General features: G+C 41.2%; 2 long non-coding RNA genes and 1 pseudogene across 3 annotated transcripts; 1 reads left to right on the top strand and 2 right to left on the bottom strand.

Moving 5' to 3' along the window:
• Positions 1-33,457: 33,457 nt before the first annotated feature.
• Positions 33,458-158,231, bottom strand: LOC123332942. Of its 2 annotated transcripts, XR_006550125.2 has the most exons (3): positions 156,939-158,231; positions 45,511-45,625; positions 33,458-33,961 (listed from the first exon to the last, which is right to left on the bottom strand). It is a non-coding gene; the product is annotated as an uncharacterized LOC123332942 (long non-coding RNA). The 2 variants fall into 2 exon arrangements; XR_006550124.2 differs by lacking the exon at positions 45,511-45,625.
• Positions 158,232-272,850: 114,619 nt separating this feature from the next.
• On the top strand, positions 272,851-274,640 carry LOC102411618 (annotated as a pseudogene).
• A 1,347-nt stretch (positions 274,641-275,987) lies between these two features.
• Positions 275,988-283,217, bottom strand: LOC123332442. The gene is made up of 3 exons (XR_006549233.2): positions 283,079-283,217; positions 279,602-279,691; positions 275,988-277,693 (listed from the first exon to the last, which is right to left on the bottom strand). It is a non-coding gene; the product is annotated as an uncharacterized LOC123332442 (long non-coding RNA).
• Between the last annotated feature and the right edge of the window lie 5,141 nt (positions 283,218-288,358).

Consider the following 288,358-nt stretch of genomic DNA (forward strand, 5'->3'; position numbering starts at 1 on the left):
CACACACACACAGACACACACACACCTTGGCTGAGGTTAAACTGTTCTCCTCCTTTTCTTGTCATAATAACATAATGATAGTGCTATCATTATAAATATTTGGAGGCTTCTGCATCTTGATAATTGATGGATTCTGAATGTTGGAGAATCATTTTTAAATCAGCACGGGCATCATGTTCAAAGTGTTTCCTTGGATTTTCAGAATGAAAACCAGAACCATCTTCTGTTTCTTAGGAAATGACTGGGAAGCAGAAGAGAGGAAAATACACCCAGCTCTCTGTTATTTTCTAGGTCTTCCTCTGGTAAATTGAAAACGGTACCTCCCCTCTGTGAATCTACCACCCTCCACATGCTTGGCCCGGATGCCGTACACCTGCTCAGCGTCAGCCGGAACCCACCGGAGCATATGGCAGCTCGCATATTGCCTCATCCCGGGATGGGTTGGGAACGCTGGTCACCTGGGCTCTGTTTTCAAGTGGTATGACAGCAGCTGTGGGAAGCCCAGAGAATGACAGGCTCTCACTGCTCTTCTTACCAGTGGGAAAGAAGAGCGAAGAGAACAGAAGGGAGATGTTTTCAGATACCCAGCAGCTATGACTTGACTGCTCTGTAAAAGAACACACCACTCACTGGCTTTCCCCACTGTGAGCAGGTGCAATAGAAGGGAAACCCTGATTTTTTTTTTTAAACTGCTAGTCAATTGTAGTCAACAGAATTATGGCCACTAAAGAGATTTAATCTCTAATCCCCAGTACCTGTGACTATGTTATTTTATGTGGCAAAGCAGATTAGACAGCAGATAGACTTAAGGTTTCTGGTCATGTGCCTTTAAAATAGGAATATTCTTCAGATAACCTGGGTGGGATCATTGTAATCACAAGTGTCCTTAAACGGGGAAAAGAAGGCAGGAAATGTCAGAGTAATGCTATGTGAGGACTCGACCTGCTGTTGCTGGCTTTGAAGATGAAGGAAAGGGGCCACTAGACAAGTAATATGGGCAGCCTCTAAAACCTGGAAAGGGCAAGAAATAGATTCTCCCCTAGAACTTCCAGAAAGGTGCACATCCCAGCCCCATGCCTTGATTTTAACCCAATGTGACCCATGTTGGAACTGTGAACCCAGAAACTAATAGAATAATGTGTCTTGTTTGTAGCTGCTGGTGGTGCTTATTTGTCATAACAGCAATAAGAAACTGATAAGTGGAGTGCTGGCTTGAATGGTGGCTCTCAATTTTAGAGTGCATTAAAGTCAGCTGGGGAACTTCTAAAAGTCCTCAGGCAGGACCATACCCCAGAGCAGTCATATCAGACTCTCTTTAAGTGGGACCCCAAAATCAGAATTTTATAAACTGCCTGGTGATTTAAGGGCAGAAGCAAAGTTGATGATTTAGTGGATAGAACCCCACAAGTGTTTGGAGACAAGAAAGCTGAGTTCAAATTCCATTTCTATCATTTCAAGATTGAGCTCAGTTTATTTCACCTACACATGAAATGCGCATGTACACATATATTTGTATCTATAATATAGATAAATGTATATATTTAGATATATAATGTATAAATATATAGACAATGTATAAAATGAATCATGTATGTATCCATGTGCACACACAAATAGCCCTTCTGTGAAATGGGACCTTATTTGTGAGGTTTTACATGTAAAGAAAATTGTTCAGTCGCTCAGTCATGTCCAGCTCTTTGTGATCCTATAGACTGCAACATGCCAGGCCCCCCTGTCCATCACCAAAACTCAGAGCTTACTCAAACTCATGTCTATAGAGTTGGTAATGCCATCCAACCATCTCATCCTCTGTCATCCCCTTTTCCTCCCACCTTCGATCTTTCCCAGAATCAGGGTCTTTTCCAGTGAGTCAGTTCTTTGCATCAGGTGGTCAAAGTATTAGAGTTTCAGCTTCAGCATCAGTCCTTCCAATGATATTCAGGACTGATTTCCTTTAGGATGGACTGGTTGGCTCTCCTTGCTATCCAAGGGACTCTCAAGAGTCTCTTCCAACACCACAGTTCAAAAGCATCAACTCTTCAGCGCTCAGCTTTCTTTACAGTCCAAATTTCAAATCCATACATGACTACTGGAAAAATCATAGCTTTGACTAGACAAACATTTGTTGGCAAGCTAATATCTCAGCTTTTTAATATGCTGTCTAGATTGGTCATAGCTTTTCTTCCAAGGAATAAGCATGTTATAATTTCATGGCTGCAGTCACCAACTGCAGTGATTTTCGAGCCCCCCAAAATAAAGTCTCTCACTTTTTGCAATGTTTCCCCATCTGTTTGCCATGAAGTGATGGGTCTGGATGCCATGATCTTAGTTTTCTGAATATTAAGTTTTAAGCCACATTTTTCACTCTCTTCTTTCTCTTTCATCAAGAGGCTCTTTAGTTTTTCTTCTCTTTCTGCCATAAAGATGGTATCATCTGCATATCTGAGGTTATTGATATTTTTCCCGACAAGCTTGAATCCAGTGTGAGCTTCATCCAGCCCAGAATTTCAAATGATGTACTCTGCATATAAGTTAAATAAGTTAAATGAAACAATATACAGCCTTGACGTACTCCTTTCCTGATTTGGAACCAGTCTGTTGTTCAATGTCAACTTCGAACTGTTGCTTCTTGACCTGCATACAGATTCTCAGGAAGCAGGTAAGGTGGTCTGGTATTCCCATCTCTTTAGGAATTTTCCACAGTTTGTTGTGTTTCACAGTCAAAGCCTTGGCATAGTCAATAAAGCAGAAGTAGATGTATTTCTGGAATTCTCTTGCTTTTTTGATGATCCAACAGATGTTGGCAATTTGATGTCTGGTTCTTCTGCCTTTTCTAAATCCAGCTTGAACATCTGGAAGTTCACGGTTCATGCACACAGTTCAATGTACAACCTAGCTGTATATTGAAGCCTGGCTTGGAGGATTTTGAGCATTACTTTGCTAACCTGTGAGATGAGTGCAATTGTGCAGTGGTTTGAGCATTCCTTGCATTGCCTTTCTTTGAGATTAGAATGAAAACTGACCTTTTCCAGTCCTGTGACCTCTGCTGAGTTTTCCAAATTTACTGGCATATTGAGTGCAGCCCTCTCACAGCATCATCTTTTAGGATTTGAAATAGCTCAACTGGAATTCCATCACCTCCACCTGCTTTGTTCATAGTGATGCTTCCTCAGGCCCACTTGACTTCAGATTCCAGGATGTCTGGCTCTAGGTGAGTGATCACACCCTCATGATTATCTGGGTCATGAAGATCTTTTTTGTATATTCTTCTGTGTATTCTTGCCACCTCTTCTTAATATCTTCTGCTTCTGTTAGGTCCATTCCATTTCTGTACTTTATTGTGCCCATCTTTGCATGAAAATTTCCCTTGGTATCTCTAATTTTCTGGAAGAGATCTCTAGTCTTTCCCATTCCATTGTTTTCCTCTATTTCTTTGCATTGATCGCTGAGGAAGGCTTTCTTATCTCCCCTTGCTATTCTTTGGAACTCTGCATTCAAATGGGTATATCTTTCCTTTTCTCCTTTGCCTTTTGCTTCTCTTGTTTTCATAGCTATTTGTAAGACCTCCTCAGACAACCATTTTTCCTTTTTGCATTTCTTTTTCTTGGGGGTGGTCTTGATCACTGCCTCCTGTACATTGTCACGAACCTCCATCTATAGTTCTTCAGGCATTCTGTTTTTCAGATCTAACCCTTGAATCTATTTGTCACTTCGACTGTATAATTGTAAGGGATTTGATTTACATCATACCTGAATGGTCTTCATGGCAAATAGATGGGGAAACAGTGTAAACAAAGGCTGACTTTATTTTTCTGGGCTCCAAAATCACTGCAGATGGTGGTTGCAGCCATGAAATTAAAAGATGCTTACTCCTTGGAAGGAAAGTTATGACCAACCTAGCCAGCATATTAAAAAGCAAAGACATTACTTTGCCAACAAAGGTCTGTCTAGTCAAGGCTATGGTTTTTCCAGTGGTTATGTATGGATGTGAGAGTTGGACTATAAAGAAAGCTGAGCACTGAAGAATTGATGCTTTTGAACTGTGGTGTTGGAGAAGACTCTTGAGAGTCCCTTGGACTGCAAGGAGATCCAACCAGTCCATCCTAAAGGGAGATCAGTCCTGGGTGTTCATGTGAAGGACTAATGTTGAAGCTGAAACTCCAATACTTTGGCCACCTCATGCGAAGAACTGACTCATTTGAAAAGACCTTGATGCTGAGAAAGATTGAGGGCAGGAGGAGAAGGGGATGACAGAGGATAAGATGGTTGGATGGCATCTCTGACTCGATGGACCTAGGTTTGGGTAGACTCCAGGAGTTGGTGATGGACAGGGAGGCCTGGTGTGCTGAGGTTCATGGGGTCAAAAGAGTCGGACACGACTGAGCGACTGAACTAAACTGAATGGTCTAGTGGTTGTCCCTACTTTCCTCAATTTTAGTCTGAATTTTGCAATAAGGAGTTCATGATCTGAGCCACAATCAGCTGCAAGTCTTGTTTTTGCTGACGGTATAGAGCTTATCCATCTTTGGCTGCAAAGAATATAATCAGTCTGATTTCGATATTGACCATTTGGTGAAGGCCATGTGTAGAGTCTTCTCTTTTGTTGTTGGAAGAGGGTGTTTACTATGAACAGTGCATTCTCTTGGCAAAACTCTGTTAGCTTTTGCCCTGCTTCATTCTCTACTCCAAAGCCAAATTTGCCTATTACTCTAGGTATCTCTTGACTTCCTTTTTTTTTGCATTCCGCTCATCAGAACAAGACTCAGTTTCCCCCTCAGTCAGTCTCTTGTATCAGGAAGCTTCCATAAACCTCTGTCATTATCCATCAGAGCGCAGATAGAATGAAACTACAACCCCAGAAAACTATCAAACTGATCACATGGACCACAACCTTGTCTAATTCAGTGAAACCATGAGGCATGCCATCTAGGGCCACCCAAGATGGATGGGTCATGATGGAGAGTTCTGATAAAACGTAGTCCACTGGAGATGGGAATGGCAAACCACTTCAGTATTCTTGCCTTGAGAACCCCATGAAGAGTATGAAAAGGCAAAAAGATAGGACACTGAGAGATGAATTCCCCAGGTCAGTTAGGTGCCCAATATTCTACTGGAAACAGTGAAGAAATAACTTCAGAAAGAATGAAGAGATGGAGCCAAAGTAAAAACAATACCTAGTTGTAGATGTGACTGGTGATGGAAATAAAGTCCGATACTGTAAAGAGCAATATTGCATAGGAACCTGGAATGTTAGGTCCATGAATCAAGGCAAATTGAAAGTGACCAAACAGGAGATGGCAAGAGTGAACGTCAACATTTTAGGAATCAGCAAACTAAAATGGACTGGAATGGGTGAATTTAACTCAGATGACCATTATATCTACCACTGTGGGCAAGAATCCCTTAGAAGAAATGGAGTAGGCCTCATAGTCAACAACAGACTCCAGAACGCAATACTTGGGTGCAATCTCAAAAAACAACAGAATGATCTCTGTTCATTTCCAAGGCAAACCATTCAATATCACAGTGATCTGAGTCTATGCTCCAGCCAGTAATGCTGAAGAAGCTGAAGTTGAACAGTTCTATGAAGACCTTCAAGACCTTCTAGAACTAACACCCAAAAGAGATGTCCTTTTCATTATAGGTGACTGGAATGCAAAAGTAGGATAGGAAGTCAAGAAATACCTGGAGTAATAGGCAAATTTGGCCTTGGAATATGGAATGAAGCAGGGCAAAGGCTATTAGAGTTTTGCCAAGAGAACGCACTTGTCACAGCAAATACCCTCTTTCAACAAGACAAGAGAAGACTTTACACATGGACATCACCAGATGGTCAATACAGAAATAAGATTGATTATATATTCTTTGCAGCCAAAGATGGAAAAGCTCTATACCGTTGGCAAAAACAAGACTTGGAGCTGACTGTGGCTCAGATCATGAACTCCTTATTGCAAAATTCAGACTTAAAGTGAAGAAAGTAGGGAAAACCACTAGACCATTCAGGTATGATGTAAATCAAATCCCTTACAATTATACAGTTGAAGTGACAAATAGATTCAAGGGATTAGATCTGATAGACAGAATGCCTGAAGAACTATGGATGGAGGTTCGTGACAATGTACAGGAGGCAGTGATCAAGACCACCCCCAAGAAAAAGAAATGCAAAAAGGAGAAATGGTTGTCTGAGGAGGCCTTACAAATAGCTATGAAAACAAGAGAAGCAAAAGGCAAAGGAGAAAAGGAAAGATATACCCATTTGAATGCAGAGTTCCAAAGAATAGCAAGGGGAGATAAGAAAGCCTTCCTCAGCGATCAATGCAAAGAAATAGAGGAAAACAATGGAATGGGAAAGACTAGAGATCTCTTCCAGAAAATTAGAGATACCAAAGGAAATTTTCATGCAAAGATGGGCACAATAAAGTACAGAAATGGAATGGACCTAACAGAAGCAGAAGATATTAAGAAGAGGTGGCAAGAATACACAGAAGAATATACAAAAAAGATCTTCATGACCCAGATAATCATGAGGGTGTGATCACTCACCTAGAGCCAGACATCCTGGAATCTGAAGTCAAGTGGGCCTGAGGAAGCATCACTATGAACAAAGCAGGTGGAGGTGATGGAATTCCAGTTGAGCTATTTCAAATCCTAAAAGATGATGCTGTGAGAGGGCTGCACTCAATATGCCAGTAAATTTGGAAAACTCAGCAGAGGTCACAGGACTGGAAAAGGTCAGTTTTCATTCCAATCCCAAAGAAAGGCAATGCCAAAGAATGCTCAAACTACTGCACAATTGCACTCATCTCACAGGTTAGCAAAGTAATGCTCAAAATTCTCCAACATGTCTTCAACATACATGAACCATGAACTTCCAGATGTTCAAGCTGGATTTAGAAAAGGCAGAGGAACCAGACATCAAATTGCCAACAACTGTTGAATCATCAAAAAAGCAAGACAGGTCCAGAAAGAACATCTCCTTCTGCTTTATTGAATATTCCAAAGCCTTTGACTGTGTGGATCACAACAAACTGGAAAATTATTAAAGTGATGGGAATACCAGACCACCTTACCTGCCTCCTGAGAAATCTGTATGCAGTTCAAGAAGCAACAGTTCAAACTTGACATGCAATAACAGACTGGTTCCAAATAGGAAAAGGAGTATGTCAAGGTTCTATATTGTCACCCTGTTTATTTAACTTATATGCAGAGTACCTCATGAGAAATGAGGCAGAAGTTGGAATCAACATTGCCAGGAGAAATATCAATTACCTAGATATGCAGAAAATGCCACATTTATAGCAGAAAGCAAAGAACTAAAGAGCCTCTTAATGAAAACGAAAGAGGAGAGTGGAAAATGTGGCTTAAAACTTAATATTCAGAAAACTAAGATCATGGCATCCAGCCTCATCACTTCATGGCAAATAGATGGGGAAACATTTCAAACAGTGAGAGACTCTATTTTCAGGGTTCCAAAATCACTGCAGATGGTGACTGCAGCCATGAAATTAAAAGATACTTGCTCCTTGGAAGAAAAGTTATGCCCAACCTAGACAGAATATTAAAATGCAGAGACATGACTTTGCCAACAAATGTCCATCTAGTCAAGGCTATGGTTTTTCCAGTGGTCATGTATGGATGTGAGAGTTGGACCATAAACAAAGCTGAGCACCTAAGAATTGATGGGTTTGAACGGTGGTGTTGGAGAAGACTCTTGAGAGTCCCTTGGACAGCAAGGAAATCTAACTAGTCCATCCTAGAAGAAATCAGTCCTGAATATTCATTGGAAGGACTGATGCTAAAGCTGAAAGTCCAATAATTTGGCTACCTGATGCGAAGAACTGACTCATTGGAAAAGACCCTGATGCTGGGAAAGGTTGAAGTCAGGAGGAGAAGGGGATGACAGAAGATGAGATGGTTTTATGGCATCACTGACTCAGTGGACATGAGTTTGTATAAACTCTGGATGTTGGTGATAGACAGGGCGGCCTGGCGTGCTGCAATCCATGGGGTCCCAAAGAGTTGGACACGACTGAGTGACTGAACTATAGTGAATCTCCTTTTTCCCATAGTTGCTGTGGAAATTAGAGGGAACAAACATAAAGGATCTTCGTAGTTCCTGGCCTCCAATCATGACTTAGTAAATGAAAAATGATATAGTACTACAGGTCAAGTTCAAATCCAGTGAATGGAATGGAAGAATATAGTGGATATGCAGTGGGAGCAAGAATACAGGAGAGTGATTGACTAGGCAGAAAGTGAGCTAAGGGCCTCGGGGCTGTGGCTGGGCCAGATATCCGTCCCAGTAGGGATGGGCACAGCCTTGCGCAGGGGCTCTGGCCTGCTGAACACTGAACTCTGAACCAAGCCTAAAGAGAATATGGAGACCTAGGAAACCTGGTAAGCTTTACTGACACTTAAGAGTGCAATGGGCCAGCCCATGCACAAATAACACATGTGTTTTCAGCCACACTTCCCAGCTCCAACGTTCATCCCATCATTAATGCCTCAAGAGTGGGGGCTGTGCGGCTCAGGGTTCTCCATAATCTGACTCCCCAGCTGAGTTCTGGGCACACGGCAGATGTCCAGCACTGAGTATCTGCTGTTTAATTAGTCTGTAAAAGTAAAGTAAAAAGTGAAGTTGCTCAGTTGTGTCCGACTCTTTGCGACCCCATGGACTGTAGCCTACCAGGCTCTGAGGAGCCTCTCAGTCCATGGAATTTTCCAGGCAAGAGTACTGGAGTGGATTGCCATTTCCTTCTCCACGGGATCTTCCCACCCCAGGGATTGAACCCAGGTCTCCCTCACTGCAGGCAGACGCTTTACTGTCTGAGCCACCAGGGAAGCCTCATTAGTCCATAAGAGTCACACGAAAATGATTAAGAGAAATGTAGCACATTCTGTCCTGCTTTAAACTGCAGGAAGTGGAAAAGAGTGTGGTTCTTGAGACCAAGGTCCTGAAGCCAGAGTTTGGGCCACAGAACTAGTGCCTGTTGAGTTTGGGCTCACAGTTTGATCTGGATGGTTTACTGATCTTTCTTAGTTCAGTTCATCTGTTTAGCAGCATTGGAGTGAGAGGCAGTAGCTGCTGGGTCAGTCTCCTAGGATGAGTGCCCCAGTCAAGTACAATGAATGTGCAAGTTTTCCATGAATTTCAAATCAAATAATAATATGGGGCTCAAGAGAGGGGAAAAGATGTTTGCTCCTTGGAAGAAAATCTGTAACAAGCCTAGACAGCATATTAAAAAGCAGAGACATCACTTTGCCAACAAAGGTCCGTATAGTCAAAACTATGGTTTTTCCAGTAGTCATATTGTTGGATCATAAAGAAGTCTGAGCCCTGAAGAACTGACGCTTTCAAACTGTGGTACTGGAGAAGACTCCTCAGAGTCCCTTGGATAATAGCAAGGAGATCAAACCAGGAAATCAACTCTGAAGGACTGAATTTATTGGAAGGATTCCAATTCACTGAAAGGACTGATGCTGACGCTGACGCTCCAGTACTTTGGCTACCATATGCGCAGAGCCAACTCATTGGGAAAGATCGTGATGCTGGGAAAGATGGAAGGCAGGGGAAGCGGGCAACAGAGGGTGAGATGGTTGGATGGCATCACTGACTCTGGGAGATAGTAAAGAACAGGGAAGCTTGGTGTGTTGCAGTACATGGAGTCGCAAAGAGTCAGACACAACTTAGTGACTGGACAACAACAGCCAGGGAGGGAAATCTTACATCTGGTTGGGGAGAAAAGAGAAAAAAATTTGAAGAAGTTGTCTAAGTGTAGTAGCTAAGGAAAGTTTCTTGCCATTGTTCAGGATTCAGAATTTGCAACTGATACAAATGTGTTAATGGTGAGCACAGACTGCACAGAGTGTGGGTTGTGAGGTTACTTAGGTCTTGGCTCAGATCATAACCTGTTCACTCACTGCCTGTGGAACCTCATACAAGACACAACTTCTCTGACCCTCGGTGTCCTTTTCTACAAACAGGAGCGATGATCTGGATATAGCAGGGCTGCCTGTTAAGAACTTCCCTGCATGCTTCTAACAGTGCCTGCAGTGTGGAATGTGAAGACTTAGCACTCTCCCCGTTTCCTGGGGCTCTCTCGAGAAGCCCAGTTGTCTAGAGAGGGGGTCCCCAACCTCCGGGATCTAATGCCTGATGATCTGAGGTGGAACTGAGGTAATAATACTAGAAATGAGGTGCCCAATAAATGTAATGCACTTGGACCATCTTGAAACCATCCCCCTTCCCCCATCCATGGAAAAATCGTCTTCCACAAAACCAATCCCTGGTGCCAAAAAGGTTGGGGACTGCTGGTCTACAGGACAGGTTATAGAAGACTTGGAAGTCTTGGAAGTCTACAGAAGACTTAGAAGTCTTCTCCCCCTAAAAGCAAATAATTATTTATTTTGGTTGTAGTTTTTAGAGACTTCATATATATATACATATATATGTTAGATGTATATGTGTGTATGTACATATGCATATGTATGCATATATGCACACACACACACATATATACATTCTTACAGTAAAAAGCTAAAAACCAATAAAGCAAAAGCTCCATTAATCCCCTTTATAGAGCATAGTTTTCCTTAAAAAAAAAAAAAAAAGCAACTTGTTTTCACCAGTGAAACATGAAGCCAAACTATTGACCTGTCTGACTTCAAGGATCAGACAGCTGGAATTTGTTCCCTTGAGGCATAGTCAAATCTAAAACCATCCTCAGAAGGCTCTAGAGAAATGCACTTAGCAGCTCTAGTGATTTGTGGGTTGGCAGTCTCTTCCTGGGTTCTAATTGGGGCCAGATCAGCTGCCTCCAGCCACTCCTAATGTTCCCTTTTTATGCCACTCCACTGTGGTGTATGTAGAGTCTAAAAAAGAAAACATGGGCCAGGAATCGGAGGATGCGATGCTCACAGCCTAGTGCTTCCTGTGACTATCTGGTAGCTCAAGGCAGCTTATGGAAACTCTGCTTATCAACTTCCTCATCTGTGAAATGGGAATGGTATTAGTTATAACTATGTCACAAGATTGCTATGAATATTAAATGACATCGTGCTTTAAAATCTCAAAGTATTTCTGAAATATGAAACATTATGAGACATACATATAATAAAAAAATGGAAGATCATTTGGAAAACAAAAGAATGCAAAATAATAAATTTAATTGCATATTACTCCCTGCTAATCACGTTCCTAAAAGTGATTTCATAAAATGCTCTAGGTCTCATCTTTTGCTGTTGTACTGTATAGACTCACCTGCAGTTTATAACTCTGAATGGTCTGTAATGAAAGCCTTTCGTTCAACAAATATTTGTCAGGCACCTACTAAATGCCAGCCCTGAAACATACTAGTAAGCAAAACAGACCAAAAGATCTGCCCTCAAGGTGCTTTCCTGACTTTGGGAAATCCTAGGAATGGTGACTTGTGAACATCCTCTGATACAGTGAAGTCCCAGGCTCTTGTTTTACTCATCTTCTGCCCACTATAATCCTGGGGCCCAGATCTCTCAAAAAATCCACTATTCGGCTTTAGTCCCGGGACAGGCATTTGGTATTTAAGCCAGGCCAGTGTTTGATGCTCAGAAGTTGGACAGGAACCATGTGCTGAGTGCCATGCTCACATGTGCAATGCTGTTTGAGCACTGGTATCTGGGTTTAATTTCCACTGTCTGTCAGAGGGACGCTTTGATCAGACCTTGCATTTTTTCACTTCTCCTAAGTGACCAGAGGCTACTACCAGCCCATTACCACTGCCTCCGTGCGAGCCCTGAGCTGGCCGTGCCATCAGAGATTTATTTACATGAATTTCCCCCTAATCGCCCCGCGCATGCTTCTTTCTCTCCCCTCCAGTCATGGTACAGTGAGTGCTGGGAACTCAACATGGGAGTGGATATGTGTGCAGGTAGGTAAGAGACAGGGAACAGGGCAGGGGACCCACACTTTTGCAGAAGGAAGTGCAGCACGAGTAAGCGACTGCAGCTGGCTCTTAATGGCTTTTCTTCTCTGCCGTCATTTTCCTTTAAGCCCAAAAGAAACTCTTTGTAATACGTGTTAAAATTATGGTTCAGATTTCTGATGATCAAGTTACATAGATTAAAGTAATGGATACCAGACTCCGCATCAATTCAGGTATAAATATGGATGAAATGAATGTACATTATCCGCTGTTATAAATCTGTGTATTCAAGGAAAGACATAAATCTCCTAAACCTTTCCTACCTCAGGGTATGAAGTTTTGTTTTTTTTTTTTTTCCCAGTGTTTTCGATGAAATTATGATTTGGAATAATTTGCTGGTTTTGCAGAAACCTCTAGCTTTTTTTTTTTTTTTTAAACAAGAAAGGGTAGAGTATATTATTTATAATGGCAAGTCATTAAAATGCTCCAGGAAGTTATCATTGTGGAGAGGGGGAGGCTGGAGAGGGAAAGGGGTTATATGGCATTCCAGATGTGCACGTGGGGAGAAGGGCCATGCATTTAGGGAAATTTATAGCACCTGGCTCCCGTGGTAAAGGGTTCTTGGCCTGGAGGCATTTCTGTTTGTGCCCTACCCCCCTTGGCCCTATCAACACTGTACATGGAGGGGCTCCAAGGCGTCAGTGTGTGATGGACACATGGCCACAGGATGTTGTGGTCTGTACAGGAAGGTGGAGCTCTCACTCCTGCTAAGCCACAGGGCTGATAAAGTATCTGAGCTCCCGGTAGCCTGGGGCCCTCATAGGAGCAAGAAGAAACCTCATGATGAGAGAAAAAGAACAGAGCTGAGCACTCTGCAGACATGCGTGCCCCAGCATGTGGCTCAAGAGATGCATGTTTGGTCATCCCTGTTTGCCCCTCTTGAGTTTACAGTCTACAGAATAAAGATGATAATACATATTCCATAAGCCTGGGGTAAGGGCTGAATGAGATTGTGTGTGTGTGTGAAGAACCTAGCTCTTCTGCTGAAACTCCCAACCTGCAGCTTCAAGGACTCCTGAGCACCAAGGTCCCAAATGGAACTGCACTCTGGACCCACCCCACACCCATCCTCCAGCTCCCCTCTGCCAAGGCCTTGCTGACCCCACATGGATGTCCAGCTGTGGCTCAAGTCCTGGGTTAGCCTGTAAAGAACCTGCCTGCCAAAGCAAGAGATGCAAGAGATGTAAGTTTGATTCCTGGGTTGGGAAGATCCCCTAGAGTAGGAAATGGCAACCCACTCCAGTACTCTTGCCTGGGAAATTCCATGAAGAGAGGAGCCTGGTGGGCTACAGTCCACGGGGTCGCAAAGAGTTGGACACGATAGCATGCACACACATGAAGTCCTGGGTAGTGAATGAAGAACTTCACAAGGAGGGCAGGCTCTTTCTGTGCTATTGCTCCATGCTCCCTCCTGTGCAGCATCTAAATTAGCCAACCACCACTTGTCCTCCTTCCAGCCAGCAAAAGGGGAAACGGGAAAAACAGGCCACAGCCCTTCCCTTTAAGGACCAACCTAGAAATGACCCACATCCTTTCCTCCACATTCACCTGGTCAGAACTTTGTCAGGTAGCCCTACCTACTCACAAAGGGGCCAGGTTAAAGCATCCTTTAGCTGGGTAGACATGGGCCTTATTAAATTTTCTTACCATGGAGGAAAAGGATGTGGATATTAGGGAATAATTAGCAGTCCCTTCTAAAGGGGGAGAGGGGGTGGTCCACAGGGAGTTATGCCAGAAACTCAAACCATATGGTTGAAGAGAGATTTAGATTCTCTAGGGGTGGAGAAAGAAAGATTGTTACCCCATGGACCATGAAATGTGTTTATGCCCAATAATCAGATGAATTAGAATATAACTCTGTGGCTCACTTTGTCAATGTGCAGAGTCCAGGGGCCAAGGCTTCTGGGCCTGTCCTATTACAGGTCAGGTGAAGTTCATATTCCTCTGCAGCCTGTGCCTACCCAATGCCCAGGGTGGTTTTACCTTGGTATTTCCAGCTCATTTCCCATGACCTGCTATGTAGCCATTCGTTCACAATTGTTGAATGAATGGATGAGTGAATGAATACATGAGTAGAAACTAAACTATTGGATGGCAGTGGGCACTTGCCTACAAAATAGAAATAGAGTTACAGATGTAGAAAAGAAACGTACGGTTATCAGAGTGCAAGGATGGAAGGGATAAATTAGGAGATTAGGATTGACATAGACACACTAGATAACTAATTAGGACATACTGTATAGCATAGGAAGCTCTACTCAAAACTCTGTAATGGCCTATATGGGAAACAGTCTAAAAGAGAGTGGATGTATGTATAACTGATTCACTTTGCTGTACCCCTAAAACTAACACAACATTGTAAATCAACTATAAAAATTAAAAAAAAAAACTAAAAATAGAGCCACCATATTACCCAGCAAACCCATACCTGGACATATATCCAGAGAAAATGCTAATTTAAACACCCAAATGTTCATTGCAGCACTATTTACAATAGCCAAGACATGAAAGCAACCTAAATGTCCATTGATAAAGAAAATGTGGTATATATATACAATGGATTGTTACTCAGCCATAAAAAAGAATGAAATAATGACATTTACAGCAATATGGATGGATCTAGAAATTATCATACTGAGTAAAGTCAGAGAAAGACAAATATCATATGATATTACATATATGTGGAATCTAAAAAATAACAAAACTGAATTTTTTTTTTTTTTTTACAAAACAGAAATAGACCCACAAACATAGAAAATGTATAGTTACCAAAGGGGGAGGTGGAAGATAAACAAACTGGGATTAACCTATACACACCACTATATATAAAATAGATAATCAACAAGGACCTACTATATAGCAAAGGGAACTCCACTCAAGATTTTATAAAATTTTATAAGGAAAAAGAATCTAAATTATATATATGTGTGTGTACATAACTGAATCACTGTGCTATAAACCTGAAATTAACACAACACTGTAAATCAACTATACTTCAACAAGATAAATAAAACTTACTGAAGCTTAAGAAAAACAAAGAAACAAAGGCAAATCATCTCTATTCACCTGAGCCATCACCTCCCTTACTCTTAAGAGATGTCCTTCTCATTTATCCAGAAAGAAAAGAGCAAAAATTCTCTAGTACCTACAGCCGTCCAGCAGGCTTACCAGCCTGTGTGTCTCCCTTTTCCCAGGCCCTTTCTTCCTTGCTTGCTGTTAAACTGAGATATTCCACCACAGCCTACAGTTTCCCACTTCTCGTCCTTGGGCCCTTCAGTTCAGTTCAGTCGCTCAGTCGTGTCTGACTCTGCGACCCCATGAATTGCAGCACACCAGGCCTCCCTGTCCATCACCAACTCCCGGAGTTCACCCAAATTCATGTCCATCGAGTTGGTGATACCATCCAGCTATCTCATCCTCTGTCGTCCCCTTCTCCTCCTGCCCCTAATCACTCCCAGCATCAGTCTTTTCCAATGAGTCAACTGTTCGCATGAGGTGGCCAAAGTACTGGAGTTTCAGCTTTAGCATCAGTCCTTCCAATGAACACCCAGGGCTGATCTCCTTCAGAATGGACTGGTTGGATCTCCTTGCAGTCCAAGGGACTCTCAAGAGTCTTCTCCAACACCACAGTTCAAAAGTATCAATTCTTCGGCGCTCAGCCTTCTTCACAGTCCAACTCTTACATCCATACATGACCACTGGAAAAACCATAGCCTTGACTAGACGGACCTTTGTTGGCAAAGTAATGTCTCTGCTTTTGAATATGCTATCTAGGTTGGTCATAACTTTTCTTCCAAGGCATAAGCGTCTTTTAATATCATGGCTGCAATCACCATCTGCAGTGATTTTGGAGCCCCCCAAAATAAAGTCTGACACTGTTTCCACTGTTTCCCCATCTATTTCCCATGAGGTGATGGGACTAGATGCCACAATCTTAGTTTTCTGAATGTTGAGCTTTAAGCCATCTTTTTCACTCTCCTCTTTCACTTTCATCAAGAGGCTTTTTAGTTCCTCTTCACTTTCTCTCATAAGGGTGGTGTCATCTGCATACCTTAGGCCCTTGTTCCACCATTATGCCCTCTCCCAGGCATTTTCTCAACCCTCCTTCTCTTCTGGCTCCTTTAGATGTTCAGTTCAGTTCAGTCGCTCAGTCATGTCTGACTCTTTGCGACCCCATGAATCATAGCACGCCAGGCCTCCCTGTCCATCACCAACTCCCAGAGTTCACTCAGACTCACGTCCATCGAGTCAGTGATGCCATCCAGCCATCTCATCCTCTGTTGTCCCCTTCTCCTCCTGCCCTCAATCCCTCCCAGCATCAGAGTCTTTTCCAATGAGTCAACTCTTCACATGAGGTGGCCAAAGTACTGGAGTTTCAGCTTTAGCATCATTCCTTCCAAAGAAATCCCAGGGCTGATCTCCTTCAGAATGGACTGGTTGGATCTCCTTGCAGTCCAAGGGACTCTCAAGAGTCTTCTCCAACACCACAGTTCAGGAGTTCTTACTTCCCCCATCTTTACAAAACTAAATATCCATTCAACCCTCATCCTCAGTTGTACTGTCTCCTCTGCACCTTTCACGGCCACGCTTGTTAAAGGAGTTGGCTATTCCTCCTTCTCAAATGCCCTCTGCCTTCCCATCCATCCCACTGATATTTGACTTCCTTCCCTCCTGCTATCCTGACACTGCTGGACAAAGTCACTGATGATCTTCCTGCTGCAACTGCCAAGGGCATCCTGCAGTTCTTATCTCCCTTGGCCTCTTGAAAGCATGACCCTGTTGATCACTCCAGTTTTGAGAAGCTTTTTCCCATGGTTCCTATAAACCACCACCTATGCCAGTTTTCCTCCTTCCTCCTGGCTGCTTCTTCTATGTCTCCTATGGACTCAGTTCCCCTTCCTCCTATTTAACTCATCATCAAATGTTAAGTGTTTCTCAGACTTGAGATCTATTGACTCTTTTCACTCTGCATACAGACACCGGGACATCTCACCCACTGCCATTGTTTGTACGCATATATAATATATATGTATGTGATGTCCAAACATGTCTCTGGAATATTTTCCTTGTGCCTTGCTTGTGTCTCATTTGTAAAGTGAGGGTAATAATAATTCAGGACTATACTGGGTTCAAATGAATTGATATATAAGAATGTTATATGTATACTGTGAACTTCTGTATGCATGTAAAAGCTGACAGTTACTTTATACCAACCAAGAAGGCTTCATTGTGTACCTATAGTGGGTCCAGCCTAGTTCTGGTGATTACAGAATAGAATAACCCATGGCTCTTGTCCTGAGGACTTTACAGATTGACTGGGAAAGGGGAAATGAAATAATGAAGTGCTCAACTGTGATTTAGCCAACAGAGCTTCCAAGAATGGAGAGGCCAGTGGCATCACCAGTGGAGTTTGTAGAGGAGCCCTTTATTTCCTTCTAGCCCCACTCATCCTCTTCTTAAAGATGCTACTTGTCCATCTGCAAGATATAGCCTTGGTGATCACATGACTTCTCACCTAGAGCCACAGTCTTTGGGACTGGTGGCCATCTGACCTGGGCTGAGCAGATCAGAATGTCCATCCCAAGTACATGTCACTTGGATGGTGTTGAGGAGTGGTGGTGTAGAGAAGATTTCAGATTGCATACTATGGGGACTTGTGAGTAAAGGTTACGGGTATCACCACTGAAAAACCTGGGAGTGAAAGCCTGCCCACTGAAGGGAGAATGGAGGAGCTAGGCAGGGAGAGGAGAAGACAGGAAATCAGGTGGTCCTAGGGAGAGCAATGGAGAACAGAAAACGTGAGTGGCTTTCCAGTTCTTGTGAGACCTGGGGTTTCCTGAAATCATGTTGACTTGCAACTCTTAAGTCCTGTGCTCCTTCTAGTATCACAGGGTGTCATATCGCATGTATGGTTGTTTTTAAAATTATAAGATATTTCAATATTATGGTCCCTAGTTATTTACCAATGTAGATTTAAATTACAGCTTGATTCAAGTTGACCAGAATATGTGGGGACTTGATCTTTTTCTACCTCTAGTTTCTGATGAAAATTCCTTCATGCATATATTACACATTAATTACTTTAATAATAACAGTCCTAGTATTTGGCTTTTATAATATTTGACAAAGGGATTTCACAGACATGATCCCATTTGAGTATCACAAGAACTCTATGTGGCTCAGAGAGGGTAAGTGAATTATCTAGAGTTACACAGCACAGATTGGACATAAATTGAGGTCCCCTGACTCAATTCAGTTCCAAGGCAAATTAAAAGTACAAAAAGTCAATCAGTTCATTCTCCAGCCTAGGCCTGAAATAAATGTATGTCAGATACCTCTTGGAATATTGCAAAGGCTTTTAAGTCACTCTTGTTTGCCTTTTGTATTCAAATCCCCAAAGTCCTAACAGAAGAAAGGACCCAAATTCAGCTCTGCTGCTGCTGCTAAGTTGCTTCAGTCATGTCCGACCCTGTGCGACCCCAAAGACGGCAGCCCACCAGGCTCCCCCGTCCCTGGGATTCTTCAGGCAAGAACGCTGGAGTGGGTTGCCATTTCCTTCTCCAATGCATGAAAGTGAAAAGTGAAAGTGAAGTTGCTCAATCGTGTCTGACTCTTCACGACCCCATGGACTACAGCCCACCAGGCTCCTCCATCCAAGGGATTTTCCAGGCAAGAGTACTGGAGTGGGGTGCCATTGCCTTCTCAGTTCACTAAAATTTTCTCATTTCTTATTCTGTGTGACCTTTGAGCTGAGCCCAAATTTGTGAATGGATTCACTGAGTCTACAACATCTGGATTAGAGCAGGTAGACAATCAAGCCTGACCTGTTAAAACATCAAGTATAACTTACAGGAGGTCTTTACAGTGATAGGGGTTGTGTTGCCCACAGAGAATAGTTGTTTCGTGGAAACTTTCCATCTATTCAGCTCTGACATCTGGCTCCCAGAACACCTGATGATAGAGGATGCTGAAAGCAAAGTAGCGTGGTAACTCAAGGCTTCTGCTACTCAGAGCAAGCGCTTTCATGTCATCTCATAAAACTTAAAAAAGCGGCTAGCTCATTCCCAAGACAGCCATCTTCCCTCCCTTCTACTAGAATAGGAGGAAGAAATCCAGTGTTGATCACCGCTTGTGAAAAGTGAGCCAAGAATATGCTCCCAAATATCTCCCAGGCTCAGGAGAGCAGAGACCTTCCTGGGCGGGAGAATGGGAAGGGGGGACTCCTCACAGTGTGCTCTGAGGGCAGGCTTTGGCTAATGGGATGCCCAGCAGCCAGTCCAGTCCCCACTCTCCACATGCTCTCCTCTCACATCAGTTCCCCTGTGAAAGTGAAAGTCACTCAGTCGTGTCTGACTCTTTGTGACCCCATGGACTATACAGTTCATGGAATTCTCCAGGCCAGAATACTGGAGTGGGTAGCCTTTCCCTTCTCCAGGGGATCTTCCTGACCCAGGAATCGAACCAGGGTCTCCTACATGGCAGGCAGATTCTTTATGAACTGAACTATCAGGGAAGCCCTCAGTTCCCCTGATCCTTTTCCAGTGCAGAGATTCAGGGCGGGCTACACAGAAGAATAGGGGTTTGACTAGAAAGAAGTGAGCCTAACGGACAAAAGGACCCAATACTAACAATGTCACCCCTGCCAGCATTTCTGCATTGGAAAAGACCCTGATGCTGGGAAAGATTGAAGGCAAAAGGAGAAGTGGGAGGCAGAGAATGGATGATTAGATGGCACCACTGATTCAATGGACATGAATCTGAGTAAACTCAGAGAGATAGTGGAGGACAGGGGAGCCTGGCGTTCTGCAGTCTACGGGGTTGCAAAGAGTAAAACGTGATTTAGGGACCGAACAACAACAACCAAGTTCCCCATGGAAAGAAAAACCTTAGACACCAAGTCCTTGATGAAATGAGTATAAAACATGGCCACCAATGTGTAGGTTCTAGTCTAATCCCTTGACTGATCATTGGTTACCTTTAAGAAATAAGTTGCTCCTGGATACAATAACTGAGACCTCTTGACTTTAAAGAAATGGAAAGAGGAACTATTTTTTAAGCATGGAATCGCCCTTCAAGCCTCCCTTGTGTGTGGGAAGCACAGAGCAGACCTCCAGATCCTGGAGAGGCCCAACATGGGGACTGCTTCCTCTCAGGGGAACTCCGAGCTCCCTTTTCCCAGGCCCTTCAGCAGAGGCTGAGCTTCTCAGAAGTACCTGCTCATGTGAGTCTGAGGCCTCGACAAAGGGTGTCCCTCCGGAAGCTGGGTGCTTGCTACTGTACCACATATTTAGTTAGAACAGAGGTCAGCCTTGCCTGGCAGTTTTTCAAATCCTACCCCTTCCTGAGTCAGGCTTCTTGGGAGATATCTTATACAGCTGCACACTGTTTATAATCCAAGGTGGGCTATAATCTAATCTGTCTGCCTCTCAGAGGCTCCATCCTTTCTTCTTAGAGATCCAAAACACCAACAGCACCTCCTTAGCCCAAAGAACCAGAAGCCCACAACCCCTCTGCTAGTAGGAACTGCCGGCCTCAAGAATATGGCACTATCCAGAGGAGGTGTAATGTGTCAGCCAACCCCAGGGGATGACTAAGGTCATAGAAGAAGACAAGTGTGAACAATTCTCCAGCGGACACTGGATGGGTGTGGGTGAGTTTGGTGTGGTCAAGGCCTACAAGTCAAGGAAGAGAAAATGAATCTTCCAGAGGATCCATCAGTTTGACCCATTATCTATTCCCACGGTAACCTTGAAAATCCATCTTTCATCTGGTGTTATCTAAAAGGAATACTGTTTTCTTTTGGGACTTCCTTCACTGTTCCTAAGATGCATTAGGGGCTTCCCTGATGGCTCAGTGGTAAAGAATCTGCCTGCCAATGAGGAGTTGTGGGTTCTGCCACTGGGTGGGGAAGATACCCTGGAGAAGTAAATGGCTACCCACTCTTGTATTCTTCCCTGGAAAATCCCATGGACAGAGGAGCCTGGTGGGCTACATTCCGTGGGGTCACAAAAAGAGTCAGAAATGACATAGTGACTAAACAAGATGCATTAACCCAGAAAAAGAAATGCAACAAGGCAAAGTGGTTGTCTGAGAAATACAAAGCTGAGAAAAGGAGAGAAGCAAAAGGCAAAGAACAGGAAAGATACACCCATCTGAATGCAGAGTTCCAAAGAATAGCAGGAGAGATAAGAAAGCCTTCTTAAGTGAACAGTGCAAAGAAATAGAGGAAAACAATAGAATGGGAAAGACTAGAGATCTATTCAAGAAAATTAGAAATACCAAGAGAACATTTCATGCAAAAATGGGCACAATAAAGAACAAAAATGGTATGACCTAACAGAAGCAGAATATATTAAGAAGAGGTGGCAAGAATACACAGAAGAACTGTACAAAAAGGATCTTAGTGACATGGATAACCACAGTGGTGTGATCACTGACTTAGAGCCAGATATCCTGGAGTGTGAAGTCAAGTGGACCTTAGGAAGCATTACTACAAACAAATCTAGTGGGAGGTGATGGCATTCCAGCTGAGGTATTTCAAATCCCGAAAGATGATGCTGTTAAAGTGCTGTACTCAATATGCCAGCAAATTTGGAAAACTCAGCAGTGATCACAGGACTGGAAAAGATCAGTGTTCATTCCAATCACAAAGAAGAGCTATACCAAAGAATGTTCAAACTATCACACAATTGCCCTCATTTCACATGCTAGCAAGGTAATGCTCCAAATCCTTTAAGCTAGGTTTCAACAGTACATGAACTGAGAACTTCCAGATGTTCAAGCTAGATTTAGAAAAGGCAGAGGAACTAGGGATCAAATTGCTAATATCCGTTGGATCACAGAAAAAGGGAATTCCAGAAAAACTTCTGCTTCGCTGACTATGCTAAAGCTTTTACTGTATGGATCACAAGAAACTGTGGAAAAATTTTAAAGAGATGAGACTAGAAGACCACTTTCCCTGTCTGAGAAACCTGTATGCAGGTCAAGAAGCAACAGAACCAGACATGGAACAATGGACTGGTTCCAAATTGAAAAAGGAGTATGTCAAGGCTATATATTGTCACCCTGCTTATTTAACTTATATGCAGAATACATCATGTGAAATGCTGGACTGGATGAAGCTCAAGCTGGAATCAAGACTGCTCGGAGAAATATCAATATGCTTTTGCTACTCAGATATGCAGATGCTGCTACTGCTGCTAAGTCGCTTCAGTCGTGTCCGACTCTGTGTGACCCCATAGACAGCAGCCCACCAGGCTCCCCCATCCCTGGGATTCTCCAGGCAAGAACACTGGAGTGGGTTGCCATTTCCTTCTCCAATGCATGAAAGTGAAAAGTCAAAGTGAAGTCGCTCAGTCGTGTCCGACTCTTCGCAACCCCATGGACTGCAGCCTACCAGGCTCCTCTGTCCATGGGATTTTCCAGGCAAGAGTACTGGAGTGGGGTGCCATCGCCTTCTCCAGATATGCAGATGATACCACCCTAATGGCAGCAAGTGAAGGTGAAAGAGGAGAGTGAAAAAGCAGATTTAAAACTCAACATTCAAACAACTAAGATCATGGCATCCGGTCCCATCACTTCATGGCAAAATAGAAGGGAAAAAAATGGAAAGAGTGACAGTCTAGTTTCTTGGGCTCTGAAATCACTGAGGTTGGTGACTGCAGCCATGAAATTAACAAATGTTAGCTCCTTAGAAGGCAAGCTATGACAAACCTAGACAGCATGTTAAAAAGCAGAAACATCATTTTGCCAACAAAGGTCTGTATAGTCAAACTATGATTTTATAAGTAGTCATGTATGTATGTGAGAATTGGACCATAAAGAAGGCTGAGTGGCTAAGAATTGATGCTTTCAAACTCTGATGCTGGAGAAGACTCTTGAGAGTCCCGTGGATAGCAAGGAGATCAAACAAGTCAATCCTAAAGGAAATCAGTCCTGAATATTCATTGGAAGGACTGATGCTAAAGCTCCAATACTTTGGTCACCTGATGCCAAAAGTGGACTCATTGGAAAAGACCCTGATGCTGAGAAAGAAAGGAGAAGGGGGCAACAGAGGATGAGATGGTTGGATGGTATCACTGACTCAATGGACATGAGTTTGACCAAACTCCGGGTGTTAGTGAAAGACAGGGAAGTTTGGTGTGCTGCAGTCCATAGGGTCGCAAAGAGTGGGACATGACTGAGTGAATAAACAGCAACAACAACTATCATTTCATGAGTTGATGGAACATGCAGGTCTCTGGGCTATGCCCTGGAAAGGCAAGGGTAAACAAGACTCCATATGATATTGCATCGCCCTTACTCTGCTCAGGAGACAAATCGACAGACAGTTACAATTCAGAGTGATCAGGAAAACACAGGGGACCCCGTTCCCATTGACCTGGTAAGCAAGGTGTGAGAAGCACCTTCCTGGGGTCCAGTGCCACACAGGAATCCCAGAAGAGTCACAGCCAAGGACAATGGTTTGGGGAAGAAATGTCATTTAGATCACTAGGGGAATTAACACCTGACCCTCTCATAGTCTTTTTAAGAAGGGACTGTTCCAAGCACTTAGGATATACTAACTCATTTTATTCTCATACTAATCCTATGAGGTATGTAATTATTATCTTCACATTATAGCTAAAGAAACCAAGGCTCAGAAATTTAAGGAGTTTGTTCAAGACCATGAGAACGGCATGCCTCAGATTCTCACCCAAATGGTCTGGTTCTGCAGACCATGCTCTTAGCCCGCTCCCTCTGTGGCCTCTACTACAATAATAAAAATCTCAAATCTGGATCCAGAAAGCAGAGAATGAACAATGAAGTATGAAAGGAGGATCAGGGACTTTGTATAGTGTACTGAGACTTTATTTCTCAAACTGTGGTGCAGATATTACCAAGGCTATATGATGATGTCTCAGGGGACATTTGGAGAAGGCAATGGCACCCCACTCCAGTACTCTTGCCTGGAAAATCCCATGGACGGAGGAGCCTGGTAGGCTATTTAGTCCATGGGGTCGCTGGGAGTCGGACACGACTGAAGCAACTTAGCAGCAGCAGCAGGGGACATGACAACCCATCATCCATTACCTTGGAAGTAAAAATGTATATAAACTTCAGCTTGTACTCTAAAAATTTTTGTTGGCACATCATATAAAAGCAACAACAAGTAGCTGTTTGATCCTACAAGTTGTATTCAATTGAATGTTTTGTTGATCACACAGGATTTACAAAACAAAATACACTTACTTCTGTTTCTCACCATTGAATTCCCTGATAATGCAAAAGCACAGAAAATTGTTCTCTGCATATGTGTGTGTGATTTGGCACTTATTATTTTCATTTATTTAAAAGCATCATGATCTTAAATTTGAGAATATTTGTCAGCGATTAAAAACTGGAAGTTTTAAACACTAATTCGAAAGTGGTAAAGACTGCAAAATTAGCCAAACCAAGAAATAACCTGAAATCACTGACCAAGAAAGCCGTGACCTTACTTTACTATACACTTGATAGGAGGAAAGTGCTGTACTCAGTCGCTCAGTCGTGTCCAAGTCTTTGAAACCCCATGGACTGTAGCCAAACAGGCTCCTCTGTCCGTGGGATTTCCCAGGCAAGAACACTTGAGTGGGCTGTCATTTGCTTCTCCAGGGAGTCTTCCCTACCCAGGGATCAAACCTGTGTCTCTTGCATTGCAGGAAGATTCTTTTACTGCTGAGACACCAGGGAAGCCCATGTGCTAACCAACCATAATTAGTGAACAGAGTTTATTTCAGAAGATAGCTTTAAAAGTCTGAATGTAAATCTTTCTTAAAATATGTACTTTGTTACTGTGTGATTTTTTTTTTTCACCGCAAGGGTCTTAAACTTTGATGTATCTTGTGTAAGAAGACTGAACCATAAAGATATAACTTTCATATGTATTTAGTTAGTGTTGGTCGCTCAGTCATGTCCAATTCTGCAATCCCATGGACTGTAGCTCACCAGGCTCCTCTGTCCATGGAATTTTCCAGGCAAGAATACTGGAATGGATAGCCATACCTTTCTCCAGGGTATCTTCCTGACCCAGGGATAGAATCCAGGTCTCTCACATTGCAGGCAGATTCTTCACTGTCTGACCACCAAAGAAGCCAAAACTACATATATATTTGACATTAGTTATTTATTCTTGCAAATTTTTTAGAGTATTTATCTGAACTTCTTGAACCCAAAAGCCAATTTTAGATGGGACCAATATGATGAAAAAAATCAAACAAACAAAATACACTTATTTTTTTTTTGAATCACTATAAAAAATCAGCTTGAAAGGTGAAACGCAAGTAATGAGTAATGAGAGGCAGGAGGGAGAAGATATGGCCAAATCAAAGAAAGGTCAACAAGAGGCAACTATGCTGAAAAGATGGGCTCGATAAAGGACAGAAATGGTATAGACCTAACAGAAACAGAGGATATTAAGAAGGGGTGGCAAGAATACACAGAAGAACTGTACAAAAAAGATCTTCACGACCCAGATAATCACGATGGTGTTTTCACTCACCTAGAGCCAGACATCCTGGAATGTGAAGTCAGTTCAGTCACTCAGTCATGTCTAACTCTTTGCAACCCCATGAATTGCAGCATGCCAGGCTTCCCTGTCCATCACCAACTCCCGGAGTTCACTCAGACTCATATCCATCGAGTCACTGATGCCATCCAGCCATCTCATCCTCCGTTGTCCCCTTCTTCTCCTGCCCCCTATCCCTCACAGCATCAGAGTCTTTTCCAATGAGTTAACTCTTCGCATGAGGTGGCCAAAATACTAGAGTTTCAGCTTTAGCATCATTCCTTCCAAAGAAATCCCAGGGCTGATCTCTTTCAGAATGGACTGGTTGGATCTCCTTGCAGTCAAAGAGACTCTCAAGAGTCTTCTCCAACACCACAGTTCAAAAGCATCAATTCTTCGGCGCTCAGCTTTCTTCACAGTCCAACTCTCACATCCATACATGACCACTGGAAAAACCATAGCCTTGACTAGACGGACCTTTGTTGGCAAAGAAGCTGAAGTTGAACGGTTCTATGAAGACCTACAAGACCTTTTAGAACTAACACCCAAAAAAGATGTCTTTTCATTATAGGGGACTGGAATGCAAAAGTAGGAAGTCAAGAAACACCTGGAGTAACAGGCAAATTTGGCCTTGGAATACAGAATGAAGCAGGGCAAAGACTAATAGAGTTTTTCCAAGAAAATGCACTGGTCATTGCAAACACCCTCTTCCAAAAACACAAGAAAAGACTCTACACATGGACATCACCAGATGGTCAACACTGAAAACAGATTGATTATATTCTTGCAGCCAAAGATGGAGAAGCTCTATACAGTCAATAAAAACAAGACCAGGAGCTGACTGTGGCTCAGATCATGAACTCCTTATTGCCAAATTCAGACTGAAATTGAAAAAAGTAGGGAAAACCACTAGACCATTCAGGAATGTGAAGTCAAGTGGGCCTTAGGAAGCATCACTACGAACAAAGCTAGTGGAGGTGATGGAATTCCAGTTGAGCTATTTCAAATCCTGGAAGATGATGCTGTGAAAGTGCTACACTCAATATGCCAACAAATTTGGAATACTCAGCAGTGGCCACAGGACTGGAAAAGATCAGTTTTCATTCCAATCCCAAAGAAAGGCAATGCCAAAGAATGCTCAAACTACTGCACAATTGCACTCATCTGACACGCTAGTAAAGTAATGCTCAAAATTCTCCAAGCCAGGCTTCAGCAATACGTGAACCGTGAACTTCCAGATGTTCAAGCTGGTTTTAGAAAAGGCAGAGGAACCAGAGATCAAATTGCCAACATCCACTGGATCATGGAAAAAGCAAGAGAGTTTCAGAAAAACATCTACTTCTGCTTTATTGACTATGCCAAAGCCTTTGACTGTGTGGATCACAATAAACTGTGTAAAATTCTGAAAGAGATTGGAATACCAGACCACTTGACCTGCCTCTTGAGAATTTTATATGCAGGTCAGGAAGCAACAGTTAGAACTGGACATGGAACAACAGACTGGTTCCAAATAGGAAAAGGAGTACATCAAGGCTGTATATTGTCACCCTGCTTATTTAACCTCTATGCAGAGTACATCATGAGAAACACTGGGCTGGAAGAAGCACAAGCTGGAATCAAGATTGCCAGGAGAAATATCAATAACCTCAGATATGCAGATGACACCACCCTTATGGCAGAAAGTGAAGAGGAACTAAAAAGCATCTTGATGAAGGTGAAAGAGGAGAGTGAAAAAGTTGGCTTAAAGCTCAACATTCAGGAAACGAAGATCATGGCATCCGGTCCCATCACTTCATCGGAAATAGATGGGGTGAGAGTGGAAACAATGTCAGACTTTATTTTTTTGGGCTCCATAATCACTGCACATGGTGACTGAAGCCATGAAATTAAAAGACGCTTACTCCTTGGAAGAAAAGTTATGACCAACGTAGATAGCATATTAAAAAGCAGAGACATTACTTTGCCAACAAAGGTCCGTCTAGTCAAGGCTATGGTTTTTCCAGTGGTCATGTATGGATGTGAGAGTTGGACTGTGAAGAAAGCTGAGCACTGAAGAATTGATGCTTTTGAACTGTGGTGTTGGAGAAGACTCTTGAGAGTCCCTTGGACTGACTGCAAGGAGATCCAACCAGTCCATTCTGAAAGAGATCAGCCCTGGGATTTCTTTGGAAGGAATGATGCTAAAGCTGAAACTCCAGTATTTTGGCCACCTCATGTGAAGAGTTGACTCATTGGAAAAGACTCTGATGCTGGGAGGGATTGGGGGCAGGAGGAGAAGGGGACGACAGAAGATGAGATGGCTGGATGGTATCACTGACTCGATGGACGTGAGTCTGAGTGAACTCCAGGAGTTGGTGATGGACAGGGAGGCCTGGCATGCTGTGATTCATAGGGTCACAAAGAGTCGGACATGACTGAGTAACTGAACTGAAAACTGAACTGATGCTGAAAAGTGTCACTACTGAATAATAACATCACAGACTGCTTTTTATTGTGCTCAGAAATATATTCTTGAACAACTGGTTGAAGAACTGAAATCAATTTGATTGTTTAAATATATAAGTATATAGAACAGTGGTGCTGTTTTGTGGTCATTTTACTTGCTTTTCCTATATTATTTTTACATTAAAAATATTTGGATTAAAATGTTAGTTTCCAATGAGTGACATGATGTAAACATTTTCAAAATAAATTTTTAAATGTTTGTATACATGTAAAATAATATGCATGCACATGTATACACATATAATTTGTGTGCTAGATGGGAATGGGCCTTCCCTGGTGACTCAGATGATAAAGAATCTGGCTGCAGTGCCAGAGACCCAGGTTCGATCTCTGAGTTGGGAAGATGCCCTGGAAAAGGGAATGGCTACCTACTGCAGTATTCTTGACTGGAGAATTCCATGGACAGAGGAGCCTGATGGGCTACAGTCCATGGGGTCACAAAGAGTCAGTCACAGTCAATCCTAAAGGAAATCAATCCTGAATATTCACTGGAAGGACTGAAGCTGAAGCTCCAATACTTTGGCCACCTGATGCAAACAATGGACTCATTGGAAAAGTCCCTGATACTGGGAAAAATTGAAGGCAGAAGGAGAAGGTGACAACAGAGGACGAGATCATTGAACGGCATCACTGACTCAACGGACATGAGTTTGAGCAAACTCCAGGAGATGGTGAAGGACAGGGAAGCCTGGCAGTCGATGGGGTTGCAAAGAGTCGGCAAGACTGAGCTACTGAACAGCAACAACAGATGGAAATATGGCTCATACCAAAACCACAGTGCATCCTTGAATACATTAGTCACCTTTATATTATTCTCTGAAAAAGCATCACCCAAAAAATACATCTCTTGAATTTTTCAGTATGTTCAGTGCAGTAGAAAACAGATAAATCTTAATAAAGAAAGTGTTGTGAATATTCATCTCTTAAAGCCAAAATGAAATGAGATGTGGCTTTGAAAACTTACTCTACTCTGCAATGTGTATATTTGTTTAACCCAAGAAATAATTGAGGTGTGATTTTCTAATAAGGACTAAACAGCTCTTTTTATCATAGATGGGATGAGACACAACAGAGACTGGGATCCTGAAGAAAGTGAGGGATTTCATTGCTTTCCACCATGATTAAACAGTGGTCCAGAAATTTTGGTTCTCTGGATGTATTTCAAATGTTCTATGAACAAATGAAAAACAAAACTGAATATTTATTGATGTTTGGCAATTGAATGATGAGGATTAATTTGGGAATTTTGTTTTTGAGGCTCTTATTCCATTCACATGTTGTGAAAGTTACAGAACAGGAAAATGAACACTGCTGGTCATGCTTCTCTAGATAGACCAGATACTTTATCATCCAAAGCAGTAATCGAAGTATGTCCTTTTACTTGAGAATGAAAGTTGGCCCTATTTAGTAATATGCCAGGATAATGTTATAAACCAGGATTGTCCAAGTGCTCCAATAAATTCTGCCACTATATATGTTGCCATATACCCCCAGACCTCTCACCTCCTCCCTAAAAAAAAGAATAAAAATGAAAAGCAAAAGAAAATATAATGTGGCATCATTTCCCTGGTGATGGTGAATTTTCTGTCAACTTGACCAGGACATGGGTGTCTAGATATTTGGCTAAACATTCTTTATGGGTGTGTCTGAGACAGTGTTTCTGGATGAGATTAGCATTTGAATTGGTAGACTGAGTACAGGAAGTTGTCCTTCTCAATGTGAGTGGACCTCATCCAAGTTGTGGAGGGTCTGAATAGAACAAAAAGGTGGGGGAAGGAAAAACTGGCTCTCTGTCTGACTGAGCTGGCTCATCAGTCTTCTCCTTCACTTGGGCTAGAAATTATCCCTTTGACCCCCTGGTTCTCAGGCCTAGGGGCTTGGACTGAAAATACATCACTGACTTTCCTGGGCCTCCAGGTTAGAGGTGGCAGATTATAGAACTTCTCATATAATCAATTACTATTTTTCTCTCTCCCCTACTCTCTATATATTCTGTTTCTCTGGAGAATCTTAATACACCCTGAGATAGTGAAAGAAATTGACAAGTGGACTATTCAGATGGGTCCCTTCCCTCCATCCCTTCCATCTCTGATCTTGTACCACATGGTTGTATTTTATCTGCTTCAATCCTTGTGAGTATCTCTCTGGAAAAGTTGAAAAGAATGCCATAGACTCACTCCAATGTCCATCGCAGCACTCACTATTTACAATAGCCAGGACATGGAAGCAATCTAAATTGCTCAACAGATGAATGGATGAAGAAGATGTGGTACATATACACAATGGAATATTAATCAGCCATAACAAAGAATGAAATAATGCCATTTATAGCAAGATGGATGGGCCTCAGTTCAGTTCAGTTGCTCAGTCATGTCAGACTCTTTGCGACCCCATGGACTGCAGCATGCCAGGCAATCCTGTTCATCACCAACTCCTGGAGCTTGCTCAGACTCATGTCCCATCGAGTCAGTCATGCCATTGAACCATCTCATCCTCTGTCATCTCCTTCTTCTCCTGACTTCAATCTTTCCCAGCATCAGGGTCTTTTCCAGTGAGTCAGTTCTTCACATCAGGTGGCCAAAGTATTGGAGCTTCAGCTTCAGCATCAGTCCTTCCAATGAATATTCAGGACTGATTTCCTTTAGGATGGACTGGTTTGATCTGCTTTCAGTCCAAGGGACTCTCAAGAGTCTTTTCCAATACGACAGTTCAAAAGCATCAATTCTTTGGTGCTCAGCCTTCTTTATAGTCCAAGTCTCACATCCATACATGACTACTGGAAAAACCATAGCTTTGACTAGACAGACCTTTGTGGGCAAAGTAATGTCTCTGCTTTTTAATATGCTTTCTAACTTGTCATAGCTTTTCTTCCAAGGAGCAAGCGTCTTTTAATTTCATGGCTGCAGTCACCATCTGCAGTGATTTTGGAGCCGAAGGAAATAAAGTCTTTTTTTGCCATTGTTTCCTCATCTATTTTCCATGAAGTGATCAAGAAAGCTGAGCATCGAAGAATTGATGCTTTTGAACTGTGGTGTTGGAGAAAACTCTTGGGAGTCCCTTGGACAGCAAGATCTAACCAATCCATCCTAAAGGAAATCAGTCCTGAATATTCATTGGAAGGACTGATGATGAAGCTGAAACTCCAATACTTTGACCACCTGATGTGAAGAACTGACTCATTTGAAAAGACCCTGATGCTGGGAAAGATTGAAGGCGAGAAGAGAAGGGGACAACAAAAGATGAGATGGCTGGATGGCATTACCCACTCAATGGACATAAGTTTGAGTAAACTCCAGGAGTTGGTGATGGACAGGGAGGCCTGCGTGCTGCAGTCCATATGGTCGCAAAGGGTTGGACATGACTGAGCAACTGAACTAATGGGACTGGATGCCATGAGCTTAGTTTTCTGAATGTTGAGTTTTAAGCCAACCAACTTTTTCACTCTCCTCTTTCACTTTCATCAAAAGGCTCTTTAGTTCTTCACTTTCTGCCATAATGGTGGTGTCATCTGCATATCTGAGGTAATTGATATTTCTCCTGGCAATCTTGATTCCAGCTTGTGCTTCATCCAGCCCAGCATTTCACATGATGTACTCAGCATACAGGTTAAATAAGCATGGTGACAGTATACAGCCTTGACGTACTCCTTTCCTGATTTGGAACCAGTCTGTTGTTCCATGTCCAGTTCTAACTGTTGCTTCTTGACCTGCCTACAGATTTCTCAGGAGGCAGGTATTTCTAGAATGCCCTAGAGATTATCATAGTGAGTGAAGTAAGTCTGACAGAGAAAGACAAATATCATGTGGTATTGCTTATTTGTGGGATCTAAAAAAATGGTACAAGTGAACTTAGTTACAAAATAGAGTAACAGATGTCGAAAACAAGTTTCTGGTTACCAAGGAAGAAGGGCGTGGAGGGATAAATTGGGAGATTGAGATTGACATGTACACACCACTATGTATATAATACATAACTAATAAGAACCTACTACATAACACAGGGAATTCTATTCAGTACTCTTGAATGAACTATATGGGGAAAGAATCTAAGAAAGAGTGGATATATGTATAACTGATTCACTTTGCTGTACAACAGAACTAACACAACATTGTAAATCAACTATATGCCAATAAAAATTAATTTTTTAAAAAAAGAATGTCATAGCAAATTAGACTCACTGAAGGAGTACAGATCAGAGAGAAGTCTTACAAGATTTGATTTGAGAACGCTCACTCACTGGTGCTGCACAAAAGCTGACGGAGAGAGGCAGGGTAAAAACTGAGACACGTATTCAACTGATGTGGTCAGTTGTCCAGGTGAGAACTCATGAGAGCTGGAGCTCAGAATCTGAATATGAGATATATGAAGGGGACAAAGGAGCTGTAACAGTTCAGATCATAAGTGGCTCTGGTCAACCACAAAATCTCTTTCTAACCTGACTCCATGTAATTGGATGGAGTCCAAGCTACTCCTAGTCAATTGACTCAGTGTTTCCAGGCTCCAGTTCCAAATTTCTATTGGCAAGAAACTGAAATGGCAAAGAATTCCCACTTTCTATAGTTGAGGCCAGAGATGGATTCACCAGGTACGAACATGGCAACCCAGACCCATTTCCAGGTAATGGAGAATTCAGGAAATGGAAGTATAACATGCTTTCTTTAGTCAACACCTGCATCTGAAATAGGAATTGGGTTCTAAGCATAGCAGAGGAGGAAGAAGAAAAGTGAAATAGAAGGAAATTAATATTTGTTTAAAAGGTGGCAATATGGTGGTCATTGTGCAAGGCATTTTGCACATCTGCTTGTGATCTTTCTTCTGAGGTAGAAACAATTCTTCCTGCTTAATAGATGGAGTGAGGTAAATTTCCCATGGCTATGTGGTTGTTAACATAGAATTCAAGATTCTAGGCAGACACATCTTATCCTAACCTCTGCAAGTTGCTATTTGACCTCACATGCAGGGATGCTTAGCTTTGGGACCACCCCTTGTAGCTCAGACAATAGAGAATCTGCCTGCAATGCAGGAGACCTGGATTCAATCCCTGGAGAAGGGAGGCAACCCACTCCAGTACTCTTGCTTGGAGAATCCCAAGGACAGAAGAGCCTGGCGGGCTACAGTCCGTGGGGTTGCAGAGTCGGATACGACTGCACAACTAACGCTAACCCTTTCTTGGAACCACATTTTGCTTCCTGGCAAGAAAGCAAGAAGTCCCCAATATAGTCTCTAGCTAGCCTCTTTCTGGAAAGAGTAGATCTTCCTCAAGTTCTTTTCATGATTAAATTTTATCCCTAAAGGCCCCAAATTAGGTCACTTATATCTATGAGTTCCAGTTCTGCTTCATCTTTGTAATTAACAAACGTTTATCCAGTGCCTTCCATATGCCAAGCCCCAGGGCATGCTACAGGCTGTATAAAGGCTGACCCTGCCCTCAAGGAGCTCTCAGTGTAGAAGAGACCAGACAAGAGTATAAAAATAAATAAATTTATATTAAAAAAAAAACAATACAAGGCAAACACAGTACCATGTTAAAGATACATTTAGAGTGATAGGGAAATTTTAGAAGAGATCATCCAAGGAAACCTTCATAGATAAAAAGAAATTTGGGCTGGGCTGGAAGGATACACTGAAATTCAATGTGTGGCATTGGTATAAAGTGTCCCAGGTGGGGAAAAGCATCAACAGAGGCCCAGAGGCTGGTAATTTAGGAGCATGGGCGGGCTGGGAACAGCAAGCAGCAGTTTAGTGATGATGAAGCCCCACTGAAAGGCAGTGAGGAGCGAGTGCCAGATGTTTTCCCCATTCTGACACGGAGTGTGATTGGGTTCCCAGCTATTCTCAGGAGTGGCATGGCAATCTTCAAGGTTGATGCAAGGCTGAGTCTTTCTATCTCTGTGCAGACTTTTTTCCTTTTGATGAGATCCTGGCCATGTGAAATCCACCTCTTCTCCTGCTACTGTTATCAAACCTCATACTTGCATTCAAAATAGGGTCAGGAAAGAAGAGAAGAAAAGGGCAATTGATTTGTATGTTTCAGTCATTTCCTTGGGAACACGCTGAGCTTTCACTCTGGGGTGACTGTGAAAGAGACCCTGCCTGTGATTAGATCTGTCAGGCAGGGGCTGCGTTACGCCTGGTACCTGGGGAAATGAAACCACGGGCAATTGCCAGTGTCTGCATGCCCGGGGAGCTGTCTGTGTGCAGCACAATAATGGGCCAGTCTGTGTACATGTGCACAGGAACCTTGGAGCAGGGTGATTGTAGATTTGAATCAGAGTTGGAAAATACTCTCTAAGGCCCCTTCTTACATCACAGAGTATATGATTCTGTATATATGAGCAGATGCACACTAGAAATGATGGCTACGGGTAGGTGGAGTCAAGAGCAGGGTCCTCATCTTCCCCTTTGTCTTGACCATATGCGTTCCAGATACCATGCAGCTACCAAAGTGGCATTTCCAAAACATAAGTCTGACCACATCACCTTCCCTTTCTCACCTTCAGTGTCCCCCAGTCATCTAGAGGATGAAGCCCAAGCTGCCCAAGACGTGCTGTGACCTGGCCTCAGCTCCTTTCTCCAGCTTTAGTCTCCTTCCTCACATCACCCTTCCTGGTCCAGTCACAGCCGGCTGTTTGCAGTTCCCGCACACATCCTCCTGCTCACATTGCCTCCCTCCACCCTGCCCCTCCCTCCACCCTGCCCCTCCCTGAACCCCTCCCCCTCCCTCCCACAAGTCTATATTGTATTTCTCAGTCTTCCCACCCAGGTAACATCCACCCTTCCATCTTTTTAAGACTCGGCTCAGTTCTTATTTCCTTCAGAAACCCTCTCTGACTACACTAGTCTCAGAGTGGTACCCATACGTCTGCCTCCTCCTTAGACCACTGAATTCTTTTTTTTATTATTTTACCGTTAAATTTTTTACTTCAAAATCTTTATTTCTTTATTTTTAGTTAATAGCTTTTTTTTTTATTTTATTTTGTTTAACTTTACAATATTGTATTGGTTTTGCCATATATCAAAATGAATCAGCGACAGGTATACATGTGTTCCCCATCCTGAACCCTCCTCCCTCCTCCCTCCCCACACCATCCCTCTGGGTCATCCCAGTGTACCAGCCCCAAGCATCCAGTATCCTGCATCGAACCTGGACTGGCGACTCGTTACATATATGATATTATACTTATTTCAATGCCATTCTCCCAATTCATGCCACCCTCTCCCTCTCCCACAGAGTCCATAAGACTGTTCTATACATCAATGTCTCTTTTGCTGTCTCGTATACAGGGTTATTGTTACCATCTTTCTAAATTCCATATACATGCATTAGTATACTGTATTGGTGTTTTTCTTTCTGGCTTACTTCACTCTGTATAATAGGCTCCAGTTTCATCCACCTCATTAGAACTGATTCTAATGTATTCTTTTTAATGGCTGAATAATACTCCATTGTGTATATGTACCACGGCTTTCTTATCCATTCATCTGCTGATGGACATCTAGGTTGCTTCCATGTCCTGGCTATTATAAACAGTGCTGCGATGAACATTGGGGTACACGTGTCTCTTTCCCTTCTGGTTTCCTCAGTGTGTACGCCCAGCAGGGGGATTGCTGGATCATAAGGCAGTTCTATTTCCAGTTTTTTAAGGAATCTCCACACTGTTCTCCATAGTGGCTGTACTAGTTTGCATTCCCACCAACAGTGTAAGAGGGTTCCCTTTTCTCCACACCCTCTCCAGCATTTATTGCTTGTAGACTTTTGGATCGCAGCCATTCTGACTGACGTGAAATGGTACCTCATAGTGGTTTTGATTTGCATTTCTCTGATAATGAGTGATGTTGAGCATCTTTTCATGTGTTTGTTAGCCATCTGTATGTCTTCTTTGGAGAAATTAGACCACTGAATTCTAAGCTACCTGTTCGAACAAATCCTTCTATAAACTGCAAGCTCCTCAAAGTCAGTACCTGACTGTATGTATCTGTGACTCCCATACTAAGCACACTTTCTGGCACAGTGCTGCACGTGGTGACTGTTAGTTGCAAAAATATCAGGTGAAAAGGATGGATGGATGGATGGGAGATGGAAATGTGTCTACAAATGAGATACAGTCCAGGATTCTATTTACAACCTTGATGGGATGATTAATTTTATGTATCAACTTGACTAGGTCAGTGGCTAGAGAGAGGGCTGGCTAAGCATGATTTCTGGGGATGTCTGCGAGAGCATTTGTGGAAGATATGAGCATCTGAATTGGTGGCCTGGGAAAAGCAGATGACCCTCTCCCATGTAGGCAGGCATCATCCAAACCACTGAGGGGCTCAACAGAACAAAGAGGTGGAGGAAGGTTGAGTTCTTTTTCTGCACAGCTGCGTGAGCTGGGTCAAAGGTCTTCTCTTGTCTTCAGCACTTCTGCCTCTCAGGTCTTCAGATTCACCAGTGTCTTTCCAGCTCTCTGCTTTTGAAATGGATCAATACCTCTCCTGAGTCTTTAGCTTGTAGACAAGAGAGTCTTTGCCTCCATAATCACAAGGAACCAATGCCTTCTAATGACTCTAGTATAAATAAGTAGGATATCCTATTGGTTCTGTTTCTCTGGAGAACCCTGACTAATACACTTGGCAAGGTGTTATTTTAATTTTACAGAAGGAGCTACTGTGACAGAGAAAGGCAGATATCATACAGCTAACACTAACCTTTAACACTGCAGTCCGAATCCCCTTTTCCCACCCAAGTGCTCATTCCTCTGTCCTTTGGCACCTCTCAGTGACTAAATACCCATTGCTTCTCAAATCCTGAATTGCCTAGACTTAGAAGTCTATAGCCCAAACAAACGTAAAACAAGATTCATCCTCCCTCTTCTTCCTATTTTCTCTTCTCAGTAGATAATTAAGAGCTAGAAGTGGTCAAATGACTTGACACCTCATTCATCCTTCAGCATCTTCCTCAGTCATAACCACGACTGTCATCCTAAGTAAATGTAGAATTATGGCCGTGATCAATGCTGCAGAGAAGAAGGCAGGCGCAACAAGAGTCGACAATGCAATAAACGAGACTAACCGAATCAGCACTCTGATGATTAGCTAATTAATCATTAAATAAATATTCATTGACTAAATAATATGTGCTGGTGACTCTCCTAAATGCTGAATACATAACAGTAAGTAAACAATCTGAGTCCCTGCTGCGTGGACCTTACATATTAGTGGGAGGGAAGAGACAATAAATACATGAGGAATTGGACGTTATCTTGGATAATAGACATTAACTGGCAAAGAAAAGGGAGTAGTCCAAGAATTACAAAGAGCACAGACAAGAGCAAAGGAGGAGCGTAGAATGTTTGAGGACCTAAAAGATTTCTTTGATTGGAACATGGAGATAAGAGTGTCCCCAAAAGAGATCAGAGCTAGTCAGATCATGCTGGGCCTGGAAGGTCATGTTGAATTTAGATTAGATCCTCAGGGCAAGAAAAATCACTGATGAGTTTTAAATAGGAACTGGCATGATTAGAGGTGTGTATGTGTGTGTGTGTTTTAAATATCTGGTTGCTATGAAGAAAATTGTTTGGAAGTGAATAGTCATAACTCTGGAGAGATAAATTAGGTACTTCTCCCAATAGTTCAGGAGAAAGACAAGGGTGGCCTCGACTTGGATGCAGCAAGGAAAAATGAAGAGGAGAAAAAGGAGATGTCAAGGGTTGATACCTGTGTTTCTTTTTGCAATTGGGTTATGCCATTCAATGAGAGTAATAACACCAGGAGAGGACCTTATTCGGGACCAGAAGAGTCAGCAGTCCAAGAATAAAGATTTGGACATATCTTGTTGATATGCTCATGAGGCATCGAGTGGAGGTATTAGGTGATCAATTAGGTTATATGAATCTGCAGTTCACAAGAGATTGGAAATATAAGTCTAGAAATCTTAAAATTTGGAGCAAATATTGGAATGAATGAATTCACCATAGGGAAAGATAGGAGAAGATGAGAAAAGTTCTAAAGAACTCCAAGATGAAGAGTTCAGCAGAGGAGACAGAAACAAAAACAAGAGGATAAAAGAGGAGATTATAATGTTCCAGAGACTAAGGACAGTTTCAGCGAGGTAGGAGCATAGACTACTGCTGAGATTTCAAATGAGGTGCTGGATGAAGACTGTTGGATTTGCAACAAGGTGGTTATTAATCACCTTCTCAAAGGCAATTCAAAAGGAGAAAGCCAGACAGAATGGATTGAAGAGTGGTTGGGAGATGAGTATGTCTAAATACCACGTTACCATTATTTTGGAAGAGTTGGCTGTAAGAGAAAGTAGTTTCTATCATAAGTGTACTTAAATGATGAATTTTGTTTTTTTACTCAATATCTACCCACACTGCTGGGCTGTAAACTTAAGATTAGGCAATAACATCTTTCTTGTTTATGTCTGCATATCCAAGAACACACTTCTCAGTTCATGGTTAATCTTTGTAACATTTAATAAGTGAACTAAAATGAGAAAAGATTTAGAGAATATCTTGAACAACTATTTTCTGGAAAATGATAAAGTTGCATTTAGAATATATTCATGACACTGGAAGTTAATTTGATTAACTTAATATTGCCATGCTCTGTCACTTTCAGTGAGAGACTTTGGGCTGAAAGAAACCATAGTCCCTACTCTGCCCATTTTGGGAAAAGAATTCCACTCTGTCTGCTGTTGCCTTGAAACTTTCCCTTTTTCTTTGTCTCTCATGCTATTGCCTTGACTTCAGCCTTTATTATTTCTCACCTATTCTAATGCAATTTTTAAGGGCTCTGTGCACCATAATCCCTTTGCTGCTATCTGTAAATCAAAAACAATAACACCAAACAGTAAAACCAAATCTTGTGCATATGCTGATATTAAAAGAGCTTGTCTCTGTATTTCACTGCTTGCAAGATTCTGGATAAATCATGTAGCAAACACAGGCTCATTCACCCCTGCATTATTAGCACCCTAAGCATGAGCTTAACCCACCTACTGAGGAATTTATTATTCCTCTAGGCCTCCCTCTCTCCAGTTCACCCTCTATCAGAGTGATACTAATGCAGAGATGCAGTCTTTTCACGTGAAATCCTTCATTGGCTCCTCGGGTCCTATAGAACAAAGTTTGTTCTCCTTAGCCTGGCTTACAAGGTTTTCTGTTTTATGATCCCTGGAAACTCCCTGGAATCAACCTTTGCCCCAATACAGATGTACTCCAGCCTTTCTGGATTGTTTATAGCTCCCTGGATACCCCTTTGGATCTCACAGATTTGTATATTTGCATGACCTGATCTTTCTGTCTGGACTCTCTCTCTCCAACTTCACCCACCTTCCCGCATCTCTCCAAACTTAGCAAAAAGTCACCTGTTCTTCTAGACTTTCAAAGTCTTGGTTATGTCTGTGCCATTGTAGCACATTCTGGTTTTGCCAAATCTACCAAGCATACCGAAACTGACTTCATCTCTTTCCCACATGACTCTTCATAATAGTGACAGCCAAATTCATTGACCCTTTAATGAGCTTTATGTGGGTCATCTCATGATTCTCACAACAACCCTACTGACAGAAGGAACTATCAATATTGTGTTTCATATTCGACAAAGTTAAGACCTAGTGACTCGTCCAAGGTCACACAAGAGAGAGAGCAAGAATTTGAACCAAGCTATCTAAGAACACTAGAATACTTGCTTTAACCACTGAACTAGCCTGTGAACTTCTCGAGTGCAAGGAGGGAACCTCACCATCTACATGTTGCCAGATCTTTGCACTAGATTTGGAAAAATCAGAAATTGGTGGATGTTTGCTATATGAACAAAATGGATGAATAAATTACTTCATCAGGGTTTATTTCTTGAATCTCCTAGACAGTGTTAAGAAAATTAAATTATGTGTATTTTTCTTTAATGTTCTAATGAGAGTTCAAAGTAGAATTGAGGCTAGCACAAATCAAAAGGGTGAAAGCGGTGGAAGGCTTTCCACGTGAATGATAAGTTAGATTTGTTTGGTCTCATATCAAGAGCTTGAATTAGGGCCAAGGAAGAAAGAATCAGGAAAATCATTTCTTTCCCCCCTCACTAGGAATTAAAACAATTTCACTTACAGAGCTGTATAAAGATGGAATAGGCTGCCCAGTAAGGGAATGAGGTCCCCATTCCTGGGGGTGTGCAAGCAGAGACTGAAGGACCACTGGATACGATGTAGCAGAGGAACTTTAATGATCTAATGAGGCATTTTATTGGATGACCATGAAACTCTTTTCCATCCAGAAATCATATGAGTCTATGAAACGTAAAAAGGAAGGGGAAAGACAAAGAACTCAAATTGGAACAGATGAGGCAATATTTTTTAAATTTTCCTGTTGGTGTAACTGAAAGTCTAAATTTACAGACGAGCAACATTTGTGAGGATTTAATCTATCAAATCAAAGAGAACAGGCAGATGGAAATAAGCTAATCGAAAGAAGTTACTACGAGGACCCTTCTCTTTACGGGATTGGTGCTGCCACAGTTCTTTTCCACCCTCGAGCCTCATCAGTTCCACCACCTACAATGGAGGTGACTTTCCTGGGAGTAAAATGTGAACAGGGAGAAATAGAAATGGGCACCCCATGAGGAAGCCTGTTTTGAGGGAAGAAGGGACAGGCAGAGGGGAAAAAAAAAGCTCCAGCAGAGGACGGATGGAAGAAATGAGGGAAAATCCCAGGCTGGCTGGTGGGGTAGAACTTTGTGAAAAAATCCTGCATTTCTGAAGAGGTATTGGAATTCAGGGTGATGGCTCTAACCCCAGAGGCAGGGGAGAATACCTCCACCAACTTCTAGGATCTCAGGTTTTTCTCAGCTTGTGGGAGAAAAAGAAAAGAACAAACAGAGACCCAGGGGTGAGAAGCAGCATCTGATGGGGCCACGGCAGTCTTGGCTTGTTGGAGAAGCTAAGCTCCAAAGTGTGGGCCAGGCAGTGGCTATGGGAAAGGAAGATGGTCAGAGGATGCAGGGGTGGCCGCATGAGTGGCCAGGCCACAGCGTCAGGAAGGGTGGTCATCAAAGCTGAGTCTGGGAGACCTTCTAATAGCAGAGAACAATGGGGGTTAGGGAGTGGAAACCCGAGTAACTTACTGGTATGGCCAAAAAAGTTCCCTTTGTTACTGTCTGGTTCCTGAAACTATAAATTCTTAATAACACCTTCAGATTTTACTCAGGCAACTTGAAGATAAAAATACTACCTTGTTTATATTTTTCCCCAGAGTGTAGCACACTGCCCGGGACACCCTGTGCTATTTCTTAAATGATCGACTGAATGAAGAAATGAATGAAAAGTAATCACTACTTTTGTATTAGGCACTACATGGAGTAGGGGGTGGAATCTACAAGTGAGGAATACAGCACCCACGTTCCTAAAAAGACTGATGTCAAGTGGGGAGCTGAAAATGTCTGTGGTTAATCGGTTCAGTCCAGTCGCTCAGTTGTGTCCGACTTTTTGCAACCCCATGGACTGCAGCACGCCAGGCTTCCCTGTCTGTCACCAACTCCCGAAGCTTGCTCAAACTCATGTCCATTGACTCGGTGATGCCATCCAACCATCTCATCCTCTGTCATCCCCTTCTTCTCCTGCCCTCAATCTTTCCCAGCATCAGGGTCTTTTCTAGTGAGTCAGTTCTTCACATCAGGTGGCCAAAGTATTGGAATTTCAGCATCAGTCCTTCCAATGAATATTCACGGTTGATCTCCTTTAGGTTTGACTGGTTTGATCTCCTTGCAGTCCAAGGGACTCTGAAGAGTCTTTTCCAACACCACAGTTCAAAACCATCAGTTATTTGGCGCTCAGCTTTCTTTATAGTCCATCTCTCACATCCATATATGACTACGGGAAAAACCATAGCTTTGACTAGATGGACCTTTGTTGACAAAGTAATGTCTCTGCTTTTTTTTTTTAATTTAATTTTATTTTTTAACTTTAAAATATTGTATTGGTTTTGCCATATATCAACATGAATCCCCCACAGGTATACACGTGTTCCCCATCCTGAACCCTCCTCTTTATGCTGTCTAGGTTGGTCATAACTTTTCTTCCAAGGAGCAAGCGTCTTTTAATTTAATGGCTACAGCCACCATCTGCAGTGATTTTGGAGCCCAAGAAAATAAAGTCTATCACTGTTTCCATTGTTTCCCCATCTATTTGCCATGGAGTGATGGAACCAGATGCCACGATCTTCATTTTTTGAATGTTGAGTTTTAAGCCAACTTTTTCACTCTCTTTCACTTTCATCAAGAGGCTCTTTAGTTCCTCTTTGCATTCTGTCATAAGGGTGGTGTCATCTGCATATCTGAGGTTATTGATATTTCTCCCAGCAACCTTGATTCCAGCTTGTGCTTCCTGCAGCCCAGCGTTCCGCATGATGTACTCTGCATACAAATTAAATAAGCAGGGTGACAATATACAGCCTTGACATACTCCTTTCCCAATTTTGAACCAGTCCATTGGTCCATGTCTAGTTCTAACTGTTGCTTCCTGACCTGCATACAGATTTCTCAGGAGGCAGATAAGGTCATCTGGTATTCCCACCTCTTGAAGAATTTTCCAGTTTGTTGTGATCCACACAGTCAAAGGCTTTGGCATAGTCAATGAAGCAGAGGTAGATATTTTTCCTAAACTCTCTTGCTTTTTCTATGATCCAACAGATGTCAGCAATTTGATCTCTGGTTCCTCTGCCTTTTCTATATTGTGGTTAATCCAGCGGGATAGAGGCTGATGGAGGACGCAGTGCTGACTTTAGGTTGAGCCTGAGGTTACATGCCTCAGATTCTATATGAGCACATTGTTGTTTCATACCAAGAGCCTTTTCTTTCTCTTTCTCTCTGTCTCTTTTTTTAACGTCTGATTGTTGACGTAGTAGATCCATGTTTTGAATAACTTAGAAAACATTAAAAGACAGGACAAATATAAATCATAAGCTCACCACTCAGCAGAAGCCTATTATTACTATTTAGGCACATCGCTTTCCAGACGTTTTCTTTGCACTCTTTTCCTTCATAATGGAGATCATATTGCATCTAGGATATGATGTTATTCTTTCCCCTCCCCCACTTACCATGTTGTTAAAATGTTCTTCCTAAGCATGACATATGACTTTCTGGTAGTCTATTGTATGTCTGTACTACAACTCATTAATAATTGTCTTTCTGCTGGACACTTGAGTTCTTCAAAATTTTAATATGATAAAAATTAAATTAGATTCCTAGAAAAACCGATTCCCAACCAAAAGGCAGAAATCATCTTTACAGTTCTTGATGCAATTTTCCAAACTTCCCTGGTCTTATACCATTTGGACTGATGGAACAAATTACTATAGCTTATAAACAACACAAATTTATTTCTCACAGTTCTGGAGCCTGGGGGTGTTGAAGATCAAGGCACCGGCAGGTTTGGTGTGTGGTGAGGGCCCACTTTGTATTCCACAAATGACTGGCTGTCTTTCCTTACTTGGCAGAAAGGGACAAAGGCCTCTCTTTTAAGGACACACGTGCCTTTCATGAGGGCTCCACCCTCATGCCCTAACTGCCTCAAAGATCTCTACCTCAAAATACCATAACACATTAGGTTTCAACATACGGATTCTGGGGGGACATAAGCATTTTCTATAGCAGCCCTCGGGGACAAATGAACCAACTTATCCTCATACCAGTTCTTGGTGAGTACCTGCCTTAGCACATGTAGGGGCATGTAAAAATTCTGTCTTGGCACTGAGTTTATGTCAGAGACTCCTTCCCAGTTCTCTGGCCAGGAGAAAAACCAGGTTAAGCAACTGTGTTTAAATTCATACCCTACCGCTTTTTCAAATTACCAAAACATTAATATAATTAAGTGGTACTGGCAAGGATTGAGATGGTGACTCAGATTGTTGATGGAAAGATAAAATTATATAACACTTTCAAAAAGGTAATTTGAGAATACTTCTTAACAAACATCAGTGGCCATGTCATTTCACATCTGAAAATGCTTCCCAAGGAACCAATCCAAAGAAAAAATAGCTACTTTCATTAAGGGGATTATGCAAAAAAAAAAAAAAAATGTTAAGCTTCTTTTAAATATTCAACATATAGGGTAACATTTAACTAAATTATGGCATACATGTTCAATGAACATGTGATGCATGCATTTTAAAATATATGAAATCTTTGTGGAAATATGAGAAAACAATAAGATGTTATTTAGATTTAATTATTTTAATATGTCAATATATGGGCAGAATGGAAAAGGTCATATAAAAAAGCTGCTTTTGTTGTATTTAGAAGTAGACATTGCATTTATAATTTTTCTTTTAGTTGCAGGTAACATTTACAGAACAGATCATATTTCAGATATTATTTCTGCCATGCACAAAGCACTTTTCATATACTATTTAGAATGTTTTTCATGACATCTCTATTATATTCTTACTATCATTGTATCTATTTAAAAGAGGATGGAATTGACGTGCAGATAGGTAAAGTAACTTGTCTAAGGTTGCCTGGGTAGTAAAAGACAAAACATGTACTGAAATTCAATGCTAAGGGAAGAGCTGGTGCTCTTAACCACCATACCACATTGCTTGACTTCCTTTTTTTAAGCTGATAGTTATTTATTTTGTATTGTGGTAAGAACACTTAACATGAGATCGGCCCTCTTAATTCTAAATGTCCAATACTGTGTTGTGAATGCAAATTTTCTCAAGTTTATCTTGATTTGTTTCCTTTCAACTTTCAGCCTATTCAGCTATTTAGCCCTCCCATACCCAAGCAGAATGGTGTATAAAAAAATGGTTCCCTACCTAAAAGGCACATAGTAGATGTTTTCAGGGTGAGATCAAGGTCACATGTAATAAGAGATCTTTATAAATCACCTCAACCTGGGAGAGCCAAGGAAATCAGCAGTTTGTAGTCTACCTTTCAGAAAAACCCCTACCTTTCCATTTCAAGTCAGCTTAAGGAGGAATCCTACAGGCCTAGAGGAGCTTCACAAAGATTGGAAAGAATGTATTTGTCCAGAGTAGCTGCTTTTTAGGAAGAGGAAAGGAAATCCCAGATAAAACCGCAACAAGCAGATATCACAGAGGACAATAGTTATGAGAAAAAGAAGCAACATGGTGTGAAGCATCTCCGGAACACTCAGATAAAAATATGTTCAGAAATATGTCTTAACAGCTACCTTGTGAACATGCCAACACATTCAGGATGAGGCTCAATTAAGAGAAGGAATAAAGCACAAAATCGTCAAATAAAATTTCATAGGTATCAGTACAACTTGATGGAGTGGGTATCAAGGATGAAAAATGACAATTGAAAGTTAAGCATATTTAAAAGAAATAGAAATACAGAAAAAATAGAAGAGGAAATGAAGTAGTAGAATATATCTGGACAGGACTGAGTAGTAAGGTAACTGAGAAAGTAAAGTGGGATAAAATGAAAGAGCAAAGGAGAGAGGGACTGATGTGATATTGCCATAGACCTAGCAGCTACCACCTGGTGAGACAGATAAAACTGTTCCTGTCTCACCTGCAAAGCTGGCCCAGGACTTGGGAGCCTGGGGGGTGCCAACATTTCTCATCTCTCTGGGAAGCTCCATTTTTGAAAAGGAGAGCATTATTTAACTGTTTTGGGACATCATCTCCTGAAAGATCAAGGAAGAAACAAAAGAAATGATATCAGAGTCATTTGGGAGCAAAGAAGGAAACTTAGGTATCAAAGTGGATAACGAATTAGGAAAAGTGACTCTTTAGGGACACTTGATATAGTCATATGCTCTAGGCTTGATATTAGCTTTTGAAAAGGTTTAAAAAGTAGAACTTATCTATAAAATGAGAGTCAAAAATGAAATTCTGTCCTACAAATTAATATGGAAACTGGCTATAAGTCTTATCCCAACCTGTCCCAAAGTTCTCCCCAAATCCCCATAAAAACACTCACAATGTAAAAACTCACAATGAGCAAAATAAAAATGACAGAAAATGTATTTCTAGAAACCATTAGAAATTTCACTTGTACAGCAGCTTTTGGATCTGGATTTAAGAGAGGAAAAATCATGGGCTGCCTATGTGTGATCTCACAGAAAGACAGACCAAAGGTAGGAAGACACATGTGTCTCCTGCACAGCTGCCTCTTAGCCCAGAGATGTGGACACCAGATAAAAGTTCAGAGCTTGTACTGAGGGACCAATGGCTACGAACTGAACCCCATGCTGTTGACTTAGTATTTGGTCAGGTCATTAACTTTCCTGAGCCTTGTTTTCATCATCTGCAAAGTGGGGTTCATATAGTACTTTCCTTAAGGAGTAGCCATGAAGATTAAATTAGTAGAGCTAATTCATGCAAAGTACTAAGCACAGTGTCTGGAACATAGCAAACATTTGACGAACACTAACTACTTTTATTCCATCCTTTTGGAAGCTTGAACTCCCAGAGAACAGGAAGTTTCCCAGGGCAGTGAAAAGGAAGCAGAAGGAAGAAGGGCACTCACACATTAAGATCCTAAGATACGGAGTCCCTTCCAACACTGTAGAGAGAAGAGGAAGAGGAGCAGCAGGGTTTCCGGAGCAGGGCAACATTTGCAGAGAGCCAGCGGGCAGAATAGGAAAAGAACCCCCCCCACCCCACCTTTATCTTCATCAGATAAAAACCTGCTGCACAGAGGAAATTGGGCTGGGTCTGAATGCTTGTCAGCCAAGTCAAAGGTTGTCAGATAAAGCAAGAAGCCAAATTATATTAGATGATTTTTAAATTATTTTATTGTAAGTGTACCCATATAATATTTTGGAATTATTGATAGTAAAAAATTTTCATTATTTATCTAAAATTCAAATTGAACTGGTCATCCTGTATTTTTATTTATTAAATCTAACATCTCAAATTTTCAATCTGGTAAATTAGGAAGAGGTTTGACTTGCAATGAAATGGAGAGTGAATGAAGCTACAGGAAATGCACACACCCTGACACTTGGTAAATGCTGATCAAATCTGGGTCTTTCCTCCTCTTAAAATGAATAAATAGAAAATATAACAGCAGCAACAATAGAGGACCAATCAAGAATTTAGCAGGAGAAGGGAAGAAAGTAATTTTGAAGATTCATGCAATAGAATTTTGAAAATATTAACTACAAAAGGCAGTAACAAGGTTTAGAAATTGTGTAGTATCCCACAGAAGGCTTACATTTTTTTGAGAAACAGAAAATTTTAAAGGAGAGAAGTTAACAAGTAATATTAATACAGTGAAATATAATAGATAATAGGAAAGGTATTTGAGGCACAATTTCAAAGAAAGTAAAATGTGAAAAAAAATGTAAACAAAGTTTGGGGACAGTAGGAAGCAGAACTGATGCTACAGTAAAGCAAATTGGGAAATGGGGCTGAGACTGGAGAAGCATCTTAATCCTCAGAGAAAGAGCAGGGAGGTGAAATTAGTAAAAGAAGTGATAGCTATGAGACACAGAGAATGGAGATCAGATCTGAACCACCTGGACTTAGAATAATTAAAGTACAAGTAAAAGAAAACACTGAAAGGAAACATTCTCAACTCTAGATCAAGATGGTCACACAGGAGGCTCCTGAATTTCCCTGCTTCTATGGATGTACCACATATACAGCTACATGGAGTAATTCCCTTTGAGAGCTATCCAGAAACTAGATGTGTAGATGACTCCACTAGACAACCGAGAAAATATACTATTAAAAACAGGAGGAGAAGGGGGTGGCAGAGCATGAGATAGTTGGATGGCATGATCGACTCAATGGACATGAGTTTGAGCAAACTCCAGGAGATAGTGAAAGACTGGGAAGCCTGGTGTGCTGGAGTCAAAGGTGTTGCAAAGAGTCGGACACGGCTGAGTGACTGAACAACAAGAAAAACAGACACACTCTCACCATAAACTACCTCCCCCCACAACCACCACAGTGCCATACAATTGGGAAGGAACCCCAAATGTCCAGCTTCACCCTGAGAAGTGATGGAGTTGAGCCATACATTTAGTGCACCAGATTTCATGACTACCACGCAAGGGACGGTTCCCCCAAATCAACTGGCTTTGAAAGCACTGGGACTTTCAGTCACAATCCCATAGGTCTATAGTAAATAAACAATCAGTTATTGAGCACAAAAACACTCGCTGAGGCTATCCCCCCAGAGCTTAGTGCAAAGGAAGTGGGCAAAATTGCCTGTCTTCTAGGCTTTCTCTGAAGGGGTTTGATTGTATACAAGATGCTTCTTGGGAGCCTGCCTTCTAATTAGCAGACATCTAGGTGCTTTCTGTTATCATCTTTGAAGCCTAAAAGAGCCAGTGAGCACTTGCCCTGCCTTTTCCTCTGGCTCATTCCAACAGTAAAACCAAATTATCTGTATTTCCTTACAAGAAGCTGGCCTAATATTAATAACTAGTACCTAAAATTTTATGGTTACCCACTAAGGGACAGGCCCCAAATCAACTGATAGCCAATGAGACTTGAATTGCAGAATCCCACAGGACTACAGCAAAATAGAAGTTTTCAAATAGGTTCAGGAATACTCTTCACCTCCATGGGGATACATGCAGGCTCCACAGACAGAACAAGCCAAAGTGCCTGTCTCCCAGTTCCTTCCTGGAAGAGTTTTGAGTGCATACTTTCTTAGCTGCTGCCTGAGTGTCTGGTTTCTAATCACCTTGCAACTCGGTGCTGACTGCAATCCTCTTATTTGGAACACTGATGGGGTTTGACACATCTTCAACTACTGGGAGCCACTAAGAACAAATACAGCAGCTTGGATAATCACAAAGGTTTGAGAGAACATCAAGAACTGGGCCAGGCTGATTAATAAGGTTGACCTCCTACAAGAGACCCATGTGTCAAAACTGGGAGAGGTGGCTGTGTTATCTAGTGCATGGAAACTAACTCAGAGAATTAAGGAAATGAGGAAACAGGGGACTATGTTCACAACAAACAAACAAAAAAAGTAAATCTCCAGAAACTGATCTTAATGAAATGTAAATAAGTAGTTTATCAAATCAAGAGTTCAAAATAATAGTCATAAAGATGCTCACCAATGCACAGAGAATTTTAACAGAGAGAAATATAAAATCACACCAAATATTAATCATCGAACTGAAGAATACAGTAACTGAAAATTTTAATAGAGAAGTACAACAAAAATCTAGATCAAGTTGGATAAAAGATTCAGCAAGTTGGGAGCAGGACAGTGGAATTCACCAATTAGAGGAGCAAAAAGATCAAAGAATAAAGATAGCTTTTATGGGATTTATGGAACATCATCAAATGGGCCAATTGTAAGGTGCATTGTAAGAGTCCCATAAGGAAAAGAGAAAAAGGGCCATAAAGCTTATTCAAAGAAATAATGGCTAAAATCTTCCCTAACCTGGGGGAAAACGTATACATCCATATTCAGGAATCCCCAAAAGTACTAAGTAAGATGAATCAAAGAGACCAACACTAAGACACGTTGATGGATATACAATACAAAGATGCAAGTTTTGACATGAACAAACATAAAATATGGGGTGTATAAAATATAGCAGTTTTATATGCATTCAAATTTATCAGCTTAAAACAGACAGTTATAATGTATTTTATATAATGACAAAGCAAATCCTATAGTAGATACACTAAAGATAAGGAAATCAAAGCATACCACTACATAAAATCAGGAAATCACAAAGGAAGAGGGAAAAGAGAAATAAAGGAACAAAAAACTGCAAAACAGAAAACAATTAAGGAAATGGCAATAATAAATCTACACCTAGCAATAATAATTACCTATCAAAACAAATGGACTGCCTTCTCCAGTCAGAAGACAGAGTAGCTAAATGGATTTAACAAAGAAAAAAAAATGAGACCCAAATATACCAAATATATGCCACTGCAGGAGGTTTGGGTCTTCCCCATGGCTCTAGTAATAAAGAACCTGCCTGTCATTGCAGAAGATGTAAGAGACATAAGTTCGATCCCTAGGTCGGGAAGATCCCCTGGAGGAGGGCATGGCAACCCACTTCTGTATTCTCGCCTGGAGAATCCCGTGGACAGAGGAGTCGGGCGGACTATAGTGCATGGGGTCACAAAGAGTTGGACATGACTAAAGTGCCTTAGCATGCGTGCATGCAGAGGAGGCTCACTTCAGGCTTCCCTGGTGGCTCAGACGGTAAAGCGTCTGCCTACAATGCGGGTAGACTCGGGTTCGATCCCTGGGTCAGGAAGATCCTCTGGAGAAGGAAATGGCAACCCACTCCAGTTCTCTTGCCTGGAAAATCCCATGGACGGATGGAGCCTGGTAGGCTACAGTCTGTGGGGTCACAAAGAGTCGGACATGACTGAGCGACTTCACTAACAATTAGAAGTGAAGGGGTGAAGAATATATTCCCTGCAAATTGCAACCAAAAGAAAGTACAGATTTATAGCAGACAAAACAGACTTAAAGCCAAAAACTGTAACAAGAAACACAGCAGGTAATGATACAAGAAGGTTACTGTATCATGATAATGGGGTCAATTCATCAAGGAAATATAACAATTGTCAGTATTTATGCAAGCAACATTAGAGCACCTAAATATATAAAGCAAATACTAACAGATCTGAAGGAAGAAATAGACAACAACGCAATAATTGTAGGGGACGTCAATCCCCCACGATCATAAGAAAATATTGGACTTAAATGACATGTTAGACTAGATGGAACTGACAGACATATCCAGAAAATGTCATGCGACAGAAACAGAACGCACATTCTTCTCAAGCACATATGGAATATTCTCCAGGATAGATCATATATAGACCCCAAAGCAAGTCTTAACAAATTTAAGAAGACTGAAATCATATCAAGCATCTTTTCTGAATACAGTGGTATGAGACTAGATATCAACTATAAAAGAAAACTTCAAAATTCACAAATATATTGAGACCAAACCACACATATCTGCATAACAAATGAGTAAAAAAAAAAAAAGAAATCAAAAGGGAAATCAAAAAAATATCCTGAGAAATGAAAATGGAAATACAGCCTACCACAACTTAAGAGATGCAGCAAAAGCAGTCCTAAAAGAAAAGTGTGTAGCAATAAATGTCTACATTAAGAAAAAAAGAAAGATCTCGAATAAATGACCTAACTTTAAACCTTAAGGACCTAAAAAAATAAGAAGAAATTAATCCCAGATTTAGTAGAGGAAAGGAAATAAAGATCATACTGGAAATAAAACAGACACTATAAAGAAAACACATCTTTTTGTAAAAGATAAGCAAAATTGGCAAACGTTTAGCTAGACCAACTATAAAAAAAATATCAAATATAATCAGAAATGAAAAATGAGACATTACAGCTAAAAACAGAAAAGCTAAGGATCATAGGAAACTACTGTGAACACTGATATGCCAACAAACTAGATAACCTTCCAAGGCTGAATCATAAATAACAGAAAATCTGAACGGACCAAATACTAGTAAGGAGACTGAATCAGCGATCAAAAATCTCCAAACAAGGAAGAGCCCAGGATTACACAGCTTCACAGATGAATTTTATCGAACATTTAAAGAAGAATTAATACCAACTCTTCTCAAACTTTTCCAAACAATAGAAGAGGAGTAAACACTTACAAACTCATTTTATGAGGCCATCATTACCCTGATACCAAAGTCAGACAAGGACACTACAAGATAATTATAGACAATTATCCCTGATGGATACAGATGCAAATGTCCTCAACAAAATATTAGTAAACCATTCAATAGGACATTCAAAAGGATTAAATACCATAATCAAGTGGGGTTTATCCCTGGGACACAAAAATGGTTCAACACATGCAAATCAATACCTGTGATACACCACATTAACAAAATGAATAAATATCATATTATCATGCCAAAAGATGCAGGAAAAAACATTTTACAAAATTCAACACTTTTTCATGATAAAACTCTCAACAAATTAGGCTACAATGTACCTCAACACAACAAACTGAATAATAAATGCCACAGCTCATCTCATTCTAAGTGGTGAAAGTTTGAAAGCTTTCTCTCTAAATTCAGGAACAAGACAATGATGCCCACTCTCACCACTTTTATTCAACATAGTACATAAAGTCCTAGCCTGAACAACTAGGCAACCAAAACAAAAAAAAAAAATGAGGCATACAAATTGGATGGGAAGAAGTAAAATTTTCTGTTTGTAGTTGATATGATATTTATTACATGTTGAGAACACGAAAGACTTCACCCTAAAGCTATTAGAATAAACAAATTCAGTCAAGTTACAAAATATAAAATCAGCATACAAAAGTCAGTGTTGTGTTTCTGCAAATTAATGAACTATCAGAAAGACAAATTAATAATCCTAGTTACAGCTGCATTAAAAATGAATATAATACTTAGAAATAAATTTATACAAAGAAGTTGAAGATCAGTACATAGAAAACTATTTTAAAAAACTGATGAAAGAAAGCAAGGAAGACACAAATAAATTGAAAGATATTCCATGTTCATGGATTGGAAGAACTAACATTAAAATGTCCATACTACACAAAGCAATCCACATATTCAATGCAATACTTATCAAAACTGCAGTGGTGTTTTTCACAGAAATAGAAAAAAAAATCCTAAACTTTATTAAGATAACAAAAGGTTTCAAATAGGCAAAGCAATCTTAAAAAGAAGAATATAGCTAAAAGTGTTACACTCCCTGATTTTAAACTATATATTACAGAGTTAAAGAGGGGGAAAAAACAGGTCTTTTTCATGATATAAAAATAGACACATATATCAATGGAACAGAGTAGATACCCTAAAAATAAGCCAATGCATACATGGCCAATTGGTTTTTGGCAAAGGAGCCAGTAATATACTGTGGGGGAAGATGAATCTCTTCAATAAATGGTGTTGGGAAAACTGGATATCCACATGCAAAACAGGATGAAACCGGACACTGTATCTTACGTCATACACAAAAATCAACTCAAAATGAATTTAAGACTTGAACATAAAATCTGAAACTCATAGGGAAAAAACAGGGAAAAAGCTCCTTGACATTACATTGGTCTTGGTAATAATTAGGGGGGTTTGGGGTTGTTTTGGTTTGTTTTTGCCATGCCATACAGCTTGTGGGATCTTAGCTCCCTGACTAGGAACTGAACCCAGACTCCCTGCAGTCAATGCACGGAGTCCTAACCATGGAACTGCCAGGGAATTCCCTTGGTAATAATTTTTTGGATTTGACACCCAAAGCAAAAGCAACAAAAGCAAAAATAACCAAATGAGACTACATCAAACAAAAAATTCTGAATACAGAGGAAACAATCAATAAAATGAAAAGGCAATCTATGGAATAAGAGAAGACAATTATAAACCACATATCTGATATAGGATTAATATCTAAAAATATATAAGGAACTGAACTAACTCAAAAGCAAACTTCAAAAATCCAATTAAAAATGTGCAAAGGACCTGAATAGATTTTATTTTCCAAAGAAGATATTTAAATGATCAACAGGTATCTGATAAGGTGTTCAACATCACTAATCATCAGTTCAGTTCAGTTGCTCAGTTGTGTCCAACTCTTTGCGACCCCATGAACCACAGCACGCCAGGCCTCCCTGTCCATCACCAACTCCCAGAGTTATTTTTTTACCCAAACTCAATGGCACCCCACTCCAGTACTCTTGCCTGGAAAATCCCATGGATGGAGGAGCCTGGTGGGCTGCAGTCCATGGGGTCGCTGAGGGTTGGACACGACTGAGTGACTTCACTTTCACTTTTCACTTTCATGCATTGGAGAAGGAAATGGCAACCCACTCCAGTGTTCTTGCCTGGAGAATCCCAGGGACGGGGGAGCCTGGTGGGCTGCCGTCTTTGGGGTCGCACAGAGTTGGACACGACTGAAGTGACTTAGCTGCATGTCCATTGAGTCGGTGATGCCATCCAAGCTTCTCATCCTTTGTCGTCCCCTTCTCCACCTGCCCTCAATCCTTCCCAGCATCAGAGTCTTTTCAAATGAGTCAGCTCTTCACATCAGGTAGCCAAAGTATTGGAGTTTCAGCTTCAACATCAGTCCTTGCAATGAACACCCAGGACTGATCTCCTTTAGGATGGACTGGTTGGATCTTCTTGCAGTCCAAGGGACTCTCAAGAGTCTTCTCCAACACCACAGTTCAGAGAAATGCAAATCAAAGCCACAGTGAGATATCACCTAACACTTGTTAGGGTGGCTATTATTAGAAAGACAAGAAATAACAAATGATGGTAAGGATGTAAACAGAACATTTGCGCACCATCAGTAAGAGTATAAATTGATGCAACCACTGCAGAAAACAGCATGGAGATTCCTCAAGAAAATAAAATTAGAATTGACATATTATTCAGTATGAAAGTGTTATTTCAAAGAAATATCTGTACTTCCATGCAAATTGCAGCAATATTCACAATAGTCAAGGTATTGAAACATCAGGGTCTGTCAACTGATGAATGGATAAAGACAATGCAGTGTGTGTGTGTGTGTGTATTTATATATACACACCATGGAATACTGTTCGGCCTTAAAAAAAAATCCTGCCATTTCAACAATGTAGATGAACCTGGAGAGAATTATGACAAATTACAATGCCAGACAGAGAAAGATCAGTACTGTGTATGGTATCACCTATATGTGGAATCTGATAAAGCCAAGTCAAACTCTTAGTAGAATGGTGGCTGTCAGGGAAATAGGGAGAGGTTGGTAAAAAATGTATACACTTTCAGTTATAAGATCAACAAGGCCTGAAGATATAGTGTGTAATGTGGTGATTATAATTGATAAAGTTACATAATTAAAATTAGCTAGGAGAGAATAACTTAAATGTTTTTACACAAAAAAGATAAATATGTGAGGTGATGGTTATGTTTTAAGTAACTTGATGATGGGACTCCTTTTATATATATAGCGATTTAGCAGCAGCAGCATGCATATATATATATATATATATATATATATATAAATAAAATCATCCCATAGAATATTTTAATTATATTAAATTTTATTTGTGAATTATACTTCAACAAAGTTTAAAAATCTAATACACATGCACATAACAGATAATCGATGATAGAAATCACTGGAATATCAGAAACGTTTAATGTTTTATATATATTATCTAAATTAATTCCCAGACACCTTGTGAATTTATATAACCACGTTAAGGTAAACCTTTGGTGTCAGTATTATTAACTGACAACAGAATTAGTTAAAATTTTTATTGTTATACTTTTCAGTCCAGCAACTTGAAATATCTAATAAAACATAAATCGACATTCTCCCTACCCCCAAAAAAGAAAATTTTCTGAAGCTTAAAAACTGAGAGAGAGAAAAGATAATGGCCTAGGAGGTACTTGCAAAACACTCAGGATGGGGTAAAAGTCCTTCTAGATGCTTTGCCAATGTTAACTTTGTTTACTTGAAAGAATGGCAATTTATTTTCTCACAGTTAGAGAGACTGGAAATTCACAATCAAGGTGCTGGCAGAGCTCTGGTCCCTCTGAAGGCTCTAGGGGAGGATTTTCCCTCGCTTCTTCCTAGCTCTGGTGGTTGCTGGCAATCCTTTCTATTCCCTGGCTTGTAGCTGGATCATTCTTCTGTCTGCCTTTGTCTGGGCCTCATGCCCTTTTCTTACAGAGATACCAGGGTCTTAGGGGCCAGGCTACCCTCACAACCACTCTCTGAAGTAGGTATTCCTATATCAGCCCCCATTTTTTTAGGTTAGCCAAGAAGATGTTTTGGGGTTTTCCTTGAACCTGTGGAAAAGACTCAAAAACAGTTTTTGGTCAAACCAAGACAAATATGGAAACTGAAACAGAGGTTTTTAATTTGGGGGCTTTCTTTTAATTTTGTTCAAAACTAAAGGTCTAGTGAAAGACAAAGCTGGCATTTGAACCCAGCCATCCTTCCTCTATAGCAAATGCTCTTAATCCCAAAGCCACATGGTATGTAGCCAGAGAAAGAACCCCTCAGAATTGGTTGATGTAAATTTTTAGACTTGATTACACCGAAGCCACATCAATGAAAAGACAGCCACACCCAGAAAATTTCCTGAAAATATTTGAATAGACAAATATTTTAATACACTAAAAAAGACTTTACAAGCATTTAACCTGAAAACAAAACAAAGCAGAACAAAAGAAGTTTCTTTTGGAGGAGCAGTAATCAAGCTAACCTGAGACCTCTCTTCTGTCATGCTAAATGCCAAAGACAATGAAAGCATCTTAGTGAGGTTTGAGGAAGGCTGGCTATGGGCCAAGAATTTTATAACCAGCCTGGTTGCTGCTCATATGTTGAGTCAAAGGCATTCCATGAAGGAGCAGTTTCAGAAAATAAATGCCACCACACGCCCTTCTTCAAAGAATCAGTGGAAGACACATCCCTATTGTAAATGACCAGAAAGATTAATCAAAATTAAAAGCTTATGGGGAATTTGTGGCTAAAGGGGGCTAATGATGAGTAGGAAAACAGGTAAACATAGAGTCTTGGCGTTTAACCAAAAATGACTGGGGAAAATATTGTTCAAAACTGAATGCAAATGTCAATTAAAATTCTGGACATGGAAGAGATATGATACACAAAAGCATAATTTAATAAACACAGTCTGGTGTGCCTAATCCAAAATTATATTTTAAGACTGAGAAGTGTTAAGTGGGAAGAAAAACTCTCACTTGATTTCTCATCTAAACTGCTTGGCTGTAGAGGAATCAGAATGTATAGTTTCATTTCTAACTTTGAGATTTAAAAAGATAGGAGGTGATGAATGCTGGTCAACTCCAGCCATGATCAAATTCCTATAAACCTCATCTCACACCAAGATCTTGATAGCTCTCTAAGCTTGAGCTACAGGGTAATTGTTGTTGTTGTTGTTTTTTAATATTACTGTTGGGTTATTTTTTTTTTTTAAAGGATTTTTTTTAAAGGCTTCCTTATCCCATTAGTCCTTTTCATCTACCATTCCTTCTGGATGGAATGTCTCCACCTTGATCACCATTTTTTCCTTTAACGAGCTAACCTTCTACACATTCTTCACGTTTTAGGTCACATTCAGTTTCTTGAGGAATTTCCTAAGAACTTCATGCTACTTCGTCAACTCTCTTTGTCATGGAATTTCATACAACTGCATTTCTTTGTTTTGGGGAATTTATCAGTATATAATCATGATTTGTAATGTAATTATTTGCATCTGTTAATTAATGCAATTTTTCTATCTATTTTGCCCACTGCTGGCTCACCCCATCAGGGACCTGTGGTTTTGTTTTTTTTTCCCTTTATTTCTGTGCCTGAAGTCTGGCAAAGTGCCTGCCACATGGGAAAAAGATCATGTTTGTTGAGAAATTAATAGAAAATATAAAACAAGTAAAACACAGTTCAAACAGCAGAAGACATAAACCTCAAAGAATGAAAAATAGAAAGCATAAATGATGATTGAAGAATGAGTATATATTTCAATCATGACATTCTGCATCTGTAGATTAAGCTGCTTCATTTAAGTCAAACACTCCTAAAGTAAGCCTACATAATGCCAAGGGACAACTTTGTTGTTGTTGAGTCACTAAGATGAGTCCGACTCTTTGCAACCCCATGGACTGCAGCATGCTAGGCTCCTCTGTCCTTACTATCTCCCTGAGTTTGCTCAAATTCATGTCCATTGAGTTGGGAATGCTATCTAACCATCTCATCCTCTGCCATCCTCGTCTCCTTTTGCCTTCAATCTTTCCCAGCATCAATGTCTTTTCCATCCCAACTTAAAAAGTATGAAAATAAGAATAAAATCATTGGGTGGTGAAGATATAGCAAGAAAATATAAAATAAAAAAAGCAGAGCTAGTGATAATTTCCAACAATATAGAATTCAAATTTCTTAGAGCACCTTATGTAAGGAAGAAGATAAATGGAAATTGTTTTAGGATATTTTAACCCATCTTTCAGTCATAAATTTGTCATGGAAGAAAAAAAGAGTGTTACTGTTGTTCAGTTACTAAGTCATGTCCAACTCTTTGTAGACTGCAGCATCCAGACTCCTCTATCCTCTGTGATCTCTCAGAGTTTGCCCAAATTCATGTTCATTGAATCAGTGATGCTCTCTAACTATCTCATCCTCTGCTGCCCTTCTCATTTTGCCTTCAGTCTTTTCCAGCATTAGTTTTGTTTTATTTTTCCAATGGGTTGGCTTGTCACATCAGGTGGCCAAAGTATTAGAGCTTCAGCTCCAGAATCAGTCCTTCCACTGAATACTCAGGCTTAATTTCCCTTAGGAAACTCAAAGAGCTTTCTCTAGCACCCCAATTTGAAAGCATCAATTCTTCAGATCTCAGCCTTCTTTATGGTCCAACTCTCAGATCCATACATGACTGCTGGAAAAACCATAGATTTGACTACATGGATCTTTGTTAGCAAAGTGATATCTCTGCTTTTTAATACACTGTCTAGGTTTGTCATAGCTTTTCTTCCACGGAGCCAGTGTCTTTTAATTTTGTGGCTGCAGTCACTGTCCACAATGATTTTGGAGCACAAGAAAATAAAAATCTCTTATTCTTTTACACTTCTCCCCTTTCTATCTACCATGAAGTGATGGGATTGGAGGCCATGATCATGGTTTTGAATGTTGATTTTATTTAAGCCAGCTTTTTCACTCTCCTCTTTCATCTTTATCAAGAGGCTCTTTACTTTCACTTCACTTTCTGCCATTAGAGTGGTATCATCTGTGTATCTGAGGTTATTGATATTTCTCCCAGCAATCTTGGTTCCAGCTTGTAATTCATCCAGCCTGGCATTTCACATGATGTACTCTGCATATGTGAAAGTCCCTAAGTCGTGTCTGACTCTTTGCAACCCTATGGAATTCTCTAGGCCAGAATACTGGAGTGGGTAGTTGTTCCCTTCTCCAGGGGATCTTCCCAACCCAGGGATTGAACCCAGGTCTCCTGCATTGCAGGTGGATTCTTTACCTGCTGAGCCATGAGGGAAGCTGTACTCTGCATAGAAGTTAGATAAGTAACATGATAATATACAGCCTTGTCATATACTCTTTCCAATTTTGAACCAGTCAATGGTTCCATGTCCGGTTCTAATTGTTGCTTCTTGACCCATATACAGGTCTCTCAGGAGGCAGGTATGGTGATCTGGTACTCCTGTCTCTTCTAAAAATTTTCCACTTTTGCATTCCAATCCCCTATGATAAAAAGGACATCTTTTTTGATGTTAGTTCTAGGTGTTGTAGATCTTCATAGCACTGACCAGCTTCAACTTCTTCAGGATCCATGATAGGGGCATAGTACTGAATTACTAAGTTGTTGAATCCATGTTCCTTGGAAAGGAACGAAGATCATTTTGTCATTTTTGAGGTTACACCCAAGTACTGCATTTCAGACTCTTTTGTTGATTATGAGGGCCACTCCATTTCTTCTAAGGGATTCTTGCCCACAGTAGTAGGTATAACGGTTATCTGAATTAAATACACCCATTCTTGTCCATTTTATGAGACTGATGTGCTGCCCGCTGCGCTAAGAAGGCGCTTCATTCCTGTCCATTTAAGTTCACTGATTCTTAAGATATTGGTGCTCAATCTTGCCATCTCCTGCTTGAACATGTCAAACAGTGATAATTTAAGTAAGTATTAAGATTAATTATATATATATATATATATATATATATATATATATATATATAGGCTTCCCTAATGGTTCAGATGGATATCGTTATTTATACAGTTCATAAATACATCAAAGTGGTACCTATCAAGATACTTTGAGTGCCCAGTGGAGTAATTAGAGAAATATGATTTTTAAATAGGCTATGAACACATGTATATAAATGAATAATCCAATACCCAGACATTGCCAAGGTCACATATTTGTCCATGTTGCCAAATAACTAGAAATGCTGTTACAAATGTGAATTTTAAGTGTTTCTCAAGATTGAAAATTTAAGTAACATTGTTCCAAATTACTATTAGGAGAAAGATAAATTTGACAAACTATAAACTCCTTTTAAAGTGTTTAAAATGAGATTATCCAAACAAAAAATTTTAAGTACAAAGATATTCTCAAAAAGAAATGTCAAGTACTAAATGATTTTTCATAAATATTAAAGAATTAATAAATACTAAAGGAGAACTGAAGGAAATAATAAAAGCAGAAAACATTGATTCTATGAACTATTTAAAATTATATAAATTAAAGCCCTATTTTTTGAAAAACATTTAAATAAAGAAGTCTTTGAAAATCTAACCAGTAAATAGAGAAAAACAAGATAATTAATATTAGAAATAAGAAAGATCCTATTAAAATCCCCATGGTAGAAATTTTGGTTTTAAAAAAATATATGAATATATTCTACTCGAATAAAATTCAACATTATCAGTGAAATGGGAGGATTTAGAGGAAAATACTGAACTAGTTAAAAAAGAAAAAAGGTGAATTAAGCAATAAAAACCAAGATAGAGCTTGAAAAGTTTACTAAATAACAAAATTATCTCCACAACTACAAGAAGTTTGATGAATTCTTTGAGTTTTTGCAAAGATGACAATTCTCATTTCATGTCAATTTTTCTAGAACAAAGAATAAATTTAAGAAATGAGAATAATTTACCTTCTCTAAGTATGGTTGGTTTAAAATTTGGAATACTCATTAACATAATAGCTAGCTTAAGAGTTAACTCTTTTACATGAAAAAGTGAGATGAACAAAACCTAGATCCCAATCCATCCTCTCTTTAGGACTCAAGACCACTGACATTAAGAATGAACATAATGAGAAAAAAAAGAGAAGAGAGAAACAAGACGTGAAGGGACATGATTGTTACATTCTTCTAAGTGAACCTAGGCAGCTGGCCACAGCAAGAAGAGAGTAACATTTGTGTCCACTCCAGCTCAGAAATCAAGCCACAAGATTTATTCATATTGTCTTTAAAGTTTTCCCAAACCACAGTGAATTAGATCTTGTCATCTCCATTTGGGCGGGCGAGAACTTAGACTAACACTTCAGGTAACTTGCTCAAAGATCACAACAGTATTTAATGGTGGAGTTGATGTTGAAAAGACACTTGCCTACCCTAACCTTTTCAGAAGGTCAACAAGTCACCAAACTAGGGTAAAGGACAGATTGGGAAGAAGTCACTAATGCAGAAACATTATTCTGTGAGAAGACCAGATAGCTCTGGAGAGACACTGTCACAGGAACATCATTATTTGCGTGTGGGCATCTTTTGAAGTTTCACTCTCTCTTTCGCTCTCAAGGCTAAGTCAACTTCGGTAAGTCTGTCAAGTTATTTCGTTTAAATAGCTAATCCCTGGTACCCAACTGTCTCCCTGTGATAATGCTAAGTCAGTGTCCAAAATGAAAAATAAAGATTTAAATTCTAGGTCTCTATAAAAGCTGTGCCTGGCCTATTTTCTCCAGCTTTCCATGCCAGGAATCAATCTCCACTGTGCATTTTCTGAGTCTCAGTGAGATGACAGAGCTTTCTAAATGGTACCCAAGCTTGAGAAAGCTAACAATCCTACAGTCTAAGCCTCTGACTTCGGACTCCCTAGGGGAAGATAGTAGGAACCTCAAGAACTCATGTGCAGTATTGGAAATAGCCAGGAAAATGCCTTGCCACTACACAAACTACGTATTTATAAGTATTATAGGTACGATTTATTGAACATGTTCAATAATTTAAGTTGTACTGAGTACCTCATGTTCTTTATCCCACTTAATCCTCACAGAAACCCTATGCAGTTGGGTGTGTTAGTCATGAGGACTGTTTGTAAATAATCCAGTTTTTTCCTTCCAGCCATGTGGTAGGATCGCCCTTCCTTATCCTCTTTGAAGTTGAAGCTCAGCCTTGTGACATTTTTGTCAATAAAATGTGAGATGAATTGACAGGTGTTACTTTGGGATAGATGCTTTAGGAGAAAACTACATTCTTTTTTTCCTATCTCACCAATTATGGTAACATATGAAACCTCTATGAAACTGAATCCCCAAGTGACTCGGGTGACCAGAGCTCCCACACTGATCTTCAGTAGGGTAAAAATTCAACTTCTGTTGTTTAAAATCTGAGGCAGATTGTTCTAAACATGACAACATCAAACCTTCATTACTCATGCTCTTCTTACATTGTGATATTGACACCCTTCTACCAAAAAGAATGGTCTGTGTTACCCTCAACCAGGGTCAGCCTGCAAACACGGCAGAAATGACACCATATAATGTCTGAAGTCATAAATTGGACTACAACTTTTGTCTATTCCTCTTGAGACACTCACCCATGGAATACAGGCTCTATGCTATGAGGAAACCAAGCAGACAGCAGGAAAGGCCACACTTCCAGCCGAGGTCCCAACAAATAGCCAGCCTGAACCACCAGACACATGAATGCATAACCCTTGTTATGATCCAGCCCCCCGTTTTCTATCTGCTCTCTAATGAGGACGGGAGCAGACATAGGCCGTTTCCACTAAGCTCTGCCCAAAGTACAGATTTGTCAGCAAAATTAACGTAGTTGTTTTAAACCACCAAGTTTTTTGGTTTTGGCGGGGTGGAGGGGTTTATCACAAAGCAATCTCTAATTGGAACAACTCCATTCAAGTTTTGCTATTGCCAGAACAAGTTATACATCCTAATGGATGCACTAAACATCTTATTGTTTTCCCATTTCTTAAGTGGAGAAACAGAAGTGCAATGAGGTAAGATAACTGGTTCAAAGCACACAACCAAGGAAATATTGGCAGTATAGAAGAAATAGGAAAAGGAAAATAATATTGACTCTTATCACATGGACAAACTGCGCTCTATTTGTTTAAATAGTATCCCATGAATTCTCGAAACAAAAACAAATCACTCTGAGGAGAGTGTGGTATTTCCATTTTATAGTACCATGAGGATTGAGACTTTTTTTCATACTTTTTATCTCCAGAATTAAGCACACTTTTTAAAAATACACTCCAGATCCTCAGTTAGTGTTTGATGGATTAAATTAAGTTGAACTGAATGGACAGAAGGTCAAGAGGGGCTTGGAGGAAGCCCAGGGTTGCATAGCTGCTGAGTTATCAGTCTCATAGTTAAACTCAAATGTGATTCACTCCAAAGCTGTGCCTTTTCTTTATATCACAGTTGGTAGTAAGGGCAGAGACATCTTATCCTAAGCATATGGGTCAAGTCCTAGCAGTATGCCCTGTGGGTGAGACAGACGACTGTTTTAGAAGTTAGGGCAGCATGGACAAATAACCCTCAGATAGAAGAAGCACAAATCTGGCTACTTCTGAGTGGCTCCAGGTTCTTGACAGAGCCTTGTTGCAATATCCAGCCTATCTCAATAGAGTAAATTTTGAGGGAAAAAAGCTCTATTTCACTAACACCTTGTTTTCAAATAAGGTCTCATTCACAGGTTCCCAGGTTTATGACTTCAAACATACTTCTTTGAAAGACACAATTTAATTCTTAGCAGTAATTATCTAGAATAATCCATGCTTTAATTATTGACCATTCACATATCTCCTTTTGTGGAGTACTCATTTCAAACATTGGATCATTTAAAAAATTGGACTCTTTTTTCTAATTGATTTGTGAGATTTCCTTATGTTTATGGATACGAATCAATTGCTTACCATGAAATTGTATTGAATTTTATTACATGCTTCTTATAAATCTCTTAAATTGAATAATTTTTCCTTATTCATGCAACTAATGAAATTACTAATTTTTTTCAAAATGTTAAATCAATCTTTAATTCCTGAAATGAACTCAGTTTGGTTGCGATGTATTACCTTTTTCATATATCACTGAGTTAGATTTACAAATATTTTAGTTAAGAATTTTAAAATTATGCTCATGGGAGAAAGTGGCCAGTAGTTTTATTTTATTGTAAGGTACATGTCAGGTTTTGGTATTAAGAATATGCTAATTTAATAAGTTTCTTTTTCTGTTCTCTGGAAGACTTTATAATTTTGTGTTATTTTTACTTAATGGATTAGAAAAATTCATGTGGAAAACCATGTGGACCTAGAGATTTTTCCTCTGTTTTTCTATTTTTTTTTTCTATCAGTAACTAAGAAGTATGTTAGTTGTCAGTTTATATTTTTTGACCTAATGTTATTAAATCTATATAAATTTAAAATTAGTATTTTTCCACTTGAATGAAAAAATTTTAGTGAAATACCCCACTTTATCTCTAGTAATACTTCTTGCTTTCAAAAGTACTTTATTTGCTGTTAGTATAGTATATTAAATTTCTATCTTTATATTTAAGACTTGTCTCATAATGTGCCTCTAGTTGATTTTTATTTTCTCTATTGATAGTATGACCAATTCTGATGTTTAATTATGGCATTTAATATATTTATATGTAATATAACTACTGATATATTTGAGCTTAAATATACTGTCTTCTATTTGTCCCATTTACTTTGTGTTCCTTTATTTTCCTTTAAAAGATGTCCTATGTACTAATTATTTTAAAATTTGTTTATCTTCTCTTTGCATATATATATACTTATACACTTTCATTTATTCATTTTTACAGGTTATCCTGCAGATTTCAATATGCATTATTGATTTACTTTTATAGGTTCCCAAACAATGGAAAGATTGTACAAAACTTTGGCTTCATTTATCCCCTTCTGATCTTCGTGATATACTCATATTTATGATTATTTTCATTTTTCCTGAGTTACCTGCTTCTATCTGGAATAAAATTTTTTCTTCCTGAGGAACTCTTTTTAGTATTTCTTTTAGTACAGTTTGGCTGGTTATCAACTCTTCCAATATTTTTGTCTGGAACCATCTTTATTTCACCTTAATTTTTGAGAGATATTTTTATTGGACATAAAGTTTTTTAAAGTTATTTTTGTTCCACTGCCTTCTGTTTTCCATCATTTCTACTGAAAAGTCAGTTATAATCTAATCTACAGCTAGATTATCTGTAGGTTCCTTACAGCTGTCAATTTTTTTTCCTTTGAGTATTTGGTTCTGTTTCCTGGCCCACCTCAGAATTTTGAATTGAATGTTGGCCATTTTTATTAAGGAGGCATTGGATGAATTTAGTTTCCTCTAGAAATTATTTTCTTCTTTGACCATTGACAGATTATCTCAGTCCAATCAGGGAATATGATGATTTGAGGATGTAGATGGTCTACCAAGATCTTTTCTAGAATTTTTATTTCACCAGCATCGTGCAACTAAGAAAATCTCCACCTAGCTTTCTATCTCCTTAGAAGCTATTTTAAACATGTATACACTACTTTGGCATTGGCAAATACCTCTAGAAGAAATTGTGCTCAGAGTATTGTATTCAGTTTTCTCTTTCCACTAGAATCATGTCTCATCAACTGCTGACTGCATTGGGAGACTTGAACTTCAGTTTTATTTCTCCAACTCATTAATACTGCCATATTTATTCTTCCAGTTTCTTATTTAATGCTATGTCCTCACTGCAAGCTGGCAAAGGGTCCAAGGGTGAAAACCAGTGACAATGTACATATAGTTTACCTCAATTCTTTCCCTTTCTCTTCGGAACCCTTGTCTCTCAAGCCCTGGGTTCTTTAGTTGCTCTTCTTCAAATAGCTGCCTTTTGTATATTATATAGCTTTTGTAGTTGTTCAGCACTGGAGGGTTAGTCTGATACTAGCTACTCCTTCATAGCCAGAAGAACAAATCTTATATTTAATTTTATAATATACACTAACCACCAAATTATGTGTCAGGAACATTTTTCTATGTTATTGAAAATTTTTAAAATATAACTTTCCGGGGCTACAGGATATGCTACAATAATGAGTGTATCAGTGCTGACTACACCAGTTCTCTGATATTACGTGCCTTCAGGCTACTTCCAGTTTTTCACTACTTCAGGTTATTACTTGAGAGGCTTTTGATATGTTTCCCTAGACATGCTGTTTACGTTTTCTGCGCATAAGATTGCTTCTGGTATGTGATACGCTGTGATACATGAGCAGCTACCAAAAATTTTGCGACAAGCAAATAAATAGGAAGGATATGTGAGAAAAGCAAATTTTATATGATCTTGTGTGAAAGATTAATATATTATTCAAGAACAGATTAGTGAATTCACCATGAATGAAACAGTATGGGTTTAAATCTGAGTTTTATCAATTTACTAGCTGATAACCCTGGGAAAATTTATTTAGCCTTCCTGAGGCTGTTTCCTCATGTTTTAAAGACATAGTAATATCCTCTAGACAGAGTAGAAATTTTTTAAAAGAAATAATTATCTATGTATGAAGCTCCCTTTAAGAGCAAGGTTCAGAAACTCATTTATTCACTAATTCAAAAATTATTTTTTGAGCATTTATATAAACATGAAGCATTGGGGATACAGCTGTTGACAAGTCAAATCTATGGTCACATGAAGTTTACATTGCATACGGGTTGAGGCTGAAAATAAGTAAATAAGTAACTTAACTTTAGGTAGTTACTAGTGCTGTAAAGAATAGTGAAGAAGGTAAAAGTTCCAAAGATATGGTTGTGATGCTATTAATTTGAAATGCTTGCAGGAAAATTCTCTATAAGTAGGTAACTTTGCGCTCAGATGTCTGAAATGAGAAGGCAGGCCATTTGGAAATGTGGGGGAAAGATTTCCAGATAGAGAAAACATTAGTACAGATGTCTAGATTGAAGGAGTTCAGTGGGTTCTGAAGCATGTAGAAAGTCAGTGTGATGGGAAAGGAATGATTGAGAATGCCAGTAGTGAAGACACAGAGTTAGGCAAGGGCCAATTCAAGTAGGGCCAGTCTGACCATGATTGATGGGAAACCATTGGAGAGTTTGATCTGGGGGACATGTGATTATATTTTTCATTCAAACATAACATTCATTGTGGCTTTTATATGGAGGTAGTCAATAGGGGATAGTGTAGAAACAAGGGCTACTGCAGTCTTCTGTATCTTAAATCCCCTATACTTGACACTGTCTGGTATATAGTTGTGAACAATTAATTATGATTGTTACTTTTAAAAAAATCTGAACATTTGGATTTGGGGATATCTCAAAATGTCTGCTCTTGAATTATTAATTCACCAGTTAAGTATAGCATAAGGCAGAGACAAACTACTTTTACAGTTAATTGAGGTTCGTTCAAAAGCATTTTGAGTTCACAGGTAGACAGTGCAGTGTCAGGATTTTCAAGTGATTTTGAAAAAGAGCATCAATCAATATTCATCCATTATGGCGTTAAAATTGACTGCCTAGGGAATCAACTGCAATACCCAGCAACTCGTTTCTTCATCCTTGTGTCAAAGCAAGAAGACTAGGGTTGGTGGTAAAACCCTAATCCAATTTGTAGCCAAGAAGAAATATTGGAACATTTTTTGTTATTTCAAATTGTCAAGCCCTCATGACATTCAGTACTTTTATGAACTAAAACAATGAAGCATTTTTGCTTTAAATCTGGAAAACATGAGAGAGCAAACTTGAAAGTGTACTTTAAGTTTTGTCATGTCTCACTTTCATGCATTGGAGAAGGAAATGGCAACCCACTCCAGTGTTCTTGCCTGGAGAATCCCAGGGACGGGGGAACCTGGTGGGCTGCCGTCTGTGGGGTCGCACAGAGTCGGACCACGACTGAAGCGTCTTAGCAGCAGCAGCAGGACACTAAACATGTGTCTCTGATCTCCAGAAAGATCAAGGTGGACACCACGTGTGGCTGTTCGTAAGTGGCCTCCGTAAAACATCAGAAGTTTGAGAAACAGGTACTCAGGTGTTTGGAGAAATGGATAATCTATACCAAGAGGTAGTAGAAACTATCCTCCTAGTAGACTTGATAATTCTTATCAACAGAACGGTTGCTGGCTTCTCAAGTAACTGCCACAGGATTCAGTTCAGTTGCTCAGTCGTGTCCGACTCTGCAACCCCATGAATCGCAGCACGCCAGGCCTCCCTGTCCATCACCAACTCCCGGAGTTCACTCAGACTCACATCCATCGAGTCAGTGATGCCATCCAGCCATCTCATCCTCTGTCATCCCCTCTCCTCCTGCCCCCAATCCCTCCCAGCATCAGAGTCTTTTCCAATGAGTCAACTCTTCGCCACAGAATTAGTCAGTGCATAATAAATACTGACTGAATAAAATTCTCATCTGATGATAGAGCAGAAAGGCATTCAGTTCAGTTGCTCAGTCGTGTCCAACTCTTTGCGACCCCATGAATCGCAGCATGCCAGGCCTCCCTGTCCATCACCAACTCCCGGAGTTCACTCAGACTCGAGTCAGTAATGCCATCCAGCCATTTCATCCTCTAGCATCTCAATATATATTTGTTAACAAAAGTATTGTCAAATTTTATATAATATAAAAATATATTAATTAGATTATATGTTAGATAGTAGGAAAATAAACATAACAATCTAGTGAAGGAATCAGTCATTAAAAAAAAAAAGCAATTGTAAAAATAATGGAAAAGGTACTGGAATGAAACATTCCATTATAATAGAGAGTGTGTTGGTACAATTAAATGGAAGTTCTGGAATTGGCCTTGGGTACTGACCAAGATTGTTGGGCAGTATTGAGCACCAGCAGAGAAAGTAGTTACGGTGTTGTGTAAAGAGCTTATCTTATACTAATCCCTCTGAGTTCACCTTGGGCTACAGACTCTGCTCTACCCTCTTAGCCTTTCTTACCCAGTTACTGCTGCTGCTGCTAAGTCACTTCAGTCGTTACTAGTTATTCTCAAATATATGCTTCTACCTTATTTTGTACATAATATTTTGTACCTCTTAATCCCCTACCCTTATGTAGCCCCTCCCCACTACCCTCTCCCCACTGGTAACCACTAGTTTGTCCTGTATATTTGTGAATCTGTTTTGTTGTTGTTATTGTTATATTCACTAGTTTGCTATATTTTAAAAATTCCACATAAAAGTGATATCATACAATATTTGTCTTTGTCTGACTTATTTCATTTAACATATACCTTTCAAGTCCATCCATGTTGTTGCAAATAGCAAAATTTCATTTTTTTTTTTTAATGGCTGAGTAGCATTCCATTGCATGGCTGCAGTCAGTATCCACAGTGATGTTGGAAATAAAATCTGTCACTGCTTCCACTTTTTCCCCTTCTATTTGCCATGAAGCGATGGGAGCAGATGCCATGATCTTAGGTTTTTGAATGTTGAGTTTTAAGACAGCTTTTTCACTCTCCTCTTCTACCTATATTAAGAGGCCCTTTAGTTCCTCTTCACTTTCTGCCAACCTCATCTGCCTATCTGATGTTGTTGACATTCTCTTGGCAATTGTGATTCCAGCTTTTGATTCATACAGCTTGGCATTTCACATGATGTACTCTGCATATAAGTTAAATAAGCAGGGTGACAATATACAGCTTTGTTGTACTCCTTTCCCAATTTTGAACCAGTCAGTTGTTCCGTGTCTGTGTCTAACTGCATGACCCACATACAGATTTCTCAGGGAACAAGTATGCTGCTCTGGATCTTCCATCTCTTTAAGAATTTTCCACAGTTTGTTGTGATCCACATTATGCTAAAAGGCTTAGTCAATGAAGCATAGTCAATGAAGCAGTTGTAGATGTTTTTCTGGAATTCCCTTGCTTTCTCCATGATCCAGTGAATGTTGGCAATTTGATCTCTGGTTCCTCTGCCTTTTCTAAACCCAGCATGTACATCTGGAAGTTCTCAGTTCACATATTGCTGAAGCCTAGCTTGAAGGAATTTGAGCATAACCTTGCTAGTATGTGAAATGAGCCAATTGTATGGTAGTTGGAACATTCTTCAACCATGAAATTAAAAGACACTTGCTTATTGGAAGGAAAGCTTATTAAATATTGGATTTAATATGCTTATAGACAGCATACTCAAAAGCAGAGGCATTATTTTGTTGACAAAGGTCCATATAGTCATAACTATGGTTTTTCCAGCAGTCACATACAGATGTGAAAGTTGGACCATAAAGATGGCTGAGTGCATAAAAATTGATGCTTTAGAATTGTGGTGCTGGAAAAGGCTCTTGAGAGTCCTTTGGACAGCAAGGAGATCAAACCAGTCAATACTGAAGGAAATAAACGCTGAATATTCATTGGAAGGACTGATGCTGAAGCTCCAATATTTTGGCCACTGATGTGAAGAGCCGACTTATTGGAAAAGACGGATGCTGGGAAAGATTGAAGGCAAAAGGAGAAGGGTGTGGCAGAGGATGACATGGTTAGATAGCATCACTGGCTCAGTGGACATTAATTTGAGCAATCACAGGGAGGGAGAAGAGAACAGATGAGGCTGGCTTGCTGCTGTCCCTGAGGTTGCAAAGAGTCAAGCACAACTTAGAGGCTGAACGACAGCAAAAACATTCCACTGTATAATGTACCACATCTTTATCCATTCATCTGTTAATGGACACTTAGCTTGCTTCCATATCTTGGTAACTGGGAATCATGCCATTAGGAACCTTAGGCTACATGTATCTTTTTGAATTCGTGTTTTTGTTTTTGTTTTGTTTTTCAGATATATACCCAGGAGTGGAATTGCTGGGTCTTGTTGGTTTTAGCTTTTTGAGAAACTATGTTTTCTATAGTGGCTACACCAATTTACATTTCTACCAAGTGTACAAGGGTTCCCTTTTCTCCACATTCTTGCCAACCTTTGTTATTTTTGTTCTTTTTGATGATAGCCATTCTGACAGGTGTGAGGTAGTAACCTCATTGTAGTTTTGATTTGATTTGCATTTCCCTTATGCTTAGTGATGTTAAGCATCTTTTCATCTGCCTGCGAGCATCCTTTTTGGAAACGGTCTTCTGTCTGTTTTTTAAATCAAGTTGTTTTTGATGTTGAACTGCATGAACTGTTTATGTGTTTTGGATATTAACCCCTTATCAGTCATGTCATTAGAAATTTTTTTTCCATTCAGTAGGTTGTCTTTTCATTTAAATAATGGTTTCTTTGCTGTGTTCACACATATATTCTTCAAAATAAATTTTTTAATGATTTCATCAAGTTCCAAAAGAAATATCCATTGGAATTCTGATTGGCATCGTCTTACTCCTATGCACTAATTTAGAAGAATTTATAGTCTTTAAATACTTGACTTTCTCATACCGGGGCACAATCTGCCTTCCCGTTTATTTAAATCTTAACTTTCATTGCTCAGTATAATTTTATAGTTTTCCTCGTTTTATCGAAAACATTTCTAATCATTCCTTTTTTGTTTTGGCTTATGATGAATTGAGTACTTTTTGTATTTATATTTATAACTGATGCAATTGCATTTAAAAAATCTCCTATTCAGGAACTTTGTTATCCTTTCCAACAGATCTTAAATTTTTCCAGTTAATGCTCTGATTGTAGCAGAAATAAAAAGTAAGTTCCCTCCCTCATTGTTCTGTTTCATGTAATATTTCATCACTTAGAGTTTCCACAAAATATCTTGGCCAAGGTGGAGATGCACTTTTATCTGTAGTCATCAGAGCTGGCCCAGCTCCTTTTTTTTTTTTTTTTCCTACTGTTGAACCTCACCTGCTTTATTGGGCTTTGTCAATTGAGAATGACTGGACAATAATCCATGGAGGGCTAGAGTGTGCTAGGACTCTGGCTGCATCCCTGACTGACAGATTCTAGTCAAGTCCTCTTCTATTGTCTCCCTTTCTTCTAAGCTTCTAGGCATAAAAGACATTTACTAAGCCCCGTCCTTATAATGGAGCAAATCCCAGGGCTTTATCGATGGTGGATCCTTCATGGAAGATACTAATCTCTAAGGACAACTGACAAAAAAAAAGTCCTTTTCATTAGAGGGGACTGGAATGCAAAAGTAGAAATTCAAGAGATACCTGGAGTAACAGGCAAATTTGGCCTAGGAGTACAAAAAGAGCAGGGCAAAGGGTAACACAGCTTTCCCAAGAGAATGCACTGGTCATAGCAAAAACCCTCTTTCATGAACAAAAGAGAAGACTCTACACATGAACATCACTGGATGGTCAATACCAAAATCAGATTGATTATATTCTTTGCAGCCAAAGATGGAGAAGCTCTATACAGTCAGCAAAAACAAGATCAGGAGCTGACTCTGGTTCAGATCATGAACTCCTTATTGCCAAATTCAACTTTCAATGAAGAAAGTAGGGAAAACCACTAGACCATTCAGGTATGATCTAAATCAAATCCCTTATGATTATACAGTAGAAGTGACAAATAGATTCAAGGGATTGGAGCTGATAGACAGAGTGCCTTAAGAACTATGGATGGAGGTTCCTGACATTGTACAGGAGGCAGTGATCAAGACCATCCCCAAGAAAAAGAAATGCAAAAAGGAAAAATGGTTGTCTGAGGAGGCCTTACAAACAGCTGGGAAAAGAAGAGAAGCAAAAGGCAAAGGAGAAAAGGAAAGATATATCCATCTGAATGCAGAGTTCCAAAGAATAGCAAGGAGAGATAAGAAAGCCATCCTCAGTGATCAATGCAAAGAAACAGAGGAAAACAACAGAATGGGAAAGACTAGAGATCTCTTCAAGAAAATTAGAGATACCAGGGGAACTTTTCATGCAAAGATGGGCTCAATAAAGAACAGAATGGTATGGACCTAACCCAAGTAGAAGATATTAAGAAGAGGTGGCAAGAATACACAGAAGAACTCTACAGAAAAGATCTTCATGACCCAGATAACCATGATGGTGTGATCACTCACCTAGAGCCAGACATCCTGGAATCTGAAGTCAAGTGGGCCTTAGGAAGCATCACTATGAACAAAACCACTGGAGGTGATGGAATTCCAGTTGAGCTATTTCAAATCCTAAAAGATGATGCTGTGAAAGGGCTGCACTCAATATGCCAGCAAATTTGGAAAACTCAGCAGTGGCCACAGGGCTGGAAAAGGTCAGTTTTCATTCCAATCCCAAAGAAAGGCAATGCCAAAGAATGTTCAGACTACCGCAAACTGCACTCATTTCACACACTAGCAAGGTAATGCTCAAAATTCTCCAAGCCAGGCTTCAACAGTACATGAACTGTGAACTTCCAATGTTCAAACTAGATTTAGAAAAGGCAGAGGAACCAGAGATCAAATTGCCAACATCCATTGAATCATCAAAAAAGCAAGAGAGTTCCAGTAAAGCATCTACTTCTGCTTTATTGACCAAGCCAAAGCTGTTGACTGTGTAGATCACAGCAAACTGTGGAAAATTCTTAGAGAGACTGGAATACCAGACCACCTTACCTGCCTCCTGAGAAATCTGTATGCAGGTCAAGAATCAACAGTTAGGACTGCACATGGAACAACAGACTGATTCCAAATTGGGAAAGGAGTACATCAAGGCTGTATATTGTCACCCTGCTTATTTAAATTATATGCAGAGTACATCATGCAAAATGCCAGGCTGGATGAAGCACAAGCTGGAATCAAGGTTGCTGGGAGAAATATCAGTAACCTCAGATACACAGATGACACCACCCATATGGCAGAAAGTGAAGAACGACTAAAGAGCCTCTTGATGAAAGTGAAAGAGGAGAGTGAAAAAGTTGGCTTAAAACTCAACATTCAGAAAACTAAGATCCTGGCATCTGGTCCCATCACTTCATTGCAAATAGATGGGGAAATATTGGAAACAGTGACAGACTTTATTTTTCTGGGCTCCAAAATCACTGCAAATGGTGACTGCAGCCATGAATTTTTTTTTTTAATTTCTTTTTTAAAATTTATTTATTTTAATTGGAGGCTGATTACTTTACAATAGTGTAGTGGGTTTTGCCATACATTAACATGAATAAGCCATGGGTGTACATGTGTTTCCCATCCTGAACCCCCCTCGCACCTCCCTCCCCATCCCATCCCTCTGGGTCATCCCAGTGCACCAGCCCTGAGCACCCTGTCTCCTGCATTGAACCTGGACTGGCAATCTGTTTCACATATGATAATATTTATGTTTCAATGCTATTCTCTCAGATCATCCCACCCTCACCTTCTCCCACAGAGTCCAAAAGACTGTTCTATACATCTGTGTCTCTTTTGCTGTCTCGCATATAGGGTTACTGTTACTATGTTTCTAAATTCCATATATATGCATTAGTATACTGTATTGGTGTTTTTCTTTCTGACTTACTTCACTCTGTATAGTAGGCTCCAGTTTCATCCACCTCATTAGAACTGATTCAAATGTATTCTTTTACTGGCTGAATAATATTCCATTGTGTATATGTACCACAGCTGCTGATGGACATCTAGCTTACTTCCATGTCCTGGCTATTATAAACAGTGCTGCAGCCATGAAATTAAAAGATACTTATTCCTTGGAATAAAAGCTATGACCAACCTAGACAGCATATTAAAAAGCAGAGACATTACTTTGCCAACAAAGGTCCATGTAGTCAAAGCTATGGTTTTTCCAGTAGTCATGTATAGATGTGAGAGTTGGACTATAAAGAAAGCTGAGAGCTGAAGAATTGATGATTTTGAACTGTTATGTTGGAGAAGACTCTTGAGAGTCCCTTGGTCTGCAAGGAGATCCAACCAGTCCATCCTAAAGGAAATCAATACTGAATATTCATTGGAAGGACTGATGATGAAGCTGAAGTTCTAATACTTTGGCCACCTGATGTGAAGAACTGACTCATTGGAAAAGACGCTGATGCTGGGAAAGATTGAAGGAGGGAGGAGAAGTGGATGACAGAGGATGAGATGGTTGGATGGCATTCACCAACTTAATGGACATGAGTTTCAGTAAGTTCCAGGAGTTGGTGGTGTACAGGGAAGCCTGGTGTGCTGCAGTCCATAGGGTCTCAAAGAGTAGACACGACTGAGTGACTCAACTGAACTGACACTTAGATAAATAATCAGGACAAGTTTGTTGATACCAAACTTATTTTAATGAAAAATTAATCTTAATTTGGCAATATTGGTAGAATGAGTATTATTTTAGAGAGAAAAATTATGTTTCAGTAATGTGCCTCTGTGGATAATAGATTCCAGTGCTGTTAACTGTCTTTGAGGTTCTGGTATTTACCTGTAAACTGAACTAGATCCTGAATTCTAGTTTCCTCCAATATCGGGCTCTGACTCTCCAACCTACTGTTTCTAGTTTTTCCTCTAATCATATTGACTTGGAATCACTGAGAACTAAAATTGCCCTTTTTCTGAAGCCATAAAAGCTAAAATTGGACAACTTGATATAAACCTCAGGGAAATTACCATAATACCTCATGTATAGATAATCTTTATGTCAGTTCCTATATGAGTGATTCAGAAAGTTTATATAAACACCCAATGCCATCATCAGAGACATTTCAAACTGTAAAAAGAGGCTTCAACCCCTTGACATCTAGAAATCGTCTTCAACTGGCTCCCTTCTAGATTTGGTGCCTTATTATTATCAAAATTGCAACCAGTCATACTAATCATTTTTCGAATTTGTCCTCTGTTTGTCATTTTTAAACTTCATATGCTTTGTGACTTCCATTGCTGTACTGTGACAGCCTCCAAAGGAATAATGATAGCCGACTTATAGAGGTGATTGATTTACTCCTCCTCCTAATGAAGATCCATGAATTTCTCCTATAGTCTGTGCTACCTAAGGCTCACTTCCTAGAAGGCTCCTCAGATGTGTCCATAAACTCTCTAAAAGCATATCTCCTGCACAGCCATCTCTTTTCTGCCTTCATAAGACATGATTTCTGGGAAGAAGTCTTCCCAGCACCAAAGAAGTCAGTGCTAATGACAAGTAAACAAGCAGTTGGTCAACAATGCTTTTGCCCAAAAGATCTTGAACAAAAGGTGGAAATGTGACTAGAAAATCAAATGGAGTCAATATTGCTCAAAGACTTTGGCCACCTGATGCAAAGAACTGGCTCATCAGGGAAAGACCTTGATGCTGGGAAAGACTGAAGGCAGGAGGAGAAGGGGACAACAGAGGATGAGATGGTTGGAGGGCATCACCAATGGACATGAGTTTGAGCAAGCTCTGGGAGTTGGTGATGGACAGGAAAGCCTGGCATGCTGCAGTCCACAGGGTTGAAGAGTCGGACACGACTGAGCAACTAAGCAGAACTGAAGGACAATCAATGATATTTTTCTTGCAAGCTCTAAATGCATAACTATCTAACCACCTGATCAACATCTTCTCTTGGATTTCTCACTGAAATATCAAATTTTATGTACTTAAAACATATCTTGATTCCATCATCCAACCCACTACCCATCTAACAAGTGCCACCAAATTTCACCATGTTGCTCAAGTAAGGACACTGGAAATTGTTCTTGACTTTTCTATCCCACTCACATATCTTTTATTCCATCCATCTGAAGTACCATTGGGTTTATAACCAATATGCTTTTAAAATCTGTTTACCTCTCTTCATCTGTACATTACCACATTAGTTCATGCCACCATCAGCTCCTGCTTATGTTACTATGAGAGCCTCCTAACTCATTGCTTCACTTCTGTGCCTGCTCAGCATGATTCCATCATCCCAAAACAGCTAAAGCAATTTTCTTAAAACTTATATTTCATCATTCCACAGCTTTAAACACTTACAGGTCATGGTAATTTCACTAGAATAAAATGTGAACCCTTTACCATGGTCTCCAGGGTCCTTCATGACCTTGCCCTTGCCTCCTCTCTCCATTCTTTACCCTCTAGCTGCACCAGCCTTTCCTCAGTTCTCCAAACACGTCTTTGCAAGTACTACTCAAGCTGCCTGAATTGTTTATTGCCCTGCTTGTCACATGGCTAATTACTTGCTATTCCCTTATATCCATGGTATTCAAATGTTTCTGATATTCTATCATGGGCAAATGATAGAGTATCAGAAACCTAAACTCTCAATATATGCATATTTATTTATTTATAAATTATATAAGTCATACTTCTACTATATATACTTGCATATAATTTATTCTATATATTGTACATTATGAAATATATATATAGATCTACAAGAGAAATGCTAAAGATAAAAGATATTTTACATAAATAACTATATACTTTATGAATATAGCATTTTCTCCCCACCCCCAGCTTTATTGAGATATAATTGTCATTACATAAGTTTAAGAAGTAAAACATTGATTTGATACACTTATATATTGCAAAATGATTACAACTACAGCATTAGATAACACCTCCATCCCATCACATAATTACCATTTCTTTTTTTTGTGGTGAGAATGTTTACCAACTTGGCAACATTCAAATATACAACACAGTATTATTATCTATAATCACCATGCTGTATCCTGTGACCAGTATTGGCCCATTTTTCCTACCTCCCAAGCACTGAATAGTGCATTTTTAAAGGTAATTGATATAAATCTATGTTTCAAGTCATCCTAATAATTTCCATTTGGGGGAGAATTTTTGTTATGTTTCTTTATTATGAGTATATTTAACTCCATAAGGAAGCAAAGGTTTGCAGAATGAATAGATGGGTCAGTTGCTGTTTTCCTAATGTTGCTTGCCTTTACTTTATTACTATTATTTTCTATCCATGGTTTCTCTGGAGGAAGCTTCTACAGCCACTTGTCAATTGTGTCAGTGTTCATTTATTTAAAACTAGATAATATAACCTGAAAATCCACTTAAGCAAGCACTCACGGACTGTAATGCATTACTATCCGTGAGAAGGGAAAGAGCAGGTGAGGTGCCACTGTCTGCCCCTCAACATTGTAGAATTCCATTTTTCCCTCTCAAGAAATCTAACTTATTGTGTGTGATATGTGTTCATCTGACAAACTGGAGGGTAGGGGGAGCCCAGAGAGAAGGTGGGGGGATGGAGAGGGAGAGATTACCCTTTATATATAAATAAATATAATGTCTTAATTTTAGATTTAAAAAAAATATCAATTGGGCTTCCCTCATAGCTCAGTTGGTAAAGAATCTGCCTGCAATGCAGGAGACCCCAGTTTGAATCCCGGGTCAGGAAGATCCCATGGAGAAGGGATAGGCTACCCACTCCAGTATTCTTGGGCTTCCCTGTGGCTCAGCTGGTAAAGAATCTGCCTGCAATGTGGGAGACTTGGGTTCAGTCCCTGGGTTGGGAAGATTCCCTTCTCCAGGTGAAGAAGGTGAGGAGAGGGAGATTACCAGTAGATATAAATAAATATAATGTCTTATTTTTAGATTTAAAAATATCAATAGAAGTTTTATTATTTTTTTTTCTGTATCTGAGTAGATCTCTGGCACAGTATTTTGTTGTTTTTTTTTTTTATTATTGGAGTATAATTGCTTTACAATGTTGTGTTAGTTTCTGCTGTACAGCAATGAGAATCAGCTATAAGTATGCATATATCCCCTCCCACCTACTTCCCATCCCTCCCTTCTAGGTCATCACGGAGCACTGAGCTGAGCTCCCTGTGGCACAGCATTTTGGCTGTGATCCCCACACTAGAGACCACTACTTACTTATCACCTCCTTTAAGTACCTTCCATGACCCCCTAAGTAAATCAGGTCCCAAAACCTCTGTCCCATATGCTTCCTTTATAATTACTATGAAATGTATACATATTCTTGTATAAATATTATCTACTTATAATTATTTATGCACTTGCAATTATTTATTAATAGGTAAACTTGGTTTTTGTTTGCAGCCTCCACAGCAACAGAAACCATTGTCCATCTCAACACTTGTCCCCAGCCATCTCGACAGCTCTGGGCTCAGCAGTTCTCAGCTTCAATTCGATGCTACACTGATGTGAGTAATTGTAAGATGAGTGACAAATCATTCTTGTTAACAAATTTAAATCAGTATTTTATTTATATGGCTTTTCGTTTAAATTAAGAGGAACTAAATGTATCATTATAACAATATTACCTTGGGTTGTATTCATTTATAATTTTCATTTTAGTTTACTATTTATTTATTTTTTTGGCCTGTCATGCAGCTTAGTTAGTTCCCTAACCTGGGATTGAACCTGGGCCCTTGGCCGTGAAAGAGTGGAGTCCTAACCACTGGACCACCAGGGAATTCCCTTAGAATTTTTTAAATGGAGTAAAATAGGTGAAATTTTGCCTAGTTCCAGGAGAACTGTGCATAGTCCACAGCTTAGTTTGTGCATATGTCCCATCTCATCCTTACCTATCAACGTGAACTTCACCTTTCCTGCTTATCATGGGATCCCGCAGGTTAAGAACTGATGGCCTGCTTGGGGAGAAACATGAAGTTGTACAGTGTGGTGCAGATAGAGGACGAGACCGAGCACTGTGGAAAGGCAGTAGTGTGCCCTAGTCACTATTCGAGTCAGCAGATTTCCATGGAGGAAAACACCCTAGAAATAGACCTTAATTCTAGTCCTTCCTGTGCAATTTACTAGTGGTTTGACCATGCACACAGCTTTTGCACCAGGAACCTCGGTCCCAAAATGACAATAATACCTCAAGTCTTCCTGATCTCAGAGGCTTGTTGTGAGAATTAAATGAAACAATTGATAAAGAAGCTTTTGTTTAGCTGCAAGTATCCTTTCCTCAAAACCATTCTCTTTTCAGTTGCTCCAATGAGCTAAATTTGCTTCAATTTAATAAATGTTCCGTAAGTACTTCTTACTTTTTCTGTTTCAGACAGTGCAAAGAACCTGGGATACCAAACAGATACAGACCCTGCCTTCAGGCTTCTCAAAGGAGAGACAGACACATAGGCAGGCAAGTACACAGGGCGTGGTTCCTGCAGTAAGAGACTAGCACCATCACTGTCCAGAGAGAAGAGCCCATAACAGGACCGGTGGACTCTGCTGTGCTGGGGAAAGGTAGTGTTTGTCTCAAGGAAAGCTCATAGGGGAGGAAGCATGTGGGGTGTTCTGGTGTTTCAGAGGCATCCTGGAATAGGAGAGGGCTTGCCAGGCAGAGGAAATAATGCATGTGAAGGCAGAACTCCTCCAGTCATGGACCACCATCTTCTGTGTCGCTGTATATGTTGGCCAGAGAATGGAGCAGAGGGTGGCAGGAGACCCTAAGCAGTTCTGTATGGTTCCGGAAGAAAGGAAGACCAAGAGAGGTAGATGGGGCAGGAGAAGATGGGAGAGTTTGGCTAAGAAGTTGGGAAAAATACTACTAGTTTACACATGAGTATTTACTATGTAACAGGCTTTTCCCAGCGTTGTGTCACAAAATATGGTCCCATTGGCTTTTAGCTCCTGTTACAGATGAAGAAACAGGTCATGTGAGTTTAAATTACTAGCCCAAGATCACAAAACTTACTACAGCCTGGGATTCATACCTAGTTCTAGAATTACAGATGCTGATGCTCCAGAAAGGACTGGGTTAAACTTGGGCTGTGCTCTGGTATTTAATGAGAGTCATGTGACCCTTGGATAATTGTAAACAAAGCAGCAGAGTTCATTTTCACCTCCACCAGGCCAGCTTCCGGAAGTATTTTTCTACCTTGATCCTTGATGGTGAGCCTCTTAACCCTGCATTCCAAGGTTGTGTTTCTCTGTGCCCTTCTGAGTGGAGCTGGAGCCTTTCAGCCAAAAAGGAGACACCAGGTTTCTTTCCTGCAATAGCAAGCCCCCAAGCCAGCTTGCTAAGAGCTCCTTTCTCCTTCTCATTGCTAAATGGGACTGACCAGACGTTCTACGGAGACGGAGACGGAGCTTATAAACCTCACTTCCTGTAACATTCCCCACCCCACCCCCATTCTCTTGCAGGCATCAGCTTGGAGGTTGGAGCCCCCTCCCCTTGGAATCCAGGCATTCTGAGCCTATAGGGCGCCTTCTGCATTTGGTCTCTGCTTACTAGAAACTCATTGGGTTGCAGCCCTGCCTGCAGAGGTCATCAAGTGATGAACCCATGATTAACCTTGTTCTCCAATCAGAGTTTTGATCTAATCTCTGGAACTGCGTGCTTTTAACACACATGGTCCTTTTGTTTCTGTAGAGCCGGAGACCTGAAATGTGACGGCCTCAGCTATGCCAGGAACAAGAGGAAACCACAGAGTTCATATTACATGTATTAGGCTTTTTTTCTTCCCAAGCATCAGTTCTCAACAGGCTCAGGCAGACCTTGGATGATGGAACAGCCTCCTCCTAAGGAGGCTCTCCCCTTCTGTGGCCTTGCCACACAAAGGGCACTAACACCAGCAGCGTATATTTCGCTTGGCTGTGATATAGCACAATTGCATTTTGTCAGCAGGATGGAAGTGGCCAGCCCAGAGCTGGGAGCTATGGAGAACATTCATTTCTTCCACACAGACAGCTCAGTCACAGACATGGATGATAGAGGGGAAATTGGCATTGACCTTGATGCTTTGCAAGAAGCGGATGGGACTTGGAGTCTGGTTAGCAAAGAAAAATGAACCAAGCATCCTCAGTAGTGTCTGAAGAGCAAGAACTGGGCTCAACAGAATTTTTCAGTCTCCCTGCTCACTGCTGTGGGTGTGCACATGCACTCATGTTTTGCATGCACAAAGACATGCACACATGCTGTGTCTGACATGCATGGGAGAGACCCAGTGCCCTTGTTCATGCTGGAACTCCCTGTGCATATTTGGCATTTGACTGACATGTGAAGCTCCCACAGACATCAGAACAGTAGCTCAGAATGCATAAGAGATATTTTGCTGTTGATAAGAAGACACTTGGACAGGAAAATGTTACTAAGACTACTTTCCAGTCCCTCCAGGAATCCTGCAGAAAAAGGAAGTCCCTCCTAAGAAAGTCACGTGAGAGGTGAGGAATAAAGCTAATGCAGCCAAGTGTATAACTTGCAACCACCCCCCAATCGTCCGCGTGTGCCCTCATCCTTTTGATTTTACTCCTATTGGCTTCCCCACCAGGAATGTCCTTAGGCTCTCATTTCCTACCTGGTGAAATCCTTTTTATCTTCCCAGTCTCAAATGAATTTTTGCTCCCTTCAAAAATCTTTCTCTGATTTTTCCCCACTCAGCACAAATCAGTTCTTCCTCTAACCTGTAAATTGTTTGAGAGAAGGGAGGCTATGCCCAAAATGTACATACTAGGTGCTCAATGATACCAGAGTAGAGGAGCACAGACCTGGAAGCAGGGGGCCCCCAGTCCAAACCAGGCTCTCCTGCACTGGAGCGGGAAGACTTTAGAGATAACCTACGCAAGCCTCCATTTTCTCATCTGTAGACATGTAATAACCCCTTCATGAGATGAAAGAAAGTAAAAGTGAAGTCGCTCAGTTGTGTCCGACTCTTTGCGACCCCATGGACTGTAGCCTACCAGGCTGCTCTGTCCATAGAATTTTCCAGGCAAGAGTACTGGAATGGGTTGCCATTTCCTTCTCTAGGGCATCTTCCTGACCCAGGGATCAAACCCAGGTCTTCTGCATTGCAGGCAGACACTTGACCATCTGAGCCACTTGACGAATGGTAGTATTTAACGAGATGATATATGTCAAGAACTCCAAACACAGTAGGTATTTAGGTACATAGGGCATCCTTAGCTCAGAATCTGGTCCATTTCCTTTTTGGGTTGTACTTTGTACAATTCTTAACCCATTTTGGACATGAGCTGAATCGTCCATGGGATTCTCCAGGCAAGAATACTGCAGTGGGTCGCTATTCCCTTCTCCAGGGGATCTTTTAGACCCAGGGATCAAACTGGGGTCTCCCACATTGCAGGCAGATTCTCTACTGTCTGAGCCACCTGAGAAGCCCTAAATAACTAAATAGATTTTCTACTTAGGCATTCTAAGGCATTGACAGCGAATAATAAAAATAAAAATGCTAAGGGAAATAGTAGCAAGCGCTAGTACACAGAGTGTTTATCTTATCACAAAGGCCTATATTATTTTATCTTCATTAAAACTTCTGAAGGTAGATATCATGATCCTCTTTTGCAGATGAGGAAGTTGAGGTACACAGCTGGCAGGGAGTGAATTGGATTTTAGACATCATCCCAGTGCTTAGCTGTCCCCCAGACTGTGGTTCTTAACCATGATTACCCAGGAGAATGACCTCTGGAGCTTTTAAAAATGCCAGTGCCTGAACCCTAGCCCAGGTTTAGACTCAATCTGAAGCGGGGTCCAGTAATTGTCTTCAAAAGCCCCAGGTGGTGCCATGTGCAACCAGAGAACTCGTGACTTCAGGCAGTGCTGTAGTGCAAATCCAGTTTTATATCTTCACATAGCTCATGTGTCCCCGCTTTTACTCAAACTAAGCCATTTACTATCTAATTTAGGGACAGAACAACAACTTCATGAAATTGCTCTGATAATTCTATCAACCTTTTCCAGCAGGACTTGGTTGAATGTATCTGATATACCATTTATTTCCATGCATAACTCTTGAATGGCTCATCCATTCCCTCACTCGTTCATTTAGCTGGCATTCTTTCAATCAGCAAGCCCCCTGGGATACAAACAAGAGCAGGTAACTCAGAGGAGCAGTGCTGACCTTCGAGGTGTTCAAAGTCTACTGAAAGGAGGAAGCATGAAAGCAAAAGACTGGGGTTCAATGTTGTTAGTATTGGGAGAGAGAGACAGTAGTTGTAGACATCTGTAAGGCACTGCTAATAGCTCCCTCCACATCCTCATCTCCTCTCTTACCCTGGCCCTGTGAATCCTGCCCACAGTGAGTTTGTAGACAGCCATTGGAACCTCAGAGGGAGAGATATCCCAGATGTTCGACAGAAGGAGCGCAGCTGGTAATGAGCCTGCGTCTCTTTCTAGGATCCCACCAGGAGTCCCCAGGGATGCAGGGCCTCACCCCGCTGGGGATATTGAGATGGGAGGAAGGAGATAAACTTCTGAAGTGCTGGGGGGCGTATAGGTAAACCCTTTGAAACAGTTACTCCCTCCTGGCTCTGGGGGGCTTCAGCCAAGTGGGCAGCTCCTGGGTTGAGTTCTGTAGCCCACGGCAAAAATGCCTTTCATTACCTTGATAATCCAAACACAAATGAATAGACAGAGAGTGAGAGGAAGCCATGGCACAAAAAGAGAGCATAGAGATCAAGATCAGAGGTGCTGCACCCCTCACTGGCCGCAAATACGGCCTAGGGTAGAGATGAAGCCGAAGTTAGGAGCCAAGACCAAGGAGAAATGGAGCCAGGTGCTAGGAGCCAAACAGACACAAAAAACTTTTGCCAAAAGGCAGACTGCAATGTCCTAAGCTCATACAGAGGGGTTATTTATCTCTGCCCTACCTGAGTAGAGCAACCCAAGCAGAAGGAAGAGCATGACCTCGGCCTAAGACTTACTATCAAGGTGTCAATAGAACGTCAGGATATGTCACGATCAAGGATCTGGACCTGATCAGCTTTCTCTCTGTCTTAGAGCATGAGGCAATACCATTGTAAATCTGGGCTTTTTTACATTCAACTTCTGGATCCAAACGATATTCATGTGTAATTTGTATGACAGGTACATGTCCCCAGAGAGGTCAGGTACTTGTCCAAAGCCACAAAGCCAGAACTACATCTCAGATCTCTGGCCTTAAGTTCGTGTGCCCTCTTCATTACTATGCTAACCTTGTTCTAGAGAGATGGCCTGTTAGCTTGAGAATCCACTCAGATTTCTGGAGTGCTTGGTCCCTGTGGGTGGGATGTGGAGTTTCCCATGAGGGCAAACAGGGTACAGCTGGAGCCCACAGGGTACACCCTGAGACTTTGGGTGTGTAGGGGGAGTAAGTGTGGATCCTGATGGAGGAGCAGAGAGAAGATGGGCTGTGATGTGCTGAGTAAAGGGGAGGCTCAGAGAACAGTGGAATCTGGCTAGAGATGCTGTGGCTGAGACCTCACTTTTCAAAGGAAGCCAGATCTGGGGGGATCTTGGAAGATCTGTGGGGCAACAGGGGAGTCCTAGAATGGGAAACACCTGGGTGCCCCGTGGCAAACCCCTCAATCCAGACATGTCTATAAGGAGTTTGGCTCACACCACTATCATGCAATTGCCAGTGTTTGAGGTTTCCTCCATCCCACCATAATCAGTCAGAGTGCAGGTGCCTCACAGAGGCCCGGCCAGCTGTACGGGCATGCACTCTGGCCCAATGCTGTGCATGGGATGGACCACCAGAAGTCAGGAGCAGAGAGTGAACTCTGGCTTCCAGAAGCCCATAGCGTCCAGGGGAGCAACTCAGGCTTCTGACTTGGGGGTGACTTGTGGATAATTACTATTGATAGTTCTGAGCTTTCTCGCACATTTTCTGATGATAGGTGGCTTGAAAAAGGTAGAAGGGATTTTGTGCAGCCTGCCTGAGTAGTCATGCTGGTGTTAAGCAAGAAAGCAAGGCTGTGTTATGGCTGGAGTTTGGTGAGTCTTCAGGCAATCCCAGGGCAGCGATGAGAGCGCTAGGATTATAAGCAGGAGACTTGCACTTGAGTCCTGACTCTACTGTGTTAGTGATGGGACCTTGGGCAAGTCACATAACTTCCCTAAATCACACTTGTCTTGATTATAAAATAGAATAAGATCTCTTAAGTATAACTTATAAAGTTATTGTGCTGAAAAGACTGTAAAGCTTTAGAAAACTAAACAGATGTGAAGTTTTAGTGCAGACTCTTAAAGCCAGTCATCTGGGTTGGAATCCTGATGAAGCTTGGGCAAGTTCCTTAATGCCTCTATGATTCAGTTTTTTCATCTGTAACATGAAGATAATAATGGCATTCATAATCATAGACTTGAAGTCTTTGGATTACGATTTGGAATACAGAATTTTTCATATTTTACAATAGTAATAAAATGTGTGTACTGTCTCATTCATGAAACCTTCAGCAGGCTCTAGAACACTATCAAACACACTCCTGTATTTTTTCAGTGAAACTTGACTGTTCGTAAGTGGGATTAATAAAGATCATGAAAAGACTCATGTTAGATTCAATAAGGTTTTGCTACCACAGGAGTTTGTATCGAACTTGTCCAAAAACCCTTTTCCAGTGCTTTTTGGACTGTGAAATTATAGGTAAGGGATTATGGACCTGTAACATCTGCCATTTAGGGTAGTCATGAAGATAAAATAAGTTAATGTATATAAAGGGCTCAGACCAATGCTTGGCATATAGTAAGCATTGAATAAATATTAGCTATTATTACTTTTATTACCTTAAAGAGTAAAAGCAGAGGCCTTCACTGACATTTCTCAGTTTCTATTAATTAATGAACTAATAGATTTGCTGGGGAACTAATCTCCTGTTCCTTTGCCTGCTGAGAAAATATATTTCCAGCTCTAAGTAGTTGGCACTTAAAGGGACAGTATTGTTATTTGAGAACACATAAGTGCAAGTAGAAGTCAGAGAGAGAGAGACAAAGTCTTCAGGCCCAGCAAAATGCTAACAGCTTGAAAATACGAAGTAGCCTAATTTTCTTCTTGCTATTTTCTTGTATCTTCTAAATTTTACCTTTTGCGCTTACATGACTTTTGTAACAAGTAAAGCAAGTTCATTCTCCTAAGCCCTTTCCTGTTTCCTCTTCCTTAGAGAATTGGTCCCCATACTTAGGCTCCTGTTTATAAGGCAATCAACAAGCAACAAACAAACTTACTGATTTCCAACTATATGCCAGACACCACAGAAAGCGGTAAGAAACCAAAGGAGAACCCAGACTCACTCTTTGAAAACACTTCAGCAAAATCACTTCCTATTTGTATTGCAACTTACAGTTCACATTGTGCTTTGATACAAATTCTTTCAAATGGTCCTTCTCCCAAGATAAGGGAACATCTATTTCAGTCAACATTTTATGAACAAACGTGATTGAGTTCACTCAGCCCGTTAGGAATGAGGTTGGACTCAAACTTGGCAATCAATCATTTGAGTGGTTTAACAGGATGAAAGTATTTAATTGATGAAAATATTTAATACTATTTCTAAGGACTTGGAAATCAGTGACACTTTCAGAAGGTAAATATTAGTACATCAAGCTGTAAATGACTGTGACCAACTAAATGGACATTTTTGACCTTGGCAATGAATGGCAATGGAAGCTAAAGAGATTTGAGATCCTTAAAGCATGCCCTCAGCATAGTCCAACTGTCTAAAGCTGGCGTCATCAAATCTCAGGAAAAAAGCTTCAACCAAAGACAGATGTTTGGAAGAGAGTACTGGAAAGAGAGAGGATATGGTCTTTCAATATTCAACATAATCAAAGGGGCAAAGCTGCAGAAAAGGCAACTTCTCAAATTAGGGACATCAATAAGAACTAAGTCTCTTTGTCCTGAATCTACTCACAGTAACCTTTGGATTATCTTTTGACTTTACAATATATCAGGGTATGGGCTGATATGCTGCTAACCACAATGTTAACTTGTTCTGAGTTTGTTTCCTTTGACTTTTGTTAGAAGGAATCAGTCCCTAAGTGGCTGACTGGTGTAAATTGCCCTGTCCAAGATAAATTTGGGAACCCAGAAAGCAAACATCAGACCCCATCCAAATAAGGTGCTGTGAGCTTAGACTCTGTCCAGATATCTTGCCCACCTTCTTAATGACATTGTGACTTCTCCACATTCTCACCACCCAGAATCCGAGTCAATGTTCTGTCTGTTTCTTCAGACTAGGTCTTCTAATCTCATACAGCTTTTTCTGGACAAAAGGGGGTGGGGCCTGGCTGCCCTTGTTCAAAGGAAAGGGAATCATTCAACATTTTGTTCTGCATTCTTCTACCCCAGATAACCCTCTCTAATTCGAGGTTGGCTGGAAATCTGGAAATCCTTATTCTTATCAGGAGCATTTCCATTGCTAAAGGGGAGGGCTCACTAGGCCACATCCTCTGTTCTGGGAGGCTCAAAAGGGTCCACTGAAATGCTTTGGACTCAAAGTCAGGGACTTTCTTAAGTGGATTCAAAAAACAAGTCGAGACAACAAGCTCACTGTAATTTTTCTAGTTCCTTCCTCCTTCGTTTGCAGAAGTCCCATTGCCCCAGGCACCACAGTGGACAAATTTTCTATTTGCAAAGTTCTTCCCATGGACTAGCAGAACCCCTAGCCTGGCTCCTGACTTGAAAGTGTTTGGAGCCTCAGGTGATCAAACTAATACTTTATAGACCTGGAGTCCTCAGTGTTGACAGAGCATGGCCGCGGGGGCCTGGGAGAGACTTGCTTGTGTTTCAGAATTGTGTAGAGGTAGACTGCACTCAGGGGATTTGTTCATTTTAGCAAACTTGGCAGAACTTCCCTGCGTGACCTAAATAGAATATCTTCCTCTACATAAAGCATGCATCAGGGTATTTCCTGATTTATTCATGAAAGGTTTGCTTTACAAAGGCCTCAGGAACTGTGCAATCTCAAAATACATGATACATAGAGCTGGATACTAGAGTGGCATTTGCACAAATTGCTGTGATAGATGGGCTGCGCGGAATGGCAGCAGAGGTGGGTTAATTTAAATACTCGCTGCCGGGGGTTGCTCTTTTAGAGAAGGAAGTGAGACCCAACCTAGAGACGGTTAGCAATAACGCGGGAAAATGTTCTCTCTCTCAAAGGAGGGTAATTGATCAAGGAATAGAAATAGAGATGAATAAAATCCATATGCACTAAATGGGGATATAGAACATTTATCTGCTAATCACTCATTGGGTCATTCATTCATTCCCAACAAGAGAATCAACATATCAGCAGCTGATAAGCTGAGTTCCATTCATATATGGGCTCATAAGGACACTTTTGTTAGTTGCTCAGTCATGTCCCTCTCTTTGCCACCCCATGGACTGTAGCCCATCCTCTCCTCTGTCTATGGAATTCTCCAAGCAAGAATATGGGAGTGGGTAGCCATTGCCTTCTCCAGGGGATCTTCCTGACCCAGGGAGTCAACCCAGGTCCTGAATTGCAGACAGATTTTTTACTGTCTGGGCCACCCTGGATAATACCATGCAATATTTGAAATTTGATCACTCTTGGGAATTTGGGGTTCTTTTGTTACCTTAGGAGTGGGGGTGGTAATAAATCTCCCACCTAAGGGAGAAAGAAAGACTGATTTCTCCCAATCAAAGGCAGGCATGTTCAAGTGGATCCACTAATATCTCTGATCATAGATTTCTCTAATGCTTAAGTATTTTCATACTAGGGCATTTTTAATAGTGCAGCAGATGGACTTCAGTTGTTTGCAAAGAAGTTTTATTTTGGAGCTTGTGAAGAGATTGGAGTTAATGTACAATAAAGTGAAAGTGACGTTTGTAAAGATGGTGCGAGCAGAATGCCAGGATCCATTACCCTGATAACCCCACAAACAGGCCAGCAGCCGCCATTGGTGAACTGCTGCTCAAATCCCATCAGTGTTACTTGCAGGTCACATGGCCACTTCGTGGCAAATTTCCAGGGTTTTTCACCTGCCAAGCAACTCATCCTAACTAGGACAAAGGAGACATTGTTTTACAAACTTTCCTTTGGGGCCTAGAACTTTGGAGACAGTCAGACCCAGTTCTTTGTCCTTGTTTTGCAAATCGTGGACATTCAGCAGCAATGATGAGAAGGAAAACTCAGATGAGGTCTCTTGAATCTGATGCCCTGGAGCTAAAGTGTCAGAACAAGGTCTGAGGACACAGTGTGGCAAGTGTGGTCTGAGCTATGGTGGCTGATGCTTCTTTATGGCAGATGATGGGTATTGGTGACCCAGGACTATTTGGATCCCTGATGAGAAAGTAAAAAAAAGACTTCCTGGAAAGGACCTTCCAGGAAGGGAAACCAACTGGAGGACAGTATTTGAATTAGCCTTCAGTGATTTCCCATGACACACCAGATCAAGTCCAGATCCTTAGTACAGCCTTCAGTTCCTCCACCATCTGGTCCCAGACTAACCTTGGGTCTATCCATCGTCCCCAACAACATGTGTTCCGACCGTTCCAAACTGTCCTTTGTTCCCTGATGCTAATGATAGCCAACGTGAGTCCAGGCTTTTAACATGCCAGGGACTGGGCTAAGTGCTGGAAGCATTTCATCGGATACACTTCAGAGCAGTCTCTGAGAAGGCACTATTTTGGCCCCCAGTTTACCGAGAGGAAACAAAAGCAGAGGTTATGAAACTGGGTCACAAGCTATCAAGAAAGTTGGAATCTGAAGGCAGTATGGCGCCTTTAACCACGTCACAAGCCCTGCCTCCTCCTCTGCATAAGGAGAGATCTCTAGACCCTGCACACATTGCTTTCTTGGCATCGGAGGCACAGAATTGGCCTCTCTCCTTACTTGCCTGATTTTAAAAACATCTCTTTTGTTCATCAAGACCTTCAGGATCAAATATCCCCTTCTCTGGACGCTGTTCCTGGCAACCTAGGCGGAGTTAGAGGCTTTCTCCTTGGAAAGAGAGACACCACAGCCTTTGCACAAACTCACAGCACATGCTGTGTTGCAACACACAACCCTCCTCCCATGCATTTGTTTTGTGCCTTGTGTGTGCAGACTTCTCAGACCTTTCTCCCACATGAATCAAAGCTCCAAGAGAGTGAGCAGCACGCCAGGAGCAGCCAGTTGCATGAATCCCAAGGTAGCCTAGGTTCCCAGTGATGAGCACACCAAACGTCCTGTGGAATTTCACCAGCAGCTCCACAGGCAGGTCCAGACGAGTGCCTGCCTGCCACATTCCTGCCTTTATCATTAACCACACTCCATGGTGACTTCCTTCAACATGTGAGGCAGCGCCTGCCTGTCTGATAACCCGGCTTCCTTCTGGAAAGGATTTCCTTTGGCCTGGGTGCATACCCCAGCCCTGCAAGAGTTAACCACAAGATGGGCCAGAGCAGGAGAACATGAGGTTTCCATTAACTGGCGGTATGCGAACAAGTGGCACAAGCATGGATTATGCGGTAATAAAAACACACTGCACAGTATTTATGTCAGAGGCCTCACTTCTCTCCTTCCCTGCCTTTCTCCCCAGCACAGAGAGACCCGGCCCTTGCTGCTAGGGTGCTAGACTCTGGCCAAAGTAGGGAGCAGACTCTTCTCCCAACCTGCTTTAATCCTGCTGGGCGTGCTCCTTGAGTTCCCAAAAGACACAGGTGGAACGAGTGCCAGAGGAATTCACTCTTTTTCCTGGGTTAAATCCTGAGCAAACCAGCCTGGAGTCAGAGGAAGAAAGTCAGAAGGAGATAGAAAAAAGGCAAAAGGTCAGGGGAGAGACAAAGAGGGAGGGAAAGAGAGAGGGAAGATGGGAGGGACAGTGAGAAAAGATAGCAGAGACTGTACTCAAGAGGGGACAGGAGAGAGCAACATATCTGAAACTGTATTTTCTGGGGGAAAAAAAAAAGGAATTCACACACATGGAAAATTTACACCATGACAGGTATGATGGTTAATTTTATGTGTCAACTGGACTGGGCCACAAGATGCCTAGACATTCACTCAAACTCTTCTGTGTCAATGAGGGTGAATGAGATTAACATTTGAGTCAAAGACTGAGTAAAGCAGATTGTGCTCCCTAATGTGGGTGGGCCACATCCAATCAGCTGGAGGCCTGAACAGAACAAAAAGACAGCACAGAGAGCTCTACTCAGTACCCAGTAGTGGCCTATGTGGGAAAAGAATATAACAAAGAGGGAATATAAGTACATGTATCACATTCACTGTGATGTACACCTGAAACTAATGCAACATTGTAAATCACTCTACTCCAATAAAATTTTTTTTAAATAAAAAAAGGTTGAGTAAGTAGGATCTCCTGCCTGATTGTGTGGGCTGGGACATCGTTCTTTTCCTACCTTTGGACTTAAACCAAAACATCAGTACTTTCTGAGTCTCAAACCTGCTTGCTTTCAGGCTAGAACACACACCATTGGCCTTCCTGGGTGTCCAGCTTGGCAACTGCAGATCTTGGGACTTCTCCGCCTCTGTAATCACATGAGCCAATTTTTCATAATAAACCTACCTATACCTATCAATCTATCAGTCAATCTTCTGTTTCTCTAGAGAACCCTAAAATAGAAGGTAATGTACTGAGCTCTTTATATATTATTTCATAGAGGTTTAGACACTTTCTGAACTTTGTCATACACTTAGTAAGTGGAATACATCTCCAACCAAGGTCTGTGTCTAAATAATCTCATGTCTTTTTTTTTTTTTTTCAGTCACATAAAGATGAAATACCCTTCCATTTTCAGTAGGAAGTGAGTAGAAGTTCTTTGATTATTTCCCTTCCTTGGAGACAGAAGATGTAAAGGACCAATTGCTAGGACACAGCACGCTGGGGATCATTCAGAATGAAGCTCTATCCCATGAGACTCAACATCCTAGGAACTGAGTGGTTTTCTAAACGGAGGTCATTCTGGGGCTCAGAAAATCTTATTCAGACCACAGTGGTTTACTAAACACCTACTATATGCCCGGTCCTGTAATTTTGACGAGAAACAAACAGATAAATAGAATAGCATCTTCCTCATAGAGTCCACAGTATCCTTAGGGTGCACAAAAGACACAAAAGGAATGTAAATGTTGTGGTGATGTGTGAAGTGTGTGCAGAGGTTCATGGCAAAAGGAGAGATTCACGGTGGTTTGGAAGGAGAGCCAGGTAGAGAAGTGGAGCCATGCAGAGTAAGGAATCCTTGCCCAAAGCCCCAGAGAGGGTGAGACAGATTTGGATCACAGACAGTAGTCAGCTTGGGTGAACAGTAGCTCTCATTCTGGTTGTTCATAGGTTAATAGAAACCATACAAATGTCTTGGATCCACTCCTCACATTCCTAGAGCTATGGTCTGAACCAGTCTTTTTTGTAAAAAGCTCCCCACGTGATAAAATGTTGCCTGGGTTGAGGACCCCTGCGGTCTTGCTCGGAGTGCATCTGAGATAAAGTGAGAGATGAAGCTGGAGAGAAAGAAAGATGCAAAGATGAAAGGCCTCGGATGCCTCTAAGTAGTTGGAGCTTCCCCTGTGGACAACCAAGGTTTTTAAACAGGGAAGTGACCCTACTTATAGGAAATGAGTCGGCCTAATGGTGAAGCCTTGGGAGGCTGAACCTCTAGGGAAATGTAGGCTTCATTGTCTCTAAAAGCCTGACCATATCTGCTTAGGAAGACACAATTGATTCAAAGCAGACACAATTGATTCAACTCTTCTTTGGTGATGCAGGCAGAGGTCTTGTGTCGCTCTGGGGAAACCATTTGCCTGCCAGCCGGAAGGCCCAGGTTCAGATCTCTCTTCAGGTACTGACTGGCTGAGGAACCTCAGCCAGATCATCCCCTCTGTCAGGTCCTCAGCACACCAACCACCTCAGAGATTAAAAGCAAGTCAGTGATGCTCTATGAGGTTGGCAGAATCTGATCGCTTCGATTTGTCTGTAGCCAAAATGCTACATGAATTTTTACATTTTCCATGTCAGTGAAGGAGAGGATATGCTTCTTGTTCATCAGTCAGGTCTAGGTTAGGAGAGGTTGGGGAAGGGTGAGTCAGGGAATTTCAAATGGTTAGTGCTTTTGTGTTTTCTCTGGTCTCTGACCAGATGTCAACTGAGTTCCTACCGTATTCAGTCTGCAGGGATATTAGGTCAAAGTGTCCCCAGAATGATTTGCTTCTCCCTCATCAGGATCTCCATAAGTCAGTGATTCAACCTAGTCTGTTAAGATGGAGAAGAATCCGGATTTAAAGCTGCCATGTTCATCCTGTGGGCTTTGAGCCAAGAGTAGCATCAGCATGGAGAAAGTCTTCTCACCAGCCTCTCTACCTGGGGCACTTTCTGCCCCAGTCCACCCTCAGCAAGCCCAGAAGAATTTCAAAAGTTGTTATCATGCACCTCTAATGGTTCCTCACCACCACAGACCAAGCCCAAGTTCTCTGCTATGGCACTAAAGATTGTCTACAGTGCTCCTTCTATCTCCTTCTCCAATCTCTTCTCCTGAGAGGTCTCTACAGGGCGCTTCAGGTCAGGGATGTAGAACTGCCTACTTTAAGGTTCAGCCAATCTCTTTCATGCATTCAGGTCTTGACCCATACAGTTCTCTGTATTTGGAGTGCTCTCCCCTTACCTTCTCTACCTGGGAAACACTGACTCATCCTACAGGTCCAGCTAACATGTCACTTCATTCATTTATTGAGGACCTAATCTGTATTCCGGGAAAAATGCCAGATACCTGAAGGATGAATGAAACAGAATCCTTTGGTAATAACGCTGGTCTTTGTAACCCTCTTCACCTTGCTCCTGACTTTGTCCCTTGATGGTGATTATCTGCTTCTGTTTCTAAATCTCTCTCTAGATATAATCTCCTTAAAAGTCAAAACATCTCTTACTCATCTTTGTATCCATAGCTGTGAACACAGGGCCTGGCACAGGGTAGGGGCTTAGAGGATACTTGCTAAATGAATGATTTATTTGGTAAATAAAAGAGAGAGAGAAAAGAAGAGCGAGAGGGAGGAATTTCCAGGCAGAATGAGGATTGCATTAGCTCTTGGGGCTGTCATAGATTGTAACAATGAAGAGACCCCTTGCATCCCTTAGTCCAGACTTAGAAGAGCCTGGATTCCATAATCACTGACTCCTTACAGATGAGAAACTGAGACCAGACCAAGGAAGGGGCTTGTCTCAATGGCCAAGTAACCAGCATCTTGCCCTCCCCTTCTCCACACCAGCTGAACAGGCAGCCCCAACCAGCTGTAACTTATCATCTTCCCTCCATGGGACCCCTTAGTTCTGTTGAGCTCCGCTCTCACAAGCAGCATGTAGGCCTGGCATCATCGCCTTGGAATCTGATCACCGGTTCAGTTGCTTTCTTCCTCTGTCTATTTGATATGGCCAGCCAGGAAGACAGTGCTGACGAGGCAGTCTTAAGCCCTGCACTGACAGAAATCAGGTGTCCTCGCTTCATAAAAGAAACATTAACCGATCCGATGGGAGCTGGAAGCAGAAGTGCTGACAAAGATGTAACTCCCAAGGATTATATGGGGCAAGGAGACAGCATCGTTCTCTCCTGATTTAGAGGCGTTCTGGGGCTCTCAGACAAGACAGAGAAGAATGAGATGCCAGGGATGAAGGCCACCAGGGAGGAAGTCTCAGCTGCTTAGCTGAGGGGATCAGGAGAGAAGGAATGAATAGGATGGCCTTGGGCCCCTCCTTTCTAGCCCCACAGTGCCCACGGAGCCCGTCCAAGCCCTCACCAGCCCTCTCCTGGACCCAAGCCTCTCCACTGGTTCCTTACTGGCTTTGCTGCCTTCAGCCTCAGCCTGGTCCCCACATGGCCATCTGATGGTCTTTCTAGATTACCTGACTGTAATTTACATACCCTTGATTAAAGTCCTTTAGCGGCCCCCTGTTCCTAGATGGCATACGAGGCCTCTCTAAACCCCTTCCTGATGCCCAAAGGCAGCCATTTCCCCTAGAATAGGGGTTCTGTTTTCACTGCTCCTGTGAGTCAGAGAACTTCTGACAAAGAAAAGATCCAGGAGACAAAGATGGATGGTTTTCAAGCAGGAGGGACCCCTCTTTCTAGAAGAACCACCTTCCTTCCTAATCTACACACACACCCATTCCTCCCAAGGGAAAGTCAGTTCCAGGGGCATTCAGTGACCAAGGCACTCTGCTCTCTGCCCAGACTCTTTGTGGTTCCGGGAACTTAGAGATGACTGGACACAATTCCTACCCGCAAATAACTCACAGTCTGGTGGTGGAAAAAGATGTAAAACACATAATTATGACAAAGAATTACACGGTATTCTAGTAATCTGTTCAGAGTGCTCAGGGGTGAGGGAAGGGGGCCAGAGACCAACTGTATGAGGGGGAATTGGGGATATTTGGGCTTTGATATTTCCCAGGAACAAAAGAAGAGAAGGGACTGCAAAAGCTTTCCCCATGGTATAAACCATGTGGAGCAGACTCACAGAAGGCAAATGCTGAAGGTTTGGGAAGCAAAGTATAATTAGAGAGCAGGTGGGAAGGCAAGGAAGAGACTTGAGTGGATGTAAGACCTCACATAGTGTCTCCACACCTCTCTTTCTCCCCTTCTCTCTTTCCATCCCTGTCTAGCGCCCCCCTCATCTCTTCTCCCCTGACATGCTTGCTCAGTCACTAAGTCACGTCCAACTCTTTGAGATCCCATGGACAGAGGAGCCCGGTGGGCTACAGTCCATGGGATTTTCCAGGCAAGAATACCAGAGTGGGTAGCCGTTCCCTTCTCCAGGGGATCTTCCCAACCCAGGGACTGAACATGTGTCTTCTGCATCTCTTGCATTGACAGACAGATTCTTTAACTGGGAAGCCTCTTCCCTGACACTGGCCACATTTTTTTTTTTTTAATGTGAAGGAGCATCTTTCATGTAAAGTGATGGGGAGGAAGGTTATGTGTATTGAGGTAGCTTCAAGGTTCCATCATCCCAGCTGATGGAACTTGAACTAGGAAAACAGAGCTCCTTCCGCACTGCTGTGTTGTATGTTAATCCCCAAGAAGAACCCAAATGGACTGATATGAGTCATGCAACCACCTCCAGGGCTAACCCCTGGTCCCAGTGTGGAGGATATATTTGAGCAAGCCTGAGTTGCATAACCATGGCAAAACTTAGGGTTGCTCATCTCTTCAAAATCACCTGGAGTAAGGGAGGAGCACTTCTCCAGAGGGAGGAGGGTTTCTGTAACCAGAAGATGGAGAGAGGCTTTTCAACATATAACACTGTAGACCCCACTTCATTTGTGGATTTCCATCCTCTAGGGAGACCGTGGTGACTCTCTAGGAATGCTCGGGATTTCCTGACCTCTTTACCCAGGAGGACTTGTACATAACATCTCCTCAATGAATGTTTACCCATGGCTATTTTGGCATATTGAAGAAAGAAAAATTAAAAATCAAGACAGAGATTAGAGGAAAAGAATAATCTTGGGGCAAGCTGGAAATTCCGGTATCACGTCAGCTCTGAGACGACGCATTTGGAAGAAATGTCTTGCTGCCCTTGGTGAGCCCGAAGAAAGAATATGAAGACACTCAAAGAACATGTGGAGTGTGTGCAGCTGCGTTTGCACCAGGAAGCAGAGCTCAGCTGAAGAGTTGCAGTCAGCATCCAAGATAGGAGGGGCCTGTCCTGGCTTTGATGCTGGAGGGATAATGGAGCCACAGTGCAAGCACAGGGCTTTATTGACAGGGTAAAAAGAAGCCAGCTGGGGTTTGTCTATAGCTGAGCTTCTGATTCTATCCCATCCTTCTGAAGAATACCCTCTTTGTTCCTTTGCTGCAGGTGGCACCTGTCATTACAGGACGTGGAAATAGGATAAACAGCCCTGAGCTCCTTAAGAGATGCCCCTTCCTCAAATGAGTCTCAAACAGCTCTCCAACTTATCTTTCTTGCTCGCTCTCTCTCTCTCCCCCTTCATCTCTTTCTCTCAATCGGAGAATTCAACTGAACAAGGAAGATGGTGATGGCCACAGAAGTCTGTGTTCTAATAAAGTGCCATTCATTTTGGTTACCAGATGACAGTCTTAACTTGGCTACCACCTCCTCTCCCATAATGAATCCCTTAAAATTATAGAAAAATATAAAAGAAAAAAAAATCAATTTCAAATGAGGCCCCAGACCAAGTAGTGAAGCCCTCAGTGGGTCCAGGAAGAGTGAAAAATCCTTTGAAAGCAGGAAGGAGGTGGAACTGGTAGAAAAATGGAAACTACAATGCAAGAGGCACAGAGGAAGTTCTATTTAAAATTTCCTACTTGCCCAGAAGGGGTAGAAAGAGAGAAGAGGAGAAGACCTGGAATGATGGACCTGGTCTGTCTGGCACATCAGTCTGACTTCTGCTCCCTCCCCCAGGGCAGCTGGTCAGTACTGGGGTATTTGCCTCCAGGAAGAAGAGCTGTTGTGGGGAAGAGGGATTGAAAAATTAGGCAGGACCACAAGAGGCTGATTGCACCTGGGGAGGAAGGAGAGCTTCCACACCCAGAAGACAATCACACGAGGAGATCCATAGACAGCTTTCGCCACTCTCCAAACTTCACTGCAAAGAGCAAGATTAATTCAGGAAGTGTGTCGCACTCCTCCTCGCAGACAAGCTATGTGAGCATATAGAGCACAGCCAAGCAGAGAAACTCAGCTGTGAAGAGGGATGCACAATTCACTCTTACCAATAACTGAGAGATGTCAGCACCATGATGGAAAAACAGCAAACTTGTGGTGGGTATAACCACTGTGGAAAACCGTAGGGAGGCTCCTCAGTAAACCAAAACTAGAATTATATTTCTATTGTGTGGGATCACATATGATCCAGTGATCCCACTCCTGGGAATATACCCAGATAAAACTATAATTGAAAAAGATCCGTACACCCCTGTGTTCAGAGCAGCACTATTCACAGTAGCCAAGATGTGTAAACAGGCTAAATGTTCATGGACAGATGAATGGATAAAGCAGATGCGATACTATATACAGTAGAATACTACTCAACCATGAAAAAGAACAAAGTAATGCCATTTGTAGCCACATTGATGCAGCTAGAGATTCTCAACTAAGTGAAGTAAGTCAGACAAAGACAAACACTGCACAGTACCACTTATATGTGAAATCTAAAATATGGCACAAATGAGCCCACCTGCCAAACAGAAACAGACTCACAGACACAGAGAGTAGACTGTGGGTGCCAAGGGGGAGGGGAGGGGGAGGGCTGGACTGGGAGTTTGGGGTTCATAGATGCGAACTGTTACATTTAGAATGGATAAACAAGGCCCTACTGCATAATAGCACAGGAAACTATATCCAATATCCTGTAAGAAACCATAATGGAAAACATTTAAAAAGAATGTATATGTGTATATAACTGAATCACTTTGTTGTACGGCAGAGGTTGGTACAACACTATAAATCAACTATACTTCAATTAAAATAAATAAATAAATAAACTTAAATTGAGAGCCTATGGCCAGCAATTCAGAGGGATGGGAATGAGCAAAATAGGACTGTAGAATAAGGAAAATTGAAATCACAGAGTCAGAGATAAAAGGACTTATATCCATAAAATACCAGCTAGAGATCATAAAAATTGGAAAGTTAGATAATGAACAACAAAAAAAAAGCAGTAGATCACTTGAATGGTAGAAGGGACACAATCAAAAAGGGAACTAGTGAGCTGGAAGACTGAACCCAGGAATTCTCTTAGAATGCAGCAAAAAAAGAATAAGGAAGTGAAATAAGTCAGACCAAGAAAGACAAATGCTGCGTGATCTCATCGGTATGTGGAACTAGAAACAAAGAGCAGATTGGTGATTGCCAGAGCAGGGGGTAAAAGGTGGGGGAAATGGGTGAAGGTGATCAAAAGGTATTTACTTCTGGCTATAAGATAAGTTCTGAGGATGTTATTTACAGCATGGTGACTAGTTAACAATCAGGTATTGTATATTTGAATGTAGCTAATATTAAAACAAAAGTTAGAAGTTCTCACTGAAAATTACTTCAAATCTAGAATTCTGTGGCCAGCCAAAATTTGATTCTAGAGTCAAGGCAAAATGATATTTGCACTGATATATGGACTCAGAAAAACTTATGGTCCAAAAAAAAAAAAAAAAAAAAAGTTACTAGAGGCCGTCTTATAGGAAGGAGAAAAACTAATTCAGGAGGGAGAGAAGAGGTGCATGAAGCAATGATGAGTAAAAGAAATAAACCCCCCTGCTAAACCAAATGTGTTAGTTGTTTCAGTTTAGATTGTATTGGGTTGACCAAAATGCTCATTTGGGTTTTACTGAAGTCCAAAAGGGAGGGGATATCTGTATATGTGGGCATCCCAGGTAGCTCATGGTAAAGAATCTGCCTGCCAATGAAGGAGACATAGTCAATCAGTTCAGTTGCTCAGTTGTGTCCAACTCTTTGCAATCCCATGGATTGCAGCTCACCAGGCTTCCCTGTCCATCACTATCTCCCAGAGCTTGCTCAAACTCATGTCCATCATGTCAATGATGCCATCCAACCATCTCATTCTCTGTCATCCCCTTCTCCTCCCACCTTCAATCTTTCCCAGCATCAGGGTCTTTTCCAATAAGTTAGTTCTTCACATCAGGTGGCCAAAGTATTGGAGTTTCAGCTTCAGCATCATTCCTTCCAATGAATATTCCAGACTGATTTCCTTTAGGATGGACTGGTTGGATCTTCTTGTAGTTCAAGGGACTCTCAAGAGTCTTCTTCAACACCACAGTTCAAAAGCATCAATTCTTTGGCACTTAGCCTTCTTTATAGTCCAACTCTCACATCCATTCCCAACTAAGCTATCAGGGAAGCCCAAAGGAGACACAAGAGAGGCAAAAATTCTCTCGCTCCCTCTCTTTTTATCTATCTATCTATATGCATATACATACACACAGTAGCACTCTTAATATAACACCATTTTAAAAGGATCATACAGTTTCACCAAGTGAGATTTATCCCAACAATGAAAGGCTGGTTTAACATCCCCAAATTAGTCAATGGAATACACTACATTAATAAAATAAAGGGCAAAGATTTTGTAATAATATTCAAAAATGCAGGGGAAAAGCACTTGAAAAAAATCTAACACTCTTTTATGATAAAAATGCTTTAAAAACTAAGAATAGAAAAGAACCTCCTTAATCTGAAAGAGTATCTATGAAAAGCCAGCAGCTATCATTAGTCAAGGCTGTGGTTTTTCCTGTGGTCTTGTATGGATGTGAGAGTTGGACTGTGAAGAAGGCTGAGCGCCAAAGAATTGATGCTTTTGAACTGTGGTGTTGGAGAAGACTCTTGAGAGTCCCTTGGACTGCAAGGAGATCCAACCAGTCCGTTCTGAAGGAGATCAGCCCTGGGATTTCTTTGGAAGGAATGATGCTAAAGCTGAAACTCCAGTACTTTGTCCACCTCATGCGAAGAGTTGACTCATTGGAAAAGACTCTGATGCTTGGAAGGATTGGGGGCAGGAGGAGAAGGGGACAACAGAGGATGAGATGGCTGGATGGCATCACTGACTCGATGGACGTGAGTCTCAGTGAACTCCGGGAGTTGGTGTTAGACAGGGAGGCCTGGCGTGCTGTGATTCATGGGGTCTCAAAGAGTCGGACATGACTAAGCAACTGATCTGATCTGATCATCATACTTAATGGCAAGAGATTCATTCCTTTATCCCTAAGATCAGGAATGAGACAAGGATGGCCACTCTTTCCATTTCTATTCAACATTATACTGGATATTTACTATATTCAATATTCAGAATAGGCAAATATACAGAGAAAAAGGTAGATCAGTTGGTTGCCTAGGGCTAGGAAAGGGGAGAGATAGATTGCTGTGGGGATCAAAGTGTTTTTGTGTGTGTGGTGGTAAAAAATATTGACAATTAGATCATGGGGGATGATGGTGGCATTAACTTTAAAAATATAGAAAAACCTTTGAGTTGTACACATTAAATGGATAAAATTTAGGGTGTGTAAATTATTTATTAATAATGATATTAAGAATCTAATGTTAACTACTAGAAGGCAAGTAAATGAACTTATTCAAACAAGTAGAACATATATTTTAAAATACAGGGGTAAACAAGACTTGATAAAGACAAAGGAAGGCAAGAACAGAACAGAGGGGAAAGCAACTAGAAATAATAGTGAAATGAAAGCAAAACATATGAAACAAACAAATCCCAACTTAATAAACACCATGGATATGAACGTGTTGAACTCACTTTTAAGAGATACCCTTACATTGTATTTGAAAAATCCAGCCACTTGTCATTTTTAGGAAACATACAAAACAAAATTTCCCCTGAAAATAAAGCAGCAGAAAATACTTGCTTCAAGAAGGCTAACAAACATAAAGCAAGTAACTGTGTTAATATTATATAAAATAAAACTTAAGGTAAAAATCACTGAAAGAAACAAAGATGTTCACTTTGTTTATATAAAGTGCAGAGGGGAAAAAAAATTATTTTAATGCCCCTGGTAGTTGTCGGTTTTCTCAAGTGGATTCTGAGACTCAAAGGAATCTGGGTAATTTTATGGTTTCATGTTGGAAAAAATGGCACATTTTAAATGAACTCTGCCCTTGATCAACTCAACCGGAGGGCCCAGACTTCTAAGGGCATCTCAAACAGGACACACTTTGACCATAATCTGGAAGTGTTCTCTCTCATTTTTGGCAATTCTGTAGATTGTCTTCTGACCTTGAGATGACCCTCTCCTCAAAATAGACATCAGAATCTCTCTCATTCGAAATATACTATCTGGCTTTTCTTTCGTTTAAATTGCCTTTGTGGAATGAGATATTTCACGACCTTCTCCACCACTAGTGGTAGATTAAAGTGATTTGAACGTGTGACAAATGGAATATGGGAAAGAAGTACCCCCTCTTTTGAAAGCATCCTGGGAGTTTAAGTGGGTTTTCAGAATAGAGCTGTGTGCAGTGTATTAGAACATGCAGATTGTTTAATTACATTTTGTTCATATTGGTTATAAAAGGAGGATATAGGCCAGTTCTTCCTGGGAGGCTATGTTAAAATCATTGAGAATACATGAAATTATGTGACAAATGTGAGTGCCCACTACACGTCTGACATTCTGCAAGGTCGATAAGACATTCACAGCCTTTAATCTTCTGGAGCTTCCAGTTCTGCCTTCTGAAGCATGCCTACCACAGAAAAGTATTATTTCATTAAGGACTGGAGAGCTTAGAGATTCCATTAAAATTAAAGTGTGACCCATTGAAATCTAAATGCAATGCGAGTGCATAGCACATGACGAAACACAAGCAATGGTCCCACGCAAGGCTGGTAATGAACCCCCAGAAGAGCACTGTTTTCACAAATCCACCATGGTCTAGGGCCTTAGAAGTCCAGAAAATGATCTTATCAGAACACCTAAAAAGGAGAGATTTTCAGCGGCATGCTGATACTAATTTCGCACAAGATTGATTTTTAAATGCAATTTACCACTTTCCTCCTGTTGTCCATCATGTCAATACCACTCTCCTAATATTAAGATACCTGGAAAGTTGAATTAGTCCTCAGAAGATAGTTTGGAGTATATAGACACAGAGAAGGGAGATGGTTAATTTTGATATTTTTATCTCTGGAGAAATTGCCACTTACTAGTGAATTCTCTTAGGCAGAAAAGTTTAGTTTGTATCTGATATAAGCCATAGAAATTTTTCTGTATTAGCATGCAACTGTATCTTACTTTCACTCACACATCTTCTATTACTAGTAATCATTATACTGCTATAATTTGCAAATATAGGAGTTACTACCATTCAGGTATTTTACTAATAATTTTCCATGTATGAACTCAATCCTCAAACCTTCTGATGAGAAATACATCAATATTTTATCTCCTTCATTTTTCAGTTGAAAACAAGGCAAAAGAGTTTACGCAGATGGCTCAAAGTCACATAACGGTTAAGTGGCAGAACAAGAACTCAAATCTAGCAACTCCAGTGTCCATTGACAGATGAATGGATAAAGATGTGGTACATATATACAATGGAATACTACTTAGCCATGAAAAAGAAGGAAATAATGTCGTTTGCAGCAACATGCGTGGACCTAGAGATTGACATGCTGAGTGAAGTCAGATACAGAAAGAAAATTATCATATGATATCCTTTATATGCAGAATCTAAAAAGAAATGATACAAATGAACCTATATACAAAACAGGAACAGACTCACAGATTTAGAGAATGAAATCTACATGATTGCAGGGGAGATGGATAAGGGGAAGGGATTATTAGGGAGTTTGGAATAGACATGTACACACTGCTATATTTAAAATGGATAACCAGCATGGTCCTATTGTATAGCACAGGGAACTCTGCTCAATGTTATATGGCAGCCTGGATGGGTGGGTAGTTTGGGCGAGAATGTTGTTCAGTCACTAAGTTGCACCTATTCTTTATGACCCTGTGAACTGCAGCATGCCAGGCTTCCCTGTCCTTCACTATCTCCCAATTTGCTCAAGCTTATGTCCATTGAGTTGGTGACGCCAGCCAACCATCTCATCCTCTGTCGTCCCCTTCTCCTCCTGCCCTCAATCTTTCCTAGCATCGGGGTCTTTTCCAATGAGTTGGCTCTTCACATCAGGTGACCCAAGTATCAGAGCTTCAGCATCTGTCCTTCCAATGAACATTCAGGGTTGATTTCCTTTAGGACTGACTGGTTTGATCTCCTTGGGGGAGAATGGATACATGTATATGTATGTGAGTCACTCTGCTCTGCACCTGGGACTACCGCAGCTTTGTTAACTGGCTATACTTCAATATAAGACAATAATAATAAAAAAGAACCAGAATTCAAATTCAGGCTTACTGGCTCCAGATTTTGATGCCTTTGTCTTGAGTCATGGTCTCTCTCATAGTCATGTCTCAGGACCAATTTAATCAATAATTATTTGTATGAGATGTTAGATTTATTAGGTAACAACCAACTAGGAATAGTTGGTTGATTGGAAAAAGTCCAACGTTCTTTGAGTGGCCAGTCTTTCCACTTTAATCCCTATAACCTCAAATGAGAGAGAGGAAAAGCAAAAACAATTCTTGAACCAAACTCAAAAGTGGGACTGAAATACTTTCTGAAGGTCAATGTCTAATTTAAAGGTTACTCATGGTACAGACATATCTAGTACAAAGGGAAAGTTTAGAATTCCAAAAAGATCTTAAGAATTTTCCAGAAACTTGGCCACTTGTGAATAAGGAAAGTCAGGAACCTAAGCAGCTACTAATGTACCTACTGAGGCATTTCAGGTACAAAGCCCCTGAAGAACTCCCAGCAGCAGGGGTTCTACTGAGGCTTGATAAATGCTTGTTGAATGAAACTAAGTCATCAAGTTCCTGGTATACTCTTCTGTTCAGTGACCTTTGCTAGGTGATTGTTCAAAAGCTCAAAGGGCTTCTGCTACAGAAAACTGAACACATTTTCTATGTTTGCTGATTTAGGAAACAAAGAAAAATGTTGAAGGCATGCACATGATAAAGTAAGTTTGTGCCAGTGGCACCCAGGATATTTCAACTTTGTAGTAAGTTGGACTGACTCAGCAGTATGCATTTCAGTCCAGTTCAGTCGCTCAGTCATGTCTGACTTCTTGCGACCCCATGGACTGCAGCACGCCAGGCCTCCCTGTCCATCACCAACTCCCGGAGTTTACCCAAACTCATGTCCATTGAGTCAGTGATGCCATCCAGCCCTCTCATCCATTTACTATACTCAAATTTAGCTACTGAGCCTCCAATGCCTTCAGAATTCAAAGTTCTAAACTGAAATGTAAAGAGAGATGGGAGTCCAGATACCTGATAAAGGAGAGGAGATAAGATGATAAAGGAGAAGAGGAAGTTCAGAACCACCTATGAAAGGGCAAGGCTAGAGTGGGTGCCTATTGATGGAGCAAGGGGAGGAGTCATGTTGAAAGGATGCTCCATTCAGATGGGCAGACACTGAGTTCCTGCTATGGGGCAGGTAGATGATAGGTGCTGAGGTTGCAAATGAAACCCATGTTTCACCCACCTCTAGTTGCCAAAATTTCTGCCATGATTTCTTCTGAACAACTCAGACAGCATCTCCCAGGGGCTCATGAATATGTCTTATTTTGGCCCAGATCAGTGAAATGCCTAGACAAGTCTTCCTCAACCAGCTCCCTTGTAAGAGAAGTATCTTTTCTTCTGGTGCCAACCACTGAGTGACCCCACAAGATTTGGACATAGCCACGCTGAACAGCACCATCTCCTCTGTGATGTCTCTTGAATTATGTAAGGGGCCAGTGTTCTCTGCAGCTTCAGCATGTCAAAGCCACTGCTTTCCACATGAAAGTGAGGACAAGACCCCCATATCACAGTCAACTTTGGCCATACCTTGCAACCTAGGACCCACAGAAGTCCCATGAAGTTCTAATGGCAAACAGCTCCTTCACCTTCTCTTTGTGCCAGGCTCTGGCAATTGTCCATAGAGATGTGTTGAAGGGTCAACCTCTGAGACAAAACATACGCTCTCCTAATTTCCCTTCTCACCCACACTTATTTTTATCTGTCCTTTCTGCAAAGTGCTTGTGCAAATTGTCACCAGCCCATTACAAATGCCTTGACCCACCCAAATTCTTCTGGTAGAGACCACTGGGGTCCCACTAGAATTCCACAATGCAAAGATAAATAAGACCTGGTTCCCCTCTCTCAAGGCATGAATATCTAGATGACTTTATGTTGTATCACAGTTTGTCTAAGAATTGGGGCTGTTGACCAAAAAGAGGCAGTTTTCAGTACAACCACACCAGGCAGCCAAAGAGCCCTTCTGCCTTCCTTGAATCTGCTCCTTACCACCCTCACAGACTTCAGGAAGTTACTGAAGTCACTTTACTTTTCATGTGCAGAGAAACTTGAGAGAAAACTAAAAACAAAACAAGCAAACAAAAACCCTCTTCTCTTCCTGATCAAGAGATGATATATGAGAAATGGTTTTGTACAACAGTGGACTCCACCTGCTTCTCACTCAGCCAGTCCCTCCTTCTCCCTTCCCAAAGCACTTGATGATTCCCTCTAATATGGCACTTATCACACTGCAGGATATTCGTTCATATGACTGATTCCCACATTATACTGTCAGTCACTAGAAGGCAAGTGAAAGTCGCTCAGTCATGTCTGACTCTTTGCGACTCCATGGACTACACAGTCCATGGAATTCTCCAGGCCAGAACACTGGAGTGGGTAGCCATTCCCTCTCCAGGGGATCTTCCCAACCTGGGGATTGAACTCAGGTCTCCTGCATTGCAGGCAGATTCTTTACCAGCTGAGCCACCAGGAAGGCCCTAGAAGGCAAGGGTCACCTCCATTTTCAGATTATCTGCCCCTGCAATGGTGCCAGACATATAACAGACAGACACCCTCAAAATACACACAGATTGACTGTATGAATGAATGGTGTGAGAATATATAAATTTTATTCCCCCTGATGTTCTGAATAATTTTGGAAAAAATCACATCACTTTCAGAACTCTGGTTTTCCTAATCACTAGTAGGAAACACATTAGATGACACATTGCTGTATGTAAACATACAGTGAGGGTTAGATATTGACTTTACACATGATTAATTTCAACCCAGAGAATCCCTGTAGTGTTTTGACTCCAAATTTTTCCATTGTACAGGTAAGATTAAGTCTGAGAAAAAATGTATGTGTGATGTGTCTGCGGGGATGTGGGTGGCCATGTGAATCAGAATCCAGATCTTTTGACCTCCAGTTCAGTGTTCTTTATGCCACATTTTCAGATCCTCGAAATTGACACAGTTAACACAGGATGAGTTTATCATCTGGAGTGCAGTGTGGCGTTCCAGATAACAGATCTGTTCCTGGCAGAAAACAGACACCCTGGTCAATGGAGAGATAATCCTTGGTAAGAAGGAACCATGAATTGAGAACAAAACTGCACAGTATTGGTCAAAGTGGTGATGAGTTATTTTGAATGAATCAAACACAAATAGCAACAAATGGATTCCCATGTGCCCCAGGCCCATACGGAAATTAAAATGGATTTGTTCAGCAAGATCAACACTTGGAAACTTAGCAAAGCTGGGTGACCTGTAAAGCACAGCATTGCAAAGAGAAAGGGCTGAGTTCATTAAAGAAACACTCTGACGTAGCTGTCAATTCCATAACCAGTCATTGATTCGAAAGTCATGCTCCTGGTTCTTACTGCGAACCCTGCTTGGTGGTAGACTGCTCAGAGAGTCACGAAGGGTTCCTATCCTCTGCCCTTCCCAACCCAGGGTGCACCATCTGATGGAGAAGAGGTGAGATGCTTGAACAGAAGAGCACAGCACAGTTATGGAATGGCTGATAGATTGCATCTAGAAGGCTGTGAAGGACACAGAGGAAGATGTGGCTGATTATACCTGTGGGGTGGGTGGAGAAAGAGTAAAAAGTTGGTCAGGAAAAGAGAAGACTTTTAAGAAGAGTATTCAACATGAAAAGCTGTTTGCTTGTCTGTCAGGTTATGAATATGGAGGGGAAAAATTATTCTAGCAGATGAACATGGTGGTCAAAACTGGCTTGGCATATTTGGGCAACTAAAAGGAGTTTAATGTACCAGAGGGCATGACGTGTGTTAAGAAGGATATGATGAAGAGGTAGGAAAGTCCTTATCTCATAGGAAGAAATTTATACATCCCTTTGTGACCAGAATGCCTTACCCTGGAAGGCATGAGTGAGCTTCAAGACATGCACAAATCTGTTATTTTACATGTAAGTTTTTGTGTGTCTATGCATACACAAGGAAGAGATCTAAGAGACACGGGTTTGATCCCTGGGTCAGGAAGATCCGCTGGAGGAGGGTATGGCAACCCACTCCAGTATTCTTGCCTGGAGACTCCCACAGACAGAGGAACCTGGTGGGCTACAGTCCATGCGGTCGCAAAGAGTCAGACATGACTGAAGTGACTTAGCACGCGTGCATATACAAATGTTGCTAAGATGGGTATCTTCATATTTACATATTCTTCTGTGCCATCACTGACAGGATGCCCTCCCTAAATACAGACAATATTAAAAAACCAGCAGTCCAGAAGATGACAAATTAGGGAAGGATTTTAAGAAGGCTGTGATGAGACCAGAAACATGTTCAAGGCTGATCTTTTTGGTACTCGTGTGGACAGTGCACACAGGAGTTCAGCTAATGGCAGGAAACAGGCGGAGAGGTAAGTGCTACGATAGCCCAGGAGAGAGAGAGGAAAGCCTCAACAAGGACTGTGCCAGTGGGTTGGAGAACAGGTCCCTAAAGGAATTAGCTTTTAAAACAGCTGATTCATTATGACTTCCAGACTTGAAGATCGTACATGAGTTTTCTATTGCGGTTGTAACAAATTATCCCAAACTTAGTGATTTAAAACAATTCAAATTTATTCAGAAGTCCAACAGGCATGTAATTGGGCTAAGATAAAGATGTTGTTAGGGCTGCATTCCTTTCCAGAGGCTGTAGAGAATTATTTACTGTGTTTTCCAGCTTCTAGAGACTGTTTACCTTCCTTGGCTTGTGGCTGCTTTCTCCTTCAAAGCCAGCAATACTGAATCTGTTTGACCCTTCTTCCGTTGTCACAGATCCCACTGACCATAGCCAGGAAAGGTTCTCTGATGTTTGAGCTTTTTATATTGGCTTATTTTTTAATTATAGTGGATTTACAAAACTGTGTTAGTTTCAGGTACACAACACAGTGATTCAGAGTATATATTTTTCAGATTATTTTCCATTATTGGTTATTACAAAATATTGAAGGTAGTTCCCTGTGGTATAGAGTAAATCCTTGTTGTTTATTCATTTTATGTAGTTTTAATCTGTTAATCCCATACTCCTAATTTACCCCTCCTCTCATTTCCCTTTGGTAACCATAAGGTTGTTTTCTATATCTGTGAGTCTATTTCTGTCTTATATAAAATTCTTTGTATTATTTTTTAGATTCCACATATAAGTGGTATCATGATATTTGTCTTTCTCTGACTTATTTCACTTGGTGTGATAATTTCTAGGTCCATTCATGTTGCTGAAAATTACATTATTTCATTCATTGTTATGGCTGAATAATATTCCATTGTACATACATATCACATATTCTTAAGCCAATTATCTGTTGATGGGCGCTTGAGTTGTTTCTATGTCTTAGATACTGTAAACAGTGCTGCCAATGGGGTGCATGTATCTTTTTGAATTAGTTTTCATCTTTTCCAGATATATGCCCAGGGAGGGCTTTCCTGATAGCTCAGTTGGTAAAGAATCCACCTGTAATGCAGGAGACTCTGGTTCAATTCCTGAGTCAGAAATATCTGTTAGAGAAGGGATAGGCTACCCACTCCAGTATTCTTGGGCTTCCCTTGTGGCTCAGCTGGTAAAGAATCCACCTGCAATGCAAGTGACCTGGGTTTGATCCCTGGGTTGGGAAGATCCCCTGGAGAAGGGAAAGGCTATCCACTCCAGTATTCTGGCCTGGAGAATTCCATGGACTGTATGTGGTTGCAAAGAGTCAGACACGACTGAGTGACTTTCACTTTCAGAATTTCTAGAGCATATGGTACCTCTATTTTTAGTTTAAGAAAACTCCATACTGTTTTCCATAGTGGCTGCACCAATTTACATTCCCACCAACAGTGTAGGAGAGTTCCCTTTCCTCTACACCCTTCTCCAACATTTATTATTTGTAGACTTTTTGATGATCACCATTCTGAAGGTTACTTTCAGGGGCCCATGTGTTTATATTGGGTCCAGCTGGATATCTCCAATCTCTTAATTACATCAGCAAAATCTCTTTTGTTGGGCAAGATAACTTAACAGATTCTAGTGATTGGGATGTGGATACCAGGCAGGTAAGGGGGGCATTATTCTGCCTATATCAGATGTTGAATCTAAGAACCTGAAAAGAGAAGTGTATTGTTGTCAGAGGCTTCAAAGCATGTAAGTAGCAGAGTTGAGATGAAAACTCAGGACTCTGGGGCCTCAGTTCTGGGGAGATTTCAACTCCTGATGCAACTGTACTGCATATGTTAATTGTCATCACACTCTGTCAAGCGTGTGACGTAATGGATGGCACTTCCCTAGGTCCTCTCCACTGGATGGTGCCCAAGGGATGTGGCTGGTTCTCATTTGTTGGCCAGGGTGGCTATGATATGGCCCATACAAGTGAAATAGTCACCAGTTCTGTGCTGGTTGGTCTTAGCTGCTGCTGCTGTGTCACTTCAGTCGTGTCCGACTCCGTGCGACCCCAGAGACGGCAGCCCACCAGGCTCCCCCGTCCCTGGGATTCTCCAGGCAAGAACACTGGAGTGGGTTGCCATTGCCTTCTCCATGGTCTTAGCTACCACCGACCCAGATCTGCCAACCTCCACCTTGGGGCAGCTTAGCTTTGTCATATATGTATCGCATTTCTGTGATGAGCACTTTGTCAAAGTAAGATGTACTTGACAGATAATACATGTCATGCTGCAAGGAAGAGTTCTAAAGGTAGCGTTTGGAGCCCAGGGTGCTGTCCCCTTCTACTGTCATAAAGGGATACCTGAAATATATCTCCTCCCCTCATTTGAGGCTCATTATCCTCCTATGTGAAATGAGATGGTGACTTAGATACAGAGATTCCTCTAACAGCTCATGAGTATAGAATATGGAGATGATTTCTGCACTGATTGGCAAGTAAAGTGGAATGGATGAACGGCAAGCAGAAGACCCTTCTTTGAATCTCAGTCCTTGATGCAGCCTTGGAGCTTGGCATTCAACAGTCCAACTGTATCACACTGTAGCAGCCAGAAATACCAGATTTCTGTAGAGAAAAGGGTCTGTGCAAGCTGTTAAGAAGCACTGCAACTACAGGCTATGATGAATTCTGCACACCATGCGTGGCAGCTCCCCAAAGAATTTCTGTATAGGCTAAGAATCTATCCAGAGCCTTTATACTAGCACAGACCCACAAATGTCTTTGTCTATATATGGACAGCAAACATAAACACAATTTCAACAATCTAAAGGTAGCTGTTGTGTCTTTTCAAGCAGCAACTCATCAGTCTCAAGAACTAACCAAAAGGGAAGTGGAAGGAACAGGAAGGGACCGAAATAAACTCTTCGCGATTACTTGGAACTAGCAGACAGAACAATCAAGAAGCTGAAAAAGTAGAGATTAGCAAAAGGGATTAAGGGATTGAAGAGAGAGAGCTTTAAAATTCTGTCAAAAACCTAAAGTCCCAAGATAAGTGAGCCCCAAACAAGATAAAACTAAAGAAATTCACTTCAACATTCATCATCAACATCAAACTTCTGAAAACTGAAGTCAAAGAAAAAAATCTTTCATGTAACAAGAGGAAAATAGCACCTTACCTTTACATTTTTTTAAAAAAAGGATTGTATGAGGGCAGATTTATGATCAGAAATCATAGTGACCAGAGGAAATGGTACCTCTTCTAAGTACAGAGAAATAGGGACTTTCAAACCAGGATCCTATATCCAAAGAAAGTATAGTCCAGGAATGAAGAGAAATCAAGACATTCTCTGAAAGAGGAAAACTAAGGGAATTCAAACATTATTATGTCTTTTAATAAAAAGAAACTGAAATTCAAAGAGATTTTGTCTGAAGGACACACAGCTAGAAAGCAGGGAAGGTGTAGTTTGAATCCAAATTTGTTTGATACCAGAATTCACCTTCTTTTTAACATATTGTTTTTCATAAAATCCTTATGTGAAAATATGATAAATTTGATCAATCTGAAGGTTAACCTCTCAATTTAACATTGATCATGTAAGTTTGAAGATCCTCTGGAGAAGGAAATGGCAACCCACTCCAGTATTCTTGCCTGGAAAATCCCATAGACGGAGGAGCCTGGTAGGCTACGGTCCATGGGGTCACAAAGAGTCGGACACCACTAAGCGACTTCACATATGAGTTTACTTTATTTGTTTCATGCCAAAACGTAGGAGATTCATTCATTCATTCTTAGGGACTGTCTCTGTGCTTTTCATTTGCTAGAGGTGAATCAGCAAAGTATAGAGCCATGATGTATATCGTACATGTTCTATCACCATCCCAGTACACACTAGTGGCAGACATGATCAATCAACCCAATACTCATCCTTCTCAACCTTGATCCCTAAGCAGAAAATTATAATCAGTCAGAGTTTCTGTGTCAGGTGATATTATTCTGCCACTCCACGCCTTCTAGGATCATATGGTCCAGCAAAAGAGACAAATACACAATGTCCCTACTTTTCAATTCCAAGATTCTCTATCATAGAACACAAGCAAAAGGTATGAAGGTAAGTATTAAATAGAGAAATAATGTGTTTATTGCATATTCACTCTTTATCAATACTGTGTTAGGTACTTTATATTCATTACCTCATTTAACTGTCACAACTAGGCTATGATGCAAACTAGTGCAAACTATTTTTAACAGCTAAGGACACTGATAAGTTCAGTGAAGTTAAGTGCCATAAAGACAGTCATGGCAGAAAAGCAATTTGGATCAGGATCTGCATGAATTTAAAAATCTATGTTCCTTCTTTTATATGCTGCTTCTCTTTGAAAGCAAATTCATAAACTAGTTGTAGTTAAACTATTTCTATACTATTAAGAATGTATCAAATTACAAACCTAAAAGCCTCAAGAACGTTTCCTAAATAAGTGGAAAAGAGAGTTTAGAATCAAGATTATTATTAAAAATCAACCGCTTTTTTTCTTGAAAGCTAGTGAAAAGTTATAATAGATAAAATGATAATATGCATAAGAACAGCATACATTATAAATTATGTTAAATTATCATTAAATGCTTATAAATTATCTTAATGAGAAATTTGTAGGTTCTCTACAATGAAAATGACAAAAATGCTACCAAAATGTAACATCTATATCAATATCATCTATATTTCTTATCTATCCAGGGGAGAAGGGTTCAGTTCAGTTCAGTTCAGTTCAGTCGCTCAGTCGTGTCCGACTCTTTGCGACCCCATGAATCGCAGCACGCCAGGCCTCCCTGTCCATCACCAAGTCCCGGAGTTCACTCAGACTCATGTCCATCGAGTCAGTGATGCCATCCAGCCATCTCATCCTCTGTCGTCCCCTTCTCCTCCTGCCCCCAATCCCTCCCAGCATCAGAGTCTTTTCCAGTGAGCCAACTCTTTGCATGAGGTGGCCAAAGTACTGGAGTTTCAGCTTCACCATCATTCCCTCCAAAGAACTCCCAGGGCTGATCTCCTTCAGAATGGACTGGATAGATCTCTTTCCAGTCCAAGGGACTTTCAAGAGTCTTCTCCAACACCACAGTTCAAAAGCATCAATTCTTCGGCACTCAGCCTTCTTCACAGTCCAACTCTCACATCCATACATGACCACAGGAAAAACCATAGCCTTGACTAGACGGACTTTTGTTGGCCAAGTAATGTCTCTGCTTTTGAATATGCTATCTAGGTTGGTCATAACTTTCCTTCCAAGGAGTAAGCGTCTTTTAATCTCATGGCTGCAAGGGGAGAAGGGTATATGTTTCCAAATATTATTAAGACTTTAATCCTTTCACATTAAGTTATAAGGTTAATACCACCCTTCTCAAAATCCTGAAGATGACATGTATATATGTATGTGTGTGTGTTTTATGTATCAAGACAGACTAGAAAATTCTAAACTTAGGGACATATGTAACAGAGAGTTAATAAGGGGGTAATTTCATCATTTAACAACCAGAAAAACCATCGAAAAAGAGAAGTTATACCAAAAAACTTAAAAATTTTTCTGTATATACAACCTCAAATCAAACTCACAATCTCACAATGTTTGAAACATAAATTCCATCTGTTTAGCAACTAGTGGCACTAGTGGTAAAGAACCCACCTGCTAATGCAGGAAACATAAGAGATGTAGGTTTGATCCCTGGGTTGGGAAGATCCCCTGGAGGAGAGCATGGCAACCCACTCCACTATTCTTGCCTGGAGAATCCCATGGACAAAGGAGCCTGGCAGGCTGCAGTCCACAGTGTCACGAAGAATCAGACAGAACTGAAGCGACTTAGCACATATCTTTGAGGTATAAAGAGTATTACAAATGAAAATAAGTTTTCTACACTTCACTCAAAGTGATAAACTGATACCAGCAGCTTTTGATAACATATGTGTGTAAATTCCAACCTTAACATATATCAGAAAACTTTACAAAAAGGATATATGCAAAATTATATGACTAAATCAAGGTGGAATCATAAAAATCCTTAAGTAATCCACAGAAACAAGAGAACCAGAAAGAGAACAATGGAAAATAAATAAAGTGGCACACTTAAGCCCTAATAAGCCAATAGTTGGAATCAAGATTGCCAGGAGAAATATCAATAACCTCAGATACGCAGATGACACCACCCTTATGGCAGAAAGTGAAGAGGAACTAAAAAGCCTCTTGATGAAAGTGAAAGTGGAGAGTGAAAAAGTTGGCTTAAAGCTCAACATTCAGAAAACGAAGATCATGGCATCCGGTCCCATCACTTCATGGGAAATAGATGGGGAAACAGTGGAAACAGTGTCAGACTTAATTTTGGGGGGCTCCAAAATCACTGCAGATGGTGACTGCAGCCATGAAATTAAAAGATGCTTACTCCTTGGAAGGAAAGTTATGACCAACCTAGATAGCATATTCAAAAGCAGAGACATTACTCTGCCAACAAAGGTCCATCTAGTCAAGGCTATGATTTTTCCTGTGGTCATGTATGGATGTGAGAGTTGGATTGTGAAGACGGCTGAGTGCCAAAGAATTGATGCTTTTGAACTGTGGTGTTGGAGAAGACTCTTGAGAGTCCCTTGGACTGCAAGGAGATCCAACCAGTCCATTCTGAAGGAGATCAGCCCTGGGATTTCTTTGGAAGGAATGATGCTAAAGCTGAAATTCCAGTACTTTGGCCACCTCATGCAAAGAGTTGACTCACTGGAAAAGACTCTGATGCTGGGAGGGATTGGGGGCAGGAGGAGAAGGGGACGACAGAGGATGAGATGGCTGGATGGCATCACTGACTCGATGGACATGAGTCTGAGTGAACTCCAGGAGTTGGTGATGGACAAGGAGGCCTGGCGTGCTGCGATTCATGGGGTCCCAAAGAGTTGGACACAACTGAGCGACTGAACTGAACTGAAGCCAATAGTTACTTTAAATATGGGCTTCCCTAGTGGCTTAGCTGGTAAAGAATCCGCCTGCAATGTAGGAGAGCTGGGTTTGATCCCTGGGTTGGGAAGATCCCCTGGAGAAGGGAAAGGCTACCCACTCCAGTATTCTGGCCTGGAGAATTCCATGGACTGTATAGTCCATGTAGTCGCAAAGAATCGAACATGACTGAACGACTTTCACTTTACCTTAAATATAAATGGTATAAACACACAAATTAAAATACCAAGAATTAAACAAAAATCAAAAAAAGAAAGAAAACAATGATCTGACCATTTTACTTCTAGAAGAAACTCACTTCAAAAAAATGGTGTGAGTTGGCTGAAAATAGAAGGACAGAAAATGTTATATCATGCAAACAATTTCAAAAAACACCTGAGGTGCCATATTAAATTCAGACTGACTATAGTCAGAAAAAAAAACATCACTTGAGACAAATAGGGACATTAAATAGTGATAGAAGAGTCAATTCACTAGGGAAGAAAACAATGCTAAACATGTGTGCACCAAGCAACCAAGCCTCAAATACATGAAGCAAAAACTGATGGAGCCAAGAACAAATCCATAATTAAAGTTGGAGATTTCAACCCCACTCTCAGAAATGGATAGAACTAACAGTAAGGCACCAAGGATATAGTACTAAACAACACAGTTGACCAAGGGTCTAACTGACATATGTAATACATTCAGCTGACAACAGTACAGAACATATTTTCTTCAAGCACACATGGAACATTCACCAAGATAGATCATGTCCTGGGGCAAAAAACAAACCTCAACGGACTTAAAAGAACTGAAATTATACAGTCCTCTGAATTCATTGCAACGAAATAAGAAATCAATAAAAAAAAATTGAGAGGAAAATATCTAAGCACTTGAAAACTAAACAACACACTTTTAAATAACCCATGGGTCAAAGAGGAAGTCTCAAGGAAAATAAAAGAAATACACTGTAATGCATGAAAGTGAAACTGTGGCATGTTAACATTTGGGTAACACAGCTAAAGCAGTGCTGAGAGGAAAATTTATAGCACTAAACACTTACATTAGAAAAGAAAAAAATGTCTTAAATAAGTTATTTCTACTCCTACTTCAAAAACCAAGGAAAAGAGCAAAATAAATAGAGCAAGCAGAAGGAAGAGAATAATAAAAGAGCAGATGTGAATGAAAATAGAAAACACAAAACTAGAAAAACCAGGAAAACAGAGAACCAATTTTTTTTTAAGAGCAGTAAAATTGACAAACCTCTAGCAAGACTAAACACAGGGAAAAAGAAGACACAAACTACCAGTACAGGAAATGAAACAGTGTACATCACAATAAGCCCTGCACCTGTCCAAAGAATAAGGACTTCCAGGAACAAGTCTACATTTATATATTTGACATCTTAGATGTAATGGACCAATTCCTCAAAATACATAAACTACCCTAACTCACTCAATATGAAATGAATAATTGGAATCGCTCTCTATCAAAAATATTGAATTTGGAATTTAAAAACTCTCCCCTCAAAACCATTTAAGTTAAAAAAAAAAATGTTTAAGTACAGCTGGTTTCACTGGGGAACTCTACCAGTTTTATGGGTTTCCCGGGTGGCTCAGCAGTAAAAGGATCCGCCTGCAATGCAAGAGCTGCAGGAGATGCGGGTTTGATCCTTGGGTCAGGAAGATCCCCTGGAGGAGGGCGTGGCAACCCACTCTAGTATTCTTGCCTGGAGAATCCCATGGAGAGAGGAGCCTGGTGGGCTATGGTCCAGAGGGTCAGGAAAAGAAGGACATGACTGAAGCAACTTAGCACCAACACATTACACAATTTCTTCCAAAAAAATAGAAGGAATGCTTCCTAGTCCAGTTTACTCTGATAATTACCTGATAGCCTGATAGAATTACCCTGATACAAAAATCAAACAAAAATCACACCAAAAACAAAACTGCAAACCAATATCCCTCATGAATGTAAATTTTAAAATCTTCCAAAAATATTAGTAATTAGAATTCAACAATATAAATGTTTCCTTGATATCTAATTATTATTTTAAATTATTTTTTATATTTGATGATTTCTGTGGATCAGAATGAAATTTTTTATATTGATCTTTTATCCAGATATATTTGCTAAATCTTTTATTAGTTATAAAATTTCATATGTAGATTCCTTGTCTTTTCTACTCACATATTCAAGTAATGACAGTTTTGTGTTCTTGTCCTTCTCTCTTCTTATTTTGTTACTCATAGTTCAGCCTAATTTTGATGGCAGTCTTCAATCCATAAATCTTAAAGGAAAGGCAGATTTGTGTTGTATATCCTGTCACAAACAGTGTTAGGGATCATTATAAATGGAACAGAAAGAGAAAAGCACCTACATTTTGATTCAGGGACCTGGGTTTCAATCCATTCCTCCTAGCTGAGTGTATTCATTTACTAGGGTTGCCATAACAAAATACCACAGACTAGGTGACAAACAACAGAAATATATTTCCCCACAGTTCTGGAGGCTAGAGTCCAAAGTCAAAGTGCCAACTGGTTTGGTTTCTCTGGAAGTCTCTATTTGAGGTGGGCTTTCCTGATAGCTCAGCGATTAAAGCGTCTGCCCGCAGTGCAGGAGACCCGGGTTTGATCCCTGGGTTGGGAAGATCCCCTGGAGAAGGAAATGGCAACCCACTCCAGTATTCTTGCCTGGAGAATCCCATGGACGTAGGAGCCTGGTGGGCTACAGTTCACAGGGTTGCAAAGAGTCGGACACGACTGAGAGACTTCACCTTCACTTTCTTTTCACTTCCTCCATAAGGACCAGTCAGATTGGATTAGTGGCCATCCTCAAGATTGCATTTTCCTTTAAGTACCTCTTGAAAGACATTATCTCCAGATATAACCATCGTTGTTGTCATTCAGTCATAACCATATTCTGGCTCTATTTGGAAATAATGTCTTGCTGTTAGTCCATGAACACATGAATTGTTGGAGGACACAGTCCAGCCCATGACATTGGGAGATTATTAAACATTCTGGGCCCCTCTGCCCTCTCATTTCAAGAGTGGGTAGGTTAAATAACCTCTGTGGTTTCTTTCAAGTTCCACCTTTCCAAGGTTTCAGCATTTTCAGCTAGCTTATAATACCCTCTCTGCAAAACCCTTTCCCCATGGATTAACATGTAGAATACCACATGGTATATAGGTCAGTGAACAATTTCCATTTCCTGGCTGAAAGGCAGAAAGAAGTCAGTTTATAGACGTGAAGCTATTTTTCTGGAAGTTCTGGGACTAGAAGTGGTTAATTTGACTGAAACTCCTCACTGAGAGACAAGGAATAATAGACGTTGCAGAGAAAGCAAAACTGAAGGGATAAGGGAGTTAGAAAAGAGCTTGAAGGCAGAAAGAGAGACAGGCATAGAAGCACCTCTAAGGCAAAAAAAGAGGAAAACCTGTTCCAAGGTGCCCACAACCACTGTCCCGTGAGTGACGTAAGTCAGTTCTCCACTTTCACACTTTTTTATGCAAAAGATATGTTCTTGGTGTTCAGGGACCATCCCAATTTCATGTAACCTGATTCTTTTCAATAAAGAAGGTGATTCATTAAATGTATAACGTCATGTGATTCCTTTTTTATAACCTGGCTAGGCCTCTCATGTAAAAATAGTCACAGCTCAGAAAAAAAAAAACTTATCAGGTCAAGTGTATAAATTCTTGGTTCATAAACCGTAATCAGCTGTAGAAAGACCTAGATAGAGACTTAATACAGCAAAGAGAGGAGAATTTGCTCCTAGGAGCCAAGGTTTATGTCTCTGCTCTGATATTTCCTACTAAGTAGCTGAACCTCTATAAACATCACCTGAAGGGAGTTTAAAAGGACCCCAACATGACCCATGGGGGCATCCCTCCTTATGGAACTGCACCTGAAGGGAATTTCACACCAAAAACTCATCTCATTCTTCTAGAAACAAAATAGGGGTAGTTGGGAAGGTGAACAGTGGCCAGAGCATAGACTAGTAGAGACGAATGTGTGGTGTGAAGCTACCATTCCCCCTCCCTCCCAACCAACGCTCACATCAGACATCATTCATCAAACCAGGCACGCACTAGCTCTCAATGTGAATGTGCCTCACTGTCCTTCTGCCACGGGGTTCCAGGAAGCCACTATCAATTGATTGCAGATGACATCAGAAGTGAAAACAGACTAGCACTTAGTCTATATGTTGGAGCCAAATGAACTGAGTTTTATTGAAATAAAAGTCAGAAAAATTAACAGGATAGACTCAGGAAAGATAATGGTCTACTGAAAAGCAGGGAAAGGTCAGGTCAGATGTAAAAGATTGCTGGCAGCCTAGTCCCGTAGTAGGAGAAGACAACTGATGAAATGGGATGAGGTAAAGCCACAGGTACCAGGAAACTTCAGAAAGAACCGAGAGTCAGGGGGTAGGGGAGCTTAGAATTATGACCTAGTCCCAAGAACTTACCTTTACATCTTGTTGCCTAAAAGAGGAAGCGCTTGGACCTGCCAGTTGGAAACATGCAGTGTCCATGAGATGTAGGTGCCACTGTACGGTCAATGAGGTATACATAAGGCCAGCTACAAACTGAGTCCAGATTGCTGGTACAGTGAACGCACACCAACTGTGAAGCCACAGATGAGTCCCGTCTGATTTCTAACATTTACAAGTTTTGTAATCTTGGGCAAGTTATTTAACTCTGAGATTCAGTTTTCTTAGCAGAGAATTGGGATTACAATGTAATCTGTTTTAGTGTAGTAGAAAGAATCTGACACGTAACAAATGTTTAATAAACAGTGGGGATTGTGGTTATTTCCTCACCACTCATCTGCCTCTGGAGAGAGCAAACTTACAGGATCCAAGGAAAGAAATAAGTCTCTGAACTAATATTAAGTAGGCTACTGGGAATGCACTTTATCGGGATCAAACATTAGGCTGATTCAATGCTGGTTTCAGTCATTGAGAGGGTAGATTGATTTCTGTTTTCCTCTTATGCCTCGGGCCCTTCAGCAGTCCCAGCTGAAAATTCAGGTTGTTTGCAAGGCCTCAAACTCAGATTGTCGGTTTCCTCAGCCTGAGAGGCTACCAAAAGTTCTTATTGGCTTCTTAACACTCACACCTGCCACCCATGAATCGCTAAGTCCCTCAAGGGGAAAATCATCACAGAATGTCTCTGTGTTCCTATTTTCTTTAGGATCCTGAACCCTCAAGGGCCAATTTTGAAATACTTTTTATCCAGGCTACTAGTCATTTTCCACAGAAGAATTAATTCATAAAGGCTAGTTTGTCATAATCTAAAGTGGAAACAATCCTTTATTTATTGTATATTTGAAAAAATAGCTAGTACATAAAAATTATTATGGACAATTCCTTTTATTTGAAAAATAAGTTGTTTAAAGAAAACTGTATTGGATAAAGATGTTACAGATGATAGGAGAGTAATTGATATTTTCAGATGACTGTTTTATACATAGTAGGTTTTCAACGTGTGGGTTCAGCTCTCTGTTACTCTATTATAAGCTTCCTTACTGGTCTCCCCGTCTTCTGCATCTCATTCCTGCATTATACCTTTACTTGGTCACATCCAGCTTTTGATTGAAACTCTTCAACTGATCTTGTATCAGTAAAGCTTGTTTCAAGAATAAAAGTGGCTTAAAGAATATGTAGCTTCACACAACCAACATATCTAAAGTGTGGAGCTTGGTGATTTTCATAAAGTGAACAGCAGAAACACCCCCAGAAGCCCTTCTCAAACTCCCTTCCACTAACTTCTATCCACAGCATGGGTTCGTTTATCCTACTTTTCAGCCTGTGAAATCGTACAATGTTATGTTCTTCCTTCTGTAGCTTCTGTTGCTTAACCTCATGGCCACGTGTCCCTATTGCTGCCTGTAATTGTTTCTTCGTTCTCATTGCTCTGTATTATTCCATTGTGTTAACATTCCACAAAGTATTCATCTATTGTCAGGTGATGGTAGTTTCCTGCTTGGGGCTATTATTAGTGCTGCTATTTTGCACATTCTTGAACATATAGAACTTTTGGTGGGCATCTGTATTCCTTTGGTTTCTGTGTTCACTCAAGAGTTGAAACGCTGGGTCAGAATATGTGTGTTTTCCAAAATGCCTTTCCAAAGATGTTATACAATACAATTTACATTCCCACCAGCCATCTATGAAAATTCCAATTTCACCCCATCTTTGACATTTTTTTTTTCATTTAGCCCCTCTGGTGGGCATACAGTCAGTCTAGTGACTTTTAACAAATAGATTTTGATGTCTTCAGAGCAGGCCCTCTGCAGAGTTCATAGTTCCCATCACTCCAGATAATCTTACATGAGGCCACCTCACATATTTATGCCACCTGCCAAGTTCCTAAAGGCATCTGAGTTTGAAAGCCCTGACATGTACTCTCTCTCCAAATTCTAAAAGCACATATATTATTATTCCCATTTTACCGAAGCAGAAACTGAATAACTGGCCCAAGGTCACACAGCAAGAAAGTGACAAGATCACATATCATCAAAGACTGGACTTGACTTGTGCCTCTGCCCAGCATGATAATTTAGACAGAAGCCAGGCAGGGTGGTAGAAAAGCAGCATACTTTATTAGAAAAATTGGGATCTGCTTCCTACTGGGTTCACTTCTAACTAGCTGTACAGACTTAAACATGTTCTTTGAACCTCAGTTTACTTGCCTGAAAAATGGGAATGATGATAAAACACCTTAAAGGGATGTTTGGTGGATTAAGTAAGACCACACAAGTGAACATGCCCGGCACAATTCCCCCCATCTGCTGCCAAAATATATATGAGTTAAAGATGTCAGTGGAAGATGATGGCTTGAGCACAGGTCTCTGAAAGGCCCTCTTCAAATCCCACTGATATGACCAAAAGTGACAGTGAAAGTGTTAGTGGCTCAGTCTTGTCCGATTCTTTGCGACCCCATGGACTGTATAGCCTGCCAGTCTCCTCTGTCCATGGAATTCTCCAGGCAAGAATACTGGAGTGGGTTGCCTTGCCATGCCCTTCTTCAAGGAATCTTCCCAGTCCAGGGATCAAACCCTGGTCTCTTGCATTACAGACAGATTCTTTACCATCTGAGCCACCTGGGAAGCCCATAAATATGGCTGTGCATGCTAAGTTTCTTCAGTCATGTCCGATTCTTTGCAACCCTATGGACTATAGGAGTTGCAAACCCTATGGACTATCAGTCTCCTCTGTCTGTGGGGATTCTCTAGGCAAGAATACTGGCATGGGTTGCCATGCCCTCCTCCATGGGATCTTCCCGACCCAGGGACCAAGCCAAAGGAAAATAAAAATACCAACAATTCTGCACTGCTATTGAAAACTCAGGAAAGTTGTTGGCTACGTTCTTCAAGCTTTTAGAGATTTCTCAAGGAAGGGTGTTAGTTGAACCAGAACAAGGGAAGTTACCAAGCACAGTGGGAAACCTTGGCAGAAGCTCTCTTGATTAGAAAAAGAAGGACTGAGGACACAGTCAGGCAACATTACAACACAGGGAGGAAACAGGTCCCCCCTGCACCCCTGGCCCATCTAAAGCTACAGACTGACTGCATTCCAAAGTAGGTTTGCAGAGGTGCTTGCTACCAAGGAGAACAGTCACCTCCATGGTCACCGGCAATGGCACAAACCAGGAGGCAGGCTGAGCACATGTGCCTTCAGTGGATGAGAGAGAGAAAGAGCTGTGGGTGTGGCAGGAGGAAACACAGGGACAAGTCCCACAGTGGATGTCCAGGCCAACATGCCTACCTCCCTGGCTCAGGGAGTCATAGCAGAGAGCTAGAAAAATAGTCATCCCTCTAGTTAAGGATCTGAGACAAGGTTTCTAAAAGCCAAGGAAGGAAGGGAAAAAGAGATGAGAGAGGAACCAAGAAGGATACACCCATCCTGTTTATAAGAAAACATCAGTCTTGTGTACAATGTGTTCTCTTTCTACTTGACTGAACAGAGAGAACCAAAATGGAAGCAGTGAAAAGATGCTGCAAAATAAAAGAAGGAAAACATATCACTCAAGTTTCAGGAGAAGAGCTTATTTTGGGAAAAATGTTACTAAAGCAAACAGGGAAAAAAATTAGGGAGAACCTGCTTGGAATTTGAAATGTTGACTAACATAGCTTTTGCCAATATACTCATAAAGACAAAAAAACAAAAACAAAACTCCAAACAGCCTTAAAAGCTGAAACTAAGGAATAATGTCTTAAAATACAAAAGATATTAAATGTGTAAGACACAAAGAGATGGATTAAGGAAAACACATCCAGGTTTAAGTGCATGGCACAGGTCAGATTGCTTCTAGCATTAAAAAGAAAAGAAAGTCTAAAAATGGAATATTGGTCATGTCTTCTCCATAGTCTTATTTGGAGTGAGAGACTCAGCATCTCCAGCAAACAGGAAGTGGGCTCTCTCTCCTTTGTACTGTATTAAGAGTCAAGCAACATTATATTCCTTACTGTGTACCTTTTACCTTCAATCTTGGCCATCTTTGTCCATCCGGGAAAGCAGGAATGTGTTAGGAACAGGGCAGGAATGGAAAGGTGGGTAGGAGTGGTAGCAGCACTGCATGCTGGGAAATGTCATTACCTACAGGGAAAGCACTCAAGACAGAAGGAGGACAGGAAGAGCCCAGGAACGCAGGTGGTCTAGGTAGAAAGAGAACTCAGCTGGCTGCTCAGGAGAGTGGATTCAACCTAAACTGCCCATGTTCTAATCTTGAAGCTGCCACAAACCGCCTGGGGAACTTGAAGGTCTCTCTGTGCCTTAATTCTTCCATCTATAAAATAGGGATAATAACAGTACCGACCTACTTAGCTGAGTTATTGCAGAGATTAAAGGAGTTCATATGAGTGTTTGGACAGGTCCTGGCATATAGTTATTATTATTACTATCCTATCTATCTGCAAGAAGAAAGATATTTGGGGAAGGAAAAGATATAACACTGTTAGAACAGTATACTGTGTCTGGACTTCTGGATTTCATACAGTAATAAAATTTCAAATAAAATTTTGGGAATCATATTGGGTTGCAATTGGCTTTGTTTTACAAGTCACACCATCAAGAAAATAAGAACAAAAGGAATTCCAAAAACATAGAAAAATAATCTCAAATAAAAAATGATCTCAATTAAACAAATTTATTCTCAATGCAGTGCTGGCCATTTTTCTTCACTTATGGTAGGCCAGTGAACACGTCATCTCAAGCTAACATTGGTAATCACCGCAATAGGTAAAAAAAATCCACTAGTAACTGAGAAGTAGACCAGGGCGTGTGCCCATTAAGTTGCCCACCAGTGATAGATATGGGGAAGGACTGTGCCCACCACCAAAAGGCAGAAAGGGCATCAAAGGCAAGCCATTATCCCTGATTTATAAACCCATCCATTCCACATTTACTGAGAAAAGTAAATATACACCTTGGGAAAGAGACACAAACTAGAGTGAGCTGATTAGTCTATGTGTATACATAAAATGAAAGAAGAGAAACATTAAAAAAAACACTGAGGAATAAAAAAAATGAGACGAGTCAGAGAAAGAATACTTCTAAAAATAAACCCTCAAAAAAAGCCAAGACTTATTTTAATGTGACAAGATCAGCCTTCTAATATTATGTGTACACACACACACACACACACAGGGTCAACCTCGTTATTTGCAGATCCTCTATTTACAAATTCCCCTGCTCGGTAAAATGAATAGCAACCCCTAAATTAATACTCATAGCATTTTTCACAGTCATTCATAGAGGGTGGCAAAAATTTGAGTAATCTGACTTGCCTGTCCCCAACTAAGGTCAAACAAGGCAATGTTCTGCCTTTTTTCAGTTCTCATACAGTTCCCAGGCTCGTTTACAGCCTAAATGGGAAAACGTATAACTGAGTCACTTTGCTGTGACCTGAAACTATCACAACATTGTTAAACAGCTATACTCCAATACAAAATTAAAAGTTAAAAAAAAAAATGGCAGGGGGTAGGGGGAAGTTAATGTGTGATCATTTCTTTCTGAAACACATTTAGTGCCACATTTTTGCTTTTTTGTGTGCTTTTTATTCGTGATTTCACTGTTTAAAATGCCCCCAAGTGTAGTGTTGAGGTGCTGTCTGGTGTTTCCAAGCACAAGGTGAGTTATCAAGTGTGTGTGAGTGTGTGTGTGTGTGTGTGTGTGAAAAGTGTGTATGTCTTTAAATAAAAATACACATAAAATAAGGTTATGTATTGATCAGTTGATGAAAATGAACTGGAGGCTCACAGGAACTTAATCTTGTATTTCTCCTAGAAGCAATGGTTCCAGTATTTGCTAGTTCAGTGTTTCCAGGGACTTTATAGAACATAACTGCCATGAAAAACAAGAATCAACTTTGTGTGTGTATATGTACATATTCACCCACACATATAGATATACATGCACACAGGTGTATGTGTATGTGTGTGTTAGTCACTCAGTCATGTCCAATTATGCCAGGCTCCTCTGTCCAGCGAATTCTCCAGCAAGAATACTGGCGAGGTTGCCATTCCCTTCTCCAGAGGATCTTCCCGAACCAGGGATTGAACCCAGGTCTCCTGCACTGCAGGCAGATTCTTTACCATCTGAGCTACCAGGGAAGCCCCATATATATGCTTGTATATGCACATATCACAGTGATACTGAAAGAGTAACTGAAGAACTAATCAAGGAAATGAAAATCCAGAAACAAATCTTAGCACTGTCTAGTATAGTGTATTAGTATTTAGTTCATTATTTTAGTTTCATTATAATTTAGTATTATTTAGTTAGCTTTATTGTGATATAGTATAATATTTAGGCAAAGGAACACACATAAAATATATACAATGAAAGGTGGTGACAAATTAGTTATATAAACTAAACAAATGGAAAAATGTTTAAATTTGATTCCTATCTTGCACCAGTAAGACAAAATTATTGCCCCTTCTTTGTATTTTTAAATAGAAGGTTGAGGATATTTATCTGTATTATATAACTTTAACCACAAATGTACCATTAATATAAAGTGTTTGTTTAGTAAATAAGAATTAAAAACCTTGAATAATTGTTAAAAATCATATCTGAACTAGAATGGTAATCTGGGTCCAAAATTCTAGATTATATCAACTAAATTAAAAAATATTTGGGATGGACATGTACACACTGCTATATTTAAAATAGATAACAAAGACCTACTGTATAGCACAGGGAACTCTGCTCAATATTTATGTTACAGCCTAAATGGGAAAACGCGTAACTGAATCACTTTGTTGTGACCTGAATCTATCCAACATTGTTAATCAGCTATACTCCAATACAAAATAAAAAGTTTAAAAACATGGCAGAGGGTAGGGGGAAGTTAATTTCCTTATTTGATAGAGTGGAAATTTAAGAAATATTGTTTTATTTTTGGCTTGAAAATTAGATAACATAGGTTCAGTAATCAAAAGCAATTTTAAAAATGGACACGGGTGTTCAAGTGTTTCTCCATAAATATGTTTAACATTAGAGAAAAGTGAACTCGCACCCCAGGAATCTGTGAACATAACCCAGAACAGCCCACTCCCAGACAGAAATTTCAGAAGTGTCAGGTGAATTTTGCTCTAAAACTTCTAAGTTAGACAAAACTCAAATAAAAGATATTCTACATATATGCATAATGTAGAAAACAATTATTAGAATATATAATGTAAGTCAAGATGACAGAAGTAAGACAAACAGGACAGTTATGAAAATAACTATAATTGAGTTAATGTCCTTAGCAGGAGAAAACAGCATGGGTAAGAAACCCAATTCCAACTAAAACTGTTGGGCATGCATAAAGAAAAGCTTTTGTTAACTTGGGGGGAAAGAGAGGAGGGATAAACTGGGAGAATGGAATTGACGCATATACACTACTATAGATAAAATAGATAACAAAATAACTAATAAGGGCCTACTGTATAGCACAGGCAACTCTACTTAATACTCTGTAATGGCATATATGGGAAGAGAATCTAAAAAAAAGTAGATATATGTATAACTGATATACTTTACACCTGAAATTAACACAACACTAAGTCAATTATACTCAATTTTTTAAAAAAATTATTGTCTTTTTTATAGATTTAAATTTAGAGGAAATTCAATATCAGACAAATGCAAATGAAAAAGATCCCTAAGGAAAAAAATGAAAAAATAGAAATCAAAGCCCAAACCATTACAAAGATGAAAAAAATTTATATTGATAAAGTACATAAGCAAAGGTAATGTATAAAAACTATGAGTCTTATGAGTTTGATAATAAAAATATTAAAATATACAAGCCAGTAAGAAGCAGCATAAAGCACTAAAATTTAAGAATAAATAGAAAATTTTAAATAGGATATAAATTTAAATTTATGAGATTAAAGTTTTCCTTTTAGCCACATTTTGAAATTTAAGTCTATAAAGAGAAATTGTAACTCTTTTCATAGTTTTGAGATATTTACAAATGTTAGGTATAATCCTCCAAGAAGAACTTAATTAATTGGAGAGATTTTACAGGTCAATTCTATCTTAAGTGTGCAATAAAACTGGTAGTCAGTAACAAGGAAATATCACTAAAACTCAATCATTTGGAAAAATAAAAATATTCTTGTAAATAATTTAATCCTAAGAAAAAAAATTAACTTTTTGAAATTTAAGACATTAAGTATTTTGTTAAATACCTCAAATAAAAGCATTACATATAAAAGGTCACAGGATCCAAAGCTCTATGAAGAGAAGTTATGACTTTCCGTGCTCTTATCATTGTTCATGAAAGAATCGAAATAAACTCTTTATTTAACTCAAAAAGCTAGAGAGACTTCCCTGCAGACCAGTGGTTAAGATTCTGTGCTTCCGTTAGAGGGTGCTCAGGTTTGATCCTTGGTCAGGAATCAAGACCCTGCAGTCCTAAGGGCACAGTAAAGGGAGAAAAAAAAAAAAAAAAGCTAGAAAAAGAATCCATAAGTCACTAGAGATGTCAGTGAAAATTAAATATTTTGAACTATGTGATACTGAAAACAATATATAGCAGAACTTATGGGATACAGCTTAAGCTATCCTTGTAAGAAAATTTGTTGCATGACATTCATATAATAGGAAAAAAGAAAGGCTGTAAATGATCACTTAAGTACACATCCCAAGACTTTAAAAAAAAGCTAAAACCAAAGATGAAATAAATTTTGAAGAATGAAAATTAATAAAAGAAAATAAGTAATAGAAAAACAAGAAATGCTGATTACTTGGGGAAAATACTGTTTACAAAGTTCTTACAAGATTAGTTAACTAAAACGAGAGAAATAAAATATTACCAAAATCGTAATTTAAAAAGGATTTAATTAAAGACTCTGTGAACCTTAAGAGATAATGAGATTATTCGGAAAGACTTGGTCAATAAAATCAGATGAAACTGACAAACATTTAGAACACAATTTATCAAAATGACTCAAGAAGAATTTTTAAAACTGAACAGCCTATGTGTAAAAAAGAGTCCTTCCTATAGGAAATTCTCCAGATCCAAGTGATTCTCATCTGTGTATTCTTATAAATATTTAAGGAATAATAGTCTTATTTTTTTTTAAATCTTAGACTATAAAAAGAGGAAATACTTCCAAATCATGATGAGTCCAGCATAATTTTGATACAAAATCTGATAAAAAAGATTTTCAGAAAGTGAAATTCAGGGCAATTTCTCTTATGACCATACATGAAAAATACCAAACAAAAGATTAACAAGTTTATATAAAAAGAATAGTGCATCATAATCAAATTGGGTTTGTTTCAGGAATGGAAGGTTGGTATAAGTTTCAACCACCAATATGTACAGTTCCCTATCAGGAGAATAGCCATATCATTATCTCAGTGCAGAAGAAACAGTTGCTAAAATTCAGAACCTGCCCATGCGTTTTCACACACACACAAACACACACACACACACACACACACACACACACACAAAACTAGTTTCTAATAACGTCCCAGCAAGTCTTGAGCAAACTGACAAAATCAATCTAAAGTTCTGTTGGAAATGGAAATAGCTGAAACTAGCAAAAATAATCTTAAAGAAAAACTTTAAAGGACTTATTCTACTAGATATCAAGATATAAAGCTCTTCTTTAAAGAGCTATATTAAGACAACAGAAAGATAGATGAAGGGAATAGAGTAAAAAGTTTAGAAATGATGCCACACACATACCATCTCTTGATTTATGACAAAGGTACCATAGCCAAGAAAAAATATGGTCTGCTCAATAAATAAATGGTGTTGGATTAATTGGACATTCATAAGGATCAAGAAACTTGGCTTCTATCTTGTACCATAAAGATTAATTCTAGACAGATCATAGGCTTTACATGAAAGTTGAAGCAATAAAACTTTTAGACAATAATGTAGATTATCTCCAAAGGATAGGTAAATATTTTTAAAACTGGACACATGGAAGAAAAAAATCAATAAATTGAACTATAGTATAATTTGTAACTCTGCTCATGAAAAGACAAGCTTCAGAATGAGAAAGATACATAAGATACATACAATATATATGATACATAAATCATATAATATACCTATGATAAAGAACTTATATCTAGAATATATAAAAAAAAATTTACCAAATAATAAGAAAAGGAAAGATCTTTAAGAAAAAAAAAAAAAACCTGGAAAAGACAATCAGGAACTTCTCAAAAGAAATTTCTGAATGGCAAATAAACATGTGAAAAGCTCACCATCATAAATCAGAGGGAAATGGAAACTAAAAGCCCAATTTGGTACCACTAATCAATCTCTATGGTGACATTAACCAAGTATTGGTGAGACTGTGGAAAAACCTGAACGCTCATATACCATCAGGAAGAGTATAAAGTGGTAGAATAGCTGTGGAAAATTCTTTGACAGGGGTTTCCCAGACCTGAACATAAGTACTCTAATTCAGTTCTAATTTAGTTCAGTCGCTCAGTCATGTCCGACTCTTTGCAACCCCACGGACTGCAGCACGCCACGCCTCCCTGTCCATCACCAACTCCCAGAGCCTACTCAAACTCATGTCCATCGAGTCGGTGATGCCATCCAACCATCTCATCCTCTGTTGTCCCCGTCTCCTCCCACCCTCAATCTTTCCCAGCATCAGGGTATTTTCAAATGAGTCAGCTCTTCCCATCAGGTGGCCAAAGTATCGGAGTTTCAGCTTCAGCATCAATCCTTCCAACAAATATTCAGGACTGATCCCCTTTAGGATGGACTGGTTGGATCTCCTTGCAGTCCAAGGGACTCTTCAACACCAAAGTTCAAAAGCATCAATTATTCGGCGCTCAGCTTTCTTTACAGTCCAACTCTCACATCCATACATGACTACTGGAAAAACCATAGCTTTGACTACATGGACTTTTGTGGGAAAGTAATGTCTCTGCTTTTTAACATGCTGTCTAGGTTGGTCATAACTTTTCTTCCAAGGAGCAAGCATCTTTTAATTTCATGGCTGCAGTCACCATCTGCAGTGATTTTGGAGCCCCCAAAATAAAGTCTGTCATTGTTTTCACTGTTTCCCCATCTATTTGTCATGAAGTGATGGGAGCAGATACCATGATCTTAGTTTTCTGAATGTTGAATTTTAAGCCAACTTTTTCACTCTCCACTTTCACTTTCATCAAGAGGCTCTTTAGTTCCTCTTCACTTTCTGCCATAAGGGTGGTGTCATCTGCATATCTGAGGTTATTGATATTTCTCCCAGCCATCTTGATACCAGCTTGTGCTTCATCCAGCCCAGCGTTTCTCATGACGTACTCTGCATAGAAGTTAAATAAGCAGGGTGACAATATACAACCTTGAAATACTCCTTTCCTGATTTGGAACCAGTCTGTTGTTCCATGTCCAGTTCTAACTGTTGCTTCCTGACTTGCATACAGATTTCTCAGGAGGTAGGTCAGGTGGTCTGGTAGTCCCATCTCTTGAAGAATTTTCCAGTTTGTGGTGATCCACACAGTCAAAGGCTTTGGCATAGTCAACAAAGCAGAAATAGATGTTTTCCTGGAACTCTCTTGCTTTTTCAGTGATCCAACAGATGTTGGCAATTTGATCTCTGGTTCCTCTGCCTTTTCTAAATCCAGCTTGAACATCTGGAAGTTCACAGTTCACGTACTGTTGAAGCCTGGCTTGGAGAATTTTAAACATTACTAGTGTGTGAGATGAGTGCAATTGTGCAGTAGTTTGAGCATTCTTTGGCATTGCCTTTCTTTGGGATTGTACTCTAAGATCTTTGTGAATAAGTACTCTAAGGCCACTCCTATATGTGTACTCAACACAAGGATAAACCCACCAGATATGGATGTGTCAGTATGTGGTGTACACATGAGCACAAAAGAACAAGAATTTGAACAGACATGTGGACGCACGCATGTAGGGGAAGGAAGGAGAGGGCAGGATGAATTGCGAAAGTAGCACTGACATATACATGCTACTGTGTGTAAACGTATAGCTAGTGGGAAGATGCTGTATAGCACAGGGAGCTCAGCTTGTTGCCCTGTGGTGACCTAGAGGAGTGGGGTGGGAGGGAGACTCAGGAGAGAGGGGATTAATACACATATAGCTGATTCACTTTGTTGTTAAGCAGAAACTAAATACAACATTGTAAAGCCATTATACTCCAATGATAAAATTTTTAAATGTTTTAAAAATAAAATAATAATAAAAAACAACAAGAATGTTTATGCCAACAATGCTATAATAACCCAAATGCCTGTCAATCATAAGATCTATTAATGATTTTTGGTGTATTCATACTTCCCTGGGAGCTCAGATGGTAAAGAATCCACCTGAAATGCAGGAGAGCCAGGTTCAGTCCCTGGATTGGGAAGATCCCCTAGAGGAGGAAATGGCTACCCACCGCAGTATTCTTGCCTGGAGGATCCCATGGACAGAGAAGCCTGGCAGGCTACAGTTCATGGGGTTGCATAGAGTCCAACATGACTGAGTGACGAACACTTGACACATATTCATAAAATAGAATAGGAGGAAAATGAAAGCACAGCTATTTCACATAACTACATAGATCAATTTCACAGAAGATAAGGGGGAAAATGCCAAGAAGGAAAAACAACATAATGTGATCTTCTTTATAGAAAGCTCAAAAATAGGCCACATCTAGTAATTATAACCTTTGGTAGGCAAGGCTTGAGAGAGACTTCTTGGGTACTGGTAATCTTACATCATGCTCTGGACACATAAGGTATTTTATTAATAATTTTATAAAATTATACCATCTGTACACTTTTCTTTGCTTATGTAATTCTTTGATAGAAACACAGGTTATGTCAAAAGGCTTACAGTATTTATCACTGAATTCTAGTATAACAGATCAGATCAGTCGCTCGGTCGTGTCCAACTCTTTGCGACCCCATGGATCGCAGCACGCCAGGCCTCCCTGTCCATCACCAACTCCTGGAGTTCACTGAGACTCACGTCCATCGAGTCAGTGATGCCATCCAGCCATCTCATCCTCTGTTGTTCCCTTCTCCTCCTGCCCCCAATCCCTCCCAGCATCAGAGTCTTTTCCAATGAGTCAACTCTTCGCATGAGGTGGACAAAGTACTGGAGTTTCAGCTTTAGCATCATTCCTTCCAAAGAAATCCCAGGGCTGATCTCCTTCAGAATGGACTGGTTGGATCTCCTTGCAGTCCAAGGGACTCTCAAGAGTCTTCTCCAACACCACAGTTCAAAAGCATCAATTCTTCGGCGCTCAGCCTTCTTCACAGTCCAACTCTCACATCCACACATGACCACAGGAAAAACCATAGCCTTGACTAGACAGACCTTTGTTGGCAAAGTAATGTCTGCTTTTGAATATGCTATCTAAGTTGGTCATAACTTTCCTTCCAAGGAGTAAGCGTCTTTTAATTTCATGGCTGCAGTCACCATCTGCAGTGATTTTGGAGCCCAGAAAAATAAAGTCTGACAGTGTTTCCACTGTTTCCCCATCTATTTCCCATGAAGTGATGGGACCGGATGCCATGATCTTCGTTTTCTGAATGTTGAACTTTAAGCCAACTTTTTCACTCTCCACTTTCACTTTCATCAAGAGGCTTTTTAGTTCCTCTTCACTTTCTACCATAAGGGTGGTGTCATCTGCATATCTGAGGTTATTGATATTTCTCCCGGCAATCTTGATTTAGTTTGTGTTTCTTCCAGTCCAGCATTTCTCGTGATGTACTCTGCATATAAGTTAAATAAACAGGGTGACAATATACAGCCTTGATGAACTCCTTTTCCTATTTGGAACCAGCAAGTGATATTTAATTGTCTTTATACTTCCATATGCTTTCAAATATGCAATACTTAAGCTTCAGGGAGTGATTTACATTTTCTGATCCTTTGATAAATCTTCTCCTCTTCATTTGCACCAGTCCATGGCTTAAAACCATCTTGCCTCAACTATTTCAGTGATCTCTTGACTAGTCTTCTTGCCTTTAGTTTAGTAAATGCTGCTGTTGCTACTGCTGCTAAGTTGCTTCAGTCATGTCCAACTCTGTGAGACCCCACAGACGGCAGCCCACCAGGCTCCCCCGTCCCTGGGATTCTCTGGGCAAGAACACTGGAGTGGGTTGCCATTTCTTTCTCCAATGTGTCAAAGTGAAAAGTGAAAGTGAAGTCGCTCAGTCATGTCCGACTCTTAGCGACCCCATGGACTGTAGCCCACAAGGCTCCTCCATCCATGGGATTTTCCAGGCAAGAGGGGGCAAGATTTTCTGCCAAATATTGGTCAGTTTTGTGGCCCCCAAGAGAATCCCTTAACTCTGGAGCAGTTGTTCTTGGTAGCTTTTTAGACCACTGGTTCTCATTTTTTTCAACCACAACACATATGAGTAATGATATTCCTGTGAGCTGCACACTCCCATAGAAATGAGAACATTACACTGAGTGAGAGAAGCCAGACACAAAAGGTCACGTATTGTATGATTTCATGTACATGAAATATTCAGAATAGGTTAAGCTTGTAGAGACAGAACACAGATTATTGGTTATCAGAGCCTGGGGTGGAGTACAGAGGACATACAGTTGTATTGGGCTGAATCGTGACTGCCCCCCTCAAGTTCATATATTAAGGTCCAGACCTCCTGTACTGCAGAATGTAACTGGATTTAAGAGCGGGTCTATAAGGAGTTTATCAAGTTAAAGCAAGGCTTTTAAGGTGGGCCCTAACCAATATGCCTGGTATTTTTATGGGAGGAGGAAATTTTAACACAGATACATATGGATGGAAGGTTCACATGAAGACACAGGGAGAAGATGGTCATCTACACATTAAGGAGCCAGGCCTGCAGCAGACCCTTCCCTTAGAGCCTTCAGCAGTAACCAATCCTTCTGACACCTGGATCCCAGACTTCTAACCTCCAGAACCAAGAGAAAGTGAATTTCTGTTGTTTAAGCCACCCAGACTTTTAATACTTGGCAGCCTTAGGAAACAAATATGAAAGTTTTATTTTGGCATGGTTGAAATGTTTTGGAAGCAGTTGAAGGTGGTGGTTGCACAAGCTTGTGAATGTACTAAACACCACTGAATTAAAATGGTTCATGTTATGTTATGTGAATTTCACCTCATTAATTAAAAATCAGATCCTCAGATCCTCTACAATATACCAGCCAGGCAAATTTCCTTCTTAAATGAAATCAAAAGACTGGAGATTTATTCTCCAGAGGAGGTAAAACAGAGAAGCTCTGAAAAGTCAGGAATTTTGAGAGCCCGTTGTTAAACTGAGCCATTCTTAAAAATTAAATCATATAAAATTATACTGAAATTAAGAACAGAGATAGTAAGTACTTAAAATTCCTTACTTCCTGATTATTTTACTTTTACTATTTATCTCTGCTTTTGAGGTTATTTGTATCTCATATATCAATGGTGAAAATAACTGCATAATGATGAACTACCGCCCATCTTTTTTCAACTTAACATTCAGTGAGATCCTGATGTTACCTTAGCATTTTCTGTCATGGGAGGTTTTATACTGTCGAAAAGGTATTTCCTTTTCTTTCTTCCTCTCTCTCCCTCCCTCCTTCTCCCCCCACCCCATTCCTTCCTTCCTCTCTCCTTTCCACCTCTAAAAAGCTGGACACTTCAACTTCCATAGCACCCAACTGCTAACAAATATGCTAATGATCACAGAGGTGAGTCTCAAGACTGGACACACAAGAACCCCCAGCACAATCTGCCTTTGGAATCATTCCACCATGTTCCCACTCTCCGCCCCAGCTTCCCCTGGTTCACGGTGGCACCGTCACCTCTGGAAGCCACCTGACATCAGCCAGGAAGAGCCAGGGCCCGAGAGACAGTCCTTCTGCTTCAAGACTTCAGCTGAGGTCCTGGGAGAGGCTGCAGCCGCAGCTGTGAGGCTGACTGCAGAGGAGATTCCCCACAGTCAGAAGCAACCCTCACTCCTGCTCAGGGCCTCCCCTGGCTGCTGTCTGCCATGTTGGCAGCATCTGCTTGGCTGCCACTCACTGGCCCGGCTCTCAGCTTCCTGTGTGTCGGAGCAGGAGCAACAGGCACGGAGCCATTGTAAATGTTTGCTGGAGATGGAGCGACCTGGCCCGGTTGCGGCTGCAGCCCCATTCCCTGCCAGAGCCGTGCAGAGGCTCCGAGGCAGTAGGTTCACTGGTGACATGGGAAGAATGGCCCATGAAAGGGCCTCCCAAGCTGAGCCTGGCGCTGCCAGCCAAGCAAAGAATATCTGTGCTTCTTACCTGGGAAAGTGAACAGAGAGGTCCAAGGGTGGGCTGAATCAAACCCACATCCTTATTCCCTGCTGAAGCACCAAACCTACCTATCTTCCTGGGCTAACATATCCACTTCTTTTTGAACAAGAGTGATGCTCCAACATTGCAAACCCCTGATGCCAGCCAGGGCCACGTGCATCATCTTTAATCTCCTCATCCATCCTCAAAGAGAAATATAATTATCCTGCTTTACAGTTGAGGGGAATAAGGCTGAGGAAGTTACTTGAAGAAATTCTGAGTGAGAATTCACCAAAGAGCCTGGATTCAAATCCAAATTCCTTGGGCTCTGAAGACAGAGATCTTGCTACACTGCAAGATCCTCTTGTTCACACCTTCCCAGCTGGATTGGTGCAGGGCCTTCTCACTTGAATGTCTAATACTTACTTGCCACCCCCATCGCACCTCTTCTGCTTCAAAGAATCCCACGCATCACTACCCGGGTTAATCTCTCCATAGCGATAGAGGCAGACTGAGAGGGATGGAGACGTGGATGGAGGTATAGTCACAGATGTAAGAGTAGATGTAGATATATACAGATACAGTTTAATGCAAGATTCAAGAGGTCAGGAAATATGCCGATTCATGTTGTATCCTTAGATACTATCACAGTATCTGGGTCAGAACAAAGGCTTAGAAAATATTGGTAGGATTAAATTGAGTGGACTTGCATTTCCCCAAATTAAAATGTTGGTGACTCCTACCATGTAATAGAATTAGGTCCCGAGCCTTCTCATTGACATTGGGTGTCCTCCACCATCCAATTGCACCTGACCTTTCCAGTCTTAACTACACAAGCCTACGTTCTAAGCATACCTGAGCCCTCCATGTTCCCAAATGCCCTCTTGAAATTTCCCACCTCGATACCATTGTTCACGCTATTCCCTCCATCTGAAATGCTCTCAGTAGCACCCTCCATGCCTTCTGAAATGCCATGGCTCACTTTAAATACTGCTTCCTCCTTGAAGAGTCTCTTTTATCCCCTTTATGAAATGTTATATTTCCCTTTTCTGAACCCATTAGAGCTGTATACCTTTCTATGGCCTGATCTTTCTCTGAAGTAATAATTCCCTCTGCTTGGAATGCCCTTCATCTCTTTCCTTTCTCCTCTTTGTAGGTCAGCGTAACATCACCTCCTATGAGGATTTCCCAGCTCTCCCAGGCTGAATTGGTCATTCCCTCCCAAAAGCTTCTGTGATACCTGAATATCTTCATTAAAACACTGGCTATGAGTATTATTAACCAGCCTCCCCACAACTGTCCCTTGAAGGTACAGATGATATCTCTTTGAGCTTTCTTTTGGGTTCTACACAGCGCCAGCCACCAAGCAGGTACTTGGTCGTTGTTGAATGAGTTTAAAAAGATGATTGTTGAGTGAAGAACTGAAAGATGAGACGACACCGCCCTGCCTTCCTGTGCCTTTTATAAGGCGTCTCTACGGTTCCACCGGCTTTGACTGCTGTCATCAGTCTGCCATTTGTAAGGTCATGGATGTAGTCATGGAAGACCAGGGAGAAAAGCCAACCTGCGCTTGAAAATGGAGGAAAACACAGCAATAGATTGACTGAGAACCTAGTTATTACTGACTAGGATACGAATCATTTCCACCAAGTGGGTCAGGGCTTCCAAAATGGTGCTAGAGGTTAAGAACCTGTCTGCCAATGCAGGAGACATAAGAGACACACGTTTGATTCCCGAGTCAGGAAGGTCCCCTGGAGGACGGAATGACAACCCATCCAGATTGAGGGCGGAAGGAGAAGAGGGCGACAGAGGATGAGATGGCTGGATGGCATCATCAACTTAATGGACATAAGTTTGAGCAAACTCTGGGAGATAGTGAAGGATAGGGAAGCCTAGCGTGCTGCACTCCATGGGGTTGCAAAGAGTCAACTGAGGGACTGAACAGCAACAACAAGTGAGTCAATAATGATAATATTGCCAATTTATTTGAAGGAATAGTTTCAATGTTTCTCTTCAAAAAAAAAAACAAACAAACCTAGAATGCTATACTGGCTTATTACATCACAATAGAAACAATGAGGATATTTTGAACACATGTTCTAGATCACAAGCGTGTTCATTATGAAGAATAACTTAGCTGACTTAGGACATGTAGCCAAAGAGATATGTATCTCTACCAGGAAGTCATCCCTGGGAAGAAAACTGGTAAGAAACAGTCAAATGAACAGAGAACATCAGTCAGCAAAGTACCACGAAGGCCTTCCTGGCAGACATTTCTGCATCTTCCCTCCCACCTCAGGAGGCAGCATATTTTCTTGACTCATGTTAAAGATAGCTGTTTGGATTGTAATTGCCTAAGTCACAAATTCACAAACAGAGGATGAGATGGTAGGATGGCATCACTGACTTGATGGACATGAGTTTGAGCAGGCTCTGGGGATTGGTGATGGACAGGGAAGCCTGGCGTGCTGCAGTCCAACGGGTCTCAAAGAGTCGGACCTGACTCAGCAACTCAACTCAACTGACTGAAGTCACAAATTCAAGGTCACCAAGTAGACAAACAGCAAATTTGTGGTTACCACTTCTCATTTTCTATAGAAGAACCCCAAGATTTAGGCAGGCTGGCCTCATCACCAGTCTTCAAATATGTCTTTCTTCCTCCTCCTTCTGGGCCTTCTTTGCCCCAGACCATCTCATCTACTAGGATTCCTGTTTAACATAACTTAATATATAATAACTTATATATATATAATATATATTATATATATAATATATATTATATATATAATATAATATAACTTAATATAGCTCTGGCAAACACAGCTAAATCCTCCCCCAAATCTTTGAGGTTGGTGTCCCCAACCCCATCTTACAGATGAGGTGAATCGTTAAGACCTGGTGAAAAGCTCTAGAACATCCTTCTTTCAAAGCTGTCTTCACCACCTTATTTGTAAAACCCATTTCCACAACCCATTTTCAGAACCTCCTGGAAGCATCTTGATAATCCCTGAATGTAGATGTCTCTCTCTTCAAAAATGTCCCTGGTTTGTGGTTACAGTGCTCTGAGACCACAGGGGTTAAGACCACAGGCTTATCATTCTTTGTCCCTCAGGTGTAGGAGGGACAAAGTGGCAGGACTAGCATATCTTTCTATGCTTTACCCACTAATCCAGTGATATTTCCTCTGAGAACCTTGTTTCAAGTATTCAAGGAAGACAGAAATCTAGGGTCACCTTTAGCATTTAAATCCCTGGTCATAATTTGATTAATTAAAACTACAGGAAAGCAAAAGAAGACACTAAAGTATTTTATCTTTGTATGTACTAATTGGGTTTCCCTGGTGGCTCAGATGGTAAAGAATCTGCCTGCAATGCAGGAGACCCGTGGTTTGATCCCTGGGTTGAGAAGATCCTCTGGTGAAGGGAATGGCTACTAACTGTAGTATTCTTGTCTGGAGAATTTCGTAGAGGAGCCTGGCAAGCTACAGTCCATGGGGTTGCAAAGAGTCAGACACAACTGAGCGATTAACATTTTCAATGCACTAATTATTGTCCACCCCCACTCTTAAAACCTAGGTTTCTTAAAAAGTTACAGTTGATATTAAACTCAAGAAGGAAATTTAAGGACTTCAAACCAATAAATTTGTGGCCCACATTAGGCTGGAGACCCAAGTCAAAAAGTTTTTCTATTCCTCTAATTTAGTCTAGCTCAGCATCCCAACACACAGCCATGCTTAACACATTAATGATTGGGGGGTTTTTGCAGAAACTAATGCCTATGGTGGTAATATGTCTCTGGTCAATACTGTGTTAATAAACATGCACTTGATGGGTTGATGGGCTGATAAATGGAGATCTTCACACATGAAGAATAGATAAATGAGTACATGAACAACTGAAACAGTAATGCTTCTTTTTAGCAATGACTTTTGAGGAATATTAGTAATAAGTTGTTAAACCAAACAAAATAATCCAAACAATGTCATCCCTGGTAAATTGTCTACAAACAAAGCATAACTCTCATGATCTCTATAATTCTGTTTTGACAGTATGGGGGCTGGGTCTGACATATCTACAATCCTTCTGTTTGTAATAGCACCTTAACTGGATGATTTAAATGACAGGAGATGGCTTGAAATTTTTCTACAATTATTTAAACACACATTTCAATTTTCCTGAATTGTGCAAAAGTAATTTGGAAGATTAATTTCTGAAAATACCTGGTGGAATTTGCATACACCGAGCATAATTATTATTGATATTTGCACAGTTCTCCCTGCCCATGTGCATGCACTATTACCAAGTGCTAGGCAAGCCATGAAATTTTTGAAAAGTTGCTGTCAGTATATTACGGAGTCATCAATAAATGTTCAACCTCACAGAAGAAAAACAAACTACCATGTTCAGTTGCAGAAGTATGGTGTTCAGTTTTATTTGGGTGAAATCTGCAAAGATAAATCCATAACAAAAACAGGTGGTAATCTTTTGCAGTAAAGATTAATATTGCAAAGAATATCTGAGACTCAAGAGAAATGTAAGACACCATTGAAAAAGCCAGAGAAGTCTTAAGGATTGGTGAGGAAAAGGAAGGAAACATACTCATGCTACAGAGGGGTGTCAGAATGTACTCAGAGGGCTCCACTCCACATGGTTAGAAGAAAATCAGTACAAATTGGGACTGTGGAGATCACAAATGCTTGGTGAATATGGGAAGAAATTGACTAAGCACTTAGAATAGGTTTTATGAATGAATGTGACGACATCATTCTTTCCTTTGATCTACTTGGATGACAAATTCAAAGAAATTATGCAGGGAAAAATAGTAGCAGTAAATACTACAAACAGCTATTATAACCTATTAGGGGTTGGGCCGTCATTAAGGGCTTTACATATATTAACTTATACAATTTTATAATAAATGATCATTTAGCTCACCAACATCTGTTAAAACCTTTCTTGTATTTGATATATAATGGACTGTGAGAGACTAGAGTCCTTAACCCTTAAGGAGCTCACAGTCTATGGCATGAAACAGGCACATCAAATGTATTTTTAGTACAGTATTAAACAGGTATGTATTTAATATATTTTATTGAAAAGCAGAGACATTACTTTGCCAACAAAGGTCCGTCTAGTCAAGGCTATGGTTTTTCCAGTGGTCATGTGTGGATGTGAGAGTTGGACTGTGAAGAAAGCTGAGCGCCGAAGAATTGATGCTTTTGAACTGTGGTGTTGGAGAAGACTCTTGAGAGTCTCTTGGACTGCAAGGAGATCCAACCAGTCCATTCTGAAGGAGATCAGCCCTGGGATTTCTTTGGAAGGAATGATGCTGAAGCTGAAACTCCAGTACTTTGGCCACCTCATGCGAAGAGTTGACTCATTGGAAAAGACTCTGATGCTGGGAGGGATTGGAGGCAGGAGGAGAAGGGGATGACAGAGGATGAGATGGCTGGATGGCATCACTGACTCGATGGACGTGAGTCTGGGTGAACTCCGGGAGTTGGTGATGGACAGGGAGGCCTGGCGTGCTGCAATTCATGGGGTCGCAAAGAGTTGGACACGACTGAGCGACTGAACTGAACTGAACTGAGACATGGAAAATAACATCTCTGCTGGAGGGAAGTTCTTAGAGAAGAAAAAAAAATCAAGGTTTGGATGGATACATTGGTGGTTTCTAGATCAATAAGAAATAATGTTGGCATTGGGCATGAAAAACAGTACTGGAAAGTGGCAGTGTGTGCTTATATCGCTGTGAATGTCCCATTGTAGCTGACAGTGAGAGAAAAGGAAGACACAGGTGACCAAGCTTTTGAGTGCCATATGGGCAATATGGAGCCATTGAAAGATTTTAAAACAATGAAATGAAATGGACAAATTCTATTTTTAAAAAATCTTTATAGATCTGAGACTCTATAGAGAATAGATTTGCAGGGTTAATTCTAAAAGAAAGTAGGTTAAAATTAATCAAATGTGACCAGGGATTCAAACAACATATAAGGAGTGATGATCAAGAGCATGGAATAGATTCACCAGTGCTGAGTATTTGTAACTAATAAATATACCAACCAGTAACAGAACACAGACTGTGTGTAAATGGGACCAAGTGGTCAAGAAGACCATATAGCATGAAATGTTGTCTGTATGTTTTAGGCAATGCTTTGTCACCGAATATACTTTTAATCTTGCTTTCTATGAATCTATTATAAGATTAGTAGTTCCCAAACAGTTTTTTAGGTTTTTCTTTTTTTAATTGAAGTATAGTTGATTTCCAATGTTGTATTAGTTTCATTTATACAGCAAAGTGATTTGGTTACACATGTGTATATATATATGTATCTTTTTTTAATTCTTTTCCATCATAGTTATTAGAAGATACTGAATATAGTTCCCTGTGCTATACAGTAAAACCTTGTTTATCCATATGGTAGTGTGCATCTCTTAATTCCTTATTCCCAACTTCCAAACTTTTTTGATCATTGATCTATATTAGTAAAAAAGAAAATTGAGTACCTTCAAACAACAGAATGATAAAGACTAGAGATCTCTTCAAGAAAATTAGATATACTAAAGGAACATTTCATGCAAAGATGGGCTCGATAAAGGACAGAAATGGTATGGACCTAACAGAAGCAGAAGATATGAAGAAGAGGTGGCAAGAATACAGAGAACTGTACAAAAAGATCTTCATGACCAAGATAATCACGATGGTGTGATCACTCATCTAGAGCCAGACATCCTGGAATGTGAAGTCAAGTGGGGCTTAGAAAGCATCACTACAAACAAAGCTAGTGGAGGTGATAGAATTCCAGTGGAGGAAGAAATAAAAGGAATCCAAATTGGAAAAGAAGAAGTAAAGCTCTCTCTGTTTGCAGATGACATGATCCTCTACATAGAAAACCCTAAAGACTCCACCAGAAAATTACTAGAACTAATCAATGACTATAGTAAAGTTGCAGGATATAAAATCAACACACAGAAATCCCTTGCATTCCTATACACTAATAATGAGAAAACAGAAAGAGAAATTAAGGAAACAATTCCATTCACCATTGCAATGGAAAGAATAAAATACTTAGGAATATATCTACCTAAAGAAACTAAAGACCTATATATAGAAAACTATAAAACACTGGTGAAAGAAATTAAAGAGGACACTAACAGATGGAGAAATATACCATGTTCATGGATTGGAAGAATCAATATAGTGAAAATGAGTATACTACCCAAAGCAATTTATAGATTCAATGCAATCCCTATCAAGCTACCAACAGCATTCTTCACAGAGCTAGAACAAATAATCTCACAATTTGTATGGAAATACAAAAAACCTCAAATAGCCAAAGCGATCTTGAGAAAGAAGAATGGAACTGGAGGAATCAACATACCTGACTTCAGGCTCTACTACAAAGCCACAGTTATCAAGACAGTATGGTACTGGCACAAAGACAGAAATATAGATCAATGGAACAAAATAGAAATCCCAGAGATAAATCCACGCACATATGGACACCTTATCTTTGACAAAGGAGGCAAGAATATACAATGGATTAAAGACAATCTCTTTAACAAGTGGTGCTGGGAAATCTGGTCAACCACTTGTAAAAGAATGAAACTAGAACACTTTCTAACACCATACACAAAAATAAACTCAAAATGGATTAAAGATCTCAATGTAAGACCAGAAACTATAAAACTCCTAGAGGAGAACATAGGCAAAACACTCTCTGACATACATCACAGCAGGATCCTCTATGACCCACCTCCCAGAATATTGGAAATAAAAGCAAAAATAAACAAATGGGACCTAATTAACCTTAAAAGCTTCTGCACATCAAAGGAAACTATTAGCAAGGTGAAAACACAGCCTTCAGAATGGGAGAAGATAATAGCAAATGAAGCAACTGACAAACAACTAATCTCGAGACTATACAAGCAACTCCTACAGCTCAACTCCAGAAAAATAAATGACCCAATCAAAAAATGGGCCAAAGAACTAAATAGACATTTCTCCAAAGAAGACATACAGATGGCTAACAAACACATGAAAAGATGCTCAACATCACTCATTATCAGAGAAATGCAAATCAAAACCACTATGAGGTACCATTTCACACCAGTCAGAATGGCTGCGATCCAAAAGTCTATAAGTAATAAATGCTGGAGAGGGTGTGGAGAAAAGGGAACCCTCTTACACTGTTGGTGGGAATGCAAACTAGTACAGCCACTATGGAGAACAGTGTGGAGATTCCTTAAAAAACTGGAAATAGAACTGCCTTATGATCCAGCAATCCCACTGCTGGGCATACACACTGAGGAAACCAGAAGGGAAAGAGACACGTGTACCCCAATGTTCATCGCAGCACTGTTTATAATAGCCAGGACATGGAAGCAACCTAGATGTCCATCAGCAGATGAATGGATAAGAAAGCTGTGGTACATATACACAATGGAGTATTATTCAGCCATTAAAAAGAATACATTTGAATCAGTTCTAATGAGGTGGATGAAACTGGAGCCTATTATACAGAGTGAAGTAAGCCAGAAAGAAAAACACCAATACAGTATACTAACGCATATATATGGAATTTAGAAAGATGGTAACAATAACCCTGTGTACGAGACAGCAAAAGAGACACTGATGTATAGAACAGTCTTATGGACTCTGTGGGAGAGGGAGAGGGTGGGAAGATGTGGGAGAATGGCATTGAAACATGTAAAATATCATGTATGAAACGAGTTGCCAGTCCAGGTTCGATGCACGATACTGGATGCTTGGGGCTGGTACACTGGGACGACCCAGAGGGAAGGAATGGGGAGGGAGGAGGGAGGAGGGTTCAGGATGGGGAACACATGTATACCTGTGGTGGATTCATTTTGATATTTGGCAAAACTAATACAGTTATGTAAAGTTTAAAAATAAAATAAAATTAAAAAAAAAAAAAAAAGAATTCCAGTGGAGGTATTTCAAATCCTGAAAGATGATGCTATGAAAGTGCTGCACTCAATATGACAGCAAATTTGGAAAACTCAGCAGTGGCCACAGGACTGTAAAAGGTCAGTTTTCATTCCAATCCCGAAGAAAGGCACCGCCAAAGAATGCTCAAACTACTGCACAATTGCACTCATCTCACACGCTAGTAAAGTAATGCTCAAAATTCTCTAAGCCAGGCTTCAGCAATAAGTGAACCATGAACTTCTAGATATTCAAGGTGGTTTTAGAAAAGGCAGAGGAACGAGAGATCAAATTGCCAACATCCGCTGGATCATGGAAAAAGCAAGAGAGTTCCAGAAAAACATCTATTTCTGCTTGATTGACTATGCCAAAGCCTTTGACTGTGTGGATCACAATAAATTGTGGAAAATTCTGAAAGAGATGGGGATACCAGACCATCTGACCCGCCTCTTCAGAAACCTATATGCAGGTCAGGAAGCAACAGTTAGAACTGGACATGGAACAACAGACTGGTTCCAAATAGGAAAAGGAGTACATTAAGGCTGTATATTGTCACCCTGCTTATTTAACTTATATGCAGAGTACATCATGAGAAACACTGGGTTGGAAGAAGCACAGGCTGGAATCAAGATTGCTGGGAGAAATCTCAATAACCTCAGATACGCAGATGACACCACCCTTATGGCAGAAAGTGAAGAGGAACTCAAAAGCTTCTTGATAAAGGTGAAAGAGGAGAGTGAAAAAGTTGGCTTAAAGCTCAACATTCAGAAAACTAAGATCATGGCATCTGGTCTCAACACTTCAAGGCAAATAGATGGGGAAACAGTGGAAACAATGTCAGACTTTATTTTTTTGGGCTCCAAAATCACTGCAGATGGTGATTGCAGCCATGAAATTAAAAGACGCTTACTCCTTGGAAGGAAAGTTATGACCAACCTAGACAGCATATTCAAAAGCAGAGACATTACTTTGCCAACAAAGGTCCATCTAGTCAAGACTATGGTTTTCCCAGTGGTCATGTATGGATGTGAGAGTTGGACTGTGAAGAAAGCTGAGCACCGAAGAATTGATGCTTTTGAACTGTGGCGCTGGAGAAGACTCTTGAGAGTCCCTGGGACTGCAAGGAGATCTAACCAGTCCATTCTAAAGGAGATCAGTCCACGTGTTCTCTGGAAGGAATGATGCTGAAGCTGAAACTCCAGTACTTTGGCCACCTCATGTGAAGAGTTGACTCATTGGAAAAGACCCTGATGCTGGGAAGGATTTGGGGCAGGAGGAGAAGGGGACGACAGAGGATGAGATGGCTGGATGGCATCACTGACTCAATGGACGTGAGTTTGAGTGAACTCTCGGAGTTGGTGATGGACAGGGAGGCCTGGCATGCTGCAATTCATGGGGTCGCAAAGAGTCGGACACGACTGAGTGACTGAACTGAAGTGAATGACTATATATTACTACTTTATTTATACATTACATAATTGTGCAACTGTCACTGGCTGGCATTTCCAAGAGAAGATAGTGGATATAAATTCCTATTTTAAAACATGTCTTTGATCAACACTTGGTTTCTAGAGGCTTTACAACCTATCTTGAACAGAGCCCACCATCTTTTCCTTTCACCCTCCTATGCCTCTCCTCTCAGTAAAAGTCATGACCAAACACAGTCCTGGGGGAGGTGGAGGGAGGGGATAAGAAATAGAAACAAAAAACATATAGTCCTCCAAACCAGACACCAGCAGACTTCACTGATACCTCTTTCTCCCTCCTTTCATATCATTTTCAGTTATTTCCACCTTCTAAATACCCTGTGTATCAGCTTTTTCTTCCTAAATGGCTACGCTAATTTCAGCTGCCATTTCTTCCTTGGGCTGTGAGCTAAGATAGCCCTGATTAGAATGTTAGCCACACCCTAGTGCAATGCGACCTTCTGGAAGTTACTTAACCTCAGTTTCTCCATCTTTTCAGAGTTGTTATGGAAATCGAATGAGTAATGTATATGATTTTGATACAGTCCAGCCACATAGCAAGCAGTTAATTTGTGTAAGCTATAATTATACTTTAATCTCCCTACTGCTAGTCTCAGATGTCAACTTCCAGCTCACCTCTGCATTAATCCATCCACCATAGGTTGTATAAAAGTGATTTTCTGAAACACCAATTTGACCAAATCACTGTCATTCTTAAGACAGGTTTTCCATGATTCTCCATCAACTACAAGACCAATAGAAACATTTTGCAGAACAGAAAAGGCTCTTCATGAAATAGCCTGTATTTATATTTCCTATCCTGTTTCTGCCACTCCTGAACATGCCCCCTTATGCTACAGATGTACTGAAATACTTGCACCCCTTCACGTAGACCATGTCCCCTCCATCCTCTGAGCCTTTGTCCCTGTGCACAGATAGGAACATTCTGCTCCCACCATTCCTCCAACCATCATGTTGTAGCTCAGCCTTCAACATCTAGGCAATGATTCTGATGTGAATTCTTTCCTGGTCCCCATGCTGAAAGGAGTTGATTATTCTCATCATCTGTGCTCCTACGACCCTTTCTCTATTCCTTGGTCATAGCATTCTGCATACTGTACTATAGTTACTTCCTCTGCCCTCATCCACAGCACCATGTACCATGATCACCCCAGGAGGTGTTCTCCCAACTAGATGGTGTGATCCCTGAGGGAAGAGCCTTAGAATCTAGAACAGCAATATCACATCTATTAAGGGCTCAAGGAAGGCTTGGAATGTTTCCTGGGTGACTATATTTTCAGTGCAAGTCAGGGAGAAACATTTTCCCAGGAAACTTCCCAACCATCCAGCTCCCTACAAGTATGGAAAGTCTTTGACTTTACATCTTGAAGCCTTTTGTAATTTGCTGTCCACTGGTGGTGAGGGAAATAAGTTTTCATCTAAGCATAACTATGTGGTTAGAAGACAAGCTGTCAGGCTTCCCTGGTAGTCAAAGTGGTTGGGAGTCCACCTGCCAATGCAGGGGACACAGGTTTGATCCCTGGTCCAGGAAGATCCCACCTGCTGTGAAGCAACTAAGTCCATGCAGCACAACTACTGAGCCTTCATGACATAACTACTGAACCCCATGCACCCTAGAGCCCATGGTCCATGGCAATGAGAAGCCGTGCATCATGACAAAGAGTAGCCCCCACTCGCCGCAACTAGAGAAAACCCTCACATAGCAACAAAGAGCCAGTGCAGCCAAAAATAAGTAAATGTTTAAAAAAATATGTCTTTAAAAAAAAGAAGACGACAAGCTGTCTAGTGGAAAGAGCATGGACATGGGACTCTGAGCCCTGCACTGGACTCTGTTATGCTCATTTTCAGTTCTTTGATTTTGAGCAAGTTATGTAACTTTTCTAAGTTTCAGTTTGCCCTTCTGTAAGTTAGAAATAACAACAAACCATGTAGGATTATCTTGAAGATTCAATGAAATAATTTGTGTTAAATATTTAGTACTTAGTATGAATTTAATAAATGATCAGCATAGCAGTTGTTCTCATTTTTATCAACCTCAAAATTCAATCACACACAGCCATTCGGATGGCTATTTGAAAAAACAAAACAAGACAGGAAGTAATGGTGCAGCTGCCATGGAACACCACCTGGTAATGCCTCAAAAGATTGAACATAAAATTACTCCATGCTCTAGCAACTCCACTTCCAGGTATATTCCCAAAAGAACTGAAAGTAGTGGACCTGAACAGATATTTGTACACAAATGTTCTTAGCAACATTATTCACAACAGCCAAAAGTTGGAAACAACCCAAAAGTCCATCAAAAGATGAATGGATAAAGAATATGTTCCTATCTATACAATGTAATATTGTTCAACAAGTACTGTGTGGTTCGACATACATGAGATAACCTGAGTAGATGAATGGATAGGACAGAAAGTAGGGTGGTGATTTTCTAGGGCTGGGAGGAGTGGGGAATGGAGAGTTAGTATTTAATGGGCACAGAGTTTCAGTTCGGGAAGATGAAAAAATTCTGGAGATGGATGGTGGTGCGAGTTGCACAACTATGTGAAGGTCCTTAGTGACACCAAACTGTCCACTTAAAATGACTAAAACGATGTATTTTATGTGTGTTTCACTACGATGAGAGTCCAGTCAACAAGACAATGAGATCTGCAAGAATCCTTAAACAGCTCTAGCAAAGCTGTTAAAGTGAAGCCAAGAAGACTCCATGTTCCTTTAACTCCAATCTGATTCCTTTATCCCAGAACAATCCTGCGATCTAAAAGTCTTTATTTTCCATGGCCAAGTGAGTGTGCCCTTGCGCGCGCTGACACACACAGGCACACACACAGAGTGTCTGGGGCCCATGGAGACACAACCTGGAAACAGGGCTTGCCAGGATTAGGGCGCCAAGGCCAGCCCATGTGTCACTCACCCAGAAGACTGCCCTCCATGGAGAGAAAGCACCTCATAGTCCCCTCACAAAGAGGATAATAAATTCCGATTCGCCAAGGAAGCTTGGAGTCTAAATACCAGCAAGGCTCAGCCCCTGCAAGTGGGGACGAATTATCTGAAAGGTCATCCTAGAGACACTGAACAAAGGGCCTCGAGCAGCTGGGTCTCTTAATTTGAGGAAACACTGAAGCCTTTAAAGACACCAGAGGCAGAGCTGGAGAAATGGGAAAGTGGAGCGGCCTTCTGAGCTCAGGGAGGATTTAACAGGAAGGGAAACACAAGCCCCACAGGAGGTCCGGGGCCCTGAAGCCACCTCTTCTCGAGGCCAGGCTGAGGGCCTCTGGAAGGAGCCGCCATCACCTGCGCTGGGCTGGGCTGGCCCTTGCTGGCACTGCATTCAAACAGAGTGGCTCTGATCTCAGCGATTAAAGCTTTAAAACCACAAGCCTCGGGAAGGGAGAGGGCTCAAAGGAACAGCCTGCCATACACCCCTGTTCACTCTGTTCCAGGCTGCAGGCTGCTCACACAGCCCAGTCTGTCTCCAGAAAATTCCAGAGGCCTCTCAGGAATCCAAGGCCAGGCCTCAGCCAGCGGCCTCTCGCCCGGGCCCTGCTGTCACGACCCCACAGGCTGTAAGACGGAAAGCTCCGTGGGAGGGCCAGGTGGTCGGCAGGAAGTGGCCTGCTGGCCTGGAGTCATTCCCAGCTTCCAATAACCCTCTGTCCAGGGGGAGAAAAAAAATTGAAGGAAGGGGAATGAAAGGGGCACCTTAACTGGAGCGAAAAACTGAGCAAATATCTTTTCCTGCACAGGGGGCACTCAAAGGGTAGAATTGCTGAGTGCCTCAAAGAGCAAGGGCCCAGAACTGGTGTGTACTGAGCTAACACCTGTCTAATGAGAGAGAGAAGGAGCTCACATCATGGAAGAAAGTGAAAGTCTCTCAGTGGTGTCCAACTTTTTCTGACCCTATTGACTGTAACCCTCCACTCCTCTGTCCATGGGATTTCCCAGGCAAGAGTAGGGGGTAGCCTTGCCCTTCTCCAGGGGAATCTTCCCAACCCAGGAATCGAACCCAAGTCTCCCACTTGGCGGGCAGATTCTTTACTATCTGAGCCACTGGGAAGTCCCTCACATTGTGGACCAACTGCCTAATCAAGATTTTCCTCATTGACTTTAATCCTTACAACAACTTTGTGTAGAAGGTATCGCTGCCACCATGTTAGACAAAAGAAAATGGAAGAACCCAAATTCAAAGCTACATCCAGATGGTTCTAAGATTGTCTCCATGGTACCATGCTGCCCCCAAGTCAGGCCTTTCACCACATGAGCTACCTATGCCTTGCAAATTGATTCTAACTCATATATTTGAGGCTTAGTAGCTTGCCAAGTATCACACTGCTCATGAGTTACAGAACTGGGACTGGAATTCATTTCTAACTGATTCCGAAGTGGATGTGCTTTCCTCCATGCCTCATATATCTTTAGTTAAAATAAAATAATCCCATGGCTTCTTGCCAATCAGCAAACATTTTGCTCCTTCACTCTTGAAGCCTAAGCTCTTTAAAGAGTAGCTCAGTAATTGCACTGCCCCTGTGCCCCAGAAGTCACAATTTACTGCAGAATGAGGTGATATGAAACAAAACAGACACTTCTCCCAGGCCAAAGAGAGCCTGTCTGGATTGCACAGACCTGATGACTTTTATTGAGAAGATCTGAAGCTCATTTTGGTATAAAAAGTGGTGGAGGAAAGTGGTGTGTACACTTTAACTGATATGTGTTCCGTTTCCACTCTGACAAATCATTTTAGCTTTTTGCTTTTAGTGATGTAAGGCCCAGTGGGCTTGGGTGATGGAGATGACCAATCACTTCTTAAAGGAAAATTAACTGTCACTACCCAAAGCAGTAAGAATGGGTCTCCCTTCCATGGTTCATGGGGCCCAGGAAATGCACATCTCTCTCTGCTCTTCAGACTTCAATACTGTTAAGGTCTCAGAGGAAATTCATGCATATATAATCAGATACTTCTCTTATTTTCTTGGGGAAACTGCTGCCAGAAGCAGAAACATACAAATTGAGAGGAATGGAAATCATCTAGGATATTGCTTAATACTTTATAGTTTCAGTCGAAATGACAAAGACCACTTTAAAGATTACCTGTGTCTAATGGGCAGGAAACAGTTAGTCCACAAAGGCTTAAAAGAAACCCCTCAAGTTGTTTAAAAAAAAAAAAAAATCCCAGGGCCAGGCAGCTCCCATGAGCAAAAGCCTTGAAGACATTCATGGTAAAGAAAGCTTTAAGGATGGGCTGTCTTGAGCAGTGGGAGAACTCTCCCATTGCAGACTTGTGGTTCCAACATTATGCACAGTAGACATTCTGGAAAAAAAAAATTCCTTCTGCAAATGTTTATAAATGCTAGATAAAATGTAACAAACTTTCATTTAGATGCATGGCTTGATATCATAAGAAAGAAATCCTCAGAGGTCAGAAATGAATAAAAAAACTCAAAAACAAGGTTGTAGGCATGTGTGCTGATATTGTAGTTGCCCTGAAGTGACCAGGGGCAGACATGGTTACTTTCAGTAATCCTGGGGCTTTAGTCTGAATGCCCATGCTGTAATAAGACACGAGGTCTTGTGCTTATGCAAGAGGGGGAGAGTCAGAACTTAGTCACTTGGCAAACAACAGAATCTATGAAGAATAACCATACAATAAAAGGATAAGCTGGAAATAATCTACCTATCTCCAAAGACAGATGCCAACCTTGTCTTCCTCAAACAGTTTGCAGTTAGGAAAAGTTTGTAAACACCAACTTGTACCACATGTATATCTGAAGCTCTAATTGGTTTCATTCATATAATCCTGAAACCTCCAAGCTGGAATATTACACAAAACAGGTTCCAGACTTCAGATACTCCTGAAGCACCTATAAGAAGAAAATACCACCATTCTTATAGGCAAACATCCACAATAAAAAATGAACATGATTTCCACAGATAACGACCCTCTCCAGATGAACTGTACATCCAAGACTAAAAACATATCCAAAAACTGATCTATTGTGTCAGCAGAAACACAAAGGGTAGAATTAAGCCCTAAAGAAATCAGATAATCCATTTCATTGATACTATCCTATGGACAGAGAAGGGTGCCTAGGGGGCTACTGTCCAAAGGGTCACAAAGAGTCAGACACATATGCACACACGCACTTAAGACAAGTATGTTAAACAGCTTAAGGGGCATACAAAAGAGCTCCCTCCAAAATTAGACACTCAAAAAAAAAAAGCTACTTTTAAAAGAATTCAGTGAAACTTCTAGGAATGAAAAATATAGTCATTGAAATAGAAAAAACAGGAAGCAGTCTATAAATGAAGAGATATCTTGTGAACCAACTGATAGATCTGAGGTCAAAAACTGAAGCGACCTGACACAACAGAAAGAGAATGGATATTGGGGTCGGATAGGCTGGGCTGAATTTTGCAGAAAAGGAGCCACATAAACCTAAAAAATAGCAACTAGTACTTACGAAGTGCTGATTATGTACAAGGCATATGATAAACACATTATATGTTATTTCATGAAATACATAGGAGGTAGGACTACGCCAAAGCCTTTGACTGTGTGGATCACAAGAAACTGTGGAAAATTCTGGAAGAGAAGGGAATACCATACCACCTGACCTGCCTCTTGAGAAACCTGTATGCAGGTCAGGAAGCAACAGTTTGAACTGGACATGGAATAACAGACTGGTCCCAAATAGGAAAACGAGTACTTCAGGGCTGTATATTGTCACCCTGATTATTTAACATATGCAGAATACATCATGAGAAACGCTGGGCTGGAGGAAGCACAAGCTGGAATCAAGATTGTTGGGAGAAATATCAATAACCTCAGATATGCAGATGACACCACCCTTATGGCAGAAAGTGAAAAAGAACTAAAGAGCCTCTTAATGAAAGTGAAAGTGGAGGGTGAAAAAGTTGGCTTAAAGCTCAACATTCAGAAAACTAATATCATGGCATCTGGTCCCATCATTTCATGGCAAATAGACAGGAAAACAATGGAAACAGTGACAGACTTTATTTTGGGAGGCTCCAAAATCATTGCAGATGGTGACTGCAGCCATGAAATTGAAAGACACTTACTCCTTGGAAGAAATGCTGTGACCAACCTAGACAGCATATTAAAAAGCAGAGACATTACTTTGCCAACAAAGGTCTGTCTAGTCGAAGCTATGGTTTTTCCAGTAGTCATGTATGGATGTGAGAGTTAGACTATAAAGGAAGCTGAACGCCAAAAAATTGACGCTTTTGAACTGTGGTGTTGGAGAAGACTCTAAGAGTCCCTTGGACTGCAAAGAGATCCAACCAGTCCATCCTAAAGGAAATCAATCCTTAATATTCATTGGAAGGACTGATGTTGAAGCTGAAACTCCAATACTTTGGCCACCTGATATGAAGAACTAACTCATTTGAAAAGACCCTGATGCTGGCAAAGATTGAAGGTGGGAGGAGAAGGGGGCAAAAGAGGATGAGATGGTTGGATGACATCACCGACTCAATGGACATGAGTTTGAGTAAACTCTGGGAGTTGGTGATGGACAGGGAAACCTGGCATGCTGCAATCCATGGGGTCACAAAGAGTCGGACATGACTGAGCGACTGAACTAAACATGGGGTAGGAATTATTCTCTCCATTTTTACAGGTGATAAAATGGAGACTTAGGAAGAAAACATCTTGCCCCCACATGCTGCCAATAATTGAAAGAGCTGGGATTCAAACCTAGGTCCCTCTCACTCCAAAGTTCATTGTCCTAAAAAGGAAGCTTTATTGCCTGCTCTATTAGCTTCCAGTTCAATTTGAATCAGCTGTGTAGGCTTCCATTGCCCACGCATAGGAAAAAAAATATATTGTATTATGAACTTTCTTTCTCTTAAAGACCTAATAGAGGCTTTCAAGAACATAGTTCACAGCTCTCTCCTTACTGGTAGCTGCAGAATTTGATTTACAGCTCAAACTGTAGGCCGGGGGATTGTGGAAGACTTGAGGATGAGGCAGGCATCCGGTGTCAGCACAGGCAAAGGGCAAGTTCAGAAGTCCTCAAAGTCTGAAAGGCTCAGGCAGATAAAAAGTGATCAGAATCTGTCAGGGACGGGTCTGAGAAGTCAGTAAAATGCTAGAGGACTGGGATGACTTTGAAAGTCAAGGCTAGCAAAAGGCTCCAAAATGTGGTAGTTCAGATGATTACCAAGATCCGTATGATCAATGTGCAGTTCTGACCTGGATCAGGAATAAAAGTTATCTTTTTGCTGTTGTCTTATTCTCTCCCATTTCCAACTGAGGGCTAGAAGCTGAGTCTCCAGAGGAAGCCTGATAAGTAGCAACCACCCTTGCCTCTGACTATGTAGGAAACAGAGACCTATAAAATCAGATACCTTGCCCAGTATGCCCCAGCCCAGGCTTTATCTCCAGAAGGTGATGACCCCTTGTTAACACTGCACAGGTGACCTTATTACTGAAGTTTTATGCAAATACCAAAGCTCACAATGCATTTCTAGGAATAGGTATTTTAGATTCCACAGCTAGTTTCTCAGCTGTGTAAATAACTACTAAACATTTCTAAGAAATAAAAGCAAATTGCTAGAGATCTTGCAGAAAGTGGTCACATTAGTAACATAAATGTAAGACACATGAACAAAAGTCAAAGCCAAGAAAATGTAGCTGTTCATAATTTGTTTTCTCCGACTTTTAGATAGGCTCCTGGATGTTAGCAAGGCTTGAAATGAGATAGGCTGGGGCGTGGGACTCTACGGAGTGCTTGCACCTGGACAGACCTCTCCTGGAGCAACAGACACAAAGAAACCAGGAGACACCAAAAATAACTACAGGAATGAGCAGTTGGGGCATTTATGAACAAGATACAAAAGGGCTACAAACTGCCATTTTGGAGGTTTTGGGTGCAAGAGTAAGGACTGCTCATGATCCCTGCATGTAGCACAGTCAAGGGGGTAATCAGACCACCCAAACCTTCCCTCCAGCTAGGCCCACCAACCCACCCAATGCACCCTTACCCTCCTTCCATTTAAGGAACCAGCCCCTCCCTTCCTCCAGGAGCAAGCAAGGGTACCTGTTTCTTGCTCTTGCTCCCTGGTATTGCAGCATGGGTCCCAAAATAACCTTGCCTGAATTTCTTGTCTGGCCTCATCAATTTCTATTGATTAAAGGGTCCAAGCACCTGGGTTGAAACATACTTTGCTATTTAAGAGGTGGAGTATCTGGGGTAGTTATACCTCGGAGAGGGGGAGGGGGAGATCCCGGGGCACGTGAAGCAAGTGCTGTTTGTGCAGTTTAATTTAGCGTACCCCAGGCTTGGGGTGCAGTTTATGGGGAATTCAGGTTCCAGCACTGGAAAAGCCCCCCAGAAACACAGTGCCATTAGCAGACGTTGAGGGGATGGCAAGCGGTCCAGACCTCGATTATTCATCAGCACAGGAATGAACCCGAGATTAGAAATTTCTCCTGAAATGCCCGTCCGAAAGTTGTTTAAATTTCCTCAATGTGTGGAAGATGTGTGTCCAATAAACCCTAACATCATTAAGTTTCTCATAAGACAACAAAAGTAGATGAACTTAAACCAACTTAAAACTGTTTGGCAATTAATGTTCCAGTGTTTTATCTTCTTTGAGATGACCTAGATATTAAATAAATCCCTCTCATTTCATTTAATTTAGCAAAATTAAAAGTTTCAAGCAACCAAAATCCAGAGAGACTTTGATCGACATTCTCCAAGCATAATTTACTCCTAGAGTTTACCTAAAAGCTCCTTATCTCAGTTACATTTGCTTTAAAATTTCATCATGTCAAGTTATTTTCCTTGTTGATAAATGTTATAACAGAAACATTATGCACTTATTAGCTTTCAGTAACCCTAGATACAATAAATGATATCTAATACTGACAAATCTAGAGACATATCTATAGTAATCATAGTAATCAAGCCCACAAGTTTAAACTGGCTTCAATACAGAGATTAATAAATTTATTCTGGCCAATTTCTTCTATATTTCTGAGAATTCATATAAGCACTTAATTGCCTTTAAGTCAGTAAAACAGAGTTCATTTACAAATTACTTTTTACATAAAGACTGAGCCAGAGATCTCATAGTTTTCCTGCTAGAGTTTTAAAAGGGCTCCTCTTTTTTTTATTCCTCAGCTGCAGGGACTACAGATGATCAGATAAGTTCCCGAGAGCCCAGGCAGAACAGTTACATTTTAAAGACATGGGGAGAGAGATGCTAGCTCTTCTTTTTCTCTCGCTCTTTAAAGTCCTACTAAGTAACCCAAGGCTGGAGTCTCAGGCAGTGTGGGCTGTTTGCATTTCAAGGCATAAGTGCTCAACCTGTGCCCACAATTGCTGTAGAGACTCGCGGGAGGGACTGGATAGACAAAAATCACATAAAACATAAATCCTTTTAAATTCACTGACCGAGACTCAACATGTACCAACTACAGAAACTTAAAGTCACAAATGAGAAACAAAGAGACGGTCTTACTGTGCGGTGGTCTCCCAGGGCACTTGGTCCAGCCCAACTCCTCTCTCAAATGGCCCTTCTGCCACCTGGAGTTGGAAACACAAAACAGAGGACCATTGCGGGGGTCCTGAAAAGATGACCCAAAGGGAGTCTCCAGGATAAAAGTGGACAGGAGCAAAAGCAGGGCACTGCTGCCGGATTCCTGCACACAGCACCGCCACGGGGATGGGCAGACCACCTAAGCCACCCTCCGCCTCACTCACCAATCAGCCCTTACCCTCACCCTATTTAAGGAACCAGCCCCACCCTCCTTGGAGAGCAAGCAAGGGCACCAGTTTCTTGTTCTTGCTTCCCTTGCGCTGCAGCGCCAAGTCCCAATAAAGCCTTGCCTGAATTTCTCATCTGGCCTCTTGTCAATTTCCATTGATTAAAGGGTCCAAGGACCCAGTCAGTAACAGAAATACTTACGATCATAATGCTAATAGGACTCTGGCTTTAAAAGTCCTTGTCTCGAGTTCACCAATCCTCTAGAATTAATGCCATTAGCTCTAATTTACAGAAAGGAAAACTGAGGCAAGAGAAGTTCATGGGAATTAGCCTAGGTCAAATAACTCATAAGTGACAGGCCAATCCCTGACTTCAAGGTTCTCTGATTCTAAAACCTACACCCTTGCCAAATCTCTTGGTGCCAAAGTGGTAGCTGACTTGAAGAAAGCACTTGCAGAAAATGGTTTAAGTTAATCTTATACAGTAAAATTGATCATGGATAAATGTAAGGAACTGGCTGAACGTATGGCCAAATTATCCATCAAAGAAGTAAAGGAGAGTGTACCAGCAGTTCATTGACAAGAAGATTCAGGAGGTGTTTAGTAGAAAGAATAGCATACATAGCATAAATTAATATACGTGACATGGTCACAAAACTGAACTGTTAGGGGTTTATGCTGCATCAAACAACTCCTCGGACAGCTTACTCTGTTTGGGGTTTCCTGCTGTAAGAGGAAGATGGATGAAGTGGAGGATGTTCTCTAAAGAGCAAACAAGATGGTAAAGTGTCAGAATGATGGTAGCATGTCAAATAATGAAAACCTCAACATGTTTAATTTAGAGAATCTATGATAAGAATTCAAGATATTCTCACCCACAGGCAAATGTGGAAACTCCAGGATTTTAGAAAGAAGAGAAATACCTCTGGGATACAATAATAGACTGTGACGATACCTGTTTCTGGATTTAAATTTTAATTCTACTACTAACCAGTTATATGGCCTTGAGTAAATAACCTAGCCTCTCTGTGTCTCAGTGTTCTCATCAATAAAATCAGACATATAATAGTATCATCCACATTGGACTGTTTTGAAGATTGGGTTGATAAAATAAATTTAACACAAGTCATTACCATAGCAGAGTGTAAATATCACTATTTATTATTTGCTGTTGTTACTTCTCCAATCATGAGACTCATGAACTTCCCAAGAAGAGCATCCATTTCTCCAGCCAGGAGAGCAGCTTGAAGATTGCTCCCCACTTCCTAAGTTTTGGGGGGAGCCCACATTTACCTTGGGTGAGTCTTCCGTTTGTCTGAAGCACTCTAAATGCCTGTAACATTCTATCCGAACCAGCCCATAGAACAGAAATGCTTCTAAGACACAGCCCCTAGATCTGCCATCTCCTAATTACTAGCTGTGTGATCTAGCTTCTGATAGCCTGAATTGTGTCAGCTGCAAAAATGCCTTTTTGGAATAAAGATGACTAAGAAGATGTATGTGGCCATTTCTAGCATCATGCCCAGAGCAAGACAGAAAGCTCAGGACATGTTGCTTCTTTCCACAGCTTGAGAAGAGAAGCTCTGACAATGTGATAGTTCTGGAATAAGCCCCTTGAGTCAAACAGGTCCTGAGCACCATGATGCTACAAACACAAAGAGGGATAAAGTCTAACCCCCCTCCCACAATCCTGAAAGTTCTCATGGTTTGGAAGAAGAGACAGTAGAAAATCTAACAAGACCTTAATAGCATGGTCAGGGCTAATGACCTCAGCCTGAATGGTATCACAGATAGGGGTGAAAAGCAGCACTCACACTGTGTGACTTGAGGAGTTAAGTGAGAGGTGGGGTGGAGAGAGGGCAAGGAGAGAGCAGTCTTAAGAAACTTAGGAGAAAGAGAGGGCAGGAGATGGAGAGGGAGATCCAGAGTTATCCAGAGGACTGTGTGTGTGTGTGTGTGTGTGTGTGTGGCACTGAGGCCATATTTATAACCTCAAACAAACAATGAAGAGGTAGTAATTAAATATCCATAGGAAAAGGGCAACCACCATGGAAGCCTGGTTGAAACTCCCGGGGTGTGTCCTCAGAGTTAACTGATCAGAGTACAGATAAGCTGGCCTGTCTCTGCATCTGGGTGGAATGTCATACAGGGACAAAGGGGCAGTTCCAGAAGTTCCTATTCTAAAGATGCAACCAGACCTTCAGCACCCCCACAGGAATGAATCTTCTATTGAGCCCTTGGAGCCCTGCAGTTACCCATGAAGACAGCAGGAATTTCCCCAACGCTTCCCCTTTGAGGTAGAGGGTCTGGGTGGAAAACTGACAACTCACCACATTTGCCTCCCTTTGTTTTTTTGTTTTTCCTTGGGAATCGGCACATTTTGCATTGAGGTTTGCACAAAGCAAAACAGCTCCAGCGTCGAATGGAAATCCAGCAGGCTCTTCCCAAGATGTGCTGTTCCCTTTGTCCAGCCTGCCGACTTGGGAGAGGGGGCCTGGGACATAATGCCTGTGCCTCTTGGGAAGCACATACAATGGTTTATGTGTGAAAAGGGGAACAGATTAACCAGGACCAGGGTATCTCCCAATTGCTTTCCTTAAAGAAAGACTCGATTGCCAGGAAGCAAAGCACACACAAAAAACAATACCTAAGCTAACAGCATTCTGGCTTTAATATACTCAGAAATAACAGAACATGGGCAAGCTACAACTTTCCAAATCCCCTCGAAAATCCTTCGCGGGAGCAGAGATGGTTTGTCAAATCTATACTCTTTGTTTAATACATTTGTTCTTTTGTTTGATCAAGGTGGGGGGAGGGAGCTGTCTAACTCATTATATTGGGGGAGCTGCATTCATTCCTTTGTGCTTCTTTTGCTCCTTCTAATCTTTATTAAAATCAAAAGAAGAACCTCTCTAATCCTTCCAATGATAATTTATTTCTCAACCTACAAAGTCAGAGTCTTCACTATTACTTTAAAAACAAATCAATGCAACGATTTTAATTAAAAGTGAAAGAGGGTGAACCGAAAAAAAAAATAAATAGGCATTTGTTAGATCAACGCACAAACTTGTTTACAATTAATGGGCAACAGAGCTCCTGGTGGTAAAGAATGTCTCACTGTAGTTGGTAAATTCTCTGGACTTTCATTGGAGGCTTTAGAGGGAAAAACACATCCAGAAGTCTCCTAATGAAATGCTCTAATCCTGGGAAATTGTATGCTTCAAAATGTGCTCACCTCCCCAACTCTGCCAGCCAGCCTCCTCCTTGGCTGGAAGATTCAGTGGGTTCTATTTTAGCAGGGGTTATTCATCTCAGATAGCAGAGGAGGTTTGGTTTTCTCACAAGGAGAAAAAAAGGGCTCTGTGTTACTCAGGAGACAGGCTTTGGCCTGCCCGCTGGTGGGTGGGGCTGGTGAAGTCGACTATGATCTTCAGGAAGGCTCCGGTTACTCCGAAGGCAGAGAAAACCACACGGAATAGGAGGTGGGTGTCCCCGCAAAGACTACTGGAAAAAAAATAGTGATTTCCTGAAGGGAAACCTCGTGGAAACGAAATGGGACTATTTCAATGTCTTCAGTGTGTATTTATTGAGAAGCTACGGAGTTCCAGCAATGGGGCTTAGGGATTGCATTTCAAGGGGTGATCTTTCGATGAGTTTAGCATGGCTCAGCGGTTACCCAGCACCCACTGAGTCAGGCCCTGAGCTCAGCAAGCCGACGCTGAGAGGAGTCATACAGAGTCCAAGTTCACGGTTCGGTGGAGGAGGCAAAAAATGTGATGAAAGCAGCGGCTGCCATGTATGCTAAGTGCTGTGGGGTTACACGGAGCGAGAGGAAGCCTCCTTTGGGGTTACCTCCCCCTCCAGACTGGGACAGGGAAGCCAGAGAGAAGTGAATTCCACCTGGGCTTTGAAGGCTAAGTAAGAGTTGAGCAAACAGGTAAGGATGCCAAAGAGCTTCCAAGTCAGGGAGCAGTCTGTGCATGAGAGTGTGAGCAGCTCAGTGTTACTCAAGGATTGGGAGAAGGTGCAGAGGCGGAGGGACCATGGTGATAATGGTAGAGGGGGTGACTTTTTCCTTTCTGTTGACCTCATACCCTCTTATTCATCCTTCCAATGTCAGAGAAGCAATCCCTGAGTTCCTCACCCGGGTCCTAGGAACTCCCCTGCCCCATCCTGTGTCCCGTGTGGATCTTTCCCACCGACCTACCCTGCTTGCACCTTCTTCTCTCAGTGCCCAGCATAGTGGTTGGAAAGTGGACTAGAGCAGGACACCGGCACAAGACACTCAGATTGCCAGGGCCAGGGAGGAATGAGAAATAAGACTTCCCAGAGCATCCAGTGCTGACTTGTCACATCATATACTCAGGACACCAAACTTCGGTTTGACTGTAAAAACAGGCCATTTGAGAGGAAGCGTGAAGAGTTAAGAAGCCTTGGCCCCATGGCTACGTGCACAAGTCATCAGACAAAGAATTAGCAAATTAAAAATAAATAAATCACACTGTGGTTCAATGGTAAAGAATCCAGTGCCAATGCAGGAGATGTGGGTTCAATCCCTGGGTCGGGAAGAACCCTTGGAGGAGGAACTGGCAGCCCACTCCAGTATGCTTGCCTCAGAAATCCCATGGACTGAGGAGCCTGGTGGGCTACAGTTCATGGGGTCACAAAGAGTCTGATACGACTGAACAACAAGCACAACCAAGTCTGTAACTGTATGTTCTGGAGAGAAATTTGGTAATATATATCAAGAATTATTGGAGGAGGAAATGGCAACTCACTCCAGAATTCTTTCCAGGAAAACCCCATAGACAGAGGAGCCTGGCAGACTGCAGTCCATGGGGTTGCACAGAGTCGGACACAACTGAGTGACTGAGCATGCACACATCAAGAATTATGCTGATTTTTGTTTTTTAGATGAGCAATCTAAAAAAGATAAAACAAACTAGAAAATATAACCAAAAAAAAAGAAACAAATTCACAGATCTAGAGAACAAACGAGCGGTTTCCAGTGGGGACAGGGAAAGGAAGAGGGGCAAGTAGGGATTAAGAATAAATTACTATGTATAAAATAAACAAGCTACAGGCTATATTGTGCAACATAGAGAATGTAGCCAACACATTATAATACCTATACATAGAATTTATTAATAACCTAAAAGTTGTGAATCAGTAAGCTGTATATGTGGAAACATATAGTATTGTACACCAACTATACCTCAATTTAAAAATTAATTTAAAAAAAGAATTATGAATCATTCTAAACTAGGTAGGAAGTTATCCCCCCAAAATCACTTAAAGAATAAAATGCACGGATAGAGGATACTACTCTTCACAGCATTGGCCTGAATGAGAAAAAAATGTGAAACAACCTAACTGTTCAAAAGAAGGAGGCAGGAATACTGTGGAACAGTCTACAGTGATGGCCATGAAGGTTGGAGGAAGATGCCAAAAAAACATGATATAATTGTAGGTGGAAGTAGCAAACATTTTAAAACTCTGTAATGATCATGATTTGTTTTCTTTTTCCAAATCTTATTTAGTATCATTATATTTATCCCTTTTAAAAAATGTAAGTAACAGGTAATTTTCAGGACATGGCAGTAAGTAACCTTGCAGGAGCAAAAGAGAGAATCATTATGAAAAAGCAGAAAAGCAGACCTCAATAACACTGGTCTAGAAAGCTATGTGACCTTCCCCTGCCTGCAACAATGCTGTGGCAGATCAGGGTCATCAAGCGGATGGGTATCATTTGATAGCTACTCTTTGAGCCGTTAGAAAAGAACGAGGCCAAAGGGTTCCCAGTCTCTTAGAACTATTGCAAACCACCCTGCCGTATACCATCTCCTGAATGCAAGACCCATTCCATTTCCCTTGGGGCAGAAGAGGCATCACCCAGACTTCTTAAGAGGCTCCCCTCAGAAATCCCTTCCTGCCCTGCCTCCTGGGCTCCCCCTGCCTCTTATTTCAGGGTACCAGGCCTGTATGCCTGTATATCTCTTGAACTTTCCCTTGGCTTTGACACCCCAGGTAACAGCACACAACATCGTCCTAGCTTCCAATTACAGGGTGTTTCTCTGTGACAGACACCACGTTAAGATTCTTATCCACATTTTCTCATTTCACCCTTATAACAACCCTAGAACTAGGTATTATGATTCCCCCCTGAAAGATAAGGAAACTGAAGCTCAGAAAAGTTTATAAGTCAGCTCAAGTTCAGAGGTCAAAGAAAGTGCAAGACCAAGATTCAAACCCGGTTAGAAACTATACAAACCAAGCACACACCAACACTCCTCCAGGCTGTTCAGAGAAAAGCTGGCATTGAACATGCATTTTGGGAAATTCCCTTCTCTATTTTCCCTGAAAAACTCCTTGATGCTTAAGAGACATTCATATGAAATACACATTACACTGATTAGTTGGTTCTGGAGTTGAGCAATCCACCTTTCTTTCCCTTGCCCACTCTGCACCTTTTTATACTAGGAAATATAGGTGATCCTGGCACATGTGTGACAGAGGGCAGGGGCGAGGACAAGATGAAAAAGGAAAGAAATATGTGGAGATGAACTTAGTTCATGTCCAGAGACCCAAAATGGAAAGCCCTGTGGAGATGAACCGTGAAAGCCGAGCCAACAGGGCTGTCTGTCTAGTCCCTTCTGCCCACCGTGTAGCTTCAGAAGATAATTATCATAGGTTAATCGGGTCAATAAACTTGCTGGGCACTCTGACAAGCTGGGCAGCCTCGGGTTTGCTCCCAGTGGGTGAAACCAAAAGGGCTCTCTGGCTGCTCAGAAAAGATAATCAGCTGGGAAAACTGGTCTGCTGAGAAATCCAGCGGCTGCCCCACTTGGGGATCTAAGCCACTAGGATCACTGGCTGAAGGCTGCTGGCTGGTCCTATGGTCTAACCCACTGTGATCAGTCTGCTCTAGTCCCTGAATCTCAAACCTAGAACTGAGTTTCTATTCTAAAGCCCTGGCAATTAGAACATGTCTGATTGTATTTGTTATAACAGAAGACACAGTACAGGATGGTTAACAAAGTTAAGTGTTATAGTTACAAAAATTCCAGTGCCTTTTGGAATGGTTAATAGGGGTCTTTTTCTAAGGTAAGTTGTGTGTATGGGTGGGTGGTATTTTCATCTACCGGCTTCCCAGGTGGTACTGGTGGTAAAGACCTACCTGCCAATGCAGGAGACATAAGAAATGCAGGTTTGATCCCTGGGTCAGGAAGATCCCCTGGAGGAGGGTATGACAATCCACCCCAATATTCTTGCCTGGACAACTCTATGGACAGAGGAACCTTGCAGGCTACAGTCCATTCAGTCACACAGAGTTGGACATGACTGAAGCAACTTAGCATGCATGCACCCATGAAATGTAGAGGAAAGAGCCCAGGACTTGAAGTGAGGACAGGAATTTAACCCCCTGGTGGCCGCTGAGCAGCGCTGTGACCATGGGCAAGGAACTTAACCCCTGTGCAGCACACCTGTGCAGTGGGAATAATTATTGCAAGCGCTTGAGGTTAGGGGTGGGGGAGAGTCATAAGAATAGATGAACGAAAGCGTGTGAAAGCAGCCGGCACCAGGGCACGCAGTCAATATTCGTTCCTCTTTCATTATTATCACGACCGTCATCATCACACCCTCACCTTTTTTTCATCGTTGTCACTAACAATAGCATCCACCAGGGCCCTGACTTTCAAGGCAACCATAAAAACACCCCAACTGCTGCTCAATTACTGGCAACAAGGAACTTGGTGAGTAAGTTATTTTGGGAAGTCAGGTCTTGTCAGCATGCGCCGAGCTTCTCGTAGACCTCTCTGTCAGTCATTCTCAAGCCCCTCAGATACCCAGAACCACTCCGTCTACTGAAAAGAACTGAACTATTAATGTCCCTCTTAGAAGAAGAAGAAGAAGAAAGGGGAACCAGCTCCTGTGAATGTGGGTCAGGAATCACCAGGGTGGTAATGACTTGGTCTGTTCTGTGTTCTCAGGCCCTCCTTGGTTCTTCCATAAAAGCGCTCTGTCAGGAGCTCTGCTGGGCCATGGCGTGATCGCCCTTTTGTTCTACAAATTCCTGGATATGACTCACAGAGGCGTTTAAGCACGTCTCTCTTCATGTTCCTAGGAATTTTCCTGACAAGAGCAGTCCCTGTCCTGAGGCAATCATATTTCTCCTTGACTCCTTTCCAGTATCAGCTTGTTGTCCGACACCCCTGCGTAGCCAATTTCATAACGCTGGTGAGGCTGGCTGCGTTTTCCTCAGATGCAAGCCTGGCTGCCCAGGGCTGAGGCAGGATCAGGACCACAGTGAATCATTTATCCTCCATGCCTTCATCATCAGCTCTCAGTGAGGCAGAGGCCTCGGAATTATCACCTCCATCCAGTGGAAATCAGTGCAACTATTTGCGGGCTGTTATATGTAGAAAGAGAATAAGGAGTGTTCTTTCCTGTGTCTCTGGAATTCTATTTCTGACAGTTTATCCTAAGGAAATAATCTGGAAGAATTTGGTCATGGAGGCTGGTGGTTTATCCAGTATTCACTATGTGCCAACACTGTTCTAATTGTTGCCTGTATATTGAGTTATTTAACCACCACCAGAACTCCATGAGGACAGATTAATAATATCTTCATTTTGCAGATGAGGAAATCAAGGAACAGAGAGGTAATTGTGTTCATGTACATGCCGAGTGTGTAAGGGCTTCCCTGGTAGCTCAGATGGTAAAGAATCTGCCTGCAATGTAGGAAACCCGGGTTCAATCACTGGGCCAATAAGATGCCCTGGAGAAGGGACTGACTACACACTCCAGTATTCTTGCCTAGAGAATTCCATGGACAGAGGAGCCTGGAAGGCTACTCTCCATGGGGTCTCAAAGAGTCAGACAGGACTGAGCGACTAACATTTTTACTTTCAACTGTGTAAAAGCTGAACTATAAGCCCAGGCAGTGTAATTACACACACCCTCCTCCTGACTTCTATACTAATGCCTCCTCAGTGTAAAAAGCTTGTTAATAAAAGAAAGAGGAGGAAGAAGAGCAATACATGGAAAAGGAAAAAAAGAAGGCAGAAGATGCTTTAAAAAAAAAAATGCATTGTCCTTTATGATAGTGAACATCAGGCCCACGGTCATTCTGGCAGGGATTCTGGCAGCCCAGATGCCTCAAGCATGATCCAGGGGAGGGCTGTGGGCTCCAGGGTCAGCAGATTCCTTACCTTCTAGGGAAAAGCACGGTACTGAAGGTGAAGTCGCTCAGTCATGTCCAACTCTTTGAAACCCCGTGGACTGTAGCCCACCAGGCTCCTACGTCCATGGGATTCTCCAGGCAAGAATACTGGAGTGGGTTGCCATTTCCTTCTCCAGGGGATCTTTCCAACCCAGGGATCAAACCCGGGCCTCCCGCACTGCAGGCAGATGCTTTAACTGCTGAGCTACCTTCTAGGGAAAAGCACAGGACTATTGTGGGGCAAATTAGCAGTAAAGAATCTGCCTGCAATGCAGGAGAGGCAGGTTCAATCCCTGGGTTGGAAAGATCCCTGGGAGAAAGAAATGGCAATCCACTCCTGTATTTTTGCCTGGAGAATCCCATAGATGGAGGAGCCTGGCGGGCTACAGTCCATGGGATCGCAAAGAGTCAGGCACGACTGAGCAACTAAACAAAAGTAACAAACAGTGGAACACAAGTTTACAAAATTGGTATGAAATTAATAGGGGGACTTTCCTGGTGTTGAGTGGGTAAGGATCCACCTGACATTGCAAGGGACACAGGCTCAATCCCTAATCCAGGAAGATTCCACATGCCACAGAGCAGCTAAGCCTGAGAGCCACAACTACTGAGCCACATGCTGCAGCTACTGAAACCCACGTGCCTAGAGCCCAGGCAACACAACAAAGAGTAGCCCCTGCCTGCTGCAACTAGAGAAAGCCTGAGCATAGCAACAAAGATTCAGCACAGCCAAAAATTTATGTATTTTAAAAATTAGTAGGCTCTTATATTGCTCAGTTCAGTTCAGTTCAGTCGCTCAGTCGTGTCTGACTCTTTGCAACCCCATGAATCACAGCATGCCAGGCCCTCCTGTCCATCACCAACTCCCGGACTTCACACAGACTCACGTCCATCGAGTCAGTGATGCCATCCAGCCATCTCATCCTCTGTCGTCCCCTTCTCCTCCTGCCCCCAATCCCTCCCAGCATCAGAGTCTTTTCCAATGAGTCAACTCTTCGCATGAGGTGGACAAAGTACTGGAGTTTCAGCTTTAGCATCATTCCTTCCAAAGAAATCCCAGGGCTGATCTCCTTCAGAATGGACTGGTTGGATCTCCTTACAGTCCAAGGGACTCTCAAGAGTCTTCTCCAACACCACAGTTCAAAAGCATCAATTCTTCCTAGAAGTCAATAAATAGAGGGAAGGTAAAAGTTCTGGTGTTCTCAGATGAGTTACCTACCACATGGACTTTTAAAAATTTGTGTTAGTACATTAAAAATAATTTTTTAACTAAAATGATGTCATTTTACCCTCTTGTCACCTAGATTCAACCTTCTAGAAAGACATCAGGGACATTTATCTTGTAAAAAAAAAATTCTTCAGAATAGTTGACCAAGGAATTCTCTTCCTAAAAATTCCCTACAGTGAATTAATTGAAGAAAAGCAAACAATTTTACCAAGAAAGATTAATCCAGTGTTATGTATAATGACAAATATTAGAAACAACTCTAATATCCATGAGAGAAATAGTTAAGTATCTTAAGTTATATCTCCTCCATGGAATAATATGCACCAATAGAAGAGATAATGTCAAAGATAATGTAGTAAATTAGGAAAATACTTACCATTTAATGAAGTGCTGAAAATCAAACACAAAAATAATATATAAATTATCATTACCCTCAAGTGAAACACATTCTTGCATATGGACAGAGGCTAGGCGTGCATACAAAAATTGTCAGGTTTTATGAGGGGATAAGGGATAGTTTTATTTTCACATGCTCCTTTCTACACTAAATATTAATCATTCAAGGATAAAAAGACAAGGCTTTATAATGGTAGCAGCACAAAAGGAAGTCTGATACAGGCAGAAGATACAGCCTTTCCCCGCTATCTGAAATTAAGGTGTTCCTATGAAGCCATTCGTAAGCTGAAATGGTGTAAAGCAAAGAAACAATTACCTTGGGACGTATCTTGCTCACAGATGCACTAAATAAATCCCGATGAAGCACAGATGTTGACACAGTTCACAGCTGCGACGGATGGATGCTGAGATGTTGAGTGTAGCTCCCAGGAAAAGCACTTGGCAGCACCACCCTTGCTGCTCGGCCATGAGCCTCTGTAGAGGCTCACTGCAAAGCAAACACTGCAACTTCCCACCTTGTCCTGTTTTCATGAAAGCAAAAATCTTTGGATTTCCTTTGGTTAATGAAAACAGGTACTAATGTAAGTCATCAGTAAAAGTGAAGTGGTGTAAACTTTTGTAAGGCAAGGAATATCTGTAGGTGTTAATAATAGGCTTTTGCCCATCAGATGTGAGATCCTAGTGGTGAACTTTGACCGTGCAGCTGGGGAAATCTAGAGATAAGACACAGAGAGTCAGGGCAAAGGGGTTGTCACTGGTGACGTGAAAATTTAGGGCTTGAACATCAAATAGAGAACAGTAGAGGAGAACTTCAGAGATGTTATGTGAGAGGTGCCAGTGGTACAATATCCAGCAGAAAGCTAGAATACAGGTTTGGAGCTAGGATAACACCTGATCCTGTTCCCCAACGGCCTATACTGTATGCATGGAGGATGTTTTTGTGGCCATATTGAAATCTGAGTCTAGGGTGGGTCTTAGTGTATAGAATAAGGAACTTGGGCCTCCATACAACTTGTCAAGGCAGACCTTTGTGATTGCCAGTGGTGGACCTCTATATTAGTTATCTCCCAGAAAAGGAAATGGCAACCCACTCTAGTATTCTTGCCTAGCGAATCCCATGGAGAGAGGAGCCTGGCGGGCTACTGTCCATGGGTGGCAAAGAGTCAGACACAACTGAAGTGACTTAGCACATTAGTTATCTATTGTGACATAATATATTGCCCCAAAACTTTGCAGGGTAAAGCAACAGTTATTATCGCACAAGTTTCTGTGGGCGAGGAATCCAGGTTCAGCTTATCCAGGTGTCTTTGCCTCACAAGCTCCCAAAATGTTACAATCAGGGTATCTGCTGAAGCTGCCATCATCTCATGACTCATCTCAGGAAGGATCCATTTCCAAACTCACTTGTATTGAAGTTGGCAGATTTAGGTCCCCCTTGGTTGTTTGCTTTTTTTTGCATCTCTTTCCCATGGGAAAGAGATGCAAAAAAGCAAAATGGCTGTCTCGGGAGGCCTTACAAATAGCTGTGAAAAGAAGAGAAGTGAAAAGCAAAGGAGATAAGGAAAGATACAAGCATCTGAATGTAGAGTTCCAAAGAATAGCAAGGAGAGATAAGAAAACCTTCCTCAGAGATCAATGCAAAGAAAAAGAGGAAAACAACAGAATGGGAAAGGCTAGAGATCTCTTCAAGAAAATTAGAGATACCAAGGGAACATTTCATGCAAAGATGGGCTCGATAAAGGACAGAAATGGTAGGGACATAACAGAAGCAGAAGATATGAAGAAGAGATGGCAAGAATACACAGAAGAACTGTACAAAAAAGATCTTCATGACCCAGATAATCATGATGGTGTGATCACTCACCTAGAGCCAGACATCCTGGAATGTGAAGTCAAGTGGACCTTAGAAAGCATCACTACAAACAAAGCTAGTGGAGGTGATGGAATTCCAGTTGAGCTATTTCAAATCCTGAAAGATGACGCTGTGCAAGTACTGCACTCAATATGCCAGCAAATTTGGAAAACTCAGCAGTGGCCGCAGGACTGGAAAAGGTCAGTTTTCATTCCAATCCCAAAGAAAGACAATGCCAAAGAATGCTCAAACTACTGCACAATTGCACTCATCTCACATGCTAGTAATGCTCAAAATTCTCCAAGCCAGGCTTTAGCAATACGTGAACCATGAACTTCCAGATGTTCAAGGTGGTTTTAGAAAAGGCAGAGGAACGAGAGATCAAATTGCCAACATCCACTGGATCATGGAAAAAGCAAGAGAGTTCCAGAAAAACATCTATTTCTGCTTGATTGACTATGCCAAAGCCTTTGACTGTGTAGATCACAATAAACTGTGGAAAATTCTGAAAGAGATGGAAATACCAGACCACCTGACCTGCCTCTTGAGAAACCTATATGCAGGTCAGGAAGCAACAGTTAGAACTGGACATGGAACAACAGACTCGTTCCAAATAGGAAAAGGAGTTTGTCAAGGCTGTATATTGTCACCCTGCTTATTTAACTTCTATGCAGAGTACATCATGAGAAATGCTGGGCTGGAAGAAGCACAAGCCTGGAATCAAGATTGCCGGGAAAACTATCAATAACCTCAGATATGAAGATGACACCACCCTTATGGCAGAAAGTGAAGAGGAACTAAGAGGAGAGTGAAAAAGTTGGCTTAAAGCTCAACATTCAGAAAACTATGATCATGGCATCTGGTCCCATCACTTCATGGGAAATAGATGGGGAAACAGTGGAAACAGTGTCAGACTTTATTTTTTAGGGCTCCAAAATCACTGCAGATGGTGACTGCAGCCATGAAATTAAAAGACACTTACTCCTTGGAAGGAAAGTTATGACCAACCTAGACAGCATATTCAAAAGCAGAGACGTTGCTTTGCCAACAAAGGTCCATCTAGTCAAGGCTATGGTTTTTCCAGTGGTCATGTATAGATGAGAGAGTTGGACTGTGAAGAAAGTTGAGTGCCAAAGAATTGATGCTTTTGAACTGTGGTGTTGGAGAAGACTCTTGAGAGTCCCTGGGACTGCAAGGAGATCCAGCCAGTCCAAAGGAGATCAGTCTTGGGTGTTCATTGGAAGGACTGATGCTAAAGCTGAAACTCCAATACTTTGGCCACCTTATGCAAAGAGTTGACTCATTGGAAAAGACTCTGATGCTCGGAGGGATTGAGGGCAAGTGGAGAAGAGGACGACAGAGGATGAGATGGCTGGATGGCATCACCAACTCAATGGACATGAGTTTGAGTGAACTCTGGGAGTTGGTGATGGGCAAAGAGGCCTGGCAGGCTGCGATTCATGGGGTTGCAAAGAGTCAGACACGACTGAGCTACTGAACTGAACTGAACTGAACTGGCTATTCGCTGGAGACATTAGTTGCCTGCCCCTTGGTCTTCTCTTTTGAGTGGCTCACAACATAGCAGCTGGTTTCTGACAAGAGAGAATGACCCAACAGAGAACAGTCTTCTTATAATTTAATCCCAGAAAAGGCATCATACTACTTCTACTCTATTTGTTGGAAGTAAAACAAGTCTAATCCACAACCAAGAAGAGGGAATGACCCACCAGAAGTGGGGATCACTGGATGCCATCTTGGAGGCTGGGTGCCCTCTTGGAGGCTGCTACCACAGAGACAAATTGAAGTGGTGCCACACTGTTACCAGCATCACCATCACCATCATTTTTGCCATGCACACTCACTCGCTGTTAGGAAAAATGCACACTTACACTTAGGAAAAATATGGAGTTGGCTTTTGCAGAACTTTGGTGGCACAGATGGTAAAGAATCCACCTGCAATACAGGATCCCAGGTTCAGTCCTTGGATGGGGAAGATCCCCTGGAGAATGGAATGGCTACCTACTTTTCAGAACCTTAAAAAGTCAGACCTTGAAGTTCTCTTCAAAGTATTCCAGTTCAAAAATTCAGGGCTGTGTGGTCTGCTGTCTCCATTCTGCCCTCTCACACCCATGTCACCATAACTAGTCATCCTCCTCCTGCCACATTTCCATGGTAGACATCACTCATTGCTCAAGCACACACTCCCACTCAAGCAGGATCTGCCCTCAGAAGCCTTCTCACTACTGCCCTTCAGTAACATATGCTCTGTCAGGAAAATGTACTTTCTGTTACCGATCCAGTCCAATCCTCTCATTTTACAAAGGGAAAACCGAAGCTCAGAGAGGTGAAGTTTTAATTATGATCTGATGCCAATGTCTATTCTCTTCCCATCGCTCACGCTCCACTCTTCAACTCCACTCTGGCAAGTTATTTTCCCATGCAGTATAGCTTTCCAGTTTTAGTATTGGAGGGGTTGTATATAGTGAGAGTGTTTTCATAGACCCCAGTCATATCCTACTGATTAGAAACAAAACAATAAGTCTAGCCCACACTCACACACATTTGTGTATATTTATAGGTATATGTGCTTTTCTTTTCCTCTTCCCATTTCCGCCCAACCCAGTCACCCCACATCAATGTGGATGTTAACAAATTGTTCTCAGCATCCCAGCGGGGAATGGACAGAGGCCCCAGGAAGTGTCTAACATTTAAAGCACACAAGGAGCAAGACTGAAACTGCTTACTATCTATATACCCCCTCACATAGGACAGGGCCTGGCGTATGATGTGCCATTAACATCTGAGGTCTGAATGCCTGGAAGAAGGCTGAAATGAATAGTCATTCAGGCACCATTTCATTATTTTTTCCATATATCTGTGTTATATACATTCAATAGTTCTCATTAAATTGATTCACTTTTTAAACTTAAATAATTTTTTAAATAGAAAGTGTAATTTGCTATCAGAAATGTAAAAGGAGTTCCTCCTAAGTCATATATAAATAAATTCACAGCATTCACAGACCACCTAGAAATCATCTTGCACACCAGTAGTGGTGAGTGCCCTGCAATCTACAAATGAATGTGAAACCCCATAGCATGTGTCTCGTTTGGGACCTCATAGACAGCTCAAGAGGCCCTTTTGAGAGCCAGGGGCAATGCCTGCCAGGAGGAGCCTTGAAAGAGTAATTGGTCTCTCAAACCCTAGGGAGAGATTATTGTAAAGTCTGTGAAATATAAGTGGGATTGAAAGAGGCGTGGTCAAGGAGGCGGCAGATGAGAATCCATTAAAATATTCTTTGGGGAGGCTGTTCTCACTCGCTGCCAGCTTGCTAGTCACTTTGACTCGTTCACTCATTCATCCAACACATTCTCAGTTACTATCCTTGTCCACTCCTGAGCTAGATTCTGTGAAGACCAAAAAGAATAGACTGAGTTCTTCCCTGTTAAGAGTTCACAGTCTAGCAGGTTAGTGAGACAAGCAAAACACAAACGAAACCTCTCTCCACGCTGATAAATGGTAGGGTCAAGCATATGATGCTCAAGAACCTGAAGAAGGAAATGACTAAGAAAGGCCTCACAGGATATTCAGAAGAGGCAACTCCTGCTACCTTTTACCAAGAGCAGATATGTAAGGATGCTCAGTGCAGAAATGGCGTGAGCCAAGGCCCAGAGAGGTGAAACAGAGTGAATACGACTTATGTGGCTGAAGCATGCAAAGCCACAGGAGACAGCAGTGGGTCTATGAAAGGCAGTGGAAGGGGAGGAAGTGAATGATGAAAGCATGGGCTGTGAAGGGTTGGGGAGCAGGTTACAGAGACTGGAATTTACCCTGAGGGCAAAGGGGGCCCTGCAAGGATTTTAAGCAGATGGATGAAACAGGCAGTTTTACATTTTAGAAAAGTCACTCTGGTGTGAATAACATACACAGGAGAAACACACGCAGTTTTCTCATCTGTGTACTGGTTTCCGTCAGTTACTTCAGAAGACTGGCAGAATTGAATTAACACCTGGGTGAGGCACTTTGATCTCACAAGAGAAAGGCCAACACTTCTACTAATTAAAGTATCATCACCCCTGCAGTCCCATTCTCTTCTCTCTCCCCCAGCTCACCCACTGGAGCCAACTGCCCTGAGAAAGAATACGTCAAAAGAATTCAGAAGCATGTAACTCAGATGGACAAACTGCGTTGTGGTTTAAAACTAATCACAACTGATTTGGAGCCAAAAAAAATGAGAATGCCATACACAGAGTAATTAGCTCATCTAACAAAACGTGAAGAAAAGAATTGGTCAAAGGAGTCAGTCTCAGCTTGGTCACTTACTCTATGGATTTGAACAGCTTTCAGTCTTTCTAGGCTTCATTTTTTTCAGCTATAAAATGCAGTGATGGGTTCTGAAGATCCCCAAGACTCTCCTAACTTTGATGTTCTGTGGTTTTAAGATACTGTATACTTCTCAATGGCAGGAATTCTACAAATATCTGGACTAAGAGCATTCTGATTTCAGGGATAAAGAAGTGCAAAGGACCTGGGGCAGTAATGAGTTTATTGTGTTAAAAGAAAGCCAGTGTAGATACAGGACTATTGATCAATGGAAACAGTGGTGAAAAATAAGTTCAGAAAGGTAAGCAGTGGCTAGATCAAGTAATGATGAGAAGGTCATTAAGCAGTCTGAATTTATTCTCAGTAAAATGAAAAGTAATTGAAGTAGTTTTAGGAGGACAGAACACAATTGATTTTATACAAGAACATTGACTGCTGGGGAGAGAACAGACCTGGGTGGAGAGAAGAGGAGACTCAATGAGATCAATTTGTAGGCTTTTGAAGTCCAAGCAAGAGATAATAGTAGCTTAGGCTAGACATGTAGGCGGCATTGAAGGGAAGTGATAATATTAAGGTAAAGTCAGCAAAATCTGCTAATGTTTTGGATGTAGGATATGAGAAGAAAAGAGAAATCAAGGATGATTTCTAAGTTTTGATAAATAACAGAAGGATCAGAGTATTTCAAGGGGGAAAGAAAGAATCAAGAGTTTTGTTTTGGTCAGGGTATGCAGGACAAGATTGTCTTAGACACTCTATTCAGTGGATAATTTGATATCTCAGACCTCACAGAAAGGTTAAGACAAGAGATCGAAATTTTGGATTTATAAGATTGCAAGAGATTTTTCTGAAGTAAATTCAGGTGGAGAAGAGGAAATAGAGCAGCAGACCAAACTTTTGGGTTAGAAATTACAGCAAAGGCCAACAAAAAGTACTAAGGGGTGACCAGTGAAGGAAAAGACAATCCAGAAGACGCTACCCCAGAAACCAAGAGAGCAGAGCGTTTGAAGAAGGAAGAAGCAAACGGCTTTGTCAGCGCTACTACGCACTTAAAAGTAGTGCTGAGAATCCATCATTGAATTTGACAACATGTCGCTCTTTGGTGACATTGACATGTGGTTTTTCAAAATAGCTTTTGAAGGACTGGGGACCAAAGGCTGATTAGCACAGGTTAAAAAGAGAATGAGAGGTGAGGAAGTAGAGAGAGCAAGTGTGGACAGACAGTTCTTCTCAGGAGTTTCGCTTTAGGAGAGAGTGGAAATCACGTGGTGAGAGCTGGGAGGGAATGTTGGTTGAGAGCGAGTTTTGTTTTCCTAAGATGGGTGATAGTGGAGCATGTTTGCCTGCTGATGGCAATGATCAGTAGTGAGAGGGGAAAACTGTCATGAGGACAAAGGGAAGACCACTGAGAGAACAAGGTCCTAGAAAAGGAAAGGGATGGAGGCCAGTGTGAGTGGAAGTGTTGCTCTTGGTAGGAGTGTGAACAATTCTTATAAGTAAATACATAAACAGGAGGAAAGCAGAGTCTATATGTTAAGATGCAAATAGATTGGTAAACTTGGTCACAAGAATGGGTGTATTCACCTTCAGACTGTGACTGCTTCTTCAGTGAAATTAGAAGCAAAGCCTTCAGCGGAAAGTACAGAAAAGGAGGCAAGAGTAGGAGATTTGAGGAATGAGGAGACTTGAGACCAGAGTTGTCTTGAATAAATGAAAAAGTGATGGACTAAACCTGGCGAGACTGCCAGGCAAAGTGACACTGGAGGTAAGAGCAGTCAGCACAGGCGAGAGTTTTTCTCCAGCCCACCGTCAGTGACTCCGGTATAAGAACAAAGTGGGCAGGGTGGGACTTGAGGGCTGTGTTGTGCTGGTTGGGGATTATGGAAGGCATGAGGGTCTAGGAAGCTTCAGTTTGCAAGAAAATGGTTAGAGCTGCAGACTCTGGAATCTAAGCTGAGTGCAGAATCAAAGGAAAGCGCCCAGGAGATGGGGACGCTGGGAGAGAATGGGGGCACAGGGTTCACATGTGATCAGATAACATTTGGAGTGGGGGTTAGGAGGGTTCCACCACTTCCCGCTTTGACAAATGTGGCAAAGTTTCTTAGTTTCTCACTGTCATTTTCTTCATTTGTGAAACAAATTAGGTAATATCTCATAGGGTTGATGCCATACAGATATGCTGTTACATAGTTCATATTTTCAATGAGATATAGCTCTGGTACATGATCATTTGCTCAAAATCTTCTAAGGTTTCACCCTTTCTATAGCCAAGTTTTATTGGTGATATATATTCACTTCTATTACTTTAACTGTACCTATACAATGCCAAATATCTCTATGAAAAGGGGAAATTCAGGCTATAACTAGAGGGTTCCCATACTCATTTCAGAAGAGATCTGGGTTACACCAATACTTACAAGTTTATCAAAACATCTAGAATTGTGTAAACATACCCTAGATCGTTATGCATTCCTGTCTTTGTCTCTGAGACTGTGGAGGGGTGGAAGGGCTGGAAATAGGTGATGAAGTCATGCCCCTCAATTTTAGATATATATCCAAGCTTTATGGAAAACAATCCTTTTTGTGTTTGAAATATAAATCTCAAATCAGCATGCTCTCCCTGAGTTGCCTGGGATGTCAATGAGTTAAACTACACTTCCTGATACAAGTTCTAAGCTTCATAGAGAAATGGCAACACGATAATGCAAATCAAAGAGTAATCAGTACCAGTGCTGATACTAAATGTCAGTTTAGTTCAGTTCAGTTCACTAGCTTAGTCATGTTGGACTCTTTGCAACCCCATGGACTGCAGCAAGCCAGGCTTCCCTGTCCGTCACCAACTCCCGGAATTTACTTAAACTCAAGTGCATTGAGTCGGTGATGCCATCCAACCATCTCATCCTCTGTCGATACTAAATGTATTACTCCCCAAATCCCACCCCTCCCTGGAAGCTTATAGCCTCACTCAACTCAGCTCCTAGGCTAGAAAATCAAGAGACATTGAAGTTTCATCTTTCCTCTCTCTCATCTTCCACCTGATTGATTGTCAATTCCAGTTACCATTTCTAGCTCCTAAACAGCCATTATTCCTGCCCACTCCATCCCCATGGCCACTACTTCAGCTCCTCCTCATCTCTTGACTGTCTTATACATCGACTTTCATGTATTTTCCTCCAATTTCTCTTCCTTCTGAGACAACTAAAATGGTATTTGGTCTTAATCATTTTGTGTCACTGACCCTTTGAGAATAAAGCTATGGACACTCTCTTTAGAAAACAAATTCTTATGGACATAAGACACAACTTTCAGTTTAAAGTCTAGGGTACTCATCTCATCACATCTATGAACCTCTTGGTGTCACCAAGTGACAAACTTTAGCATCATCACTGGCCCAAACTGAGTTTTAGAAATTGCAACACATACAGCATTTCCCTCCTAAATAACTCCACATGTGAGGATGTTGCCCAAGTCAAAACTCCCCATTCAAATCTTGCCCCCGATTGTCTTGCCATATCCAATTGCACCTATAATTCAAACATACCAAATAGAAAATCTTGCCCCATTTTCCATATTTCTGTATTCTCTGTACCTAAGATGACACCCAGTAGTCATGTATAGATGTGAGAACTGGACCATAAAGAAGGCTGAGCACCAAAGAATTAATGCTTTTGAATTGTGGTCCTGGAGTCTCTTGGAGCAAGGAGATCAAATCAGTCAATCCTGAAGGAAATTAATCCTGAATTGGAAGGATGATACTGAAGCTGAAGCTCTAATACTTTGGCCACCTGATGCGAAAAATTGACTCATTGGAAAAGATCCTGATGCTGGGAAAGACTGAGGACAAGAAGAGAAGGGGGAAACAGAGGATGAGATGGTTGGATGGCATCATCAACACAGTGGACATGAGTTTGAGCAAACTCTAGGAGATGGTGAAGGGCAGGGAAGTCTGGTGCACTCTAGTCCCAGAGTCACAGAGAGTCGGACACCACTTAGCAACTGAAAGCAACAACAAGGTGGTACCTGATGCTGAAAATATTTAATAAGAAGGAAAGAAGGATGGGTTTCTTTTGTGATCTTGTTTTCCAGAAATATATTCAGAAGGCAACATTCCCAAGAAGAACATGGGAGATGGCAAACATCTTTGGCAAATACTAATAACAACTTTACAAATCCTACTAATCTTCTCCTCAGCCTGGCTCACTAGATCAATATTGGAATCTATTATTTTAGTGCATTTCCACCTCTCTTCTCCAGTTCCTATCCCCCACCCCCCGCCCACAGGGACTCTATAGTTCACTGGATTTTTTTTCTCTTTTAGCTTATTAAAGTCATACCACTGATTTCTCATTCTAAAACGCCCTTACAACAAAGTGAGTGAGAAAGTCCAAGATAGGAATCTTGGTTTTGTTAGTGATTAGTTGTATAATGTAAGGAAAGTTACTTAATCCCTATGAGCCTGACTGTCCTTCGCTAAAAATAAATATAAAATTTGTATCTAGATAAATAAAATATTACTTTTAAGTGGCTTGTCACATTACCCATGGTTAGTGCTTGATAAATGTTAGCTCTTTTATCCTCAGGGTCAAACTGCATTCCAGTGACTAGACATCTTATGGACCCTTAGGGAGAAAACACATGTTCGTTGAGCCTTTACTATGTGCTAAGCTATTTAAAACCCATAGTCTCATTTAATCTTCAGAGCAACTCCAAATTAGTTTATTAGTAATCCCTTTGAAACATGACTCTCCTGAGGCCCATGGAATTTACGTCTTGTGCCTAAACTACAGAGAGAGTGCTGGGACAACCAATGTCCCTTTGCTAGAATCTGAGCTCCACAGAGGCAATGGGCTGGCCTTGCTGTCTCTATACTGATTAGGAGCAAACTCCAGCATGAGGGCTTCTGTAACAAATACCACTCCTCTGTTGCTCCTCCCACTGCCAAGGTGGTATGCAAATGACTGCTCAAACCAGGATTAGAGACTAAATGTGCATATATGCCATGCTCAGTTGCTTCAGTCATGTTCGACTCTGTGTGACCCTACAGACTGTAGCCTGCCACGCTCTTCTGTCCATGGGATTCTCCAGGCAAGAATACTGGAGTAGGTTGCCATCCCTTCTCCAAATGTGCTTGTATAGCCCACAAAAGCCTAAACAAAAGTACATTATGAAGGCCCATCTCTCTTTGGTACTCTGTAATTTTTCAGTTTCAAATAATCAATATGGAAATGTTTCTAGAAAAGTAGTAAATATTCCATTGAGTCCTAAAGATTTAGCTTTAATTAAATAGACTTATGGGGTTATACAGGACCTTAGCATTCTATCCAGAATCTTCTGAAATGATTAAAGGTCAAATACTTGGGAAGGCTTGATTTTATAGAAGATTTTATCTCTTTGAAGATAATGGACTAACACAAGGAGATGATGCTGTGGAAAAACTTCTCACCAGAAAACAAGAATTGGTTGATAAGGTTGGGATTATCAGAACTCTCAAAGGATGATTTCATCTCTTATAACATCAGGGTTAGACATCAATGACAGACTTGATTTTCTTGGTCTCCAAAATCACTTCACATGATGACTGTAACCATGAAATTAAAAGACACTTTCTCCTTGGAAGAAAAGCTATGACAAACATAGACAGTGTACTAAAAAGCAGAGACATTGCTTTGCTGACAAAAGTCCATGTAGTCAAAGCTATGGTTTTTCCAGTAGTCATGTATGGGTGTGAGAACTGGACCATAAGGAAGGCTGAGCGCCAAAGAATTGATACTTTTGAATTGAGGTGCTGGAGAAGACTCTTGAGGGTCCCTTGGACAGCAAGGACATCAAACCAGTCAATCCTAAAGAAAATCAATCCTGTATAGTCTTTGGAAGAACTGATGCTGAAGCTGAAACTTCAATACTTTGTCCTCCTGATGCAAAGAGCCGACTTATTGGAAAAGACCCTGATGCTGGCAAAGATTGATGGTAGGAGAAGAAGCGGGCAATAGAGGTTGAGATGTTTGGATGGCATCACTGATTCAATGGATGTGGTTTGAGAAACCTCTGGGACATAGTGAAGGACAGGGAAGCTGGAGTACTGCAGTCCATGGAGTTGCAAAGAGTCAGACACAACTTGGCGACTGAACAACAACAACCCATCAGAGAAGACAGTTCTGTTTAGTTCAGTCACTCAGTCGTGTCCGACTCTTTGCGACCCCATGGACTGCAGCACACCAGGCTTCTCTGTCCATCACCAACTCCTGGATCTTACTCAAACTCATGTCCGTCAAGTTGGTGATGCCATCCAACCATCTCATCCTCTGTCGAAATGACATCCTCTGAAATGACATCCTCTGTCATTTCTTGTCAGGGAAGACAAGGCAGACCTCAAACACTCAGAACATAGGTCTGGAAAGAAAGAGGCTATGGGAAGCCTAGGGCAAATTCAAGCATGTTGTGAGTTTGTAATGATCAACAATTCCAAGGTAGATCGTGAAGGGGATAAAGCTATGGAGAAGAGTGAGGGTTCATGGGAAGATGTCAGAAGTGCTCAGCTTTAAAGGTCATGAAGGTAGGATGGAAGGACGTGGAACCAAAGGATCAAGTAGGAGACTGCTAGAGAGCTGCTTTGAGACTCAACAGAGCACAGATCTAAGAGGCTCACTCTTGCCTGGTTTTATTTCTTCATCCCATTGTTTAGCAACACTGACTGAGCATTCGGCCTTGCCAATAACTGAACAAAAGACTCTCCCTCAAGTTTGAGCTTGAGTATTTGGTGCCCAGTGCTTTCTGATTCCTTTGGATCGAGCCCATGCATATCGTCTTCATTTCTGCGTCGTGCATCTATGGTCTCCTTTCCTCTCTGATAGGCCACTTGAGTTGTGCTTTCCTGAATGAAGTCAATGTCTGTGCCAGTCAATGCACAATTGTCGTTTGTGACCTTCCTGAGGTTTCCTGTTTCCTCCTAATGCATTAGAAGAACAAATCAATAAAGTCTGTGTCCCAGTACCTTGGGTAACTGCCATGCTCATGGTTACATCACCACCCAGGGAGACTGTGGAACACGGTGGAGTGCTGAACCCTGGGAGGAGTGGGAGGACTGGACTGGACTCATCACAGCTTTACACACAGACAGTGAAACTGCTCCAGGCTCCCATGGAAGCACAAAGCCTCCCCACCACGTGGTGATTTGTATTCAGCCTCAGCCCCCTCCTTTGGCACCGGGAGGATGGGGCCCCAGGAGAGAACTAAGGAAGAAGGAAGGGGCTGTTGTCCTTGACAAGGAAACGATTGATGTCTCTGCTTTCTCACCCTCTTTAAACTGAGATGGGGACAAGATTAAAAGTTCAGGCAGGAAGCCAAGTGGTGACTTACAACACTGATCAACCAGCCTAGTACAGGAAGAAACCTGTAGCCCATCTCTCAAGAAATGAGCTGCCTGAAAATTTGAAAGTTACTCCATTCTGGCCAGAATTTAAGCCTTAAGATTTTATCATGGCAATAATAATAGTAAGAAATATTAAACCTTACTTATTAAAACACCATAGGCAATGTTCTGTATTTTATGTATATTACCTCTTCTATTTCTTACAATGATGGTATGAAGTAGGTATTCCCATTTTATAGATGAAAAAACTAAGGCTTAGATAAGTTAAGATGCTTAATTGAGATGACACAGTTAGCAAGGGATAGAATCAAGAGTCAAATCCAAGTCTGCCTGACTCCAAAACACTTGATACTTTATCGTATCACATTGGGTAACACAGCTGGTTTCTGTCAAGACAGACACAGTTGAGGTACAGCCTGAAATGGGTGCAACCACCTCTTCAGCTAAGAGTTCTCTGGGACACAGGAAACTGCACTACTCCTCTGTGGCTTGGGTGCCCAGGATGATGGAATATATTCCATCAGGCTTAGAACACCTCAGACTTCACCTGTGGGAGCCTTTTCAGTCCCCCGTCCTGCCTTTGGCTTTGTACCCATGAGTGAGACCTCTGGGAGTCACTAATATTTTCACAAAAAGAGCAAAGCCAAAAATGGGTTGAGGGATGGAATCAAGAAGAGATACTGACAAATGTGTCTGCTGCCAACAGCCACCTCTGGTACAAGTAGGGAACGTGGAGTCAGGATAAATCAAGGTCTGGTATCAGATCAATATATCCAGGATGAGACAGTGAATGTAATAAAAATAAACTGAAGGTAGATCTGAGATCAGAGTTGTCAAGAAGAGACAGGTGGTGATGAGACAAGGGGAGGGAACTAGAAAGTCGCTGGTGCTAGGAACATGATAACTTACATGAATAGTTTATGACCATGCAGGGCTTCTCTTTTAGAGGGTCTCACACCCAGCTTTGAAAGGAAATCTCAACTCATCTTAAAGGTACAGTCCCCGAAACCTGATATCTGAGACTGTCATCTTCCTTCCCCCTTATGGAATGGCTGAGACTTATTTGTAAGGAAGGCACACCCAGTTAACGCAAATGCTTAGAACACTGTAGTGAAAGATCAGGCATGCGATCAATCCCCATGAGAGCCAGTTAGGTTAGTGCTGTCTCAATGTCGTATCTCTGCTTTCAGCCTCAGGCAGCTCTCTGGGGGAATAAATGCCATTAATCAGCAGGGGCACCAGGCAAGTTCATGTGGACTGTGCAACAAAAACTCATTCTTTCTCTTGGAAAAGATCTCAAAGCTCATGGTGAATCAGCGGCAGGCTCCTTTTATAAGGACAGCACAGCCTTTGGGGGCTTATCAAAGATCATAACTATTTCATTCCTCTCCAAAGAGAGAGCAGACTTAAGATACACCACGATTATCAATTCATATTTATGCAATTCATAATATATCTAATGATATTGGGTTGGTCTTTGCACTCCCTTAATTAAATTACTTTGATTTGTTCTTCTTACACTCAGGTCCAAATAACTAGACATAAACACAGGCAGTTTATTCTGCATTGCTCAACGATCTCATTCTATTGAAGGAAGGAAGGAGAGAGAGAGAAAAAAAGAAAGGGTGAGAGGGGGAGAGAGAGAGAGAAAAAAAAAAATAAAAAGAAAGAGGCTTTAACTCTTTTCTGTGCTAACACAAAGCAAGCTTTAGCAAAAGTATGACCTCTGAGATCCCAAATGAACTTGCCTTCATTTAACCTGGAAAGATCACATCTTGGGCCTTTTCGGTGTCACCATGTCTTCCTTCTTTCCATTTGCTCACCCCTGTTTAGTCAAGCGAGCTTCATCTGGTATTTTATGATTTGAGTGGGTAACTCTTCTGATTCTGAACAAAGGACCATACTTCATTCTGACAATTTGTCCCCTCCAGGCTTTCCTCATGAGTGGTTCCTTCCCAACCTCTTTGGAGAATGATGGTGAAAGTCTATTTATTTAGTACTCCTCATGGGTGAAGGCTCTTCCAACCTATAAATAAAACAAATTTAACTTTTACAGGGTTACTAATGCCATGGAGAGATAAACACATGGGCTGGCTGCCTGCTGGCTGCAGGGATCGGCCCAAGGATTTTCAGAAAATAGCCCAGGGCTCTTTAATGTATGAAGAGTCTTTTATTGTGATATGAACTTAGCCAAATAAAAAACAATAATAATTCCCTCTTTGTCTTAGACTTCCTTACTAAAAATAAAGAAAGCTGAAATTGATTATACACTGAGACTATGATGATTGAAAGATTTATGGTCATTTACCACATTTGAAATTGGGGAAAAGATCTCGCAAGGATAGAATGCTGGTGAGCACTGAAGGTTATTTAACTGAAAATTTGGTGGTGTTTTAGTTGCTAAGTCATGTCTGACTCTTTGCAACCCCATGGACTGTTTGCAAGCCCACCAGGATCCTCTGTTCATGGGATTTCTGAGGAAAGAATACTGGAGTGGGTTGCCAGAATCCTCCAGGGAATCTTTCCAAGCCAAGGATCAAAACCACATCTCCTGCATTGCAGGTGGATTCTTTACCACCGAACCACCTATAAAATCCTTAACAGTATGTTTAAATTGTTACATCAGAACACGTAAGGTGATAGAAGAAAAAATAAAATACTACCCTTTTCCTTTAATATAATTAATTAATGGGATCAATAAAGGCTTTTTAAAAAAATGTTTCACTAATGTCAAAATGTGCTTATCATTATTATCATGTAGAAGATGGAAAGCAAGGGAGAGTGAAATGGAAAGGACATTTGGAATCAGATGGACCTGCGTTCAAATTTATGTCCTGGGCCGCACTAGCTGAGTGACCTTGGGAAAGCTCTGCTGAAAAATGAAGATCATAACTACTTTATAAGATCATTGTGAAAAAATATGATGTGGGTCATCACTCAATAGAGAGTGCTCAAAAATTCAGTTCCCTTTCCCCTTCCCAACAAATAAAGTCTTACAATAATGCAAGATTTAATCCCCCAAATTTAAATCTGGGGGATTCTGGAAGGGTTATGAAAAGAGTAGCATTTTATCCAGGGAATGGGTAGATCTAAGAAATTAAATAAATTTCTCACCAAAAAAAATAAAATAAAATAAAGAGTATGGATAATTTGGGGAGAAGAGTTTCCATGATCAAAGACCCAGAGTCAAATAGTGGTGAGTCTCAACAATAAGTTAGGAATTGAGGAGGATACAATTTTAGAAAGAAAGATGGCTTCAGCAAAGGCCAGGATGTTAGGTAAGAATTGCTTGCATTTATAAAGATAACTGAAAAAAAGTAGAAAGTAGTGGGAGAAATGGGAAAGAGGGGTAAAATAGCACTTCCTGAGGACCTCTTATGTTTCAAGTTTTGTGTCACCTACTATATATACCTTATCTCAATTAACGCTCACAACAATCCTGAGATATGAATAACAACGGACTTAGACAATTTCAGTCATGTGCTTAAAGTTGTACAGTTAGTAAAGGACAGAGACAAATTCAAATCTAATCCTATGTTGCTCTACATCCTTATTCATTCACTCAGCCTTTCAGGAAAATAAATATACTGGATCTTGCAGCCATGTAAGCAAAAATGTCAGAAGACTGAAAAGGAGGTTGTAGCCAAACCAAAAAAAAAAAAAAAAAGAAAAGGAGATGAATAGATGGACAAATAAATGCAAAGGTGGATGGAAGGATAGACATACACATAGAGAATGAATGGATGGGTGGATGGTGGCCAGGAGTACTGTGGAGGTAATGTCAATACAGTGAAGGGACTGGAAAGAATAAGGCATTAAATATAACTTCTGGTTCCAGAACATCTAGTAAAATCTGACAGCATTAATGAAGACAAAACACAGGAAGAAAGAACAAGTTACTAAAAAAGGGGGAAACATTCAGTGCTGTGACTCAAAATAAAGTTTTATGGGAACTGTCTGCTAAAACATTGCTACATGTGAATATTCTCATTAGATGCCCAGAGCAGCATGGATAGATCAGCCACCTTGTCCAAAGGGTGGGTTTCCCTGCCAGGAAGGCTGATCCTCATCCTGCAAGGGGTGGGGGAGGTGGTTGAGTTGAGTCTCACTGCTCACATCTGGATTCTGATGGAAATAATTAGTGAAAAATTTAAGAAAATAAATTTTCCCAATGTTTAGCACACAGAAGAACAGGTTGTTTCTTTTTCCTTTGGAACTCTGTATTTGGGTCACTTGAAAACATCACTCACAAATCATGCTGTCTGAGGATTCTATGGATGCACTCCAACTGGAAAATCCTCACCCATGCTCAACGCCCAGTTTCAATGTTAACTCTTCTAAAATGTTCTCATCTGTGTGAACTTGACTGAATCACTTAGCCAGACAAGAAAGATCTGTCAGAATTTCCTTCCTTATGTTGTTCCACGTGAGACTAGGTCCTAATCATTTTGCATGAGTTTTGGATGGCTGAACAGAAGCAGAAGCCATATGCATTTTGCACTCAGAAGGTCAACCAACTTAGGAGCACCAGGCACAGCTGGAGTTTATTGGCTGACTTGCCTCATGGTCATGGGGCAGCAGCCAAACCAGCGGCAACTCTGGTTCCCAAGAATCTTCTGTCATTTCTTCCAATTCCTGGGTCACATGTAGGTTTAGCACAAAAATAAAAGGTACCACTTCTCCTGCAGGATTTATGCATCTCTGAAGCTAATGACTTGAAGGCAATGAGAGAATGACATACATCCCAGGTCATGGGCTCGAGTCTGCCCTGCTCTCCTCCCCTTCACATCTGTCTTCCTTTACCAGTGTCCATCCTATTGACTCTGGCCTTCACATCCAATCTCAAAAACCAGGGGTTGGCAAACTCTGGCCTGCAGGACAAATCCAGCCCCATCTCTTGTTTTTGTATATAAAGTTTTATTGGAACATAGCCACGCCCATTTGTTCATGAATTGTTAAAGGCTGCTTCTGTGCTATATTGGCAGAGCTGAGTAGTTGCTACAAAGACCAAATATCCTGCAAAGGCTGAAATATTTACTATCTGGCAGAAAAAGTTTCTCAAACCCTGGTAAAGATAATAGCTATGCATAGACTGTTAAATCAACTCCCACAATGATGTAAGGTCAAATCTCGAAACATATGCACATACATAACACACATGTGTGTGTATCTGTACAGATGTTGTCAACAGGCATTTATTTATTGGTTGTTTTATTTCTATGGTCCTACCATGATTATTACACAATCTCTTCTCCCTCTAGTACTTGTAAAGCAGGAAAATGGAATGCCTCCCTCCCCTGTGCTGCACAGTATTTTGCTATCATAGCACTTGCCATATTGTTTTGTAATTGGTTTCTGTCTCTATCCATGTAGTCTCTTCTACTAAATAATGAAACCATAGAAGCCTTGTTTCAATAAAGAATAATTAAGTGAATGAATAAGAAAATGAGCAAATGAATAGATGTAGAACAGAACAAATGGATGTTTCTCTTCCCCTGGTTTGGCCTCTCTAGCTTTTGGAAATGCCCATGGTCACATACCAGCACACAGAGCCAGAGCCTGGCAGACCGATGTTTGACTCTCGGCTTTGGTACTGGCCCAGCCTGCTTAGCGTGCTGGGCCACGGGGCTCCTTCCCAAGGCTGTGCTGCCTTCCATGCCCCATAACGCGACAGGAACAAATTCCAGGTCTGGGCAGGCAATGCTGTCTTGGATAGTGGAGCCATTGGTGGCAGGCAGCCCTGCAGCCAGTGCGGTGATGGTGGCCCTCTGCCAGGGCTGCGGTAGGAAAGCTGGCAGGTCCTGGGGGAGGGCACCGGGAGGTAGAAAGAACCTGTTCTCTGCCAAGCATTTTCATGCTCAGGACCTCCATTGACTCTTATGATGGTGACGGGCACAGGGGAGAACTCCATGAGACCCAGGGTCCCTCCATGACCTTGGTCAAGTCATGCAACCTCTTCGTGGTTCAGTTTCTCACCTGCCAGGCTCTGAAGCGCTACGATTTTATGATCAAGAGCTCAGCTTCATATTGACAGCTTTTGACTCCTATTTATGCAGATTTTCTCTGCCCAAAGTTGTCTCTTAAACAGAGGTCATTTCAGAGAGGAGAATGGGGGAGGAGTACATGACTCAGGAACTCACACCAAAAGATATTGTTGTAGATAAAAGTAAATGTAATTAGCACTGAATGAACACTTATGTACCAAAATCTCTAATAAGCATTTGAACTAAGTATTGGTTGCTACTGCCTTTAGAAATTGAATTTCATATGTGTGGGCATTCATGCCAAGCACACATGGTGTGTTGTGTGTGTATATACAAGTCTAGATTCTCCACATAGAGAGAGAAAAATAAATTCAAATAAGGTGTTAATTTTTGACTGCCTTAAGTCATACATATTTCTGCATATATGCATGCAAGCCTCCATTACTAATTTTAGTATTGATAATAAAAATAACACTAATATTTGCTGAGTACCTACCATATATCAGGCACATATATTTCATATATTTCAGTTAATCATGTATCAACCTTTTACAGTGAGTATCATCCCAGTGTCACTGTGGAAGAAACTCAGGATCAGAGAACCTAAGTGACTCACCTGCAGTCACACAGCCTGGAAGTGACAAAGCAGAAATGGCAACTCTAGTCTAGTGGACGCCAAAGCCAATGTTATTTCTGCTGTGTTAAGTGGCCCCATTGCAGTGTATCTGGAAGGAATCACGCTGTCTCACTGCTGCATGACCAAGTCCCTATGCCTTGATGCTAGTCTATGAGCATCATAGGTCTTGGTTAGCATCTTAGTAAGTAGATCTGGGGCTACGACCACAGCCAGGCCTTTCCGGATGATGTCTATTGCCTATAAACCAGGAGAAAGATTACTTATTGAGTTTGCATCAAAACCATGAGGGGATGTAGGGATCGGCGCACACAATTTTCTGGGTATGGACACTGAGTCAAGAGGAGAGAACTCCTGGTCCAAGTTCACATAGGGGTGGAGTCATAGATGGTTCACCTAGAAAAAACTAGTTGTTGGTTTTTTTTTTTTTTTTAGCAGGTCATCTTTTTATTCCACCATCTCTGTTTATTCCCTGCACTTCTGTCCTCCTCAGAAATTTTAATTAAGTGTGAGTGTAAGTGTGTATCCATGTGAAGGGGTATGTGTGTGTGTGTGTATGATATCGAAAGAAAGAGATCACAGGAGAGTGCTGGCAGGGAGGAGACCAAGTTGGGGAAGCGTGGCAGGAAGACCAGTGTCTTTTTTAAGCCAGAGAAAGCATTTTCAATGGACCAGAGAGGCACCATCTTAATGGTGACTTTCCATCCTTGACTGGAGCAGAAGCTGGCCTAAGAGGGCTTTTCCGAGGTTTTCTGCCACCACTTTGCAAACCTTAGAATTAAGGAAAACCCTGAATAAATGCCCTGGTGCTTTGGAGGTTGCCAAGACAAAGCGTTTGTGTCCTGCAGAGCTGGAGCTGGGGCTGCCACTTCCTCTCCTTTCCCATGGGAAATGGGAGCACCAACAGCTTGGAGGAGCCTCTGTGATCCTCCGTGTCTGACTCTCTGCCCCTCTCTTCCAAATGCATTTAGAATCTAATGATTCTTCTGCCATGAACTGAAGTCCACCCTCCTCACACCCTCCCCCCACTCCAATCAGCAAGGATTTGTCAGTGTGAACCCTGCAAAGAGTAGGCAGAAAAAAGAATCTGAAATGGGAAGATCCCAGGGTACGCCAGAGTCTCACCCTCCAATATAATAAATAACACGTGCGATGGGGCTGAGGGTGGGCAGGGAAAAGATGCATTATTCACTTTCATGGAGGTCACACTGCCCTTCTCTGCTCTTTTCAGAGAAAAGCTTTTTTTTTTTTTTCTTTTTTATACGTGCACACCGCACTCACTCACACATGCACGCTCCCTGCAAGAAGCCGACAAAGCATTTTGGTCATCTACAGGCCACTCAGCTTCTTCAAAGTTGAGTAAGATTAAAAAAGCCTGACATCTCCAATATCCCTCAGCAACTGGTTTATGTACCTGAACAGACAGATGAAAAGGAAGCTTGGGATGTATTAAAAAACATGTATGTAGATGATGGATAGGAGAGAGAGGGAGAGAGAGAATGTGATACAGATTAATGTCTCTCTGTCTTTTCCGAGTCTTTTTGTTTCAGGCCAGAGTGGTGGTGCATTGGAAGGGTTCTGGAATTTCAGAACACAAAGTAGCAGTTTTAAATAATGAGAGAAGATTCCACATGGAACGCTCATCTGGCTGAGGCAGCCTGTGACTGAATGAGAGAAAAGTGCCCTAGAAGCTATTCATTACGAATTCACTGGAAGCTCTCAAACGAGGCTGGCAGAAGCTGAAATTGAAGTGGTCTCTGACCTAATTTTCTTCTGCATGAAACATCTGCATCAAGGCTCTCTTTGATGTATTCCACTTGGCTCTGTCTACGGGATTGTATCACATGGCCTCCGTGTTGCCTCCTTATTGAAAGACATTTCCAGCCTGTGCAAGGTAATGCAATGTTACTGTTACCCAAGCTAATCACTCAATGTGCTCCTAAAATAGAAACAATAGCAGTTCAGAGACAATGTTGTCTGCTGGCTGTTCTGCAGCCTGGGCTTCTGGTTTTCCAACTCAGATTTGTGGCGTTTGTTCCCTTCCTGTGATTCCAAAACAAAGGAATGTGAGAAGACGAAGCCATGCAAGATGATATTGAAGGACCAGCAGCTTTATGTGTGAGAAGCTCCATCTTATTTGGTCCTTTGAACCACTGGCTAGGATTCTGGCATCCTTTAAAACCAGAGGCAGAGCACTGCTGAGAGATGTCTGTCTGAAGAAAAAGGAACGGTGCCTTGATGGGGGTGTTGGATTGGATATTTTTCTAAAAGCAGATTGACACCCTCAACTCCAAGAGAGAGAATGAGACAGACAGAGGGAAATGTGTACTGAATGTGGAGTGTTTTGTGATTCTTTGGTGATCTATGAACTACTTCTAAAAATTGACTTTCTCCTCTTAAGCTCTCCCAACCTAGCTAGGATGCAGGAGTGCATTTTAAAAAGCAATAAACGATAATAATCTTTCTTAAAGCAACTGTAATGAGACATCTTCTTTATCCTGGCAAAGTAGCTGTTGCCTTTCTCCATAAAGGTTTGCTGCACAGACTTTGTTAATGGTGTACAGCTATTCCCCACCATCCCAGTATTCTGTGAATAACGGTGGTGTCTTTTGTGGCCCACCCCCTGAAGAAGAAACCTTTGAAATTCTAAATAACTGTGCTGCAGGTTTTAATGTCCGCTTCGGAGAAAGAACTGAGAAATGTGCACTCACTGAGCAAGATGCAGCATGCCTCAGAAAATCCTTTCTGCCTGACTCCTCTGTCCCACAAATTTAGATGAATATACATTCTTACAGATGCCCTCGAGTTCTCTTGATGCCAGGAAAGAATGACAAGTGTGATCAACAGCCTTTTTTGCCCAAATATTGATACCCCATAGGCAAATATGTAGGCACTCCCTCCCTTTCTAGGACTTCCTAATCAAACAAAGCAATCAGCATGGAACATCTGGGAGCCAGTGGCATCTCTGAGATCAGGTGGTAATCTGGTCTCCTGACGGGGAAGGCACAGTGGAAAGGAGTGAGCCACATGGGTGAACATCAATCTGTCTATTAATGAAGTCTCCACAGAAAGCTCAGAGAAGGCACTGGAGTCAAGGCAGCAAGGTAGGCATCTTTAGTCAACTTTGAGAAGTAAAGCTAAATATATACAGACAAAACTATAATTCAAACAGATATGTGTGCCCCTATGGTCATAGCAACACTATTCACAATAGCCAAGACATGGAATCAACCTAAATGTCCATCAGCAGCAGATGAATGGATAAAGATGTGGTCCACATATGCAATGGAATACTACTCAGCCATAAAAAAGAGTGAACCAATGCCATCTGCAGCAACATGCATGCAACTAGCAATTATCATACTAAGTGCAATTAGTCAGAAACAGACAAATATTGTATGGTATCACTTGTATGTGGAATCTAAGATATGATGCAATGAATCTATGAAACAGAATCACCGACGTAGACGATAGACTGGTGATTACCAAGGGGAGGGGGTTGGGGGAGGCATGGAATGGGAAGTTGGGGTTAGCAGATGTAAGCTTTTATATACAGAATGAATAAACAACAAGACCCCAATGTAAAGCACAGAGAACTATATTCAATATCCTGTGATAAATAATAATGGGAAAGAAGGAAAAAAAGAATGTATACACACACACATATATAGATATATATACATAGATATGTATGTATATATATTTAACTGAATCACTTTGCTTGCTGTACAGCAGAAATTAACACAACATTATAAATCAACTATATTTCAATTTAAAAAAGAGAGAGAGAAAAGAATTGAAGCTAATGCCCTCCTCTGCCAGGAAGCCCTCCCTTATTGCCCTCACTGCACTGAGGCCTTGCAAGTGTGCGACCTGCCAGAGCACCTGTGTTCTCCTCGACCAAATCACTCAGAGATCTGTATTGCAGGGTTTCTCTCCCAGGCTGTGACATCTCAAAGGCAGGCACTATGTCTGTCATCACAATATCCTCCACAAGCAGGTTCATAGCAATTGGCCTGGGACTTTGCCGGTTTTAGCATGAGAAGTTGCTGTCCTGGGAATACCTACATTTCTGGGCAAATCACTGGGTACACAGTGTGTGCTCAACAAAGGGGTCAGATGCACCGTGGTGAATAGGACTCTAGGGTTCATGTGGATTACCTTGGCGATTAGTGTCCACTATCTCTCTGAGAAGCTGAAAATGTCCAGTAAGTCTGACTCTCCCACTTGTCATTCATACAAAGGCACCAGTTGTTATAAGGCAGAGGTCTGTGGCCAGAGAGAGGGAGAGAAAGAAGGAGGGAGGGAGGAAGGAGAGATGGAGAGGGTGAGAGAATGAATGAGAGATAGTTTGAGAGGAAAAGAGGAAGGAGAAGGTAAAGACAAATCTCCAGATAGCCAGTACTTGGACCTTACAGGAGAGCCATGGTCTATCATGACCTGTACAGCCTTGCATGATCTGGTTTAGCTTTCCTTTCTAATTTCATCTCCAATCACTCCTCATGCACTTAGTCTAGCCAGAGAAGCCTCCCCACTATTCCTCAAACCTGGGCTCCCCTCTACCTGAAATGTTCCACCTCTAGCTGCCCATGGGGCCTGCTTCATCTCCATCCAGGCGCTTGTTCAGAGCTCTTCACTCCTCACCCAGTACAAATGAGCACTTCCCTGCCCATCTCTGTTCATCCTTTGATCCTGCTTTAATTGTCTCCACAACCCTCACCACCAGACATGCTATGTATTTGTTTACTGTCTATTATCCACCAGCTAGTGATACGATCTCGGAGAAGGCAATGGCACCCCACTCCAGTACTCTTGCCTGGAAAATCCCATGGACAGAGGAGCCTGGAAGGCTGCAGTCCATGGGGTTGCTGAGGGTCAGATACCACTGAGCGACTTCACTTTCACTTTTCACTCTTATGCCTTGGAGAAGGAAATGGCAACCCACTCCAGTGTTCTTGCCTGGAGAATCCCAGGGACGGGGGAGCCTAGTGGGCTGCCGTCTATGGGGTCGCACAGAGTCGGACACAACTGAAGTGACTTAGCAGCAGCAGCAGTAGCAGCAGCTAGTGGCTACAATTTTGGACAGTGAGGTTCCAGAAAAGTCTTTGAGAACAGAGATTTCTTTTTTCTATTTTGTTTCCTTTCAGGTTTCCCGGTTCCCAGAGCAATGCCAGTCACATAAAAGGCCTTTCGTAAGTACTTATTAAATAAATTAATATATCTGGGTATGGAACAGGCCAGACTTTCTGATCAGGAAACAACCTAACATGTTAGGCCAATTCTAAATTTAAATTATTCCAGGCCAAGATTCAAAATGGCAACATGACTGAGAAGACTGTTTAAATGCAGAAGTTGTCAAAAGGACTTTCTCTGATCTAATTATGTCACCTTCCTGAACCTCAGCTTCCTTATCGGTTGAGTGGAGTAGAGAATTTGCTTCTTAGTATTTAAATGAATGGTCACTCAAATAGGTACCCAATACAATCTGAATTCTCTGGTGATGTTAAAAGCCTGTGTATGTATATGGAGCAAAGCACTTTGAACGATGCTACTTTGTGATTTTCTTACCAATGATTACTATCAGGGAGGGGGATGATTTATTTTCATTACAAAATAAGTCTGCTTAACAAAAGAATCCACAACAGAATTCTCTTAAAACAACTAACTCCTTAATGCTTTTTAAATGAGATTATATCCTGACAAATCCAGGGGCCATGCAATTTATCACACAAAGCAAGGTTTACTCGCATTTTCAAGGATGCATTAGGGTATTCCTTTGACCTGTCCGTGTTCTCAAAACATCTTTTTTCTAGGACTTTGCTTTAATTGTTGCAATCTCAGAAAGGTCTAGCATTCATTCCTTCTATTGGTTCCAGACGTCCTTATTAAATCCCAGATGTGCTGACCACTCTTCTTGACACTGGGAATACAGTTTCACAAAATGAAAAGCTGAATAAGATAATACATGGGAAGCTTTTAAGGTACTACGTGATACACTAAACACACCATTAATACTAGTTGTTGTTGCCGTTTTTATATTGGAACTTAGAGTTCAGTGGGAGAAAGAGACAAGAAACCATTAAACATATGTATGCTCAGGATTATTTTCAGTGCAATGGCAACTATAAAACAAGGTATAGCCTATAACTTTAGGGACCTCAGCTGAGGCTCCACCCCAAAGTGGTCTAGTATCCAGTCATTAGGTAGTTGCTTTTCTGATCTCAATAAGGTAATAAAACCTCGTTTCTGGAATATTGTTGAGTCTGCCTCAAGTGGGTTATGAAAAATGTGGTCAGACCACTTAAAAGGACAGACAGCTATGATTTCAGCTTATTAGAGGAACTTCTTTTTGCCTGCTGGCCAATAAATGTTTAGTAAATGTCTACAGCCATGAGAATGAAGTGATAAAGAATTTCTAGGTCAGAGGCCTCTTCACATTGGTCAGTCAATGAAGCTGCTGCTGCTTCGAAGGAGATATTCTGTGAATGACAAGGATGAATGCGATCCAAAGATCTAGGGGCAGACTTGATTCCATTTAGTAGACATTCACTGAGAACCTGCTTGGAACCAATATAACAGTGAAGGCAATGGAGAGGCAAGAAGGAGTGCAGGACAAGTTGTCTGCCTTCAAGGACTTTACAGTTTGTAGGGAAGCTGCCATGTTTCCACTCAAGCTGAAGATGGGGAAGGCTGTTGGAGCAAACCTAAATGAACTGAGCTGGAATTGAGAAGGGCTCTCACATCACCTCCCTCACTGCCTCCTCTTTGTCATCCTCTGGCTCCTCCTCCCTGCCCCCCCACCCCTGCCGCCCAACACCACCCGCATTCACCCGAGCCTCCCCCAGGACAATAGAGAAGCAGCCCTTGATGAGGCTGGGGGGATTCTCCTGTCTGCCTCCCAGCCCACATTTGCGTGGCTTTGACTTTGCTCGATGGAAAATAAATCACTGCCATTCCATTCCGAGTGGCTGTCCCCAGGGAGCTGAGACCTCACCTCCTCCCTTGGAGCCTGCCGGCAACATGGGCTTGTCAGGTACAAAGAGAAAAACCTTCAGAGATCCACACCCCGTTTGGAGAGCGAGGAGGGTCAACAGGAATAATTGCTAGCAGTTGAATGTGAGCGGCTGGAGAGAGATTGGAAGGAAAAGGTTTCAGGAGGGGAAGAAAGAAAAGGAGGGAAAAAAGCCCTCACCGCCCAGCCCCTCCTCCAACCTCCATAGTCTGTGGACGGAGAACCGCATGGTGGTCTGGGTCCTTGTAGAACTTTTGTGCGCCAGACAATAGCACAGCCTGGCTTCAGATCATCAGCTGCTGTTTTCTGGTTAGCTGTCCCTTTATGTGAGTGCACAATGCGAGCCTTCAGTCATAGTGACTCTTGAGGAATACATCTGGTTTTTCCTTTCAGACACTCTGAAAAGGTCAGCCTGTTCGTTTCTTAGACGCGAGACACCACATCTTTTTTTCCTTCTCTCTCTCCCTCTGAACTGGAAAGACAGACCTACACCTTTTCTTGCCTCCTGGTACATAATTAGACACGGTGCGGTTCTAGAAGCCAGCCCATCCTCCGCACTCTCTGAGAGAGACTCACAACCCAAACTCCCTGCCTCCCAAACTCCCAGGCTCTTCACAAAGCTCTGAAGGGTCCTCCATCCCGAGCCCACACCCTGGGGTTCTCTGCTTGCTGTTTTGTTAATTACAAGGATCCCATGCCTCCTCCTCAATCTGCTCCTCCGGCACAGTCTATGACCAATGCCACCTCTGTCAGAGGGATGGCTTGAGAATTTCTGGAAAAGAAAAAAAAAAAGCATTTTAATCATTTTCACTCGAGTGATGGTAAAGATTCTTCATGCGCATTGTAACATCATAATAAATGTGCCCACGAGGAAAGAATGATCAGCAGCTGGTGTCTGACAAATTATCTCATTCCAGACAGGCAAACAGTCCACAGTGGGGAGAGGCCGGAGACTGAAGAGGCAATTTGGCACACGATCAGGGTTTCACCTCTCGAACGATGGAGGTCCAAAAGGCCCACTGTGTCTGGGCCTGAGCCTCGGAGGTTTTCTCTGGCTCCTCTGTTCTCTCATCACCTCCCGGAGCTCCTGACAGCCATGGAAAAGGGGATTACTCTCGGGGCTTAGCCAGCCCATCCCTTGCCCCTCCCCCAGGGCACTCATATTCCAACCATAAGAAGCAATTACAGTCCACCCCCCGCCATGAGCCATGCTCTTTCATTCGTGGTGCGTGTTATTTCCTTGTGGCATCCCACCCTGGCCCCATCTCACACTCGTAGGTCACATTCAAAACCCATCTAGGCTCCCTCTCACTCTGCTACAGACTCTCTTCTAGAAGCCTCTAGCACCCTTTCCTAGGAATTTAGCATACAGCTGCATGGTTATACTTTTTGGCAGCTGCTACCATGTGTTTTTAATGAACCCTGAGTTTCAGGTATTGGTCTAAGCACTTTTCTTCTGCAACTGGTTAATCCTCACCCACCCCCACCCCCTGGCCTAAGAGGGAGGAATCCTCCCCTTTTTATAAGGAGGAAACTGAAGATTTATTTATTTTGCATCCTTGGCCCCAGCACATTCCCTGGGTGGTGAAGTGGTGGTGAAGCTGGAAAAGCCTGGCCTCACCTCTGCTCCTGGCTCCCTAGGACCTCACAGGCTCATTTCCACTTACCATGATGGGTTACTGTTATGAGGTTCCAAAGGCAACACACTTTGTGTGTGTTGTTCTTAACATAGATTCTGTCTGTGAATTTATTTTTGGTGATTTTTTTTTTAATGCCAGAATCCTTCCAGAGAGAATGCTCCCTGAGGGCCAGGATGCTACCTACCTTGTTCACGTGTATATTTCTAATAACTAGAACAGTATTTGTCACTCATTAGCAGGACAAAACATTTTTTGATGAGTGGATGAGGAATGAATTAAGCAATACCAAGACATGGTGACATGATCTGCATTTAACCCAGGTCATGATGGCAGCCAACATTTTGCGAAATGAGGCTCTGGGGTAAGGGCATGCCCACTGAGAACTGGGAAATTTTCAACAATTATTCCTTGATTATTAACTTAGATGGAAGAGCTCAGAGCCTTCAGCATTGTTTTCTGTGCCCCAAGTGTTTCCATCTCTTCCTGCTGGAATGATTGGCAGTAACAGAATTGTACTGTTGATTACCTCACATAACTGTGGGAGAAAATTGAGGTTGCTTGCAGCTGTCTCTTAAAATAGTCTTTTAGAACCAAGAGTAAGAAGCAGCTATTCAGCAACCATGATTTGCATCCCTACTATGTGCTGGGCGCTTATAGACACAGAAAATTATGCCATGTGTGAGCATGGCTGTTGTAGGTCACTTCTCACTCAATCTCCAGACGAGGACAGTACCATAATTCCCATTTTACAGATGAGGAAAACTAAGTCTCAGACTGATTATATAACCCACCTAAGATCTTATAATGAATTCCAGTTGAGCTATTTCAAATCCTGAAAGATGATGCTGTGAAAGTGCTGCACTCAATATGCCAGCAAATTTGGAAAACTCAGCAGTGGCCACAGGACTGGAAAAGGTCAGTTTTCATTCCAATCCCAAAAAAAGGCAATGCCAAAGAATGCTCAAACTACCACACAATTGCACTCATCTCACATGCTAGTAAGTAATGCTCAAAATTCTTCAAGCCAGGCTTCAGCAATACATGAACCGTGAACTTCCAGATGTTCAAGCTGGTTTTAGAAAAAGCAGAGGAACCAGAGATCAAATTGCCAACATCTGCTGGATCATCGAAAAAGCAAGAGAATTCCAGAAAAACATCTATTTCTGCTTTATTGACTATGCCAAAGCCTCTGACTGTGTGGATCACAATAAACTGTGGAAAATTCTGAAAGAGATGGGAATACCAGACCACCTGACCTGCCTCTTGAGAAACCTATATGCAGGTCAGGAAGCAACAGTTAGAACTGGACATGGAACAACAGACTGGTTCCAAATAGGAAAAGGAGTACATCAAGGCTGTATATTGTCACCCTGCTTATTTAACTTATATGCAGAGTACATCATGAGAAACACTGGGCTGGAAGAAGCACAAGCTGGAATCAAGATTACTGGGAGAAATATCAATAACTTCAGATATGCAGATGACACCATCCTTATGGCAGAAAGTGAAGAGGAACTAAAAAGCCTCTTGATAAAAGTGAAAGTGGAGAGTGAAAAAGTTGGCTTAAAGCTCAACATTCAGAAAACGAAGATCATGGCATCTCGTCCCATCACTTCATGGCAAATAGATGGGGAAACAGTGGAAACAATATCAGACTTTATTTTTGGGGGCTCCAAAATCAGTGCAGATGGTGACTGCAGCCATGAAATTAAAAGACGCTTACTCCTTGGAAGGAAAGTTATGACCAACCTAGATAGCATATTCAAAAGCAGAGACATTACTTTGCCAACAAAGGTCCATCTAGTCAAGGCTATGGTTTTTCCAGTGGTCATGTATGGATGTGAAAGTTGGACTGTGACGAAAGCTGAGCACTGAAGAATTGATGCTTTTGAACTGTGGTGTTGGAGAAGACTCTTGAGAGTCCCTTGGCCTGCAAGGAGATCCAACCAGTCCATTCTGAAGGAGATCAGCCCTGGGATTTCTTTGGAAGGAATGATGCTAAAGCTGAAACTCCAGTACTTTGGCCACCTCATGCAAAGAGTTGATTCATTGGAAAAGACTCTGATGCTGGGAGGGATTGGGGGCAGGAGGAGAAGGGGACAACAGAGGATGAGATGGCTGGATGGCATCACTGACTCGATGGATGTGAGTCTGAGTGAACTCCGGGAGTGGGTGATGGACAGGGAGGCCTGGCGTGCTGCGATTCATGGGGTCGCAAAGAGTTGGACACGACTGATCGACTGAACTGAGCTGAACTGAAGATCTTACAACTTTTTAGGAACTAGACAGAAGCTTGATTGTCTATGATACAAGGAGAAGCTTGAATGCTAAGGTCAGAACATGATATTCATTCTGTGAAAAAGTACCAAATGGAGAAGTTTATAAAGCTTGGCAACCTATGTTGATGAGAGTAACTAAGAAACTATATATTGGTGCCTGTACTGTTTAAAAATAGACCAAAAAACAGTAAGTTGCAGATGTCCTCAATAGTCAACCCAGAAGGCAAGGCTGATGATAAGCAGGCTTAATATTGAATACATGTACTTACAGCAAGTGTTTAAAGATGAGTTCTAGCCTCTCTCTTGAGTATTTTTAAACCTAGAAGGAATAGAGAAGACCTCTTGATGGGGGTGTCTCTAAAGAGAATCCAAAACATGTGAGTCTCTTATGTTGTATCTCCTACTTGAGGGTTAAAATCTAGCTTTTGGGTTTCAAAATCGGCTTCCTTTTGTTTATGTTAGACAAGCAAAGATTCTCAATCATCTATTATCTTTCAGGTTTAAAAATAGCCACCTCTTCTAGTCTTACCTTGCAATTTAGAGCCAAAGAAGACTAAAGACAAAGGGAAAAAAAATTGTTTCTGGTATTAGATTTCTTGATTGGCTTTAAAAAAATACCATATTTTTAACAGGAAACCCAGAGGGACCCAGCTTGATCCACAGCCATGTCACTGGAAAGAGTGGCCCTAGGACACAGAAGGAACAGTTGAAATCTTCATTAAAGTTCTCCTGTGGAAGTGACCCACACAGGCACAGTTTATTTGATGGGTGCCTTTCCCTTTGGAAAGCTGGGTTTCCAAAGATCTTAAGTTAGGATTCTTTTTTACACTGGGTTTTGAAAAATGGATTTCAGTGAACAGGAATGTTAAGAACAGGACTTGAAGCCATCTCCTGCTAAGATGGGCCTGGTTGAAGTCACACTCCATAAGAAGGGCAGCTTGCTTTTTTTGACACTGGACACTGGAATTTTGTCTGAGGTAGTTCCAAATTGAGATGGAGAGCCACAAGACTATCTAAAGCTGTTCCCAAAATGGACCTTAACAAAGTCTGCAAAAGGATTCACTGGGCTTTATAAAACACACGTTCTGTGCTGAGCTAACTGCAATTTGTCACCGGTTGTATCAAATATATGCAGTGTCTTACATAGTAGTATGTAGGTAACAATATGTTCCTCCTAAGAACTTTCAGTTCTTCCCCACTAAAACCAAAAACAACTTTGGAGAAATATGGTGAAAATAAAAAGTCTCTGTCTGGTCTGGCCTGGCTTGCCCTCCTTCGGGGATCCTAACTCCACTGGGCTCCATGCACTGCCTTCTCCAAGAAGGTGTTTCTGTTACCACACACTGCTGACATCGGCCTGTTTTCTCTAGTTCCATCCACAGTTGTTCAAAGTTCACTTGGAGAACCTAGATTTTTTTTTTTTTTTGAACTTTTTATATCAGAGTATAGCCAATTAACAATGTTGTAATAGTTTCAAGTGAACAGCAAAAAAACTCAGCTATATACATACATGTATCCCTTCTCTCCCAAACCCCGCTCCCATCCAGCACTGAGTAGAGTTCCATAAGCTATTTACTAGGTCCTTCTTCAGTTCAGTTCAGTTCAGCACTCAGTCGTGTCCGACTCTTTGCGACCCCATGAATCGCAGCACGCCAGGCCTCCCTGTCCATCACCCACTCCCGGAGTTCACTCAGACTCACATCCATCGAGTCAGTGATGCCATCCAGTCATCTCATCCTCTGTTGTCCCCTTCTCCTCCTGCCCCCAATCCCTCCCAGCATCAGAGTCTTTTCCAATGAGTCAACTCTTCGCATGAGGTGGCCAAAGTACTGGAGTTTCAGCTTTAACATCATTCCTTCCAAAGAAATCCCAGGGCTGATCTCCTTCAGAATGGACTGGTTAGATCTCCTTGCAGTCCAAGGGACTCTCAAGAGTCTTCTCCAACACCACCGTTCCAAAGCATCAATTCTTCAGTGCTCAGCTTTCTTCACAGTCCAACTTTCACATCCATTCATGACCACTGGAAAAACCATAGCCTTGACTAGATGGACCTTTGTTGGCAAAGTAATGTCTCTGCTTTTCAATATGCTGTCTAGGTTGGTCATAACTTTCCTTCCAAGGAGTAAGCGTCTTTCAATTTCATGGCTGCAATCACCATCTGCAGTGATTTTGGTCCTTGTTGGTTATCCATTTTAAATATAGTAGTGTGTACATGAACACCCCACACTCCCTATCTGTCCTTTCCCCCTGGCAACCATAAGTTCGTTTTCTTTGAGTCTCCTTCTATTTTGTAAGTAAGCTCATTTGTATTATTTCTTTTAGATTCCAATACAAGGGATGTCATATGATATTTCTCTGTCTGACTTACTTCACTCAGTATGGCACACTCTAGGTCCATGTTGCTGGTGCAAATGACATTATTTCACTCTTTTTAATGTCTGAGTAATATTCCATTGTATATATGTACCACATCTTCTATATCCATTTCTCTGTTGATGGACATTTAGGTTGTTTCCATGTCTTAGCTATTGTAAACAGTGTTGCAATGAATACTAGGGTGCATAGATGCTTTCATGTTTTGGAGAAGCATAGATGCTTTCAAATCATGTTTTGGAGAAGCTGGATTTTATCAATGACAATTTTAAGACAATTTTCTGCCTCAAATATTCTCCAGTGTTGCCTGGCCTGGGCATTTGTTGTTGTCCTTGTTGTGTTCAGCCACTAAATTGTGCCCAACTCTTGCGGCCCCATGGACTGCAGCACTCCAGGCATCCCTGTCCTTCACTCTCCCAGAGTTTGCTCAAACTCATGTCCATTGAGTTGGTGATGCTATTTAACCATCTCATCCTCTGCCACCCCCCCTCCCTGTGCCCTTAATCTTCCCCAGCATCAGGGTCTTTTCCAATGAATCAGCTGTTTGCCTCAGATGGCCAAAGTATTGGAGCTACAGCTTTAGCATCAGTCCTCCCAATGAATATTCAGGGTTGATTTCCTTTAGGATTGATTGGTTTGATCTCCTTGCAGTCAAAGGGACTCTCAAGAGTCTTCTCCAGCACCACAATTTGAAAGCATTGATTCTTTGATGCTCAGCCTTCCTTATGGTGCAGACTGGGAATATTGATTGATTATCCTGGAAAGGATTTCTCTTTCTGTTTGCTCCTAATTGCATCTTTGGAACTCTAAGCCAGTACTGTCTTATAGAAATAGAATGAGACCTACAAATATCAACCATGTATGTATGTATTCTCAAATTTTAGTAGCCACATTAAAAAGAGTAAAAAAATTAATTTTAAATACACATAAAAATCAAAAACATTATTCCAGCCTGTGATTAGGTTTCAAAGATCATTAATGAGTTACTTTTTTCTATTACACTATGTTTTCAAAATCTCGTGTGTGTTTCAGCCTTACAGAACATCTGGATCTGGATTCATCAAATTGCATGTGTTCCAAAGGCATATGTTAGTGGCTAGTGGCTACCATAGTGGACAGCACAGCCAAGTCTAATTCAGGGGCTTTGAGTTCTGTCTGACTGAGTATGGTAACAGAGAGTTGCATCCTGCTCATATTTTGGTGAGATATAGGTCAACCTGAAAATAACTTCCTACACCCCCACCAAGGAGTTATACCATGATAGTCCCTGTGTGTTAAACTCCATGGCCTCATCCACTCCAACCTCTTGTATTATTATTGTTGAATCCTTGCATTTGTAGTTACCACACTGAACACAAGAACACAAAAAGCATTTCCATTCTATAGCCTTCCCTTCATAACGTTTTTTTCTTGGTGGGGGGGGTGGGGTGGAGGGCGGTGGTTTCCTAGGTAGGATGAGAATGTCGAGAGAAAAAGATTGTTTTACTTTGCTCTTTCACTTGCTCATTTTCTCTCTCTCCTCCTTTGTTTCCTGTGCATTGGAGAGGATGTCGAATTCCTGCTTCTGTGGTTTATGGGGTTTCATGCCTCCTCCTATTCTCAGAGATGCTCGTGTGCTGACCATCTAATAGGTCACCTTCTGAGTGACCTCCATTCCAACTCCACTTAAGCCAACTTCACGTCTACAAGTAGAGGAGGAGAAGAGAGGACAGACAGGGGCCTAGGACTGAATGTGGTGAGCTTGGGAAGTGCGAGGAGGTAGGAAGCAGGGGAAGAAAACATCTTAAGGATAAAATAGGAGGAGAATAGAAAGAACTGAGGGCAAAGAAGCAGTTGAGTATGTGGAGAGCATAGAAAATGGCTGGCAATTACAGGGGAATGGTATTGTAAAGCTGGTGGGACCATCAAAATACACAAATTGTAAAGGTTAAGTGAAATGTTTATTTTATTCCTTTCTCCTCCTCAGTCAGCCTGACTGAATACGATTAGCAGGCACACGGCACTAGCTGCATACTAAAATTAGATGTTAGTTTGACTTCTCACTCACCGCATTAATGCACAGACGCCTCTTCCACATAAATGCCTTTCTCACCAGCCTCAGTCACCTTACACATCCTTCTCCAGAGCTCTGCGTTAGAAGGGGAACATGGAACTTTTATTTAGCTAGCTCGCCTGTGCAAGTGAGCACCTCAGAGCAGAATGGAAACCATCCTGGTTTAGAGCTGTCAGACCTGAGGGCAAGTCCAGGCTCCCCACCATCCTGGCACTGCAACTTTGTGCAAGTCCAATTCCCTCCCTTGGGCAATAGTTTCCTTGTCTACCAAAGAGACATACACTTCTCTTTTTTACCTACTTACAGGAATTGGGGAGAAAATAAATAAAATAATAAGGAAGCACCTGAGGTGTCTAAAGTCTGACACACAAGGATTAATGTAATTATTAATATGTCTATGTTGGCCATTATGTCTACACATTTGGTAAGTTCCTCCCAGTTAGATAACGCAAGGCTCAGACTAGGAACACTGGTCCAACCAAAATCTCCTGGACATCAATGATGTGGGATGAAAACCCAGTCCACTCCCACCCAGCTTGTATCCCCCCATCTTGTTGTCTTTCTGGAGAAAACGTTCCCCACCCAACTCACAACAACACAAAGCCCATTCAGCCAACAAGAGAGAAAAAAACAAAGGTAATTTTCTCAGATTTTTTAAAGAAATCTGCCTTCAAAAAAATAGCTGTTTGAAAGACTGATATCAAAATAACTTTTCCTGAAAATTTCTTTTCTTTCCCCATTACTTAGGTATATTTGGTTACTACTTGGAAAATCTGAGATACTTGGAATACTTAGCCTAAAAAAAAAAAAAAAATGACTAAAAAAGGTGTCCTTGGGTTTTTTCCTTTATTAAGTACACTCATAGCAAGAATATATGGATTTTTCACTAGCTAAATACTTCCACAAATATTTCTTTAATGAATTGATTTTCAGTGAAATAATTCAGTGAATGAAATAATCTGTTTTCAGTTCTCTGTTATGATTACATATGCAAAGTCATTGACCGCATTGGCATGCACATTCACTGCGTACCAATACTACTTAAATTTTGTTCCTTGACCCTACTTGACGACATGCAATAATGACAACATTGCTCAGCTTCAGAGCTGGTTCAAGCCTCAGAAATGCTTTCACCACGACCGTGGACGTATTACAGTCCTCCTTGAACCTTAGTTTCATCATTTGTAAAGTGGAAATAATATCATCAGTGTCACATCATTTCTTGAGAGGTATTAGATAAACAATTTGTATGTAAGAGCTTTAGGAAATTCTAAGTCTTATAGAAAATATTTTTTTCACTATAATTCTTTTCATAATGCTATATTAGGCAAGGGTCATTTTTTCCCTTGTGTTGATCACTGATAAGGCAGGGAAAGGACCTATGACATTAAAGAGGGTTGGACTCTGAAAGGGGGAATGATCATACTGAGAAATAGCCTATAATTCTCAGAATTAAAGAACCTTGAGGATTAACTAGTGTATCTCCTCATTTGTCAGGTAAGAAAAAGGGCAGGTGGTATGGGAAAGAAAGCCCTGGATTTCAACAGGGCAAGAGAAAAGACCAAAGCCAATCCAGAGAAAATGCTCAATGTTCTGTCTCTAGATGTTTCACCACACTGTGCTGCCTTATTTATGAGGACCAAATACCTAGCCTCTGGATGGCAAAAAGTCACCTGTGTTCATAGAGCATCAGAGAGGTCACTTGAGGACACCAGGGGCAGATTTACAATGGCTCCATAATCAGATCTGCTATGTAGATTTTCCTCCCCGAAATTCGCACCAGGTATCAACTATCCTCTCCACGTAGCTCTAATGGTATACCCAATGCCCATCTATGCCACCCTGACCTACTTTTCAAACATATATTCTTTTCCTGAGTAGGGTGTGTATTTACTCTAAGCCTGTCTCCACTCTCTCTCCCTTGTGGCTGAGACATAGTCTACCAGGGTAGGGGCACTTCTGGTCAATGTATTCATGGCCGTTCAACAAAGTCATCACCTAGTTAGTTACGTCATTAAAGTTGTAATAAGAGATCTAGAAGGAATGGACATGAATGAGTATAACAGGGAATTGAACACAGGCTGCTGGTCAGGAAAGATTTCCCCAAGGCCATGGTAATGGTCTAAGACCTAGAGGATGAGTAGACTTTGGACCAATGAAATTAGATGAATGTGAGGAAGAGGGTCCCAGGCCAAGGAACTAGCTCTTTGTTATGAAGGCCCTGAAGACAAAGGACCCAGAAAGATCTAGGAAAGGAAGGAAGGCCATTGTCAGGGAAGCAAAGTATGGAAGAGAAAGGGGAGAGAAATCAGGAATGTCCCACACACATAATGCAAATACCTTACTAGGTCTTCATCTTCTATCTTTCAAGTTCATCTATAACTGCTATGAAGTGGATTGGCCAAGGAGAACTCAGGGTTATAAACTTTAATTCTATGTCAGACAGCATGAATGTAAATTCTGGCTCTTTAGGTTATGAGCTGTGAGCTCTTAGAGTAGTTATGTAAACAGTAGCCATACTAAGCTGTATATGCGCCTGAATTTAAGCACTTGTGGACATGCTTAACATGAATAAAGGCATGTAGTTGTGTAAATAATAAGTGTTCAGGTCAACTGAAGGCTGTACTGTGTGCGTGTAAAGATAAATATGATACTGACTTCACTTGTGTCAAATGACAGCAGTGTGATTTGAGAACATTGGAGAATATTTCATATGCAAAGATGGAGTCAAGGGTCAACAGAAGTAGGGTCAGGAAACCAGGACTAGAGTAGGAAGATCATTTTAAAAAATCACAAAACTATCATCTACAATGAGGCCCAGAGCCCTGGGAACCAAGAAACTTGATCTAAAGACTGAAAAACAGAAACGAAGCGTTAGTCTGGCTTGAACTTCTGAATAATGGGGAGTCATTGAAGATATTAGAGAGTCATATCTATATGAGACTATATCACAGATATAGTCATATCTGTGATGGAAAAAGGTGTCGCTAAAAATGTACCTAGTGAATTCAGAAGGGAAAAGCTGAGTGTAAGAGACTAGACATTTATAGCAGCAGTCTATGCTGGTGGATGATGATAATTTTTGATAAAAATGAGTTCCTCATTAGACAAATTATACAAAACTCAAGATTGTGAGTGAACTGCAGGGCATGCTGAAATCCTGAATTCAAAAGATTGAAATAAAGGACAGATCAGGAATGGAAGAGGTGAGCAAAGGGCCCAGAGAGGAGACAGTACCAAAAAGGGAGAATTGAGTGAGTTCTTCAGTCCGCTATGGAAGATGAGCAGAAGATGCTGAACACTGAAAGACACCTATAAGATTTAGGAAATAAGTGGTCCCTGGAGATCTTGGGTAGAGCAATTTTAGAGGAGGTAGAAGGACCAGAACCATATTGTGGATGGATGATGCATAAGTGGGAAGTAGAGATGTAAAAGCAGGTACATGATATGGAACATGATGGAAACCATGGCTGGAGCTTTGATTCCCTCTGACCATGTTTCTTTCACTTTTCTAGTCCCCTCCTACTTGCCAGCAGTTTTGATATAGCCTGAATTTTCTCTAACAAGCTTTCTCCTATTGTCTTTTGTTACATACTCTCCTCCCTCCCTCTTTCTTCCTTTCTTGTCGCCCTCTTTGCTCCTACATTCTCTCCCACTTGAGCTGATCTATAGACTTACAGTCAGAACTGCCTGTTTATTTACAGTTGTTTCATTTTCTCTTGCCACCTTTTACTCCCTCATCTACAATAGTGTGGTAACTTTCTCTCAAGTCTCCACTGTGGCTGTCTTGTATTAGTCAAGAAGTAAAACAAATTTTTGATGAAGGTGCAAAGACCATTCAATAAGGAGAGAGTAGTCTTTTCAACAATGATGTTAGGACAACTGGATATCCACAGGCAAAAAAATACTAAAATCAGGCCTCTGCCTCAGACCATAGGCAAAAATTAACTCAGGAACTTGCCTGGCAGCCCAGTGTAACCACTCTGTGCTTCCAGTGCAGGGGGTGCAGGTTTAACCCCGGGTTGGGGAACTAAGATCCCACATGTCATGGGGCATCAATTCAGTTCAGTCACTCAGTCATGTCCGACTATTTGCGACCCCGTGGACTGCAGCACGCCAGGCTTCCCTGTCCAACACCAACTCCCGAAGTTTACTCAAACTCATGTCCATCGAGTCGGTGATGCCATCCAACCATCTCATCCTCTGTCATCCCCTTCTCCTCCCATCTTCAATCTTTCCCAGCATCAGGGTCTTTTCCAATGAGTCAGTTCTTCTCATCAGGTGGCCAAAGTATTGGAGTTTCACCTTCAGCATCAGTCCTTCCAATGAATATTCAGGACTGATTTCCTTCAGGATGAACTGGTTGGATCTCCTTGCAGTCCAAGGTACTCTCAAGAGTCTTCTCCAGCACCACAGTTCAAAAACATCAACTCTTTGGCACTCAGCTTTCTCACATCCATACATGACTACTGGAAAAACCATAGCTTTGACCAGACAGACCTTTGTTGGTAAAGTAATGTCTCTACTTTTGAATATGCTGTCTAGGTTGGTCATAACTTTTCTTCCAAGGAACAAGTGTCTTTTAATTTCATGGCTGAAGTCACCATCTACAGTGATTTTGGAGCCCCCCAAAATAAAGTCTGTCACTGTTTCCACTTTTTCTCCATCTAGCTGCCATGAAGTGATGTGACCAGATCCAAAAATAAATACATAAATAGTAATAATGATAAGATAAAACAATAATTTTAAAAATTATCAATATGGATCAAAGACCTAAATGAAGAAGCTGAAACTATAAAATCAGTAGGAGAGAACATGGAAATAAACTTCAGTGACCTTGGGCTAAGTCACCAAAAGCTCAGTGACTGAAACAAAGATTAAAACATTGGACTTTATTGAAAGTAAAACTTTTGTGCTTCAAAGGACATCAAGAAAGTGAAAAAACAACACAAAGAATGGGATAAAAAAAACATTTATCTAGAGTACATAGAGAATCCTTACTACTCAATACCGAAAAGAAAAATTGCCCAATCTAAAAAGAGGCAAAGGACTTTTCTCCAGATAAGATATACAAAGGGCCAATAAGTTCATGACAGATTATCAATATTACTAGCCATTAGGGAAATGAAAATAAAACCCACAATGAGAGACCACTTTATACCCACTAGGGTGGCTATAATCTAAATAACAGACAGAACAAGGGTTGACCAAGATGAGGAGAAATTATATCTTACATGTGACCCTGGTGGGAATGGAAAATGGTATAGCTGTTTGGAATGCAATCTGATAGGTTTCCTCAAAATGTTAAACAGAGTTACTATATGACCTAATAATTCCACTCCTGTGTGTATAACAAAAAGAAATAAAAATGTATGTCTACAGCAAAACCTATATATTAAGTTGGCCAAAAGTCCATTCAGATTTTTCCATAAATGGAAACATTATGCTAAATGAAATGAGGGCAGCACAAAAGATCACGTATTGCATGATTCTATTTACATGAACTATCTGGAATAGGCAAACCCATAGAGACCAAGCAACCAAGTGGCTGCCTAGGAATGGGGGGCATGGAAGGAGGAACACAATGAGGAGTTTGTGGGAGGCAGGAAAGTTATGGCTGAGAGTTATGGGGGTTTGGTGGGGGTGAAGGCTTTAGATAGTGATGATGGTTGTACAGCTTTAAGAATATGCTAAAAACCACTGATTTGTACACTTTGAATGGCGATTGATGATATTTTAATTATACCTCAGTTAAAAAGCATAATGGAGAAGGCAATGGCAACCCACTCCAGTACTCTTGCCTGGAAAATCCCATGGACAGAGGAGCCTGGTAGGCTGCAGTCCATGGGGTTGTGAAGAGTCGGACACGACTGAGCGACTTCACTTTCACTTTTCACTTTCATGCATTGGAGAAGGAAATGGCAACCCACTCCAGTGTTCTTGCCTGGAGAATTCCAGGGACGGCAGAGCCTGGTGGGCTGCCATCTGTGGGGTCGCACAGAGTTGGACACGACTGAAGTGACTTAGTAGTAGTAGTAAAAAGCATAAAAGAGCAGGAGAAAAAGGAAGAATAGAAGAAGAATAAAGAGAATAAAGAGGAAGGGACAGAGAAGGAGAGAGAGAAGGAAAGCTGCAAATGTTAAATGTAGAATTACCAGACAGCAGTAAAGAAGGACCATGAGTTCCAAGAATTCAGGAAAATGACTGGAAGGTAAGCTCGCCATCTCTTCAATAAAGATCAGATTCACTGAAACTCTATATTCACATGGTCCTTTCAACTTATCACTCTGATGGCAGGGACCATCTTAAACTGTACTCACCAACTACCAGTTCATTTGTAACATAACACTGAGCTTTTGCACACTGTGCTGTGGGGGCTATAGGTTTGGATAGATAATCTGATGTGCCCTAGACCAGGTGGTGTGTGGTCCCCAAACTCTTCCTAAAATTATGATTTAAATCTGGAAAGACTTCTCAACAATTAGAGCATGTACTCACACAATAATAATAATAATAATAATAATAATAATCATGGAGTAAAAACTAATTTTGACATAGAACAAAATAAATATTCAGCTAGGATGACCTATTTCTCTTCTGAATTTCTCTAAGCTTGAATTTCAACTCTCTCTGTGGTCTTAACTGCACCCTCTCTTCTATTATGCTACTTTAAGGTCTGGATTGTTCTACTGATAGATCAGAAGTCCTTCATTGAAGAATCATCATGCTGGGGGGCCTAGCCCAGGACCTGCCAACAGTGTCTTGGGCTCTGTTTATGGGTGGACAAATCAATGAACCTCCAATTCCACCTGGAATTGGACAGAGGACACATATAAAGAACTGAAAGAAAAAATATATATATAAGCATGTTACTGATCTCAGAAGCGAAGGGAATTTGTAGCTTCTGCCCTTCCTGTTTCCAAAGCCTGTTTCCCAGAGACAGAGTCACAGTCCTCTCCTACACTGGAGCGGCTTCTGTTACTGTTTTTGAACAGCTGTGGCATGGTGCACAATTGAACCCTGTTCCCTTTACAACACTAGGTAGATTTTGGAAATTGAGTTGAAAACTCTGACTGGTCTTAATGTTTAACCATCCAGATGCAGTTGACTTCCTCTATAGATGTTCTTTGAAACACAGATGAATCCAGAATTCAGGATGTAGATGAGTCATTTTCTTTCTGGATCTCCCATGGCCTCCTCGAGAGTACTTCATACGAGGCCGCTACAAACCCCAGTGTCAGAGCTCTCCATGGCTTCCTCCCACAGAGAGGTGCGTTCAAGGGAGTCCTGTGGGGTGTGAGTTGTTCAAGGGGAAAGCTAAGCTTTGTACAGGATTTAAAGAGCCCCGGAAATCTGTGAAGCTCTTCTGCTGCTGTTGCCTATGTTCATAGACTTTGGTACTATCTGCTTTCTCATCCCATGGCAGGCGGAAAATATTTTCAGAAATTTTTTGTTTCCACACAGAAATGGTATTTAGATTTTACTTCTGGAGAGGGGAATTCAGAATTCTGTGGAAGAATTGACATGCATCCAATGCACTTTAAGACATCTTTAGAAATATAATGTCTATTAGGTTACAGGAAGAATTGTGACTTCTCCAAGATTTTGTTTGCTCACAACTTATCACATTGGATATTTTTTTTCTTTCATTCCAATAATATGTGCCAACAACTTGTAGGATCACAAAGTGCGTTTTCAGGCTGCCCTCAATTACTGCTCACCAGATGACTATGAACTTCATTTCAGGGACGAAGAAAGAGGCTGAAAATGGTGTTGTGACCTCCTGATATCACACACAGGTGACAACAGACCAGGACACCAAAATCAGTAACCAGGCTTTGGATTGTATCATTTCTATTTAACCTCCCACATTATCCCACTATACTTAGGTGTTTGGAGGCCAGATCCCCGGGGCAGAAAAGCATAACAAGTTGAGGACATATTTTCCAAAATTAATATTGACAGGGAAAAAATTAGCCTCAAAATGGGAAGAGGAGGCATATGGTGGGTTTCAATCTCTCTCTATTTGATTCGTAATCCCATTTCCCTTCTGATCACAGAGCAGAGGCTTCTTCTGCCTCAGACGGAATGCACAGATAATGGGAACCCCAGGATTTGGGTCTAGGATTCAACAAACACTCCACCATAGCCAAGGCTCACTGCTTTCCATGCTGGCATAAAATGGAAACGCTCTAACATTCCCATATGCAAACAACCTGCCAAAACAGTGTTGTGTTTCAAAAGCCATGTTCCGAACAGAGACAAGATCTCAGTACAAGCTGTGGGAGCAGGGTGAATTTATGGAGCAGAAAGTATGGGCTGAGGAAGAGATCAGCTCAGCAACAGTTTACTGGCCTTGCTGTTCTCTTAAGAGGCACTAATGGTAGTGGACTGGTGCAATGGAAGTAAACCCAGCTTCACTTAAAGCAGTAGCATGAAATTGGTTGCAATAAAATTATGCATTAAGTGTGCATTATGTTTAATAAGACTGGATTGCACTTCCCATGTTTACTCTGTGACTACTGAGGCTGATCCAATTTTCTAAAGTTCTCCAATTGGTTCACGAACGAGTTTCCGGCCAGAAGGTCAAATTTCCCTTGCTGTTATTATATGTCTCTATTACTTTACTATGGCATTTACACTTGATATTCATTACTTTTTTTTTCTGTCTCTTGAACCTTCCCTATTCCAAAATGTTCCCTGTAGATGGCCCGTTTGACACAAATTAGAACAACCTTGATAGCTGTCACCTGGAGACTATTTGAGAACAAAAGGACATTACTGCAAACCAGTACTGGAGGTAATTTCTTGTGCTTTCTCTGAAGGCTTCTTAATGGCCTTTGAGAAATTATACAATTCAGATCTGCAACCCGGAGACAAAAGAATGAATGTTGGACAGCCTAGGAAGCGTATGACTTGGTCTTTAGATTCTACTGTCCAGGGGTTGGAATATTATCATTAGAAAGTAGCAACATCTATTTTCATTTCATCATATGTATATTTATTAATTCATCTAATTAGCAAACATTCGTGGAGAATCTACTATGTTCCAGATACTGTGAATGTGATGGGAATGTACACCAATTAATAAGGCATGATCCTGTTCTAATTTAATGGTCTAACAGGGATGGGATGTAGGGAGATTGATACATAAAGATACAATCTCAAGACAGTGAGATAAATGACATATTAGAAGAAAGAATGCAATGCTATGGCAGCAATAAGGAAGGATAATTAGTTTTTCTGGTGGAGAATAAATAGCCTTGGCAGAAAAGGTGAAACCATTTTATTTAAAAAATGGAAAAGGAGAAATGAAGGACATACTGAGCAGAGAGAACGGCATACGCAAGGTAGGAAGATGTGAAAGAGGACGGTATATTTGGGAAATCACAAGTAGATTTCAAGGGGCCTTAAATGGCACAAGGGTTGGGATGGAATATGAAATAATAGGAAATGAAGCCAGAGGGGGAGGAAGGCTTAACTTCAATGACAGTGAAAATTTAGATATTACCCCATAGTCCTGGAGGATTCACTGACAAATTCTCCCAAATTAAAGGTGGTCTTTTATGTCTCAAAACTGGTTTAAATTGAGTGAAAAATAAGTAGGGCCCTTTTTAAACATCTTTCTGGAAGAATACACTGCATGTGTGCTCAGTCACTCAGTCGTCTCCGACTCTTTGCGACCCCATGGACTGTTGCCCACCGGGCTCCTCTGTCCATGGGCTTCTCCAGGCGAGAATACTGGAGTGAGTTGCCATATTCTTCTCCAGGGATCTTCCCGACAAGGGATCAAACCCATGTCTTCTGTGTCGCCTTTCATTGGTAGGCAGATTCTTTACCACGGAGCCCTTGGGAAGTCCCAGAATACATTGAGGGGAATGTAAAATAGCACATGGCCGATACATATTTTTGTATACATTATGCAATATATATGCATGTGATACAGTCATATGCGTATAATAGGTATGTATATGTATTTGGTTCCAAACAGGAAAAGGAGTACGTCAAGGCTGTATATTGTCACCCTGCTTATTTAACTTATATGCAGAATACATCATGAGAAACGATGGGCTAGAAGAAGCACAAGCTGGAATCAAAATTGCCAGGAGAAATACCAATAACCTCAGATATGCAGATGACACCACCCTTATGGCAGAAAGTGAAGAGGAACTAAAAAGCCTTTTGATGAAAGTGAAAGTGGAGAGTGAAAAAGTTGGCTTAAAGCTCAACATTCAGAAAACGAAGATCATGGCATCTGGTCCCATCACTTCATGGCAAATAGATGGGGAAACAGTGGAAACAGTGTCAGACTTTATTTTTTTGGGCTCCAAAATCACTGCAGATGGTGACTGCAGCCGTGAAATTAAAAGATGCTTACTCCTTGGAAGGAAAGTTATGACCAACCTAGACAGCATATTCAAAAGCAGAGACATTACTTTGCCAACAAAGGTTCATCTAGTCAAGGCTATGGTTTTTCCAGTGGTGAGAGTTGGACAATGAAGAAGGCTGAGTGCCAAAGAATTGATGCTTTTGAACTGTGGTGTTGGAGAAGACTCTTGAGAGTCCCTTAGACTGCAAGGAGATCCAACCAGTCCATTCTGAAGGAGATCAGCTCTGGGATTTCTTTAGAAGGAATGATGCCAAAGCTGAAACTTTACTTGCCACCTCATGCGAAGAGTTGACTCATTGGAAAAGACCCTGATGCTGGGAGGGATTGGGGGCAGGAGGAGAAGGGGACGACAGAGGATGAGATGGCTGGATGGCATCACTGACTCGATGGACGTGAGTCTGAGTGAACTCTGGGAGTTGGTGATGGACAAGGAGGCCTGGCGTGCTGCGATTCATGGGGTCACAAAGAGTCGCACACAATTGAGCGACTGAACTGAACTGAACTGATATGTATTTTATTTTATTACTTTAAATTTTTATTGGAATACAGTTATTTTATAATGTGTTAGTTTCTACTATATGGCAAGGTGAATCAGCTATATGTATACATATATCCACTCTTTTGTGGATTTCCTTTCCATTTAGATGACCACAGAGCACTTAGCAGAGTTCTCTGTGCTATGCAGTACGTTCTACTTTACACATTGTATTACTAGTTTATACATGTCAGTCTCAATCTCGCAATTCATCCCACCCCCTCTTTCCACCTTGGTATACACACATTCATTTTCCACTTCTGTGTCTCTATTTCTGCTTTGTAAATAAGATCAACTATACCAATTTGTATATGTATTGTAGATTTATACATGTGCCTTATAACATGGGCTTGACTGTACTCTCCTGTGACCTTTTAAATAGTCATGGAGTTGAACCATGATGAATTAATGGGTATTGTTTTTACTGTCCCACTGTAAACAGCTCTAAAATTGAACATATAGACATTGCACACCAAAGAGTTCAGAACTCTAATTTTAAGAGGAGGGCAACATAGAAGGTGAGCTCCACATTCATCCTAGGTTTCTGCATGGGAGTATTTTTTAAACTTCTGCCCACAGAAGTGGAGGCAAACAGAAAGCATCAGTCTCCCTAGGCAATGGGTAACATAGATCAGAATTCTGCTATGGTAGTTAAGTTTGCAAGACAAGGTACTAGAGGAAGAAAACTATACAGACAAGGACCTCTAGAAAATTTCACAAAGTCCTACATTGTCTGTGAAATGGTATAAAAGCAAAAAAAAATTTTTAAGTGTAAATTAAGTCTGTAGATAAATTCAAATGGAGTTCTAAAAAAAAGTGCATTTGATTTGTCCCTTGCTTTATCCTTTAGCCAACTTTCAGATTCAACTCTCTCAAACTTTCTTTGCCAGAGTCAGATAGTCCCTTCTTTAATGTCCTAAAGCATGTTTTATAATCTTTCCTAATCCCTCTATAATGCTGCATTGTGCACTGCATGTGGTTATTCATGCAAATGCTTGTTTTTCACACTATGCTGTGGGCTCCTCCAACTCTGCATCCCCAGAGGTCAGTGGCTAGAACAAATGAATGATGGGTAGATGGATGGAAGGATGGATGAAAAATTTTCTGCCCACTCTTGCCACAATGGTCAGAACCAAAAAGACTAAAAAATAAAAAGAGACAGATTTATATTCCTCTCCAAAAGAGGGAGCAATAGTTAATATCACCTAACTCTCAGTAATAGCAAACTTAGGCAATTCAAGTTAGTGCCAGATAAATCCTTAGCTTGCTGAATATATTTTTATCTAAATAATTTATGAAATTACTTATAAAATAAACTTTTAATTTTATATATATTTTATTTTTAGCATTCCATCTTCATATAAAAATATACAAAATTTTAATTTCATGATATGGACAATGTACTGAAATTCTGTTGCTAAATTTGCTACTTTTGATTAAGTCAGTTTGGCTGTCATCATCCTACTAAATAATTTCTTTTCCACTTTTATTCCAAACATTTATTGTCAAATTTTCTTCTTTTTTTTCTCACTGATTTTTTTTTATTTTACTTAATTTATTTATTTTACTTTACAATATTGTATTGGTTTTGCCATACATTGACTTGAATCTGCCATGAGTGTACGTGTGTTCCCCATCCTGAACCCCCCACCTCCTTCCCCATTATCATCAAATTTTCAAGCACACAGAAAAGGTGAAGAATTGTATGAGCACTATTATGCACACCATGTAGACTCAATGATTATTAACATCTTGCTGTATTTATTTTATATCTCTATCTACATACATATAGGTATTTATTTTTTGCTAAAAGTAATTTACAGACATTATGACTCTTTACCCCTAAATATTTCACTCTGCATCCCCTAAAATTAAAAGCATTAGTTGACTTTACCCCAATACCATTATTTCATCCAAAAAATTAATAATCATTATCTAATGACTAGTCTATATTCAAAATTTTCCAAACTGATCCTAAATCATATTACATGGGTTTTTTTTTTTTTTCCTTTTTTCAAACTAGGATCCATGAGGGCTTCTAGATCACTTTTTTGACCTAGATTTGATTTGTTTGATTATTTGATTGCTAGGTCACTTTTATTTCTTTTCCTCTACAAAAGTCCCCACAGAAACTTTCTTTCGTGACACACTTCTTGGAGATACCACATCAGTTGTCATCAAAATATCCACGTTCTGACACTGTCTCATGGATTCTTCATGGTGTTGTTTAACAGCTTCCTCAACTATCTGTGTTTCCTCTGCCCCAGAACTAAGGCTAGACACTTAATCAAGTTCAAGTTACAAACAGTTTTTTTTTGCAAAAATACGTCAATGATGCTGCTGAGTATTCCGTATTCCTTCAGAAAGCACATTACGTCAGGCTGCTCTGTGAAGAGTGATACTAAATTCCATCACTCCATTATAAGGATGAGATTTTTACTTTACTGGGAGCAATTAATCTCAACATGAACATTTAGCAGAGCTATCGTCTGTGAAATGCCTAGGTGCCAGGCACTGTGTTAAATTTCTGTCTCTTAAAACAATCTTGTATGGTAAAGATAATGCTCTCCATCTAAAGACAAAGAAACCAAAACTCTGGAAGGCTGACACCTTGCCCAACAAGAGAATCTCTTCTGAAGCCATATCCCCTACCACACTGATGTGTGTATAAGGATAGGGAGGGGGTTCTGGTTCTTAATCTATTTCTTTGGTTCAGTTCAGTTCAGTCGCTCAGTCGTGTCCGACTCTCTGTGACCCCATGAATTGCAGCACGCCAGGCCTCCCTGTCCTTCACCCACTCCTGGAGTTTACTCAAACTCATGTCCATCGAGTCGGTGATGCCATCCAGCCATCTCATCCTCTGTTGTCCCCGTCTCCTCCTGCCCCCAATCCCTCCCATCATCAGGGTCTTTTCCAATGAGTCAACTCTTCGCATGAGGTGGCCAAAGTACTGGAGCTTCAGCTTGGGCATCAGTCCTTCCAAAGAAATCCCAGGGCTGATCTCCTTCAGAATGGACTGGTTGGATCTCCTTGCAGGCCAAGGGACTCTCAAGAGTCTTCTCCAACACCACAGTTCAAAAGCATCAATTCTTCGGCACTCAGCTTTCTTCACAGTCCAACTCTCACATCCATACATGACCACTTATAAAAAAAGTTACAATATTTTTCCAAAATCAGTGGATGATGCAAATTTAGTCCCTAAAAAGTGAGACAAAACTTGTCATTCATGTTTTGACTCTTCAAAGTTGTCCTTATGATGTTCTTATTGAACATTCAGATTATCTTGAAAACAAAGTAAAACTACAAATTGATTCTTATTGAAAACCCATAGACCCTCTTATTTGAGGAAAACTGATTTTATAATATCTTGAGTAACCTGTATAACACACAAGGTAATCATAAGACTATTACATCAAATTTTAAAATCAATAGTTGAAGCTTTATCACTAAATAATCTTTCAAAGTAGCTTTAAATATTTTACTTATTAAAAACCTGTCTTAAAATAGTTCTCCATTTTTATTTTTATTTTTTTAATTTAAAATTTTTTATTTTAATTGGAGGCTAATTGCTTTACAATATTATATTGGTTTTGCCACACATCAACATGAATCCACCACAGGTGTACACGTGTTCCCCATCCTGAACCCCCCTCCCACCTCCCTCCCCGTAAATGTGATTGTTCTTAATAGAACTCAACTTTTTATTTTACATAGATATTAGCATTAAATTGTAATTTTGGGAACATATCTTCCCACTTGAACTTGGTGGACAAGGATGCAGGAACATGGGTGAGAAAACCTTTTCTCTCAGCTATGAAACTTGTGGAAATTGACAGGTAAGTCCACCTCAGGTTTTCATGACAATAAAAGTATTTGTTTCATTGCTACTCTTTTGCTCCATTCTCTTCCATCTCAAGGGGAAGGAAAACATCCAACCTTTCAGAGACAACATTTCTTACACTTTCACTTCACATGAACTCTTCCCCTAAAGAGCAGTGCCTCTGAGCTGGGAGTATGTGGGGTCCTGGGAGAACACCCAGGATAGAAGACAGAGAACTCACAAAGGGCGACTATTGGCTGAAAAGGAGATAATTGCTATCATGTGAGAATTTATATACTTATTTTGCATTTAATAAATGTCTTTAGACTCAGATTGGAAAATACCAGAATTGTCTACACTCCCTGTCTGCACCTCATACTAAATTCCCTACAGTCTGGCTTCTACCATCATCAACTTCATTTAAAACTGCTTAGTCCTTACAACTCGCTTTCTCTGTAGCATCTCATCATGTCGCACGTTCTTTCCTTGGCTCTCTCTCTTCCCTTGTATTACATTACACTCCATTCTCCTGTTTCTGTGATCCTTCCTCTGTATCTCTTTTGCCAGAATTCTCATTCTCTGCCCATACTGCACACATTGGTATTCCCTGCGGTGATGTCCTTGGCTATCTCCTCAATTTGCTTGCTCATTCTCAGTGATTTCACTACCCCTGTGGCTTCAACCATGGCTTGTATTTGGATGAGTCCCAACTCTATCCGGGGAATACAAATCCCATACCTCTCTTCTGGGCAACAGACCCATATGCATGACATCCTATGGTATATCTTCACTGGATATCCCCAAGGAATCTCAGACTAGGGGATGTACCCCAATCTAAACTTAGCACATCCCTTCTATCCCCCAACCTGCTCCTCCTCCTTTATTCCTCATCTGCTTGAATGTAGTACGCTCTCATCCCCCCAAAGCTAGAAATGAAGGCTTCATCCTTGAATCTCCCACCCTACCCCACATCCTGTAAATCACCAAGTCCTGTGGGACTATTACTTAAATACTCTTTTGTCCTTTTCCTTCTTTTCTTACCAGTAACTTCATGCCTTACTCCATTTGGGGGCTGGATTTCTGCAAGTTTCCTAACTGATGTTTCTGTCTCAATCTCTGGCCCCTCCCCCACTTGCAACTATCTGTTTTCGATGTCCAGGGAGTCTCCCTAAATTACAGATCTGCATATGGGATTCCTCTACATAAAACATTTCCTGGACTTCTTCTTGCCATTGGATAAGGTTGGAATTCTTTAGCTTAGCATAAAAGGTCCTTTGTGATCTGGTTCCTGTCTCCTTTTCCAGTGTCATATCTCAGTGCTACTTCTCTTAATCACACAGAAATACATATTCTTGGAATGCAAATGCCTTCTTTTTGTTTCTACGCTTTTGCACATACCGCTCACTTTTACTGAAGTGTCCTTCCTGACCTTTCTCAGCTAACTCATATATGTCCTTCAAGACTAAGCTCAGACGTCACCATATCCAAGAAGCTTAGCAGGTCATTTATTTTGGCCACTGTCCCATCTACAGATTTGCGGTCCCAAGTAATTAAATGTTTTGCCTATCTTTAGCAATGATTGATCAACTTTAAAATGTTGGGTCCTTACAGTACATGTGTTTACTTAATAATATGTATAAAGATATTTTAACTCTCTTTCCTAATTAGCACTTTGCTATTTGTTGTTAAAGGAGTCTAACTCTCAGCCTAACAGGCCTGACTGGGTGCTAACTCTTATCTGCACACATCTATGGAAAGCTAAGTGCTGCCCACATTTCTAAGCCATTTGTCCAGGAAACAGTCACATATAGCTAGGCAAGTTGTGCACTACGTATATCCACAATAGAAATATGTCCCAATCTCTCCTCCATGGCAAATGATCAGCTGAATCCCAAATGCTACCATATGCTCCAACCACAGTCAATGGATTGGGTCACCTTGCATGGTGGGGTTGCCGAGTTTTAGCCTATGCTGGCATTTCTCTAGGGAATTACATTTTGGTTAGAACATTAGCTAATAGCTAGTCCTCTCAGGTATCTGCCCTATGGGCAGCAAGAGGTGATATGCATGTTAAAAAAAAAAAAGAGAGAGAAAAAAACTTGCATTTGAGAATCAGCCAGATTTGGATTTGAATTTTTGCTCTGCCAATTGTGTAGTCCTAAGAAACCTCTTAGATCTCTTTGATCCTCATTCCCCTTCTTCATCGGATATTAACAATTAACTTATAGGGACTCCATAGTAATAAATAAGTTATGTAGACCACCAAGCACTGATCCTGATCAGTTTATGTTTTTTCCTTCTTCCCAACAAACTATCAGCCTCTGTGGCACAAGGGATCATAAATCAAGGTGTACCCAGGACACACATTGTCTACTGACTCAATCATTCTAAGTGTCCACTTCATCTAGGCGTCTATAACATCCAGGGCTCAAAAGAATAAAATGGATATTAGTCAGAAACCCTCAAGTTACATACCCTGAGTTCAGAGAAGAGAAACTTCAGCCAAAATCATTGCCACTTACATTTTTTGGTTTTGCTGGATTTCTTCTTACTACTGCTTACCTGATTGTTTAGTATTTTTTGTTGTGTGAATTCTCAACAAATATCTCATTTCTCTTTTAGCTGATATTGTTTCTCTCACTGCTCATGTTGCTATGAATGTCGGGATTGATTTATTGGAGAAGTGAGGGACTCGAGGATTCTCTTGTCTACAATACTTCTAGTTATTTGAAAAAACTCAACACACAGTAGCTCAGGCTAGAGATTCTTGAAGACATAATGTCTACAGGATCAAAGATGGCATTTGGAAACAATAGGTAGCAGTGTTTCTGAAATTACTTCCTCCACATTCTACCTCCCATAATTTTATGTATGTATGCATTTGATGCGTGTATGTTAAAGTATGCTTATGTGTGCTGCAGTCCATGGGGTCACAAAGTGAAGGACATGACCGAGCAACTGAACTGACATTATTGAGAAGGCTGGATGTGGGGTTGATAGCATGTTTTAATGAGAGATGAAATGTATTTCTTCTATGGAGAGAATAGCTATCATTTCTTTGGACTTGTGTTCCAGGTAAGTCTCTGAACAATTCACTAAAGAAAACATAGCAAGCTTTATAATAGTTAAATTTTCTCAGAGGAAAAATCCACATCTCCCAGGCAGACTACACTCACATGCAAGGAGGAAACTGACCTACGTTAACATCCAAAAGGCTGTGGTCTAAGGAGGAAAAAAGAAACCAGAGACAAAACTGAGAAGCAAGGAAGTAATGGACTTTTCTAGCCAGTTGGATTGTTTATGTCAACCTCAGTCTTGATTCCACACTTAGCATGAAGAGACAATGAGCTCACAGGAAAGGAAATGGATTTGCTGGGATGGAGGAAATGAATTGGAATCCCACCCCCTAGCATTTTGGCAGTCACTAGCTTGTTTACAAATAGTCCAGTTCTCTCTCCCGGGCACATGGAAGGATTGAATTTTCCACCCACTTAAAGTTAGCTGTGGTCTAAATCTGGTCATTGAAACGTGAGCACAGTCAGGTGAATCACTTCTGAATGGCAGATTTAAGAGTTGATGGATTCTCTTTTCTCATTGCCATGGTAATGGCCATTGCACCAATTATAGCTGCCCTGTCAGTATGCAATCCAGAGTGAGGACCATGATGATTTAGAGAAGGATTCCTGATGGACCCTCAACTCCACACTTCTCATGAGAGGGGATTAAACTTTTATTATTTGATGTCTCATGGATTTGGGGGTTGTCTCTTACTGCCATGTAATCCAGTCTATGCAGACTGATGCAAGTCTTTCTGTAGACCACTGAACAAAATTTTTGCTTCTTTGAGCATCAGGTTTCTCATCTCCAAAATGGAGATAACTATAATAATAGCTACTCCCATCAACTCTTCCAAGGATCTAAAATTAGCATGTAAACTGTAAATCCTTTTAACATTGGCAAGTATCATCCCTGTCAGATTATCCATTATAAGGATGGAGGAATTTCCCTTCTCAAACTGACTTCAGAATATATTTCTTTCAAGGTTTGGCTTTGGATTATGAAGAGCAGTTTCAAGGATAATAAAAGCCTTCAATGAACTTTATCACCAGGCTTTCATTAAGGATCAAAATCCATTGCTTAAACACTGCCTAATAGAATCTAAGGCTTAAAACCAAAAAATTTGATAGTTGAAAGATTCCAGATCCAAGAGATTTGCATCTTATTGATCACTTGGCTACGAGCTGATAGAGCAGCACAGTGTTCCGCCAGACTATTTCTGTTCCCAAACCTGAGAGGATATCCTTTTATCTGCCAGAGTTCTGAGATGGCATGTTGAATTTGTTACAATATTGCTTCTCTTTTATCTTTTGATTTTTAAGCCATGAGACATGTGGGATCTTAGCTCCCCAACCAGGGATCAAACCCTCACCCCCTGCATTGGAAGGCAGTTTAACCACTGGACCACTACGGAAGTCCCTGAGATGGCATGTGAATAATGAAGTACCTACCAACAGTGATACAGCCAGGAAGCCTGAGCCTTCTGTGTTGCACAACTAACCATTCCTCTTCACCACCTCACTTCATCACCCCACTCTTGGGTTTACTTCTTTACATTATGTGTGTATGTCTGTGTCCCTTAGGAGACTGCAAAATCTCAGCTCATCTTTGGTCCCTGGGAGTGGTTCCTGCTATAGCATCTGTATTGGATGGTCACCAGATCAAAGCCTTTCCTGTAAAAGGGAAATTTACTATATCCCCAAACCTTTCTAACCATGAAAACAGACTTTTTTCTTCTTCTTATTTTTGTTTAACCAGATCAGACCTTTTCAGAACTCTTAACCCCTGCTCAATTCTCACCTCCTAAAATAAAACAGAATACCCCTGCGCCCTCTCCTATGGAGATTAGAAAGGCAATCACCATGTTGACCTTTAATCTTCAGCGCTCTTCATGGGCTCTGCTGTCTAGATCCTTTATCATTTTTATCAGGCCCAGACTCTAGCTTTCACTGCCCATCTTAAAATATGGTGCTTAGACATATTCTATCAAGTAGAATGTAATTCCCTTGGGGGTGGAAATGACATCTATCATGGTATCACTGCCTAACAAAGTTTCTGGCTCATTACAGGGGCTCAATAAACGGGACTAAATAAGTGCATGAATATAAACAGTACCCCACAGGCACAGTCTCACCCAGTTCATCTGAGACCGCCTCTTTTTTCATGACCGCAGGCTTCCTCTGTCCCACCAGTTCTCACTGCCACTTCCTGTCCTGTGTGTGACCACACAGGAAGGCGTCTGACTGTTCTCTGGGTCTTATCAGAGCAGTAGACTCTGTCTGCGGGGCTAAACTCAGGCTCATCTTCCTAAGTACTTTGTGAAGCTGCTGAAACACCCCAGGAACTGTCTCAGGACATACCACCTCCCTTGGCAACCAGGTGGGAAGCACAGTCTCACCTCAGCCTAAAATTTTCCAAGAGGTCTGTTCCTGCTTCCTCCAGACTCACTTCATGTCACCTACCACCCACCTCCACCATGCATCTGTACTCCGATCTCCTTGTTCCTTGAAGACACCATGATTTTTCTTGTCTCAAGACCCTGGTGCATGCTCTTTCCTCTGCTCCAAAGGTTCTTTCTCAACCCCTTCACTCATCTGCACCCAATCATCATTTCCTCAGAGGAGTCATTCCTGACCCCAGACTAGAATTGGGTGTTATTTGATTTTCTTAGCATTGCACCTCTTTCCTACAGAGAAGGAATGGTGATTTATAATGACACATTCATTTATGTCTCTTTCTAAGTTTCCTAAGGGCAGAGTAAGGACTTTATTTATTTTGATCATTTCTATGTCACAGTATCTAAAATAGCACCAAATTCATAGTAGGTACCCAGGAACTATTTGTTGGTAGAAGAAGTCAGCATCTCTCTTTCTAAACTCAAAAGCTCTGTGAGGACATAGGCCATTATTTTTTCAGATCACAGTATGCCTAAGGACCTGTACAGTAGCTGGTGCAAAATACGTACTCAATAATCATATGAAAAAGGGGAAGGGTGGAGGGAAGGGATATTTAGGGAGTTTGGGACTGCCATGTACACACTGCTATATTTAAAATGGATAACCAACAAGGTCTTAACTGTACAGCATAGGGAACTCTGCTTAATGTTATGTGGCAGCCTGGATGGAAGGAGAGTTTGGGGGAAAATGGAACTCATTTGTGTATGGCTGAGTCTGTTTGCTGTCCGGAAATTATCGCATCTTTAATCGACTATACACCAATATAAAATAAAAAGTTTATTTAAAAATAAATTAAAAATTAAAACTTCCAACAAACAAAAGTCCAGGACCAGAAAAATAAGGAAAGAAGAGAAACCTTTTCCAATTGTTTATCTTTCTCTGAGAATCACAGATTTCTAACATCTTACATCTACTCTAGGGTTTGGTATGACATATTTATATTTGATGCAGAATAAAACACAAAATATGTTTAACTTTAAAAAACCAATCATGTGAATAAATAAGGAAGGAAAATAGGATGAAGGGAAAGAAGAACAGACAGAAGAGACAAAATTAGCAATATAATCCCCTTTACCAGGGTTTCCCAGGTGGCTCAGTGGTAAAGAATTTACCTACCAATGCAGGAGACATGGGTTCAATCCCTGGGTCAGGAAGATCCCCTGAAGGAGGAAATGGCAGCCCACTCCAGTACTCTTGCCTGGAGAATCCCATGGACAGAGGAGCCTTGAGGACTTCAGTCCATGGGGTCACAAAAGAACTGGATACAACAGAGCATCTGAGCATGCACACACCCTCAAAAGGGTCTCAACTTGGCCAATAAATCATATGGTCACCATAGCTGTGTCTCACAATGTGTTATAGATATTTTTAGGTCAAAAAGCAAAGGATGGCAGAGACTAGGTCTTGGAAAGTTGCCATGTCTCTAGAGGAGTCACAAGGGAGTCAGAAAGCCAGATAAGGATAATTCACATTCTGGTAGTTCTAGAAGATTCTCAAGGAGCATTAGGGGTGTCCTCAGTCTCCAATGGGCTGCTTCTATCTAACTGCTTATGGGAGGCTCAGATCAGGAACTGGCCTGTTACATTAGTGGAAAAATCAAAATATCTCCTATCATTTCCCTGCCCTATTACACACATGCACACACACGTGCGCACGCACACACACACACACACACACACACACACAGTGAAGATAGAAGCAGAGAAGTATGTGACTTTTTCTATTTTCTCAAATCTCCAAAACTCAAGGCTTCCGACTTCAAACTTCTCATCTCATTCATATTCCCCAGGTTGAAACTGATGGAAGTCTTAGAAGAGAGAGACATGTTTGAGCCCATATCTAAAGCAGTGAAAGCTGTTCTGCTGTGTTCCTCTAGCTCTCCTTATGGCAAAGTTTTCAAAGTTGAAATTCTGTGTTAGTTATCAAGCTTAACAGAAGACAGAGTCAATGCATAACCTTTACGTTCAATGAACTAACGTGGTTCTTGGAGTCCAAAATCTGTGTTCCAGTGTGCAACAAGTCTCTTTCCCAAAAGTTCTTATGACCCTGAACTTATCTTTCTATGGATTGTAATGATAGGTTCCTGTAGCTGGAGTCACAGAGAGTGACTGAGATCCAACTCTTTCCACACCCTAGTATGAATTTTGCTGAGCACACTTAACAGGAACAAATACTTTCAGTGCACATGCATGCACATGCATACACACACCCACAACCAATGTCTGTGTTTCTTTGTGTATATACACAAACACATGTACACACACACACACACACACACCTGTATTCAGATTACACCACAATGCATATTTCCATAGGGATGGATGTTGCCACTCTTTATAGATGGATATGATTCAACAAGCATATATATATATATATATATATGTTGATTTATGAATATTTAAATAACATATTCATATATGAATTTATATATTCACTCATTCAACAAATACACCAAATGTCTCCTATGAGTCAGGCTCTATTCTAGAGGCTTGGAATATATCTGTGAACACACAAGACAAATATCCTTGCCCCTTCTAGAAATTACATTCCAGACTAGGGGGGACAATGTTACAGAGTAAACATAATAAATAAATTAAATGATATCTTAGAAGGTAAGTGCTACAATAGACTGAGATCAGAATGTAGCTGGAGTGGGTGGTTTGCAATTTTAAGCAGGATTATAGAGTGCTATGTAGATTTCATTGAGAAGCTGATGTTTGAACAAAGACATAGAAAGTGAGAGACTTGTCTATGTGATAGCTGTGGGGAAGGGTTTTCCAGTTATAACCACTGCAAAGACCTTGAGGTGACAATGTATCAGACACTATGAAACAGCAAGGAATATCTTAGAATTAAAGATGGAGGGAGAATATGTTATAGGGAATATGGTCAGAGAAATGCTGGAGACCAGATCATACAAAGCATATAGGTAATATACAAAGTGCTGTGCATGTATATGGAGTACATGTACAGGCATGTTCGTATTTTTAGTCTTCAATGTACTTAGCCTTATGTGTATTTTTCCTGTTTAAGTATGTTAGACACATACAGAAATTTATAAATTGTATATATATATATATATATTTGTGTGATATTCTTTTTATTTTGTCTAGATGTGCTATACCTATGATAGTGGGTATCCATTCATATATTTATTGTGCAACTGAATGTTGCTGTTGTTGTTCAGTTACTAAATCGTGTCCAACTCTTTGTGACCCCATGGACTGTAGCCTACTAGGCTCCTCTATCCCAGGATTTTCCCAGGCAAGAATACTGGAGTGGGTTGCCATTTCCTTCTCCAGGGGATCTTCCTGACCCAGGGATTGAACTCACATCTTCTGCTTGGCAGGTAGATTCTTTACCACTGAACCACCTGGTAAGCACACATTTGAATGTACATGGAGTTTATGGACTAAAGTGGCACCCCATATACATGTGTGTGTGTGTGTGTGTGTGTGTGTGTGTGTGTGCTTATGTACTACACTGGTGCACATGTCTACAGATAGTCATGTGTCACTGTAAATGATAGGAAAAGCTCACACTTATACGAACTGTCTGCAAATTCATGGGCTTTCTCTGCAGGCATCTGGCAGAAGGCAGCTAGCCACGTCATTGCTCCTCACAAGAGAACCCCACCCTAAGGCAGAAAGCAGCCATGCTGAATGGATGAGGAGACAGGTCTTAAAAGACTGTGAGTCTTGACTCATGAGACTGGAGAAGACAGCAAAGCCATGAGCAGCTGAGAAAAATGCAAGGTTTTCTGACATCAATAAATTATTGACCTGATTCTGGCACTCAGTCATTTACCATGAGCATCAGAAGTGTCTGCCTGTTCTGTCAGATCCTACTAGAGAATTGCTTTTATCTTTCTTATACTTTTTCTTCCACTTGTTGCTGGCAAATAAATTGCTGATACACATGAATTTTAATTTGAGATTTTATTCTTAAAAAACATGGTGTATAGGGTAAGATATAAGGTTTTTTTTTTTTTCTATTTTTCATACTTGTCAGAGTTGTAAACTTAAAGCCAAGTTAATTAAAGTCAATGGAGAATGTATTTTTTTATTAAACTTTCTCTTGCTATTGATTTTGCCCTTTCATACAAACAGTACAGACTTAGCCCTCAAAATCAAAAATACTGTAGAGCAAAGAAAAGGAATAACCAAGCTCCCAAGGTGATTTACAAACTCTGACACAGGATTTCAGAGGTGGCAGGATTTCAGGGGTGGCTGAACTGGCAATATGTTGAGAAACTAGGTCAGCTAAGGACAGACAGACCCAGCTGTGAGCCAGCTGAAATTTGTGAGGCCAAATTCCCAGGTACATTTGGCTTATAAAAGCTGTGGTTTCTTCACAGTACAAACATCTGGACCATTGAAACAGTCCTAATTTTTATTCCCACTTTCAGTCTATTCCCTCCAATCAATTTTCTATCCTGGATGTGGATGCATCTTCCCAAGGCATAATTCTGATGATATCATTTGTAAGCTGAAAACTTTCAATGACTTCCTCTATCCAAGTATCTGCAAACTACAGCCCATAGGCCGGATCCAGACCACCACCAATTCTTGTAAATAAAGCTTTATTGTAACACAGACATGCTTTTTTGTCTCTGTATTTTCTATGGCTGTTTTCATGTTACAATGGCAGAAATGAGTAGAGACCATATCACCTTTACAGCCTGAAACATTTTCAATCTGCTTTTTTATGAAATGAGCTTGCTAATCCCTGCTCTAATGTGTTAAGTAAGAACCATAGTCTCAGTCTAGTATTTAAGACCTTCCAAACAAGTGCTTGACTCATTGGAAAAGACCCTCATGCTGGGAAAGATTGAGGGCAAGAGGAGAAGGGGGCAACAGAGGATGAGATGGTTGGATGGCATCACTGACTCAATGGATATGAGTTTGAACAAACTCAGGGAGACAGTGAAGGACAGGGAAGCCTGGCGTGCTGCATTTCATGGGGTTGCAAAGAGTAGGACACGCCTTAGCATGTCTGCTAAAACAAACAATTCCTTCCCACTTTAATTACTATTCTTCTTTTATTAATAACATGGCCCCATGTTAGAGTCATTTTGGGCCAGTCAGTGCTCCCCAACCACTCAATAGCAGAGTGAAGATTGCTCCATGTCCATTGCCTCTTCTTCTGGTTATAGCACTTGAGTTTTGCTTTGGAAGACTGCTCCCCTTCAACTCTCGGTCTTTGTGGTTCTTGGGGGCTAACCTTATCTCTCACCCCAGTAAAGAATAATGACAAGAACTGGCAATTAGAGTATTCCATTCTTTTAACATGATTGATTCGGAAATAGTCATGTGATTGAAGCTACACCAATGGGGCATAATTTATGTTTAATTATCTCCCAAACTATTGGGAAAGAAAAACTCTTTTTTCCACTGAGGTTCTTGAGCCTATCAACTGTAACCAGTAGTAGGGAGAGATGACTTGAGAATTAAGTCAAAATAGATGGAAGTAGAACCAGTCCATCCTAAGGGAGATCAGTCCTGGGTGTTCATTGGAAGGACTGATGTTGAAGCTGAGACTCCAATACTTTGGCCACCTGATGCGAAGAAGTGACTCAGTTGAAAAGACCCTGATGCTGGGAAAGATTGAGGGCAGGAGGAGAAGGGGATGACAGAGATGAGATGGTTAGATAGCATCACCAATTCAATGGACATGGATTTGGGTGGACTCTAGGAGTTGGTGATGGACAGGGAGGCCTGGTGTGCTGTGGTTCATGGGGTCGCAAAGAGTCGGACACGACTGAGCAACTGAACTGACTGACTGACTGAGAGCCACTGTAGATGAAGAATCTGATCCCAATGGCATATTGTAGGTATCTGGTTTGAACTATACCTGAAGCAAGACTACTTATATACTTCTTATGTGTAGGAAATGATAAGGTCTCTTTTTGTTCTTGAGAAGGTTGAATAGGTTTCTGCCCATTATAATCCAATCAGTACTGCTATAAACACTCCTCCTGTTTCCTTAACTATATCTCATGGCTCTGTCTCCTCCCTCAGCTTTGAATGCCTTCTTCCTGGTTCTCCCTGATTGTATTTTATCCTCATTTTTATCAAACCTCATTTTTCTGAAACCTTGCTTGTCCTCTCAATGAAATACAGTCTCTTACTTTTGAGCTCCATAGCTTAATTCTACCTTTCTTGTCATCGAGACCCATACTTTGTGCCTTGTACAAAGTACATGAAAATGTTTGTTGAATAAATAAACAAGTTCCTGGTGTGGTGAGAATGATTCTCTTAAAGATTAGATTTGAGATTAGGGTGTGGGGGCATGAGATGCCTCAGACTGAAGCAGACTTTCACTTGAAATCACTAAACTAGCTCTGATTGTTTAGTAGCATTAAATGTTTAGAAATGATGCAGAAACACACTATGGAAAACAGTATGGAGGTTTATCAAAACACTAAAACTAGAACTACCTTATGATCCAGCAATCCTACTCCTGAGTATATATCCAAAAAAAAAACCAAAAACAGTAATTTGAAAAGATACATGAATCCCAATGTTCATAGCAGCTTTTCAAATTGCCAAGATACGAAAACTAAGTGCTTATTAACAGATGAATGTATAAAGAAGATGTGGTATCTACATACAATGGAATACTACTCAGTAATTAAAAAGAATGAAACTTTGCCATTTGTAGCAACATGGATGGACTTGGAGGGCATTAACGCTAAGTGAACTAGGTAAGAGAAAGAAAAATTCTGTACGATATCACTTATATGTGAAATCTAAAAAATACAATACTAGCGACTTAGCAGCAGCAGTGAATATAAATAAAAGAAGAAGCAGACAACAAATCTAGAGACACTCTATTAATAATAGTAATTACCAATGGGGGAACAAAGGGGGTAGGGGCAGTATAGGGGCAGTACAAACTATTAGGTGTAAAATAAAGTGGTGGTGAAGTGGTTAAGACACTGCTTCCAACGCAGGGGGTGCAATTTCGATCCCTGGTCAGAGAAATAAGATAGCGCATGCTATGCGGTGTAGTCAAAAGATTTTTTAAAAAGATACAAGGATATATTTTATAATAACTATAAATAGAGTATAACCTTTAAAAATTGTGAATCACTATATTGTACACCTGTAACTTACATAATACTATACTTCAATTAAAAAATTAAAATAGGTATGGTAATAAAAATAAAAACATAAAGTGTTGCAAGAGCAGTACAAAGAGAGCTTCTATCTTTTTCATCCAGATTTCTCAGTTGTCAACCTTGGGCTATATCTTTGGACCCCACCATACACACATAAACACACACACATAAATCACACATATGCACGCTAACTGTTCTTGTTCTTTTTTTTTTTTTCAGTTTCTTGAGACCAGTGTGTGTATCTCCAAAACAGACATAAACCCTTTCCATTATTATGGCACCACCATATACAGGCCACATTCAGCTATTGCTCCAAACAATGTCCATTTGTTACTTTGTGATCGAGAATCCAATTCAGTATCAGGCATTGCACTTAGTTGGTACGTCTCTTGAGTTCCTCCATCCTTTCCAGTCTTTCTTGAACTCGACAGGATGACAAGTCTTTCATTCCACAGGATGTTGCTCAGTCTGGGTTCATCCAGTGTCTCCTCATGACTAGACCCAGAGCATGTATTTTTTGGCAGAAATAGCGCAGACTTGTTGCTCTGTTCCTCATACTGCATTCCATGGAGAGGTACCTAATGTCACTCTGGCCAACCCCAGATGATTCCAAACCTTGATCACCTGGTCAGATCACTTTCTGCCAGCTTTTTTCACTCTAGAGTCACCATATTCATCTTTGTGATTGATAAATATTTTATAGTAAGGTATTCCAAAGTAACCAATATCCTATACTTCCGTCTCTACTCGCCTGCTTCGGAGTTTATTAATAATTCCTACTTGAAACAGCCACCACCCTGGTAAGGATTTTCTATATTCCTCACCCCAACTACATTTATAATTTATTAGTTGACATTTTACTACAAGGGGCTTCCTGGGTAGCTCAAACAGTAAAGAATCTGCTTGCAATGCAGGAGACCTGGGTTCAATCCCTGGGTTGGCAAGATCCCCTGGAGAAGGGCATGGCAACCCACTCCAGTATTCTTGGCTGGAGAATTCCATGGACAGAGGAGCCTGGTGGGCTCCAGTCCATGGGGTCACAAAAAGTTGGACACAACTGAACGACTAACATGACACAACAGCATTTTACTACAAGGAAGAACTTTCTTTTCTCTCCCTCTTTTCCTCTCTCTCTTCACTATAGATGCAATAATTCCTATTTTCTACAACAGAAGGCAATCTGTTATAATCATTTAATTCTTAAAGTGTCCTAGATTTGGTCAGCAGGAGCCCCTGATTCCAATTTCCTTTTGACTTGTCCCCATATTCTTCGAGCACTTTCCTACTTTCAGTTGCCAAATATTTGGGAGCTCATGTTACATTTGTCTTGCCCCAGCTCTGGAGTCAACCTTTTTTTCCAAGGGGCCTTGACTCCTTTTAGTGGAAAACTCTATTTGAAAAGCAAGATATGAGAGCCTGGTGTACTCATTGCTACTGGAATGGCATTGTTTCTAAGCCCTTTTAGCGGACAGAGGTAAGAAACATGCACATATACACATACATTAACACACACGTGTATACATACATTTATATACATCTATGTTGGAGAAGGCAATGGTACCCCACTCCAGTACTCTTGCCTGGAAAACTCCATGGACGGAGGAGCCTGGTAGGCTGCAGTCCATGAGATCACAAAGAGTCGGACACCATTGAGCGACTTCACTTTTCACTTTCATGCATTGGAGAAGGAAATGGCAACCCACTCCAGTGTTCTTGCCTGGAGAATCCCAGGGACAGGGGAGCCTGGTGGCAGGCTGTCTATGGGGTTGCACAGAGTCGGACATGACTGAAGCGACTTAGCAGCAGCAGCAGCAGCATGTCTATTTCTATATCTATTGATAGGTAGATAGGTAAAATTTCAAAACAAAGCTATGAATTTACTCTATCTCCAATTTCAACCTAACACCTGAGATTTCTTTCTTGCTTCCTTTTCCCATAATTGTAAATGTCTTCTCTGATTATGCTCAATATTGACTCTAATATTAAAAAAAAAAAGAACTTGAAAGCAAGAAATTCTTGACTTTGCATTTCACTAGAGAGCTGAGAATGTGTTAAATTTACAAGGACTAAATAGATCAGTGCTGTCCTTTAGTGCCTGAGTCATGTTAAACCTGGCTTTGGCAGTGGAACTACTGACTGGAAAACTTTTCAGGAAATCAGGAGGCTAATTGTCTGCCTTGCTGTCTAAACTCTCTACCTGGCAATGGACCCTCTTTAATCGGTCTCATAGGCTTCTTAAAATGAGAAATGAAAAAATATTTTCAAGATCTCTCTGTGGCTCTCCAGAGATGGATGCTGTTTATATACAAAGAGTAATCATTGTTGCTGTGTGGAAAAAATGTTTTCCAGAATCTCTGCTCTTCTCAGGCTGCTAAAGAGGTGAAGCTACCGATGGCATTAGGTGCAATGACATAAGTCAAAATGAATTACAAACAACCCTCAACTCCCATATTTTTTTTCTTTTATTTATTTTACTTAAAAAACAATACTGTACACCACAAGGAATGCAAGTGAACCTGCGTTATCACTTAACAGGCACAAAGCTTTCAATCCTGGGGTCAAGTGGGACATGCTGTCTGGGGTGAAACAGACAACAAGCAGAAGAGTGGCCTTGATCCAAGATCTGCTCTGCCTTTTCTTCAACTCTAACAACCCAGAAAGGGACACTCTCTTTTGTTAAGTCCCTTCTTTTGGAAGGAGGAAATTGATTAGGCCCAAGAGGTTTCCATTAATTGGATTGAGTGACTTTCTCAGCATCACACAAGGTGATACATATAGAATAAGGTCTCAACCAAAGAATGCTATGGTTTTTGTTCATCTAACAGCTGCCCTGTGGCCCCCAGATCTAGGTTTCATAGACCACGATTATCCATTGCTAGCTATATTTCAGACCATTAAACCTACAGACATACATAGACATGATCTCTATTTCTGGCCCTTCCTGGGATCACACAGAATAGCCAAAATGGAAGAACCATCTAATTTCCTCTTTTTATAAACGAGAACACAAAGGTAAGGAGATGTGTCCAAAAGGGGTTCTACTCTACTGTGTTTTACTTACTCTTCCTTGTATTAGTTCTCCTGCATTTAAAAGTTAAATCTTGGTTAAGGGTCAGCTCTGGATTTAGCTACCTTCCCAGATATCACATTTCCTCCAAATTTTTATGATAAAAGGAAATGCTATCCTAACCCTTTCCTCTCATTCAGTCTCACACTGCATGCCTAGTGCATCCATGCATGTGGCATAGTGCAGAACACACTAAAATGACTCTCATCCTGGCTCTGCCACCAACAGCTGGGTGACATTGGGCAAGTCCATTGACCTCTCTGAACCTGTTTCCTCATCTGTGAAATGAAGGTATTGAGTTAAAATATCCATTCATTCCACAAGCAAATACAGAACAAAATAGAAATGCCCTCCTCCTCTCACCTAGTTTATTTGACCTTAGCCATGACCTTAGATGGGCTTTCCTGGTGGCCCAGACTGTAAAGAATCCACCTGCAATGCAGAAGAGGTAGGTTCAATCTCTGGGTTGGGAAGATTCCCTAAAGAAGGTAATGGCAACACAACGCACTCCAGTATTCTTGCTTGGAGAATCCCATGGACAGAGGAGCCTGGCAGACTACAGTCCATAGGGTCGCAAAGAGTCAGACACAAATGAGTGACTAAGCACACAGGTGTGAATGACCTTAGATAAGTTACCATATCTACCATGAACTGAGTTTTCTCAACTGTATAGTGGGACTAACAGAATTACCTACTTCATCGCTTTGTTGTGAAGATTAAGAGATGACTATGTAAAGCACGTACAGAAGTAATTGGCACATAAGGCAAGCTCTCAAAATTTGCTGACTGTTTTTATTATTGTAGCTATCATCATCATTATTGCCACTGTCTCCCTGCTCCCAGGCTTATACTTTTTCCTCTGCTTGACTTGAGCTTCCTCTCATCTGTTGATTCAAATCCTACCTGGCTTTCAGGACCCGGTTCAAATACTCTTCCACAAAGCCCTGCCTAATTCTCTCCAAACTCTTCCTTGGAACGTTCACCCATGGTCCTCTGAAATCTCAACCTCATTTGAATATGTATTATCTCTTTCTCTAGGCTCCTGAATGGCAGGGCTTCTATCTGACTGATCTTTAATCCAAGAACCTAGCACAGAACCCAGCAACTTGTAGGGAAGTAGTAAATATTTGTTGAATGAATGAGCTATAACATTGCTTATACAGCAGATCTACTTGGTTGTATAAATAGTTGCATTGGTTTCATATCAATATACCCGAGACAGATTTTTTTCCTAAGTGTTGTTTATAAAACAACTGATGATGTAGACCAAAAATTTACATTAGTAATGCCAAATGCTGGTCCTTAGATCAGTTCAAGTTATCTTTGGAGATCTTTTAGATATAAAGAATATGATGCCCTCCTCCAAAACATTCTGACTCAGTAGATCTGGTTGGGAGTGGAGAAAACCCCCAAAATTGTTCTTTTTGAAAAGTTTCACAAATGATTGTGATGTGTAACCAAAATGGAGATGCTCAAATGTATATTACACTGTAATAAGGTTCCCAATTTTTCTCCCTCAAATGACTATTTAAATACACAACCATATAGCCTGAAAGGTTTTTTGCTTTTTATGTTCATCACAGTCAATATTTTCTTTGCACACTTAGGATCCTCAATGAATGATACCAGCCATTAAGAGGGAGCATATTGGAAAGATGCAATACTTTAATTGGCAAAAGATGTAGGTTCTAGAACACACATAGGCAAATATGTATTAAATTTGAATAAACTACTTTTCCTCTCTGAGTTTTAATTTCCCCATTTTTTAAATTCTAGCCGTTATAACAGCAGCATGAAGCTAGTTTGGAGATCTTGAGGTCAGCTTGGCTATTCAGATTCATCCCATCCCAGTGCTGTTTGATTTTGCATAGCCCTGTTATAAGTGAAAGTATTCTGAGGGCATCATGGAAGTAAGTTGAGAAAACGCTGGTTTTCCAGAGTCTTTAGAAGGGCACAGGCTTTTCTTCACTGTTTGGAGGCGGAATCAACAGTTTTGTGTATAAACTGTGCTCTGAGCCACAGAATTCCAAAAGCCCCTTTGATGCCCCTTTATGGTTTAGATGTCAGGGAAATGCTAATTGCATTCAACTCAAGAACTGATGGAGAAGGTCCAACGCCAAGGGACCTTTTGAGGGTCCCTTGGACTGCAAGGAGATCAAGCCAGTCAATCCTAAAGGAAATCGACCCTGAATATTCATTGAAAGGACTCATGCTGAAGCTGAAGCTCCAATACATTGGCCATCTGATATGAAGAGCTGGCCCAGACTCTGATGCTGAGAAAGATAGAAGGCAAGAGGAGAAGAGGATGGCAGATGATGAGATGTTTGGATAGCATCACTGACCTCAGTTCAGTTCAGTTCAGTCACTCAGTTGTGTCTGACTCCTTGCGACCCCATGAACCACAGCACTCCAGGCCTCCCCGTCTATCACCAACTCCCGGAGTCAACCCAAATTCATGTCCATTGAGTCGATGATGCCATCCAACCATCTCATCCTCTGTCGTCCCCTTCTCCTCCTGCCCTCAATCTTTCCCAGCATCAGGGTTTTTTCCAATGAGTCAGCTCTTCGCATCAGGTGGCCAAAGTATTGGAGTTTCAGCTTCAACATCAGTCCTTCCAATGAACACTCAGGACTAATCTCCTTTAGGATGGATTGGTTGGATCTCCTTGCAGTCCAAGGGACTCTCAAGAGTCTTCTCCAACACCACAGTTCAAAAGCATCAATTCTTCGACGCTCAGCTTTCTTTATAGTCCAACTCTCACATCCATACATGACCACTGGAAAAACCATAGCCTTGACTAGACGGACCTTTGTTGGCAAAGTAATGTCTCTGCTTTTTAATATGCTGTCTAGGTTGATCATAACTTTCCTTCCAAGGAGTAAGCATCTTTTAATTTCATGGCTGAAGTCACCATCTGCAGTGATTTTGGAGCCCAGAAAATCAAAGTCAGCCACTGTTTCCACTGTTTCCCCAGCTATTTCCCATGAAGTGATGGGACCAGATGTCATGATCTTCGTTTTCTGAATGTTGAGCTTTAAGCCAACTTTTTCACTCTCCTCTTTCACTTTCATCAAGAGGTTCTTTAGTTCTTTTTCACTTTCTGCCATCAGGGTGGTGTCATCTGCATATCTGAGGTTATTGATATTTCTCCTGGCAATCTTGATTCCAGCTTGTGCTTCCTCCAGCCCAGCATTTCTCATGATGTACTCTGCGTATAAGTTAAATAAGCAGGATGACAATATACAGCCTTGACGTACTCCTTTTCCTATTTGGAACCAGTCTGTTGTTACATGTCCAGTTCTAACTGTTGCTTCCTGACCTACATACAGATTTCTCAAAAGGTAGGTCAGGTGGTCTGGTATTCCCATGTCTTTCAGAATTGTCCACAGTTTATTGTGATCCACACAGTCAAAGGCTTTGGCATAGTCAATCAAGCAGAAATAGATGTTTTTCTGGAACTCTCTTGCTTTTTCGATGATCCAGCAGATATTGGCAATTTGATCTCTGGTTCCTCTGCCTTTTCTAAAACCAGCTTGAACAACTGGAAGTTCATGGCTCACGTATTGCTGAAGCCTGGCTTGGAGAATTTTGAGCATTACTTTACTAGCATGTGAGATGAGTGCAATTGTGAGGTAGTTTGAGCATTCTTTGGCATTGCCTTTTTTTGGGATTGGAATGAAAACTGACCTTTTCCAGTCCTGTGGCCACTGCTGAGTTTTCCAAATTTGGTGTCATATTGAGTGCAGCACTTTCACAGCATCATCTTTCAGGATTTGAAATAGCTCAACTGGAATTCTATCACCTCCATTAGCTTTGTTAGTAGTGATTCTTCCTAAGTCCCACTTGACTTCACATTCCAGGATGTCTGGCTCTAGGTAAGTGATCACACTATTGTGATTATCTGGGTCATGAAGATCTTTTTTGTACAGTTCTTGCCACCTCTTCTTAATATCTTCTGCTTCTATTATGTCCCTGCCATTTCTGTCCTTTATTGAGCCTATCTTTGCATGAAATGTTCCCTTGGTATCTCTAATTTTCTTGAAGAGATCTCTAATCTTTCCCATTCTATTGTTTTCCTCTATTTATTTGCATTGATCACTGACTAAGGCTTTCTTATCTCTCCTTGCTATTCTTTGGAACTGTACATTTAAATGGGTATGTCTTTCCTTTTCTCCTTTGGTTTTCGCTTCCCATCTTTTCACAGCTATTTGTAAGGCCTCCTCAGACAGCCACTTTGCACTGATTCAATGGACATGAATTTGAGAAAACTTGAGGAGATGGTGAAGGACAGGGAAGCCTGGCGTGCTGCAGTCCATGGGGTCACAGAGTCAGACATAACTTAGCGACTGACAAATGACAACAAAATTCAGCTCAAACCATCTCTACTAGCTTAAGCCCTTTTGGTTACAAGTGACAGAAACACAACTCAAATTATTCTAGGCTGAACAGATTAAGCAGACTTTCTACTATGCTTTAAGAATAGGTGAAATTGGGCTTCCCTGGTAGCTCAGTGGTAAAGAATCTGCCTGCCAGCGCAGGAGACAAGTTCAATCCTTGGTCTGGAAAGATCCCACATGCCAAGGGGCAACTGTGCCCATATGCCACGGCAACTGAGCAAGTGCTCTAAAGCCCAGGAGCTGTAACTACTGAGCCCACGAGTCAAAACTGAATCCTGAATGCTTGAGCCCATGGTCCATAACAAGAGAAGCCACCACACTGAGAAGCCCGTGCTCCGCAACTGGAGAGTAGCCCCCTGTTCACCCCAACTAGAGAAAAGCCTGAGCAGCAACAGTGACCCAGACAAATAAATAAATAAATATTTTTTTAAATAGCTGAAATGAAAAACTCAATTGTTGCAAGAGCTTTCTCATCGCTTGTCTCTGTGGCTCTCCGCATATTACCTGTGTGTGTTCAGCCGAGCTTCCTCCACACAACAGGCAATGTGAATGATTCTTATCTTTGCATCATTGCCACCAGAAAGAGACTGCCTTTTTCTTGTTCAAATTTGGAAATTCTGTGGAAGACCTCTGGCCTGACTTGGATCATGTGTCCATACTCTGAGTCAATCACCCAGACTGTGGAGAAACAAGTTCTGTAAATGTCAACCCTTATTCCTATAACAAAATTTAAGTAAAAGGGTGAGCAAGTTGGGGGTTACTTCCGGGGAAAGGATAAGTGCTGGGAAAGCCAAACAATCAAGAGTCCAGTGCACTGTTCTGTAGGCATTTAGGTAGATATATATAAAAGAGTTGCCGGATAGCCACCTTCCTGAAATATAACTTCATGAAATACATCCTGGTTCTGCTACCAACTATCTGTGTGACCTTGGCCACATTCATCATTCGTGTCTCTATGTTCTGGTTGCTTACACAAATGACTATTTCCTCTACTTGACTAAGGTTTTTGAGATCAAATAGTAGTTATTATTCATATTAACATCTGCAGGATCCAGTACAAAGTCTGGCCCTGAATAATTACCTGATCTTGTGTTGTGTAATTTTTTTAATCATACACAAGCAAAGTTTTTGATGTGGCTTACTGCGATACTTATGACATTTAGATTTTTTTAAAAATATAGAAAGTGAAAAGTGAAAGTCACTCAGTCGTGTCTGACTCTTTGCTACCATGAGTGGAATATACAGTCCATGGAATTCTCCAGGCCAGAATACTGGAGTGGGTAAACGTTCCCTTCTCCAGGGGCTCTTCCCAACTCAGGGTTTGAACCCAGGTCTCCCACATTACAGGTGGATTCTTTACCAGCTGAGCCACAAGGGAAGCCTAAAGACAGTGAAAGGAATATAAACAAACGGGAAGGAAAGATAAAGTGAAGTGCATAGCATAAAGTCCTGTTAGGAGGCAATAAGAGACATTTGTCTTAAAGCTTGCAGGCAGTCACAGTAAGGATGGATGTTGAAATGACCCTATGATTAGGGCTGCTAGACACTGTAAAAATAAAAATAATGGGATGCCAAGTTAAATTTGAATTTCTGTTTTTAAAAACTGGGTAACTTTAGTGTAGGATGTCCCATATGATATCTGGGACATATTTATACCAAAAAAAAAATTATTGTTCACCAGAAATTCAACTTTATCTGGGTTTCCTGTACCTGACCTCACAATAGTGGTGGTTTAGGTGGTTTCGTCGCTAAGTCGTGTCCAACTCTCGCGACAATGCTACCTGACCTGACTATATTAATGTCTACCTGACAATACTAATGGTAAGTACATTTTCCATGACCAAAGTATAAGGAACACGCCAATTGCTCAGGTTAAATAGGATTTATTTTTTCCCAACACTAGGCTTCCACTAATAAAGTTCCTAAGAATGGGAATTAATAAGGTACTTAATGATGCTTGATTAGCTGAGACCCCAGACTCTCCCAGTCCTGGCTTCCTCTCTAGGCAATGCAAGAATTTGACTCAATGATCGGCAAGGTTCCTCCTTGTACCAGTGCCCTGTGGTTGCTCCAGTCTGCTATTTTCCAGGCCTGGACTGTGCTTTTTGACTAGAATGGCCCTGTTGGAGCCAAAGGCTACAGACTGGACACTTTGATTTGCTGAATTCTTTACTTCACCCAGGAAGCTGGCCGAAGCCATGCTCTGATTCCCCCAAAGCTTTCATTGTGACTCCAGGTGGTGGCCCTGGCACCCACCCCTGAAGAGACTGGAGTCCACTTCTCTTTCTCTCTCACTGTATGTGTGCATTTACTGCAGAAGCCCGAGTCCAGCAGCGGCTGCAGATCTCCTGAGGAGAGGTGAGCTGAAGCTAGGGACTTCTAAGGAAGCAAGAAGGCTCAGGGAAAGAAAGTAACTTATCCTGGTGGCAAGGCAGGTGTGTCACTGGCCAACAACTCGTATCCAAATTTTATAGCTTTTCCACCATATAATGCTGTCTCACAAAAAAGTTAACAGGGCCTCTAAGGAGGTTGATCAGTTTTCCATGGTGAGACCTAAGAATTTTTCAGGACTGTGATTAGAATTTGTTTCTCTAGTGAAGCTGTCTGAGTTTAGATTCATTTCTTTACCTAAAATCTTATTGGGGTTATTTTGAAGGCTGAATGATTGAGAAGAGTGTCTGGAAAATCCTCTGTCCTTTCTGGAATCAAAAATTTTCTGATTCAGCAATCCTACTCCTGGGCATATATCCAGAGAAAACTTTAATTAGAAAAGATACATGCACCCCAGTGTTCATAGGAGCACTATTCACAATAGCCTAGACATGGAAGCAACCTGTGTCAATTGACAGATGAATGAATACAGAATATGCGGTACATATATACAATGGAATATTACTCAGCCATAAAAATGAATGAAATAATGCCATTTGCGACAACATGGATGGACCTAAAGCCATCACACTAAGTGAAGTAAGTCAGACAAAGACAAATATCATAGGATATTACTTATGTGGAATCTAAAATATGATACAAATCTAAAATATGATACAAATGAACTTATTTACCAAATGGAAACAGACCCACAGACATAGAAAACAAATTTCTTATTACCAAAGGGAAACGGTTAGGAGGGATAAATTAGGGATTTAGGTTTAGCAGATACAAACTACTGTATATAAAATAGATAAACAACAAGGACCTACTACACAACACAGGAATTATACTCAATATCTTAAATTATAATGGGAAAGAATATGTATCTGAATCATTTTGCTGCACACCAGAAACTAACACAACATTGTAAATCAACTATATTTCAATTTAAAAACAAGTTTGAGACTTCCCTGGCCATCTAGTGGTTAAGACTCTGCTCATCTACTGCAGGGAGAACAGATTCGATCCCTGGTTGGGGAACCAATATCCTGCATGCCAAGCAGTATGGCCAAAAAGTTTTCTGGTATCATGGTCCACACTGGTGATTTGGGGACAAAATGGTAGGCTTGCAAGCTCAGACCTCTAGGCTGCCCTTCCAACCTCTTCCCTTGGCTTCTGTCTACTCTGAGATGACCTAACTCAGCAGTCACACAACTGTGTGCATTTCCCTGAAGATAGCCACACTCTCCCAGTCTCTAGAACTTTGAGTCCTTCCCTACTGCCTTCAAGATCTAGGTCAAGAGTCACCACCTGTGGGAAGTCTTTCCCAAACCCTCAGTCAGAGCAGGCATTACCCAGCAACTTAGCATGCCTACAGCTCTTAACCCACTAGACTGTGATTCTGGGTTTATACATCTCTCTCCAGTAAATCATAAACTCTTTACACAAAGCTTTGTTTGTTTTCTATGTAGCCCAGCATTTAATGTAGCCCCTCACATGAAGTTGGAACTCAGGAATTATTTGTTGAAAGTAGGAAAGAGGAAAAGAAGGAAAAGATGAATGAAGGGAGAAAGGGAAGAAGAAAGAATGTTCTTTGCTGTCTTCAGAATGAAGTAAGTCCAATGAGGTTTTATTATTCTCTTGGGAGCCTCTTTTAACAGTTTCATTTGTTTGTAGGCTTTATACATCATCAATTATAATAAGTTCTAATTGTTTTCAATACTGAAGGAATAAGATTATGACTTCGAAGTGTCAGGATCAAGCCAGGATGTCTGAATCAGGGTTGGAGACTCTTTGGGAGGAAGTGGAGTTCTTGGGTCTTTTTTACTTGTACTTTCAGGCATAGTTCAGTTTATGCCATGTAATATAAAGTCAAATGCAATCAAAGCCATTCGGCAGAGCCATTTGCTCACACATCCGGTCAAATTTCTGAGTCCTGCCATGTTCCCTCCTAATTTTTTAAAAAGTACTGTTTCATCTTCTGCAACCCCCAGCCATTGGCTTGGGCTAAGCTCTCAGCCCTCCCATCTGAACTCTCGCTACAGTGGCTTTGTAGTCAACCATTCCCCATGCTTCACCACCCCTGGCCCCTCCTCTGCCTGCCCAACAGAATGCGTTTTCTCAAACTCAGTCTTAAGTTGCTTAATTGTCTTTGCTGCTCTCATCACTGACAAAGTAGATTTCCAAACTTTAATTGGAAAAGGAAACTTCAGTGTATCATTATAACGCTTCTCATAATTTGTTCTCAGCACTGCCCATTCTTACCATCTTCAAACTGCAATAAAGTATCACGTGTATTAGTTTACTAAAGCCTCTGTGACAAAGGACTACAGACTAGGTGGCTAAGCAACAGAAATGTATTGTCCTACAAATTCTAGAGGCTAGAATTTCAAGATCAAGGTGTCGATTCCTTCTGAGGGTCATGAGGGATGAATCTGTTCCAGGCTTCTCTCCTTGGCTTATAGATGGTGGTCTTCTCCCTGGGTCTTCACACTGTTATCCCTTTCTTTGTGTCTATGCCCAAATGTCCTCTTTTTAGAAGGACTCCAGGCAATATGTATTAGGGTCCACCCTAATAATCTCCATTAACACCTCCGTAAAGACCCTGTTTCCAAATCAGTTCCCACATTCTGTGTGCTGGGGACTAGGACCTCAATACATGAATTTAGGGGGACAGAATTCAACCCATAACATCACCCTACCAATTTGCTTCCTACTTCCAAGTTTTTACACGTTGGTCCATTTCCTTAGGCTTTTTTTTTTTTTTTTACCACCAATGCCTCAATTTCTACAGGTAGAGTGGATAAACTCAATTTTGTGTTTCTCCTCCTTCCTGTTCACCATTTCCTTGTGTTCCTCACAGTACTTCTTTCAATGAATGGATGATATTTATTTGCTTTCATGTCCGTCTCCTTATCTGTGTGTTCTCTCTTCTCAAGGACAGACATGATCTAATTTGCCATTTTGTTCCCAGCACCTAACACAGTTTCTGGCACATCATAGGATAATTAAGTGTTTGAGGAAAATTCTGATGAGCCAGAGGAAGTGACACATAATCTAAATCCCAAAGGAAGTCTAAAAATTATCCAAATGAAGAAAATGAGGAAAAGCCTTCCAGGCCTGCCCAGACAAGTGATGCAATAAGGTATATTTGTGAAACAACCAGTATATAAAGCAGTGGGTTAGAGATGACAGGAAATATGGCTACAGATGGAGGCAGAAGCAGTTCATGAAGGCTCCTGTGAGTTAAGGAGTTCTATCAGTTTTTTATACTCATTCAGTCCTTTATACACACATATGCATGTTATGGGCTGACTTCCTAGCATTTCATGTTAAATCATTGAGAAGGTTTAAGCAAGGAAGGTACATGGTAATCTTTGGTTTATTCAATATTAATTTTAACAGGAAAACCAAGACAGACCGAAGAGAGTCAAGGCTGGAAACAGGGAGGCCATTGGAACCATTAGCCTGACTCAGGCCACAGACAGTAAGAAAATAACTCAGAGCAGAGATTACAGAGATTGAGATGAGGAGGTGAATCACAGTGACACTGAGCAGATAAAAATGGGTAAATTGGTGATGGCTTGAACATAAGAGGGAGGAAGGAGAGAAGGATAAATCCCTGGTCTGGCTGGGTGGCTGGGTGGATGATGGAGCCATTAGTAAAAACCTCAAAGACAGAGGAGAAGCACTTAGAAGGAAGTTAGGGGTATGATGTTTTAGCAGATAAGATATAGAGAAGGTCAAAAAGTTTAGTTGAATTACAGGCACTCAAGGGATATCCAATTGTATAACCAGGGAGATGGGCATTCCTTTATTGTTGTTGTCAGTCACTTAGTCACGTCCCTACCAGTCTGGAATGAGAGAGATCTTAGCTGGAGATGGGGACTCTAGAGTCACTTACATAGAGAGGAGAACTGGAGTCATGGGAGTAGATCTCATAATCCAGGGAAAATGTGCAGAGAGAGGAGAGATAGGAACTAAGGATGAACGCCTGGCCCCCGTACCAGCAGTTCAGCGGCTGTTGCTCCATCCTATTTCTTCGTAACCATGTACTTGGAAGACTACTCACTTTCTAGGCTTGTATTAAATACAGCCCTCTAGGAGCACTTTAGTTTACAAAGATAAATGCAATCTAAGGCAAAAAAAAATAGCCTTTGGTGATCCTATTTTACTCTCTTCATTTATTCTGCTAATTTTGTTGTATTATTTGACACTCCAAAATGCTAAAACTTTGGTCATTATTCATAAAACAAAAATCCCCTAAGAGTTCATGCACAATTATAATTGCGATAATTAAGTTAAATAAAATGCAGCAGGTGAAAGTTAAAATCTGCTCCCTCACCCTGCCTCCTTGAAAGGAACAAGGGAAGTCAAGTCTTTACCTGGCAGAAATCCCATGTAACCATCACATCATATTGAGTGCTGGGATCTTCCACTTTCAGAGATAAAAAAAAAAAAAAACAACACCCTGGGAATCATTTGTGAACATGCCACAATTAATCTTCATTAAGAGTCAGCCAGTTCCAGATTCTATTCCAACAAACTACACACCTCCTCTCTCACACCTTGGTCCCTCTAGCACAGCACAGCCCCCACTGGTAGGGTATGTCCATCCAGCCTAGAACATGCATGAATATTGTTGACGAGCCTGTTTTTCCTCAATAACATCAAAGTAGGTGAAGATGATTAGTTTAGTTTTTGACTGCTTTATGTGTCTGTTCTTAAATATCCTCTCCAAATCACCTATAAGATGGAAACTGTACTGATTTTCTAACTAATACTCTTATACTGTAAACTAACTTTGACTTTGACTGTCATTCTTAGAATAAGATTATTGGTATGGTTTCCTTGCAGGTTAAGCTTTCTACTGGTAGTTCCTAAAGTAACACAATCAATACCTTTGACCCCCAAATCCCACTTCACATTATATTGAGAAAATACAAAAGGAAGAATACTTTGTGTGCCAGAGACAGTCACTGAAGTAATATCTATCATAGAAAGATAATATCTCACAAATGGAGAGGAATGAAATATCCATTTACCAGAATTTTATACAGCTCTTACAACCGTATATTTATGAAGAAAGAGTTAAGTGAGAGGAATTAAAGGAGATACCAATAATATTTCTATAATAAGCATAGCTATATAAAAATGAGTTCTATGGATTAAAAACGTTAAAAGAACTTACATAAATAATTTTTAAAAGGAACTTTTGTATTATTTGTTGACTTCCATCTATTTCTTATTTTATATATATATATTTAAATTCCGTATGAAAGCCCTATGTGGAAGGTGTCATCACGGCTGTCTTCATTTAACAGAAGAGGACACTGGACTCAAGAATTACTCAAAGCCAGTTTTTATATGTTGCAATAAAATGATTGAATGGATTCTCTTCTTTGCACTGCTTTTCATGAATGATATTGAATCATTTAAAGCAAATTTTGTTCTAATATTTGCTAGAAAGAAGAGAATAATGAGCTCCGTCTTACAATAAATAACAGAACCAGTTCATTTTAAATTCTGTGGTTAGAAATGTAACCTCTAGAAGTGGGCGGGCTCCTTCTTCTTGGACCATTGCAGAAAATGCCTTCCAACTCATTTTGGCAGAGAGTGTCTCTACTCTCTGCCCCTGGGGTTCAAATGGACTGGTCTAGTCACCTTCTCCTTCATGACTTTTCACATTGTCACTGATGACAGTGACCAAGAGTCTCTGTTGGTTGTTAATAGGATACAAGAAAATGGGTGGAGCCATCTGTTTGAGTGAAAATGTAAAATGCAAGAAGGCAGGAGCCCTGTGGCTCTCCCTGCCTTGGTTGGCCTCAGCCCCTTTAAGCTAGAACAAGCAAGCTCACTCAGTGCATCACCCAGAGAAAAGACCTGAAGGCTCACTTAAATGACTGACCTATTTCTGGGATCTCTGCTGTTGCAAATTACAAGAATATACTGTGTGCATTTTCAGGTAATTTGATACTATTGCCTTAAAATTGGCCGGTTCCGCCTCTTCCCACCCTCCCCTGTTCAAATGGAATATCTGACCTTTTCCCTTGGCAGCCTGCTTCTCTTTTCCAGGTAACTGATGATGATTTTATACCCTGGATGATAATCAATATGTAGAAGCTGTCTTTATTGATTTGGATAAAACCACCAATTATGGCTATTTTGAGCAGAGCTCAATGAGATTAGATGTGATTATACTGCAATGGGGTGTGAGCCCGCTGGCAGCCTGGCTGCTGGGAGGCTATTTAATTGTTACACATGCAAATAGGGTCCTATGACACAGCACCCACACGGTGGGCACTGTCTCCACCCTTTGTAGGGCAGAACCTCCAAGCTAGACCTCCTGGCTCTGCGTATTTCAGACTACACTTAGGACCCCCATGAACCTATCTCAGAAACAGCAAAGAGAATGATTCAAAGAGAAGCCATGGCCTGCATGAAACCTGTTTTCTCCAGTCACCACTCTGTCATTTACCCAGAAATCAGAAGCAGCAACAATTCCAAGAATATATAGATTTCAGGCAGATCAGTAAGAATGTCAGGAGACAGGAAGGAAGGACACAGCAAGCTATAGCTCAGACAGATTTGCTTGGTTTAGAAGGCCCTTCCCATGTGCCCCTCACATCCTGATAGTCCTAGATGGACTGTTACACCTCCTTGGAAGCCCCTTAATATGGAATGAAAGACGCCATTATATTGCAGTGATTAGGAACATGGATTTTGGAGCTTATTCCTACTTTTTTAGCTGTGACATTACACCAATTACCAAAACTTTCTGTGTTCAATTTGCAAAGTAGGATCAATAACAGAATATTTAGAATTCTACTTGGCCCTCTGTCCCTAACCCTTGGTTTGCATGGAAAAAAGCAGTGGAGGGATTTCCCTGGTGGTGCGGTGGCTAAAATTCTGCACTCCCAATGCAGGAGGCCTGGGTTTGATCCCTGGTCAGGGAACTAGATCCCACGTGCTGCAGCTAAGAGTTCACATGCCACAACTAAGACCCAGCGCAGCCAAATAAATAAATAAATAAATATTTTTTTAAAAAAGGAAAAGCACTGGAGCCACAGACCTGAGTGCACACCTCTGCTCTCTACACTTACTGCCTATATAACCTATACCTACATTCCTTCACCCACAGCAGCTACGTAACATACGCAATTACCTTAGCCCATGAAAGGTGCCATACCTAATTTATCTCTTCTTCCCCTCATTCAGTTTCTGATAGTCCTGCCCTTAGCCATTTGGGAACACAGATTTCCTCCAGCCATTGAAGGCTTGTGCTTAGTGCTGTGCTTAGTCACTCAGTTGTGTCCGACTCTGCGATCCCATGGACTGTAGCCCATCAGGCTCCTCTGTCCATGGAATTCTCCGTTTTCCAGGTAAGAATACTGAAGTGGCTTGCCATGCCCTCCTCCAGGGTATCTTCCCAACCCAGGGATTGAACCCACATTGCAGGAAGATTCTTTACTGACTGAGCCACCAGGAAAGCCCATTGAGGGTTTGGTAGCACTAAAAGGTTATAAGCTTGAAAACAACACCTCTATATTCTACTCATTGATTTGTTCATCCGTTAATTCAAGCAGAATGTCTTGAGCATTTACTAAATGAGGCATGGTTCTGTGTGCTGGAGGACAGCCTTGAGTGAAGCAGACATGGTCCCTAAAGAAATGGAACCTACATTCCAAGGAAGGAGAGATGCTAAACATATGTAAACAAACAAATGGAAGAATATTAATAATTTTAGTGCTGTGGGTAGAGAAAGCAGGGTTATGTGGCTGACGTGACTTGTACATGGGCACTGAGAAAAGGCTGCTGACTTGATGAGAAGGTGCCTTCCTAAAGGGCTGACCTCAAAACTAAGACAGGAAGACCAAGAAGGAGTTCTCTAGGTGGAGTTCTGAGCAGAGCTGTAGCAAGGCCATGAGATGGGAACAGGCTAGTAGGTTTAAGGAACACAAAAGCCAATCTGGAGAGTCTGTGCTAAATAAGGTAAAGGGGTTTCCTGGAGCAAAATCTCCAGCTCCTCAGCCCCCACACAAGTCAGTACCTCCTATTTTGGGGTTCCTGCAATGACTCAGAACAATCATGACTCACTCTGTCTCTTTAACAGTGACTCTCTCCAGAGTCAAGCTCAGAGTGAAGCCAGCCTTATTGTTCCTACAGCTCCTGCTACCCTGTACAATATCAGCTGTGCTGGTAGAGTTCTAGCTACTGCCCTGTCTCATCCATAGTCACCAGATAAAAAGCAAGAACAGGGATGCTTGACTGGGTGGCAGAAATATTCCCTTCTCTGTGTGTTACACTCAACTGTCAGCCTAGAGAGTTGACTTGGTGGTCAGTTCCCCTGCCAGCCTATCCATCTCTTGATGTCTTCAGTTCAATCAGGCTACCTTGGGAACAACACGTACAGCTCTCTCCCCAAGCCTGGAGCTGAGGCCGGTGCCGGAGGTACTGTTGGCTCACTAGAGCCAAGACCAGGCCCCACTCAAAAGCCTGTGCTGGGATGCCTCAGGCCAAACAAAAAAATGGGTGGGGACACAGCCCCACCTTTGAGTGAACAGGCTGCCTAAAGATTTCTTGAGCCCACAGTCATCTCAAGACATGCCCTAGATATGGTCCTGCCCACCAGAGGGCCATGACTCAGCTCAACCCATAAGAGGGCAAGCAAAGGCCATGCCGTCCAGGAAGCCTGCACTAACTTCTAGTCCAGCCTCACTCACCAGGAAGCAGACAACAAAGGCAAGAAAACTACGATCCCACAGCTGTGGAACCAGCCCTCTTACAGCAAGCAGACCCCACCCTGGGACCACTTGGTCCCTGGCCCTGCCCACTAGTAGACAAATGCAAGCTTTGGGACACCCAGATCCAACACCCAACTATGTCAGAAACCATAAGTTTGGAAACTGTAAGTTTGTTTTCTAAGTCTGTGAGTCTGTTTCTGCTTTGTTCAAATAAGTTCATTTGTATCATTTTTTTTTAGGTTCCTCATGTAAGTGATATCACAACATTTGTCTTTCTCTGACTTATGTCACTCAGTTTGACAACCTCTAGGTCTACCCTTCTCGCTACAAATGGCATTATTTCATTCTTTTTATGGCTGAGTAATATTCCATTGTATATATGTACTACATCTTCTTTACCCAGTGCTCTTCTGATGGACTTTTACATTGCTTCCATGTCCTGGCAATTGTAAACAGTGCTGCAATGAACATTGGGGTGCATGTATCTTTTTACTCAATATCTTGTAATAACCTACAATGGAAAAGAATCTGAAAAAGAATATGTGTGTGCATGTGTGTGCTTAACTAACTCACTTTGCTTTACACTTGAAATTAACACAACATTGTAAATTAACTATATTTCAATAAAAGAGAAAAAACAGTAGTTATGAGGAGAGTACAAATTCAGGGTTTTTAGAATGAATTTGAAATTAAGATATCAGAAACTTAAAATAATCATGTATTTCTATACACTGCTATACAAAAATCTAAAATACACACAAACACAAAAAAATCTCTAATAGATATGTTGCTGTTGTTGTTGCTCATTCGCTAAGTAATGTTGAACTCTTTGTGACCCCATGGACTATAGCTCACCAGGTTCCTCTGTCCATGGGGCTTCCCAGGCAAGAACACTGGAGTGGGTTTCCATTCCCTTCTCCAGGGGATCTTCCTGGGCCATGGATTGAACCCATGTCTCCTGCATTGGCAGGCAGATTCTTCCACTGAGCCATCAGGGAAGGCCATATTGATACACACAAACAGAAAAAAAAAATGGAATCCAAACATAACATTAAAGATAGACATCATATCACATGAGAACAAAAATAAAAGCAAAAAGAGACTTACAAAAAATAAATTCAAAACAATTAACAAAATGGTAATAAGAGCATGCGTACTGATAACTACCTTATCCGTAAACAGACTAAATGCTCCAATCAAAAGACACAGACTAGCTGAACAGATACAAAATCAAGTTCTGTGTATATGCTGCCTACAAAAGACTCACCTCAGATCTAGAGACACAGACTGAAAGGGAGGGGATGGAAAATGGTATTCCATGCAAAGGGTAATAGAAAGAAACCTAGAGTAATGATGCTTGTATCTGGGTAAAATCATGCTCTGCTCTGCATCACCCTTCTCTTTTCTAGCATAAAATGAGGGTAAGACAACAGGCTGTGGAGTCAGGTGGACCTGGGTTCAAGGCGACTGATTAAATGTGTGAACCTAAGCAAGCACTCTCCCTATGCCTCGTCTTCCTCATTTGTAAAATAGGAGGAATAATAATACCTGCATCACAGGTTATAGAGCACCAGCCCAGGGCTTATTATAGAAGGAGACTCTTCACTTTTCATCATTGTTGTTACTTCTGGACCAAGAGGTACACTTTGACTTTAATAATAGTTCCTCTTCACCACGTGTGATGCTAAGAAGGAGACTCAGCCTGGAAACCAGCCAGCAACTCAGTTATTAAACTACTGATTCCTACAATGACAACCCCAGACTCTCAGCTTCTCAAGCAGGACTCTGAACACCTGCCCAGCAGTAGCTGAATATACAGGAGATACACAGCTTTGTCTCTTTCTCTGAGCCCCTGACTACGGCAGAAAAGTTAGAGCCTAAACCATATTGGCCACTCTGATTCGTGCACACACCTGGATAAGCATTAAATTCATGGTGTCAGGAATCAAGCCTGAAACACCCACTGAAGGATCCTTACTTTTTTACATTCTTGCTTTTCATATGCCTTTGAGTTGCCAAAGAACATTTTTGTTAAGTTAAAAAAAAAAAAATGCTAGCATAGTTTGCTTTTGGAAAAAGCGTCTCTTGAAAGCTGCAAGCTTCTGGGGGACTGAAAGAACAATTGGAAACTCCAAGTGTGACTTCTGGCCCCATCATTTAAGGCTGAATTCTCCTCTCTGAAACTCAGTGGTGGTCTCCATTGCATAATGTAGACGCCTGGCATGCAGTTAAGTCCTATTCATGTGAGAGTAGCTCAGCTTACAGCAAAGGTAGAATATGCAATAGGCTCCGTGGTGCTGTCAGAACAGGGTTGATGGAGAGACTTCCTGCAAATGCTCTACCCATTCTGACACCAGCCTGGCATTTGTGAGGTAGGAGGACTATGGCGATTAGGACTACATTGGGTGAGCAGAGATGTGTAACAGTACTTCCCAGACACAAGATTGAGAAAAGGATTGTATTTTACACTAAAATTTCATACTGCTTTTGAGGATCTTGCCAGGAGCTAGTCAAAAGACAGTGACTGTATTAGGATTAAGGGTCTTGAAGACTGGGAACAATGGGCCCAATCATGGATTAGGTCAGCAATTCTAAGAAAATTATTTTCACTTTTTGTGGCCAGTTAATGTTCATGTCTTCACTGAGACAGGAAACCAACCTTCTCTCTCTCTTTAAAACTAGAGTTGGTTACTTGGCCTTCAGATTATACACTCACTGAGACTCTACATCTACTGTACATCTACTTCTGCTTTATTGACGATGCCAAAGCTTTTGACTGTGTGGATCACAACAAATTGGAAAAGTCTTAAAGAGATGGGGATACCAGACCACCTTACCTGCCTCCTGAGAAATCTGTATGCAGGTCAGGAAGCAACAGTTAGAAATGGACATGGAACAACAGACTGGTTCCAAATTGGGAAAGGAGTACGTCAAGGCTGTATATCGTCACCCTGATTATTTAACTTATATGCAGAGTACATCATGAGAAACACTGGGCTGGAAGAAGCACAAGCTGGAATCAAGATTGCTGGAAGAAATATCAGTAACCTCAGATAAGCAGATGACACCACCCTCATGGCAGAAAGTGAAGAAGAACTAGAGAGCCTCTTGATGAAAGTGAAAGAGGAGAGTGAAAAAGTTGGCTTAAAGCTCAACATTCAGAAAACGAAGATCATGACATCAGGTCTCATCGCTTCATGGCAAATAGATGGGGAAACAATGGAAACAGTGGCTGACTTTATTTTGGGGGGCTCCCAAAACACTGTAGATGGGGACTGCAGCCATGAAATTAAAAGACGCTTACTCCTTGGAAGGAAAGTTTTGATCAACCTAGACAGCATATTAAAAAGCTGAGACATGACTTTGCCAACAAAAGCCCGTCTAGTCAAGGCTATGGTTTTTCCAGTAGTCACATATGGCTGATAGAGTTGGACGATAAAGAAAGCTGAGCACTGAAGAATTGATGCTTTTGAACTGTGGTATTGGGGAAGACTCTTGAGAGTCGCTTGGGCTGCAAAGGAGGTCCAACCAGTCCATCCTAAAGGATATCAGTCCTTAATATTCATTGGAAGGACTGATGCTGAAGCTGAAACTCCAATACTCTGGCCACCTGATGTGAAGAACTGACTCATTTGGGAAGACCCTGATGCTGAGAAAGATTGAAGGCAGCAGGAGAAGGGGATGACGGAGGATGAGACGGTTGGATGGCATCACCGACTCAATGGACATGAGTATGAGTAAACTCCGGGAGTTGGTGATGAACAGGAAGGCCTGGCGTGCTGCAGTCCATGGGGTCACAAAGAGTTGGACATGAGTGAGTGACTGAACTGAACTGAACTGAGACTCTACATGCCACAAATTAACTTGACTACAAAGAAAGCAAAATACAATATCTTTTAAAATCTACTGATCTTGAACTGCATAATGTCTGTGACTTCCCAAAGTATTTTCCTATCTTCATTTTAACCCAACTAGACCAGTGAGTCCTCACTAGGTGAAATACATATATGGTCACAGAAAAAGAAAACAAGGCCCATCCTATGGCTGGTTCTCTCTTCCGTCTGCTCATCACAAGGATAACTTCTTTCCTTCATTTATTTATTCCCTTGTTTCAAATTTCATTTCAAGAAATAAATTCAGTCCAATATTCCCATTCAGTCCAGGGTGTTGGAAAATATACTGATGCTGGGAAAGACTGAGGGCAGGAGGAGAAGCGGGCAACAGTGAATGAGATGGTTGGATGGCATTACTGACTCAATGGACATGAGCTTGAGCAAACTCAAGGAGATAATGAAGGACAGGGAAGCGTGTTGTGCTGCAGCCCATGGGGTCACTAAGAGTCAGACATGACTTAGTGACTGAACAACAACAGTATTCTCAGGTTTGAGCCTCCATGATGCTAGTGGCAATCCTGCTCCTTATTCTGATCTCCCAACATGTATTACGTACTATCCGCTGGGTACACATCCCTACCTGGCTGTCCTACAAGCATCCCAAGTCTAAAGCTTAACTCTTCCTTTTCCTGCCTCCTCTTCCTGAACTTCTAACAGATGGAATGCTATCCACACATTTTGCCCAGGCCAGAAAACTGGAAGTAATGATTGATTCCCAGCTCCCTCACTCAACTTATCCATGCATGGTAAGTCACTTCAGCCATGTCTGTCTCTTTGCGACCCTATGGACTGTACCCCCCAAGTTCCTCTGTGCATGGGATTCTCCAGGCAAGAATATGGGAGTGGGTTGCCATGTCCTGCTCCAGGGGATCTTCCCAACCCAGGGATCGAACTCGCATCTCTTATGTCTCCTGCATTGGCAGGAGGATTCTGTATCACTAGCACACTTGGGAAGCACAATTGCTTAATAAAACTTACTTGCCCTGACTGTAAATATCTCTCAATTATATATATTTTTCCTTCTGTCACCTTGGAGAAGGAAATGGCAACCCACTCCAGTAGTCTTGCCAGGAGAATCCCATGGACAGAGGAGCCTGGGGGTCTACAATCCACAGGGTCTCAAAGAGTGGGGCATGACTGAAGCGACTTAGCGTGCACACACTGTCACCTTAGCTCAAGCCTGTATCATGTCTTAACCTGGGTCACTGTATCAGCCTCCCATCAGTGCTCTCTGACTCAGTTCTTGTCCTCTTCCAATAGATTCTATGCAAGTAAGAGTGATCTTTCTGAAAGGAGATTTTGTCTGATTGTGTCACTCACTGCAAAAATCCATCACTGGCTCTCCATGGCTCTCAGTCCAAACTCCTTTGTTTGGTTCAAAAAGTCTTCCATAACCTGACCCTTTCATATGTGTATAGCTCCATCTTCCCTCACCGTCCTGCCTAGCATCACCTCTCACTCACTTTCTCCTCCATGTATACATGATGGCACTCTTGCTTCTGCAACTCTCTCCCTCTTCTCCACCTACTTCCTTCTGTTTATCCAGCACTGACCTGGTGGTACAGCCTCCAATGAAACTTCTAAGATCACTCTCCATCCTGATTAGACTGTGACCTCCTTAAAGACAGGGCTCATGTCTTCCTTATTTTGGAATCTACAATTCCTAGCAGACAGCCTCTCACATGATTCACAGTAAAAGTTCAAAAGGCTGAATGAGAAGTTTGATTTCAATGTACTATAGTTTTAAAGGCAGCCCTAAGAGCAGCCTACCATCTTGCTCAGAGTCTTCATGAAAAAATAACTCCTGGAGTCCACTTTGAGTCTCCTGGGATTCTGAAGCAGGTATGTAATTAGATCCCCCATTGGTTAGAAGCTATCAGCCAAGCAAAGTTCCTTCACCCTTCTGAAAACTCTCAATAGCTCTGTTTCACTTTGCAGGTGGGACAATCGAGGCAAGAAGGTTGGTGGTAAAAAAAAAAACCAAAAACCCTTAGAGTCTTGAGCAAGTCTGTCTTCATATGTTATCAGCTGGAATTTAATGGGACTACAAGAACTTGGCAACCTGATTTATTTTGAAAGAGAAAATTTTTGTATATTTTTATCAGCATTTATGAAGAATAGACAAAATGCAGAATGCTAATACCAATCTCAAATAAGAATAAATATTGAGAGTCATAATAAAGTTACTATTAATAAAAGCATCTCACATTTATCTCATTTAATCCTCACAATAACCCTATCAGTTAAGTACTACTTCAATCTCCATTTGTCATAGGGAGAAATTAATGCTCAGAGATGCTCAGAATCTTGCCCTGTGCCATACACATGAATGAACAGCACAGTCAACATTTGAACACAGGTCTTCCTGACTTCACAGTCTGTATTTTGTATCATAGACCTGCGTCGCTACTCTATTCAATATCCTGTGATACCTGCGTCGCTACTCTATTCAATATCCTGTGATAAACCATAATGGGAAAGAACATTAAAAAGAGTGTGTGTGTGTGTATACATGCTTTGCAATATATGTACATGCATGCTGCTACTGCTGCTGCTAAGTCGCTTCAGTCGTGTCTGACTCTGTGCGACCCCATAGACAGCAGCCCACGAGGCTCCTCTGTCCCTGGGATTCTCCAGGCAAGAACACTGGAGTGGGTTGCCATTTCCTTCTCCAATGCATGAAAGTGAAAAGTGAAAGTGAAGTCGCTGAGTCTTGTCCAACTCTTAGCAACCCCATGGACAGCGGCCCACCAGGCTCCTCTGTCCATGGGATATCCCAGGCAAGAGTGCTGGAGTGGGGTGCCATTGCCTTCTCCGATGTACATGCATACATATAGTATATATACATACATACTTGGCAATATACATGAAACTATTATTGCAACATTGTAAATCAACTATATAGTTCAATTAAAAAAAATTAATTAATACAGATTTTCCCCTTACATGTAGCCAGTGTAATACATAACAACTATCTATTGAATGAAAACAAGTGAGTGAAAAATCCATCTAGAATTCTTTGCTGATTCTTGTCAGATTTCTTTTGTTCACATAACAGGTTCTCCAGGGATCCTCAGGTCAAGCTGGATAGCATCTCCTGCGATTCTTTTTTAAGAAAACTCTAACCATTGTCCTTTTGGATATGAACAGGATACAGATACATTGTATTTCTTGCTTCTGCAAACATTCAAGGTGGAACTGATCAATATAGCTTTCTGTGAATACGAAACCTCTATAATTGCGCTGTGCACTATGGAATAGCCACATGTAGCTGTGCAGAACATGAAATGTCACTAGTGTGATTAATAAAAGTTTAAATTGTATTTAATTTTAACTAATTTACATTTAAAAGGCCATGGGGGCTCTTTTTAGCAAAGAAGTTTCATTTAATAGGTATTTATTGGGCACCTACTATATGTCAGGCACTGAGCTAGAGGCTGGAAATAAAGTGAGATGAAAAATAAAGCAATCTATTGTTTTTAAGGAGCTGCTAGCCTAATAAAGCTAGATATCAAAGACAAAGAAGACATGGTACTATGTACAATGGAGTACTATTTAATCATAAAAAAGAATGCAGTAATGTCATATACAGCATCATGCATGCAACTAGAGAGCATCATAATAAGTGAAGTGAGTCAGAAAGAGATGAATGTCATTTGACATCACTTATATACGGAATCTAAAATAGGACACAATGAATCTATCTACAGAACAGAAAACGGCCACCTGATGCAAAAAGCCAACTCATTGGATAAGATGCCAATGCTGGGAAAGATGGAAGGCAAGAGGAGAAGGAGGAGACAGAGGATAAGAGGGTTGGATAGCATCACAGACTCAATGGACATGAGTCTGAGCAAACGGGGAGACAGTGAAGGACAGGGAAGCCTGGCTACAGTCCATGGGGTCACAAAGAGTTGGATATGACTTAGCAGGTAAACAACTGCAACAACAAAACAAAAATAGACTCACAGAGGCATATCTGTGGCCGCCAAGGGGGAAGAAATTGAGGCAAGAATAGCGTGGGATTTTTAAAAAATTAATGCAGCATATAAATATCCAACGTTTTATGCTTACATTCATGAGGAATATGATTTACCTTAAGTGAAACTAAAACCATGAAATAATTACAGGAGATGCTTTATAATGGGGAAAAAATGAAATAAAATGAACAAAAAACTCTGTGAAGGGGGCTGCCTCCAGCCTCAGGCGAACATATAACTTACCACCCTCACCAAGGTATTTAATACTTCTGAGAGTGACGGGGATTCTGTTAATAATTATAGACAACAGAAATTTGTTTCTCATGATTCTGGAGGCTGGAGCACACACATAACATAATACAAAATGTCAGGTGTTCTGTGCCATATTCATGGAATAACCAATAAAGCATGTAAATAAAAGTAAATCAGGGAAGACTTCATGAAGGAGGTGACACTGAACTAGAACTTTAAGGATATATACAAACGGGAGTGGGGAAGACTCTCCAAGAGATGAAAATGTACACGCAAAGGCCCAGGACAGGAAAAGGTAAGAATAGCAACTAGAATTATTTGTTAGAGCCCCAAGCAAGGTGAGTCCAAACCCTAGTATCCACTTTAGAGCCTATATTTTCACTCATTATCTTACACCTCCTTTCAAGGGTTGGTCACTAACTTAACCTTCCACCTTGACTTCATGTACAGAATAACAAGACACTTTGCAAGTCAAGTTTTCTCCAGGTAAGCCCGCATAAGAATTTCTAGATGGGAGGGTCCCCTCTGTACCATGTTTATGGAAGCTGTGGTTGTTGCTGGCAAAGAGGCCACCCAGAGATGCTCTCTGATGTAAGATGACAGGAAGGGGCTCTGGGAAGAAGATGCCAAGAAATGCAGGTGGTGGCAAGGGAAGGTATAGGGAACCTAAAATGAAGTCATGGGTCTACCCCAGGTGGGGCAAGAGAAAAAGGAGAAAAAGGAATTTTTATTCTTTCAATCATCACAATCTGGGTAGTAGGTATTGTTAGTCTCATTTGATTAGTGAGGAAGTCTCAGAGAAGACAAAATATAAAATTGCCCAGAGTCACACCATTGAGAAGTAGAGAGGTGTGCATGAACCCTTTGCACAATACCCTCTTCCTCTTTGCTCCTATAATGATGGGTGAAGCTCAGCAACGGGACTTGGAAAAGGACAGGGAAGAGGCATCTGTGACCCTTATCAATTAATGAGAAAGCAGACAGTTGAAGAAGAATCATTACTCAGATGGGCATCGTTTTTAGGGTTTTGTTGGGAAGTAAAGATTGCTTTGGGCGTGCCTGGTGGCTCAGTGGTAAACAGTTCACCTGCCAATGCGGGAGACACAGGTTCGATCCCTAAGTTGGGAAGATCCCCTGGAGAAGGAAATGAAAACCCAGGGTTCTTGCCTGGAAAGTCCCATGGACAGAGGAGCCTGGTGGGCTATCGTCCGTGGGGTTGAAAAAGAGTCAGACACAACTCAGTGACTAAACAACAACAGCAAATATTATTCTGCTTTTTTTCCTTGTTTGCTTTTTGTTTTCTTGTAATGAAAACCAAAAGGATCTCATATTTTATCAAAATCATATACCTAGTCCTTGTGATAAGAAAACCTACCACACCAAACATTGCTCTAACAAAACACATTAAAGTAGCAAATTATTTTTATTTTGCCGGAGTACATCAATTCCTGGGACTTCCCCTGTGGCTCAGTGGTAAAGAATCTGCCTGCAATGCAGGAGATGCAGGAGATGAGGGTTTGATCCTTGGGTCAGGAAGTTCCCCTGGAGAATGGAATGGCAACCCACTCCAGTATTCTCGCCTGGAGAATTCCATGGAAAGAAGAGCCTCATGGGCTGTAGGCCATAGGGTCTCAAAGAGTTGGACATGACTTAAGTGACTGAGCACAGCACATATAAATCACTAAATGCTCTGGTTGCTCTAGCGAATGTCATGTGAAATCTATTATCTTGCCCTCATTCCCTGGTCAAATACTATTGTTCTGAAAGCCAGTACCTGGCCTGAAAGCCTGTGACCTCAAATACTCTCTTGATGTCTACAATTTTGAAAACTGTTTTGTGGATTTTTATGTGACTTTTGAAATAACTATAGCAGAGAGGTAAATCTCAAAGGCCGATGTTATCTTGGATCCACAGTTTTTTAACATTTTCCTTCAACTCTTCATTGGATAAAATAATAACAAAAATCTTTTCAAAATCTCACAGAGACAATCCCATTGAGTTGGCCCCACAGGAGGCTTTGGGCAGGGTGCACACGAGTCATGCAGCAGAAAGTGAAAGTCACTCAATTGTGTGACTCTTTGTGACCCCATGGACTATACAGTCCATGGAATTCTCCGGGCCAGAATACTGGAGTGGGTAGACTTTCCCTTCTCCAGGGGATCTTCCCAACCCAGGGATAGAACCCAGGTCTCCCATATTGCAGGTGGATTCTTTACCAGCTGAGCCACAGGGGAAGCCCAAGAATACTGGAGTGGTAGTCTATCCCTTCTCCAGTGGATCTTCCCAAACCAGGAATCAAACTGGGGTCTCCTGCATTGCAGGTAGATTCTTTACCAACCAAGCTATCAGGGAAGCCCTCATGCAGCAGGGCTACCTCTTATTAGAGAACAACAACTATGAGACTGCAAGCCCTTGTGACATATCTCAAGCCCTCCTCTTCTGATTCCAAGTGAAGGCATCACATTTGGACCATCAGATCACATCTCACTCCCTTCTACAACTGGAAGAGCCTGCAAAGACCATTGCTGGACTCTTCCTGAGGTACAGGCTGATGCCCAAGAAAGTAGAGACTATGGGCTCTTTCAGGAAGCCCAGAACTTGGTAGACCATGACATGGACTCAGGATTCAATAGCTTACTCGTGGGGGCTGTACAAAACAAAGAGAGGTTCAGTTCATCTGAAGCTCCTTTAGAGAGCCCCAAACTATAAAAAATGAAGTTCTCCTGGCCCCCAGGGAGGGGAAAAGAAACTATGTTTGGGGAGCAGGGGGCTCACAGTACACTATAAGAGCATCTCCTGGAAGCAGACTAATTTTAATTCAATTGAGACTAGAAACAACAGCTCCTGGCCATGCAAATCAAAGTACCAAGGAGATTTTCTTACATGAAAATATGGCAACTTGCCTTCTTTTCAGAGTAGCTAAATAGGAAAAAACACAAATTAGTTTAAAGAGAGTGAAAGCTGACTTAAAACTCAACATTCAAAAAACTAAGATCATGGCATGCGGTCCCATCACTTCATGGCAAATAGATGGAGAAACAATGGAAACAATGACAGACTTTATTTTCTTGGGCTGCAAAATCACTGCAGACGGTGACTACAACCATGAAATTAAAAGACGCTTGCTCCTTGGAAGAAAAGCCATGGCCAATCTAGACAGCATTTAAAAAGCAGAGACATCACTTTGCTGACAAAGGTCCATATAGTCAAAGCTATGGTTTTCTAGTAGTCATGGATGGATGTGAGAATTGGACCATAAAGAAGGCTGAGTGCTAAAGAATTGATGCTTTTGAACTATGCTGCTGGAGAAGACTCTTAGAGTCCCCTGGACAACAAGGAAATAAAACCAGTCAACCTGAAAGGAAATCAACCCTGAATATTCTGGATTGATGCTGAAGCCGAAGCTCCAATATTTTGGCCACCTGATACGAAGAGCAAACTCATTGGAAAAGTCTCTAATGCTGGGGAAAACTGAGGGCAGGAGGAGAAGGGGGTGACAGAGGGTGAGATGGTTGGATGGCACCACTGACTCAATGGACATGAGTTTGAGCAACTCCAGGAGATAGTGAAGGACAGGGAAGCCTGGCGTGCTGCAGTCCATGGGGTTGTAAAGAGTCAGACATGACTGAGCAACTGAACAATAACAAGGTTAGAGAATGAATGGCTGAAAAGAAGATAAACTATTTCGGTGTCAAAAATTACATAGCTTGAAAATATTCAGTTATGTCTAAAAAATAATACATGACAAAAATTAATGATTTAGCTCTAAATTATTTAGAGATAAAAGTAAGTAAAGATACTTCGGGCTGAGTGTAAAAATTGGAGAGTTTGAATATGAATGTGTATATCCATGTGAATGTGTATAAAATTTAGTCTCCCAATGAGGTAGAAAATCTTTTGAAGACAGAGGCTGTTATATCTGGGCTGAGTTGAAATCAAATAGATTCTTCTTGATTCATTAAGATCTACTTCTCTCCCAGTCTTTCTTTAAAATGGTACTATTTTCTCCTTGTCTACCTATTAGAAACTTTGATGAAATGTGAACTTCTGGAATATAGAGAGCTTATTCATGTCTTTTGATTCCCTAATTCCATAACACTAAACACACACTGGAATCCAGACTACTCCTTCTCTTGAACAAAGATACACACACATACACACATATACGTGTTCAAATGTTTGATAAGGCTGGCACAACTAATTGATACATATTTGTAGAAACACTTTTAAATACAGAATACTTCCATGGAAACAATGAGAGTTAAAAGAATTTTCACCAAGAAATGGAGTAGTTTGAGTTTCTGATTGTGAATCACTACATCACAGAAAGTAGTGACGAAAATTATAATGCAACTGGTCCATTGAAATAAAAAAGGAAATATAATCCATGTTGGCTATTTTTCTACCTCTATTGTTGGAGAAGGCAATGGCACCCCACTCCAGTACTCTTGCCTGGAAAATCCCATGGACGGAGGAGCCTGGTGGGCTGCAGTCCATGGGGTCGCTACAAGTTGGACACGACTGAATGACTTCACTTTCACTTTTTACTTTCATGCATTGGAAGAGGAAATGGCAACTCACTCCAGAATTCTTGCCTGGAGAATCCCAGGGACGGGGAGCCTGGTGGGCTGCCGTCTATGGGGTCGCACAGAGTCGGACACGACTGAAGCGACTTAGCAGCAGCAGCAGCAAGCATTGTTGTTGTTGTTTAGTCACTAAATCATGTACAACTCTTCTTTGTGACCCCATGGACCTCAAGAATAGCCCATGAGGCTCCTCTGTCCATGGGATTTCCCAGGCAAGAATACTGGAGTGGGTTGCTATTTCCTCCTCCAGGGGATAATCCTGACCCAGGGATCAAACCCATGTCTCCTGCATTTGCAGGCTGATTCTTTACCACTGAGCCACCAGGCTATATATTTTTCTTCCTTTCATACAAACAAACATGCATCAGGCAATTCTTATATAAAAGACACTGCTCTGAGGATGATACTAAATAAACAGGTGTTTACCCTTATATGTCCAAGAGGAGAGGGATAAGGCAGCAGCACTGACAGAAAGGGCTGGGGTGTCAAGACTAGAGAATGTTTCCATGCTCTGCCACTTTCTTGCTGCATGACCTTAAGTAAATTGCTTAACAATTCTGAGCTTCAGTTTCCTTCTCTGTAAAATACGAATACCAGGGTCCTACCTGGTTTTGTCAGGACTCAGAAAATTATGGAAGTGACTTGTAACCATTAAAGCACATAAATTAATAACTAAAATATGATTTCACAGACAATAACATATCTACTGTATTCACTGAATGGTTGATATCAGAACACTGGCCATCTTGGGCTCAAATTCAGCCTGCTCTGTGTCAATAAAAGGGGCTTCCCCCATGACTCAGTAATAAAGAATCCACATGCAGTACAGGAGCCACAGGAGATGCAGGTCGATCGGATTGGGAAGATCCCCTGGAGACCATGGCAACCCACTCTGGCATTTTTGTCTGGAGAATCCACTGGACAGAGAAGCCTGGTGGGCTACAGTCTGTGGGGTCACAAAACAGCTGGACAAGACTGACACAACCTAGCACGCATGTGTCATTAAAAGTTTGAAAGAATCACCAAGATTTAAGACTCAAATTCAGTTTTCATTTTTTAAAAAATTTGGAAAATTGAATGGACTAAAATTGAGCAGTTGCGCACTTTTAGGCGGAACAGCTATCCCATAGTTAGCCACAGTCCTCACTACTTCCTTTTGCTCACACAAGTTATAAATCACCATAAGAAAAGAGAGACAGATATAAGCACAACAAAATGGGGGGTGCTAGAGGCAGATGCTGGGTATAAAGGAGAGAATATGTGCAGCTGAGAAGCCTCGGATGGCTCCCTGGAGGAGGTGGAATTTGAGCCATACTTTAAAGATCATATAGAAATAAGGGAAGAAAACGTGGATTCCAGGCAGAGGAAATAGTGTGAAAAAATATATGGTGCTAAGTACACATGGCAGGGGAGTTGGGGATGGGAAGCACCATCTGAATTAAGAGAAGGATGTTCTTTTATCTATCAAGTGTTATTTGAGAATCTATCTGTCAGATTCTGGAGATAAACAAATGGGTTAAGACACTTGAACCGGCTTTCTCAGATCTTATAATCTAGTGGAGGAGACAAGAAGTGATGGAAATGTAGTTGGACTGATTTCCGCAGCATTCTGGAAAGCCTGTGATAGCAACCAGGAAAGTCACAGAATTCCTTCATCTCTGCAGAATGGACTTGGTGCTCAGAAGGATTTAGGATCATGAGTTGTAGCTGTGAGTCCAATTTTGCTACTAATTCCTTGTGTGTCCATCAGCTGTGGACCACACAGAAGTAAGATCAACAGGGACAACTTCCCAGCATGCTCGGGATGATGACACTAGAAAATAGAAGTAAAAGTGTGTTGAAATGTAAAATAAGTTATGCAAATCCATGTTGTTAGTGTTACTATTTCTCTGGTCTCCAGGGATCATATTATAGACAGTACAGATAACCGCATATCAGAGAGAGAGCACAAATGATTGCTCAGAACTATTTGTGGATAATGGAAGGCAGACAGAATGAGTGTGAGGCACACAGACCTGAATTCAAATCCCGTCATCACCATTTCTACCTGCGTAACTTTAGACATGACACAACCTCTTTAGGCTTTTAATACTTATACCTATAGTAGCTTTTTATATCTAAGGCTGTCATGAGACTAAAGTTAAAGAATTTACCACGGTGACTGGTAATAGCACCAGTAAATGCCAATGAAGATTGCTTTCATTATGGCTCACCTAACTTTCCCAAGAAGATGGAAGCTGTGTTAAAGAATCAGGGAATTACAGAATTAGAAGTGACCACAAAGAATTTCTCTCTTCCTAAGAGTATGGTCTGGCACATCTAATTCCAGTATCTCTCATGTCAAGAACTATGACTATAGTTTCCTCTGAAATGTAAACACATTTTGTCTTTTAAAATTTCTCTGTAGAATAAGAGAACTAGAGAAATAATAATGTGCTTTCCAGGTGGTGCTAGTGGTAAAGAACCCACCTGCCGATGCAGGAGATGTAAGAGACATGGATTAGATCCCTGGGTCAGGAAGATCCCCCTGGAGGAGGGCATGGCAAGCCACTCCAGTATTCTTGCCTGGGGAATCCCATGGACAGAGGAGCCTAGCTGGCTACAGTTTATGGGATCACAAAGAGTCAGACATGACTGAAGCCCCTTAGCACAGCACAGAGAAGTAATAAGCTGGATAAGACCAAGGTATAGCATGACCAATTTTCCTAGCTTGCCTGGCATTGAGGGGTCTCTGAGGACACTGGAGGTACTAAAGCAAGGACAGTCCTGGGCAAACGGGGTCAGCTGGTCACTCTACCTGAACTAATGTAGAATTTTTTATCTCTGGTTAAGCCACAAAAGCCAACAACTGTATGATACACTGCATTCTTTTTCTTAGTACAAACAGACAGCCAGGAATCATAAGCAACGAGAGGCAATGTCCCTTTTAGACCAGTAAACACACTACCACCTTTCCCCTTAAATAAACATGGTCTTTTGGTCAGTTGGCTAGGACCCCTGATGGCATTAGATGCATTCTGCTAGGACTTTCTATTTTGGTGGTGGCCTTGGAAGAAATGTGGTCTTCCCTCCCCTGTATCTCTGTTGTTATTCCTAATGGTGAATCTGTCAGCAAATAACAGTCCATCCTCAAAACCCATAGTGAGGGGCTTGTTTTCATGCCTTGTATTATCAAATTTGGATCAGAATGAAACCATGCAACCCTCTTAGCTCGGTGACTATGTATGAACTTTTTCTCCACTGGTACAGGCTGAAGCCCAGTTCTTCTATCAGTATTTCTGTCTGATGAATGGAAGTCCTGTCTTCTTGGGCTCAGATACTCTTAAACACTTCACTATGGGGCTTGCAAACCAAATCATGATGGCTGAAGACACTGAGCTCTCCAATAAGTCTTCTGGATCTTCCTTCCGACATTCCTGTTTCCAGTGATGAGCACTATTTTTCATAAACTCAAAATAACTTAGGCAGCCTTTCTTGCTTTGGGTTTTTCCTTAATTTTTCACACAGAGACAAAACCTTGAAGTCAATCAGGGTAATGACTGGTTACAGAGGGAATGAGAAGCATTCTCTCTTGAATGCCCTCAATTCCTTGGAGATTTATGGGAAATGTGCCAATGATGTCCAGTGGTCATTCAGTTTTTCCAGTAATGTGAATGACTCACAGTGGCAAAAAAACAGGTCCTCAAGAAGTATTACACCATCCTCTTGTAAACAAGCAGAAGCTTCTTCTGAAATCCAACTTCCAGCATCATCGTCCACATAATCAGAGTAACCTCCAAGAATCATCTTGATTTTTAAACCTCTAAAAAACAGACCATTAAAAAGACTTATCTAGAGGATATCATGACAAATAACAAACAGAAAAAAAAAACCTACAACGTATATGACATACAAGTAGTATGATTTCCTTAATATACAAAGAGCTTGTATAATTGAATAAGAAAGAAAACTAACAACCCAATAGAAAATGGATAAAGATCATGAGCAGGCTTCTTCATAGGAAACATAAATGTCTAGAAAAGATTTGAAAACCTGTTCAACTTTATTAAAAGCAAGTATGCAAATAAAAAGAATATTTTCACCTCTCAATGGGCAGAAATCAAAACTTTATAGTACAGAATGTTGGTAATAACATGTAGGTACTCTCTCAAAATATTCTTTAAAGTACTAAGGGTATAGTTTCTTTAAAGAGCAATGCAAATTCTCAAAATCTATAATAAAGAAATAACAGAAATTTTATCATGAGCTTGTATACAGGGATATATGGAAGGACGTACACTGACATATTCTGAAATACCAAATGAGTTATTGTTGTCGTTTAGTCGTTCAGTCGTGTCCAACTCTTTGCAACCCCATGGACTGCAGCACACCAGGCTTCCATGTCCATCTTCTGGAACTTGCTCAAACTCATGTTCATTGAGTCAGTGATGCCATCCAACCATCTCATCCTGTCATACCCTTCTCCTCCTGCCTTCAATCTTTCCCAAAATCAGGGTCTTCTCTAATGAGTCAGCTCTTTACATCAGGTGGCCAAAGTACTGTAGCTTCAGCTACAGCATCAGTCCTTCCAATGAATATTCAGGACTGATTTCCTTTAGGATGGACTGGTTGGATCTCCTTGCAGTCCAAGGGACTCTCAAGAGTCTTCTCCAACACCACAGTTCAAAAGCATCAATCCTTCAACACTCAGCTTTCTTTATAGTCCAACTCTCACATCCATACATGACTACTGAAAAAACCATAGCTTTGACTATATGGACCTTTAGCAAAGTGATGTCTTTGCTTTTTAATATGCTGTCTAGGTTTGTCATGGCTTTTCTTCCAAAGAGCAAGTGTCTTTCAATTTCATGGCTGTAGTCCCCACCCACAGTGATTTTGGAAAATAAAGAAAATGAAGTCCATCACTGTCTCCATCGTTTCTCCATCTATTTGCCATCAAGTGATGAGACTGGATGCCATGATCTTCAATTTTTGAATGTTGAGTTTTAAGCCAGTTTTTTCACTCTGCTCTTTCACCTTTATCAAGAGGGTCTTTAGTTCCTTCTGCCATAAGGGTGATGTCATCTGCATATCTGAGGTTACTGATATTTCTCCCAGCAATCTTGATTTCAGCTTATGCTTCATCCAGCCCAGCATTTCACATGATGTACTCTGCATATAAGTTAAATAAACAGGGCCTCATCTTCAGGACTGCTGCTGCTAAGTCACGTCAGTCGTGCCCAACTCTGTGCGACCCCATAGATAGCAGCCCACCAGTCTCTGCTGTCCCTGGGATTCTCCAGGCAAGAACACTGGAGTGTGTTGCCATTTCCTTCTCCAATGCATGAAAGTGAAAAGTGAAAGTGAAGTCGCTCAGTCATGTCCAACTCATCGACCCCATGGACTGAAGCCTACCAGGCTCCTCCGTCCATGGGATTTTCCAGGCAAGAGTACTGGAGTGGGTTGCCATTGACTAGTGCCCTTAGAAAAAGAAAAAAATGAAAGCTTGCTTCCTTCTATCTCTGCTTTCTGCCGCATAAGGATACAAGGAAGTGACAGCATCCTCTGAAAGCCAGGAAAATGGCCTTCCCCAAGAAAATGACCTCAGTCTGCCACTCTGTTCTAGGGCTTTCTGGCCTCTAGAACTGTGATAAATAAATGTCGTTTAAGCTACCAGTCTATGGGGATTCATTGCAACAGCCTGAGTAAGACAGGTACATAAAGAGATGCAACAACAGAATACTATACAGCTACTATAAAGAATACTATACTCCTACTATAAGACTCTATAAGTAGATCTCTATGTACTAAAATTTTAACTGCTATATCCTTTTATATTCACAGTTTTTGATTCTTTATGAAAGGTATTAATATTTAGGATTCCCTTGGTGGTCCAGTAGTTACGAATCCACCTTCCAATGCAGGGGACACTGGTTTGATTCCTGGTTGGGGAACTAAGATCCAATGTGCCCTGGGGCAACAAAGCCTGTACATTGCATTGAGTGAACCTGTGTGCTCTAAAGCCAGTGTTCCACAGCAAGCAAAGCCTGTGTCCTACAACTAGAGAGGCCCGTGCACCACAAGGAGAAGCCTACACACTGCATCTAGAGAAAACCCCCATCCACCACAATGAAGACCCAGCACAGCCAAAATGTTTTTAAAAGGTATTAATGTTAAGAAAATAGCACAAATTGAGCCAGCTTCTGTATTAAGTCTGCTTGTAACCCCTAATAGAAAGTGGATGATTTTGTCCCTGTCCCCTGGGAACATTTGACAATGCCTGGAAACAGTTGCTACTGGTACTGAGTGGGCAGAGAACAGGGATTACGCTAAACAGTGTACAATCTACAGGACAACACCCACACACCAAGAATTATGCCCCAAATGCCAATTGTATGGAGTCTGAGAAACCCTGTTTAGGAGCAATACACAACAAAAGGCCAACAAGTTGTTAGCTTTTCCATTCCCACTGAATTCCCGTTTACAGTCATCTATTTTAGTCCTCTTGCTCTCCATCTGAGTAATCACACAGATGAAGATGTAGGTCTCTTTTTGTTTTTAATTCTTGTACCCACCCCATCTGCAAGCATTACACGTTACCCTGGATCTATGAGCCAGAAGCTCTGAACAGGACATGCCATGAGTATAGACGAGTTTATTAGACCAACCTCTTAAAAAGGTAAGCAAGGAGTCAGTGAACCACAAGCAAAAGCATGATTATCAATAAGGCCTCTGTCTAGCTACCAAGGCCTTATGTTGACTGTATGGTTAATTTAGTGCTTTCCTCAAGGGTGATCTCTTTTAAAAGGGCTCCCTTTAAGTCTAGAAGGGCATCAGGAGGGAAAGAGGAGGTGAGGAGACCAAGCATCTTCTCCATCTTGGGACCAGTAATAACACAGGACACAAGTGAACCTGCCATTTCCACTTCTTCCCCTTTCCCCTTAGTAATATATTCATCTGCAAAGGAAACTCTTTCATATGTCAATTTTTAAAAATAAATTTCTCAAATGAAAGAACAAAGATTGAATACTAAAAGATTAAAAAAAAATAAACAGTACAAAGGGTAGAAGTCAGAATAGCGTTTTTAAAACGTTTGTAGGAGAAGCCTTGATAAATAGCTTGTCTTCATCTTGGCACATATTACATTACCCATCCAGGCTGTGAGTTACACTCCTTTCTGCTTGGAGGTTCAGAAAACATCTGTCCTAGTCTGCCACAGACCAGCCTTGCTGGTGAATCTCTCTTGCTATGTAATACCAAAAACTAGGACCGGAAACTGATGCCTTGGGATGGTATGAGGGCAAAAGGTCGATCAGGGACATCTTGTGACTAAACAATTCAACTCCAAGTGGTTTGGTGCGATGGTTAACTTTACATGGCAGCTTGGCTAACTTAAGGGGTGCTCATATATTTGGCAAATATTATTTCTACATGTGTCTGTGAGGGTGTTTCCAGATGAAATTAACATTCGAATCCATGGATCCAGTAAAGTAAATTGCTCTCCTCAATGTGGTGGACATCATCCAATCCCTTGAGGGCCCAAAAAGGCAGAAAAAGGAAAAATTTGACCTTTCATGCCTGAGGGTGGACATGATCTTCTTCTGCCTCATAACTTCATATTTTCAGGTCTTTGAACTTGGGTTGAATTATATTACAGAATTCCTGGGTCTCCAGCTTGCAGTTGGCATATTTCAACCTCCATAACTATTAATACATGAGCCAATTCCTTATAATATATATCTATGATTTATTCTATATCTGTCTATCTCTCCTACCAGTTCTATTTCTCTAGAAAACTCTGACTAATACAGTTGGCTAACTCCTGAATCCCCAGTCCCCAGTACAATACTTGGCATGGAGAAGATATTCAATAAATATTTAATGAATATATTCACTAATAAATAAACAAATCACAATCAACTATTGAGAAAATATTCATTTTCCCATTTTACAAATGAAAGAACCAAAGGAATTTAAGAATTTTGCCCCAAATTACAGAATTTCTAATGGACTAAGTCAGTTCATGAGCTTTATTTTAAGGAGTTTGATTCCAACACATTGTTTTTTTTTTTTAATGTTTATTTATTTCTTTGGCTGTAGCCATACTGTAGTTGGGTCATAGCTGCAACACGCAGGATCATTGTTGGGGTGCACAGACTCTCCAGCTGTAACGTACTGGCTCAGTTGCTCAGCGGCATGTGGGATTTTAGTTCTCCGACCAGGGATCAAGCCCCTGTCCCCTGCAATACTAGGTGGATTCTTAACCACTGGACCACCAGGGAAGGAAGTCCCTCAATACACCTTGAATGGGCTAAAGAATGATCTGGCTGGGGCATGATTCACACAAATGATTGTCAGCATAGATGACAGTAGATAGTTTGGGAAGGACCACGTTCAGCAAAATTAAACATGTTTCTTTACCATAGGCCTCATCAGAGCTTTTTGTATGACAATACACAGCAGAAACAGAATGTAATGTTTCCCAAGCCTAACGGAGGAGCATATTTTGGGTAAAACATGAAGCAGCTTTGTGCAGTACTTTTTATAAGTATAAGGTAAGCATTTTGCCTCTCTTGTCCTAGCTACCTGATTGAATGAAGGCCAAGATGGAGAAATCATCTCACCTCATCTGCAGAACAAACACCCTGGTGAGGCAGCTGTTCACCACCAACTGGGTACAAGAAACCAATAGAACATTTTCAGAATGAGCAGAATGAGGACCTAACGCCATGCTTACTCAACTAACCAACAGCAAAAAAAAAAAAAAAAAATTGCCTGTGGTTATTTCAACCCTACTCAGGAACAGAACCACTTTCTGGGAGGCTGTGAAGTGCCAGAATGCGTGTTCATCATCATACTCACACTTGCAGTCAGAGAACTTGATCAGATACATATGCACAAAGAAGGCTGGAGTAATCACTCTCCTATCTGCCTTCAATGAAGAAATATGATAGGAAGTACATTCAATATGCTGCCAAGACGATCACCCACAGAACCTTATCAAGAAATATATGGGGATTGTCTGTGGCCTAATTCTTTCTTCTTTGCTATGTGCATGGACCATCTTTTATGAGACAGGAACATGAAACTAATATAATGTCTGCGTGCCTTCTTCCTACTTGGCCCTAGGACTGTCAAGAAAATGGGAAGTCCTATTCCAAGATGCATATATTAATTTTAAAGTCAGAACAAAAAAATGGTTTCTGATCAATCAACAAATGTAGATCAAATTAGTTCATAGGTTTTCTTTTCTGTTTTTAATTTTGATAGGATTAACAGATATGTCCCTTCAACAAAAGAGTTGTTTTCAGATGTTACATCATGATGCTATATAGTCTTTGGAGGAAAATATTTGAGGAACAGTCATCTAGCTATCTATAGCAAACCTGTAGATGACCTAGATATACAAATTCACGGGAGAAGAAGAGTAATCTTCAAAAGTAGTACCAAGGAAACATCTCAGAATAGTAAGAGGTTATGAGATTCAGAGCCCTAATTCAATCATACCTAGTAGAGCATGGTGGTTTACAACACAAATAGGGAGCCAGACTTGGAACTTAGTTTTGTTATTTAGAGATAAATAATATTCTGAGGTTTCCCTAATGGTCCAGGAGTTGAGAATCCACCCTCCAATGCCGGGAACACAGGCTTAATCCCTGGTCTGGGAAGATTTCACATGCCACTGGGCAACCAAGCCCTTGAACCCAACTACTAAGGCCATGCTCTAGAGCCCATGCAACACAACTAGAGAAGTCTGTGAATTGCACTGAGAAGCCCCCTTGCACCACAACTAGGGAAAGCCCACATGCCACAACAAAGACCCAGCGTAGCCAAAAACTAAAGTAATGATAATAATAAAAGAAATAGTTACATTCTGATAGTTATATAACCTTGAACAAATTATTTAAGCATTCTGTGCCTCAGTTTCCCTTCTGCAAAATGGGGTAAAAGTAATATCTACCTTAGTTGATTATGAAGACCCAGCATATGTAAAATATGTAGAACCAGTGCTTGGTGCAAAGTTAGTTTTCCATGCATGTTGACAATAACTAGTATTACCAACTACAAGACCATGAAAAGTCAGTTCACTTCTGTAAGTCTCATTTTCTCCTTCTTTAAATTGAAACAATCATAATGCTAGCACAATATTAGAGTGAAGAACAAATAAGACAAGATACAGATGTTAAAGTATACAACATCATCTCACAAAGGTAAGGTGATTATTCTCCTGCTATCATACAGTCATTCTTTTTTCCCTCTCAGTGGAAGGTATTTCTTTTTCATCCCAGGCTTCAGATTTCCTCACTGGACACTGACCTTTCCAGTGTACAAAGCAGGTACACTCTTTGTCTGTGGAGGAACCCTTGGCCCATCATCAGTCCTTTCCATCCCAGTGAATGTCACATCTGCCACCATCAAATGTCCAGAGTCAGAAAGTGGGGTGCTCCCATGACTACTCAGTCTCAAGACCTCATCAACTTAGCTGAGCAACCTCTCTTCGTGTGTCCACCTGCAACAGGGAGACCTAATCGTCCACTTCTCCATGTCTATAGTTACCATCTTTAGTCATGTCACCATCATTTCTTGCCAGTGATAGCCTCCATACTTCCACTTCCACATTGTATGATCCAATTCATTTCATGTTCCCCAATACAGATGAACAAAGCTTTTAAAAATGTAACTCCAGCCTCTTTCCCAGCTGGAACCTTGGAGAGTGCAGAAGAGAAGAAAAAAAAGGTTCCTGGTGTGCCAGAAACCCTTAAGAAAAAGCAAAAGAATTTCGCAGAGCTTAAGATCAAGTGCCTGAGAAAGAAGTTTTCCCAAAAGATGCTTCGAAAGGGAAGGAGGAAGCTTATCTATGAAAAAGCTAAGCATTACCACAAGGAAAACAGACAGATGTACAGAACTGAAATTCGAATGGCTAGGATGGCATGAAAAGCTGGCAACTTCTATGTACTCATGGAACCCAAATTGGCATTTGTCATGAGGATCAGAGGTATCAACGGTGTGAGCCCAAAGGTTTGAAAGGTGCTGCAGCTCCTTCGCCTCTGGCAGATCTTCAATGGCATCTTTGTGAAGCTCAACAAGGCATCAATTAACATGCTAAGAATTGTGGAGTCATACATTGCATCAGTTGAGTTCAGTTCAGTTTAGTCGCTCAGTCGTGTCCGACTCTTTGCGACCCCATGAATCACAGCAATCCAGGAGTCCCTGTCCATCACCCACTCCCGAAGTTCACTCAAACTCATGTCCATTGAGTCGGTGATACCATCCAGCCATCTCATCCTCTGTCGTCCCCTTCTCCTCCTGTCCCCCAATCCCTCCCAGCATCAGAGTCTTTTTCAATGAGTCAACTCTTTGCATGAAGTGGCCAAAGTACTGGAGTTTCAGCTTTGGCATCAGTCCTTCCAATGCACAACCAGGACTGATCTCCTTTAGAATGGACTGGTTTGATCTCCTTGCAGTCCAAGGGACTCTCAAGAGTCTTCTCCAATACCACAGTTCAAAAGCATCCATTCTTCAGTGCTCAGCTTTCTTCACAGTTCAACTCTCACATCCATACATGACCAGTGGAAAAACCATAGCCTTGACTAGATGGGCCTTTGTTGGCAAAGTAATGTCTCTGCTTTTGAATATGCTATCTAGGTTGGTCATAAGTTTCCTTCCAAGGAGTAAGCATCTTTTAATTTCATGGCTGCAATCACCATCTGTAATTTTGGAGCCCCAAAAAATAAAGTCTAACACTGTTTCCACTGTTTCCCTATCTATTTCCCATGAAGTGTTGGGACCAGATGCCATGATCTTAGTTTTCTGAATGTTGAGCTGTTGCTGCTGCTGCTGCTGCTAAGTCGCTTCAGTCATGTCTGACTCTGTGCAACCCCATAAACAGCAGCCCACTAGGCTCCTCTGTCCCTGGGATTCTCCAAGCAAGAATACTGGAGTGAGTTGCCATTTCCTTCTCCAACGCATGAAAGTGAAAAGTGAAAGTGAAGTCGCTCAGTCATGCCCGACTCTTAGCGACCCCATGGACTGGAGACTACCAGGCTCCTCCGTCCATGGGATTCTCCAGGCAAGAGTACTGGAGTGGGGTGCCATTGCCTTCTCTGGAATGTTGAGCTGGGGGTACCCAAATCTGAAGTCTGTAAATGAATTGATCTACAAGCGTGGTTATGGCAAAATCAACAAAAGTGAATTGCCCCGACAGACAACGCACTGATTGCTCCATCTCTTGGGAAATACGGAATCATCTGCACGGAGGATCTGATTCATGAGATCTATACCATTGGAAAACATTTCAAAGAAGCAAACAACTTCCTATGGCCCTTTAAATTGTCTTTTCCATGAACTGGAATGAAGAAAAAGACCATTCATTTTGTAGAAGGTGGAGATGCTGGCAACAGGGAAGACCAGATCAACAGGCTTATTAGAAGGATTAACTAAGGTATCTACCAGGATTATTTTTGTAATCTGGTCAGTTAATAAACAATTGAAACAAACAAACAAACAAAAATGTAATTCCAATCATGTCTCTTCTCAGCTCTGAATCCAACGATGGCTTCCCATTCTCATTTCCCTTTCTAGGACCTGGTCCTCACAAGGGCCCTGACTACTTCAAAAGTTCACCCCATACCATTCCAGTCTCCCCAATTCCCACTCTGGTCACCATCTTACCTCTGTACCCTGTCCCACAGGTCAGGTCACCCCTGTCCTATAGGTCTTTCTCAGTGACCTGGATACACTTAAGCTCTGCTCCACCTCAGGACCTTCGTCCTTGCAGTCCCCTCCCCTTGGCTCTTTAAATGGCTGGTTCTTTTGTGTCCTCCACATCTCAATTCAGATTTCTTGTCCTTAGAGAGACCTTTCCTGATCACTCCAAATGTCCTTTTGCATAGTATTCATCCCAAAGAGATATTATGAAGTGAGAAATGCCTTCAGAACAGCACTTGGCACATTAAGAAGAACACATTAAAAATTGGAACCATCATCACCATCACCATCCATCTCTATCATGGCAGCCTGTTAAGCTGCATGGAAAACACTGCCAAAGGGTGTGACTGTGGTATGTGTTTGCTTACTTGTACTTTGTCTACCCAGTTGTTAGTTCCATCAGGCTTACACCTTGCCAGTTTTGTTTTCTGGCGCATCCCCACTCCACAGTAAACCACCAGCCACAGAGCGAGCTCTGGGATTTTCGCTGAAAAAAAAAAAAAAAAAAAAATGAATGGAAGTGAGTCTCTATTGGCTGTCAAATGGGTTCAAACTGCCGAATCCCCAGCGGGACCCAGAGCAGTGTCACTCGCGGGGCAATTTGACATCAGGACGCGGGGAGCTCCACTGCGCATGCTCCAAGGGCACATTCTCTCCTCCCAGCCCCACTGCAGTTCAACCCCCATCTCCTTGCAGGTCCCTGTTTGTGCTCAACGTGTCCCTGCTTGTGCGAGAGAAGCAAAAGATCCCACAGAACTCTTGTCTTCATCCCCTTTCCAGAAAAATGGGCCAATTCACAGCTGCAATCGTTAGGAGAATTTCCTGTCTGGGAGTCTGGAAACTGCCAAGAGTGGAAAGCAGCCGCCAGCCAGCGAGGCCTCTGTTGTCATTGGCCCAAATAACAACAAAAACAGCCACAGCCACCGCCACCACCACAACAAAACATGCCACGTGGGCACCGGCACATACAAACACGCCCACAGAACCAAACCGAAGGGACGAGGCTTCAGGGAGGAGTTTGTGGGCCGTGCATTCCGGCGGGAGGCACATCCTTTGGCCCGGAGCCACGGCAGCCCCACTCCCAGCCCCCCGACCATCTGTCAGCGACGGTAAACGCGCCGACACGGGACGCAGGCTAACGAGGAGCAAATGCAGGAGAAGGGAAAACAAAGCCACCGCAGGCAGTGGGAGAAGGTGGCTAGGGCTCTGACAGAAACTGACAAAAGCCGGGAAATTCAAACTGAAAATTTGCCCTGAAGACCCCCAGCTCTGAGGGCTGGGCTGTGGGCGGATGGGGGATACAGGAGGGGATGAGGGGACGCGGTGATGCAGGGATGGAGGCTGGCATAGGTATGGAGGCTGGCAGTCTGTAGAGACGCTAGTGTGGTACAGCTAAGGAGGCCGGCTCTTTTCACTCTATGACCATGAGCCATTACTTACACTCCATTCCCACTGTGCATGGATTGCCCCAAAAGGCTTTCTCTTACAAGACAAGGGTAATTAAAAAAAAAAACAAAAAACAAAAGCAAAACTTTGTTCCAAGGAAACTTGTGCAGGAAACATTTAATCAGGACAGCACGTGGAATTCAGATTGCCAAATCCTCTATCAAATAAGCATTGAAGTTAGTAATAAATTGCCAAATTATTAAATTTGGAATTAATTATAATCTATTATAATTGTTAATAATCTATTCATTGGAATAAACTGCCCCCACTTTGCTACTGAGAAGTTGGGATGTTAGTTTTGTTCTCATTTGTAAAACCTTTTAGGGAAAAATAGGGTATTTGTCATTTCTCACTGTGGATAATAAAAATGTTTTCTATAAGCCTGTTTGTCTACCAAAAACTGCAGCAGGAAAAGAACCCAAACCAGCTAAGATGCCTGCTAAAATGTATCTATATTTTTGCTTAAGTGGTGAGGACTCTGTCCACACTGGATGGATGTCCTGGAGTTTTCACCCCCTGTCTTTCAATGCACGGGGGCTCTGTCTCTTATAATCTTACCCAGTATTTGATGACCATTCCACAAGCTTGGCATTGTTTTCTCTATGTTAGAGATAAAGAGAGTTTTAAAGGTTAAGAGAGTTTTAAAATCACATAGAGTTGAAATGCAGAACTTCAAGACTTTTGGACTTGAGACCCTATCATTCTTTTGTTTTAAACAATGAGATTCTGCTAAGCTGCTGTTATTTTATTTTGCCCTTTTAATTCTCACCACAAAGCTACAAATACTATAATTCTAATCCCCACTTTTCAAACAAAATGTTAATTAAGCTAGCAAAACGGCAGTAAGTTTTAACCAAAGTGGCCAGAAGCACAACGGCTTCCATTCTGTTCTCTCATCAGTTAACTATTATTATTTGACCTTTCTTTATTAGTTGATTACTAAAAAATAAATTCTGGTAAAGAAGTTCAACCCCAAAACACTTCTGATTGACAGCATAATAGCTTGGCTCATTATCCCTAATCGACAGAGTATACATATATTTACAAATAAAAACACACACCAGATGTATTTTCATCCACAAGGTGATGCTGTCAACTAAAATAGGAAATGTGCACTGATGTACAGCATCCATCATTTTTAAGACAGATTCACCGCAAAATCTCCCACGTCGTGATTCATGGATGAAAGGCTGTACGCATGCAGGTGGCTGCGATGTTGTCATGTGTACAAAGAAGGGTGAGACGCTTAAAAAAGCACCAACTCTAAAGTCAGGAGAACTCTCTTTGAATGCAGGCCATGACATTTCCTAGCTTATACTCTTATGCTTCAGTGTCTTCATCTGTAAAATGGGAATAACAATAGCATTTACAGAATTGTTTGTCTCCTATGAGACAATGGCTATTAAAATGTTTTGTAAACAGTAATATACCAATATATTTCTTTTTTCTATATCTCCCCATTCCCTTCAAATGTCTTTCTGTTTCTTCCAGACTGACCAGTGTTTAAAAGAAGGTATTAATCATTCATATCTACCCTCTTTTCAGAAACTGGTAGTCAGTTTGAAGGTGATCTTATAGTCTTGGAGACCAGCCTGACACTCTACATCAAAAACCCATTTTCAGTTTCACTTATGGAGAGAAAGACTACATAGAAATAGCTTTCATTTTCCTTTCTTGTGTAATTTAACAGAATTTTCAAAAAACCTACCCAAAGCTCATCTAGGACCATCATGGGTGAATTTCCAAATTGTGCTTCATATGTGTCTGTGAATGATCAACTTAAGTTCATACTATACATTAATGTCCACAACACTCATTCATTTGCTCAATTGTAACAAGTGTATTGAATGCCTACTTTGTACAAGGGAGATTGCCAAGTCCTAGGGTGACTTGGCAAAAACAACTTTCCAAACCCTTTACTAGGCTGAAGGATCCATAAGACCAAGAATTGAGGATGCCTTATTCATCACCATTAAACACTCTGGTCTCTAAAAGGGTGCTGATTGACATTCACAAGTATTTGTGGAATATACTTGTGAATGAACCAGTTTATTATGATAAATAATAGCTTAGTACAAAATAGGGGATATAAGATGGTGGCCCAGCAGTGCATAAACTACCCGCAATGCAGGAGGTGCAAGAGATGAAGGCTAGATCCCTGGGTTGGGAAGATCCCTTGGAGAAGAAAATGGCAACCCATTCCACCATTCCTGCCTGGGAAATCCCATGGACAGAGGAGCCTGGTGGTCTACAGTCCATGGGCTCACAAGAGTTGGACACGACTTAGTGACTAAGTCGCTCATCACCACAGGGTGAGAGCAGGAAGCAAATAGACTCAAGGCTGGGGGTGAGTGATGGGTACTGTCAGAAGGTTTTCCTTTTGTGTAAAGGCAGGGCTCAAATCTTTAGGGATGTTTCTGAATTTTAGAAGATTCCATTCTTGTAAAAGAGAAATAAAGTAAGAGCCGAGGGATCTGGTTCCCTTCCTGACTTTACCAATATTTGAGGTCTTGACCAAGTCACTTTTCTGCTCTGGGCAGTTTCCATACTTTCCTGATACTTAAGGCTTATCTACCTCCTCTCGCTTTGATTTCTGAGTTTGTAGAGCTGCTTCTCCAAGAAATATTTGACCAAGGGTTAAATTGGGGGAAAGTGTTTCACTCTTCTGAAGTATGTTTTCACTCGGCTGAAGTGTGTTTTATCTAATAGAATGTCACAGCAGGGAGTTGGACAAGGATATAGTCTACAGGGGACTTTGGATAGGAACAATGAAGTGGGACTTTAAAAATAGCTTTCCAAATCCTTTACTAGGCTGCAGGCTCTGTAAGAACAAGGATTGAGGATGCCTTGTTCATTACCATTAAGCCCTCTGGTCCCTAAAATGGTGCTGATTGACAAAGTTCACAAGTATTTGTGGAATGCGCTTGTGAGTGAATCAGCTTATTATGATAAATGACAGCATAGCACAAAATAGTTGATATAAGATGAAATATCAGCTTATAAGATACATATTATATGGAATTGTGTGCATGCTCAGTCATGCATGCAAAGAGGAGGGAAAGGCAACGCACTGCAGTATTCTTGGCTTGAAAATCCCATGGACAGAGGAGCCTGATGGGCTACAGTCCATAGGCCACAAAAAGTTGGACATGACTAAAGCGACTTAACATGCATGCACTGCTTCACCCGACCTTTTGAAATTCCCCTAAAAAAGAAAAAAGACCATGATTCTACATGGCTGCACTTACCTACTGAGGCAAAGTCATGGTATGAGCTGGAACAAAGCTGATTGGTCTCTGATGCTAAAGCAGTTTCTCAAAATCCCTCGATGGCATCCACTCGTGAATTAGAAGATCAGAATAGGGTTAAAATGGCACTTTCTGGAAGTCTGAGGCCTCGGATCCTGATCCTGCTTTTTCCCTTGATACCCATATGACCTTGAACAAATTCTCTGCTCACAACCTAAGTTTTCTTGTCCATAAACAAGAGGTTGTGATTTCCAAGGCTCTTTGCAGGCATAGAAATTTAGGAAGCAAGTGGAAAATTAAACACATGTGGCCATTGTTTAAGTAGAACTTCCCCATCTAAAATGTCTCTATTACTTTATTAACTCCATTCTTAAGTTTGGAGAATTGGCAAAATGAGTACAAATGTTTCAGAAGTTAATGTTGTATTAGATCAACATTGCAAATAGACACGTTTCTAGAAAGTAATACTTTTTGCCAGAAATACGCTGGCTCTGAAAAACACTGCCCGGCAAAGCCCTACCCAGGGTGCACCTCTGCCTCCTCACACCTCTCCCTCCCCACAACTCAGCCTGCCCCAAAAGATCAACCAGAACTGGAGTTAGAGATAAAAGTAGGATTCATAGGACTCAATGGTGAATCACCTCTGTGGATGGTTCAGTCATAACTGGATACATCAGTTTGAATCATTAGCCTTAATCCTACATGCTAAGTCTGGGAGAAATTGGAAACAATAGTTTATTCATGTATTAATTCCCAAATACTTTTTGAGTCCCCAGCAAGTGCCATCCCCCCTAACTCATTCCTGGCTCATGCACTAGACTCCTTCCCCATTCCGCCATGCTACCATGCTGCCCAACTCTCTCACCTATAGTCCAACTCACTGCCCTCAATGACAGCCCTTCTATTGGCTGTTTCACAAGAGGAAACCTTGACTGCATGTTGATGACCTGGTCCAGAAAGCCTGAAAGCATCACAGTTTCTTAAGACCTAGTTTAACATGGACAAACTGACTTAGACTTGTATTTGAACCAGGTGAGTTAGACTTGCCACCTGCAGTGAAAAGCAAGGTAAAAGGAGCAGAGCCCAAGGAGGTACCAAGCCAGACTGACTGTCATGATTATAGGTCTTCAGAGATTGCAGACTATCTGCAGAATACCTCACTGTTGCTAGAATTCCTTACTTGAAATGTAATTATTATGGATCAATAAGTAAAAATGCTTATGTGTTATTTTTTAAAAGGTATCATTATTATAGACCTGCAAGATCTCTGGAGCCATTAGAAAGTTGATTCCATTCGAACCCTACCATCACAACCATGGTGAACTAGAGCCCAAACCCTGAACTCCGGTTCAGTAGCTGGGTCCCTACTGTCCATCCTTGATTCCCAGTATATACCTTGGTTCTTGGAGTATCACCTGCTCTATGTTCTCTGCGCATCCATCATAAACTTTGTTAAAATCCTCTTAGCCTCTTAATTCTAACTATTTGCACTTCATTTACCTATTAAGTATGACCATGTTCAGGAGCTGCTCAAGGAAGTTAACTAAAAGTGGTGGCAGAGTTCACATGGGGAGAGATCAAGGCCAGGTTCAATCAAGGAGGCCTAAAGCAGAATATCTGGGTGAAATAAAGTCTTATGGAAGGAAACTCAGTTGGGACCACAATACCTACCATCAAGTCCAAAGGGCAAAGCAAGTAGAGAAACAAAAGAATAAACACCAAGGTGAGTAGCAGGATGGAGCTGCAACAAAATGGCATCAATGAACAATTCAGAGTAGGCTGTTGAGAGCTAAAACTGTGGATATGGGTGGAAGCTCTCCTCTTAATGAACTACCTAGTACATGGAGCAGGCAAAAAAGCTTTCAAGAGGCCATTAGAGCCAGACATGCACATGCTGTGAGCCTTGCTTTTATGCTGGACTGAACTGTTTTGCAGTATCTGTGGATGTGGTCCAGCCTCTGAGGGGGACCCACCCAGGCTGACCCCTCTCACTACAATTTACTAAGCTTGACTTCTTTCATGTGAGAATACATTTGGCTTGAATTTGTTTCACTTTCTACAAAAGAAAATTTAAGATCATGATTAGAAAACTCAATTAAGTTTTGATAAAAGTCTGTGTATTTATTTGGTTTTCAGGACGTGGGGGAAATATTTGCTAATAATGCACCTTCCAGAAAACAAGGCTTGCTTTCATCGGCTCTTTCTAAGGGAGCAACACACGGAACTTGGAGATCATTCACATTCCCCCATCCTGTTACAAATAAGAGACTGGGGAGCAGAAAAGCTAACACCGTGCCCTAGATCGCATGGGTAGCGAGTGTTGGAATTAAGAAAAGTCACTTCTTATGGCTCCAAGATAGGCAAAAGTGGCTTTCACAAAGAAGTTCACTTGAGCAAATTGCTGGGTGGTCTTTGTTTCCAAGGGTGTTTGTGCAAAGTGCATCCTCCAGTCCCAACAGATTCAGATTTTGAGAGACAAAAGGTGGCGTTGATGAGGGATGTGCCACACAGAATATTTTATCTCTGGAGACTCTCATCACAGCCCCAGCTGCCTCTGGGTCAACCAGAGACCCTGGATCTCACCTTCTGCCCAGAGACCATGTCCCAAGGGGAAAGCAACTCTGCTTCTTGAGTCTGGGCCCGTGATTTAACATGGGTGAAATAATACTAGCTGAGTGGCCTTGGCAGTTTGTGCCTTAACTTTCTCTATACCTGGGTTTCTTCCTCCAGCCCCTCAGCTGCATAGAACCACAATATGATTTTGTAGAAACTAAGCAAAAAGGAATACATTAGGCTAGTCTAGTCACTTGGAGCTGCTGCCAAAGGAACAGTCTCTTCCACTGATTGCCAGCCAAGTCCCTTATGAGATTGTGTAGACTCTTACAATATTGCTCAGGGAGCGAAACAAAGAGGAAGAGAAAGAGAAGGGTCGTGCTCATTATAATTTATAGTACACTGTTATGGGAAGCTTCTTGTGTTACCAGAAAGCTGGTGTCTGGGGTTTTCCTCTTCCCCAGAGGAGCTGAAAATGGGAAGGGGGAAGAGAAGGTTATCTTACCAACTTTTTGCAGCCAAAATCATTAGGGCCAAAATTCCTTCCTAGAAATGTCAGTGGTGGGATTCAGACAATTACCACTAGTTCAACAACTCCCAGCCCTGGGTCATTAACATCATCCCTGCCGTTCAACCATAATGTCACTCCACCCATTCCCATGGAGCAGAAAAATCACAGAGCCTCTTGCTTTAAAGCCTTTCTGGGGACCTGGCGGTCCAGAGGCTAAGACTCCATGTTCCCAATGCCAGAGGCCTGGGTGAGATCCTGGTAAGGGAACTAGATCCCACACGCCACAACTACGAGTTCACATACCAGAACTAAAAATCTTGCATGCTGCAACTAAGACCCAACACAGCTAAGAAATTTTTAAAGTCATTCTGATGAGAGGCATCAAGGGAAAAAGCCCAAGTTTAAATACTTACGTAGTGTCTTGGAGCTCCTTGGCTGCTGTGGTCTCAAACTGGTTTTACACAGCTAGTTCTTCATCTTAGAGAATGATGGGGTTTCAAATATTCCAGTTAAAAGTCTGCCTGTGGGGAAAGAAAGCAAATGGTATGGTGTATTAATATTAACTCTCTCTCTCCAAGGGTTCTGACTTTTGCTAACCTCCATCAACTATGTTCTCTCATTACATCAGTGTCTTAGTCAAACAAAGTGGGATGCCAGGGGTCATGTTGCTCATCACCAGTGGATTCTTTCCCTCTGTCCTCTCTGCCTGGGTTTCACCACAGTGAAGCCTGAAGCAAGCAAGTGGCTATTCCTGAATAGATTGCTTTGATGGCAGGAACCCTGTCTTATCTGTCCTCAACTCACCTTTCCTCAGCCTAGTTCATGGAACAAGGACAATTTTGCATGAATGTCACTGTGAAATACAAGGGAAAAGGTGGCTAATCACCTCTCTTTGCTTGTTAACTCAAAAACTCACAAACCGGAAGTGGGAAGAGAGGTGGGGCAAAGACACAATAGGGGGAGGGAATTCAGAATTATAAACTACAAGGCATAAAATAAATGGTACAAAGAAGTAATATACAACATAGGGAAAATAACCAATATCACATAATAATGTTATATGGAGTATATGCTATAAAAATGTTGAATCACTATGTTGTACATAGTACATCTGAAATGAACATGATATTGTAAATCAACTATGCTTCCATTAAAGCAACTCAATTTAAAAATAATAATAGAGGGTGTGCCTCCCAGCCTCGGAGTGTGTGCAGAATCAGTCCCTCAGGGTCCCCTAGTCCAGAAAAAGTAAGGTAGCCTTCTCCATTGCTCCTTGCTGTCCCAAGTATTCTGAAGACCATGAGTTTTTGAGTGCTCCCCTCAAAAGGAGGAGACCTATGTGACCTAGACCTAAGGGGCCAGAGTGACATTCACAGGTTCTGAAAGTTAGGATTCAAATGTCTTTAGAGGGAGTGGCTTTATTCAGCATACTGTAGTCATAATGCACATTATATTTTTTAATAGAAGATGTGGCCAAAATAGCTTGAAAGCCACTGAACTGGAAGTCTTTTGAATTTTTCAAACACCAGTCATGGGATTTAGGACCCATCATAATCCAATATGACATCATCTTAACTTGTTCCATCTATTGTGCTCAGTCGCTAAGCCTTATCCAACTCTTTTGTGACCCCATGGACTATAGCCCGCCAGGCTCCTCTGCCCATGGGACTTTCCAGTGACCAGGAGCTTCTAAAATGACCCATCTAGTGAACCCATGAGCAAATTCTGTTTGGAAACCACACTGCAATGGAGATCATCTGTAGGTGTGCTTGCATCCAGACTGCACAAAGATCAAGCCCTGAGCCTTCAGAGTGGGAGCACTAACTCCAAGACCCTAGACTACCAGAGACCTAACCCTGCTGCTGCTGCTGCTGCTAAGTCGCTTCAGTCGTGTCTGACTCTGTGCGACCCCATAGACGGCAGCCAACCAGGCTCCCCCGTCCCTGGGATTCTCCAGGCAAGAGCACTGGAGCGGGTTGCCATTTCCTTCTCCAAAGCATGAAAGTGAAAAGTGAAAGTGAAGTCACTCAATCGTGTCCAACTCTTCGCGACCCCATGGACTGCAGCCTACCAGGCTTCTCTGCCCATGGGATTTTCCAGGCAAGAGTACTGGAGTGGGGTGCCATTGCCTTCTCTAGCGGGTATCAAATAGTGAGAAGTCACACAAGGGAAACCACTGGAATACAAGACCCAGCATCACCCAACCACCAGTAGCACCCTGTACAGGACACCTCATCTAAACAACAAACAAAACAAAAATACAAACCCAATCATCAGCAGACAGGATTACCACCTCACTCAGCCTTGCCCATCAGAGGAAAAATGAACAAACACACAAGACTTCAGCACAAATCTCACCTGATAAGAAGCTTACACAAACCACTGGACCAACCTTAGGAGGGCAGAAACCAAAAGAAAGAAAGAATTCAGCCCTGAAGCCTGGGAAAAGAAGACCTCAAATGAGTTAAAGATCTCAAAATAAGTTAAAAATAATAATAATGAAAAGGCAGAGAAATACTACACAAATGAAGGAACAAGCTAGAAACACAGAAGTCCAAATAAATGAAGAGGAAATAGGCAAACTCCCTGAAAAAGAATACAGGTTATTGATAGTAAAAATGATCAAAAACCTTGAAAGCAAAATGGAGAAAATGCAAGAATCAATTAACAAAGACCTAGAAGAACGAAAGAATAAACATACAGAGACAAACAACACAATTACTGAAATTAAAAACACTCTAGAAGGAATCAATAGCAGAATATCTGAAGCAGAAGAATGAATCAGTGAGCTGAAAGAGAAAATGGTGGAAATAATTTCTGAAGAGCAGAATAAAGTAAAAAGAATGAAAAGAACTGAGGATAGTCTCAGAGACCTCTGGGACAATATCAAATACACCAATATTCGAATTATAGGGGTCCCCGAAGAAGAAGAGAAAAAGAAAGGGTATGAGAAAATTTTTGAAGAGATTATAGTTGGAAATTTCCCCAACATGGAAAAGCAAATAGTCAATCAAGTCCAAGAGGCACAAAGAATCCCATACAGGATAAACCCAAGGAGAAACACATCAAGACACATACTAATCAAACTAACAAAGACTAAACACAAAGAAAGAATATTAAAAGTAGCAAGGGAGAAGCAACAAGTAACATACAAGGGAAACCCCAAACGCTTAACAGCTGATCTTTCAGCAGAAATTCTGCAGGCCAGAAGGGAATGGCAGGATATATTTAAAGTACTGAAAGGGAAAAATCTACAACCAAGGTTACTGTACCCAGCAAGGATCCCATTCAAATTGATGGAAAAATAAAAAGCTTTTCAGACAAGCAAAAGTTAAGAGAATTCAGTACCACCAAACTAGCTTTACAACACATGTTAAATGGACTTACATGGTCAAGAAATACAAAAGAAGAAAAAAGATCTACAAAATCAACCCCAAACAATTAAGAAAATGGCACTAGGAATAGACATAAAAAGAGAAATTAACAGTAACACAATAATAGTAGGAGACTTTAACACCACACTAACACCAATGGACAGATCATCAAAACAGAAAACTAATAAGGAAACACAAGTCTTAAGTGATACATTAGTTGAGATGGATCTCATTGATATCTTCAGGGCATTCCATCTAAATGCAGAGGAATACACCTTCTCAAGTGCACATGAAACATTCTCCAGGATAGACCACATCTTGGGTTAAAGATCAAACCTCAGTACATTTAAGAAAATTGAAATCATATCAAGCATCTTCTCTGACCGCAAGACCATGAGACTAGATATCAAGTACAAGAAAATGCTGTAAGAAACACAAACATTAAACAACATGTTTCTATATAACCAACAGGTTACTGAAGAAATAAAAAAGTAAATCACAAATTTCTAGAAACAAATGACAATGAAAACAGGACAACTCAAAACCTATGGGATGCAGCAAAAGCAGTCCTAAGAGGGAAGTTTATAGCAATACAATCCTACCTCAAGAAACAAGAAAAACATTGAATAGATAACCTAACTTTACACCTAAAACAACTGGAAAAAGAAGAACAACAACAACAACAAAAAAATTAGTAGAAGGAAAGAAATCATAAAGATCCAAACAAATAAATGAAAAAGAAATGAAAGAAACAATAGTAAAGATTAATAAAACTAAAAGATGGTTCTTTGAGAAGATAAACAAAATTGACAAACCTTTAGCCAGACTTATCAAGAAAAAAAGAGAGAAGAATCAAATCAACAAAATTAAAAATGAAAAAGGAGAGGTTACAACAGACAATGCAGAAATACAAAGGATTATAAGAGACTATTATGAACAACTATATGGCAATAAATAAACTATATGGAAGAAATGAACAGGATCTTAGAAAAGATCTTCCAAGACTGAACCAGGAAGAAATAGAAATTATGAACAACACAATTACAAGCAATGAAATTGAAGCTGTGATCAAAAATCTCCCAAAAAAACAAAATCCCAGGACCAGATGGCTTCATAGGAGTAGAATATCAAACATTTAGGGAAGAGCAAAGAGTCAGACATGACTGAGCAACTGAACTGAACTGAACTGAGTGCCAAAATCACTGCATATGGTGACCATGAAATTAAAAAACGCTTGCTCCTTACAACAAAAGCTATGACCAACCTAGACAGCATATTAAAAAGCAGAGACACTACTTTATCAACAAAGGTCCATCTAGTCAAAGCTATGGTTTTTCCAGTAGTCATGTATGGATGTGAGAGTTGGACTATAAAGAAAACTGAGCACTAAAGAATTGATGCTTTTGAACTGTGGTGTTGGAGAAGACTTTTGAGAGTCCCTTGGACTGCAAGGAGATCCAACCAGTCCATCCTAAAGGGAATCAGTCCTGAATATTCATTGGAAGGACTGATGCTAAAGCTGAAACTCCAATACTTTGGCCACCTGATGCAAAGAACTGACTCGTTTGAAAAGACCCTGATGCTGGGAAAGATTGAAAGCAGGAGGAGAGGGGGATGACAGAGGATGAGATGGTTGGATGGCATCACCAACAAAATGGATGTGAGTTTGAGTAGGCTCCAGGAGTTGGTGATGGACAGGGAAGCCTGGCATACTGAAGTCCATGGGGTCAAAAAGAGTTGGACACGACTGAGCAATTGAACTGAACTGAATGCCTATCCTTCTAAAACTCTTTCAAAAAATTGCAGAGGGAAGAACACTTCCAAATTCATTCTACAAGGCCATCATCACCCTGATACCAAAACCAGACAAAGACAACACAAAAAAATAAAACTGCAGGCCAATATCACTGATGAACTGCTCATACACTACGATCAAGTTGGGTTTATTCCAGGAATGCAAGGATTCTTCAATATATGCAAATCAATGTGATACACCATATTAACCAGCTGAAAGATAAAAACCATATGATAATCTCAATGGCTGCTGAAAAATCCTCTGACAAAATTCAGCACCCATTTATGACTAAAACTCTTCAAAACATGGGCACAGAAGGAACCTATCTCAACATAGTACAGGCCATATATGACAAGCTTACAGCAAACATTATTCTCAATGGTAAAAAACTGAAAGCATTCCCCCTAAGATCAGGAACAAGACAAGGGTGTCCACTTTCGCCACTATTATTCAACATAGTTCTGGATGTCCAAGCTACAGAAATCAGAGAAGAAAAAGGTATAAAAAGAATCCAGATCAGAAAA

The sequence above is a fragment of the Bubalus bubalis genome, chromosome 3 (assembly GCF_019923935.1).
Source record: "Bubalus bubalis isolate 160015118507 breed Murrah chromosome 3, NDDB_SH_1, whole genome shotgun sequence".
NCBI classification, from domain to species: Eukaryota; Metazoa; Chordata; class Mammalia; order Artiodactyla; family Bovidae; genus Bubalus; species Bubalus bubalis.